Source organism: Tinamus guttatus, unplaced genomic scaffold, assembly GCF_059628265.1.
Source record: "Tinamus guttatus ecotype Peru unplaced genomic scaffold, ASM5962826v1 Tinamus_guttatus_pri_ptg000794l, whole genome shotgun sequence".
Classification (NCBI taxonomy): domain Eukaryota; kingdom Metazoa; phylum Chordata; class Aves; order Tinamiformes; family Tinamidae; genus Tinamus; species Tinamus guttatus.
The window spans coordinates 35,628-296,915 of NW_028289328.1; the positions used below are offsets into that span (position 1 = coordinate 35,628).

The 261,288-nt window shown below is 37.3% G+C and overlaps 1 protein-coding gene across 1 annotated transcript; it reads right to left on the minus strand.

Moving 5' to 3' along the window:
* Window positions 1–4,792: 4,792 nt before the first annotated feature.
* Window positions 4,793–241,646, minus strand: KDM4C (lysine demethylase 4C). Its single transcript, XM_088537506.1, has 22 exons — window positions 241,603–241,646; window positions 234,045–234,206; window positions 226,932–227,107; window positions 225,243–225,357; window positions 216,535–216,728; window positions 202,104–202,153; window positions 191,825–191,928; window positions 187,153–187,290; window positions 120,904–121,097; window positions 115,633–115,871; window positions 113,287–113,648; window positions 110,627–110,738; window positions 87,386–87,567; window positions 85,233–85,449; window positions 84,003–84,079; window positions 72,165–72,220; window positions 68,703–68,811; window positions 31,729–31,914; window positions 24,692–24,862; window positions 11,699–11,818; window positions 8,028–8,120; window positions 4,793–5,711 (listed from the first exon to the last, which is right to left on the minus strand). Exons 2-22 carry the CDS (start codon window positions 234,186–234,188, stop codon window positions 5,535–5,537), a joined length of 3,216 nt encoding a protein of 1,071 aa, XP_088393632.1. The 5' UTR covers window positions 234,189–234,206; window positions 241,603–241,646; the 3' UTR covers window positions 4,793–5,534.
* Between the last annotated feature and the right edge of the window lie 19,642 nt (window positions 241,647–261,288).

Below are 261,288 nucleotides of genomic sequence, written 5' to 3' on the forward strand. Positions count from 1 at the left end.
TGACCTTTGCTTTTGCCCTCTATCTCATTTTGCAATCCAAACTCTAACCTAACAACACAGAAATTTAGATGCACAGAAACTGGTCTTCCTAAAGGCTAGTGTAGAGAGAGGGAAAAAGAAAAAAAAAAAAAAGAGTGCATCTAAGAGCTGATCACATCTCGCTGCCTTTAGGGCCGTACAGCAGGACCAGATCCTTGGTAGAACACAGGAGAGTGACTGCTCCCCAGGTTCATGTAGTAATTGGTATAGGGAATAGCTGTCCTTAAGGGGAACCAGCCTGTAATTTGCTGGTACATTTCACAGCTATTTGCTTATCCCAGAGGGAATTTGAGCCGTTGGCATCCCGGGTTCTGCAGACCACATATCTTACTCAGACTCTGGTGCCTCCGTTGCTTCCCCATCCAGCTCCACGGATCCTCCCTGCCCACTTCACAGCTGCTCTCTGTCCTCCGTGCCAGGCTCCTTGTCCCTGCACAACGCCAGCGAGGAGGCGAGCAGGGCACCGGGAATGTGGAGACACGGTCTCCTTGTGCCTCCTGCAACGGGAGGATCAGAGGTGCCCAGTAAAGGCACCCCGCGTTGCAAGCCGGGAATGCCAATGGTGCTGGCTCAGGGATCGGACATGGAAAGCACGAGTCCAAGGACGAGAGCCCTTCCATGAACCCGCGCGTTCACGGCGGTGCGGAGCGGCTGCACCGCTACAGAAACGCTCCCAAACCTGCGCCTGATGCCCAACAGGCGCCCTGCGCCCCAGCAGGACCTCAGTCCATGGAATACAGGAAACACAGAGGCTCTCGGACAAATGGGAAGGGGAAATCCCTTAAAGACAGGTAAAATTAAGATTTGTCTCCCCCTAATCCTCCTCTTTCAAAAGACCAAACTGCTTAAAGCAGAATTCCCTCACTTTATCCCAGCACATAGCTGACACACACACAAAAAAAAGAGGACGGAAGGAAGGACGGAAGGACGGAAGGACGGAAGGAAGGAAGGAAGGAAAGAAGGAAGGAAGGAAGGAAGGAGCAGCTGTAAGAGATCTAAATTGTGAAAGTTACTAGTGACTGAAAACAGGCTTCTTGCGGAGAGCACGTTGGTGACTCCCAGCTCTGCCCACAGTTCTGGACACAGCAAAAATGTTATGTTCAACAGGAAAGTGTTGAGAACAGCATTTCGGCAGCCTGGCTCCAGGAGAGCTCTGCCTGCTGCTAACACGGTCACAGCACAGCCACAACCAAGGAGACAGTATATGCAGGAGCTCAGATGAACTCCAATAAAACCTCCATGCCCTGCCGTATCAGCACGCGTTTTATTTTTGCTACATATGCCAGAGAAAACTCCTTTCTGAGGGATTTGGAACTCAAGACTATCTCAGTGATGATGCTGAAGTTCGAAGGTGTGTGATAAAGTGTAGCAGGTAGTTTCTGATTGTTTTAAGAAGAAACCATCTTTGTGAGTGTGTGTAGGAAAGATCCTTCTTGTACACCATACTAAAGGTTCCTTCATACTAGTATGTTATTGGATAATATCATGAAATGCCTTAGGTTTTAATACAACAGAAATACACCATTACAAAATGTAGGGACTGGGAAAAAGAAAAAAAAAAACAAAAGATTCCATGACTCCTACCGAACTTCTCATTTTGCCTTCATCTCTTATCAAAGTTAACAGTTGTGACAGTGCCACTAAATAGGGGTGACTAACTCAAGCAGAGCAGGTAGCAAATGCATTTATTCATTATTTATCCCAATGATCATCCAAGCAAGATTTGGCTTATCAATTAACTTTCTTTTCATTTATGCTTTCTACTCTGGAGAACAGCCCAGTACCGAAAGGGTGTTATCCAAAAGGGAATATCTGTACAAATAGGGGCAGCTTTCGTGCTGCTATATTTTGTTTATAAGTATCAAGGTATCATTGATTTTTCTGTTACATAAAATTTGCTGTTTGCTTAGATCACAGCTGGAAAGTATAAACAAGCTTCAAAGCACAAAAAAAAATTGTAGGAATTTATCTATTTCTTCTTTTAATTGAAAAATTTTTAAGCACCATAGCACAACACAATATATTGTACCATTCCTATTAAGCAGCAACAAAATTGCTTTGCTATACAACAGTAAATAGGCTTCAAGAAAAGTAATCTAATTTTTATCTAATTCTAGTAATTTGATTTTATCAAACCTTAGCTATAGCTGTGGAAATCGTAGTCATAGTGCTGAAACGTTTTGCTTTGCAAATCGCCATAAAATCAACTGCTTCACACTCTTTGTTACTTTTGACATAAATGTGAATACAGTGAGAAACAAAAATGCTTTCAAGTACCGTAGCCTACCAAAACACAACTTTGTATGTTTCCACACTAATATACATGCACATACTTGCAGGATTTCTGAATGTGTGAAACAACTACTCTGCACCTCACATAATAAGAGTATAGAAAGAGCCTGGTTCCTCGTGCGCCTGATGTATACAGCTCCCTCTGCTATAGGAACTATGACTTTTTTCTTTTATCCTTGGAAAAAGACATTTGATACGGACATTTGCACGTATTTGGTGCTTGTGTGGGCAACTTCACTCTAATTCTGACAAAAGGAACTTCCCCTCACCAGGGGGCTTGACAAGGGGTAAGAGGAAAGCTCCTACTTGCCAGATGGAAGACATTCTGTTGGTTGTATTTTATTCTGCTTCTAAAAGTGGGACACAGGAGAGAGATTCAGGGTTTTCTTGCCTATTCCAAACTGGCCAAAGGGCCAAGGGACTTCGTCGGGGCCCCGTTCTGAGGCCTCCTGGTCCCTGGGGTGCTCAGCCCTTCGGGGTCCTCAGCTGCTCCCTGGTGTGGAGCCGGAAAGTCCACAGAACTGCAAGAACACATTAAAGCTGTAGGAAATACCCTTGTAGACCAGGTTAAGGCTGATACAGGCTGCAAGCGCCACAAGGTCCTGAAACAGGAGATCCAGTTTTACAGAGGTCTTCAAGGTGCAAAACTCAACGGCTTAAGTAATAAAAGTCCCACTATATTAAGTCTAACATCTCTCCCTACTCAAAACAGTAGTATTATTATTTGAAAAGTATCATGAAAAATCGTTCTTTCCAACAGAAGATACTTGACACAGCCACTTTCCACCCCAATGTCCTAAACACTGCTGTTTTGGGTTTCTAAGACAAATTCTCACTTTCCACTACTAAACAGTTCAGTGCTTCATAAAGAACCACAGCATTACTTCCTATTCAAATTCTGAAGCTATTTATTAGAAATCAAGACAATTATTTTTACAGGATGGGAAAAGGATCAGGCAAATAGTAAATAGGAATGTGAAAAACTTAAAAAAAATGAAGTTTACAGAACTTCAAAAGACTTTTTTTGCTAACAGAGACAGAGAGATGATTTCTGGAATGAGCCAAGTGATTTCTTTAAATCAGTACTTTAAAAGTCTTTTTCCCTCCCATCACGCTAATTAGCAAAGAACTTGAAGAAAAACATGTGGACTCCATTTTATGGAGAGTGGGTAATTTATTCACTTGGTTGTAACAGGTCACATCAGATGCAGGCGAAGAACACACATTTGGCTCCTCACCTCTGTAGTATCCTATGGGCTCATGTTTTTAACTACTAGCGTTCGTATACGTATTTTACTGATGTATAGCACTATATTCATGAATATTCATGAGGGATAATAAAACCATTCCTATTCAACAACAGTGTCATATAACAAACAGATTATTGGCTAGGTATAACTCTGAAAAAGACGGGAAGAATCCTGCATTTTGCAGGATTGAGCCCTCTGTAACATTGGTTTTTATTTTTCCTTTACAAATGGCAGAAAGAGCTCTGATACACTGAAATATGTCAGATAGCCCTCACTACACCCTGCTACCTTGATAAAGTGTTCTCAATTAGAAATGCATTACAATTGTCACAGCTAAGCAATTTCTTTGAGAATAAAGGGATGGATTCTGTGTGATTTCATGGAACAAAAAAGACAGTATCACAGAAAACCTAACACAGAAAAATTAAATTGTCAATTGATATGTCTCATAGTAAATGAAAAGATTTCATTTCTACTCTAAAAAAAAACAGGAATAGTCATGCAAGGGCTACACAGAAACAAAATATGTATGCCTCAACATATAAAGGACTAAGTTTATCATACAAAAAAATCTTTAGATCTATATATCCTTTTTTTTTTTTTTTTGTGAAACAGCAGTGTTCAAATATAAATTGGATTTTGAGAGGGCTTTTTTTTCCTTGCAGCAGACAGTCAGAAATCCTGCTGATGGGCCGATTTACAAAAAACAGATGATGTCATTTTGATAAAGCTCTATTTAGCTTCATATACCCAAGTGTTTCAGACAAATAGGCTGGAAATACATTCAGAATTTCTGCTTTCTGTGAAGCATTTAGAAAGGTCAAGATCAAAAAGACAGAAAGGAAACAGAAAAGAAATCGAACTACAGTAACTATTAAGTTACTGGTTTAACACTAACCATTGTGTGTATTCTGTGTTGTGCACATTGGTATAACATACACTGGAGTTGGTTCTTGACTGATAATTACATCAACAGACACAATATAGGAAGCAAAAGAACATTATTTATTAAGCATTATTACATTGACAGATTCCAATTTTAAAAGGAAGACCATTTTATATTAATTCAAAACTATCCTGTTAAGCATATATATTTAAACTCTAGTTTTACATACACATAATGAAAGAAAACTTTATTTTACAAACAGCTATTTTAATAGGCTTTATGAAAAACGTTTAAAAATAACTGCCAAAATATCCATCTCTAAATATACAAAATCCCCTTGCTGTGCTGAAGATTTCTTTCTCAAAAGCCAAAAAAATATTTAATTCAACAGCTGATTCCACATCGATCCCCACTGAAAGCAGTAGTGATATAAAAATGTAAAAGCACTGTACAAAGTAAATAAGTACAGCTTTTGTAGGTCTTAATAATTCACATACTTGTATTTGTTTTAAAAATGTTTTATAAAAACTGCTTTTATTAAACTTAACATCCTTTCCTATCTGCAGAAAAAAAAAAGTAGCCACTAAAATTATCCCCGGCTACTAAAGCTTCTCCTTTTCTTTGGGAAAAAATAATACAGTGGATTTTACATTTGCTACTGGATTTCCTAGAACTTGAATCTTCTCCTATACCATTGGGAATTTTACCACTGACTTCAGTGGAAGCAGGACTGAAAGTTATCTTCAGCATTTAACTGTGCAACTCCTCTTAACCTCACTTGATCTCCCTGTTTCACATTGTAGAACTGACACAAAACTTGTAATACATTAACTGACGAAACCATAAATAGAGCACTTGAACTTAGTAGGTTGATGTATGGGCTAATCTGCTGTAAAATCAAGTGTCCAAAAAAATGAAAACCAGTTTAATAGGCTTGAAGAGATGCGATCTTCAAATGGTGCATCATGCTGAATGCTCTTTAACCAGCTGTAACCTGTTGGGGTCTTTGCATCACATCTGTCTGTGCATGTGCTCGTATGTGTCTGTGTGCGACTTCACAGCATCCTCTATAGCCCTTTTTGGCATTTTTTCTGGAACGAGCTTTTCAGGAACATGCGGTATCCCGGGTCATCCACATATTCATTCTTAAAACGGGAACTCAATACTCTCTGCCTCTTCTTTTCTCCCTGAATTATATCCGCTCCATAAAACGTATCTTCAAATCTCATGTTAGAGGCTGTAGACTAAAATGGGACATTAATTACACATTCAGTTTCATACAGGTCATCGCACTCTGATGTATTCTAGGAAAGTTACATGGAAATACATCTATATTTCATTACATTGCTATCAAGTTAGCTGTAATTTTGCTTATAAAGCCATACTAGCATTTTCAGCAAAATGCGTCCATGTTAAATACACTCTTCAGTGAATTTTCTTTACTGTTTAGCTTTTACATGTACGTTATTTAATTCTCTAGATATACCCTTTTCCTTAGAACCAGGTGACTAATGCCAGGAATCTTCCATTCCCTCCAGAGACGAGGGATCGCTCCCACCGAGGGTTAAGAAGAGCTACCCGGAGGTGGTGCCATTGCTCACCCGGCCCATTCCCAACTGCACCAGCTCCGTTTTCCTCAGGAAGTTGTAGGCGTAGGGCACCGTGAAAAGGGCTCTGCCCATTGCCTAATCTGCAAATAGGAGTTACAGGCTCAGGGTAGAGCACCTGGGCATCAATGGAAACAAAACAGTAACGGCAAACTGCAAGCCAATTTAGGGAAATTTAAAAAAAAAAAGAGAAAGCAGAAATTTTGGGAGGAGTTCCCGATATTGGAATCAATAGTAAAACTCCCAGATTTAGAAAACGCGTGATTTAAAAAGTGTCACATATTTCAAGAAAGGAAAGGAATATTATAAAATACCTTTAAACTTCACCATCTTCAGCACAGAGGTGAAGGCTAAGCAGAGAATTTAAAAAATCCGAAGGAATCCTAGGAAATCATGCAGAGGTCTGAGCACAGGCTGGGGTTTGTTTTATTTAGTTGACTAAATTTAATGTTTTTAAACTACACTTAACTCGCATAAAAAGTTAATGGTGTCGCACACAAAAATAAAATATCGATCTATAAAAATGCCATTTTAAAAAGAATAGCATAAACCTAGCTATATCTGTATTGTTATTCTTAGTGAAATGCAACAGTAAAATAGATTTACAGAACATCTAGTTAATTATAAATGCCTTCTACAAATAGTCTGTAAAAACAATAAATGGTAATGGAACCTTTTCTGAACATAATGAAAAATCCCATAATGAAAGAGCCAGGTGGCTCATTTAATATTTTTAAAACCATCTATCTCAACCCTAGATGGTTAGGACACTGTAAGATGAGTGCACTTATCCCAAAGAAATTGACAGAGCATCTTACTCAATAATATTTGATCTGGCACCTCTGCTTAGAAAGAGCACTCATAATTTTGCTCAAATTGAGAGAACAGAGCATCCTCCTGGGTGAACATCACCGCAGCGAGCTGACAGCCTCATGTGTCTTCATCTCTGGTGCCCTGCTGTCCTTGCTGCCCCTTCCCCTGACCCACGAGCTTCTGACATACCCCATGTCCACCCAGGGATACCTGGTGGGACCTGACTGCAGGGACACATTGCTGATGACGGCAAGAGAAGGGGCAAGAGGCACCGAAAGTGAAGGTCAGCCTGAAATCTGCTTCAGCCACCTCTGCCCCTCCGTGCAATGCCGTGTTTAGTCCATGGCATTCATCCAAGCAGGCATGCCCCAGGACATACTGTAGTGGATTAGATGTACAACATCAATCACAAGGACAGGTAGCAGCAAATTCCTGTCTCTTCTGCCAGCAGAATATCAGAATTTGGCCCTGTGAATCTCACTTCTTTTCCAAATGTCATATATTTGAACAGCTATCTTGCATGTGTTGTTTGAAACTGCAGGAAACCGAGAAAACATAGGGAAGAGTTGGCTTTAAGCCAAACACTACTGAAAGGATGGTGAGTCCAGACATTGATTTGATGAGTTCTGATCAGGTACTTACCTTCCTAGGACAAGTTAATTGCATTTTTATTAAATTCAGTGCTTCCAAAATCACCAAGTTCTGAGCACACGGGAAGTTTAAAACAGCATTATGCATATTTCATAAGCATACATTAAAAAAATGGTACGTCTGTCAATTCAAAACAGTTTCCTAACTTGATCCTTCATGATATGACAGATGTTCTACCAAGATGCTCCCTTCACGAAACAAGGGAGCATATATCTAGCATATAATAATGATATTGCTATATCATTATTTTATCTGATAATAGCAGTTATTTGTACTGGAAGAACAACTGTTTGTACTATCACCTGTATATATATGTGTTAATTGTTGTGCTAATTTAGCAAGCCATATTACTTTAAAATAATTATCATGAGGATCACTAAAATAATATGGATCTTTGTCTGTTTTAAAGGGAGGATGCAGAAGGGTGGCCAGCCTTACTGCCACTTTAAATACATAAATACCAACAAGGCATCATCTGCAAATACTCACAAAACGTGCTTTTACTCTCTTAGGCAGCTCTTCATCTAGCGTGTAGATCTCTTCTCTCTTCATTGCTATTTGCGAACCATCTTCAAACTCAACCTAATTGAAAAAAAGGGGAACTTAAAAATACAGGAAGTTTCTGAGAATATCTCTGAACAAACACAAACGTGCAAATACTGAAGATTTATATGCAAATATTTTGTTATCTGTTTTAGAAAGGTACAGTTAGGATAAAAGAGAAAAAAAGTAATTTCTGATAAATTACAACCCAGTATAACCACTACTCAGTCTAAAGAGCAAAAATACTTCATGATCAACAGTAACATTCAACATATTGAAAGTTTATTAGATTAAAGAATCCAAACAGTAATAGCAGACAACACTATTTTGTAGGAGTGGCACATTAAAATAGCTATTAAATAGTTTCATGTCTTTTTTAATTTCCCTTTTTTCACTTATTTCTAACAAATAAAAAAATAATTTTAACATCCTATGCTTCAAGGTTGAGGAAGACCATGTCAAAAGAAAGAAAGTATGAGTGACAACTAAGGAAATACCAGTTAACAGAATTTCATTGAATCTGATGGAATTTCTTTAAAATGCTCTGTTCAGAAGATGAAAAGCTTTATCATGCTTAGGTTTAGATTTAATCCAACATGAACCCCGTTAGCAGAAAATGAAAAAGGAAATGTAACTAGGTGTGGGGAATGTTAAAATGCTGAAGCTTTGAAGCATTTATACCTTTTCAGTAGCTGCTGACTTTTTTTAATACTTCATCTAACAATAGTGAATTTCATCTATTATCCATGACTGTAGTTTCAGTTCCTACCGAAACTGTAGTTTAAAAAAAAAGAGTTTAGCAAAAAGTTAAAAAAAGTCCCATCCATAGGCATCTTTAATGAGACCACTTGAATGACAACAGACTTAGACTGGAAGGATAAGAATAAACATTAACTTCTCAAAAGTATTATCATAGACAAACATGAAAAATCATGTATTTGAACTCGTAAATTCACTGAGTTTTGCAGGTTCAAAGTAAAACCTTGCCATGAAGTTTTAAGCTACTACTTTTAAATATACTGAATAATCTTGGATTAATCGTGAACAGCTGAAAAAAAAAATGGCATATCCATTACCAACAGTCAGGGTAGACATCTATAAGCTATTAACGTATTTCAAAGCAGGATTTTTAACAGCAATTTAACAAAGAAGCACAAATCTGGAATGCATTCAAAATCCACCCAGCACAGAAGTGCAAAGGAATCTTTGCTCCTCTCTGCTCCCCAATGGGCCCTAAACCCACAGACCTAGTCTGTCAGTACGATGTTACAGAACTTGAAAGTCACTTCAGCTTAAACTTGCTTAAGCAAATGACAACAATGCAGCTATTTTTCACCAGGGCATAGGATGCCCCTTATGTTACTCGTGTTCCTTGCTACATAAAACATTTGGCAATATATTTTTTGCATCCCTGCCAGAAGAAGTTGGCAGGAAATAATCTCTGATGACTCCATGAGATCAGAAAATCACTTCCTGAACGGGCAATCTTTTTGGTTTCACTCATACTGCAGCAAGAGGCAACTGCTTCAAATCAGAGAATCTGGCATGTGAGATATATTGAACATTTACAATGAAGAGTAAATGGAGTTCCTTAAGCTATATTTTAGAATGCCACACTGGAAATAAATTTGCAGTACTGTTAGAGGCAAACATGAAATTTCCAGACTTTCAGCAGTATCATGATTCATGCAAAATGTTAACCCACCATCTCTAATAGCTCCAATTTAATACAGACTACAGATATTATGCTCAAAACAGTAATTTTATCTAGTGGTTTTTTTTCACTTTTGTTATTGTACTGTAGTTTCTGCAGCATGTTATCTCCACGAGATCTTTTCATCTCAGGACATTATAAACTAAAGGCTCAGCTGAAATTGCTAGAAAGCAATTAATAGGGTGAATGAATGATTCAGTCATCTCCTAGAATTCTGAAGCACTTTGAAAACAATCAAGTCCATGATTCTGAAAATCACCATGTCACTAAAAATGATCACAACACAGAAGAAAGATGCCAGATCCTAACAATTCATCTTAAGGCAAACACATGCTACACTTAGCATGTATAAATTCCGCTTTGGAATTGTGAGGCAAAACAGTTTCGCAGACCTCCAGCTAGATAACAGGAATGCTGGATCACTGTGTTGGTTCCTGCATGTAGAGCTGCCATCATGTTCTCTGCAAGCAGGTCACAAATGTGGTGTTACAGTAGCTTCCTACCCTGTCCTGAAGATTGAAATACTTGTTCCAGTGCCATCTGGACTCCCTCTAATAACTGCATTTCCCCTAGGGCAGGGGTTGCTACAAGGCAGCTTACTCGAGGCTCCCATCATTGTTATGCTGAGGAACTCGGAACCTTTCTGAATCTCCTTATGCTAATCCATTTTCCTTAAATTAATCCGATTTCCTTACACTGTGTTAGAGGTCAAAAATAAGACTAAGAAGTTCCATTTTGCTACACTGGTTTTTTCCCATATGAGAGATAACAACAACATTCATCTAATCTACCTTATTCCTCGGAAGACAAAATGTTTAAAAGATTAAATGCTTTGGAGATTAACATAACTATAGAACAACCATCTTTATATTTTATAAAGAACTTTTCACCTTCACGACATAATACAGCCATTAAACATAAGGGAAGAGGTAAGATTTAGAGACTAGCTCAAGAGATCAGGCACTTAAGGACTCGAGTTCGATTGCAAGTCATTGGCAAAGTGAGAAGGTCACCGCAGCAAGTCATTTAGCCTCTCTGTGCCTTAATTTATCTACAGATACAACAGTAAATTTGCCATTTTTCTAGAGTAATGTGAGGCCCTCAGATGAAAAGAGTTACATAAGTGAAAATGATTATATATATATATGAATGAAATGTACCTAGGCTCTTGTTCTTTCCGAAGTGCTATTATTACTGTGATTGTTTTATTGCAGTTTCAACCATTCAGTCGGGTGCTCAAAGCTGCTGACTGATTTTTCTCAAAGGCAAGCATATAAAAAACAACGATTATGTCTCTGAAATCAAAAATCAGCTTTTTGCCCTTGCTGACGGTGCTCTGTTCCCTAGTTCGTTTGCTAAGGGTAAAGCATGCCTTAGATTTTGTGTTAATTAATATGGAAGTGCCATCAGATGAATAAAAATGGGGTTATTTGCACTCTTCTTTTCACTGTCTTTCATCCTATCCTTTTTATGAAATGCCCAGGGCTGAATAGTCACATGTCACTAATTACATTCATGTAATTAAATAATTACCTGGCATTAAATAAAAGTAAATAACCTAGCGAAAATAACAAATGTCATCTTGCCACCTTTATGTACCACCTGTTCCACCTTGTAAAATGAGGACTATTGACTAATGCTAAGCTCTTACTAAACAAGCCATTTTCTTCCTTTCATAAGAACAAATGAAACCACAAATCCCAAAGAGCGTCCCATGCTTATTAATGTTTCAGACAGCTGTTGGTGTGGGCACATCAGTATTTATCAGTTACAACAGCATCCACCCGCCTGCCTTCTGCAGCTCTCAAGCTGTGGCTCATCACTCCAGCACTGCAGCAGGACAGGAAACCCACGATAAAGACATCTGGGAAAGAGGCACTCGGTAGTAAACACAGACACCCACCTGGTACATGTGAGCTATGTTGGTTCCCAGGTACTTTGCACCGTACAGCTTTCCATCAGGCCACTTCACCTGGACAACCTCTCCCTCGGCTGGTGGACCCAGTTTTAGGCAATCTCTGCTCTATTTACAGACAACAACAGGTAGTAAGTCAGTGAGTGAGATACTTCATCGGGAAACTAACAGCAGCAAACTCCTTTATTTCAGCTGGATAATTGGATAAGAGTTATTACTATGGGTGTTTCAAGTTTTATAGTTTTGCGAATAGACTAGCATCCTGCTAGCCTTTATAAAAAGGAAGATAGTGACCATAGAAACCCTCCCTTAACAGCTTGATGTTGCACTGGTAGGACAACAAATGCCTAAATTAGGCAGCTATCAGCAGCTGTGCTGCATTTCCCCAAATTCATTTCTATCACACTTTGAAAATGAAGATCGCTAAAGTGCAATTGCATATTTGTAACACTCTTTCTACTACATATTTAAGTAATTTATATTTTGTTAACAGCAGTGCATTTTTGCTAACTTTACTGCCTGAAACATAGTCATGACTGATTAAACTACAAATGGTGACAATGGCAATGAATGCTTTCCTCAGTTGATGGAGGAACATGGAGACTAAGTGTTTATGGCAAGGCACTTTTTTTTTCTTTTTTAAGAAGATATCAGGCAGTTTTTTCCTGTGTATTAACTTGGATGCTGGCAGAGAAACAAGCTGTCTTTTTGACTATGTAAGGAAAATACATAAAATTGGATTATACTCTCAGTAATTCATCAGTGTTTAGCTTCAGCTTCAAACAGTTTCCATCCACATGTAAGCATAAGCAATAGGTTTGACACAGTATTGGGTTGTTTCTGTGCATTTGAAGCCTGTGAGGGAAGGAAAAGGCAAAGATACTTACCGTTAGCTTTCAAATGTAGGCCAGGGGCTAGGAGATACTGTGGGAAAGCACACTGGTTTGCAGGCATGGGTGCGTATTTTAGAAAGCACCCTTAAGAAGCACGTTACTTGCAGGAACAAAACGGAGGGCAATTGCAGGAGCTTGCTGCGTGTATAGGAGCAGCACATTTCATGCTCACTGCCTCACATCCCTCTCCTTTGCACCAAGCAGCCCATCTGCAGAGCACACCAACCTCAGACCCGTTGCAACAGCAGTCCCCGTCAGGAGCAGAAAAACTCATGGCCTTAGGCTTTCTGATGAGGCTACTAGTATATGGTATTACCTCAGGCTGCTGCAGCACTACTGCCATTTTTGAAGTCTCGTATTTATGCAGAGCAGTTTCCGAAAAAAGTATATTACTGCTTTCATGTATTTCTGAGTTCAGCAGGCACTTCAAACTGACCTTGCCAATCATTATGACAAAGAACAGAAAAACTGAGAACAAAAACATGCCAGGAGTGACAAAAAAGAGGTAATAATCCTTTTTAATATTACCTTGTTACCATATCAGATTAGTCAATGCAGGCCTTATAAACTGATTTTAATCATCTTAGTTTCTGTAAATTAATTTGATCCAAACCTTGAGAAAAGTAATGAATAGCTGGACTTTCACAGAAACACGTGTTCTTGCGGATCAGATGCCCCCGAGGGCCCCTGTGGCCCCTCCGGACCTTTGGCAAATGGACAGTTCTACACTATGACCTGCTTGTCAAAAATGTATCCTCTCAACCTCATCATCTACTCAGTGAGTCTACCCCCTTCTAGTAGCTGTCATTACTGCACTACCCCTCTCTTCATCACACAGAGAAGGGAAGGAAGGGCTACTGCCTGATTTTCAGCAGTAGAATAATTTAGTGTTTTATGCAAAGATTGTGGTAGGAAAGGACTGTCTTTGGTCTGTGACTACATATATCAGCCAAAGTTAATTTACAGAGGCTCTTGTCTTGACAGTAAGCTAGGTACTGAGGTAAACCAGGAAAGAAATTACTGACATAGCCCAAGTGGGGAAAAAAAAATCATTTTCTTTTTCAGAGTGTTTTTTCCCCATCAGTGAGGAAGGGAAGCAAATAAATGAAAAAGATCAAAAGGCTGTTGTAAGGAAATTAATATCACTTGAAAACAAATAGTTCTTTTTCAGTTAAATGTATGAAAAGTAAGAAGCTCTCAAAAAGAAAAAAAAATCCCTGAATACTGGGAATGGACAAAATGCTGACCACTGAACACGGCAGCAGAATTAAATTTTATTAGCCTTTATTTTCTGCAATTTTTTGCTTTCAATAATCAATTTATAATTCAAAGTTTGATCTTTTGGGGGCTTAAATGGAATATTACCATTCCAAATCTCATTCACTGTCTCGGGCGAATGAGAAATATGATTGTTGAAGGAGGGAGTAAATCAGCAGATGCAAGATTGTGTACACTTATCGTAACAATAACATTGTTCATTATCGTTCAAGAATTTATTTAAAAAGAAGCAGCGAAATCTGCTGCTGAAAGATGAAAGATGAAAGTGTAGCCTGTAAGGCATTTTGGATAAAACTAACTGCAAGAACATATTTAAAATCATTGCTAGTAAATGGTCCCATTCAACATGAAATAATGCAAATATCAGGTCATCGAGCAAATTCATTGAATCACATGGTTCTGGTTAATTGTTTTGATGATAGCATAAAAAGTAATCCCATCCTGATTCAAAAGAAGATACACTGTGATGATGAAGGACCCAGAATCGATCCTCCCAGCGGACGATGCAGACTAATACATCTGGTCCTAAGAGCTGTATTTTGCCTCCTACTCACACTATGGCATGAGCATTGTGTGGAAGCTCTCGTATCAGGGAGAAAATCATTTTCCTCTTGATCAGATCAGAACATTTTTTGCAGAAGATTATTAACCCCCCGTTCTTACAGCTGTTCTTCTACACTGGGCTTAACAGCGAGGAGGAGAATGAACCACTATATAAGAAGATTTGCCACTATCTGAAGCGGTAAGCTACTATCTGAAGACCCTCCTACACAGCTGATGAATATCCCTGGCCATGCGTTTGCCCTGAGAAGAGTCCTAAAACGTCCAGATAGGTAGAGCTATTAAATGAACACCAAGATTTCGTTTTCAGTTAATACAAAAATAAAGGTGGAAAAATGAAAAGATACCGACAAAAAGCTGTACCTGTATTTGCGGTATACAGAATAAAGTGGGAACATTGCCTGTGAACAGTTTGTTGAAGTTTACTCCTCTTTACCACTAGCCTATCTGAAGAGGGATGAATTTTCTCCTTGAGGCTGCACTGTTTCATGAACCTGAGGTGTTTATTCGTGAGTTGGCATATTTTGTAAGACATCTCCTTTAACATGCACAGTAGCCTCTTCCTGTTCTGTGCCACTCCATCTTTCTGGAACTTGTTAAGTCATTTCCAGGTCCACCATATGAAAACATTCATCTACATCATTCGCAAACTCACAAGATGAAGCAAACAGCTTTCATCAAGCATTAACCAAAGGAGTAAACATCATCAGATGGCACCCATTTACATCAGCAAGCGGTCTACCCTGCCAACTTCTATCACGTGAGTAACCTCAGTAACTTTACTTTCAGCAAAGCTAAGAGGATGGCTTATCTGTGTAACTGACAGCAACAGTGCTGATCCCAGTTATTTTTCAGATCTTTGTTTTAAAATATATTCTAAATAAAAGACCTTTATTTGTTTGGACTATCTTCTAATTGCAGCATTTTTCTCAGTATTGCTTACTAAGAACTAATCTTTCCACCGCCTAAACATTCCTAGGTTTTACTTGTTGGTTTGGTTCTGTTTGCAAAACAAAGCACAATATCGCGCACTGTTTATTCAAACTCTTTTCAATATGATATAAAGGATGTGACCAAAACAGGGCTAAAGCAACTGCTCGAAGTTTGGCTCTTTCAACAAGCTTTGTGAGCTAGAATATGCTTTTAACATAATTTGGCAATGAAAATTTTAGTTGCCTATATTTTAGACATTTGAAGTCAACCATTATGAGATATTAAAACCCTCTAGGAATACATCTTCCGAGCATTACACCACAGTCTTGCACGAAGACCATGCAAAACCCCCTGTTGCTGTACTGCTGCTGTTTAAATCCAAGGGTTCTTGAATTCCCTTGTGCTTGTCTTCAGCAGCTCAGCAAGGAGGGACACCAAAAACGCAGAGGTAAGCAGCGACCAGACCCCTAACATGCCATGTGAGGCAGACCCAGCACATACTGTTCCCTCCCTGACTCACAGTGTTACAGATTTTCAGGGGCTATGGTACAATATTTTAATCTTCTTCACGGAAGACTGAAAGCTGATAATCTAGCCCTGGGGTTTTAAAGATCAAAGAGAAATAGATACCAAGAAGATGAATTAGAGCTAAATCATACTTTTTTAATTACAATAAACCTGGCCTTCCTATCCTGCCTATCATCTCCTTTTTTATTTTTACTACCGCTCATCATGTGTCTGTTTGTAATTTATACATAGTTTTAAAAGAAATTATGACATAAAAACTGCCCATTTTCCATCATCTGCCACTTTGCTTAAACCCATAACAATGGCTCAGACTTCAGTATCAGTCAATCTAACCACTATTTGTGTGGAGCGAGACATCATATTGACTCATCTGAACTTTTATAATTAGAAATTCCACAGTTTCCCGACAAATAACTTAAAAAAGCACACGTGGTCTCCAAAACTGATGAACCAATACCATTATCCTCTTCTTCTGGGAACACAAATTCAATAATAAGCAAATAACATCCTGGAATTAATCATGGAATTCATGAAACTTTTATGGAAACAGCTACTTAAGACAGCATTAAAGGAGATGTAAAAACTGCATCTGATTTTCACTGATAGGATTTCAAGTGAAGTGTCCCTAGATCCATAATCTGTATCAAAATGGTCGGCCTGATGGTTGGGTTTAGCACAGATGCAGTCTCCTCACCAACTCCAGTTCAACTGCAGACACCATTTAGAAGTATTCTCCTCAAATGAGGCATTGAACTCAGGACACCTACCATGAGGCAGTGTAGGGATGTGTCTCACCTAGTGCCCACGTGGAGGAAGGAGGCAGAACTTGCCCATGGTGGAGCTGAAGCCTCAGCAAGACCATTGTGCCTGGGCACCAGGTCAGTCTCTCTCTCCTGTGCTCACATTACCCCGCCTAGGACTAACTTTGGACTTTGGTGCTAGTGACTAAGCTTCCATAATCATGCTTACGAGGGACTGGTTTACAGACAGCGTGATCGACACGATTACAGTAACACCTCTGGTTTAGAAAACCCCATCATACAGACAAATAATGTACTGCAGCTGGAAACGGTGACTAAATTTATCAACACCATTAAAATGGAGGCGAAGTAAGGAAACTCCCTAAGCTACTAACTATGTCAGAAGACTCAACTGTGTTTTTCTTTGAGAAACATATAGTACACAGTACTTATGCAAATTGTTTTTTCTTTTTTTTTAATAGGTTTCATGTGTTCCAAGACATTCTGAATGAAAAGTAGAGTGGTAGCTAATGTGCCACAGTTAGGAGTTTTATCTAAACAAGAACAGCTTTTTACAGAGCACATTTGCATTTGAAAGAGCAGGCCTGATTCCCAGTGGTGCAATTCTGGTTTTGAATTGGTATAAATTCACTGAAATCACCAGATTAACAGAATACTGACTGGAATTCAGCAAATTTAGTCTTGGATCACAAGTGAAAACAGAATGCACAGTATAAAAATAATTCAAGCTTGTCCTTAAAATGGCAGTGAATCTGCTCCTATACAGTGAATATATGCTTTCATATATTCACTTTCCCTTCACTCAAGGGAAAGTCAAGTAGAATACGCATTCATGAATGCAGTCCAAGAATTTTCTTAATTTCTGTTTAACTTAAAAAGTTGCTCTTCCTACTGCTAGGGATCTTTCAGCAAAACACAAATAACACAAGTCCAAGCCTAATGCCAGATGCAGAATTGCCCAAAGGATCACAGTTCTAGCCCAAAATGGAGAATGTGGTTTAGGAAGTCCAGGATGGCATCATGCATGAGGAGGAGCATGGAGGACTCTCACGAAGCTCTCACTAGCACAAGGGGCTCTTACGTGGGGATAAAACTTGGTGTGAGCCGCGTTGGGAAGGTTGGGCTGGCAGAGGCACCAGGGTGCACTGTGCCTGACTGAGGTGCAAGGCCTCCTTCCTTCACTTTCCAGGTACAACTTCCTACAGCAGACCTGTAGCAGCCACACAGTCCCACCTTGTATCCTGCCAACAGGTAAAAAGGTCTAAAGTTCCAGGCAAATCTACTGCAGTGAAAGGAGCGCAAGGATCAGTTCACGTCCTTCTTCTGCTGTTGCCCCTGCCTCGGGATTTAATACACATAAAATGCTCCTCTTTTCTTCCTCTTCTCCCCCCACCCCAGCTTAAAACATACGGCAAGTCGGGAAATAATCTACTTCTGAAATGCACAGTAAATGGGGTAAAGCAAAATACCTGAACCTCTCACAATTCTCATTTCCTCAAGAAAAACACAAGTGAGAGAGAAACGATGCTGTTTCTTTGCTCCAGCCATTCTCAGTTCACCGCTAGAGTTCATGTCCAAATCCCACACTTTCACTGTGCTTTTGGTGATTCGGGACATGGACGTACCCTCACCTTGCAAGCGGAAGGAGTGTTTTAATCCATTTCTATCCCTCAGCTGCTGCTGCGCTGCAGCCATGTTATCTGCAGCTGCTAAGTAGTGGATTAGCTCCCATTTTGTTTCTGCGGCGGAGCGGTGCGGGTATTACCTCCAGCTCATCGGAAAACATTATTGATAAGGCCCTGTAAAGCATTCCACTATGAAGTGGGAAGCACATTATACACAGGAAACTGTGTAAAGATAATACTTACATTTGAAGATTTAATTTGCCCTAGTGTATATGCTATATGCTTATCTACTGAACTGCCTGTCTTGTATAGCAGGAAACTAAGAAGAAAACCCAAAACCGAGAGAAAAATTAATTCTCCTCTACATCCTAGAGTAAACAGAAAGAAAGGCTGTTGAATCACTACAGTTACTGTGCTGTACAACAAGTTTCAGATTAGAATCAGATCCTTACACCTTCCGAGGTTTTTGCAACCTCAAGAGTTAAAAGATAGGAGTATCCACCCTCCATGTGCTTAAGACTGTGTTTTTAAAGAAGTTTAACTTAGTATGACTAAAATTTCAAACCCAAGCACTAGTATTCAGAGCCCATAAACAATGATTTTTACATGGAAAGCACAGCATTCACAACTACAAACATGTACTTTTTGGAGTATTTCACAGAAAAAGGTGTGCAAAATACTACACAATTCTTACAAATCCGTTCAACAGAAAGAAAAACCCAGGTTTTCTCTTCACAGACATGTCAGGCAGTTCTCAAACTTGCTTTCCAGAATTTTTCAGAATTCTTTGGTCTATTTCCAGTCATGAGAATTACTGAATGGAAAATTCAATTATCAGCAGGTAATTTTAAAATGCTGCAAAAGAATTCTTCATGCTGAAGATGTGTCTTTGTTGAGACATAATAAAAAGGTTGCCAAACATATTATTATTATTATGCAATTCTTTTTTTTTCCTGCATCAGGCAAGTAGTTCTCACAAGTTTATGACTACATTTATGCCAGCCCCAACCTATCTTCTAAGTTCCCTTCAGCTATGCATTACTTATTTTCCTATTTTACAGTCTCAGAAATGACTGGTAATGGTCAAACTGCAGAGCACCCAAGGCAGGTACAGACTGCCCGAAGGAGTGTGACTTCAGCTGTTCTAACTGGCTTAGCTGTTCTCCACAGATTTACATACTAGTACAATAAAAATGAACAATAAGCTATTATTCACTGTCAGATGTCTAAGGGATCTTTCACGGGTATAAGAAAGTAGCTAACCGCTGCTATTTCAGGTTGTGATTTGAACAGGTAGACAAGCAGAAAACAGTTGTCAGAAGAGGTAAAGGGAGAAAGGTAGGCAGAAAAGAAACTGCAAGAAAAATAAATCTGGAATCATCTTAGTCTTTTAGCTGGCCAACCAGGTTTGAGGACAAAGAAGAGTTACATTATTTGTTTTCTTGGGCAGATTTTCACAGAATGCAGTATTCTTAAGAGAAGATTATGATGAGAATCAAGCCCTCTGTATGTTTTATACTCACTTAGACACTCATGGAATGACCTAAGCACTAGCCCAGTGTTTACAGATGTTTGAGCAAAATGGATATGCAGCAGTACTATTCAGGCATATAGCAGTTGAGATACTGATTAAGCTGTCCACACAAGGTATCACCTTGATCTCTGGGTCTCTACATCTAAACTTAATACACGGATTCCCTTTTAAGGGTCTCTCTTGCCACCAACTTTAGAAATGACATTATTTTCTCTGCTAGTGAAAGCCGGTGGAGTCATCAGGAACTCAGGTCATTACAGAGAATTTCTTGTCAATAAAAATGCACCTTTTTTTGAAGCTACATCACCCCAAGGGTGCTGCCTTAGCCCACAGAACACCATCCTCCACTTGCAAAAACTTCCATCCATGTTATGTCACTTTTTGTTACCAAACTACTGTATCCTTCATCAAGTCACGCTGCTGTACTGTATAATGCTCCTTCCTTTCTAAGGCTGTGGAAGAAGTAATTTCTGGAGGACTGCCAGGCTTCATCCCATTGGTGCTTTATCTCAAAGGCAGATGAGATAAATTTGTTCTGTCTCTCAACAGTCTATCACACAGAGAAAGGAATAATATCCTTGGGACAATCTGAATCCAGCCTGACCCCTATACGTATACTTTGCCCCAATTAGTTCACCTCATCTTGAGTAACTACTGAGATTATAAATGCCAATGCAACTTCAAATACCTGCCAGGTATCGAGGCCAGGAAGGATCATTTAGCATCTCAAATAGCCAAGAATCAGCAAGAAAAATGGGATAATTGGCAAGCCTAGACACACACTGTGTGTATACATTAGAGTGCAGGTCAGCAGTTGTTGAAGCTTTCATTTCATAATTTTTTAGGGATGTCAAGTGAGCATTTGAGGGCAAAGACAGAGGCAGAGGATTGCAAAGAAGGACCCTAGCTGCGAAAAGTCTTTTTTAAATAGCTTCTCAAATTGCCTTGCTATTATACTGGCAGGTTTTTGTTCAAATGCTAGTAACTAAAATGTGCTCCATTCTATTACAAAGAAAGCAGAGGATAATAATTTGGGGCTTTGTGAAATTTAGGTGCATGCTTTAAGCAGTTGTAGCCTTCTTGATAATTTCAGTGATGTATTTTTGCTGTCAAAGTTCTAAATAGCCGCGTTCCTCCCTTCATTGCCACTGGTGAATTTCAAGTATTGATAGACACAGAAAGATAGAGCTTAATCTTCACCATTCTTTTAATACTGAAGGCTCTCTTGGGCCCACTATGGAAAGAAGGTATTTGCATTCATATCAGCATAATTTTGTTAAGGGCTCTGGGTATCACTGCTGGCATTTAGAAAATCCACGTCTTGATGAGGGTTTTCTTCATGCTTAGATTTGTTCAGACAAAGCAGCTTCCATTTCAAAAAAAGGTAGCAGACGAATATATATATATATAAAATATGTATATTCATGTATATATTTGGCGTATCTTGAACAGACTGAATTGATACATGCAAAAATAATATTTTTGTTCCTCTTTTTGACAGCCTCAGCTTTTGTTTGAATTCTGTTTCAAACTGAGCTACATACATGCTTTCAAAGATTTTTTTTTTTTTTAGATATTAGCAGGCTCACAGAAAATTTCAGTAATAAAGTTCTGAAAAGCAAACACATCGGATTTTTGAAAACAGCTACCAAGTGCAAGTGCAAGTCCAAACACTCCTAACTTCCACATCTCTTAAGATGCCCTTACTTCTAAGGGACATTTACAGCACGTTTTATACGCTATACAATTTATAACCTGAATACCATTCCACATTAATTAGTGAAGTCCATTACCCTTTGGGCTGTGGCATGTTAGCTCATATTACAGGCTGCCCAGAGAGGCTGTGGAGTCTCCTTCTCTGGAGATCTTCCAAACCCACCTGGATGCCACCCTGTGCCACGTGCTCTGGGTGTCCCTGCTGGAGCAGGGGGTTGGACTAGATGATCTCTAGAAGTCCTTTCCAACCTCAGTCACTCTGTGATTCTGTGATTCACAGATCAGGATCAGAGCCCTCCCAAAACCAGACCTTCTTGCAGAGTTACTCTTATGCTTAACTCCACAATTTTTTTTACTTCCTTTTAGTTTGTTTTTTTAACTATATTTGTTGTTAAGGTATTTTGACAGATACAATACATACAGAAAGATATATACATAGAAACTCCCCTATCTAAATAATTTTGGTCACTCTATTCACACCAGGTAAACTGCCAAGCTGCTCTAGCAGAGCTATGTCCGTCAGATATTTAAAAAAAAATAAAAACAAGCAAAAAACAAGCAACTTTGGGAACCCCTCCCTAACTGGGCTGCAGCGGGGGCATCCTGCCCGGTGCAGCATCTGTTATCTGATCCCTGGCCCACGGGGTCCTCCAGGTGCTGAGACAGGGATTTTGTGACCTGCTCTGGAGCATTACCGGATAATCCTCCAGCAAGGGGCAAGTGGCACTCGTACCTGCTGTTGGTAGCACTTACTGCGGATCGCAGCAAATGCACTCACTCCTCGCTCGCGTGCCTCTATGGTTAGACCAGCTGCTGGGGCTGTTGCCCTATTTCCTGATGGATTTTATGTGCTATCCTCACCACTGCCCTCTTTCTGTGCTGTATACAGAGTTTTCCGTTTGTTTTCTGTAGTGGAAATCTGCACATGTACATTTTTTTGTATCCTCTCATGCTTATTGAAAGGCTGAATAGTTTGTTCATCACCAAACTAAGTAACGGGCTTTAATACTGCAGTTTAAGAGTGATTTTTGTAAATTCTGACAGGGTAGAAATGAGATACAGCACCCAAACAATAGCTCGAAATAAGAAAGTAGAATATAGCTATACCTATTTGGCAATGCCAAATCTATTTAGCAAATGCTAACATAAATCAAGAAGAATACATATGAGAACAGTGTATATGCCCTGCTTTGGTAGTTATTGAATATTTACCTCCACACAGAGTTTCATGAAGGAGACTAAAATTTCCCTGCTCCCTATTTTCCTCCTTTAAAATAAATCACTGTGTCTGCACACTGAAATACCAGTCTATTGTGAGATGAGCTGAAATTTTGTAGAGGATTCAATGCACACTGGAAAAGCGGAGAGCTCCTGCTATCTTTGTGAGTTAGTTGAAAAGTGAAAACAGATTACAGAAATAAATTCTTCAATAGGCAGCAACACGGCTTTCACACCAGATTTGATGAGTAAGTCCTCCCAGTGGCACTAACACCTGATACGCACATTGCATGGATTAGCAAGTTTTAGTCCAGGCAGAAGAAAAAACTGTTTGTTTGTTTGTTTGTTTGTTTTTACTTGCAATAACTGCTGCAGGTATATTATCTAATGAAAACACAACAAGATTTCTCTAAGGAATGTGAAATTCGTTTGGTGTTTCCATCAAACAATTATATGTTGTTCATCCACTATCTGAGAAGCACTGAGGCATATCCAGGCCTGATTACATTTCTTCTTAGCTCCAGATCAGAATATGCCACTAGGGTGGCAAGCAGTTTCTCATCTCCGCCATACCAGAACCTTGATGCAGGCTATACACAGGAGAGCGGTTTCTAATAACAATACAGCCACATTTGCTTAATATCTTGATGATCCTAAAACAAAATGCCTTTGATCATTAATGGAGCCTTTCAGAACATTTCAAATTAAAGGATAAATTTTCAAAGGCATGGAACAGGGATTTGCTGCCTGTCTGCTGTTAACACCAGCGGGAGGCAAACAGCGAAATTCCCATGCTCTGATTTGAAATGCAGCCCTTCAAATATTGTATTTTCAAAAGGCACAGTAACAAAGAAGCTTCCAAGAACAGCAGTATCACTTCCACTGATGCTATCTGATGGTTAATGCTTCTTCCAAAAAAATGCTAGGCCTGCAGAAAACAGAACAGCTCAAAGATATTTGCAGGGCAGGAACACTGGGCACTGCTGGGGCTGCATCCCTTGACCTGCTGGGCAAAAGCCCTCACGAACGTTCCCCTCTCCCTCCACACCCAGCACGGACACAGCGCAAAGGGAAAAGCCCTCCGGCAACAACCATCACTTCTGCAAAATGGTGTTAACCTCCTGGAGGCTGCAACTGATTATGAGGAGGAGAAAAGCCAAAACAAAAGGATCAGTTCTGCACCAAGACGCCTCACCACCGCAGGAGCATGAAGGCAAGAAAGGACGAGAGTTGCGTTGTGACACAGGTGTTAAACAGTGTCTGAGGAGCACCATGAAGGTTAACATCCAGTCTAACCATTGCAAACACAGAAGGAAACAGGATCTTTCCCAGCTGTCTGCAAATTCTGCTCACGTCTCTCTAAGTAAGTACACAGTGTGTTCCTCAACAATCCTGGAAAACATGGCAGTTTATGCAAGTGCTAAGGGAAATCAAAATCTCAATTGCTTTTTGGAAATGCAATAAACTACACATTCTTTTCCCTGATGGTTTTTATCATTAATAACGTAATCTTACAAACTAAACATCAGAAGGTGTAAACAAGTTGTTAGAACAGATTCTTGAGAGCTATTCTTCCCATTGCAGCAGAATTTTTCAATTCAGCAAGGAATTTTTACAAGTTATCTCTACGAGACAGATAAGGATATATGGAATTCCCACTCTCATCTCCTTTATTAAATACATATTTCTTATTTAATTAAACGACTTTGTAAGATTAGTTTTGATTCATGTGGTCAAATGGCAGAGACTAATTAGAACAACCAAGGTTTGGAAGCCCATTAGAAAATAATCATTCTCAGCAGTGAAAGTAGCAAACATGAACTGCATATTAAGGCATTATCTCCTCTAAAGGTCAAAAGAGATATTTCAAAAGGTTTCATCTGTTTAATTTTCCAAAAGACAGAAATAACAGAAATATCTGAGCAAGTACTTACCACAATGTCTTCTGGAAAAGTATCCCGACTGAAAGAACCATCATCAAACATAACTTCATAGAAAACTTGCGAGGTGATTCCTATGACTCTGCAACTGTAATATCGTGTATTCCTGTGTTTCGTGATGACTGTCTGCCCAATTGTAATGGCCTTCTCACATGCTTTTGTTCTCTTGAAAAAAAGAAGAGTTTAAAAGAACAAGTAATTTAAAAATACCAGGTTGCTCAACAGAAATGTATCACTGTCAAAACAGAACTGATGAGAATTCTTCCCTTAATACAAAAAATTCAAATGCAAAATTATTCATTGTAAAAATAATCATATGAGTTTGTAAGTCACACAGGGCCTTTGAATTTCATAAGAAAAGGAACAGCATCCACAGAATAACAAATTACAACATTCAAAAATATTTTTGTAACTGATGCATTGTAATCTTTGCAGTAGGGCAAGAATACTTAAGAAATTAGCAATATTTTTACATCTTATTTGTTGTGCTGGATGATAAAACAGACAATGCTACGAAAACACTTTAAAAGGTGTATTTTTAAGTACTGTATTTTCATATAATTCTCCATATTACTAAATATTTTGCTAAATTGATAAATATTTTGGTGAGTGGGATGAAATAATTACATGCATATTCAGTTCTTGTCAGAACTGCCCACATCAGTCTATCCAAATAATTTCTTAACCAATACTGAGCAGAGCATTTGTTTTCAAACTTCAGACAGCACTGATCACTTCAGCACTTATTTATGTAACACATTAGTAACAATAATTTTCATTTTTCACTTCGACTACACTAGAGCTAGTCAGTCAAAAGTGTAGCAGAGCTGTCAAACTATGCAAAAATCCTACATCAATATCTGCTTGAGATATAAAACACAACTGAACCTTGTAAGCCAACAAATGCTGAGCTCACATGGTGCAGACAGATGTACACACCAGCTCCCAACCCATGGATCCCCATGAACTTCCTGCTTAAAAATCAGGCTTTTCCACCAGGAAAAAGAAACAAGAAGCTTCTTATCCCAACAAAACAAGGAAGGGACTTCTCTCCTACGAGTTTGACCACCTGTTCAGAACTTCACACAAGTCCACTGGCTTACATGGCAGTTGTCATGACTGTGGTTGTGGCCGGACATTTGAACTTTTCCAATAGCAGAAGACAGTAAGAAAGCAGGCAGTTGAAATGGTATGCCTTTATTAAAATATTTTTGATTAGAAATGTTTGTGTAAAAGGCATGAAAATATTTCATGGCATACACTGAATAGATAATTTTCTACCACTGCTTCGCCAGTCTTTCAAGACAGTGAAGTCTTCTATCAGTGTAATAATCTAAAAAAAAATCTGTGAATATCTGGAAAGTGATACTGAATTCTTACTATTACTATTAAAGAAAAACTAAGGGCAGCCTCAACTCTTTCTGTTAGACACAATGTAAAAATTGATAGTGATTTTAACCATTTTGAGATGAAATGACTAAATGAATACTCCCACTTACTTCAGGTCATCTGAGATAGCAAAACTCTGTTATGTTTCAAAATAATTTCCAAGTTTACCTAGAAGCAATGTTATGATCACACTAATAAGCTATGCAATCATATACCTGTATAATAAAATTATTGTTTATGTAGTTAGGTAATTCTGCTATTTAGTCTGACTACAGAGATGTAGAAGCAGGATGTTGACACGACTGACTATATTCCTATGTCAATTAGCACTTTTTATCCAATCCTGAAATGTACAGTGATATCAAAGAATTAATTTAACAGTCCATTCTCAACTTCAGTCATCAGTTATTTGGGAAAAAATAATTTTAAAAAATATACAAGTAGACTAGAGTGTATTAACTGAATTGTTTGTACGAGATAATAAAGCCTATGATAACAGTACAAGTAGAACTACCTGTATTTTTTAATGTTTTTCAAGTCTAAAGAAGATTCTCTGCATAAGCAAAATACAGTATTTAAAAAAATGATACAGGATCATTCAATGAGAAAATATTCAGAGAAGAAATGCCATAGTTCATCAGAACAAATAATAAAAATCAGAAATGCATCCTAGGTTCAAGGAAAAGGAGCTTATTTTTCAGTATGCTATCTTGGTAGGATTCTTGATTTATTTCACAGAAAAAATATTGACAAGCGCACTCTATAACTGATTGCATGTCTCAGAAAACATTTCCTGTCAGAAAATCCTAGGAATTTATTGATGTTAAGAATGTCATTTTTGATCAGAAAGGACAGTTGTTATGCAAGGGAATCTATCAGATTAAAGAAGCAGCTGTGGTAGTCACCAGATTATTGAGAAAACTGTGGTTTAAAAAGCATGATTTTCTTTAACAGTACCTAAGCCAAGGATGAACTAAGATAGCAGCAGAAATGCAGAAAACAAGTGGACAGAGAGGAAAAAAAAGTAAACCTCTTCTGCGTGCAAACTTCAGAAAGACAAAAGGAAAAACTATTTTCTCCCTCATTTTCTGTATGGCAGAACATACAAAAATGTAGTTAAAATCTATAAACTATGCATATATAAAAAAGAGATAAATATCTTGAAGAAAAATATTTAAATATCTAAGTATATAAGAGAAAAAGCACTTAAGAGTTTCCACATGACAGCATCCCTTCATTCCCTGTATGTCCATGGAGGAAGGAACTGTCCCAAAACTGCTGTTGAACATCCCAGAAATCAAAACCCAGCTGATCGCTTAAAACCTACAGCAATTCCCATCACAACTGCCTCTTCTTAAGAAGGTAAGTTTTGCTAAATGCATATCATGGGAGCTGCCTAAATAACCTTACCTGGTGAAATGAAATCTCACCAAAGAATTTGCTTGCCTCCAGCAACTTACTCTGACGCAGTGCTAGCTTTGCTAATCTTATTACATTGATTCCCCTTAATTTGTATAGTTGCATAAAACTGCTCTTTTTCTCATTTTTTTGCCTATGAGAGAGATTTTTACTAATAAAATGAAACCCTCCTGGAGCACCTCAACTCAGCAACAGTTCCAAATGTTCTAGCAATTTGATAACAGAAAGATCTGAGAATATTTTTCATGCCCAGGGAGTAACCTAGTGGAAGAAAAAAAATGAAAAACCTCTGACCACTATAAGATTTGCAGGAAGCATAGCACCTTCCTTGCCTAATAATGCTATAATTTGCATAAAGAAAATAAATTATCATGTACTAGATGTAAGAAATAAGTAAAGTCATTCCAAAAAAAAAAATTCTGCGAGCAAAATTTTGGATTATTTCTGGATTATTTCTGGAGCTGTATTTGGTAAATACAAGACTTGGATTTGAGCATGGACATCAGAAGTGCCTATTTTGGAAAGTCATTTCAATATTTAAAACTTCTAATTCATAATATTTGTATGTTGACTTCATTTATCAGCACTATGTGGATGCAGGGATTATCATTTCCTTCTGCTTTTCTTCATGATAATTTATCATCGTAAGTCTTACTGATATATACCATGGTTGACACTGAAAATGTACTTTGGAAAGAAATAATGAACAGAACTCAGAAAGCATCAGACCTTCAGTCAAAAAGATGTATGATAGAACATTGATAAATACTTTCAACACAATTTTCTTCAGATCACAGCAACAAATTATTTGGAAACAAATACCAATAAATAATACGTATCTATCACACTCAGTACATAGTTAGGTTTGTGGTTGAACAACCTACTTGGTTTATGTATTATAATACTACTGTGGATATCTGTAACCATCAAGAAGCAATCCTTTGATTGAGGAACTTGAAAAAAGTAGTAATCAAAAATATCCACTGAGAGTAAAGAATATATTAAGAAAACATCAGAGAACTAATGTTTTCTTCCTTGACATGAAGGAAAAATAGTAACACTTTACGTATAACATTATGAACTTCTAAACACCAGAACACATTTGTTCGTGCTGACAAGAGAATGTCTGATTCTTGTAAAAATTTGCAAAATCAGTATAATACTTAAATCCCCAGAATTACATTTTTCTGTTTTCAACCAAGAAATTTAAAACAAAGGACAAACAAAAAAGTTCATTACATTCATTATTCAAGGGAGGTGATCCTGTCCCTCTGCTCAGCCCTGGTGAGGCCGCATCTGGAGTACTGTGTCCAGTTCTGGGCTCCACAGTACAAGAGGGATGTGGAGCTGCTGGAGAGAGTCCAGCGCAGGGCTACAAGGATGATCAGGGGCCTGGAACATCTGCCCTACGAGGAGAGGCTGAGGGAGCTGGGCCTGTTCAGCCTGGAGAAGAGAAGGCTGAGAGGGGATCTAATCAGTGTCTATAAGTACCTCAAGGGAGGCAGTGAGGAGGATGGTGATGGCCTCTTTTCACTGGTGGCCACCGACAGAACTAGAGGAAATGGCCACAAACTAAAGCACCAAAAGTTCCACAGGAACTTAAGGAAAAATTTCTTAACAGTGAGGGTGACAGAGCACTGGAACAGGCTGCCCAGAGAGGTTGTGGAGTCTCCTTCTCTGGAGATCTTCAAAACCCACTTGGATGCAGTCCTGTGCCACGTGCTCAAGGTGACCCTGCGTGTGCAGGAGGTTGGACTAGATGATCTCTAGAGGTCCCTTCCAACCTTAAGCATTCTGTGATTCTATGTGTGAAGAATTGCTCTGCTTAATGGTGAACAGCAATGTAGTTTCTGCATCAAAAGCTCGCTAATAGCCAGGATAAACAAAAAAGCATAACACAGTATAACAAGAAAAGCAATTGTGAGTAAACTTCCAAAAGTATAAACCCAAGTATATAGGAGCATATGACAATCTCCTTTGTCTCAGGATTAAGTTAAAAGAATTTCATAGAAAAAAGTTTCTGTAACAGGATGTCTGATCCTTCCAAATTTTGCTCCACTGAAAAAGGAAAAACACTTCCTCTTCTGTAGCTCTGATTTTGATTTGAGCCACATGAAATAAGTGAATCCAACAACTTTTTGCAAAGGTTAGGGCCAAGTTTCAAGAATGGTTTCAATACTCTTCAATATTCTTATCTGAGCTAAGTTGCTCATACTTCACATTGCCACTTCATAAGCAATAATGCAAAATCCTTTTTCTCCATATTGTTTTTTTTTCTCATTGAAAATAACAAAATTCAGATCAAGAAAATCACTGGGAGAAAAAAAACTTAATGGGAGTTCTGTTCAACTTAGTAGTACTGTATTGATTCAGATGAATATTGATTTTTGTTTCTTAGCATACTAAATAATATGTATTCCCATTGTGGAAACAGTGGGAAAATGCAGTTCCCACTGCTCCAGGGAAAATGCATACTTAGAAAGTTAAATGTTAAGTAGTAAGGTCAGCATTTTTTAAACTTAGAATGGAAGAATAAAATCTGCTATAAAAGTAACTTTTGTAGTATTTTGTATGCATTATTAATAATAGCTAACGTTTACACAGAAGGGCCAGAAAAGACCTTTCTTTAAGACAAGGGTCCTAAAGAAGAGCCAATCCATAACTTCATCACATTAACCACTTAGGATCACAGAAGAAATTACAGTGAAATAAATGTTTGTTTTTGTGACTGCACAAGGGGGACATGACAGGGAAAGAAGTATATTAAAGGTTGATCAAAGGATTAGGGAGCAGTGAGAGAATTCATAAAGTTGCTATAGAAAACATTATACCACAGAAAGTCCTGTTTGATCCAAGAACATCTTCCCAGGCCAATGATAAAAATCTCACTACTTGAGGTATGGAAACTTATCTGTTAGTAATGTCAGAAAATATTTGGTCAGAACAGTCTTGTTCTTACTGGCAAAGAACTTGACCCAGTAATTTAAGCTAGTGGATAATGTTTTCTAAGAAAGTCATAAAAATTATCTGAAAATTTATCTGTACAGATACTGTTTCAAATTCATTTTGAAACAGAACTTGTTCTCATAAAAATGTATGAAGACTGTAACTTCATATAAAAATGTACTGGTTTCATACAATTATTTATTCTGGAAAGCAAAAATCCTTAAAAAGCAAAACTGTTCTGGGGAAGTTTTGAAAAGAACACATAATTTGTCTGCCTTGTGTTTTTCAGAACTATTAACAGATTGAATACTCAGGCCTGACTGATTACTCTAGTTGCAAGGCATTATGTTCTATTATACTCAGAAAAAATCTTAGCCTTTAGTAGTCTTGTCTCTAAGACCAAGAATTCACTAACAACCTCTTGAGAGAAAGACATATATTATGCAGACTTTTATTAGCATGGATACAGGGGTTTACTCTTTCATACTCTAATGTACAAAGGAGATAAAAAAAATCAAATATAGAGTTCTCAACTTGAAAAGGTGAGAAACCATCCTCTAAAGTCATTCTCTTAATAGTAATTCCCTTGTTAAGACTACACTAAGCAGTAGTCATTCTAGTTGTACATTGCTGATAAACAACTAAAATACAATTTTAAAATCCATAGAAAAATGGCAAAAAAAAAATCTTAACTGTGGTAACAATTCAGTGGAATAAAAGACATTAAAACTTTAAAGACAATCATAAATAATTTTGTATGTGTCTCTTGTAAAATTAAATGTTCCTCTGCAGCACAAACTAGAAAAAAAAGAGGACATAGTAATAATGAGAATTTTCATGACATATCAGTGTTAGTTTAGCAGATGATAGAAAAACTATATTAGCATATTTGCAAGATACTGTTCAGAGGCAGGACAAAGGACTTGCATATCATCTATCTCACAGTATCTGATGGTATTTGCAAGACACTCGGAGCTGCTATTTGTAATACACTCCAAGTTAACATAACAGAGAATTCAATGACCAGTTATTGCAGGCAAAACAATACATTCAGCAATGACTCTAATGAAAGAATGTGCTAGACATATCAGGTATCATTTCTCCCAGGTAATGGGATAATCAAAAAACTTTGAGATACAGCAGTTTTGCTAGGTATGGAAATATGATAGATGAAGCTATTATTGCACACGGTGTGAATCCCTTTTTCCACTTTATCTAGAAGCATATTTTCCTTCTACGATTCCATTTTCCAATCAATAAGGAAACAAATTTCTTACCACATTTTGGTTGATCTTGTGCCTGAAACACGTGATGTAGACAACATATGGCCAGTCATCAGGTTCCATAAGCACTCCTGCAGCATGGGCACAGGTAACATGGAAGGAGGCTGGACAGCGTCCATACGAGCACTGAATGCAAGCCCCAGAAATTTTCTTAATTCTCTGTCTGCAGAAAATGCATTTCTGTAGAAGCAAAACAAAACAGAGTATTTAACATATGATTACAACTGTGTTGATTTTTGTATGTATTTCAAGGGCTACGAAGTTCCTTGTATTTCAATACTCTGTACCTTGCAATCTGCATGGGAAAAGAATAAGCATTTATGAAATAAAAGATAATTTTGTAATAATAATTTACAGCTGGCATTTTTGTCTTCTTGTGGAAACATAAAGACTATTTTGTTGGTATAATAAGAAAATGATTATTTTGAACTTTAATTTCAAATTCCATATACTGTATTGAGAATTAACCCATTAAAATGGGTTAATTGAAAAACCTGCACATAGTTCTCCAGAAAAATAAAGAGAATCAAAGAACCAAAGGGCTAGGCAGGACTTCCAGACACCATTTAATCTCTTTCTCTGCTTGAGCCTGGACTACATGTATACCCAGATTGGCTTTGGCTGTTTAAGCTCCCCTTTATAGTCTTCCATGAAAAAGTTTCTACAATATCCTTGGATTCCCTGTTATTTGAAGTTAGAAATGCCTTCTTACTATCCAGTCTTCACATAGTTAGACAACTGAAGGCTGTTTCCTTTTCATTTTTTTCCAATCCTTTCTTCTATGGTAGTTTAAGGGCAAATACTGTTGCTATTCTGTGTTTTCATGATTATGTTTCTTTACTGCCTCCGCTTTCATATGGAGATAACCATAAGGAACACCCAAGCGTTGCTGGCTGAAGCCAGGTTAGGTAGGTCTCTGAAAGAGGCCCCACCACGCTATAAAAATAAAACTGCAAGAAGAGCAGTACGGTGCCGCCAGAGGAAATCAACATGCTAGACTGGACAACGACTTCAGTATTTTGTATTGGTGATTGGATTATAGCACATGTGGGAATTATTTGCTGTTTATCCTCATCACGGCTAACAAAACCATAAATGTTGCCAATGATCATTTTGCTTAAAAGACGTGACAAGAGTGAATTCCCGAATTTGAGATCATACTGTTGCATTAGATGTTCCTTCCATTTGCTCTAAATTTGCTAGTCACTAATTTTGTTTAACCTCCTCTTGTCTGCCTACTCTGTGAACAGAAATAAAAATAACTTCCATATATTTTCACTGTATAATTAGTAATTCAAAGTATCTCTGAGTAACACATATCAAATTCCTTTTTCCGTAATACCAGAGCATTTACGTTATTGTTAAATTCTCAAAAGCTAGTTTCATTCACGTTCTAAAGGAAATCTGCAGGAATTGCCCTACAGCACTTAGTATCAGTGGCTGCTAGTGTTGAGTTTATGACCAAAATAATGCTTTTGCAAGGGCAACTGTCATCAAGCGCATCAGAGTCATAAAGTCTTGGTCAAATTCTGCGTTCATATCCAACCTGTGAAAGCCTACAGACTGAATGACTTTGCACACGAGGACCATCTGGAGCTGAGTTAAGCATCCTGCCATCACTCACTAATGGGACCAGAACCTTGGCCAGACTCCTGTAGCTGCAGTAGGTCTTCCAGGCTAGCAGCAGGCAAAAAAATACTTCGGTATCAAAAAAAAGTCTGAGACTTCACTGATTGAGACTTCCTATTGGGTTTATGCTCATATGCATGAAGCCATTTTCAGACTGGTCAAGCAATTGTTTTCTGAGAAGGCTTACGGATTTTTATATATTCACCCATACACACAGGTTTATAAAGATCCAGAGCCCCCAAAAAATCAGAGTAAACCAGCAATTCTAGGAGAACACAGATGAAATATCCTATATATCATGTTCAGAGACTGAATGCAGATGAATACATCTTTAGGATGCTTATGCAGATTATTGTGATTATACATTAAATTCTCAATTCAGATTGAGAAACTCTTGGGTCTCCTTAAGCAAAGAAGGAAAGAAAGATTAAAACACAGAATATACCTGAGTTAAACAAATCTTATCCTTTTTCTAAAAAACAGCTGGGTATTTTAACTGAAATATTCAAAGTGCAATTCAAATAAAGTGCACAAAATGGAGAATAAGGCAACCACGGCAAAGTGTGGCTAAACTAGCACTAACTTAAGGCAGACTATTAAAGATAATAGTGTTGTCCCTGATTATGGGCTGCAGTTGTTCTAGGAACCAACGACGCAAGCACACATCAGAAGCGATGAAGTAGGTGTACCTCAGCTTTTCGATGAGCCCCAAACCTAGGCTTGAATGTATGCATTTTGCATTTGGAAAAAGGCACATAAGCACACAAACAAAAAAGCATATGTGTAAGCAATCTCCCAGTTTGCATGACCATACGAGGCAGCATGTACCTATTCAGTTTTATGAGAAAAAGCTCAATCTTTGAAAATGTAAGTCAAGGATACCCCATACTTGATTAACAAAAAAGCCTAACAGAAGAAACTATAAAAATCTATTCTGCGTAGACTTGTGAAAACTTAGCTGAGCTGTACAGCAAACTGGTACCTATTAGCTCTTAGTGGTAAACTGCACAGTGCTATTTCTGACATATGATGGTAATCATTTCCCTACCAAGCTCCTTGCTTGTAATGTATTTTTTGTAGTCACAAATGGGCTTTAATACATGCTGAAGTTGTGGGTTCTTCTTTGTTGTTATTTTTTTTACTTTTTTCTACTATGCTAATATTATTTTGCTAGTCTGCATGCATGGTATGTGAAAGCTGTTATTCTATATTTCTAACAAATGGTACAGATAAGGCAGAATTTTAACTATTTTGAAGAATTATATCAGAGAAAAATAATCAAAATGAGGAAAGGAAAAGGATGCAAAGATTGAAGTTTCATTCTCTCTCTGGCCCTGCCCCCCTAAAAATTTTTCAAGTTTGTAAAATTAAAGAGTGATAAAAATGAAAATGGGACTGATCTTGAACCGACTTTACAAAGCACAGAATCTAAACACTCCTCTATCAGGGCTAACTTTATGTTTAGGCATAAACATGCTACTTGAGAAATTAACCAGCTGGACACATACATTACTGAAACACTTACACTCAAATTAATTCAATATCCAACGATAGATCTTCAGCACGCTGAAACTAAAGCTGCTCCTAGTAGGCAAAGCAAATTCAAAATATCTACAAAGAATCTCATTATGATTTAATGCTTGTTAGATATTAGCGTAAAGCAGAGACAATGGGGGAAGTGGCTGAGAATCAATCTTAATCAGACATACAGACACAAAATGAATTGAGGAATAAATAAAATTGTTTATATAACGGGAGATTAAGAATATAGGACAGAACCATGCATTGCAATTTTCTAGATGGTGAAATGACCTCCCTTTGCCCCCAAAATGAAAAATACTCTGCCGCAAATGGATTTCATAATCATGAAATAGCTCTTTCATATTAATAGATTGCAAATATACAAACAAAAAGTGGATTTTAAAGAATGACTCCCAGAAGAGGAAACTGGATGCCAACATTTGCAGAAGTAAGCCCACCAATAGCTTTCATAATGATTTCTATGCAACCTTATATAAACAATTTGATATTGTTTCCCTCAAACAGAGTAATACTTACAAAACAAAATTTTAGTCCCTAACAAGATCATGATGTAAACACAGTAAGAGTGCTTTTTGAGGCAAAGATTTACAGAAATAAACAAAAGTTGACGGTTATGGCAAAAAGTTGGGACTGGACTTTGAGAAACGATTTGCAGTATTGATTACTCTCAAAAGTGTTTTTATAATTTATAATATAATTTAATATAATTTATAATATAATATAATATAATATAATATAATTATAATTTATAATATAATAAGAACATATTTGTGAAGAAGCTCACTATAGTAAAACACTAAGTCAACGGAGATAATATTTTTCTCTCCTTTTCTCTGAAAACTATTAAAATTAATTTTCTGAAAGTCATTAAGTGTAAGTTGTAACATCGCTTCCTCACTGTTACGGATGGTTATTAGCCACCAGTTAATAACTCAACTGCATATCCTTATCCTCTCTCATGTATTTGGCATTTTCTGGCCTTGTACGGTTTGTCAGAAACAACTACTAAGACAAGACAGCTTTTAGGAAATTAATGAAAAATAAAGATTAGCTGTTTCTTTCCCTACCATCTGATCCTATAGCACCTCTGTGCCTGGTAATCATTTGCTTTGTTCCATAACTTATATTAACAGACATGCAATAGGGCTGCCATGCGTGATCGCACGCTAGATACCACACGTTGCTCCTTCTGTAGCCAGGAGTAAAACACCCATGGATTTTTACCAAGCAAAGATTTCACAGAGGATATTACAAGAAGGACTTCACCATCTTATCAGCTGTTAGAACCTGAGACTCACAGTGTTAAGGTGCCTAGTGGTACTAATCCTTTCTCTCTCCAGTCCAAAGGCATAACGTGGATTAGAAATGAGAAAAGATCGGCCTAGCCAGCTGCAAGCGTTGGTAACAAGGTACGCAAAGATTTTTCCAACAATGCACAACACTAATTGGAGTTACATACTATTGAGACATCTGACACATTACCTACAGGCCAGTCAGCACAACCATCTTGAGAACACAAAGACAGCACTTAATACTGTCAGAGAGCACAGTGTGTTTCTGCAGAAGCAAACTCCTTTTTTTTTTTCTTTTTATGATTCCTCTTACCATAATTAATTTGAAACATGCTGCAGCTATGAAACTGATGGAACTTAGAATTAAAAAATTTAAAGAAAATGATTTTTAGATCATCGTATATGCAACAATTCAAAAAAGATGTTACCTAAAGCTTCCAAAGACCATTTTGTGTCCCTCCAGTACTAAAACACAGCGAGCATCTGAGCAGATGACACGAAACAAAACAATGAATAAAGAAAATGACTTCCTACAACTTCTTTTACTATGTAAGGTCTGCCTATAGCAAGTGGAAGACAGCAGGATTTATGCAGTAGGAGGTTAACCATACATTCTAGCAGAGAAGTAAACATAACACTTACGCATCAGTAGCAACCAAAAATAATTATTTTCTTCTAGCTCTGAATTAATGTATTTTGTCACTCTGAGTGAACATAAAAGATAATTATGACTTGCTACTCAGGACTTTGAAACTACATTGTTTAACTTTGAAATATCAAAGGAATTTGACATTGCTCTGAACGTACATAAATTTTCAATATACAGTTTTTAGAGGTAATGAAATGTTTATTAGCAAGACTAACCACTATTTTGTTTAAAAATAGTATGCAACCACTATTTCAATGAAGCTCCTAAGGTATCAATATCATTGTACTTCATAGGAAAGACAAATACACAGTGCAGAGTTAAACAAAACCTAGCTCTTCTGAAGCACAGATGCGTATGAATGTAATGAAAAAAGTCTTTACACTGCAGGTTAAATGAAAATGAAAAACAACAATGAAAACAAAACACTTGGCAAAGAGGTTCCTATTAAAAAAAAGGTACCTGGAAATTTTTAAGTTCTTCTGATGCATTATATGTAACCTGTTCAACTGGAAAAAGGTGAGAACGCTCTGAGGTAAAAAGGAGGAAAAATAATACTGTATCAAAACTCCAACTGTTGCCTGTATAGTGCCACAAACCAACACAGCACCTATGACCTTGCCAACTCTAGGGAAGTCAATTTCTGTGTATTTATGTTCAGTATTCTTGAAGCCTTCAATATTTGTCATAGATGCCCATTTAAACAGTAGAATCACTACAGTTATAATGTATTACTAGTACATAACCTTTGAATAGTAGAATGCTACCCTCTCCCTCCAAATTGATGAAGCGATATCCTGAGAATTTATTCATTCTATCTATTTGTTTTGCCTAATTCCTATCTATTTTCCTTTTTCTGTTTTCCTGGTACTTTTACAAATGCTTTTCAGTAGATAATGCCTGTGGCTTTGAAATGATGCATCTGTTTTGTTTTGTTTTGTTTTGTTTTTCCTAATATTTTTCACACGTTAGTGTACACATTGCATTGTATAAACAACAAAACACAACCTTAAAAAGAAGCAGCATGCACATATTCCGTGCATCTTTCAGGCATCCTGGAATGAAAGGGAAGTAGTGATTTACACTGCAATTGGAGAAGCAAATTTTATCAGGAGGTCTAATAGAGGAGGTTTAAATGTTCAATCTCCTTTTGATTGTCCTTTGGGGGAAATGCATATTTATTACAATTTTCCTTCTGATTTGCACAGACCAGTTGGACTAGATTTGGCATTTCCACAAGTGATAAAAACCTGTGAAAGGACAGTCGGAGAGAGAAACCTGTCAGGTATGAATTCACTGCCCTGCTGCTGCAGACTCCACCAGAAAACAGCTAAGTTCTTTTATAAAAAGAAGCCCTCTTTCCTGCAGGTTTATGTAGATGTTAGTGCTTACCTACCCCAAATACACACTGCAGAGATAAAACAACAATGGAAAAACAATTTTTGCAGAAAAATACAATCCCTAGGTAAGAGAGAATCTCCAGAGGACACTACTCCAACTCTTGCCTAAGCAGACCTAAAGCTGACCATCATCTGACCATCTGATCACATTGCTCAAGGCCAATAACACGTCTAAGGATGGGGATCCTATAAGCTCACTGCACACTTTTTCCAGTGCTCACTGCACACCTTTTCCAGTGCTTAACAATTCTCATTTTAAAAATCCCTCGCCTTACATGTAAATTTCTCATGTTCCCACTTGCATTCTTTGCTTCTTATCCTTTTGCTGTGCAGCTCTGGAAAATGTCTAGCTCCATCTCCTCTGTATTTACACAAATACCAATAATGTTGCCCTGAAGCTGCATCTTTTTCAAGCTGAACAGACTCTGCTTCCTCAGCCTCTCCACACGCATTCTGTGCTCCAGACCCTGACCATCTCAGTGGTTCTTCACTGGACTCACTCCAGTGTGCCAATATTCTTCTCAGAATGGAGAATGTAAGGTGCCAAGGAGGAAGGGTCACTTCCTTGGATTGCCAGCTGCAGGGTACACATAAAGCAGTTGGCTTTTTTTGCTACAAAGGCACACCGCTGGCTCATGTTCCACTTGTTTTCAACCATGATTCCTCAGTCCTTCTTTGCAAAACTGGCTCCTAGTCTTCTTTAACACAGAATCATTGCTGTCAAGATAAATTCTAATGACAGCTTTCTCAAGTAATGACTGGATTACGCAGGTTTCAAAAAAGACAGACATCAACCAAAACAGAGAGTGCATACGCAAAGAGTTAGCAAGGACATCTAGAATTTTCAAACTGATATAAAGTCCTTAGCAGACAATGAACAAGTAACTTCTGCGGATCGCGTGGCCATTTCAGGCCTCACTCCATTAGTTGCCCTTTATTGCAAAGCACTGCTCAGAAAAAGGACACCCTTATTTATACTCAATAGAGAAGAGGTCACTGTTTCCCCATAGTTTATAATGATTGCTTTATAATACTTCATATGAATACATACAAACATGGACACACAATTTAGCATTTTAATAAGAGAGCAGTTAAAATTAGAACACTGATATGCAGCACTGAAAGGATTATATTCTTAGTAATATCCTGAAAGCAATTTACTGAAATGAAAAGAGACAAAGAAAATCTTTATCAAAATGAAGGTACCTATGTCTCTTATCCTATAAACCCTCCATCCTTCTGAGAATGGCTAGTCTGTAACCTATAAGCTATAAAGATATTTTTCCCAAAAATATATTAATTTAAAATTAAACATATACTCAAGAGACACTCATGCAGTATTTAAGACATGAATGTTCAAATATTTAGAAACAGGAATCAAATAGAAACCTCTGATGACAATACAAGAACACATATCAAAATTTTATCTACCTACTAGCATGACAGGAACGTGCTGTTTTGTGTCTTAAAGGATTAGGAAATGGCAATGTACTTCAGTACACGTCCCCTGGGCAAGAAGAGGTCATGGCCAATTATGTAGGTGAACGCACTCTGCCTCTGGGAAGGAAAACATTATGCTTGGGAAGTACACGGAATGGGGACACAGCTGCTTGTCGACTTGTTCTCTTTTGAAGGGATGCTACTGTGGACAGAATACACTGTTAGAAATAGGGATAAGTAAAGCAGTTCAGTGAGGTTATACAATGGTCCAGGTACCACCTGGCATCCCAGCAGGAAACTGAACGAGTGTGCCATTTCTAGGTGCTAACAATAACATTTGAGAAAGAAACCAAACATGGAAAAGAAATGGGGAGGATTTCCTTTTTCCTTCCCTTCTCCTTCTCCTTCCCCTTCCCTTTTCCCTTTCCCTTTCCTTTCTTTTCTTTTCTTCCTTCCTTCTTCTTTCCTTCTGCCAAGATTTTGTTCCATGTTGAAAAGCTTAGGGAAATGTTTAGCTTACAGAGAAAAAAAAGTATTTGTGCAGCTTTCTGCCAAAAAACAAAATCTATTTTTCAGCAAAGCCAATCATAACATTATACCTCACCAGATAATCATGACATTTGTACAGGCAAGGATGATAAAGCAATACAGAAAGGTTATGACATTTTCTAAAGACATACTAAAATGCATTAACACGTTTTTAAAAAACCACAATCTGAAATGAACCAGCTTGCATTGTCTCACATACAGTCATTTCCAAACCTTCCCTCATTGTAAACTGCAACAACTTTTCTAAGTAAATATTTAGAATAATTTGATCCCATTGCAGAAGAGGGTGAGGAGTGTCTTCGAGTCGTTAACCATTACAAAAATCACCCAAACTACTGTCCGAAACATATTTACAATCAATTTAGTATTTGAACTGGTTCTTGGAAAAATGCTGAGGCAAAAAAAAAATCATTAAAGCAAGTTGTTCTCCTACATCTTTTATTTCCTCCTGTTGCTTTCCCTTAAAAGATCAAAAATTAAAAGAACAATACCTCGGCATGGCAGAAAAATGACCTTCTGCTTCAAGAAATCTCATAAAGTATCATCTGTCTTGCATAAACTTGAAAGTATGTGGATGTCAGCACGGTTGTGAAGAGTTCCAAGTTTGCCATGGAAACAACATTCTTATTTCAAAATAATACAACTGCTCGCTGTGGACTATTGGCATGAAAGCTCCCAATCCAAGCTCATTGACAGCTTGTGGAGTGGACAGATGAGGCATGGAAAATATTTTAAATTAGTTCATTTATCTTGCTGAGACATGGGGAGAGAGTGAGAATTTTTCATGTTTATAGAAAAAAAGCAAAGAAAGAGAGAAAGAGCAGCAGAAGCTGGGGGGAAAAGAAAGGAGGAGAAGGAAGTAAAGGGTAAGGGGGAAAAAGAGAAAGGGGGAAGAAGAGGGAAGGGAGGGAAAGGAAAAAGGGAGAAGGGGAAAAGGGAAAAAAGGTGAAAGAGGAAAGGGGAAGAAAGAACGAAGAAGGCAAAATGGTAAAGGGGGAATGAAAAAAAGGGAAGGGGGAAGTGAGAAAGAAGGAAGAAAGGGGAAAAAGGGGGAAAAAAAGGTAAGGTACATGTCATCTTTTATATAAATGGCTTCAGCTAACCTAAATTTTACAAAGAATACATTTTTATTCACTACAAAAAATGTACTCTTTTCTGATGAAAGATGTTGAAAACAAAGGAAAAGGTTAATGCTAAATAAACAAACATATTTTTAACTGTTTTTTTTTTTACCTCTGACTTTTTAGAAAACAAGTAATATTTTAGCACCCCATTAAATGCAGGTGGTTTTAAATTATTTTCTCCAAAGGACTCAGATTAAAGGATATTTTTCAAACGCCAGGTATAATTTCCATCATATGCCTCACACGTTATACCACACAACTCTGAGATGACGAAAACAATAGATCAAGTACCTAGTTAATATAACACGGTGTCTTACCGCCTGCAATGTTATTGGAGCCCAAGCTATAGTAAGGATGGCTCAAAGGACAGAGTAATGCAAGTGAGAAGACCAATTCCGCCTCTGAGTTTCCACGGGGTCCTAAGAATATAAATCTGACAGATAGCACTCCTCTACTTTCAAAATAATCTTCTCTAAAATTAGGGCACCCCATGGTTATATCTAGAAAGACAGTTTAGTAGTGAACGAAACCCACTGAGGACCTAGCCCGCCTTCGCACGTGGGACTTCAAAGGCACGTAACTGGAATGCAAGACAGTATTCCAAAAAGCACAATAAAAAGTGGAACGATGCTGTTCAAAGAAAGCCTGAGCAAGATGAATGTGTCTTAGTTGTTTTCAGCAGAATTACCACCAGATTCATGGAATGCACGGTTACGTTTTGTACAGCTCTTACTTCCTAAACGCAGCTCATATTTTGCTTCATATTGAAACATATTTAATTTTTAAATCTAATTTATTCAGTATGACTTTCTCTTCTCCCAGCTTTTCTGACACAGTGATTAGGCATGAAGGAGGTTAGACTTTTCCTCACGTCTTTGACATTTTTCATTTTCTAATTTCCCACTCTGGGGAACGCTTCACCTCCTTGATGGACATGTAATTGATTTGTTTAGTGTTAGTGTTTAGCAAGGACTGTTACCGAAGGGCAAGATGTATGCTCTACCACTGTAATGTCCAGTCAAATAAAAGCGTATTATGAAAAGAAAGCACAGAAAGTCAGATTCCCTGTCCAGGGTGTGGAATGGCCCTTCTTTTTCAGTCTACTTGGATGTATTTAGTATGAAAACTATTCAGTATTAAAATAACCTTTCCAGCATTGTCATTTCTGCTGCTGGCCTCCCTGCTGTTTAATCCCAGAATGTACCATTAAAGAAATGCTATTTCTTTAGCGTAAGAAGTGGCAAACAGAGTCTGGGTCTTTTTTTTTTTTTCCATAGTATGGTTATGGAAAGTTTCTTTTCTTCTGCCTTTTTTTTCCTTCTTTTTTTTTTTTTTTTTGTACTATGGACATTTTTTCCGGAGTGGGAATCATTCACAGAGAATAAACAGCTAACTACATACTTAATTTTAAATAACTTTTTAATCTCCCTATCAACCAGCTTATCAAAAATGATAAGCAGAAAAATATCGACAGAAGACTGATATTTAAAAAGTCAGAGGAAAAGAAGAATATGTGGCATGCAGTTTGACTTTTGATACCAATTTTCAAGACCACTTTATGACTAGCTAGATTTTTGGAAGATGTTCTTTCTCTCCATGCAGCGCATCCAAGTCTCGTGTTAATGGACCATTAAAAGATGCTTCATTGTGTCTTAATGGCATAATACATTACAGAAGTCAGGTGAAGGAAGGAATTACACCTCTCAATCTAAGACATGTCATATAAAACGACATAGCTGATATTTCCAGAAAGAAGCATAACAACAGTTTGCTAATACTGTTTTGCCAAATAATCAGTGAATTTTTGACAACTTGTCTTTCACACACAGTCTCCTTAAAGTTGTTCAGAATAAAGTTAAGCCATTTATTAAATTACAGCCTGAGTTGAAGCTTTTGACAATGATTTCAACATGCCATTCATAGGTCTAAGCAACTTGCTAAATTACTACAACAGAACAAGAATAATACTTAAAAGCATAAATTTGTTGCTTTAGTTCCCAAATGGCTTTTTTAAATGATCCAGTACATCTATGCATGATCTCTAAAAATTTCTAAAAAAAAACGTGTAGGAATTCAATCAGCACACAGATTAGGTTTCTAATATATTTTTACAGAAGGATTTAGACTAGACGAAACAAAAGCATTTGGAAAAAGGCAAGAGAACAAACTTCACACTGCATTTATGATTCAAAGTTATTTTACTGCTTTTACTTTTGTTAATGACTAGTTTTTAAGGTTTTAAGGATTTTTCTCTTAGAAACAAATAGCAGAGTACACTAAATTCACTAAGTCAGAAAAAAAAGACTAGGATTATAAACAATTCAAAAGGAAAAGGAAAAATGTGTTTCCTCCTAAAGTGAACTTTTAAAAAATTCTGTTCTATTCGTCTTCATTCAGCCTTTAGAACTCCAGCAGTAATCTCATTTTCCGTGCTGCAAATTCTCAGTAAAAGTGAAAACCATTCCCTCTACATCTTTTTGCCCTGGGGGTAACTGGATCTAATATACTGTGTGATGTGGCGCTAAGAATGAATGACAACTAAGTGCTGATGAGTTTAGCTATCAGCAATCGGGCAACATCTGGTTTGAACAAAATTACTTTATGGAAAATTTTTTTTGTTCACTCTGGGATCACGGAAACACCCTGGACGGAATTCTGGAAAATTAAAGCATAGCATTGTCACACGTGCCACCACATTCCCTTTGCCAAAAGCATGACCAGCTGAACCACTCCATGAGACTTTAGGAAAATTAACTGCATCTGATTAGCTGCATTTGTTTTGCACTGAAAATGGGAAAGCAAACAGAGAGTTTTGCATGCTACTTATATACGACACCAGCTACCTAACCACGGCTTGTCCACAACAAGCATGTTCAACTATACAGTGTGGCTGTGAGTAAAGAGACGACACTCATTAGATTCCTTCGTTGGTTTAACACAGAACACACTGAAGGTCACAACGTTTTAAGTGATCATTTCCAATGATGTTTCTTGACAAATTTTTATCTGATATGTGCTGTTTTCATTAACCGAGTTCATCTTATCTTGACTCTTATCTTGCCCTATTCATCTACTAGCACAGACTTAACACTATTTGTAACTCAGAGAGGAACTTTGCTTTCACTGAGGACTCCTCTTTTGGCCATTACTGTTCCATCGGCAAGAACAAGAGGAGGAAAATTAGTAAACTTGTTCTTTCTACTGAATAGTCTTCATGTGTTTTAAGATGCACAAAAAACTCACAAAGAAGAGTTGAAGAATCAGTGAAGACCTAAGTGAAGCATCTCTAACAACTTTTTAATTCAGAGTATGTGATACATTCAATGCCATATGATCATATTTTTTCTAAGCAACACATTCTATCATTTGTCAATACAACATAGTACAAACACATACGTGCAGAAATCCTTTATCAATCCTTTATTAAAAAACTAACTTCCCCTTAGCTGTACTTTTTCTAACTGAATTTCCATTGGTTCTTTCAAATATACTCCTAAATGCCTGAAAGAGATGCTTGGAAGAAGAATAGTAATTATCCTGCTTAAATACATGGGGAAATAGTCTAAGAAAAAAAATACAATTTACTGGAAGCTGTTTACTCAAGGACTGCTAAAGTGGTTGTAAATATATAACTAAGTTTTTGTCATTTAAACCGAATACTGTATGGTAACTGAAAGAAAACAAAAAACATCTTTTTGGGGTAAGAGTCATTGCTTAAAAGCATAGAGGGGGAGGAATGTATGCTTCAGTATTTGTTTATGCAGTGTTTGATATAATTTGTTAAAGACCATTTTCAGGTGGTCTTACTTCTGTTCGTGGTCTAAGTTGATAAGTCTAACAGTCTCCCCATGGTGAGTGGGTTTTACTACTGCGAAGTTTTACTACTGTATATTAGACTATGTACCAGCAGACCAAGGACAGAGATGCAACTGGTATAATAAAGAGATTACTGTGAGTTCTTAATATTGGAAAGAAGACTATGTGTATTTCAAAGCTTTCTCTGAAGTCGCATGAACATACATACTGTAAAAATATAGAATTTAAAATAAATATATTTGCTGAGCATCTTTTTTTCCTTTCTGTATGTTGGAGACAAACGTCGCTGCTTTTGCATGATTAGATACAATTTCTCTGTATTCATTTTTGCTTATTTTTCAAATCAGCAAATACGAGGAAGAATTAATGAGTAGCAAATACATCCAGAAAAGCAGTATATCATTTTTATATCAGAAATGAAGATAGAAGGTTTTCTCACTGGAAAAAAAAAAAAAAGTAATCAAAGCTATGGATTTAAAATAAATCCAGAGGTACTTAACCTCTCATTTATCCATGCTGCACAAGAAAGGAAGTGAATTACACATAAGTTGTTTTTCACTGAGCATAAAGAACCTGATCCTATTTAGGTTAGCATTCACACACATTAACTGAAGTGGAATTGAAGTGGTTAGGAGAACACGGTTTGATCAGGAAAAACCTGCACTTCACCAAAATACTTATAGAAGATGTAATCAATGGAAGGGATATCTCTAAACACAGCTTGGATGCTTGGTTACAAATTAAGTCCAAATGGCTTAACAACTTCAAATCTCAAGCAAAGTTAAGTAGATGGTAGAGGTACCCTGCCAAATGTTAGGACAGGGACTACAGCATAGTGGCAGCTCCCTTCAAAAGGTCTCACAAATGTTAGAAGAAACAGGTGAGCTGTGAGATATAAGGGATGACATCCTGTATTTTCATTTCCTCTGGACTATTCCAGAAAGTTTCTCAAGAAATTGACCCAACCAACCTGCAATGTGACCCTTGACACTTAACTTTGGCAAAACTCAAAATATCTTCCTCACAGTACACTCTCAATTGCAATATATATATTCCTCTTCTAATACCTTTAAAGGTTTCATTTGCTCATACAGACAATGGCTAAGCCCTCACATGAAAGGCAACTTGTCATGACTTTCGTTAACACAGAACTACCACATAACCATCATTTATATTCCAGAATAGTCTTAGTCTTGCACAGTGCTTGCAGGATAAAAACAAACAAACAAACAAACAAACCCCTAAAAAACAGAAAAGCACTACAATGTGAAGTGAGCAGTCTCAATCAAGAGCTTTCAAAATCATTATTTTCAAGATATTTTACACAGAAACAGCAGTAAATGATTAACGTGACAATGAGAGTGGCCAAGAATAACTTTTTCTGTGTTTTAAAAATTAGGGCAAAAGTAAATTGTGTTTCAGCATTCAAGATCAAACATATTTGATTAAAAATGGGTATTTATGTCAGATTACGTACAAGTTCTGTAATTTCAGCAGTAGATAACTCACCTTCTCAGAAAAATCTCTACGGTAAAACTGCAAGAACCTATTCATATCACCAAGACCTTGTTACTTGGGAATCTGATAATGCTAACTCGTCCACTTTTTAACTATCCCTTTTCATTTGCAATATTTCCCTATTCCCTGTAAGTCTAATGCAGGACCCCAGGTGTCCATCCTTAATGCAGTGAGTCAGTATATCTGTTCAAATGCATAATGTTGTTTTCTGCCACAGTAGATTTCTAGCAAAACAGTTTCTTGTGAAAACAGAATGATTTGAACAGAATACTGAAACAATGGGGGCATGTTGCTCTTTCTTTTACAAGACCACGATTATTTGAAAAGTGTTCTAATACATCTTTAATTAATTTGTTCTCTTCCTGATGAATGCAAATATCATACTCATTCCTTTCCCCCTCGTAGTAACATGACAACTAGTAAACATATTTTCAAGCTTTGAACAATGAAATATCCCTGCAAATATCCATTGGAAATCAGTTGAATAAGACAGTACTGACATTTGGTAAATAACATCATTTTGAATCTGGGTAAAAGTTCTGTAAATCTTCTATCCATTGCAGAGAGTAAATGATTGATTTCACTGACTGATAGATAAAACTTACTCAAATACACTAAAGCAGACTTATAGAACCGTGTTTTAAAAGGACAGGATGGTTATTTCTGAAAAAACACATGGCATAACTCACTCTACACCCTGCTTCCTCAGTTTAGTGCATTTACAAATACCTGAGGGGAGAACGTAAAGAGAATGGGGCCAAAATCTTCTTGATGGTGGTCAGTGACTGGACAAGGGGTAATGCGAATAAATTAAAACACAGGCAGTTCCACATCTATGTGAGGAAGAACTTCTTTTCTGTGAGGGTGACAGAGCCCTGGAACAGGCTGCCCAGAGAGGCTGTGGAGTCTCCTTCTCTGGAGATCTTCCAAACCTGCCTGGATGCCACCCTGTGCCATGTGCTCTGGGTGTCCCTGCTGGAGCAGGGGGTTGGACTAGGTGATCTCTAGAGGTCCCTTCCAACCTCAACCACTCTGTGATCCTGTGATTCTGCGATTTTGTTAGAGTCTATTTCCGTGATTCTAAGTAAAATAAATGTTGGGAAAATTGTGCTTGGAAGAGAAATAACCTTTTTCTTGTCAGCACTGCTCTAATGATAGTAACCTTCTGAAGGTCCACGTTACATAGGGAGGAGAAAAGAGGGAGGTTATATAGGAGAGGGGAAAAGCTGGAAAAACTGCGTGACACCTGAGGAACTGAGCACCAATCAGCAACGTCGGAAGCCACAGGAAGAGGAAGAGTAGGAGCAGCATGGAAGCGAGCGTGCCTCCAAGGAGACACTGCGGTAGGTGTGCTTGAGCTGCTGGGAAGCCGGGTGCCTCACGTGCTCGTGTTACAGGAAGGACTAGCTGCCAGTTTCTCAGAACCTGCAGTTTTACCCTATTTCATAGAAATCATGCCCAAGATTCCTGGATGCAACTGTGAAGTAAAAACAGTCAAACCTTATTTCTCTGTCTTTCCCACTAAGTTACAGGAAACTTGGGACAAAGGGGCTTCAGAATAAGGCAAAGGACTCCCACTTACAATCATAAATGGAGAACACCTAACCCCATTTTATTGACTGTTTTAGTTGCCTTATTGGCTTGATCCCAAATGAATTTAATATGCACTAAAGGGGAAACAACTGCAGTTTCTATTTCAGTATTAGAGCTAGGATGTGTTTCTGGTTAACTCTGTGAGATTGTAGCTCTTACATCCATGCTGTAAGGAGCTATTCCAATATTGACCAGTATGTTCTCCTTCTCCTCTCTCTCAAAGTTGAAAGAAAAGACCTACGCACTACAATTACAATTTGCAACAGGTATTAAGATTTAGACAAGTTGTAAGACACTTGTGATATTGACATAACACATCTCAGATATAATACAATTACTCCACTATTTGAACATGTTTCTGATTGAGAAGCAGCACTATCCCAAAACTGCGCTCCCCTGATTTAAAGGCTATGCTCTTGACTTGCAATGGGAATCAGACAAAAGAAGCCTAATTCTTCTATACCTCCTCATACGTTAAGCCTATTTTATGTGTTTGGGCAGCCAGCTATTTCGAAAGCTACTTCTAAAAATTTCTGCAACAGCTACATCAGAGGATTCTTCTGCCTTGTCATTATAATCATAAAATTTATGAATTATAATTAACTTACAGAGACATCTTGTTCACAAAGAAATCCACCAACATTATCCTTACAGTTCTACCTTTGAAAACAGTATTTAAATTCTGTTATAAAATCACACTAATATAGTATCTCATAGGACACCAAATCCACATGGCTTAAGAGGAGATGGAGAAAATTATTAAATGCAGATTTTTTGTTAATGATATTTTATTTCATGCCCAAGTCCCTAATTAATAACTACTGATGTATCTAAAAAGAAAGTTATAATTTAGAAAACATTCTTACGGTGAACAAAAGCAAAACTTATGCACTGATATTTATGTGTTTTTAAAAGACTGCTGTCCTTGGCATCTTGAAAAACTAATCTACCTTTTTACTTTCTTACAGCATCTCTGAAATTTAAGGGCTTCTTATCATAAAGAAAGCAGTTCAGTGTATATAATTTTGAAAGAAAGCTCAAATACAAATGTTATGAACAAAATGACAATGAAAATTCAGTAAGTGTGTGAACTGAATACAAACCATACATAAAGGAGTTCATGATCTTTGAAGTGCTAAGTGCTACTGTTTCAGAGACCAGGGCTCCTTGAAATTTTAGATTAATACATATGTATTATCTGCATTAAGGAATACGGACTGGGCTGGTCAGAAAGGGAAGAGAAGATATGTAAAATAAATGGGATCAGCAGAAGACACCAATGAACAAAAGGAAAACAAAAACACTATGGACAAGACACAGAACAGATCTATATTAGTGTACAGAGAACTATGGCATTGAAATTGAATATTAAAGGCATTTATCTTTAATGAAAATATAAAACATGTCTTAGGCAGGAGCAATATTTAGGTGCTATGGTTGAACCACAGTTTCAGGAGTAAACTTGTATCCCATACATTCTGTGGCATGGCTTGGTGGATCTTGGACATCATATCTCAGCTCCATAGCATGAAGTTCCCATTTATCTGTGTTTGGCCTAAAGTGGTCTGTGCTGTAACCTCAAGAGGGGAAGAAATGTGCAGGTGCTTAAATGAGTAATTGCCTTTATGCTATTTTTTTTTCCAGGACAAGGTAGTTAAACATTTAAGAAAGGACATCTAACATTTCTGGGGCTATATGACATTCCTAATGACATGCTGTGCTGGCACTCATCCTTTTCAGCTCTGAAGACGCAATATGATTCTGATAAAGCTCTCTTGGCAGCTTGCCTATTTCATATCCATCTACTTTCTTGGCATTTTGAGCTTCTATGGTGTGCATTTCTGGTAAACTCACTCTGAAGCAACCTGCAAGCTCAGAATCTGTTCTTTTCTGGTCAAAATGTTAAAAAGTTATTCCTAACTGAAGTGACACCAAATTATGAGCAAGCAAAACCTTCCTTCAAAAATACCTTTTGCAAAATCATTTTAGTTATGTTCACAGGAAAGAGTGTTATGAATGTTCTTTGTGTACTATCATTATTTTCAATAACACTAGTATTGATATCTGTTCTGTTTTATTCATACTATCTTCTTTCTTTGTTATTTGACACTACTGCTTTCTTGCTCGATTTCCTACCATTCAGTTAGTTTATTTTAAAAAGATAAATGAGTACTCATAACAGTAGAGAAGAACTAATAACAGTTATGTAAAAATGCTCTCACAAACTAGGACATAATGAGGACATTCCAAGGGCTGAGTTGTAGTAATTCAGTGGGAAACAATCCAAAGGGCACTATGAAAATGCTATTGCTTGCTGGAAATTTTTTCCACATCAAATTGAAAACTTCTTGTGAAAAAAGAATGATTAACAAATATTATTTTTCTTTATATGTCTAAATAATTACAGAAAGATTGGAATAATTCCATTTCAGGAATCTATCACCTGAGTCACAAGCAACACAGAAGTCAGCAGCCCCAGCTGAATGAAGTCAATTAAGTCTTTTGTCCTGATCTGCTAATTGAAACTGCATGACATAATAATTCTCCTGGGGAATTAAGAACTCTGAGGTACAAAAATTAGCCACAATGATGATCCTTTTTCCTTATAATTCAGCAACATGGGTTGTGCAGACTGCTGAAACTGCAAGATTATTCTGCATTATCTCTGCAGGTTGCATATTCCATTTCATGGCAGAAACAAGAAAGATAATGGATGTTCAGATTCAGGTTTTCACACAAGGAAAGGAAGTAGCATCATTATAGCAAGTGCCCTATATATCTGAGCATGATCACGAAGGCCACCAAAACAAACAAACAAACAAACAAACAAAAAAAAAACCCAAAACACAGAAATGCTTCAAAATTACTTTGTAAGAAGTCTTGTAAAATTGAGACAGCTACACCATATAGCACATCCTATTTTCTGGATAGTTGTAAGGGATAGCTGTAAGAAATCCACAGGTCTGCATCTGTGAGAATTCTTATCATGCTCAGTATTCATTTATACCATTAAAGGTAGATTATATTTCTTCACAAAAGGCACATAATTCCTAAGGACTACTGGTCTGTTTCCCAGGAAAGACAAAGTGTTTATTACTCTATCAAATTATGCATTTTAAGTATAACCAATTTCATGAAGATTCTGTGAACTGCACAGACATACCAGACACATGGACTGCATATTTCTCTGCAGGTGACTTGCATATATATGTATATAATATATATATGCATAACTTTACTATAATTGTCCTTTACATACTAGAAGACGAATTTAGTCTGAGTAATAAGCTGTATCTATCTGACCAGTATTCTGCACCACAATTTACTTCACTGTTGTTTCAGTTTCAAATTATAAACTGAATTCCAGATTTTTTTTTTTTTTTTTGCACTGGGACAGGTTTGAATAGCTTCTATTTACCTGTCACTCCTTTTCCTTCCTTTTTCCCTTCCTTCTCTCCACTCTGAAGTGCACTTCTTGCACACTTCTGTTTCTCTGTTTTCTCTTTGGCATAGAGAGATCCCCCTTTTATTTTTATGGTTGAAATTTTAATGAATGCATCTTACATTTTTTGGAAAGCATTACTGTGTAAAACTGAAATAGTTGCAATCATCAATCTGCATAATAACAATAAGAATTTATGCATGTAGGGATATATAATATAGGAACCAATAAATCATAATAATGCTTCATCTTTAGTTTTGTCCTCAGCGTCAGGATTTAACATAATGGCAATATATGGCATAGCACTTCAAGGATAGTGGAAGGAATATAAGTGAACTAAAAATCAAACATATTACAGGATACATGTAGGAAAGCTAGGAATCTATTTTTTTTTATTTCAAAACCTATAACTTAACTGTCAAATTACATTTGAATTTATATTTTGAAAGTTCTCTTCTTACAAAATACACGGGATAATTACATTACTATCAAATACATAGGAGCTCACTGCATGTATTAAATAATTCATGTTTACTATGGCAGTTATGCTGTTGTTGTCCTGATGATCTAAGGATGAAAGCAAAAAGACCTTTAATATTCCATTTCAGAATCTTTAAAACAAGTCTTGCAATATTTTCTAATATAGAAGCATGTCTACTGAATTTTCAGTAGGAAACACTAAGTTTGTATTAATTCAGAAATAAGCAGGCTATTCTCTAAGAGTTTTCATTTTAACGTTTTCAAAGTTTACAGTTTTAGCAGAACCACAAAAATGAGTGACAGCCTGGCAGACTTCTAATTATATTTTTTAAACACATTATTATCAGCGCTAAAACTGACAGCACAAAAACTGGTATAAACAAAACACAGTACTTACATGTCATCTGTAGCAATTTCTAGATTTTTTAAGCCATAAGTTTAAAGATTTCATTTATAAAATGATCCTAACTAAACTCTTCCCTTAGAAATCTGCTAAATCTTCTGTTTTAACCTCACTCAAGCATACACATTACATCTTTAAATTGCTGGATTGCAGGTACAGATGATACCTCCTTCAAGGATACTTTTGCTGTAAAGAAACAATATGCTGTACCCTTCACCCCCAAATGTACATGCATTAATAGGGTTTCTTAGAGAAAGGCATTTTTGAAGATTCTTCAGAAGAGCTCTGAAAATTGATATTTTAAAATAATTTAATACTCGCATTTACTATGTATCGTGTCTTTTTTTCTCCCTAAAAGGAGAGTACAACTCTCTTCTCCTACCATATCTAACAAGCTACCATGGCAGCTTTTGAGATGGGAGGGAAATGCAATGTGTGGTGTGTTGTTTTAAGAAAAAATAATAATGGAAGTCCTATTATATTTCAAAATACTTAAGAGTTTTTAGCATTAAATATGGGACAAAAATCACTAAACATATCGATGACTGATATTCATTAAGATAAATCACACAAAATGGCACTTGTACGCTAACATGTTGTGACAGTACTACTGCTTTCATAAATAAAGAGTGAATATTAAACTTTCATAGCAAAATATTTCACTAGACTAGATTGCTATGTTTGACACAGTCAATTCATCACTGCAGAAATCAGACAAAGCTTAGTCTGCTGTAGGCAGGAAGCTCATTATTTCGTTAAAATTACACTATATCTAGGACTCCAACATTCTTTTTATTAAAAATAATCACCAAGAAGCTGAAAGGTAATTGTCAACCTCCTTCACCACAATTTTGGTCTCCCATTCAAAGCAAGGCTGAAAAAAATGAAAGTAGTCATTGTTGATAAAACGTGCAGGACTCAGTGGATAGAGAAAGCAGATGGATGAGTTCAAGGAGTTTATGATTTGTTCAGTAAAACAGAGTTGGTTCAAATATTACAGAAAAGTAAACAACATTTTTTAAACGGATTTTCTTCTGTCACAACTAAAACTACGAAAAGGGTGAATTTTTATTGTCTGAATTAAAACTGGGAGAGAAAGCAGCTTCCCAGGTTTCTGAGCCCTCTCCCCCCTCTGAAAGGGCATCGGTGCAACAGGACCACTTTCAGGAACCGTATGAGCTCCAGCATACGACCGGCCGGCTTGTCTGTGCGCTTCCTTCCTATCTAAAGATCTTTCAAAGACCTTCATGCACTATATCGGTTGAAGTCTCCTTATCCTTTAAAGCCTGACTTTAATCAAGCTCCATACTACAGTCTTATTCATTCATATAGTCTTACAATTTCATAAAAGCATTATTCTTTAGCGTCAACAATTAAAGGTTTTACTATAGCTCAACTTTCCTCTTTAATACTTCTAAAATTTGTATTGCAAAGTGGCATTATCTGGTGCAAAATTACCTTAAGAGAAGGAAAGATGAAAAAAACAGACTCAAATTTTAAATAAATTATTTCAAAATCACTGAGATATAAATTTTGATCTCACTGATAGACATGAACCCCTCTTCAAGGTTTCAATGTATTTCTCTTAAGCCATGAACTTTTTTGATATTTTGAAAGTTCTTAAGAATAAAAAAAATTGTTTTCCACAGTCTTCTAATGGCGATTGTCATTAGACGTCAAATCCCACTAAAATAAAGATGACAGCATGGTAAAATACAGGCTTCCATGTGTCACATTTTTTCTTGATCAAGGCACTGCGACTTGTATTTCACTGTAGATCCAAAAATAATGCTTTCCCTTGCTTTGTAGAGGGCTCTCACAGAGACCAAACCAAGAGACTTAGAGAGTCTGAACAATTTATGAGACCTACACTCAGAAAACCATTATCAGGCTTAGAGATTCTTATGGACTTTAAGCCTATTTAAATGTGGCCACAAAGGAGCTGCTGTACCAAATCCTAAAGATGAAACTAAGTCTAAAGCTTGAAGTCAGACTTCAGTAAATTTACAGCAAATGTAAAGTATATATATCATACATATATTACTAATCAGAACACCTGGATTAAAAATCTAACCATGGCAGTGTGAATGTTCCCTTTTTGTGATTTTTTTGCCATGGACCTCTCTGTAAATGACTGAGCTATGCTCTGCATAAACCTCAGAACAGTAGAAATTTTGACCATAAAAAAAAGTTGATAACACTGAGACATCATTTGTAGGACCAGTCACACACTGACTTGACCACTTTGTGTTACAGTACAGTACGAAGTGTATAATACTACTTATATTACTTTTTCTTACTCTTCAGTAGGAAAATGCTGGAATGCGTACATTTAAAATAAAACAAAAGAAAGAAAAAAGATTTTTTTAAAAACCCTACAACACTTTGCACACAATATTTAACCCATGTAGAAAGGATGACAAATTATGAGTATTGTAGATATTGTTCATATTGCCTCATAACTACTTCAAATGTTCTCCAAAGCCATGATGAGATATGTGACAAACAATCTACCAAAATATAATGCAATACAAGTGTTCAGTCTTGCTTAACACTGTATCACCATACTGATCTTTGAAATACCTGGAATGTAAGAGTTACTATGCATATGTTGAATTTAAGTCCAGCCCATTAAAATTTTAAAGCAATGAGTACCTTCTTTATCACACAGGAGGTGCAGTACAGCATTCAGTGACAGCAAGTCACAAAAAAGCAGAGCAAGAAAAGTTGCTTTCATGGATTTTGAAATGACAGCCACCAAACTATAAGCAAGTTTGAGTAACAGAATCTCCTGGAAACAATGCATTTTTTTTATATATTTAGCTTACATTAAACACAGGTAATCACAGTCAGAAGCCATGTCAAAAAATACAATCTTGAGAAAAATAGGAGAAGCGGGTCTTTCAGTGCAATAAGATAAAATGCTAAGTTTCAATTTAAAATAGAGAAAAATAGAAAACTGAAGAAGAGATTAATAAGAAGCTCCCTTTTCTACACCTGTTCTTACATTTGCAATGGAAAATCCAACTTATTGCACTGATACAGTTTTACCTATGAATATGGAAATATTCTTAGATCAATTACAAAAACTAGGGAGTAATTAAAATTGTTAAAGTTATTGAAATTGAACTTAAATTCAAACTTATTTGATAGAGCTACTGTCTACTTCAGTTTTTCTGTAATACTAGGAAAATCTTCCACTGAGATATTTGCTGCTTTCCTTATTATAAATGCAGAAACCAGTTATGTACTCATTCCCTGATTTCCGATCTACAGTTAAAGAACAAAAGCTGAGGAGACAGAACAGTTTGCAGTATAAATCCTGACCTTTGTGTGGATGAAATCTATCCAAACTTTCCATTCTGTTAACAGGTGCTTACTAACTTTTTATTCATGCTCACCTTTTAATAAGAGTATTGAACTTAATCTCTTTAAACAATTGGTTAGCAAGGCACAATACTTAATTTATTTCTCTTATTTCGGTGCTCCTTACATGCTCTTGTGAACTCTGTGCTTTTACTCAGTCCTCTTTAATTTTTTAGGATCGATAAGGAAAAGGTCTAAGTCTGATGTATTTGGCAACACTTGAATGGTTGTTTGTAATTTACTAGGAACTATCTAGGATAGCACAGAGCTGTATGTAACACAATATTCAGCTGTCAGCATTCCTCTGGTATCTGCCTACATGCTAGTCACAATTACTCAGCTACATAAACATGGAATAAGACTCTCCAAAATAGCTGAAAACACCACTCAGAACTATCTGCTGTAGTTGCCGCTGCCTTGAAGATACACATAAGGGACCCTCTTAGACTTAGACATTCTTCACTGCCCAAACTGGTTGGAGATTGGAGCACAATAACAACAACAACAACCTAAAAAAAAATGTGTTAAGGTGGGTAATTCAGCTATGACAAGTAACAGTGCTGTAACTAATGATAAATACAGTAGAATAGAAACTGTCTCTCATTTCCGTTCTGCTGTAATGAACATCGGCAACAATCAATTAAATAAAACAGACTGAATAGTGAATATACATTCAAGAGATGCAAAAATACAGGTTTTAACAAAAACCCAGAATATTGCTAAAGAGTAGAAATCTAAAACAAATATAACTTATTGCTGCAATAAAGTCATGAGAATGTACTGCATATTTATGTTAAAATTTATAAAGGCAACTAAGCTTTTACATAGCTTTTTGGATTGTTTAGTAGTCAATAACAAATCTATGAAAGAGAATGAAATTGACCAAAGCCCTCTTAACTTTTATGAACAAAGAATCTTTTTGCTCTGAGATGAAGAAACAAAGATTTAGAAATCCCAAAAGGTAGATCTTTGAAGTATACTTGAATAAATGAATTTATAATAATAGATTAATTTATAGTGATGAATATAAGACAGAATGGAAGCGCGGGACACCTCAAATCACCAACCTGAACAGAGAGAGGAAGAAAAATATACAATCTTGAAATTAAATGGCAAGAGCAGGGATATTACATGTTTTTTTCCATAAAAATAATCTTGAGCAAAGTCCCTATATTCTCACAGCAGACATAGCAGGAAGTCACAGACATAGGAAAAAAATGATCCTGCATCATTTAGATATTCAATCTCTTTGTACAAAAGAACAGCCTGAGTCAATGAGCTTCATATATTCTATTAAGCCTCTGACAATATACAGAGCCAGAACTAACTGCATGTATAAGAATATACATATGTGTACATGCATGTAAAAATAAATGCAACTGCCTAAAGTTACAAATAAATGTGGGAAAATGAGCAGATCTTTCCTGTGATGTATTCAGTAGATGTCTAGGTCCTACAGTATACAGGTTTCCCATTAAGCTGAAAAGACACATCCAATAAAGAGTGCCAAATTAGTAATTTCTATTTAAAAAATACTCAGTTGCTATAATGAGCTAATTTTCACCATGACTAGTTAAAGAAACAGACAGAAGTATTGCTAACAGAAAATTCCTATGGATAAGAGAGGCCTCCATAACTGTTATCTCAGGGGCAACTTTTCCAGTCACCCTAGTATTTTTCCGTTAGACACAGTGTCTTAAAGGCATGATGCTGCATTGGAAAGTGTAAATTTCAGGAAGTGCTGATGAGGAAAGGTCTATGCTGCAAATAGTGTTTTAGCAGCAAAATGAATTAGCAGGAAATGAGAATTTTGTTATATATATACATATGTAGATGTAGAGCAGATGGCTAGATGTGTATCACAGAATCACACAATGGTTGAGGTTGGCAGGGACCTCTAGAGATCATCTAGTCCAACCCCCCTGCTCCAGCAGGGACACCCAGAGCACGTGGCACAGGGTGACATCCAGGCGGGTTTGGAAGATCTCCAGAGAAGGAGACTCCACAGCCTCTCTGGGCAGCCTGCAACATTAGCTAATGTACTATTCCTTCTGTATTATACAGAATCAGGAATTATGAATAATCTTTCTACTTGCTCCACTCCCTCCAGCCAACGTTCCCATGGATAACTCACAGCATAAGCAATAAAAGATAAGGCAGACGGCCACAACTTTATACTAAGGTGAAGACATTAAGGAGGCATCGCGCAAAGGATTAAGGGTTCATGTGTTTTTGTATGTGCATGCTACTTGCAGCCATATTAAATTACACTCGTACAAAAAGAGATGTCATTTATACTTCTTATGTCCAAAAGCAGAAGAATATGACATTTTTTTCAAATAGAGTTTAGGGCACTTTTCACAGCCTTCATCTATGCAAAGTCACACGAAGAATTTAAATTTTACAAAATACAAAGTTAATATATTCATTACTGAATTTTTGAAGTTACACCTAATTTATGTGAGATTTGCTTATGTCCAGCTGTCCACCAAAAGTTCCTTCTGTCTTACACAGTGTCATTAACCTATAGGCTAAAGAGAAACCAGAAGATGGTACCAGCTGCAGAGCCATCATTACGGTGTTGACATATAGTTTTCTGATCTACATTTGTCAGCCTTGGACAATGTAGTCCCTCGGCCTTCCAAGTGCCTTGCTATGATAAGGTGCAAGGAATAAGCGAGCTGTTTAAATTCAGTGCTGGCAAGACAGTTGCAACGTATGTTGGTAATAAAAACAACATACATTCCTGAAGACCACAACTAAGTGCACTGTATGTGCCCACCAAAAGACTTCACACCACTATAGTGTAAAGGAAACAAAGGTAAAACACAAGGTTAAAGGAATATATGCCATTTCTTCAGAGCATTTTCTCCCATATTTTTTTGCTTAAGACACTAGCTGAGAGTTCAAGTTGTGACTATCTAAACGCCCACTTCTTTCTCTGATACCACTGGGTTGCAAAGCAGAACAGAAATGACCCTTAAAAGAGATATGTTGTGAACAAAGAGGGACAAAATAGTGCCATTTTTCATGTAATAAAAATTATCTCCAGCAGAGATCTTTCATCCTTTTTCTTAGAAATTGCACATAAAGAAAGCTCATGGAAAATATTTCCACTAATGGAAAAAATGTAATTCCTGGCAGCAATCCAACAATGACTCTTTGCTCTTTAAAATCAACATTAACTTAGCTTCTTCCAAATTCATAATAATTTTTGCTCAGTTCATTTTACTTCTTCCTTCAGCAAGTCCTCATAAATATTATTTAAATTAACACCTTTCTAAAGGGAAACTAATATCTGCTCATGTAGATCGCTTCTCAACCTTATAACCTGAACTGTACATTTTTCACCTGAACTGTACGTTTTTCACTTCACATCGTCTCACAATGATGTTCCAAGAATCACTGCAGCACTGCCTTGAAGTGCAGACTTTTAAAAGAGGAAAATGGTAGGAAGAACAGACTCCAAGCACTCAAAACCCAAACTTTAACCTCTGAAATGTAAATATTCTCATTGTGCTTCACTTTCCAACTATTTCCATGAGGAAATACAATTATTTCCAATTATTTCCACATAACTAATTAGCAATTACTGCAGTTCTTTCCTATAAACACACTGGCTCCACAAAACTGTCAGCACAATTTTCTAAGTGGAACAGAAGTATGACCGAGTGATAAATAATTGTGTCACCATCAATGAGAAAACAGAAGGGGAAATAAGGTATAAGATGACCTATCAAATACTATACTTTGTGCAAAGCGCAACTGAATAACCAGAGAAGGAGAATGTCACTTAATAAATCTATCTTCTTCCCATTCAGGTGAGACTTGCTCCCTTACAGCCCCAGATAGAAAATTTAAACTCCACCAAACCACTGAGCTTGTGCGTAACACACAATCACAAACACCTTTGTTCTTTTGGTTAAAAAACGGTTATTGTTCCTAAATACTTAAATCTTTTTTGAAAGTAGGCTCTGTCGTTAAATCATGTAAGCATTTCTGAAAATTTTTCAGGAGACTAGAAGGAACTTAAAGGAAAATGGCAGTAAATAAGTGCAGAAGTTTTTTGTAATTTTTAATTTTAGAATGCTATAAAAATCTTTAAATACTGATGAAAAATGAAAGTTAGATAAGTTATTATCCTGATCTATTTCTGTTGTTATTTTGCTATCATACAGCATATAGCATACTCTAGTTCAGAGAGTATTCCATATTCCACAGGCCCAGCAATACTATTTTTATATTCACTTTCATCTAATTCCGTACAAAAAGTAGAAGTTCAGAAATTCTAAAGTCTTTTAAAAATTCTTTTAATAATAGAAATTTGGAAGATTATTTATAAAATTAAATCATTCTATAGATTTTCAGTCAATTGAAAATAATACTTAATATTGCTCTCAAGTGATATTCACCTCTTCCTATCTGCTGGTTGAACTAATGAGTTTTCCCAAATGTGTGCCACATTAATGTCAGTTTGTGTCTTGGCAGAAACACACATACACAATCTCAATTACTACAAATATACATCATATAAATGGAGAAGGCATCAGAAACGGGCCTGCCTCTATTTGCCATACACAGTTGGTTAGAGATTATTAATGATTCAAACCTTAAGGAAAAGAAAGTAGTTTTGTAGTAATATTTCATTTTCTTTTGCAAGGGGTACTGCCTCTTCACAAGTAAAAGGGAATTCAGATGGCAGGTTAACATTTTAAATGCTCTGCTTTCACTCTTATGGATAGGTCCAAGTCTTCAAAACATTATTGGTAGTCATGTACATCTAACACTTTCCATATTTTTTTGAAAACTTTGTAGTTTGGTACTGCTGTGCAATAGAAATTTGACAGTTTGAACAGTATCTGTTCACTGTAAGCAAATTATTCTGACAGTATTATACAGTAGGCAATGTACTTTTTTATATCAACTACTTAAAAAATTCATAAAGGTTGTGACGAACTATACTAAATTGCATTTTGCACATGGTTACAATGAGTCATTACATTTTTAACAATTATATATTGCAGTTGTTTAATCAATTATTGCATCATCTATGCTCTACCACCTTTTTAATCAGAAAAAAAATGTTTAAAGCTATTACTTAAAAGCTAAATATTTAAAAAATCATAAATATTATCATCAGGTCTATCTCAAATTTCCCGTCTGTTTTCTCCCTTTCTCTTTCTGTGCACAAAGTGACGATGCATCAGTTTATGCTTACTAAAAACGATTCTTCCCAATTGTTCATCTACTCATATTTACGGAAATGCTGAAAAGTAATCGATACCTCTTTGTGTTACCCGAAACACGTAGCAACACTGGTACACTTCACTGCAAGTGCCTTTTTACTGCACACAGTGCCTTTTTACTCTTTCACAAACAGTTTTAACAGTTCTACTATCCTACTGTGGTTTTGCAGTCAAATTTTATTACAAATTAGAACACAGGAGATAAGCAGTGTCCTCAAATACATTTAATTCTTTTTTAGGTTTTATACATCATTAAAATAGAAGAGACGGACAAGGGACTATTTGCTCATTCTTTTAAAAGCTCACACATTTTCCCTTTGAATCCTTTCTTCAGTTGGCATACCACAGTGAAGCCTCCATATTTTCAGAATTGATGTAGCTTTCAAAACCATAATCTTTGGCTTTCAAGTTCACTATTATTGCCTTCAGGTGCAAATTTTGAAGTGTATAGGCTTCTAAAAAGAACTTCATGGCCCCAGCCAGCTACTGAAAGGCTTGTAGATCAGTCATCATCACGGTGTAAATTTCTTTTCAAGATAATGTTCCTCACTCAGAGTACACTTGCGCTTATACTCAGTTCACTTGTCAAATACAAATTTGAGGTCATCAAAAGCTTCAGGGCAACTTGAGCTATTCAAAAACTCATTTTCTACCTCTATTTTGTTGGAGAAATAGGATTTCTAATGTAAAAATAATAGGAAGCACTACAGATAAAGAAATAAAGGCACATTATGTGCATGTTTCAGACAGCATTGCAGAGGATAAAGTCAATACAATACCCTAGCATTTTAAAACACTGACAATATCAAAGGCAGGTAATATATCTTGCTATTGAGCTGATACGTATTCTATTCAAAACATGATTTTAGAGTTGACATTTTAAATATATAGGCTTAGGAACAGATGCTAATGATTCTATTTAAGTGTTTCTTTTATAACAGATGAAACATTTAAACACCCTCATTTACAATGTCTACTGTTCATTTTAAGTCACAAGTCTGACAAGGGTAAATGAAGCCAGGTTCAGTATTCCTGTTGGCTTATACTTGCTGGCTATATATGAGCAAGTGTTTGTATACTGTTCTATTTTTAAGTTTTATGCTTTATTAAAAAGAATGACAGACCGGATAATACCTATGCATTTTTTAAGCCAGGTTTTTGTTTGCTGTTTTCGTATCCAGAGAACTTTTCCTGTAGCTACAGCTGAATAATTAACATTGTTATGAAAACAGAGAATATACTGAGAAAGCAGGAGAAAAGCTCTTCCCTTTCCAAAGCAAAATGGTGTTTTACCACTGAAACAACAACCTCAAGAATCCACGTTTTCTATAACACAGTGCTTTGAAAAAACAAACAGTTAAGGAAAATAAGTTTTTGAAAACAGGACTCTGCACCCAAGTTTCTCTTGGAGACATAGGGACAACGGAACAAGTAAACAAACAAACCAATAAACTTAAATAATGCTCATCCAGAGACCAAATTTTACCTGCTTTGGATCTTAAACTATGACATACCATTAAATACAGTCTAGTTGAAGCTGAAGCCACAAACACCCTCATGCCAAAACTTTTCTCCACATCATAAACCAACTGAAATCCTCCAAATACATTTTTGATGAATTTATGTGGCTTCCACCAATACTATTGCACCTCAAAAACTTGGTCTCCCATTTTGTCCTTTCTAACAGTTTCTCTGTCCCGAAACAGTATTTAAATTGACCATTCCAGCATTTCTTTTCATTTGTATGTCCAATCAACCTATGAGATCACCAGAACAGAAACCACCCCTTCCTACTGGCTGCAAAGCAGACAGCACACTGTATCTGATAAACAAACAGCCGTTTAAAACATGCAATATAGTAAGGTATATCCTCCAGCTATTTCATTTCTTAAGCTATGCATAAGCCTCTGTATTCTAGATGAAACATATTTGTTTCCTTTACTATATCCTATTAAATCATATCCTTTATGGATATAATAATAAAAGTTAAATTTCACACAGCTTGAAAGTTAAAGCGAGTGTCTCATGGTGGTGGGTATGACCACCCAACCATCCAGGGAGGGAAGGAGGAAGGGCAGGGCAGGGCAGGGAAGGGAGGAGGAGAGGACAGGGAAAGGGAAAAGGAAAAAGAGAGAGGAAGAGGAAGAGGAAGAGGAAGAGGAGGAGGAGGAGGAAGAGGAGGAGGAAGAGGAGGAGGAGGCCTAACTCACGAAAGAGCCCAGGGCAGTCTTGTTTTTCCACTCATGTGAGTTCGGTGCTCAATGACCAGATGATTAAAAAAGAGAGAGAGGGAGAGAGAGAGAGAAGGTGTATTCACACAGTCGTAAAAAACTACAGACTACAATTTTGTGGAATGTTCTATACATTGAGGTTAACTGAGGTGCCTTTTGCTTTACATACCACCTACCTCTCTGTCCCTAAAACAGGTATGGTTTGGCATGGTAAACCTTAATTCAACATAGTAGATGGCATAATCCTTTCTTTAAAATTTCCCTATGTAAAACAATCACCAAAATCTTCTATCAGTATTGATAAGGATTGTTTTCATCCACTAGTATTAAAGAAACATTTCTAAGAGAATTAATTTTTAATGAACATTTCAATGTGTCAGGTACATTTTTAGCAACAAAGACAAGCAGTATATAACCCAATGAAATGAGTTGGGGAAAGTATGAAAACATTTATGCTTTATATAAAAGCAAAAACACAAATAAAATTGGTTAAGTGAACTCGTTAATTTGCAAATATGAAATCATTGTACAAAATAACTTTGAAGCTCTGAGCTACTGTAAGTATAATGCAAATATTGATTTTTACTTTGGAAGCAATGAGTACATACTGAATATTTAATAATAGAAAGACAGATACAAAACACTGATTCTAAAATGTCTAGGGAATTAAAACTACTTAACAGCAATTAGTATACATATCAATGAGGCAATAAAAGCAGCCTACCAATATGTTCATCTTTGCACAGATGTTATTTAATTTGTCAAAAGGAAAACATTGACTTTTTATTTCCTTAGATAGTCCTTCATAGATACTACATTAGTGAAATGTCAGCTCAGACTCTAAGGATCTCTGAAAACGGGAAATATTTTGCTTAATTGGGTTTCTTATAATTTCGGAGGGAGAAAGGAGACAGGCAGAGAGGGAGGAACATTTAAAACAACTTGAACTATTTGCTCAAACACTGTTGCTTGCCCAGCACTAAAATGTAACATTTCAGAATTTTGGGGGGAAGTGGATTTTTTTTTTCTCCTATTCTGAACAACAATAAAAAAATCACCAAATACCTCTCTGATTTTAAAAAGAAGAAGTAATTATTTACTATCTTGTGTCTTTATGGAAATAAGATCATTTTAATGGTGTGTATATATATACATATATACATGGAAAGAGAGTATAGGTGTATACTCATATATATACACATACACTCATATATATAAAGAGGATATACACACACACACATATATATATATATATATATGAAGAGTAAAGGTGTATACTCTTAGACCTTTAGTGATTGAAACTGATTCATGATACAGCCTTACCCTGAAATACAGCCTTATCCTAAGAAATAGGAAAGTTGTGAAGTAGAAATTGGCTGCTGAAGACCAGTATTGGCAAGCCCTACAGCTACAAATAAGTGAATTTGATTCAACAGTTATAGTGATAGCCAATGCTAACGTCAAAGGCAGAGTTGCTAACTATGCTTTTATGCAGTAAAACTAAGATGGATGGTCTCAGCTGGCTACCCCCAAGTGCAGAGTATATGATAGCAGAGAGCAATGGAAAAAAAATCAAGTAACTAGAGGGAAGTAAGGTAAAGAAAGAAAGAAATCAGAAAACCTGCAGAGAGAATGAATCTGGTTACATTTCTCAGGGTCCTGCAGAGCCAAAAAAAAAAAAAAAAAAAGCCCTGTCATGATAAGGGCCATTAAGGATACTTTGGTATCTGATACTTCAGCAACTTCAGAACTAGTCAGGAAAGGAAGCCCAACACAATAACGTTTGTGTTGGGAAGGATGTGGCAGAGGTGCAATGTCATTGACAGCCATCTTTTCAGGGAAGCATGATACAAGCTACTGAGGTAATACGAGAAATCATTTATGAAAAATATTTAATACACTGGCCTTTAAAAAATTAAGTACAGAAGCTATTCATAAAATCTCACTACAAGTATTAGCTTTTTTAAAAAATGAAGAAAATACTGTAATATTAATCAAGGGATTTTATTTTAACTAGGTTATTCACTGTGTGAGTTTTGCAAATACAGATTTCATTTCATGGCTGGACAAGAGGCAGTCAAAATATGTGCATAACTGACCCAACCTGGACAGCACTCACAGGTGGAATATAATAAAATTTAGCCTGATATAAGGTAGAAAATAAAAAAACGGAAAAACCACTTTCCTGCCGTCAGAGTGGGCAATACACAGTCTAACAGTTAGGTTATAATCTGTATAGTCTACATAATTTTTAGAAGCATAGAGAGGAGTTCCATAAGTAAAAATCAAAATTCAAAGAAAGAGTCTTTTTTTTTCCCTTTTTTTGGCATATAATACAATTCTTAGGAAAAAAAAATCTGAAGCAAAGTTTTATCATGCTTAAATTTCTCAATCTTCACTTCAGCTTTTTCTCTTAAGCATTCAATTTGTTACTAGAAGAAAAAAAAAGAAAAAAGAGACATATTTTAACTGGTAACAGGTCAGCCTTTCTCTCATCAAACAACATTCTTATTTCATTGTTGCTTTGTTTTATTGCATCACCTTCACTGTCATTTCTAAATGCATAGTACTTCACTTAGCTTTTCTTATACGCCTTAAAGATAGCTTTTCACAGCTTGCCAAAGACAGCGTGTATATGGAAATCTGAGAATTTGAAGTGACACAGAAATTTTTCCTCTTAGGTGTATTTGAATGGTCCAAAACCTAAACAGAAAAAGCTCCATTTCTTTCCGAAAATTTTGAACCTTTTTAGCTCTAAAAAGAAACATCTGAAAATAAATTCTCATCAAATCATGACAATACAAAACTATGGTCCTGTCATCAAAGAAATCTCTATAAAGAAAAGACAAGTGCCATAAAAAGGGGATAAAAACTCAAGAACAGCAATTTATTTATAACAAATACGAAAATTTAAAAGCACACTCAGGCTGATGGTGTTTTTCAGAGAAGTTCACATTTTTCTCTTACTACAGAAGCAGCAACATATTGGTCTATAAATGATTAAACCATTACAGAGACTTTTGAGACGGCCAGACAGCATACTACCTTTAAGTTAGCAAAATCCTAGCTAATAAAGTGAATAGAAGAAACTAAGATTTAGAAGAGCAAGGTTTGAATAGTCAAACCAAGAGTACAGTCTTTTCTTCACAGCAAGGCTGTCCACTACCTATTTTATTCCAAAATACAAACTTCTTTACTTTAAAAAACAATACTGAGTGAAGCAAACACTATGATTCTAAAGATTCAGGGACTCACTGGAGACCAAAAGGACATACACAAAGTAATCGCCTGCAGTACTTGAACACCATGTATTCAACAACTGAAGAAATTACTAGGAACTGTCACCAGTGCCTTCAACATCAGTTGAAGGAAAGAAGAGAAGAAAAAGCTTTTGTTTATGAATAACAGATTAGCATCGTAAATGATCTATAGTTGCTTCATATTAAGTAAAGGCCTATGAACTGTAAATCATGTAACTGTAGTTTTGTGCATTTTGGCTCCATAACCATAATCAATAATTTTACATTAATTCAAACCTTCTCCAGAAGATTCCTTTTACTCTCACATAGTTAAGTCATAGACATCCCAATCAGATCAAGCATTTCAAAACTTAGTAAATTAAACATTCCTGGGGTACCAGGCTCCAAATCAATGATTTCCAAACAAACGAATGTATCTCAAATCTTCAAAAATATGAGTGAACATCTTAAAATGGTTTTACTGTGCTTTTACTGTTCATATTGTGATACCAGAAAGAATCTGGGATTGTCTCAAGAATACTAAGACACTGTGGGTTAAAATAAAATCTTGAGAGAAGATCTCACATAGCAGGAACAAAAAAATGTTACACCTCTACTAACTGACTGCAGTAAGAAAATTCAAGATTATTCTGAGGCATGAAAGTAGAGGAAAACATGGCAGATCATTTACCAGATTCCATTTTTTTCTAGGAAGTGTGCTAATGCTAAGCAAAGCTTGAAATAGCATTCAGAAATACTTTTTAAAACTGTGGAAGTAATCAAGCAGCTTTCAACATTTTTTTGATAATGAATTATACACAAACTGTTCAGAAATACTGTTTGTAAGATTTAAAGAAATGTGAAAATAAAATCTAGTAAGCCTCCTTGAAAAGATTCCTATTTGGAGGGCACTTTACAAATATAATTCAGCCTAAATTGCTTTTTCAGATTAAGAAAAATAGTTACAAAACAAAAAAAAAATAATGAATGGAATGAAAATAGAATTAAAGTTTCAATAGTTTAAAATGATATAGTAAAAAGGGGCTTATATATAAAGTTACATAGATCATTAGCCATTTTTGAAATAGCTTTTGAAATGGATACAGAAATCCGATAAGTGTCATTTCCCAGTATTTCTCTAATCAGCAGCTGATCACCTTCCTTCTCTCTGAAGATGATTTCAGACTGATGTACATGCTGGCAAATTAAGTAGTTCTCATTTAACTCATGAAGAAAAATTTTCTTCTATTTAACAGGCAATTTTTTGTTTTTTGCTAGTATATGGCAACTTTCTTGCATGGTAATGTTATTTGTAATGATAAGGTACAGGATGTAATTGTTTGTAGTTCATGCGTATTATGTGTATTTATGTTTATGTATGTGTTTCTATGTTTCTTACCATCCTTTAAAATGCTTCATCAAGTAGTTTATTCTTTCAGTATATCATATGAACTGCTTTGTGAACATTTTTCAATGCTCCGATGGCAGACATTGCCACATGGCAAGTTAGTCATTCATCATATTTTTACTTCTATAAATTCTTCCTTGAGGTATAAACGTCAAAATAGTAAGTGTGCATATATAAATACATATGTATTTGCACACACACACCTATATAAAAATACAAAAAAATAATACACACACACATGTTTATATTTTAATTCTATATGTGTACGGTGGGATATTCTGGTATATTTAGACTTCGGAACCTTCCTCACTTCAAATATGAACATTTCACAGTTGACATATGTCAATTTTGTTGTTGTTCTTTTGGGGGATGGCAGATTCAAACCGTTTCTATCAAACAGCAAAGGCTTCTCGCAAAGGCTGTATACTATGTTAATAACCTGACATTTATTAAAGTCAAAAGTGGTAGGCCAATTTCAATAAAACCCAATATATTTATTCCTCATCCTGGAATAGCTTAGTGTTCTGTAAGCAGTAACAGTATTTGCAATTCAGGCTTTGAACATCTTTAGATAGCAAAATATATATGAAGCTTTACTACTCACCAGTTTTAATCTTTGCAAAGGTATTCTGCTTGTGTCTATCGGTGTACGTTCTGTGACATTGCCAAATCTGACTTCTGGAATGGCAATGGCACACATTACATGTGCCCACCTGTGAAAAGTGTCAAGAATATTGCCAAAAAGACACAGAAATACAAGTATTAGTATACAGCAACCCTTAGTAATATGCTTTTACTATTTCCTTCCGAAGTTGAAGATCTATTTTTTGTTCTACATTTATTTAAAAGATAACTTCACGCAGCTTTAGCAGTTATTTGAAGTACTATAACCGTATTTCAGAAAAGAGATGATCAAAATATCAAGCAAAAATTAATTTGTTAATAAACTAGTGTCAACGAAACATTGAGCCAAAGCTCTTCCCTTGCTAGTTATCAGTACAAGAACACCAGGTATTTGCTTACGGGGATTTGTTACTGTTCTTTTAAATAATATTTAATAATCCTAACAATAATAAAAATTAGTGGAAATCCCATTGTAGTTTGAGTTTTAATTTTATTTTTCCAGGTGCCTTGTGCATTTGATTTATGAAGTGCAAAAGCATTTGCAGTTATGCTATCCATATGTGTACATAGCCCATGCTATTTCATTTGTGAGCAATTTATCACCTACAGCATTCTGGATTAAAATTATTCAGACTTCTGTAACTATTCTTAGATAGCACTCATGGTTACAGGGTCATGCATTTATCAAAGCATATGCTAGTCGGACCTCCTGTTTCCAGACACAAAGGCATAAGACCTGCACACTGATCAGGCCATCACTGAAATGCCCAACACGAACTGTAATCAGTGAAAGCACTTGACAAGTGCCTAGGATCAGTGCTACACGCCAGACATCGATCCAACTTTAGGGGACCTGTCGGACGAGTCTGGATTATGCTATGTGCCTCCTGCCTTTTACTCTCATTAGGTAGCACTGCTCTATCCTCCAAACACAGACAGCTCAAAAAAAAAAAGATAAAACAAAGCCTAACTAAAAAAGTCAGTGAAAGAATTAATGTTTTAAAGTGCATATGATATTAAGCAAAAGCCAACATAACAGCATTTTTATTAAGAAAAATTAGCTTTGTGAGTCTACATATAAAATCTTGAGAGATGAGAGAGGAGGTAAGTGATAACAAGACAGAAATGAATTCCCCACAGTCTAAAGAAAGGTAGACATCTCCTTCCTTAACTCTAAAATTTACTTTATACACCACCCCTCCTTGTATACCTTGCCTCATTACTCTATTTGCTTGTTTTCCAAGCTCCATATCCTAGCCTCATTCCACCTGCTACAGACCACATTACATAAACGTCTTAGCAGATCAGCAGGAATGGGGGCTGGAGTCAAAAGTGGAAAGAGTCAACATGGCAAAGAGGAAATCTTTTCTCTTTCCTACACTAAAGACTGTTGCTATTTCAAACAGTCATATCTACCAAAAATACCTGGAAGAATATAAGAAATAAAAGGACCAAGCAAATGGCTGCCATGTGATATTGAAGTTACATTAGCCAAACTGTGATATAACCGCTGTATGCAAAGACAACAGTGACTACCAGCAAATTATATTATTCAGCCCAAATGAAAGTAAATAGATCTACAAGTTCTATCATTCCATTATTCTGACCATTTTATGTTCCAACTTATGGAAAAAAAAATCTTGGTTGCAGATTTTTATCTGTTAGTTTCTCTTCTTCACTGCCTTGCAGCATAGAAAATAATAGTGCCTTAATACCGGGTGTCTTACCACCTAAGGTTTATTGGGACTGAAATGTTATATATAAAATAGATCTTTAATCCATCTGCATCTTAAACTTTTATAGATCTGTTATCTCTCAACCTGCCAGGATTCAAAACAAGTATTGTGCCCCTCAGGGAAGAGGCAATCTCAGCTCTCCTGAGTGCCAAAGATGTTACCCCCACAACCACTTATGATGCACCAGCTATTAACTATAACGTCCATCCTGCATCTGTAGTCAGTATTTTCATCAGGAGAGAGGACGGAGGGAAAGAGAGAGAAGGAAGGGAAGACGTAGGTTGGATTTTACACTTCTTGGGGAAAAAGATATAACTGCAACACATTCACACAAGTTTGGAAAAGTAGGTAATGCTTAAAGAGATATGAAGGTCTGGATTAAGTGCAGATCAGGAACTCTGTGTTGTATAGCAACTGTAGTGTTATGGAAACAGGAAGCAAGAGCAGAAATACTTCTACATTTCTTCCATTTCTGAAATCTTTAACAGAAACCTACAGAAGGAGGTAATGCAAAACCAAAGACTTCAGTTATGTTTAGTTTGCTTCAACATCTCTTGAGGGATTTTCTTATGAATAAATCTTATGAAGCCCATTCCTGAAATATTTTATGTAATGCCTGAAAAAGATGTATGTGTTTTCAAATGTACACCATTCGATGCTGTCAGCAAGCATCACAAGAAGTGCTAAATTCTACTCTTTCTTGCTTTTATTTTATTTTGATAAGAAAAGTAGTTAATAATGTATTATGGGAATTTAAAGTAGAATTAAATTGCAATTGAGTATTTTCATGAGCTGGTCAAAACATTCTTCAGTTTGGTAACAATGCTTTTAGAGGATAAGAGCTGGCTCGTAAGTTTCAAGTAAAACCTTCTATTCACTGGACAATTTAAAAAACATGCAACCATTTTCAGATCACGGAAAAATCAACTAATCCAGATAAGTGGAAAAGCATATTACGGATAGATGATCTCAGACACCTGAACTCACTTCTCAATGTATTCCAAAGTGTTAAAATATATACAAAAAGAGAGATGTGCATTATACTGTCACAGTTACAAAGACTATTCAACTAATTATGCAAACATCCATAACATATAAACTGTTCCACGACTAAGCTACATTTTCTGTTTTAACTTTTAGGATTATTTTATATATTGTATTTTCATCAAAACGAACAGAAAAATATTAGTTCTGTTAATAGTAGGATGCCAACAAAAATGCTACTTTTCAGAAGGTGTGTTAAAAATGTTTTTAAAAAACACATCGAATCCAGAATAAATTTTAAATGATTCTAATTAATTAATGTGGAATACTGGTTTCTAACAAAAGTTCAGAGGTATTATACTATTTTATAATTAACAATTTTCAGGACTAAATAAGGAAATATATATATCTTCACTATTTGGTAAGACTTGCTCATGCAAACAATCCCAAACGAATTCTCACTTGCTTTCTTTAAAGAGTAATCAGCAGCATGGAATCTGGAACAAGTAAATGTATGCAAATAATAAAGCAAATGTACATTTTAGCATCTAACTACTTTCACGAAATGTCAGTGGCACATTTTATTCAAAGCAAATTTAACTCTTCAGTAACTTAAGGGGACATGATTGAGTAATGATATTTGCAAATGCTATCTAAATGAGATTGGATTGTGAATAAAGTTTTTAAAAAGCATGTACATTCTTGAAGTATACATTACTTACTTCTTGTCAGTAGTTTGCTTTAACGCTCCACCTCTCAAATTACAGAGACAACATTCCTAAAAATAGAAATAGAGGAAAAACAAGTGAGCTTTAACGACTTGTTGCAAATCTTTTATTCAGCTGATATTAAGGATATGCAAATAGTTATTAATTACTAGCTTACAACCTCACATTTATAGGTATTACAAAGATATAACATCAAGAAGAGTAATACATCAAAAGATCTAAGGAAAAATAAATTTTAAGTATCACTCAGACGAACTAACAGAATTAATGAAAGACATTGCAAATGAAAGGCATTCAATTAGTGCAGCAACTGAAAGGTTGGAAATGTCATGCAGCTCACCAAGTTAAAAGAAATTATATATTATTAACTTAATAAAAATTCCTGGGAAATCTCTTATTTATACTCTACAGATTCAATTTAAATACCTCGAATATTTGTTGCTTCCGCCAGACCAATCTCTAACTTAGAAACTTACAGAATGATTTTCTTTTTCTTTGCAAAAATTCCTTTTGCTGGGGAATAAGTTTGCTGCCTTGATGGAACTTCAGTCAAGCTCCATCTGCTTTCAAGGTACTCAGCAAGGCATATTTCAGTGATTCCAGAGAAAACGCCAAATAACATTTTTTTTTTCTTAAAACTATGCACTTATACAAATGCACAGCCCTATTTATTCACCAATCATCCTCTCTCTCTCTCTCATCTATTCCTTCTTTTCCTTTCCACTTTTCCTTGTGCCTTTATTGGGAGGAATTGGAAAGTCTTTATATTGCTACTTACTTTTCTTCTCCATTTTGTTGATCTCTACAAAGAGCAAAATGCACAAAATGAAGTCAAGCTATTACATCTATTCATAAAGAAAGAGGCCTAAGTTTATCTCATCTTAAAACCTCTAATGATGGAGATCAACGTCTGCCAAAAATCTAACTGAATGCTTTACTGTCTTTCCTGTGAGAAAGACCTCACACACCAACAAATTACCTCCTTGCAACAAATGAACATTCCTTGCAGTTTTAGCGCATAACTTTTTGTCTGAATCCAGGGAGAATTACTAACGCCTTTCTCTTTTAGAGCACCTTTTTGTGTACTACGATCTTATTGAGGAGATGTGGGGAAGAACAGTTCTGTAGAGGACCTGCAAGAGTCCTAGAACCGGACTCAACATGTTCTACAACATGTTCTAATTCATCATATTAAGACAGTTCAGAGTCTTTCAGACATTCAGGTTTCGGCACAAAAAGAGGAAAAAATAGAAAATAAAGAGGATGTTATTGCACCAGTGAGTGCTTCAACTTGCACTGCTTGCAACTTTTCAACAGAGGAAACAGTGTTTTTTTTTTAAAAAAAGAACTTTTTCATTTGGCTGTTGGAAAATAAGTCAGTCTATTCCTACCAGAACAGGCATTTTTACTCAGTTTGTACTTTTGTGAGGTTCTCTCCCCAGATCTGATAAATCCTGCCTTGTTCTAAGCCTAACCCAAGAAGACAACCCAAGAATTTCACAGAGTGGAGGAGAGGAGGAAAGGAGAGGATGAAGGAGGGACGAATCATAATCAGTCTCAAAGCACTTCTTTGACTTGTCTGCACAAGCATAAGCAAGAAGGGATCAAGACAAGCAACTTCCTACAATTCTAGATTCACATGCCAATTATAACTAGTTTAATGTACCACCTCCTATTTTTGTTTCAAATCATAAGTCTATCACATGATGCTGTTGAACGATTGAATTTTCCTTTTTTCCTTTTCCTTTTTTTTTTTTAATCTTTAAAATATTTGCAGAGACTCCTTATATAGCACCCCCTTGCTATACCTGTGGATACACAAGTATACTCACAATATTGTCCTAAAATCTGTGAAAAAACATTACTACCTTATCCTGAATAAGACATTTTGGCTTCACGAACAGCATTCAAGTGGTGAAGTTTCTGGAGTACATAAAGGTGAGGTAAAAACTTTTCTAAATTAGATGCTAAATAATCACATTGCTTAGGCTTTAGACACTTTAATTCACTTCATGATGAGCTGATTCTGATGTGAGAAGAGAAAAAATTCACTATACAGATGAAGGGCAAAGTGCACCGTTTCCAGTGAAGTACTTTAAAATTCAATACCTGAATAATACCAACTTATTTTGCTTTGTCTTTTAAGAAAAACATCAGTGCAATCCCTTGCTGAGTAATTTGCTGATGCAACAAGACAGAGTCCAAAGTGCCAAAAAAACTTCCACAAATAAATTAAACTAAAATAACATACCAAAAAAATCCATATCAGATATTACTAATATATTTCTCCTGCGGATTTTCCATCTCTTAAACATCATAAAAAACAAGAATTGAGAATTATATACTGCAAGAGCCATTAGGAATAATCATCCCCATGCTACACAAATCTTTGATGGCAGAAACTAAGGACTAGGCAGTACAGAAAGTTTTTGTTCTCTGGTGGATATAGACTGTTACAACTTAGACCCTAAGAACTAGAAAATTTCAGCAGTGTTTATAGCAAACCTGAGTGAGAAGCCACATCGACTAAAAGCCTATGAGATCTATTCCTCAACTCAGGTCTGCACTGCAGAATATTCTCCTGCCCCCACCCGAAATGTTTTTATACAGTTAAAGGAAATAAAAATGTACGGGGCTGGATATTGACTATGGTGAATAGTAACATTTAATCAATCTGGAAAGTTGGAGCAAGCTTATACTTGATAAATTTTGAACACTAAAAATAACCAGGAAAAGAATGATTCAGTGAAAGTCATTATGTATGTAGCAAATAGAGGAAATTATTTGTTCATTTCTAGCCACCTTTCCTCACATAGTTCTTCTCCCAGCATCTATTTCCTGCAGGATTGTTTAAACACATGTCACATTTACTGACGTGCTAAGCTCGTGCATGCCACAACCTTCAAACTCTTCTGCAGCAACTGCCCGTACCTTGCTCCAAACCCCTGTATCTGTGCAAGTAACTATTCTATTTTCACTTTCTTGCATTTTTCTCTATTTAAATATAATAGGGAACTTAAACATAATAGGGAAAAGTTCAAGAAAGTGAAGTTTGATTATCCCCCTAGAATATTTCAATAGTTCATTGTGATGTTGTTTGTTTCTGATTAATCTTATTGCACAGGCTTCATTAAAAATGGTTGTTCGGCTTGCGAAAGAGAATAGAGTTTGAGAGGCACCAAGAAAAGCATAAATAGCATGGAAAGGGTGATTGAGTACTTCTACGCTAGGCTGCTGCTAACACAGGGGACCAAAAAGTAGCAGATTCTAAACAAGCAAAATTGTTTTCCTCAAGTTTACCATGTGTGGATGCTAAAGAATGCTTGCCTTAGAGACATATTCTTCCTAGGTAACCATTTCTGTCTATGCTGGACACAAGATAACAAGATAGAATAGACTTTGGTTTAATTAATTAAGACAGATCTTAGGTTTTTATGTAAGCTCACATTTTAAAACTTAAAAAAATACTTTTTAAGATGCCTTATTAAAGATCCATAGATACTAAGCACATCCCCAATTCCTCAGCACTGACAGGATTCAAGAAAATAAGTAACTACACTCTACACACATCATGACGCATAAAAACACAGCAACAGAGTCAACTGAACTTTGAATCATCAGTTTACACCATAACAGCTACGTTGTTATCATTTAATTTTTGCGTGCTTGTAAGACTACTGGTCAACTAAACAAACAAACAAACAAAAGGATTCACCGAAATACAGAAAAGCAGATTTATTTAGCAGTGGTATCAGAATGAATCATTTCAGGTAAGCCTGGATTTTGGCTGGTGGTTTAAATAAATGCAGGTACTGATGATGTTTGTAGCACTTTAAATAGGACACTGTTTACTCAGTTAATGACGTATTTCCATTCCTCCCTGTTAACTATTTTTCCTGTGCCTCTACTGACTCTAACTGGTATCTGAAAGCATTTAAGAATCTAATTATAGTGCCTAGGATAGGTAATTCTTTTTTTTCCAAATTTTCCAGCAAGAGACCAGAATAGTTGCTTTCAAGAGTAAACTGTTGCAAAGCTGTGTCAGAGTAATACTAACTTACTGGTCTCATTAAAAAGTAGCTGGATGGGAGAAAATCCACAACTAATTAAAACAGACATCTAATCTTTAACTCTGCCACAGCCAAGTCACAACAATACAATTTGAATGGCTGAAGCTGAAAAACAATTTGTGTTTTTTTCAAGACACTGTGGCAGGCTTTTAGAGGGCAACCGTTGAACTCAAAACAGATGCCCTTAGTCTTCCACCTTCCTCCTCAATTGGTTTGTAATGCTCAAAATATCATCTCCCAACATCAACCACATGAGCACTTGGGTATGGCATTGCTCCCTTTTCTGCTGTCTCTTTTCTCTAGTTTATTTAAGCCCAAGTCCTATATTTTATATTTGCACAAACAGCAAAAGGCTGTGGTTTCTATTCTTCTTAATATTATTATTTCTATTTTTTTAAAAAAACATCAAAGAAAAATGTTACTCTGCCCACAAGAATAAAACATTATCTTTTTTTTTTTTGCATTTTGTAGATACTTAATACTGATTGAACAGGCTAGCTAATTTCATGAAAGAGAAATCCATCAAGAGTTGCTGTTCATTTAATGCACAGACACTACTTCAGCTAAGGCAGATACAGAAACTTTGAAGGCAGATTCAAAAACCTTGAAGAAGGTTCTTGAAATTTGAAGGTTGCTGCACTTCAGCGGTAAATGAGCATTTTACTCTTTCTGATGTATTAAATCTGTTCAAGTCATTCAGGTGTTTGTTTCAGGGATGGTCAGAAATTTCCTTCACAGTCTACAATTCACATTCTTAGACAGCATCAGGACACACAGTGTTAACTCGTCTCTGCCGTATCAAAGACCATTTTTACAAATATTGCTTGTATCGTTACTAGACTAACAGCAGAACAGGAGAAAAAAATACTCAGTCTCCCTATTCCCATATAGTCCACACATAGTACCATTTAAAAGACATCTATCTGCGTAAAACTTGGGGAAAAAACACATTGAATTTTTTTTTTCTGGTAGGATAAGAGAAAGAGAGATGAAAAAGAAAAAGGGAGAGAAGGGAAAAGGAAAAAGAAAAAACAGAGAGAATGAAAAAGAGAAAGAGAAAAAGTTGAAATCCAAACCTTTCATACTGTAGGCAAATTTTTATGTTGAGCCGAATAATCTCCCCCTAAAAACATTCAAATGCTTTTAAACCTTTGTTAGCAGTATCAGCCTAAAAATTAAGACAGTGTATACTCACATGAAATGAATTACTTTGGCAGTTATTAGGTCAAAAAATAGAAGTTTGTAATAGAAAGAAATAAAAAGAAATGCTGACACAAATTTAACTATTCCATTGAAAAGCGCACCACTAAAATAAGACTGTTCACATTCATTATTTTAGTAGAATGAAATAATGTTCCAGTGGACTCTTCTGAAGATACAGAAATGTCAACGCAAGGTAGTGTCTAATTTCTGGGCATGAATATGGAATGTCATTAAATACCACTTTGTGAATGCTTTGCATAAAGGAAGAAAAAGAAAGGAAAAAAAATAAAAAGGCTTTAAGAAGTCCTTAGCCTATGTATTCAAACTTAAACAGAAATTCCAAATAAACTGAAAGCCTGCATACGAGCGGTAAAAACATAAAGCATGAAGCAGTTCACCTATTCACCTACAGGAAAAGAATACTAAACAGCTGTTTCACACTTGCCATTACTATTCAGCATAGGATCCTTGAAATACATATGGTGTTATAATCAGAGCTACTGGTGAGATGAAATGCAGAGCTATTTATGTAATGCTAAGGACAGTACAATTAGTCTGCAAAAAGTCATGAAGTTTCCATAGCCTTATTTACACCCAGCTTACTATGCAGCAAATAATCCAAGTTCATTTAATTATTCCCCATATTTCTTACTTCTAACTCTTTACTCTCCAACTTTATTCTCCCACTAAATAATGAGGGTATTGTGTTTATGCAGTATAGCTACTAGGTGACTACATCCTTGCACACGGTACAGTACATTGCATTGCCTATAATGCCAGTCATTATTCTTCCTAACTTCACTAACTTTCTCCTGCTGAAGCATTTAAGATTAATGAGGCATTTGTTCTCCATCAAGACACTTTGTATGAATATAGTTACACTTCCAGAAGCCATGCAGATGACTTATTTAATATTATTTGATTTTTTGTTGTTGTTTTGGGAGACTGATTTATCACTATTCTGGGGGCCGTAACAGAGATGGATTCGGTATCATTCTTTCTTTTGCCAATAATCATTATCAAACAGGACCACTTGCATAGTAGAATACAAAGACATCCTTGAAAGATGAAAAGGATGACCATTTCAGATTTCAGATTATTTTAGAAGTTGGACAATAAGATTATAGATATTTTTTAATAATAAAGCCTTCTGATCTTGTGCACATTTCTAATGCAAGAACTGGTATTTTAAAAGGAATGTGGGTACATGAGTCCCACAGTTCATTTAATCTCAGTTTCAAATACGCTACAATAGCCACAGTGTTTTGGAATACTCAACCTGAACGAGGTTATTTAGCTTGATGAATAAGGTGTTCTTTTTCCTTCTTTCTATATAGAAACCAGAAGACTAGGAATAAGAGGAATATACATATAATATATACAATACACTCACTCTCTAGTCCCTTAGGCAAAAAGAGGTTTTGCAAATAAGTAGTTTTCATTAATTAGAGCTCTCCTTCCAGTGACATTTAAAAAGCAAATTAAAATACAATTAAATATCATATGTACAGGAACAGATATTGAAAAATTTATACAAATCAAAAGTAGATTAATAAAAAATACATAAGTATGTAATTCAAAAGTAGCATAAAAGTTTTCAGCAGAAGCTTGCTGAGACAAAGATAAATTGCATATTTTAATAACTCAAAATAGTTTCCTGGGCAGTACTAAATTTAATTAAGCTATCATTTGTTAAAGATGACCAAAAAATTGGTTAAAGGGGAACCATATTTATCCTAAAGTATAAGGCTATATTCGATGAAAGTATCATACTATTTTAAGTGAGAGCTCTTAGGGGTAATTTAAGGTTATTCTTCAAGCTCTGAACAGACAGAAACAGATCCTAACATGATAAATAGGACCCCCAAAAAAGTACCAGCAGTGCTTAATCATGCAGACAGCAGCAGTGGGTTTCCTTAGACACAAAAATGCACTAACAGATTTACATTGTGTATCAAGCAAGTTTTTCTCCAAAGATACTAGACATTACTTTGTAGTGAATAAAAGTATTCAAATAGGGAATGAAAAAAAGAGAACAAGGGAAAAAAAAAAAAAAAACCCTCCATGTCTACTTAATCCTTATACTTCAAGGAGCAAGCAGCTCTTCTTCCGCTACTCCTGACAAAATGTTTAGTACATTTTTTAAAATCTTCAGCGAGGAAATTCTGCAAAATCTCCACATATCCCATTCCAGTACTTCACTACTTTTACAAACAGAAATTTAGAGAATTTCTTGAGATTAACATAAACATCTGTTGATTCAGTTTAAGGCTGCTACAACTCATACTGTTCCTAGTAGGAAGGGATGACAACTGATGATGTTCCTCTTTGAGGTATACATATTATGTTGCATTAGAGAACAGTGTGTATTTCCCTTCTGCCTTCTGGCTCCACTGAATAATTTCAATCCTTTTCAGCCTTCCCTTCCGGAATGATTAAAGTCTAGGAAGAATTATTGAAAGGCTTTTTTTTTTTTTTTTCCTTTTTGAAATGTCAATTTATTCCTCTTCCAGTCCATTCGGTCTAATCCTTTTTTTGAAGAATGTGTGCTCACAGCCAAACACAGCTCTTCAGCTGGGCTCTCATCAAAGCCAAAGAGAGCAGAAAGATTGCTCCTCATGTTTCCTTGGCCTTACTCCCAGTATGGAGTTCAAGCATCCCTATTTGATGCTTGGATGTTCTTAGACCAGTATAATGTGTTCAGTTTTTGACCATTCGGAGGGCAGCAAGAGCTCCTGCCTAGGGAGGCATTCCCATCTTTTATGCAAGCAGATGATAATTCCTCAGCATTTCATTTATCTCTGTTGAATTACATATAATTTATTTTATATTATTTCTTCAATACAGTAATATTATTTCTAGCCTCATCCTGCAAAATGCCTGTGGTCCTTTGTACTCACAGAAAATTCAGCAGTAATGCTTTATTCATCCTTTAATTTCATTGAAATATTGAAGTAACTCAAGAAAGGAATATATTTAATAATACTAGACAGTTGTGGAACAGTTCGACATACTCTGCAAATTTAACACCATGGAATTTGCCCATAAAATATATTTCCCAATCATCAGCTGTGTCATCTTAAAATGACTCTTTGTCGTCTTAAAAAGACTTTAAATGGACCAGCCTAAATTTGCATGGATGTTTCATAAGACATGAAAAGTAATTAAAAGTGGTCCAAGACCACTCAGACTCTGAGGCTTGAAACTGGATCCATATTATAATACATCTGGCAACTACTGCTCTATTTCCCTGTCTTGGATATCAAAATTTAAAGCATTACTAAAAGTCTGCGAAAATCAGGACATACCAAACCTTATGTTTATGCCTTATTCCCTGGAGCTATCACAGCAAAAACATTCAAATGGTTTGATATAACATGTTCTTAAATGCATACCCCTTTGCACTTGCAGCTTTATTATTCTATAGCTGCTTAGAAATTGATAGATCGATAATTTGGTCTTTCTCCTGAAACTCAAATTAGATTGACTACTACTGCTACTCTTGGTCGGCCATTTCCCCTCCTTTAAAAAAATACGTTATTTTTTCTGCTGCTGGCAGCTCTGTCTGCAAATTCTCAGACTTAATCACCAACAGTTCTGAGGCTGCTTCAGCAGTTCCAGAGTACCGACAACCCCCAATATTCAAAAAGAAAAATTAAGCTGGGTATAACTTATATTTGAGTAAATAGCAGAACTTCAAATACAGCCTTATTCACATCCTTTAAATATCCCCAGGATTTTTGTTACTTAGCACTGATGCCTAGGCAATTTTCATGTTTAGTATCTGTCGTTTCTAACATCTTTCAACTGATAAAGAACAGTTCACACTGACACATGAACAACATGTAGCAACAAAGAATACCTTGTATTCTTAGTAAATTTAGTATTAACAGGAGATGCCAGATTTATTGCCCCAATAAAAAGCAAAATGAAATCATGCACAAAAAAAAAAAAGAAAAAAAATAGGTAAATAAACAAGCAATACTAAATTAAAGTTTCTGAAAATGGCACAACTAATTTGCATGTTAGCTGCCTCAGAGACGATCTGATATAAGGATGGAAAATCCATTTTTTCACCACGTATCTATGCAGTCTTCAACATCCCAGCAAAACTTCCCAACTGAAGGTCAAAATACAACATTAAGAATGTGAATTTTATTCCACAGTTATTTCAATAAGGAACTCTCTTGAGGGCATCAGTTCAGGTCACCAGGTCACAGTTAAAAGTTTAAAAGAAATAGGAAACAGTCAGCACTATTTTTAGCTGTACATTTCTCAATACACTTCCAAAAACACAGCAATTCAGCTCAATATCCAATATTAAGCAAATTGTCTTTCTAACTGGGCAACATTTACTATCAAGTCTTTGCACCTAATTTTTGTATGTTCTTGACACTCTAGTTACTCTTCTACTACCTTATCTGAAACAAATAATTCCGCGAAAAAATAAAACTGCCTTTTCTTGAGTTTCAAATAGTTATATATATAACTTCATATTGTGAAATTCAGAATTTTTCATGTAAGATGTTAATAAGAAATACTCTACTCCTCAAAAGTCTCAGTTTCGACAAATGAGTACTTTCTTTAAATGTGAATTTATCCCCTAAAATTTTGCGAAAGAAAAGTCCTAAGAGGTCAAGCTTTATCTTTTTCCTTCACATTTTCGTTTTTCTATCGCACGTCACAATTCTCCCTTATACTCCACACACGCTCCACTATTCTCTCTCCATAGTGTAAATCTAACAGTAAAATCAGTCATTATCTTACTGCTTTTGTTCTTATATTCTTCCTATCACTAGGCTACCTGAATGCCCTCCGCACTTGTAAAATAACCAAAATAATTTGTAAATTAAACCCCAGACTCTAAGCTCTTTTAGAAACCTCTATACAATACAGCATTAACAAAATATGGGGCTGCATTTTGCTTCCTATTTTTCAAGGAATTTTTAGAAATAACCACAGTATAATCAAAAGAAGACACCCCCCAAATTACCCTGCTCTGCCATTGCAGCTGACAGCAGGCTCCAAGGCAATGATCTAGGGTTTTCACGTTTTTCTTAAACAAAAACATATGACTCAATCCCACTCCCACAAGGTATTTCAGCAACAGTCTCCTTGGAATACCCACACCTCCCACTGCTGCCCCCTTCCAGAAAGGAAAAGGACAAAACTTTCTGATGTCTCCTGTTTGCTTAACTGACGAACAGTAGCTTGCATGTTCACGGCACCCTCACACGTGACAGCGGAGGCTGCTGGTTTTCCCTCAACTTTCCAGCAGCTCTGGAAGAAGAGATGCAAAAGTCGGTTCAGGCATCCTGAACCGTCTGACCGTCCGATAAGGAAGGTGTAACAAACCTTCCTGGTTACGAATGAAAGACGAAAATTGGATTTTCCCTAGTCAGAATGCCATGCCTACTATAACGAGACCGTATTACAGAAACAGAAATTGATTCGCTGAATTTTTAATAGCTGTTCTCCGATAAAAGACTGGACTAAACATTATAAACAGACGGTATTTTTGCAACGAGCAGTTGTAAGTCACTCTTTTCCCTTTGTTTCGCCCAGCTTACATTACACATGCATGCAAATGCTAGTTCCTTGGTTATTTCCTTAATACTCAACATTCACAAAGGAACATGAAAATGCTGACCATGTACAAAAGGAAAATGAAAGTTTTCACATTTCTTCTTACTTGTACTTTGCTAATGCAATCACTGTTAGTTATCTTAAAAGCGGAGTTGATAATTGCAAGAAATGAAGTGTGAAAAGTGATATTACAGTTTCCAGGAGTGCGAATCCTCATTTCTTCTTGAGCATATCTAAAAATTTTATCATTCCATTTAAGGATTTAAATTTTTAAGGCATCTGGACTATCTGATTTTAATTCAACAGCTGAATGAAAAAAAAACTGTGTTGCCATCAAAAATCATTATCACATTTCCTCAAGCTATTTTAATAAAAACAAATATTAGCTGCCTTGGCAGGCCAACTGATAGATTGGTGAAATGTAAAATTTTAAATTGATTTTTTTTGGATAAATATAGAATTTGAGGACTTTATCAATTATTACTTACTTATCTATTTATTTCTCTTTGCATAAAACTATTGCACACTATTTTTTATATCAAGCAATAGGCATTTAGGAGCTTCAGGAATTAAATCTTTTTCTGATAATGTACAGCAGTAAATCTTTAAATGCTGTAAAAGAACATTTTCATTCTACATTGCAATTTACTATTCTATTTCCCTTTCACTTCCCCGGTTGCCACACATACATACTTAAAGTATAAAATATTCAGAGGAAATTTCATTTCTTATTCTCTCTCTTACATATATATAAATGATCAGTTGCTTCTTTGAACAAATTTTACACAGAACTATTGTTAAACAAGATTTTTCTTGAGCATGCAAAACTTCTCCAAGTTTCTGTAAACAAAGCTTTAACAAAATTGTCTTCACACAAAAAAGCAGATACACAGGCTACATTCCACACTAAATTTGTGCACCTTTTTTTTTTTTTCTTTTTAGATCCGTAATGTTTTAGATATGTGACACTTACAGCTGCCCAGTCGCCTTTTCTGCATCGAGAACACAGCCATTCACTATGGATTTCATGGGAAGGAACGCCATAGCAACCTAGAATGAGAGAGCTGGGTTGAGTAATATATTTTGCCTTTCTCTCTGTGGCATTCATTACACTTAAGCTCAGTACGCTTAATTTCCTGTGACCATGGGACCCTTCCCATGTTAAGCTTAATGCTATTCTCCAGTCGTCTACGGAATATATAAATTATGTACTTTACAAACCTCAAAAAAATCAATATATTTATTATTTCCTTTCATTTCAATAGAAAGCATGCATTTCTCCCCTGCAGTAACAATGAAAAAATCAAATATGTGCACTGACATTCACTCTGTGCAGTCACATAGTACTTCCACATGGATTTCACACGGACTTCATGAAGTCCTAACATCTGTATAAAATAATACTGAGTAAACTTTGTGCACTTATCAATCACCCCCAAAAGAAAAAAAAACAGGGGGCATGAAATTACTACGTATCTACGGTAAAGGGCAATATTCACAAGTCCTCAAATATAGTAACATTTAATCCCGACTACTTAGTAAGAATACATTGGCACCACACTGTTGCTAAAATATCAGAAACAAAATAGGAATTTAACAGCTAGGGATTGAAGCTAGGATCAGCAGTTGGCAGTCCATAATTATTGAAAAGTTTACAGAAACATTAATAAGGTCACCCAGGTCATCACAAGGTCACTGTATCTGGAGATTACAAAATCGCCTCAGACTAACCAAGCAACCTTGAGTGCAGCTCACGGTTGGAACTGCAGCTTTTGCTGACAGAGAAAGCTCATCTTCCAATGTATGCAATTCCACTTACTGCACGCAAAGATACATGAGATCTTTTGGAACAGTAGCAAAGAAAGGTGAATATGAATGTAGCTTTTACAAAGGTCAGTTTATTGCCTGCCACATAACAGAATCAATGCTGTGGCTTTAAGAGCTTTTTCTTCTTCTTCTTCTTTTCAATGGTATGGATACTTAATTCTGAAGTTGTAATTCTTTACTGGTTTTGCAACAGCCGTGAACTATTAATGGAATATTTAAAAGAGTTCACAAAAAAATTTAGCCGGAGCTTTAAATAGTACATATAGAAATGTTCCTTGGGTATTTTGACATACCTGATGCCTCATTAATTATTGCTTTATCAGTTAAACAAAATTTGATATGACATTTCTACCAACTGAACAATTAGTTTATTTACTTGCATGAACTCGTACACGACACTTTGCACAGGAAATCAGAAGACTTGTTCCATCTTCTTCGATGAAGGCATTGGATGGATGGTTTTCAGTGTTTTCTTCACTATATATGAAACACATCTCTGGGATAAGTGGTTTTGTCTTTTCATTTTCACCCATAAATGTTTCTTCAGAGTTTGTTTCCCCAAAAGTATAATTGTCATCGTTATGGTTGTCTGGCTGGAAAAAAAATATATATATATATATTTAATTAAAAGAAAGGAAAACTTTACTTACTGGTCCTTCTGATAATGGTGAAATAACTTCTCCCCTCATAGTTCTTGCACTAGCTATGTAACAGTTTTATAAGAAAACTGATGCTTCTGGGTTCCTACCTGTAATTCTACAGTTTCTGGACCATTCCAACACTGTGAAATCAAGAAATAGCAGACTAAAAATTCGTGCTATTGCAATGTTGCTCAATGATATTGCATCACTGTTTCCCTAAGAGCTCTTCATCTGAGCCCAGGGCAGCTGAGAGTGAAGCTGCTAGACCTTAAAATCCCAGGAAGAGGACAGGAACTCCTGAGTAATGCTGACATATCTGATATTTTTCTGACAACTAGGAGGAACAATTAAACAAAGCAGCACCTGCCCCTGGCGGCTGATTTAATTGATTGGCAATTTCAACTCAATTATGCCTTCCCTTGTCACAAAAACAAAAACAAAGGGGGAAGCTGGTAGGCCAGCTTTTAACATAAAACATTTCCCCAGCTGGAAACACACAAGCATTTCCTAGATGGCAGCGTGGGCACAGAAAGCAGCAAGGGGGTTTGGGGGTAAGCAGGAGAGAAATCCATACCAATCCACTTTGCAGCTTGCTTCCCTGTCCTGGAAGGGTCAAGAGAGTCTTTTTCCTAATCCTTGCTCAGAGGGGGTTTCCCTTTTAACAGCCTTTCCGATTTGCAATGAAGAGGGAACAGAAGGCAGCAGTCCTTAGCACAGTGTCACTGAACACACTACAGTGGAGTTACCACAGAGTTATCACTTTTCTCCAAAAGGAATTTTGTAGTTTCCACCAGTTTAGGATTTCTGAGCTTTGATAGTTTAGGATTCCTAAATTCTAAACTTACTATTTTCCTGCCCAAAGTATTTTTCACTTTTCCATCACAGGCCACTCTGCTTTGCAGGTCTGTGGAGTGCATGAGACACAGCAGGTGACTATTTTCTGACATCCTGAAGTTCTTCAGAACCAAAAACTGATTCATAAAAATGTTCAGAATAGTCTTAGTTTTAAGGGTTTTTATATCTACTACCATATACACTTAAAATATTATGCAGTTTTGCCTGCAACTCTCCTGGAGGTGAAAATGCTGTAGCAGTAAGTACTTTTCTATACATGTACTAGTGTTAACTGGTAAAAACACCATAGGTTACAAAAAGATTCGGATGAAAGGTTTGCTTGTTCCTTACAGTTCAGTGTATTTCTTTCACAATACAGTGATGATGACATTGTGTTTAGTGTGTTTGTGTGAAAAAAAATTACTACACTGGTGTGTAAGAGCCCTTGAATGTTATTTTAAAGTAATTCGAAGGTCATTTTTTTTCAGGTTAAATATTTTATTAAGCAGAAAGCACTGAGTTTTACAAAAGAAACAACACTTTCTCAGCATTTTTAACTGATGCTTGATATCAGGTTGATATTCTCAACTTAATGTCAAAAAGCACTGTGGGTTAGATTGTTTCTGGGAGAATATTATTCTTAAGAAGGCCAAAATACTGTGAAAATAGTTATTTCTTCAACATTGCTGGAAGGAGGAGTGGTAGCAGCTCAAAGAAAAAGCATTCAAAGAAGGACCTCTAGGGAAGTATCTAGAAACATGAATCTACATGGATTCACCACCTTCAGAACTGTCTATGATCTGTAATGCTACACATACATTCTAATACAAATCCTACATGGACCCTAGAAAGCAAATAACACTGGCAGTTAATGCTAAATGCAACTGAATGGAGTATAAGTTCTAATTTCAGTCATATTGGGTTTATTTACTCTTCATATAAATCAAACACATAAGTTTCTCTGATTTCTCATTTACTATTTTACTGGGAATTAAGTGGCTGGGCAGCTATTTCACATGTTGCTGAAAAATGAAACTGTAAGGATCTCCCTTACCTTGTAGTATGGCATGAGCAGTGTGCAGATAGCACAGTGCGGTTCCTTTTTGGCACAGGCTGCATTATATTCCTTTTCAGCCTTGAAATTAGGTGCTCTCTTCTGCCAAAGGTATATAAGAGGCCTGGCCCACGTCTCTGTCTCCTGTACTTCCTCTTCAATTAAGGTAGTCTCAGGCAGTTCTTAAATAAAACAAATAATTGGTTACAATGACAAACAATACTGATGCTGTCAGGAGCACTAACGATGAATTCCAAACACTGCTAAAAGAAATCTATGTAAATACTACTGGAGAATTAGGCATTAGGACAAACAAGCACAAAGAAAAGAGATTTGACATCTATACCACACATTGACTATTTCGCACACACTAATGTATTTCAGTAGTTCTATGACGTAGAATTTGAGTTCCTATACTCATCAAAATTAATACATTTGTCCATTCCTCACTTCCTCCAGCCTCTATACTCCATCATGTCACAGCCTCTGCTTTAAATTCCTCATTGATGAAATATGCTACATTTTGTCCAAGAGCTGCATGAACGGCACCTTTCAACTTTTTGTGTAACCTCTGACAAGAAAAACAGACAAATGTTACAGACACTGAACAACGGGGAACAATCTGACCTAGGGCACAGCAGAACTTTCAGAAACGGTGTATGCCAGTTCCCATTACAGGATAGATGATTTATGGTCAGTTACAGCATTTCACTTATTACCAGTGTTTCTGTGCAGTACTTCTTCATAAAAATGATATTATGAAATAGAAAGTATCTAGAATGCCTAGAGGATAAAGCAGGAGGGCAGGTCAAAGAGAACGAACTTTCTCAATGCAAGAATTTTAAAAAGAAGCCATTTTCTCTTGAGAAAAAGATGTGAAAAAAATGAGAACCCTGGAAAAAGAGGAGTGGGAACAAAACTCTGCCCACGTGAAGTCAGCTTCTTAACTACTAATGACTCAAGTCAGCAGAAAAATTTTAGCCTAATCCAGCCTTGGCTGGGAACCTCAAGGTAGCTTGAAGGGCAGTTTAACTGCTTTAGCATCTGCAAACTACACCAACTTTGAGGAAAGAAATGTCTTTTCATTCTGGAAACCTGAGAATAAATTGTTAAGTCTTTTTTCCTGAATTGCATTCTTATACCCTTGTTCTGACCAGTGACAAGGGCTGTGGTTTTGTTCATTTAAATGGACTGTGCCTAATAAATATTTTGTGATCAATGAGAAGGTATGTAGGTGTCAATCAAGCCTAGAGAAAATGATGAGAATATGGAAAGGAAACCTATTGGTGTATTGAACAGAACCTGGAATAGAACTTTAAAAAAGTGGCAGGTGGTCTGTTTCTAATGATGTACTTAGAAAAAAATTAAAAAGTTTATTTCAGAAGAGAATTTCAACAACAGAGAAATGTTTAACGAAGTACAAAACACTGAATCATCACATTTCTTCAGCTTATGACTGCCTACAACCACATTACAGAAACAGAAAGGCTTTATGGATCTTCTCCCTATGATAAACTAGCATCCATTGCCACAAAAACATTATAAATTTGATAAATGACAAATAAAATATAAATTATATAAGAAAGCCAAATGTTGCATAAAGAAATTAATTATTATACCCTGCATGTAAGTTTTCTTCCATTTTTATACAGAATTTCTCAAGAGAACTGGTATCACTTCAATAAACATTTGCTCATAATCCAGGTAAAAGAAAAAAACCAAACCTGTGTGCAGAAAAGCCTGTCACCAAATCCATATTCAGCAACAGATCTTTTCTGTTGATTATGTAGATACAAATGTCAAGCAATTAAGAAACAGTTGACACAAGGATGAGATGAAGTATAAAATGTGGACCTCAGTTTTAAAGTTGTCTGACTATTTTCCTTTTAGTTAAATACCTCTGTCAAGAAGCAACACTTTTTTATTATTTATAACTTTTCCTAAATTGGAAAAAACAAATAGCTCTCAAATCTCTGCCTTTAATTCTAATCCTGTATTTTTTAACTTTCCTTACAGAATGATCTCACAAGTTTATAATATGAATGATCTCTTCTAGGAGCACCATTATTTAAAAAAAAATTTAGTTCTAAATTTAAAAAAAATTTAGCTCAGAGAGAATTCTGGGACTGATACTCCTTAGTCAGATTCTGAAATTCAGATCTTAACCTCAATTTTTATTCTCTACTTCTATCACAGTTTTCTGGTTTCCCACTGCTCCTGCACATTGCTAAATTCATGGGTATATTGGCTCTGCTTTTAATGAGACTAATATTTATGTCTTAATTACACATAAGGTCCACTATTTCAGTCCCTGCTTTGGCCATTTTCACAATCCTTTGCAGACAGAGGGACAAAAGAATGTAAATGCCAGGAAGAAACCTAGGAACACTCTTACATGACTTTATTGCTTTCAAGAGCTCTTCATTTACTTTCAAATCAGAATATCAAATGAAGCCAAGGACAAAATCCTGTATGCAGGACAAACTGAGGAAAAAAAATCACTTTCAAACTACTTTAATAAGTTTATTTTCCTCTTTATGTTATGTATAGAGCAATCACCTCGAGTTCAAAGGCTTTTTGACTGGAATCAAACCATCCCCAGTTGCCTCTGTCTCCAGAAAATCATTCCTTCTCCTTGGAGGCATCACTCCCTCTCAGTGCAGTGCACTCCTTCCTGCAGCCCTTTCCTTTCCCCCCTTGCATGAGCTATGGGACCCTCTGCTGTGACCACACTGCACCCTTCAGCCTCACTGTTCTCTCCTGGAATAGGCTCAGGAACCCACTTGGGAAGCAGCGACATCCAGCTGCTAATCCAGCACTTTGCAAAGGACCGCGACACAAGCCAAGAGCACGCGAAACCCAAGCTGGCAAATACCCGTAAGTTTCATCTGATCTCTTCTATCCTCTCTGCACAGATTTTGATTTTCAGTGGTATTTAAGAATTTCCAAGGCAATCTAAGGCATAATTTTTCATGGTTTTCAGAAACACTGTTTCATCTGCTTTCAGTCAGCATCTTCCCACTGCATACTCAAATCCTCAAATATCAACAGAAATTGATATTAAAAAATGAAAGCTACAGAATGCCTGACTCCCATTACAGAATATGGCAATAATGTAGCCTTTGATAATTTTCTCCAGGTGAAAAATACAATCTGTTATGTATTTTGCCTTAATTGGTCTGCCTTGTTCTGTTTTGCTTTACTTCAAATGTCCACCAACACTATTTACAGGAAAAATGTGCAAGTCAGCTTCTCAGCTGTTGCAGGCAAAGCAGGCTTCCTAGTTTCCACCAAGCCAGATAAATTACCTAAGAAGTGGTTACCCAAAGCAGTTATGCAAGAAAATAAAAAACAAAGCTCAAAATTACGTTTTTATTTTTATCAAGTTACCATACTTGATGCACTGTCTTTAGTGGCTCCTTTCAACACTTATTGCATAGCTGAAGGGCCTTCATTTATTTGGCCTAGCATAAAATTAATTTGATTTACATTGGTATGTATGGGTTCAGAATAGGCATTCATATGCCACATCCAAGTTCAGAATTTTCGGTCAGAGCAAAGAGACACTCTGCACCTCCTCATGTTCCTGAGAAAAGTTATAAAAGGCACAAAGCAACTGCAAACTGCAGCTTCCATCCACTCCAAATTCACTTCAACTGACAACTCCACAAGTCAGGATAAAGAAAAACTCCTGCCATCCATGTTGACCAAAAAAAATCAGAAGTTCAGCTGTCATAAGCAAACAGCCTTTCCTCAGTGAAGGGTCCTCACGACTAGCAAAAATCGTGGTGAAAGTATCAGCTCCTGCAGTGGAAGACGCTTGGACTCTCCCTCCCAAAACAGGCGTCTGCTTTCTGAGTCCAGTGAGCATCATTTCATGAGGCACCATGAACATGACGTTCCCCTAATAACCTTACATATTTTCACTTTTCTGAAAGAGAATTAGAAAAATTTAAAAATTCACAAAAATTAAAAATACATTATTCATCTTGTCTCGATTAATTTCTGAATTTTTTTGGCAAAGAAATGTCAAATAAATTTGCCCATAACACAATATACATGTGTAAGTGGCAATAAGAAAATACAGGCAGTGCATCTGCTAGACATGACAAGGAAACTCAGCGAACATTTGCAGCCCTCTTAAGAGAACTTTTTGAAAATTTCCATAATTATATACATAAGGTACATGTACTTATGACAAATACTCAAAGAGTCACCTTTAAAGTTTACATTTAACCTACACTCGTTATTCAATCTCCATTGGAATCACAGTATTCCAATAAAAAAAAAGTCCATAATAACAAATATTTTATCAAAAACTGAGGCCACCACTTCAGATTAAAAAAAAAAAAAAAAAAGGTCTTTAGCAAAACACCTTTTCATACAACACTATCTTTAAGTATAAATATGATGGTTAACCCAAAATACAACTTTTACTTCAGGAATTTTAAAATTACTTTAAAAATTTAATTCAAAAATTAAAGCTGTTTAAGACTTCAATGGAACTACAATTATCTGATTCTCTTTCTTATAATCAAGTCTCTTCTTTCTCAAGACTGTTTGTCTCAGGAGAACTTCTGTATATTAGCCATTATACTTAGAGGAAGATAAAATATAAAGATGTATGTCCTTATCTAGAAATGTTGTGTAGACAGCATCTCAAAAAAGTTGTAGCTAAGAAAGATCAATCACAGGAAAATAAAAACAAAAAACAACAACAAAAAAGTTTTATAATGTAGCATCTTTGTTTAAGCATGCATTGAAGTACACTGTAATTTCAAACCAGCCATTAACTTCACAGTTATAAATCAGCTTCACGTTACCCTTGTGTGACAAGTAGTATGGATCTCGTAAAATCTGGTGATTAACAGCAAATATGAAGTTAACTTTTCAGTTTCAAGATTTCCATGAGAAGGGAAAAAAATGTTATCTTTAAATAACTTATATTTAACATGAATCTCAAGATGAGCAAATATTTTGTAGGAACAAACAAAGAAATCTTGGGCATCCTGTAATGTGAAAGAAAAAAGTCAGCAAGCAGAGATTCAGCTGTATCAAGAAACACTGGCAGACTCTTTAAGGTATTCCAAATGAAGGCACATTTTTAATATAAATCAGAGTACTGTCCCTCCAATTTACACATTAATGTTATGCACAACAAGAAAACAGAACGGAGTGATACAGTACCCACACCTGAAATTCTGTCCACAACTGTAAAGACAACCTCAGTTCTGTCAAAGTGTTTGGCAGTACAAATTAAAGCAGGCAGAAATTTCATGCCTCAGATAAGTTTTCCAAGTTGGAATACACATTTAAATAAGCTAGAAGACCCCTTACTGAATACACTTTGCTAACATTCTTTACTTGGATTCAAATACCTTATGAAAAGATAACAATACTTCCTTAAATTAATACATCACTACTTTTTTTTGTTATGCTTTGATAATAATAATTATGTATTACGCCTTTGCAGCATCAAAATAACACTCTCAGTCATAACAGCCTTCCAAGGACAGCTTAACGTGTGAGGTTGTAAAGTTGCAAAAACTATTTAAAATATTTACATGAATAATGTCTTGTAATTTCTATTTTTCTGGCTGATATTGCATTGCATATTTGTAGAGAATCTTAAAATGCATCAGTGTCTGCCGCCCAAAATGTATTAATGACTTAAGTTATGTCTTTTTTAATGGCATTCTTACTGCCGGGCCCTAACCTGAGATCTTAAGTCTAATGCTTTTTTGTAATATTATACCAGATACAGATGATAACAACATTAGGCATTTGTTTCCTGCAGGTATAGAATATGGAATCTTTGTTTCCAAATCAAGATGCAGGAGCCTTTGACAGGTTAATTAACAACTTCACATATATGAAAAAAAATGTTAAAACTTACTGTATGATACAATAACTCAGTCTTAATGCTAATGATACTAAAGGACGGTTATCAATGTCAAACTCTATCCTATTTGGTGACATAACCTTTATACCTGAAAATAATATTTATTCATTTATTTCTAATTAATTTCAATATTACTATTTAGGATAGACCAGTTCTGACTTACAAAATTATTTATGCAAAATTGTCTAGCCAAAAAGAAAATTATGTCTTGGAATGTGTTCTGGTTCAAAGGGAACTCTTTCTGAAACAGAGTACATAGAATCAGTTACTGTGCTGCTTTCCAACTGGGTTAAGTGAATAATGCTTGAATTAAATAAATGCTTTGTTTTCACAAACGTTATTGGCTTAATAGTTTGTGATAAACTTGTTTCAACACTCCATGCCATTGCTTTGAACAATTTTTGCTTACTAAGTTAAACTGAGAATCTCAGAAGGAAAAACATTTGGGACATTTGCAGAATGGGCTATTGCCAGTATTTGCTGATCTAACCCAGCAGATGTGAAAAGCCATAGATGCTAATACAGTATAATTTTATTTTGCCAATCTCAACAATGATTTTGCTGCTTGAGGTTATGTTCCACTGATGCTTCCTGGCTTTGTATAGCAGCATTCTCTGCTATGAAGAGCATAGCAGCATCTGTTATTTTTCAGGTAGCTGAGCATAATCCCAGCCCTGGGAGGCATTATATATAGTTTCAAATGTCCTGGAGGAAATAATAATAGGAAAAAAAAAGTTGGGGGGGGAGGATAGGGAAGTCAGTCAGGAGAAAAGACTTGTAACTCTGAAACTTCACTGTTCCTAAAGTATATCTGCAAACTTAATTTCTGAAATTGTGCTTCCCTTTTCTGGTCATGAAAGTCATAGTTTTCAGAGCAAAAGATTAAAATGTGAACTTTTAATTTCTTTTAACAGTACTGCACTGCATGTACATATTTGGTTAAAGAGCCTGGTTGCTGAGCTATTAATTAAGTCTTCAGTTTGCATAAAAGATGTATATAAAGACAGACATACAGGATCAAAGCCCTGGAGTGTAAGCCTAAGAACTCCTGGAATAAATTTGGGTTAGCTCACAAGAGAAACTAATGGGCTTTTTTATTTTAAAACGTATAATATTTTTAAAGTGGAGTGCACCAATATTAGCAGACCTCAAAATGCTTTGAAAGGTCAGAAAAATTAAGAGTCTTAAAAAATTTGTAAAAAGAAGAATTTACAGAATTGAAAGATAAAAAGATTAATTTAGACATTAGGATACTCTGACTTTGCTTGCACATACTTTTAGAGCCCAATAAATCAATTTATGTTTGCACCGTATTTGAACTGAATTTTGCAACTGCTACAATCTGCTAAATATAATTTCTACATGTACGGAGATTTTAATTGCACTGCTGTACCATTGTGCTAAATCAAAATCCCATGCAATATCAACAAACTTCAAACAGGTCAATTTTGCATTATGCACTAAAACCTCCATATGTTTAAAGGAATCTGGTAAAGGGTACTGAACACTGACATTAATTGGTATAGCTGTCAGGATATTCTTGAGGGTGGGGGCTGATCATTACAGCAGCAATGATTACTTTGGCAAGGACATGATTCTCAATTTGGTACCACTGGGATTAAAAACGTAATAGAGAAGAACCATATTGTGATCAAGAACAAGTCGTGATAAGACTGGCTGTATATGGGACCACTACTGGAAAAAATCTCACCAAAAATATGAAAAGGAGGGTTGGAAAAATCTAGCTGGGATTTTTTATGAATAGAAAAAGAACACACTGATCCCACAGATACTTGGGAAGAATTCCAAAACAGAAAGGTTCTAATAAGCTGGAGAAAGAAAAAAGGAAAATAAGGGCTCATTGCTGGGTAGCTGCTTGCCAGTAGTAGCAGAGATGCCAGAAGAGGCACAATGCAAGAACAGCATGCTAGAACAAGAAAAAATGCATGTTTAGAAAAGACAACATGATGTTTAAGTGAGGTACACAGAGAATTAGCCTAAGTTCATAAAAACAAACTTGCAAACTCAAATTATATGCAGTGCTCATCTGCACAGGGATCATTTACATCTTTTACAGTGTTAAAGCAATGACTGTTATGAGTATCAAGGATGAAGGAAAAGTCTGATTTGATCCTGATCCTCCTCACAATAATGACGCAGAAGATCCAGGAGAAATATTGCTAAAATGGTTACTACCATGGTAAAAGCTGAATAAACGAAGACAGCAAGGGGCTTTAGCTGCCTGCCATCAACATATTGCTTCCCAGTGACGGGGGACACCTAACTTCATGATGGTAACTAAACTGACATTTTTATTGAACTGTATACTGCAATAGCTACACTCTGCTAAACATCTCTACTGGTATGCTGATCTAAATAAGTGCACTGCTATATCACTTTCCTAAGCTGAAATCCCACGTCACTTCAACTAACTTAAAACATATACATCTTGTGTTATGCATTAAACTTTCCACGTGTAAAATACCTAGAAAAGAACCTGGTCAGAGGGTATGGGACTCCAGCAGTATTCTATGTCAAATGGTAAATAACAAATCCTCTTTGACTTACACTAGTATTTTCTTGGCAGACTCCCTTCCCTTGAAAAAGCTTTGAGGATTCCTAACGTACAGAAGCAGGTTATGTTTCCCTTTACCGTAAGATCAATCTTCCAGGCCTATAACATTTTCATTTTTAAAACTTCCATTTTACCTTGCCTACTTATTCTTACAACAAAATCATGCCCTACTTCAAACTGTGGAACATAAAGACTTAAAAAACAGATCCTCTGAACTCTCGAAGTAGCTAAACAACTGTTTGGTGAATGTGGAATATAGAACAAAGCCCTACTATTCAAATCATCAAAGATATCCACTAATTCTGGCTACCAAGGCTGAAGCAAAAGCAACAAATTCTGAACTGAAACTAAAAGAAATGAACTGCCTAATCATTTCAAAAAAAGCTACAGGTGCTTATGATGTCCGAAACCAAAATCAAAACTTAGTAAATTCGGCAACCCACCAGTTGTGACCAGTGAGGTCACAAAAGTGGAAGTGTTTTTACATCAACAGCCCAGCACATCAAATGACGCATACGAGAAAAAATGCCCATTTTAATAATGCATTATAGCAATCCCAGTAATTTCACCTATCTTTACAGAGTAAAACTTTAAAGAATATTCACTGACTTTGTAACTTAGTTCAAAAAGGCACTAGATCTAAATCGAAGAAGTAACCATAGCAAACTTCTTGGAATTTACCGCTTATATCAAGAGCAAAAAGAATATAACTGTCAATAAAAAAGCATCACAAGAGGAGACGAAAAGCTAAAAACGGGCTGGTATCTTCTCTTTGATAAAAGGTGTATTTCACAGCACTGTAAATCATTTATTACCACTGTAAATCATTTATTACCATTCCATTCCCCCATGTAGATTTTTATATTGTTTAATGGGCAAAGTTTTTTAATTTCCATTCAAAAAACAATTCACTTGCAGTCACTGTACTTACCAGTTACAAGATTTGATAGGTAAAAACAAATGAGACTGGAATTTTTAAGAACTGCCTTTAACATTCAAATAGGCATTGGTGATTAACTTATGAAACGCCAGTTTCCACACAATTTCATGAGCTTACTAAAGCTCATCTAAGCTATCAAATTCTGAATGTATAACATAAGCTGAATTTACTTTTTTTTTATAGAATTAAGAAATACTTAGACCAGATAGTCTGATCATTCCTTTTATGCAAATATTTAGTCAAGGGATATCGATGATGTAAAATAATCCTACTGTGAAGGATTCAACAAAATATATGAGGTTCTTTACGAGACAAAAACTTATTCCACTTTCTTTAAAATTAATTGCTCTTGAATCTCTGGACACTTACAAAATGGCCCAAGCAACAGTAGAGCAGGTTTGTCTGTCCCATTCACTCTCAAAGTTAACCAGTACTACCACACTAGTGTAAAAGTATGCGTAGTTCATTCTCCCCACAATTTTTCTTATTTCTGAGATTTTTCAAGCTAGCATGCAATCTAATTATTACTATTTTCTGAAACTCTCTACAAAGTTCGTCCAACCTGTTCCTCAATGTGCATATCTGTAAAAAAAGGAAAAATACAAAAACTTTTCTCCCACTTTTCAGGAATCTCTCGCCTATCAAAACGGTCAGTGAAATATGACAAAATTATTTGGTATTTCTTCCATATGCTAAAATTTTAATAGATTTTCATTGACCCAAGTACCCAAAAAAGCACCCAAGTATTTACTGAAGGCTTCAGAGCATGTTAGAAACATTACAGACCAAATTCACCAACATCCTGATATTTTTTATGCCACTCTAGAAATGAAAAGCAGCACCAGCTGGGAAGAAAAATAGCTCATCATTACTTTATATCTCTACAGCAGCACAAAACACTCGAGTTTGACCTTTCTCAATATACCATTCCAGGATAAATGCTCCTGAGCAAACCACAGTTCAAGTTTTGAGGAATCAGGTTACTGAAATGCTAAAATTTAAGTGTGTGGTAAAGTTCTTTGCTGAAGCAAGGTCTTGGGTATTTGCATTTCTTCATAAATCAAACACGGAAGACTTGGAACAGAAAGATTCAATCACAGCTCCGAATTCAGATGATAAATCAATGCTTCAATTGGAATTATAAATAAATAGCTTCAAGCTACAGTTCCAGCTCAGATCACTAAAACAAATATCCAGCAAATGCTCCATAAAGCACATACTCTAGACAACAACTGCACTCAATGTCTCTTAAGGATCAGATCATGTATTTTTTTTTGTTCATTAAAAAATACATGATTGCACACACTTCTCTGCCAAGAAAAAGCATTTAGTAAAACAACATTGGCATTAAAATCACATCACTTTCAACAGTGATAGTGTACGAAACAACTTCAGATTTTTACAGACAAAGGTAACGAGAATTCTACAGGTTTGTTTTTCCAATTTGGGAAAAATATCACTACTGTGATATCTTGGAACAAGGATAACTTATTATGCAATGCTCTGTACCAACTTCCCAGGGAATTAATCCTCTTCAAATATGCCATACATTTTCTGTGTTTCTCTTTGGACTGTGATAATCTTACAGAAGATGCATCTGTCTCCTTGGCAAACTTTACATCCAGTTTGCCTACTGACTCTAGCTACCCTTGAGAAGGCTGTTGAAAGGCTGTGCTGACACAGCAGGGATAACATTTTCCTTTTGGCGTGCTTGATAATCAGTAATTATATAGGACTCCATATCTGAGTCTGAGTTCTTCAGAGGCAAAGTATAATTGTTTTGAAGCGACCTGATAAACGTGCGCAATTAGAGTTGCAAGGTTCACTTAGAACATAGTGAGTCTTAATAAACATATCATATACTACAGGCAGCAAATGAGAGAGAAGAGTCAGAGTAGCTGGGTTGTATCCCTCTCTTGAATCACAATAATGACTAGTTTTGGTCCTGACATTTGTAGATGTCCAATCTGAGAGAGATTAGCTCTGCTTGTGAAAGATGCCAAGGGACAAGAGCTGCCAGTGGTTATAATCAGAGTTGACAGTTCTCACCATTTCTGGAGCTGAGCTGCTAGCCCACAAGCTTGACAAACAGCACTGGACATACAGAGAAAGCTTCTATCTATCTGACCTTTTCAAACCTCCCTTTTCTAAGGATCTACTTGGGATTCTGACAGAAACTCGTAAAGCTCTGAGTTTTCATAATACAGCATGCTACCCACACGCTAGAATATTTCCTTAATTACTACAATGTTATTAATTTCATTAATTAGTATATTCTATCCTTAAAAATAAATTCAGACAAAACAGAAATAATGTTAAGTAGCATAGGAATAGAGAACACTATCCTTTTTATGGTACCAATACAGCTGTAAGTAGTGGATCATGCTAGTGTCTTCCAAAGATGCCAAAGTATGAAAAACACAAATTTTTGACTTACCTACTTCCCTTCCCACACAAGAACAACCTATTTTTAAAGAAGTAAAATTTAAAAACGAGATTAATGCAGTATGGAAGTAAAAATGTTAATGCGAACTTTAATACTCATGTGGAAAAATAAACATGCATCTATCAACTAGTTAACACATTGCTCTATAGCTCCTAAATAAATGTCAGAAAAAGAGACTTAATATTTCTTTCCTAAATGAGTAATGATCTTCAAGTCAAATCTGGCATTTTAAGCTTTGAAGCAAAAGAATCATAATTGCATCTACAAGTATAATTTTAACTTTTTTTTCAGTATGCTTAACCTATTTATGACTTCACTGAATATACCTTATATGACTTGAATATCGGTTTCAGCTCAAGAAGACCTCATGGATTGCAGTAACTTACTGTAAAAAGGAAAGGAATCTTTACTTCTTGCTACAACAAAAGGAAAAACGGAATCACAGAATGGTTCATGTTGGAAGGGCCCTCTAGAGATCATCTAGTCCAACCCCCTGCTCCAGCAGGGTCACCTAGAGCACGTGGCACAGGGTGGCATCCAGGTGGGTTTGGGAGATCTCCAGAGAAGGAGACTCCACAGCCTCTCTGGGCAGCCTGTGCCAGGGCTCTGTCACCCTCACAGGAAAGAAGTTCTTCCTCATATGGAAGTGGAACCGCCTGTGTTTCAATTTATACTCTAAAACTAGAAATTTATCTGATCAAACTCTTGTCCAATCCACTTTTCCATTCTCTATAGCGTTGTCCTTTTTCACATTCCTATTTTACAAAGCAACATGACATTGAACTTCTGAAAACAACCTAAAACGTTAAAAAATGCGTACAAAGAACACTTCCCGCTCCTACTTTATACTATTATTAGAGCATTTAGGGAAATGCAAAGCTTTTGTCAATTTGAATCTAAAAGCAGTTGCTAATGTTGCATGCCCAAACACTGCTAGAAATAAATCTCTGGGACCAATCAATGTCTACCCAAAGCCACTATACTTGCTACGTCTGCTGAATTTGCCTTTTTTTATTGCCTAAGTGAGCAGAAATATAACTGCATTAAATACAAAATAATAATATTACCACAAGCTAATATACCAGCACTGAGCATACACAGGGTTCATTATGTAAAAGTATTAATATTTTGACTGTGACATGCAGCTCATGCTGTATTGCTGCACTTATTTTTCTAAACTGGAAGCCAGAGTTGTACTTTCTGTATTCAATTCCCCTGTTCCCTGTATTCTCCATTACTGGTATTTGTTTAGGCATTAAATCTGCCTCACAATTATAATAAGAGAGAGTTAAGAGTCAAATACAAAAAGGGAGAGACTTTAGGAAAAAAAAAAACCTAAAAAGCAAGAACCAAAAAAAAATCACAGAGGTAAAAATCTGACACTAACAGATCCCATATTAATAATTAACCCAATCCTTTCATCCTTTTTCTTGAGAAGGATTTGAAAGGATTGGGTTCATTGCTTGTCTCAAGAAACATTCAGATCATAAAGGAACATAAGCAGTTAAGCAGCATATGCACTGAAAACAAAATATGAAGCTTGAGTGTCCAACCAATCCTGTTAGCAAAAAAAAAAAAAGAAAATAATACTAATTTCTGCAAAAGTAACCACTTCTGCAAAAAATACCATTTCTGCAAAAAATACCACTTTTTACTTTGTCGGATCCAGATAAATCAAATCTAATTTATCCAACGCACACATTTGCCTTTTTAGAGGTCAGGCGAACTCAGAAGTATGAGAGGATATCCAAGTAACGGAGGCTTCCCGATAGAAGACGGATACGATGAGCCGGACTAGGACCAAGGCAAAAAGATTGTGGGAAAGTCATCAGATGGAAGAACACAGAAGTAGGAGAGGAAGAACCTGTAAACAAGCTTATCCGTGCAGGATAGAGGACTGTGCGCAGGCCAATCAAGTAAACGCGTGCCCCGATATCTACAGCCAACCTAGCACGGTAGAAGACGCAGGTGGACAGCAGTATGTAACCAACTGCAACGTAAGTGTACGCGTGGCTAGATGACTTAGCAGAAATGTAGTAGATGAATAGAGTCCTGTAACGCGAATAAAGCCATTTCTGTTAGACTCATATTGAAGCCTTCAGGAGTCATGTCTGGCCTCCCGCAGACGGGTGACCCCAATGTGATGTGATTTCAGCGCATTTCAAGTGGGACACCCCAATGGGAGCACCCGCTGGGGAACGGCTCGGCGGGACCGAGGTCTGGGACGGACAGGGTGGCAATCCGTGAAGACTGGAAGATTCGTTGCAATGGTCACCTGGTGGAGGTGAGCAGCCGGGGCAGGAGATGGGCAGTCAAGAACTAGGGAAGAAAGTGCAATTGTTAAGATCCTCCTGCATATTCTCTCTAAGAGAGGAATTAAATACGATGAGCAGACTCTCTGCAAGCTTTTGATCTGGTGCAGAGAGAATGGGTTCAAAGCCGAGCCCCACCTAGCGTTTGATGTGGAGACGTGGGAGGATGTAGGGCGGCAGCTCTGGGATCATATCGCTGACGGGGATAAGCAGGCCAGGGACCTTGCTACTACGTGGCAGCTGGTCCTGTCTACCTTATCCGATATGAAAGCAGAAAGGGAAGTGGCTGCCGGAGCCATGACAGCCTTTGCGAGCACTTCAGGAACGGGACCGCCACGCCACCGAAAACCGCTGGTGTTGGGGGATCCATCGCCAACGTCCCCAGCCCCGCCCGCACCGGCATCTACACCGCCTGCGCCGCCGCTTCCGGGCCCCGCCGGAGAGCCTGAGGAACGGCCCGGCCTGCTCCGGGACTTGTTGGATCCCCTTGAAAACTTAGAGAAGGGGGCCGGGGAAGGAAAGGCGAATGAGACCAAGGAGACGGTGGTGCAGGGAAAAGCGGATTGCGATCCCCAAATTCACTGGAGATAAGACTGTCACCAGCGGAGCAAGGAGCTTTGTCAGCATTTCCTGTGATAGCAGGCCCCCCAGGGCAGCCAAATCAGTGGACGCTTTTGCCATTTGATTTAGTGAAAGAGGCATATAAATTGGTACAGCAGTACGGCTTACATGGTCCACAGACGGTTTGTGATACTGAGAAAGAGATTTGATCCTTCTTTTAAAGTGGGCGTTGCAGAATTGTAATGCTTTAAGTTAGGGCTATTGTTTCTATTTGCTATGTTCATCTGTATTATGTGTTGTATCCTTTGTATAATGATGCTGACAAGAGGTATGGTTGAAACTGCTATGAAAACATTATCTGTTCGGGTCCTTCGCTACAACAGATTGACCTCTACGGATCACAGGGTGGCATGTATTGGAGGTGGAAATTTGTATGATCTGTAGAGTCATAAAACTTTGAGAAAGAAGATGTTTGCCTGCCCGGGCTGAGCGATAAGGAGCACGGAGGCAGCTGCTCAGCCAGGCTCAGAGCCGACCTCCTCCAAAAGCAGCTGAAAGCGGCTGCTCGACCGGGCTTGTAGCCAACTTAACTGCAAACATCCTCTAGACTAGTTTGAAGGTCAAACACCCAAGAGGGAGGAAGATGAGGAAGACAGGACCCTCAGACTGACGGCTGGGACCACTTACTGGTATGCACACCTGCATGACCAGGAGGGAAGGTTATGTGACTGAAGGTGGAGTTTGTCCGCCCCCCGGTCTGCCTGCTGGCACGTACTGGCCCTACGTGGCAGGATGCACCGGGCATAAACAGACAGTGCGGAGAGAGGCGGGGTGAGACTCCTAACACCGAGGCCTATGTTGTCTCCGCGGGGATGCTTGCCGAGTTAGGAGCCTGCCAGCAACCCTCTTATCTTCCAACTCAGAGAATGCTCAGTCTCAGTATCCTGTTGGCCAGTATTACCTCAAGAGTAATTATTCATACTTTGCTTCTTTAGTGTGCTTTCACCTGAATAGCCGTAGCCACCTTGCTCTGTGTGATTATTGCCAAATCCCAAGCCCATTCGCAACCTAATCGGTGACGAGGATGCGCTTTGGCAATTGAAACAGTGGAACTCGCTCGTGGATTGCACAGCTACGTGAGGTCGTGCCACTGGATAGAAACTGTGTTTGTGCTGTTTGTGGTCTTTAGATCTCTATTGTGTAATATATATCAGCAAAGAGGGCTGAATAAGCACAACAAGAAAGTGCAGAATTTGAAAGCGGGAAAGCCAGGAATAACTCAGACTGCAGTGCCCCCCCGCCACCTCCAACAGGGGAGGACTGGGATCTGTATTCTGACTTGTATCCTTGGAAAGAGACTAGGGAAATACTTCAGCATAGGGAACAAGAATGAAGCGACGGCCAAGCTCCAGTGCGACTGACACGGAAGGACCAGCAACAATCCTTACAAATTGTAAAAGCCTCAGTTGCTACTGAAGCGGAGGCCTCCTTAATATATGGAAATCCCAAGCAATTTCTGGGGAGGAAACCAAACTGAAGCTGTGCAAACATAAATAGAAATGGAAATAAAGAACCTTCCAAAAAGTCTGGGACATCTTAATAATCAATTTAAAAGATTGTTTCTTTACCATACCATTGCATCCTGAGGATCATGAAAAATTCACATTCTCTGTACCCTCCGTTAACAAACAAGCCCTATGCAGCGATATAACTGGGTAGTGTTTCCTTGGGGTCTGAAAAATTCACCCACCCTGTGCCAGCTCTATGTCTCGTGGGCATTAACTCCCATCCATCAGATACACCCTGAACTAATGATCTACCATTATATGGACGATATTGTAGTAGCCGGAAAGCATCTGGAGGCAGAAAGTCTGCTGACAGAGATGGAAAAGATCCTAGGAGCGGGAGGTCTACAGATAGCGCCAGAGAAAGTACAACGGCAGCCAGCTTGGCGCTACCTGGGCTGGGAGATTACCAGAACAGTTGTTAGGCCACAAAAGCTCTTTCTGCGAACAGAAGCCACTACCCTAAATGATGTGCAGAAGCTCCTGGGCGATATTAATTGGGTACGCTCGGTGTGCGGTATTTCCAACGCAGATATAGAACCCCTCGTACAACTCATTCAGGGCAGGTGCGGAGTTGATGCCCTGCATCAGCTTTCCCCCAAAGCAAAACTAGCACTACAAAAGGTATCCGAAAGGGTATCAACCGCATATGCCAGTTGCTGGGACTCTGATAAACCAGTGGGTTTGCTCTTGCTAAATCACAACCACTACCCGCTGCTGCTATTGATGCAATGGTTTGAGGATAGAGATCCCCTTCATAAACTCGAGCGGATTTTTTTGCCTATTCAATCCAAGCGTAGGGTGACAACTCGCTTTTGAACAGTTGATAATGAAAGGACGATCTTGGGCAATGGAAATAGCAGGATATGAACTCAGTTTAATCGTTGTGCCATTGGCTGCAGAATACCTACAGTGGGCTTTACAGAACTCTGTGCCACTTCAAGTTGCCCTCTTGGACTATCCAGGGCAGGTTAGAGTCCACCTGCCACCCCATCGTTTTATGGCCGCGGTCAAACTTGGACAGTTTGAGGAGTGCCTTCCCCAGCGATCCCCAATGCCGGCTAAGGGAGTGACCGTGTTTACGGACGCCGGAGGGAGATCACAGAAGTCAGCATTAACCTGGAAAGAGGGAGACGTCTGGAAGGAGGTGGTGCTATCGGACTTTAGTGGTTCCACTCAACAACTAGAATTACGTGTTGTCACGTAAATTATGTGAATTACGTGGCTTTTCAGCGCTGGCCAGATCAGGTCCTCAATGTGGTATGTGACCCCCTGTATGTAGTAGGTATTGTTCAACACATGGAACGTGCAATTTGAAAGAAGTTGGCAATGTAGCTCTGTTTGCCCTCTTTAAAACACTCTGGCTATCGCTCGACAAACGTGAGGCGCCATGTTTTATTACACATATTCGGAGTCACACGAATTTGCCCGGTGATCTGTCTGAGGGAAACCAATGGGCAGATTGGCTGGTAGCTCCACCATGGACTGGCCCCCTGCCAGAGAAGTTTCAACAGGCTCCGGGTTCCCATCAATTTTTCCATCAGTCTGTCAAGGCACTACAATGACAGTTTAACCTGGCAGTTGCTGCGGCACGAGGGATTATACAAACTTGCCCTGATTGTCAGTGATTCATGGGTGGCCGCCCGACCGCGGTGAATCCCACAGGTACCGGTCCGTTGGAACTGTGGCAAATGGACGTTACCCATATACCGGCGTTTGACAGACTAAAATATGTCCATGAGTCGGTTGACTGTTTTTCTATGGCCATCTGGGCCACGGCACAGATGGGTGAATCCAGCAAATAGGTCCAACGCCTCATGCGGGTGGCTATGGCAGCGTTGGGGGTCCCACAAAGGGTAAAAACTGATAATGGGTCGGGCTATGTCGCACGAGGGACACAAGAGTTTTTCCATCTTTGGGGCATAGAGCATGTTATGGGCATTCCACACTCTCCTACTGGGCAGGCCACAGTGGAACGTATGAGCCAAACACTGAAACGTCAGCTTCAAAATCAAAAAGGGGGAGAATTGGGAATTATGCCTGCAGAGAGATTGGCAAAAGCAGTATATGTTTTAAATTTTTTGAGACTACCCCGGGATAGCCTAGTCCCTCCAAAGGTCAAACATGGGGAGCTAAAGGGAGCCCTGACAGAAGTAAAATCGGGCCCATGTAAGGTGATGCTGAGAGACTGGAACATGGGAAAATGGACTGGGCCTTTGGACTTGATAACCTGGGGAAAAGGGTATGCTTGTGTCATTATAGATACTGGAACCAGGCGGGTACCAGCAAAGTAGGTGAGACCTTGGCTGGAAGCAGACTCGCATATGTCAGATGTAGCAGGCAAGCAGCTGGTACCCTAGCTGTGGAAAGTGTGAGCCTGCAGAAGGAAAACATGGTAGGAAGGAGTGTTACTGTTATTATTAGCTGTATATTGTGGCTTTGAGGAGGTAATGTTGCTTTTAACGCTATTCTAGGAGCTGATGCTGCTTTTAACACTAATGGATATGTTATGCTTCCTAGGCGGATTGTTAATTATATTCAAATCAAGAGTTGTTGGCTTTGTGGGACAGCAGACCAATTTGATGCACTGGTGTTAGGCATTCCTTTGAGCAACTGGCCAGACCTGAATCCATATAGCTTACTCAATACATCCTATCAGTGTACACAAGAGAATGTCACAATGGAAGAAACACCTTTTACACTTCAATTGGTTAGTAACACGGTGCCTTATATATATTATAACTTATGAGGCCCGAATCTAGGCACCTTTCAAAAAAAAAAACAGGCAATTGGACGACCATAAAGCTTAAATTGAACCATAGTGGGGATATAAATCCTGCAAGTAGCTGTTCTGTGGGAGTAGGAGACTATTTATGGGGAAGAGCCACCACGAATACATATCTAATATTGATCAGTCCGGCAAAATACTCACAGACATCCAAGACATTTGGGATCACGCAAAAATTTTGCACAAAGTCACAGAGGACGAGGGTCTGTCATGGTGTATTGGAGATGGAAATTTCTATGATCTGTAGAGTCATAAATAAGCATTGTGTGAAACAAAATCCAGACCTTGGAGGGAAAACACCGAACCTTGATGATACTGAGCAGACCTTCCTCTAACAAAGGAAGGTTGTAATACTCGGATCCCTGAAGAAGAACGAAAAGCAACTTGTTATCTAAACCAACAAAGAAGCAGTTAGTTCAGAAGAAGCAAGAATTGCTGTTCAGGCTGGTTTGCAGCTGCTGTCTAAGGAAGTTTAAGGCCAAAGTCACTGCAAGAACAAGGATAAGGGAAGCGAGACCACCAAATTGAGGGATGAGACCCCCTTCTGGAATTTGTGCAGGCGCAGTCCTAGGAGGATGATATAATACAAAGGTGGAGATTTACCCACCCCTGGGTGGCCTCCTGGCACGTACCGGCCCTACGTGACCGGACGCCCCAGGGGATAAAATACGAAGGACAGATTTGGGGGACGGAGACTCCCAATATCGAGGCCAATGTTGTCTCCTGCGGGGACGCCCGCTATGATTGAGAGCCTGCCAGCCCCTCTAGCCCGCTACCTTGGAGAGATGCGTGGTCTCGTAATTCTGCTGGCGAGTATTATTCACTAAGTAACTTTTTCATATTCACATGTAATAACCAATTCATATTCGTGTGTACTTGTATCTATGTTGTGTTAATTAAAGGCATCATTGTTATTAAGTCTATTTTTTGTCTTTGGATTGCCAAATCCCGAGCCCATCTGGTACACATGGTTGGAGAATTTATTAAGTGATGGGGAATTTCGGGATGGTTTTGCTCATTATTTAGAAGTGTTGGGATGATGATGTTGATTCTACGTTGCATTCTACTAGTTGTGCCTTGTTTATTGAAATGTGTATCCAATTATGATTGAGAATGCTGTAAAGATGGTTTGCCTGGTTCAAGAACAAAAAGGGGGAATTGTGAGAGGATATCCAAGTAACGGAGGCTTCCCGATAGAAGACGGATACAATGAACCGGACTAGGACCAAGGCAAAAAGATTGTGGGAAAGTCATCAGCTGGAAGAACACGGAAGTAGGAGAGGAAGAACCTGTAAACAAGCTTATCCGTGCAGGATAGAGGACTGTGCGCAGGCCAATCAAGTAAACGCGTGCCCCGATATCTACAGCCAACCTAGCACGGTAGAAGACGCGGGTGGACAGCAGTATGTAACCAACTGCAACGTAAGTGTACGCGTGGCTAGATGACTTAGCAGAAATGTAGTAGATGAATAGAGTCCTGTAACGCGAATAAAGCCATTTCTGTTAGACTCATATTGAAGCCTTCAGGAGTCACGTCTGGCCTCCTGCACAGAAGTTATGGTATCAAGACTCTTCTAGTCAAAACTGGAAACACTTTTTTAGAGAACCACAGAGCAAGGACTGTGTAAATATACATACTGAATTATATTCTTTGTTAAGTCCGGAATACTGATGAAACACAGTCATACGGGGAACATGAAACTCAGGAAAGTCTCCTTTGAATGGGAAGCTCTGACAGGACTCTGACTTCCATGTCAGGATGCAGCCTGACAGCCCTTCCAGACATCCAGTTCTTTAACTGCTACCCTGGGTATAAACACCCCCAAAATCTACTGTGGTCCTTTTTGTGTTCTCTCAAAAGCATGTTGATAAGTTACGAATTAAAAAAGCAGATGTATGAAAAAAAACTCAAAGTTCCAGTTTTCCAGATAAAAAATACCAGTAACTGCCATTAATTAACTGCCTCTTAATTACTTCTTTCAATCAGGACCTACATAAGCACTTAAGAGTCAGTTGCCATGATTCTAGAACAACTGCCTTTTCTTCCCTAAGCAAAAAACACCTTTATGTCTGAGAAGGACAACCACCATGCACACAAGGAAGACCACCAGGTATATGCTGGAATATAGTATGTCCCTGGGGTCCTGCTGCTTCTCACTTTCACTTTTCATTTTCTTGTAAAACGATGATCACAGAATCATAGAATAATGATTCATACTCAAACAAATATATTTTAAGTCCTTGAGACACTAGGACTCTGCTGAGATGCCAGGAAGCTGACAAATTCCTGGGCAGGTCTGCAAAAAGAAAACAGAACCCTTGAGGCTGCCAAGCCTTTGTCTTCACATCATCATCATCTGGCCAGATTGTGAGCTCCATCATAGACAGTCCATGCTAAAATAGGAAATTCTCCATATGTTTTAACCACAGCCAATGTTAAAAAATATCAACCACTACAAACAATGTAATCGCTAATTAAAAAAGAGCAATTTCACTCCAGCATATCACATATTTAAATCTGTAACCACTTTACTAGATGAATCTTAATATCACTCATTTTGTGTAAATTACCATAACTCTTTCTGAAATGTACTCTGTCTAGCCCCTCAAGTTATCCAACAGATCCATACGAGATAAGAATCACAGACTTAAGCTGTCCCTAATTTTCAGAAAGATGCTTAACAGCTAATTGATACATTGCATCCAGAAAACCTAAGGCTCAGATGAAAAAAGAATGAGAAAGACGAAGCAAGTTTAGGTTTCAAAAAAGACTGGAGATATCTGGCCAAGGGGCTAGTTATAGCGGGCCTAAATTGGTGCCAGGTAAAAGAGAGGAGAGGGAGAGGGAGAGGGAGAGGGAGAGGGAGAGGGAGAGGGAGAGGGAGAAGGAGAGGGAGAGGGAGAGGGAGAGGGAGAGGTTTATAGACAGTTCTCTCTTGCCAGTTTATAGGCAAGTTCTCTCTCTTTGTCAGGGATGTCTGCTTCAGCAGCCATAAGAAACAACCACTCTTCACTAGAGGTGACAATCGAGAAAGAATAAAATCACAAAGCTCAAAAGGCTCCTGTGCCACTTGGCAGTGTCAAACGAGAGCCCCAGACACGTCCCTGGCAGCGCAGACCCGCGGCCACAGAGCTGGCGCCGGCCGCTTCCTGCACCGCGCTGAGCACCCAACGCTCCGCTCCCGAGAGATTTTGGACAACAGTACCTAATAGATCCACGATTTATAGAACCAATACCAATAACCAACTGTTAACGCAATATGAACAAGGCATGTATTTGTTTCCATTTGATGGATAGCTTGATGCACAGTTCAATAAGCGTCACAAGCTATTTGATAGAAGAAAGTAGCTTTATTCATCAACTTCAGCTGGCTGTATATGTGATTGCTAGTAAAGCTGATTTACTTTTTCTATTTCCTTCAGAACAGCAAATCCCTTTTCCGGGTAAACTGCTTACCTTTTGCAATCTGTCCACAAATGGTGGCTCTCTAGAGTTAAAGCACTCAGTTAATATCCAAAACAAAGACAGTCGGACAAGCTTTGAGTATTATTTCAACTTTGAGTATTATTCAACTTGTGGTATCTAGATACAGAGCAGTGAGTTTTATGATTACGGAATTATTTATTTATTTTCTGTGCTGACTACTCTATATATTGCTGTGGTTTATCATCAATATTATCAAACACCTGTTTCTTCTTTAAAATTCTACTTCCCTTCATTACTTGAGTACCCGAAGTTACCATATCATATATGATAATATTCATACCCGTGATCTACAGTGAAGACATGGTCTGGTTTGTTCAGATATACTGATTAACATTAGGCTTCTAGTTCAGGTAATTAAAAAATTACCAGGTAGTTAAAAAATGGAATTAGGTGGTCACTACTCAGTACTAACCAGACTCAAGTCTCTCAGTCTTAAGCAGGCCTTCTACCTTATTTACAATTTACAGATTTTAGAAGAATCTGAGTAAGATCAGAGAAAGAGTAGCGTGGATTCAGAGACCCCACCGAAAGATTTCAGTGCAGTTTTGCTACCTTGTTTGCATTTCTTACATAGGAAGAACTTATTTCATTCTCACTGTTTTTGCAAATGCCAGATATCATATAGACAAGAACATAATCAAGGAGACATTAAATTCTACACATACCTTCATCACTAGTTGCTTGCTGTTTAACCAAAGTCATTGGAGATCTGGCTGGGGGTTTACTTAGTGGATGACGCCAACTCTTAGATGCTTGCTTTCTTTCAATTTCTGCTGACTAAAGAAGAAAAAAGAAACAGAACAAATTTAGTTTTTTTTCTCTGTAAAATTAATAATAATGAACTAAATAATTCTACAAATGAAAGATGTCAATTTTGTTAGTTAAGGGCTATTATGATACTTTAACCACCTCTTATGCACCAATAAAATTTCCATTTTTTTTTCTTAATAATCTAGCATTTAGCACAATGATTCATTCACCCTCTAAAAATAAATAAATCCACACAGTGGACTAATATTAGTCTGAAAAGAGTAAAGAGTGACTTTTTCTGGGAATAAGGAGGAAGAAAGGAATTTAGGAAGGGAAATTAGGAACTAATGGTTCAGTTGCACTACTTAAATATCTTTCCCTTACAGAAAAATAAAACCAAAAATTAACAGATACTTAAAAAAAGAATTACCACATTGACTGAATAAAGATTTACACTGGCTGAAAATTAATGTATATTTAGATTCTGTGCATAAGACTACCAAAACTATTTTGACACCGTTTCTTGTTGATGAATGCAATGTTCTGTTGAAATGTATGAAGTTTTATTGGTCAACGCAAGCATAATATTCTCAATCTGCAAACAATTACTACTAACATCATAACATAGATTTCTTTAAGAAGAAAAAAACAGATGCAATCAGAGTATTTCTCAAGGAACAGCACCAGAAGTAATTTCTAGACTTGACAAAAAAAGAGAGTACATCTCAAGGTCAGGAAGGTTCCATTCAAAACTTTCAGCAGGTTTAGGAGGATCTGGATGGCTGGCAGGAATCTGAATACAAAGCCAGACAACAAGAAGTATCACAGACTCTCACACACTGCAAAACAAACCTGTGAAGACACCAAAGGTTCTTCTTCAAGTCTGTTCATGCTTGAAAACAACTCGTGAAGTCCATAAAAACTAACCTAAATATATTTCTGTATTATAGATTTTCAAAGTTATTTTTAGTCAAATAAGAGCAATTAGCAGACAGCACAGTGCACAGCAGCTTAGGTGTATTATTGAACAATCTAGTCCCCCAGATTTTACATGATTTTGCTTTTCTGTTCTTCTCTTTCTTCATACTGTAGAGAAATACCTATGGAGAAGGAATCATTTTAGTCTACATGCTTGTGCACAAGGGACTCCTGGGCCCTTCTCGTAAGTCTCCCACTGTACGCAAGCTGCCAATTACAAATACCATTATCAACAGGTCAAAAATTCTCTCAAGTCTGCAACCAACCATTATCTGATTTCTCCATTCATTCGGTCTCTAAGACAGCACTCTATTTTTGTAGGGTCATCACTCCAAAACAGTCTTGAATTAAAAGTAAGATTTTTCAAACACAATTTGTCAGGAGGTCACTCTAGACCTCCTCAAATTTGCCACATGTTTTGTTCCGGTGGCATTTGGAAGGGTGGCCCAAATAATTCAGCACAGCCAGGAGAAGAATTAAACCAAAAAAGTTTTGCTGAGAGGCAACTGTGAATGCCTCTGAAATGCCACTGAAACCATTCACAAAACAGTACAAAAACTTGAGGAACACTATCCCTTTGGAAGTAAAGGCAAACCAGTACTTGACATTTTAAGAAATCCTCATACAGGATTAATATAATAAACTGGGATTCCCAATGTGCTGTTTTGCCAACTCCAAATGTCAGTGGTATGGGGGAAAATCACTAAGTTGACTGGTATCAGATGAGTTTCATAGATCACACCATTCTCCTCAATATCTTGTGCATAACCTATATACACACCTCTTGGCAGCACCGAGTGTTAAAAATCCCCTACTATAAAATATAAAATAAACCAAAAAAAGTACTATCAACAAAAAAAAGTTATGAACTCTGTAAAAAGGGAAAGAAGATCTGCCTTTTCAATTGCATCTGTGCAACATACTTCACTACAGCAAGAAGGAAGGAGCATATACAGTTACACTACAAAGTATCTGAAAACACAAATATAAATGGTTGAGTGGCACAGAAAGAGATAAATATAATCTCTAAAACATGGTGATTACAATATTGAGAAGATATTCGCGGTCCTCTATGCTGTTACAGTGCAAGAGCTGGAGTCAGGATTATTAAATCCATCTGCAAAACACTGGAAAAAAACCACTAGTGTATAGTTCATGTCTGAAGTGCAGTATGATGACTGTGATTTTATTTTGACTTCTGAAATGCATTTCCCATAAGCCTGGCAATCTGGCAGTAGATTGTCTGCTCTCTCTGACAAACTGGTATTGAATCAGCCACTCAGATTCTGTGACCATACTGGCAGGCAAAGAAAATGGGAGTAGCTCAACTCTAGAGACTGACGGCTCAAATTTACAGGTATAATGTCAGATTACTGGACAGCTAAAATCAGAATGAAAATACATCAAAAAGTAAGTGGTAAAAACATTCTGCTTTTTTAGAATGCACTGCCACTTGAACACTTCCAACTAGCATCTGATTAAGGCCACATGTTTTCTTAAGTGCTTTAATTTGGACTGGTCTCATTAGAAATATGTTCATTCACATTTCCTTAAAATAAGAATATATTAATATAATGATGTAATATGCTCCACGTACACTGTATGTTTCCGTGCCATCATCTTCATCCTTTTCTATAACAGGTGTTTCTCTGTTTTCCAAGCTACTCTGAGTGCTCTCTAAGTCACTGACATCATCCTCTGTAGAGATGCTTTCTACTTTCTCTGGGTTTTCTGCTTCAGAAACATGTCCTGGTGACTTAGGGTATGGTATGGCTGACATTGACTGATTCTGAGATTTCAAACACTCTTCCTTTCCGCATGTATGAGGAGTGGGCTGGGTCAACACACAATCTTCAAACTTAGGTGGATGATGACTGGAATCTGTCTTGTCCTCATCTTCGGTAATTTTTTCCTCTGCTAGTGGAACAGGGCTGGAGAATGATTCTGCACAGATACTTCCTATAGAACAAGAATATTTTTAATATTAATAAGTATTAATAAGTTAATAAGTATCACCTTATATTACTTTATATTTATATATTTACATATTAAATATCCCTTATATTATTATATTTAATTTCACAACAATCTGCATTGGTTCTTCATTTAGAAATCATATGTTAGAAGTATTAGTAAAAGGAAGACATACCCAATTGTGTACTTCAGGTTTGATCAAAATATTTTTGAGTTGGAGTGTGATATACAGTTTTAATCTTTTCAATATTTTTTGCTGAATTACAGGAGTATTTTTCTGTCATTCCAAATAATCTATATTAACATAGCTTGCTTATTTCTACAGGAAATAAGCACTTTGACTAATTGGAGAAGAAAGCAATATAAAAGATTACTATATTAACTTTATGCTCTGCATTTATACCTACTATATCCGTTACAAAAACTGTAAATAAACATAGGGTAATGCTTTATAATTAGGAAAATACACTTAAAACAGCTATCAAAAATATTGAAAACAATAGTTTTTGCTTAAAACAGAAAAGCAATTAGTGTATTTTTATACCTCCAAGATAGTGATCAGTGAATTTGTGGATATTTTACATTATCAGAATTCTTTATCTTCTGGTGTTCCCATAGAATAGAGACACCATTGGGTTGGAAGAGTCACTCCAGAAAAAAAATGGTCCTAAGGAACTCTATTTTACATATAAAAGCATTTTAAATATGTCACATTCAAAATTTTAAAAGAAATGGTATCTGAAAAGTCTCTTTCTTATCCACCTTTATAGTGGTTACTTGAATTAGCTTTCCTGAAAATTCCACTTCTGATTATAAAATTGAGTCTCATAAAGCCCATCCTGAACTGAAACAGAACCCTAAGTATAAGCAATACCGTGTTGACTGAGCACTGAGGACGCACTAGCCTTCAGCTCCAATGTGAGCAATGGAATTTCCATGATCACATCCAGCAGTTCCCTCTCCCTACAAAGGTCCAGAGACCATACATTGGTGGAACAAACTTAGGGACACCCCTCCACCCTTGTCTGCCTTCTCTTGTCTTGGCAATTGAGCACAGAATAGCAACTGCACATTAGTTTCCAACTGTTCATGAACTCCCCAAACTTCTGTTAAAGCTCGGAAAAGTAATGGATTAGCTTTTTTTTTTTTTTTTAAAAAAAGAACTATCAGCTACACCTAGAGTGGCTTTGATTCAAATAACACAAACCAGCAATTTCTAAGCACCCGTAGTGGAGTACTTCTCCTTTTGTCGTCTTTAATGCTACTCAGTGACGGTGTTTATCATCTCTGACTGATACAACCATTAATATTTACAACTAAAGAAACATCGCCCTTATGCGCAAGCATATTTCCACTAATAACATGAAACCAACAGGACTTCATACACGCTTAAAGATAAGACTGTATTTTGACTTTCTGCCTAGGATTATGCTTGAACAAACTGAAAATAAAACTTAACACAAGGGATAAACTCCAGAACAGATCAAGTATATTGATATAGACATGGGGAGAAAAGAACCATAGACTTCTCAAGCCCTGTGTAACTTGTATTATCAAACAGTACAAGGAAAATCGAAGCAAGAGAACTCTGGACTTTCAAAAGCAGGCATTTTTGAGCATAAGGAAAATATGTATTGCTTCTAATATGCAGCATATTCAAGCATATGTTTTGCACTGTTGGTTTCAGTTCTTCAAATTCTTCATTACAAACTATTGAAGCCTGTAATAAGGTTGGACTTTTTGTCCTTTTAAAAAACACCTGAATAAAGCACTTTAAGTGATGACCTCATTTCAAAGTAATAATTTGGTCATTCTCTTATCCCTGCAGTATATCAATCTTCTCTATATAACTTTATAAATTATTTTTAGTATGCTACTTAAAATATAATCTTCAACATCTACTGATTTGTGGTATTAGAATATCAACAGTCAAGACTAACATGTGAAACATAATCATTCCTTATCTCACCTGGGACCTCAGCATTATCCAATGATTGTTGATCCAGCTGCATTCCATTACTGTTTTCTTCTTCCCCAGAAGGCTCCCCTGTATTTACCAGTCTCACTTTTTCTCCCAGTTTTCCATTGACCTTGAAGTCATCAGTGGCTGCTTCTGTCGCTGTGATTTCTGCACCAGCTACCATAGCAGATATTCTCTCATCCTCTGTAGTTTTAAGCTTTTTAGATCGAGATCTGGTGTGCTGGAAGCTGTTAAAAAAGATACTGCTGTCAGTGTAGAAAGTCTGTCTTGGATAAGATAAAACGTTTACCAATATATATGTCCCTTTCACCTGCTTAAAGTGGTAAAAAAATGACAATTTTTCATCTTTTTGTGCTGAGATAGTGTTTACAATTTATTAAGTGATAGATTAACAATTGATTGGATTTAACCTTTTAATCTTTTATCACCATTCCAGGCAGACATTATTAAACTATAGAAGTAAAATAACCTTAAAAAACTGTTGTATAAAGAACAACCAAAAGAGACAAACCCTTAAAAGAAGTAACGGAGACAAAACAATCATCTCAGTTGCACTAAAATTTTGAATGATAAAAAGCTAATAAAACACTAGTCTAAATATCCTTGTAAAATCAAGTCTGGTTTGATATTTTTGAGGGTTTTATATGCATTTTAACATTAAGGACAACAATATGAATGGAGGAAAATTCTGTATCCTTAAATATTTTAAATAGCTATTATATTAAGCAATGTATCTAGTGAATCTGTTTAAAAAATAAAGTTGAAATAAAGTCAAAGTTTTGCTACCTTTTCAGAAGTAGGAGAGCAATGCCGAGGCAAGACAGGTGGTAGCCCTTGAACAAAAAGGGTACCACAATTTATGTGCTCAGAATAAAACTAACAGGAGATTGAAGTCTGTTTTCTAATTAATTCAATGATTTGGCATGGTGGGAGGAAATGACTGTACCTGCCTCTTCATCACATGTTGGGTCCCCAGAAAATCACACTAGTGATAAAAGTCCATCAATAGCAGGAACACCAGGACTTGCATCGTAGCATTTAGATATCTCCAGAGAAATGTCTTGTTATCCGTTCCACTTTATTCTTTCTCCACTAATGTGTATCTTTCAACATTCTCACTATAAAATCGTAATTTCTAGAAAACTTGTGTATGTAAGAACCATGCCCACCAATTTGTATCGTAACACAGCTGCCTAAATTGGTTATATGAAATCATTATCCATTATATTACGGCAAAATGTCTCAACTACAAATATCAGACCTAATCTCTGTCTGTCCCCATACTTATGTAGTCTCCCTTGGCTGATATATCTGGTTTTGCTCTGTTGGATTACATCCTATTTCTGTAATCAAAATGATCATATTTTCAAACAACATACTACAGTAGAAAGGAAACTGTATAAACATGTTATTCTCCTTTTGCATTGTTCCAACAACGGAATAAAAGCCAAATTAAGAATTGAACAGAATGTGTCTAATAGTTAAGTGCATTAAATCAGTTCATGTGTTCCTATGATAAAACTTTGAAGATAATTATTATAAAGTCTTTGCTGTTAAGTACAGCTAGCTACCTAAATAATTAAGAGGTATGTTAAATAAAACACTGTTGCTCTAACTGTAAACCCAGGTAATTATGTTGAATAGTGAAACTTACTGCAGGGCAAAATGACATTCAAACAACAACTAAACAATAAAACAATTCTATGTGTCTAGGTTAGTATTATATATATACAGAATTTGCAAGTGAGTAAATCATGAAATGCTTTCTGGGGAGCTTTTTAAACGCAGATGTTTCAACAAAATTTATACGAGGTTCATAGAGGGAGTGCAGGGAATGAGGGAGATCTAACAAGCTGGGAAGCAATATATTTAAGGTATCATTCTAAGACAGCACAATATGGAAAAAACCTCAATCTGAAAGTCTGAGGAACTAATAAATGGCCGTTATAAGTCAAGTTTTGATAATTCAACAGTAGTACTTTTTCCCTTCAATGCATTTATCTTATAGGAAGTGCAACAAAAGAAAGTATAGAATTTCTAACTGAAAAAATCTCACAATTGCTTAAAGCTTCAAGAACATTTAAAGTGAGATCCATCCCCAGTAGCAAGTATCTTTCTTTTCGAAAATTCACTTCCCCTCTTTTCTCTGTCTTGAAACTGACCCTTCACCAAAGAGATTTCGCAACATCTCATAGGATTTGTTCTAAGTAGTAATGACCAGTTGCAGGGCACTAACTCCACTTTGTTACCAGTTACCACTTTGTTACCACCCATTCTAGAGCAGTACTCCCAACGTCACCCTGAGCATCTGCTGTTTCATTCTAGGGAACTATCTGCATGCTAAATTGTCTGCCTTTAAGTTACAAAAAGAGTACAAGCACAGCTAAAAAAAAAAAATCCAGAAAGTGCAAAAAACTTACTTCAAGAGAGCCAACTTTGACCTGTCCAGGGACCTCCTTGGAGGAATCCCCTGGCCAGGGTCCTAGGAGGAAAGGGAGTCCAGGACTAGGTCCAGGGGGTTGGCTAATATTCAAACACCACTTTCTTCAAACTCAGGATTGGTGCATTCTTACAAGAAGTTGAGCAAGGCAGGCAGGAAACCTGCGTGGATGAACAAGGAGAGCTTGAGAATGCTTAAAGAGAAAAAGAGAGCATAGACAATGTGGAAGAAGGGCCAGGCCACATGGGAAAAATACAGAACACTGTCAGAGAACGCAGGGATGCAACGAGGAAGGCCAAGGCCCGCCTGGAACTAGAGTTAGCAAGAGATGTCAGGGCAACAGGAAGGGCTTCTACAAATGCTTCAGGAGCAAGAGGAAGACTAGGGAAAACGTGGGCTCGCTCCTGAATTGGGAAGGTGCCTTGATAGCAGGGGATACAGAGAAGGCAGAGCTACTAAAGGCCTTCTTCGCTTCAATCTTTACTGCTCAGGCTACATCCCATGAACTATAGAGCCTGGAGACAAGAAAGCCGGGACAGAGGAGGACTTTCCTCTGGTCAAGGAGGATTGGGTTAGGGATTATTTAGGCAAACTGCACACCCCTAAATCTGTGGGCCCAGATGGGATGCATCCAAGAGAGCTGAGGGAGCTGGCAGGCGTTATTGCTCAGCCGCTCTCCATCGTCTTCGAGAGGTCATGGAGAGCAGGGGAGGTGCTGGAGGACTGGAAGAAACCAGCGTCAATCCAGTCTGCAAAAAGGGCAGGAGGGAGGAGGCGGGAAAATCCAGGCCGGTCAGCATCACCCTCGTCTCTGGAGAGGTGATGGAGCAGCTCATCTTAGAGACCATCTCTAGGCATGTGAAGGAAAAGACGTTGATCAGGAGTAGTCAGCATGGATTCACCAAGGGGAAGTCTGGTTGGAGGCCTGTGGCCGGTGGTGTCCCACAGGGGTCAGTACTGGGCCTGGTGCTGTTTAACTTGTTCATCGGTGACTTGGACGAGGGCACAGAGGGCACCCTCAGCAAGTTTGCAGATGACACCAAAATGGGAGGAGTGGCCGACACCCTCAAGGGCTGCGCTGCCATCCAGAGGGACCTGGAGAGGATGGAGAGCTGGGCAGAGAGGAACCTCATGAGGTTCAACAAGGACAAGTGCAGGGTCCTGCACCTGGGGAGGAACAACCCCAGGCACCAGGACAGACTAGGGGCTGACCTGCTGGAAAGCAGCTCCACAGAGAGGGGTTTGGGTTGACAACAGGTTAACCATAAGGCAGAAATAGTCCTCGTGGCCAAGAAGGCCAATGGGATCCTGGCCTGCATGAGGAGGAGCGTTGCCAGCAGGTCAAGGGAGGGGAACCTGCCCCTCTATTCAGCTCTGGGGAGGGTGCACCTGGAGTATTGGGTGCAGGTCTGGGCTCCCCAGGACAAGAGGGATGTGGAGCTTCTAGAGAGGGTCCAGCACAGAGCAACAAAGATGGTTAAGGGACTGGAGTATCTATTGTATGAGGAAAGACTAAGTAAGTGAGCTGGGCCTGTTCAGCCTAGAGAAGAGAAGACTGAGAGGAGATCTGATCAACATGTACAAATATATGAGGGGAGAAAGTAAAGAGGATGAGGCCAAACTCTTCTCGGGGATGGCCAGTGACAAGACAAGGGGTAACGGGTGTAAGCTGAAACACAGCTCCACCTCCAAATGAGGAAGAACTTATTTCCTGTGAGGGTGACAGAGCCCTGGAACAGGCTGCTCAGAGAGGCTGTGGAGTCTCCTTCTCTGGAGATCTTCCAAACCCGCCTGGATGCCACCCTGTCCCACGTGCTCTGGGTGTCCCTGCTGCAGCAGGGGGGTTGGACTAGATGATTCCTTCCAACCATTCTGTGATTCTGTGAAACAGGCAGCAGACCAGAATCCACTGCATTTCATATAGCCCTTTGAATGGAGTAGGAAACAATTTCTAACAATACCTATTATAAAACAATACGAAGATAACAGAATTTCTTTAATAAATAAATTGCCCACTGTACCCTACAGTAACTAGATACGAAAAAAAATTACCTTTACCTAGAACCTAGCATTAAGGTAGATCCTTAATAGATAATGAAAAATGCAATCAGTGGAGGTCCCAGTAGGTAAGAGCAAAAGAGAAAAGCACTAATATTCAGCTTTAGAAACAACCCCCGCCTTTTTTCCTAATTTTGTTAGGATGTCAGTCTCAACAACTGTGATTAAGATTTTCTTCACATTAAATTCAAATTTTGATCTGTAACTGACCTGTGGTAGACAAAGAGATTTTGGCAGCTGCAACACGAGTGTCTGCCAAGTAGTCAATAATATCTCCTTGGAGCTAGAAAGTAATGAGGGCAGAGACTATTGCTAGAGACTCCACAGAACTGCCACAACTTCATGCTATGTTTTTCCAATTTTAGAATTAATTTTAGTACAACTTGCAGGGGAATCTTTTTGTCTTTGGCTGAAGATGTCACTAAAAACAAAGACAACTATCCACACCTTGAAAATTTAAATAAAATACACCTTTACAATAGTAAAGATCCGTACTAGCACGCTGGAATGCATTTTCATGCTCTCTATATGCATCCACTTCAGCTATGCACATGTAGCATGTAATGTCAGTAAGTTTTCTGCAGTCTGAAAAAGGACTTGCTTGTCCCTGTGTTTTTATGTTAAGTAAGAAAATAAAAAAAAAAAAACTTCATCTAAAGTAAATGAATTCAAATGGAACATCAGGGAACAGGGCACAAAAGAAATGAATGGGAAATTGACATAATATTTTAGACAACAAAATGATAAAGAAGCATAAATACCATTTGGGCTCATCCTTTATTTTCTTTTTTCGCTGCAGCCAGGCCTTTACTTCAGGTGTTGATTCAGGAGTTGGTTTTGTATGATCAATGGTATATAAATCCTTTCCTTGCTTCCACAGCTGGTATCTGTCTGGTTGAAACTTCCTCACAAAGATGTCCATGGATATTGTCACCATGTCTCTCCTGCAGGTGCACTGCAAGAGAACGTAGACATTTATAAGCGACAAATTATAGAATAGGCTACAGTCTGGAATTAAAAGTAATAACAACAATCCTACATGTGAAAAACTGCTCTGTCTTTAATCCAAATTATCCTCATTTCCCCTCCTCTTTGCTGCTTCTAGCAGTAAGGACAGTTCAAGAGAAGATATTGTCTGAACAAAGATGACATTCCAGAATTTCACATTATCTTAACTTTCATTTTTAAGAACAAAATTTGTAACATAAATTGACATTGAATTATCTCCTCATTTACATGCAAAATCTTCTCAAGTTCAAGCCGTATTGCTATACACTGATGACAAATGGTTACATAAGTAACAATTTTTACGATAACTGTCTTTGCAGTTAGACATCCCAACTTAAAGGTTTGTGCAAAAGAACCATTCTTTAAGCCAAAATGGATATATCAAAGAAAAAAGCTCCATAAAGAAAAATATAGTCTATGATGGAATAATAATAATAAAAAAACATAATAAACTACACCTATATAAGGCACAGAATTTCTTTCTTCCCATAATTTGAAGTTACTTAATAAGAGTGATCAGGTACTAGTAATAGTATTGAAATTTTTGAAAGTTTTAGAACTACTACAAACACATACAGTTCTGAGTGAAACACATACAGTTCTGAGTGAAAGGTAAAGGAGAAATAACACACTCAACACCTTGGCTTGCTCAAAAATACAGAAGACTTAAGTTTCTAGTCACCAAAGGCTGGGAATATTCCAAGGTAAAGGTTGGAAACATATGAAAGTATCTTATTACACAATGAAAGCAGACATATTCTGAAAAACATTTTACTCATTTTCCCTAAAACATGCTAAGAAAAAATATGCTGTTTTGATAAATGATGGGGAGGAGTATTCTTCACGGTGGTGATGTTTTTCCATGTTTTTTTTTCTTCATTTCCCATTTGACTGACTTACAGCCGACAGTTACATGGCTTCCTGCTTCTAAGAGAAAAGTTACTGAAAGCCTCCCTCTTTGAGGCAAAACTGTAATTCTGTTGAAGATGCCTCTGGGGAGATATGCAAAAGTGTACGTGGCTTTCTACTAAAATACTCAGACAATGTTTTTACAGATCACAATAATTTTAGACTCCTCACATTTTTAACAGCAAATGTAAAAACAAAGTTGTCAGATAGTACAATCAAATACTCAGTAAAATCAGAAAACTTAGAAGCCACTTTTTAATAAAATGACAGAATGATAGCCCACGCCAACAAACATACAAACCTAATCTGCCCCAAATCTACCCTTGTTCACACCATGAGAGTAATCCCCATCAGCCAACAGCATTCTCATAGGCAGATTCACTGGAAAATTACAAAATGAATAAGCCTAGAACATCCTGGTGAAAACTGAAATAGATTGAAAAGGGTGAGTGAGTGGCAGATATATCTGCCCACATAACACAAGCCTGCAGATAAACTACTATTTATTGGTAATATATAATCTTACCTATAAAAAAATCTGTTAAAAAAATCTAATGTTGGGACAGACAAACACTGTAACCTATGCAGTGGATGGATTCTTCTTCTGTATATAGTGGATTTAGGCTGAAATATGGTCTTCAATTAAAGATCAGTTTGACAATCAAAATGCTTATAGGAATAAAACTACATCAGAATTCTCTAATGCTATCATCATCACCATCATCATCATCATTATTATTATTTATTATTATTATTTCCTAGTATAAGGATACAGCTTGTGGGGAAGTAATTCAAATGAAATTTATTAGTAGCTGCAAGGCCTGTATGTAATGAGTTGGAAAAAAAAGAAACTTTCAGTTACTTTAATTAATTGGTGCAACTAAATGTGAGATATATTTGTAACAATAGAAAATTGCCTAGAAAATAATTCTTGTCCAAAAGAATTTTTTCAGACGTACTTTATTGGTGAAGAAACAACATTCATTTTGTATTAAATGTGAACTACTTCGCATTTTGTGCTTTGGTTCTCAAAAATAGAAAGGAAAACACCAATTTTACAAAACTATGCATTTCAGATACATACTTATACATCTCCTAAAATAATGAGAGTTTTTTCCTCATTATTTCACTTCACTGCGGTAAAGGTACAGTTAATCTTTTGACCTGAAATATTTTGACATGCTGATATCAATGTTACTATTTAAGAGCTGTTCTTGAATAACGTTTTATAAATTAAGAATCAAGTACAAGTCTTATGGGCCTGAATAATACTCTATCATTAATATTAAACTCTTTCACCAGAAAGAATCACTAGAAGAATCATTTTTAAATGAATATAAAAAGAAAAATCTGTTATGAGTTTCATATCTTATAATGGAAAGCATATAGGCAGTTCATATTATTACTTGACTCTTAGGTAGGCAGAATAATTTCTTAGAGGGATTATCTTTGTTAGGCCACTTTTCTTTGCAGTGTCCCTCCTTTATGTAAGTGTTCAAAAAAAAAAAAAGACAGACAGTTGAATCATGAGGCACACTGCAGGTAAAAATCTCTCTTTAACCACCTATGGGACAGCACATGAAGGAACAACAGTCAAGAAATCTTGCGAAATTCTCTTTTGTGCAAATAGAGAATGAATATCTAGAGAAAATAATAAAACTAGCAGAAGGAGGAAAGCATAGGACTGGTAGTAGTCTTTATATGTTACATAGTACAAAAGGAGAGGAGATTCAAAAAGGATTCTCTAAAAATGATCTAGTCACTGTTAACTGATATACCTACCTGTCTGTAATGATTAAAGCTTTCTCTATGGTAGAGAGGCAATGATGCATTTACTGGAGAGACACATACACAATAATTTATATACTCTTCCAACTCAACAGCAAATGCAGTTCTTAAAGGTTATTTCATTTACTGTTATTCAGTTTTCCTGCAATACTCAAAAAATGATGTTTTAAAAATGTAAAGGTACATTTTGAGAAACTTCTTTTTAAAGGTTCTACAACTGGACCTATTTCTTGCAGATTACCTGTAGAACTAACGGTTGATAGGTACTGTTTATAGAAGAATAGAGTTTAATAAATCATAGCAACTGCAGCTGTTCTTTGCCAAGGAATAAGGCAGTGATATATTTGCACACTGACCTTCTGGCAACTTGTGGGCACTGTTGCAGAAACCTTTGATATCAGTTATCCATCTGTGCAAGCTTCAATAAAGCAAGTGCTCTTTCGATAAAAGTCAGAGTACCCTCAGTTCCCTGACACAAGCAGTCTTACAAAAAAAAAAAAAAAAAAAAAAGATGGGAAATAGCACTCTTTTAAGGTTTTTTTTATATATATTCCACGATATTTAAGTGCATACTGGGGCAAAATATTTCCAATAAATTAGTTATTTGTATTCATATATGCATAAGCAAATATTCTGCAATACTTAAAATGTAGTCTAATATTTAAACAGTGTATTTACAAAAATATATTTTTTCTTGAATCCTATTTCCGATTTATTTCCACTTACACAAAATGGCACCTACACATCCTACTGTAAAAAGATTGCATTTATATTCAAAAAAAAAAATGTAGACTTGATTTCTTCAAGGCCAGGTATCACTTCAAAAATGGCATTTTTTCCACCATTGAAATGCTGATAATAGAAACACTGTGTGATAGGGAACAGCTGAAAGAAATCCGTTTTTTTCTTGAATGCCCTGCCTCTCAACCCTGCTTTCCCTTATCCTGTAAGTACCCCCTTATTTATGTTATTTCCTAGTTGGTATGACCCAAAGATCATTGAATTAAGACTTAAGTGGTGAACATGAAAATACTGATAAAATTCAAAATGCAATCTGACATCAATCTATACATGAATATCATCAAGGAACTTGCTGGAGACAAGATAAAAAGAGAAAAATCATCTAAGGACAGCAAGAGGAGAGAACAGGCTTTATGCACACACGGGGTAATTTTACAGCTCTTGAACTCTAAGTTTAGGTTGTCATCACAGAATAACAGATATCCAGGGCAGGATTCCCACTTTTCAAAAGTTGACACCTATTTGCCAGTAATTTTAAGCAAAAAAGTAGGATTGTTGCCATAGGTATTGCCATGTTTATTACAGTGAGAAGTGAATACCCCTGACAACTCAAATGCAGGAAAATTCATTCTTTAACCAAAATTCTGTCCAAAATTCCTCTCTTCTTTTTGCTCAGGGTCAATTCTTCTTCCATCCCTGATACCTACTCACAGAGGCCATTTGCCTAAAGTCTCTTATCTCTCCACATAGAGTCTAATGAACTCACTTCTGCCCTTCATCTCCTTCGCTACTCATCCCACGTACGCAATCTATACACTTGAACTGCATTTCCTGAGATCCAGAAGATGAAGAGTTTTGTCTTTAACTTAAATTATCTTGTAATGTCTGTCTTTTAAAAAATCAGAAGGATTTTGCCTCTGTGAAGTTAGAATTTAGTGTTAAGAAATTAATATCCATCGTAGAACAGAAGCTGAATAGAATTAACCAATTTTAAAATGTCTTCTGAAGTTAAAAAAAACCCTTGTTTACCAGTGTGTACATATATACACACATTTATATATACCATGTACCAGTATATTAATACACACATATATGTGTATGTATTTATATTCACAGTAATACAAGTGCACAGTAGTATAAGCATAGCTACATGCATTTTTTTCATTACATTTTGTGCTTTACAAGACTCGAAGTCTGGCTGCTATGTTTAAAAATTATACCTGCATTTACCACCAACACAGCTCACAAATGGATTGTGTTGAAAACTAGATATAGTTAGACCCATGTACAGTTTCAACACCACTGATCATTCTAGAACGTTGCTTATGAAGCACAGTTTAGAAAACAGGATACAGAGAGTTGACGAAATAATAAATTACTTCTTTAAAGTGTACAAAATAAGTTTTTTTTCCAAACATTTTCAAGATGTTCTAAAATGTCATGATCAAGACACAGAGTTCTCAGGCTTCATCTTTTGATATCTGGAGCACTGTACTATGGGACTTTAGAAAGAGAAAATTAACGTTGCCAATGGTATATTGTATAGTGACTTGTGTCTGGGGCAAGTAATGAAACTCAAGAGAGAAAAAGTGTGTTTGAGTCTTATGCAAAGCATCTAAAAGAGCACTGTGCTCATTAAGTTTCTCTAGGGTAGGTGATAAATACTTTCCATAGCTTGCCCTGCTTTTAGAAGCCCCAAAATTACTTACTGGTGTAAACTTTCTATCATCTTCAAGCGCTACATCACATAGCAGGCTAAGTGGTAGAGACATTTTTGTTGTTTGTTATTTCAATAACCACATGATTCCAAATTTGACGAGTTACTCTTAATTGAAAGAATTAACACTTGCACAGATTTATTCTAGCCTGTCAATACAGTGAATTATTTTTCACCAGATCCAATTCTTAAATCCAGTTTATGTTTCCCAAAGATACTTCATTTGTACTCTTGCTCAGCGTAGCCAAACAATATTTAGCAAATCTATATGCCTCCCAACAGATAATGAAAACATCTGCACTTCTACACAACTTCATTCCAGGAATTTCAGAATGGTTTGCAAATATTGATTTTTTTTTTTAATGATAACTGAAAGGAATAAACCAGAGCACAGAAATGCTTCTTTTCTCAAGGTCACTAGGCAAGCCACAGTCAGAACTGAGACTAGAAGACATTTGATTTTCAGTTTCATACTCCAAGCGTAACTTATTTCTGAACAGAGGAAAATAGGATGATTTTCCTAGAGTTCTTAAAATAACATTTTTTCATGGTTCTCTCTGACAGGTCCAACTCTATTACAGAGAGCCAAAAAATACAAGGCAGAAGGAAAATCATGATATGGTTCCAACACATAATTTAAAAGGCAGGAACAACAAAAAAGGAAATTTCAACTGATTTGCAGCTATTCATTAATGCAGTGTACCATTTTTAAAAAAGACGGAAAGAAAATAGAGAAGAGGTATAAAGTGTCCTAACCCCATTTAAATCCTAGTGAAGAAATAGGGTATAGTGACAAAGAAGTACCTTCAACCCTCCTAAAAAAAAGGAGAGCATCAACCCTTCAGAAGCAATGTAAACAAAATCCACCCAATGAACACATTTTAGTATGTTCAGTGTGGCCTTGAAGAACTGCATCACCACAAACATCTATCTTAAAAGCATCTTAAAAGTCAGAGGAGCAAATGCTTGACTTAATTATATGTTAACTTATGTCTTCAGTAACAACTAGGTCATTATTATCCAGGTTTTAATTCACCTCTCCCTGACAATTTTGTATTCCCCCGCAAGGCCTAACAGTGATGTAAACTGAACCTGAAATCAGAATTGCAAGCTATGGCTCTCCTATCTTAATACCAGACATTTTCCTACACTGTTAATTAATTATTTGTTCTGTTAACGCAATACAAACTTCTTTTTTCTATTTTTTGGGCACATCAGAGCTACCACGAAATAAAAAATAATACTGATCTATTTTAGTCAGTTAAGGACACAGAAGTGATTTGAACCAAGCAGGAAGAGGATTACTAAGCAACACGGTATTATTTGTGTCTTACTATTTGTATATTACTTGTGGTTGCAACTACATTCTAATGGAGAAAGAAAGAAAATCTATGGCATTGTTCAGCTTTTGAATAAAACAATCAAAGCTTTCCAGTATTAAAAATCTGCTGAATGCAGAATATTCAGTTGATTTTTTTCTATATATTTGGCTTTTCTAAAACTTCAACCTTATAAATAATGAAAACTTTATTTATTTAACAATGATATATAGCAAGCAAGGTTTCCTGTTACATTTGATGTATCTGATTAAATCATTTCTAGCCACTTGAAATTCTTTGAATTTTACCAGAACATGAAGCACCCCATATTTTATTAGAGTTAACCACAAGAAATTGCTTCCAGATGACAATTACATGTTTTATATTTATTTATAAAATACCTTAATACTAAGGTGCTAACTATTCTAAAGTACTAAGTAAAATACTAAAGTGCCTAACAGACTTTCCTGTCTGTTAACAATAAAAGTTTTGTTGCTGAGGAGCAAAAAGGTCATTCCTTAACTTTGTGGGAGTTCTACAGCACCAGCACTTCTGCCCCAAATAACCTCTCCCACTGTGAAGTGATATGGTAAAACAAAAAAAAAAACCCTTGGGATCCTAGATTTGCTTGAAACTTCCCGTCTGTTACCAACACAGACAGGTCTGGGAATCTCATAACAACATCCTAGCATGCTGTTCTGGGTTTTTTTTCCAACCACTTTATGGGTTTATATTAAAATGGCATTTGAGAACCAAACTTTCGTGATTTAGGTTTTCTGGATTTGCAAAAGTTGGGGAGAAGTGAGAAAGAAAATTACAGAAACGCAGAAACTGCCAAACACACTATGAATTTTCCTCTAAAGCTGTATAAAACTTTCCTGTTCATTTATCAAGTCAGACACTGACACAGGCATAATGGTATTACTACAAAACATCTCAAGCTTGAGCCTACGAAACAAGTGCCGCAAGTGTTCCTATCGGAGTACTAAAAATTGAGCCTTAAGATAGTAACAGTATCAAAAGAATGGAATATACCCCCATCTCAACTGTTATGGTTGGCATATTGGAACACTGGACTCAACTGTTAAAATTACCCAAATATATCACTTGTAAAAATATGAGCACCAAAGACTGTAAGCCAAGAATTATGATTTTAACTTGTAGCAAAGAAGAAAGAGTAGTTAAACCAAAAGAAAAGTCAAAGCATGAAGTATGCATTCAAAAAATGCTGAAACTACCCCTAGATATTTTTTGAAGAAATGCAGTATCTTTCTGTTGACTGAGGCTCTCGTACAGAAAAACAGATTCACTGATGCGAAGTAAAGCCCCTTCTAGCAAGTACTGGGTTATCAACAAATACATCATTGTCATTAAAGATCTGAGAGAAACATCTGCCAATAGTCATGGAAAATTGAACCCATTACTGGAAAACAGGAGTTTTCAGCTAACATACATGAAAGACAAAAAAAGAAATGCTTAGTGTAAACTGAGTTTTTGCTCAATTTAGACTCCTAATTAAAAAACAAACAAACAAAGAAACATAACAGGCCATTCAAAGAAGATGAAGGCACAGTCATCTTGACAGCATAGGGCTTTTTGTTTGTCTTAGTTTAAGGTCTCTGAAAGAACGTCAATGACTTGCCAGGAGAGGATGACCAACAGGTAATTTATCATGTCTACATTTCAGAAAATTAACATTACTTAATTATTTAACTGTTTATATTATCACAGTGATTACAGTCCATATGCTGGCTACAATGGGTAAGGCAGGGACATTCCCTGAAACGTCCTAACAATTCCATTTTAATGGTAGCGAAGCTCTTCATGGAACAGTAAAAGCAGAGTATGTTAATTCCACAGCTGTATAAATACAAGCATTGAGTTTGTTCATAGCTTTAAGACTCCATGAGAGGGTATGACACTTTGCAGCAAACTGCATACCACCAAGTCTCACAAAAGGTGAGAATGAATACCCGGTTGGCATATATAGCTCAGTGCTAGGCATTGATGCTCACAACTACATACGAAACGGAAAACGATTTATGTGTACTAATACTGCTTTCCATGTTTTTGCTTCAAAAAATGTCTGGTAGCATCAAAGACCACATCAATAATTCAAATTATACAAATGTAAAAGATTTTGATTTTATTTCAGGATCAAAAGAATCAAAAGCCATGGAGCTATCTGAAACATTATATGGCCATATACATGCACAGTCTTTCTCCCGTACTCCTAATGTACAAGATCTTCCAGTTATCTGGAAGGGCAGGAGAAGATGGAAAGCTGATGTTGCCAAAGACATTCTGCATGGCTGCAAAGCATAAAAGTCTCATTAGTCTTCACTAGATGACTGCACAGTAAACCTGCTAAACACCCTCAAAAAAATACATCACCACAATTAAGTTGCCTTAGGTGCTTTTGAGAAAGAACACTCAAAATGGATTTGTCTTCATTAGAAAGCAGCCAACAATGATTCTTGACACGCCAAGTGTGTTGATATCATGCCTTCCCCTCTTCACTATGCTTTAATATTTTTAAATCTACATACAATTAGACATATTAATCAGCAAAGCTATTAAAACGCCTTCCTAACATGGACACCTCAAAAGGCTATCTAAGTAAAAATGGAAAGCTTCATTCTCTACCTAAGGCTTTGCATGCCTCAGTAGGAGAAACTTCTCAGCAACGTTACTAAGGACTAACCATTTATTTGCAGTTAGGAGTTTCAAAAGGCACTTTTGCTATTATGAAACAGCATACTTATTTCAGCTTTTCCCTTCTATTTTCTTTAATTTAAACAACATGAAATAAATAAAATGTATCAATTTATCCCTATTCATTTGGAGAGGAGTAGTGGTACAAGCTAAAAAAAATTTAAGAGCTATGTGCCTTTCTTCAATAATTACTTTCTAAATTAACTTGGGAATCTGAATTCATATCAATATTGCTCCCTATTTATTGACAAAGGGTCAGGATTCTACTTGCGATAGAGTGACAGTAGGATGCACTTCTTGTCGCATTCTCATATCATATGAGTAGACGATATTTTCCCCAGAACACTCTCAGTGTTCTCAGTGATGAAGTCCTATTCTCTAGCAAACTACTAAAACTTCTGCAGAAAAACAAAATAGAGATGACTTTTTGAGGATTGGGCCCCAAATTTAGGATAAATAGTTCATTAACAGAGGCCTCTTGGTGATTTCATGATAATCAAGTAATCAGCTTTATCTCTTCATAATCAGCTCATCTAGGATATTATATACAAATATTTTTAGCCAGGGATTTGGGGTGAGCAAAAAAAATTAAACACTGCATTTCTGATGCTGACACTTTCTTAACAATTTTTAGCTTGATCAGGTAGACACAAGACTTTGCATATGGAGTTGACATTTTTGTGATTCTTATTTATAAGCCCTAAAGGATACTATTTTACTGATTTTATTACATTTTGAAATAAAGTATTCCATCTTAAACAAATAAAACTGTTATTGGAATTTAAAGGCTTTACCTTCAGAAAAGTATCTTGTTTACATTAAGTGCAAAGGAATATAATGTTACATATTTTTCCTTCAGAAAAGTCTGAGCAGCAGTTCTGTATTAGGTAGAGAGATAACAGAGCCAACAAATTTGTATTGTATACTCTTTGTTTTAAAATCTGTGGAAACCTATTAATGAGATGACAGAATATGCTCAAAGAGTGAAAAGCTTTTCTAATTCAGCTCTGTTTTCATTTTCAAAAATCCCATACACTCTCAAAAGATGTTCTGTCCAGCCTTTCATCTATCCTGAAATGTACCAAAAATGATCTGGTGTCAGTTCCTTAAACTGACAGGGGGAAAAGACCAATCTAAGATGATTCATTTTCATCCTGATTACATTCCTGATGCCAAGAACCACATCTATGTTTATACTAACAAAAAAAAAATATTAATACAGGTGTGTAAAAGGAAATCTGTACAGGCAGTTCTTATATTGATGTCTTGAAAAGAGCCTTCTCATTGTGATCTATAAACTGTCAAGAAGCAAATGCACAGAAATATTTCTACCTTCAGAAAAAAAAAATATGAAGAGCAATAGCTGTCCATTAAGAAATGCAAAAGCCATTTTCCTTGGCTGTTTGACACAGTAAATTGAAGTGGGAAAACTAACTTTAGAAACACAGAACAAAAGACAAAATACACTTCATGTTGCCCTCCAAGAATCATTATTCTCATTTGATCTTGGGGAAAGCTGTAATTATGTGTTTGTTTTGACATGATTACCCCTGAAAGCTAAAGTATAAAATTACATATCTTTCTGACTTGCTTGCCAAAGCAACAGGAGAAGAAAATAAAATATGCAGAGATTAGAAGCTCAATGTAAACAACTTCATTAAAATACGGAAATGACCAAGTAACTTTTATTTTTCTCCTAATATTTTTTCCTTATTCTTTGCTAAACACATTTAAGTGTTTAAACTCCAAATTCTAGAATACAGCACTTAAAAGTTTTGTGTTCAGCATAGGTCTTTGAATACTTAATAGGGTTATTTTTTATTTATATTACATGTGATAAGACCAAATTAGATCATTAAATTTTAACATCCCATGGAGGAATGATAATGCCTTTCTCATGATGTCAGAATAGATACAATAAAACTTTTCCATCCACTTTTCTGGTGTGATCAGCATCTTATTTTATTGTACAGATGTCACTCCACCGAATTATTATCAAATTGTTCCATCCTTAAGTAGATAATTCCATGCCATATGTTTTTGCAGGAATTAGGATTTTTGTATTGAAACATACCATATTGCTCTCTCTCACTAAAATACAGTTAAAGAATTAATGCTTAATAGACACACACAATGAACATTAAACGACCTGCCTCAGGGGAGTGCATGACACAGAAAGGGAAACGCTGCTTGATGCTCTTTTCTACCATAACCATTCCCATGGAGAAAGAACTTGCAGCTTAATCTTAAAACCTGCACAACCAAGAAATCACAACAAGACAACTCTGAAATATATTCTGTGATAAGTTACCTTTGAACTTGATGTAACTTCTGAAAAGATAAAAAGTTTTTTCAGCTTCTGTTGACTTCAACAGAAGTTGCACCATGCCTTGTGGATTCAGATGCTTGGTGAATACATGTGGCTTAAGGGGAAAATAAAATTGTCTTCAAAGAAGCAATGGAAGAAAACCTAAGTGAAAAGAAACTATAAGAAAAGACTAAAACTTAGGCCAGTAGCATTGCTTTTTTTATCTGAATTCACCACAAACATATGTGAAATCTGTGCATTGCAGGAAAACATATCAACAAGAAGAACTTTCAAAAATGCAATGAAAGTCTTCTTAAGATCATTTTTCTGTGAAATGTACATGTAAGAAATACCAACATTTGTACAGCTCTATATTCAATCATTTCCAATTTTCTCACTATTACATGTAAATAAAACAGAAGAAAAATGCAATAGATTTGTTGTAAGCCTTGTCTTTTTTATCACAACATTTTTTAATAAGGATGTCAACTGCAGTAAACTGAAGCGCTCTACCAAGTTTTCCTTGTCTTTTTGCTCTGTCTTCTGAGTATACAGAGATGAATCGCCCAGCAGGCCTACAATTACTGCAGGAAACTCCACAACCAATGTCCACTGCTAGGTAACTACCAAATGAGGGGAGGCTGTAAGGACTATTTGGTTTTAATATTTATTTTTTGCAGCTTGAATGCATGAGGAAAGAAAGAGAAGAAAACAAAAAAAAAAAAAAAAGGATGCAATATATTCTAAGAGCCAAAAGACATGTCTTTAGAAATGCACCAGTTCTCTTCCGGCTCTTTAAGGACAGTTTTTAGGCGGCCTGAGGATCCAAACAAAAAACAGACAGTTCCAGTCCCCAGCACTCTGGAAATCAGGAACGTTTCAGTTCAAAGGACACATAACTTGAGGTGATTCTAATGACAAAAAGAAAAGCAGAACTAAGATGGTGATTCCTGCAGCACAAGAGGCTAAATGGTCTTTTTCTACCCTTCTCGCCTGTGAATATAGCATTTCTGCAACTCTTTGTTTCAGGATCTGTGACCAATAATCAATATGGACATTTTACAACATTTTTAGAACAAAGAGGCTTTTCATCCTAAAGAAATGATGATTAACTCTGGGAGAAAAAGATTTTTTAAACAATGAGATATTCAATATGACTATCTGCTTTTCACCAGTTTACAAACCCCCAACTGCCTCAGATCACGCCTGTAGTGTCACTCTCTCCATCTGCCTGTTTTTCTGTAAGTAATTGTCAAATACTTTCCAGAATACAATACTTTTTAAACTATTTCATTTCTTTAAACTAACCTCCTTAAAACCACAGCAGAAAAATATATAATCATGTTCTAAGCCTGCAAGAAATGCTTCCACAATTAAAAACACATATTCTTTCTTACCTTTACAATCAATCAGGAGATTTAGTTACTTAATCATTAGGATAACCTAACAGTAGCTTCCTTAACAGACTTGCTTTTGAACTACAATGCTCGTGCATACAGTACCTTTCCAGTACACTCACACAGCAGCCTTCTCCTTGCTGCAAGACCATTTTCATATACTGATACACAGCTACATTGCATCTTTTAACAGGCCAAAACACTTACTAATAGTAACCAACCTTAGCAGAAAAGAAAATAAAACTATATGTGTTTCCAAACCATACACTTCAGCCAAAAGATTTTCTTTTCTCCTCATGTAAAATACGGTGAGGCACAGTACATATAGCACTATACCAAGTAATATATTTAACATGTTATAGGTTACTGAAGATATTAATATCTACCAACTTTCCAAATCCAGAGTTTTATAATAAATATATTCTTCAACATGTACATTTACTTTCTATAATTTTAATATTAAATAGTAATTTCCCCACAGATCAATGAATTAATATGCTCTGAAGAACATGTTTAACATGCTCTTTCCCACTGCTTTTGTGTAGGAACTTTCATTTCCCTTCATGACTATGAAATCCAGTAATGATTTTATATATATATATATATATATGATGATGCATACTCAAATACATTAAATTTTTGACTATGTCAATAAAATAACAACTTCAAATAGCAATTAACTATTAATCAATCCCGAAGAAGATAAGGCACTCTAATGTACTAGAACCAATATACCTGCTATAAAACTAACCTACAATAACGCATTACTTTAATCCAAGCTCCTGTTCATAGTGAAAAAAAGAATAAAAATGTGGCAGCCTTCACAAAGAAATATAACATCACTGAGTCAGTCACAGAAACAGCTACAGTATAATAAAATATGACACGATACAGTACAATAAAAATTTGACAATAATCAGTGTTTTTAAAAGCCATATTCAATTTGGCCATTCTTTTTTACGTTTTTTTATAAAATAATTACAAACAAATTCTGGCATCCCACAGCCAAATTCTCACTACAAGGATTTTGATTTTCTTTGCCTTTCATATTCTACTTTTGTAACCACTAAAAAGATCAGAATTACAGGAAGCACTACCACAATCCAATTTAACAGAAAGTATAGGTTTAAAATGAAATTAAATGAAAATCTAAACATGTTGAGGACAGACACAGGCAACAGAGATGAGCTAGTGAATGAAGTTCATTTTTAACAAATGATTAAACTGTATAAAACATAGACCAAACATAGACCATACTTTCTTACACACCTCATGCTGAGACTTATTAAAACCATTTGATATTTTCTGTTTCAGGAAGTCATCAACGCCTCTTGAGTAGCCAACAAGGGGAACAAAACACACGCAAATAACTTCAGTTTGACTGAGGAACGCGTCATCTTATTTATGCAATGGAAGTGAAGAGTGCTGCCCAGGGAACACAGTAATTTTCTATAGCTCCTAACAGTATTTGTAGTGCTGTCATCTGTAATAAGGTAAAATAAGCAGATACTATCGAATATACAATAAAAGTTGACCACCTGTTCAGATCTGGAATACATTTTTTTCCTAATACCAGTTAGTGTACAACAAGGACATAGCTTTTAGATAGACTATAACTGCTAGCCATAAATAGAGGTAGATATTAACTAGCAGTATTTGCCTGATCCATTAAGTATTGCAAATCTTACATTCCACTCATCTAGATCTGTATTGGCATGGAAACACTTTTAATGGGCACTGTTAGAGTTCAGTAGCTAATGCACAAACCTGTGCATTACTATAATAATATATATAGGGAAACTATAAAATGGTACATTGCACACTTTAGTGCCCTACTTGCAAGCCATTTGCCCAAAAACAGCACTGCTCACTTCACTTTGCAAGACTGATGTTTCAGTAGGGTGTCTTGAACTTTTACTTAAATAACACTTACATTACAGAAAACAGGGCTCTTATTACTATCTCGATAAAATCAAACTGTCTGTTTAAGACTATCACTGAACTGCCACTTGATTTGTCATTAGTGAAAAAAATAGTTTTAGCTGGTAGATCTGACTGCACTGATCAATGAAAAATATTAAATAGGAGAAAACTCACAAAGCAGATGACTCTTAAGCCGTAATTTAGCAGTCAGAGGTATCCGGGTGCACTACGTAAGAGGCACCTAGGAATTTTACTGTCAGTAACAGGATATGTTACAATGCTCAGCTTTGAATTTAAGGTCTTTACTAAAAGTACACACCTTTCCTTTTTATTAGATTGTCATGCAAGTGTATTTAATTAATTCATAATAAATTAAAATTCAATCACTGCAATTTTGCTATTAATGTCTCAAAGCTGTGATATTTGAGGTTTTTTCTTTCACAAATTACAGTTGTATATATGTATAGTTGTATGGTTAGCTCAGAGGTTTAAAGTAGGTATATTTGTAGCACATTTACCACTTCATGGCAAATAAAAAAAGAGAACACCATTTCTAGAGCTGAACAGTGAAAGAAGTTAGAAGGAAGGAAGGAAATACGACTGTGGATCTAGTCACCTTACCTCCCACCACTCTCTGAAACAGAGAGCCAGACCTTGTTACAACTTGATAACTGCAAAGCCTGAGAATTCATTCTTTGCTGGATCCTTCCAATGAGAAATTGCAATCAAAATACATGTAAGGAATAATTCAGTACTGAGTTATTTATTCAAGGTGCTACCTGCTAGGTCTTCATCATGCAGTCCACAACAGGAGCAGTATCACATGGCATTTAGTTTGACTGTCTTTCAGAAAAGCTTGTTCTGTGAGAGTAAAGATACCTTTTTTGAGAAAGTTAGTAACTTAGTATCTGAAAACCACAGGAATATTTAAATATTGTAAAAACCAGATTAGAGAGAACTAAACCTATTTGAAGACATAAGGAATTTATGTATGCAGCCCATGCTCATGCCAACTTTGATTTTGTAATGTGGATATGCAGAGGAGGGTTGCGGGGGCCAAACCGAAGGAGAGAGATGTAAAACTGAGACTGTTGCAAGGCACAACGCGAATCAGCTTGTCTGAGGAAAGCACAAAGGTGTAGTCCACAAGATTTCTTACATGTTCTAGATACTTCTGAGAAAACAAGTAGTCATGCTCAACATTTGCTTCTTGATTAAATGACTAAATTCACTATACAACCTCTGAAACTAGTTCATTTGACTAAGCCTTTTTTATTAGTACTATTAAACAAACAGCTTTCCTGCCAGGGTATTTGCTGATAGTGTCGAGTGCATTAATGTGTTTATTAAAACTTGGCATACTTAATGTAGAGGAGTAAGAAACTCTACTGGAAAAACAATAAAAGCTTACGTAAGGAGAATTAAGATCCAATCTTGAATGGCTTTTGGCACAGACTAGGAACAGAAGAGAGAGGGAGGGAAGGCTTCTTCTCTAGTCACCTTTCAGTACTCTGCTATTTCTGTCCTGTGAACAGACGGCTGCAACTCGTAGGTCAGCAACAAAGCTCTTTGAAATATTTACTTGGTTTTACTCCATGTCTTAGAAAAAAAAGCTGAAAGATCAAGCTCTGGTCCTGTTCATTGTGCAGAACTGGGAGAAAAAAATTAGTAACACCTCTGCACAGATATTACAAAGTGCCTTGAACTTTACTGAACACCACTACCACTTTTTTACTCACTGCACTAACAAGACACATTTGCTGATGCTTTGAATTCCCAAAGAATGGAAGAGGAAGGCATTATGTGATTACAAGCTGAGTTTCTCACTATAGCATTTCATGTTTTTTTTTTTTTTTAACCAATAAATCTAATCTAGCAAGTGAATCTTATTCTGTACTATGTATAAATTTCTGAGTGGATTTTCCCAGATGGGTATTCAATCTAACAGTTATATCTAAGGCAATTTCATCAGCTGTTTTGTGTTGATTATGATTTTTTTGTTATATATCGCTGTAACAATAATGGTTATATAATAAACCAAATAAAATTAAGAAGATATTCCTTCCGATACCTACGATCCCCTCCTTTTGTAAAAATCGGCAAAAATCTGAAGAGCCTTTCTCATGCAAGTGCTTTCTGATATGCTTTTGTTTCTTTATTTTGGTTTTACTTTTCATTATATAGCACATGTCTTCTAGGAAACAAGAAAGCAAGAAATTTCTCCTAGGCCACTGCTCAATTTTGAGTATTAAAAAGAATACGAATATCATATAAGCTGAAGCTGAAGATAATAAAACATTTTTGCACAAAATAGATGAGAAAGAAAAATGAATGGTTTCATGGTTTCATTTTTTTTTTTCCATGAAACCCCACACTTCAAGCATTATACCCAAGTGAATGGAGCCTGGGAAAAACAAGCAGAAGGAACAAGAATGGCACATGCTGTCAGAAATGACAACCTCACCAGAATAAGTGAAACACAGCAGGTCAGTGATGCAAGGGACAGATACCAGCTCCTCAGCAAAGAGAGGCAAGGAAGATGAGGAAAGAGACTGCCCACAATATGTAGAAGCAGCCTAGGACTCCTTCACAGGATGAACAACCAGCACAGTGAGAGTTTGTGGGTGACACCATGGTGGGAACGTGATACAGACCACTGATGAAGGGTAAGCAAGTGGACAAAACTTCCTTTAAACAGCTGGAGGAAGTCTACATCCCTGCCACCAGCTTATACAGCAGTGAGTGTATAGCAAGGTGATAGGTGGTAAGGCTGGTACAGGCTGAGCAGAAGAAAAGCATGACTGGATTTGCGATTCAGAAATGATAATCTGGGGACATAGTAATGAAGAATAGACCCTCTCTAAGTGCAAGGACAGTTCATCCCAATGCTCAGGAAAACAACTGCGTGCGTCAGGAGCTGGCTTCACCAAACACTGTCTCAGGGCTGAGTGCTAGCCCCAGTGCTAAAAGGCTGGATACGAACAGCATCTGTGGGCCCTGAGAGCTGGCCAATGTTGTGGTATAGTCTGTCATCTTTGAAGGTTGCAGAGATCAGGCAAAGTAGGTTCCCGAAGGCTGGAAAAAAGTGATTTTTTTGCCCATCTTCAAAAATTACCAAGAATATGATCTGAGAACTTCTGGCCAGTTAGCCGGCTCTTATTCCAGGGAAAATTATGTAGAGTCTTGGAGTACATTTCTAGATGCATGACGGGGAAGAAGGTGATGGGGGAACAGTCAGCATGGTAATCCTGCCCTTGGTAATCCTGCCTCACCAGCCCGAATGCTTCCTGTGATAAAATAACTGGATTTGTGAGTAAAGGAAGATCAGTGGATGTCAAGCTCTCAACTCCTGTTCTGCGTAAAGCCTGAGCAACCTGATTTGACCACACATGGCTGACTCTGAGCCTGGAGAGAGTCCCTTCCAACCTGGTTTGTTCTGTGAAATGCACAAAATTGTTGGCTACTCCATCTACAAATCATATTGTTTACAATATAGCCTGAAAACAATAAACTAAAAGGGATAAATTTCATAAGGCTTTTAAAAAAAATTACCCCAGCAGTGATTATGATTTAAAAATGACTAGCAAATTATCATGCTCTGTTATAATATTTAAACATTTAACGATTTATTAATTATTAAGAACTTCACTGGTTAATAGTAGAAGACAAACAAAAGACCGGTTGTATTCAGAAGTAAAACCAAGAATGTGTGTTTGACATACCTGTAAATTTCATGAGTTCCATATTCTCTGCAGAAGGGAAAGCAGGAAAATACTCTTCTGCACAATGACCATAATAAAGTATAAGAGCAATAGAATGTATTGAAGAGGATAGCAGAGGTATGATGTTTTTAGCTTGGCAGGCCCAGCCAAAATATTTTGCTTGACCTCTAAGCAATAGGATTGAGGATTTCTCCTGGACTAATTTAAAACCTGTCAGTGCTGAGCATAAGGAAACTTTAGCTGCTTAAATATATTGGTTAATATGCATCTGACGGAGGTTACAGTATATTAGAAAGCAATGATGTATGATCTTAGGCACATTTTTTTCTCCTATACAAAATGATTAAGTATGACTATCCTTCTTCACCTACTTTTTACATACAACATTATAGCAAGCATAATGTGCTCACATGCTAAGGACTATACAGTTTGACCCCATATTTGGATTAAGTACTGTGCAGGCTGACTGTTGAGAAGAGCAGCTTACCCTGACAGATTTAAGCCTCTTGTTAGACTTTATGTTATTCAAAGCAATGTTTTGGGGCTGCCTGATATTTGAAAACAAATTGGGGGGAAAAAAAAAAGCGTATTGAGAATAACAGCTATCACTAAAATCATTAATGGCATCCAAATTGTGGCAGAGAACCCCATGAAAAGGTGACTACTTCAATGATTTGGTATGTGCTAGCTTCCGATTGCAGGCCCGGTTCTAGGCCCGGGATGCGCCTCCGGACTCGGTGACAGGTTCTAGGCCCTGGATGTGTCTCCGGACTCGGCGATGGTTTCTAGGCCCTGGATGCGCCTCCAGACTCAGCGACAGTTTCTAGGCCCTGGATGTGTCTCCAGACTCGGCGATGGGCAGACTGTACTCGGCGATGGGCCGCCTGTGAGGCCTCAGCCCGGAGGCCGCCCCTGCTGGCACCGCCTGCGCATCCGCCGTGCAGACAGGATCTGCGCACACCGGGTAGTCCGCAAGTGTGAGGAAACAAGGAAACAACGCAGGCGAAGACAGAGGAACTGATGTTGCAGCAGGGAGCCACAGAGGCGGCTGGGATGGAGCCAAGAGCAGCACTAGGAAATTTTAGCTAGGAGGTACCGTACAAAACTACTGTGCACCTCTCCGTACTCTGCTGGGGCAAAGACATCCCAGGAAAGCTGAGCTAACAAAAGCCGAGCGCCCCACAGATGAGCTCGCGCTTGTCCGTGGGCAACCGCAATCGTGCCTGGCGTCAGGCTACCCTGCGCAAGTTTGCCCAAGGAGAGGTCTTCCCACAGCACAGGACCCAGCGGCAGCAGCGGGACTCCAAGCACAGACAGAGGCGAACACAGGGAACAACGGGAATCTCCTCCACTGTCGGTGCCTGTGACGGCCCGCAGGGATCAACAGGAATCTCCTCCATTCTTGGTGCCTGCAGCGCCCAGCAGGGAACAATGGGAATCTCCTCCATTGTGGGTGCCTGTGGTGCCCCACAGGGAACAATAGGAATCTCCTCCACTGTTGATGCCTGTGGCACCCAGCAGGGAACAACGGGAATCTCCTCCACTGTGGGTACCTGTGGCAGGCGCAGCCCTCTACTGCATCCAGCTGCACCATAAGCAGGGCTCATGTGCACTGGGAAAACATGGGACCAGGAGCAGGGAAAGTATGCGGAAAACAATAAAAATAATGCAAACCTCTCCCCAGTCATAAGCTTTGTACACAGCACTTCCTTCTGGCTTCAGCTTCACAATGTTTGTTGAATGGGTTTCTGGAGAATAAACAATTATCATCAACTGGGCTTCTCACACATAGCAATGCACTGTGTCTCTTTTTGGGGTCTGAATCTGCGTATATATTCCCTTTTATGGTCAGAGAGGTTTCACACGGAACTCCCAGGATCCTTTAAATAATATGTAGCAGCTCAAACAAGAGCAATTTTATGCCCAACATTTTTTTATATATATACAGTTTTTACAGCCTAAGTACTTTTCAAAACACAGTGACTCTGAAAGCCAAACTCAACAGATTCAGAAAACTGAAAATGACCAGAAAAAATACCGTTCCTTCTCTCACTACTGAACTTGAAAATAGCTCACTTGGAAACAATTTACAGGACAAAAAAACCCGTCTAACATTGCAGCTAACAACAAAACATTTACTATATTCATGCAAAATAATTTTTTTATACCTTAGATCAGAAACTTTCATGCAATTAAACACAGGGAGAAAGAAATGCAGCTGATGGTATCATGCCTGTACTAGCTTCCATGAATAAGACAGGTTTAAAAATAAATATACACATAAAGCAATGAAGAGGTAACGTAACATAAGCTTTAACACTACTTATAAACTGGTGAAGAAAACAAGTACTCATTTTTCAGACATGTTAAAATTACGGAAACACACTTTCACTTAAATGCATGCATATGTTAACACATGCTATAACCAAATGTACATGCTACTGTTGAGACATATATTACAAGCAAAATTGTTCAAATATAATGCATACAACAGCTAGAACAAAAACGTACATAAAGATGCATTGTTTTCCCACAGAATCTGTTATGCCTTAGTAATCAACTATGGTATCCAGAGAACTGCAGTAGTCCTAACGCATTTGTCCCTACAGAAAGAAAGGTGTATCTTGAATCTCCACTATAGTAATAACCAATGCCAAAAGCAGCAGAGCTGTAATATAACATATTTTTAATGAAAATGTGACAGAGGCATTTAGTAAAAGACAGATTCCAAAATGAAACATAGTGGGGAGATTAGTAAAGCTGCTGTGATTCAAACATCAGTGAATTCTCCAAGGGTTCAGGCTTATCTGAGTCTCAGCATCCCAGCAGCAACATAATATAGCAAAACTCCAAACAGCAGATACAGGGATTCTGAAGCACTAGAGCAACTGGATATTTACAACTAAATCATCACCATGACAATATAATGTTTAATGTTTGTTAAGGTTGACTTTTAACATTTGTTTTAAGATTAAACACAGACTAAATGCAAAGGATCAACACTGTTTAAACAGTATAAATGGCATGGCCTGAGAAGAGGGAAACAAATTCAATAAGCACAAGGACATTGTGCCAATGAGCTCTTCGCCCTCATATTTTGCATATTACTGTTATCGGTGAAAAAATATTTGTAAATGTCGCAGACATAATGTTAAAAAAATGGTTACTAGCATCCATATTACAAGCCAATTCCAGATTCCTGGGAAGTTGGAAAAGTGATTAATGGCTGGATGTATACTGAAATGATCACAATCTTAATCCCCCGCCACCCCCAAAAAATCAGAAATTCATTAACATGTTCAAATTAATGGCCGGGAAAATTCAATCTTGGCATTACCTGTGCTTTTACATTGGTATTGTTCCATTATTTGGAACATTTTATCCATGTTAATGTTTAGTCTTTTATTTTACTGTTATTTTTTGTTTCAAATTCTTCAAGTTTATAAAATATATGCATCCTAAACAGACTTGTCCCTTTTTCTTTGTTAATGCTTCAGAGTGGGTTTGAACTGTAATTTTCCACAAGTACAATCATCTAGAAGTGCTAAAAAGCTAAAATATCATGGGCCTTTTTTTTTTCTATAAAACCAGTTTCTGATGATCATTCATTTTGTGAAAATTCTAAAATCGCCCTGCTCCTAAAAGGTGGCCTTTATTATGGAAAGCACGGGGCTTTTACAGCTTCTTTCCCTAAAAAAAAGACTAAAAAAGACTAAAAAGACTCATTTTTTAACATGAAATAAGTGTGTTCAACAGAACTAAAGCCCATGGCCCCTGGGGGGAGGCGGTGCCTCGCTCGGCTCTTCAGCTCTCTGCTGATCCCGTTAAGCGCTGCCGACAAGAGCGCTGTTGAAGGCCACGAAAGAGGCCGTATCCAATCCTCCCTGGCAACCATGACACAGGACGCGGAAGGATTATCCCGGCCTTCCAACAGCCATGCAGAAAACTCCTGTGCTATTTTTACACAAACCCTTCCACCGCAGAACTCCCCCTCCACCACCACGACCAGCCCATCTCCACCAGAAGACACAGTGATGCAAGCAGCGGCAAAGGCAAGTTCCCGCCGCGCTAACTCTGCTCCTAACGGATTTGGATAGCAAAGAGGCAAAGCAGCCAAGGGCTTTCAGCACCTTGCTGGAGCTGCGGCTCCTGCCAGCCGCGCAGCTGAACCAGCGATAACACCCGCTGCACATCGTAGAGTAACACACCAGCACTGACAAGGCTCCAAAGGGACGGCGTGAAATGAGCTCTTGGGTGAAAGAGAAAGGGAAAAAAAAACAGGCATTAGTAGGCTGAAGGATCATGGAGAGCAGTGACGGGTTTGTAGTCATCAGGTATCTGTAAAGAAACCACCGTGTGCGTTTAGGTAGGCATCGTGCTCCCACGCAGCAACGTGCCAGGCAGTTTTCACACATGGGTTTTCAAAGCATTATAAATAACGAGCAAGTGCCAAGCCCTTCCTCCCTCAAAAAGCCTGAGATAAAGAGTATCAGAAACGGGCAGCACCGCTACTGCTAGATAGATCAGCAGAGAAACCGATCTATTTGGTCTTGAGAACAGTGATTTTTGTTTACCTAATAAAAGTTTAGTTTACCTAATAAAAGAATGTAACCAGTGGAAAGCCTCTTAACACCTACCAACTGTACCTTTTTCACTTGTTTTAGCCTGGCTGAACAAGTACCATCAGTCCAAACAGATCTACATTTGGCCATGACGAATAGGAACAGATGGGAATCAACTTTCTATCTACTATGTAAAAAGGAACATATGTAGGTTTTTAAAACACGGTAAGAAAGTTTTTATCAATGTTGACATTTTCTAGGCCAGGTGTGAACTAGTCTTTTTCTGAAGAATCAGGGTTAGAAAATGAGCTATATCACAGTATTTTCAAAGAGCAATTTGTTTGATCTTTGAAAGCCAAATGGGATTCTTCACAAATGTTCAGCAACCTTAAAGACAATTCAAGTGTTGAGCATGGATGAGAGAACTGAATACACAGCCAAGCACATTTTTTAAAGAAAACACAGAACTAGGTATCACTAAGCATCAGCACACACGGTGGAGAGTAGCAGCACTCTTTATATCAATGCGTGAGCGAGGTGAAGGACACAGTTTAGTCTGTTAAATACTGTGTATACTGAGGCACATCATCCAAAAGAAAGCTGCAAACTTTCCTATGAATAAGGAGGGCTAATTGTCCTAAGGAAACTTCATATGGAGGTTGCCAAGTTTTACTAATTTTGCCACCAGTTTATCACATAATTTTCCAAATCCACAGCTTCCAACATACACGATACAGAAACTTGCTACTTACACAGATCTTAAACTACACGGAGATTCTCGTCCCAGATAAACAGCAGAAATTAGGGGAAGGGAAGCCAAACAGTGGTGGAATACACTGAAGACAAGGCAACATTGGTAAGGGAACCCTGGAGGACACCTATCCTACTGCAGCAACCCCACATGCACAGATAACTGGTGCTGTGTTATCTGCTGCTGTCACCTCCTGATCACCTGCTGCCAGGGGAAAAAAATGCTGTCATAAAGAAATCCTTAAGTCCACCCTTTTTGGTTAGTACCTTACTCTGCGAAGACCGCAGAGCAGAGATTTCTGCTCTGATCCCAGAGCAGAAATGGAAGGGGAGACCGAGCAATCCGAACACATTACACCATTTGGGGGAAGCGCTGTCCAGCAGCGCCTGCAGAGCGCCAGTGCCTCCTGATTCCACGCACGGGCCCACAGCTCTGCACGCTCAGGCTGCCGCGGCGGGTTCCACCTGCAGTGCGGTAGCGCAAAGACTCACACTGCTGAGAAGTGGAAAAGAACACCTACCATACCCCAATTTAAAATGTTTTCTTCTAATGGAATTACTTTCTGTATTTATGTGCATTTTATTTAAAATGAAGCCTGTTTTCGTTTTACCTAATGTGTCTCATGGCCACAGCAATTGCTTTACATTATGATTTGTTTACAACTTACATAAATTTTTGTGAAAAAGCTGGGGAAAGATCATCTGGCATTCTTTGCAAGAAGCAAAACATATATTTTTTTCCACTTTCCATTATTATAATCTTAATTAAGCTGGAAAAATCATCAATCACAAGAAGATACTCCACAGGCACGGAAAAATAATAATAATACACCAGCCCTAGTTCTACTCTGCACTTGTTACTAAGTTCAGAGAAAATTATCACTATTTCCTATTTACTTCCCCCCTCTCACGACCTGAAGGTCAGCCTCAAAATAACAGAAAATAACGTATTCTTAAAGTAGTTTTTCTTCTAGTTTCGACGCAGAACTTTGTGGAGCTGCTCACTGAGAGGCACCTCTGAAACGCAGAGTCCCTGGTGCCTCTCCGCACTTGTCTCAGTGTCACGCACAAGGTCTCCCGCGCGCTGCAGCGCCTCGGTGTCGTGCAAGGATTATCCCAGGGAAGGGAAATACCCATCTGGCAAAGCCTCACAGGCCTCCTTCTCACACGGAAAGTGGCACAAAGATTCAGCATCTTAACTTTAATAATTTTAAGCTAGTTGCATACATGGATATTTTATTACAGATTTAATCATTTTTGCCATCTAAAAATTGAGAGACTTTGGGAAAAGGTTCCTTGAAACTATACTGAAGACAAAAGAAGTCACAGAAATCTTGGGATAATTGATATGACCATGCAGTTTTATCCACAGAAATGGTTACAGAAACCTAATACTAAACTCCTTTGAGATAACATAATGCTATGTATTTACTGCCACTTTCCTTGTTGCATCATTCCAAGCACTTAAAAGGTTCCATTATCTGCTGCTGATATATGTTATATACTTTAAAGCTAAATCAATCCTTGGGATTGACTTCAGCAGTGCAGTTTCTAGCAACCTAAGCATCCCCACAACACTGTATCATGCACTACTTTATAGCATCACTCAACCCCACTAGATCAGAAAGGTCTAAATGCAGTGAAATTCATTCAACACAGAAAAAAATTCAGGAGCTCTAGGAATCACAATACTAATAAAGTCCATTTGTATTGAGTAATTTATTTTTAAATGTGTATAATTTTTTTTTCCCAAATTAAACGTGCTAACAACTTAATATATTAGTTCAATTGCCTTCTATAACAGACTTCAGCACTAACTAAAGCTAGTGAAGACCACTGAGTGCTGAAGTCAAATTCGGAATATCCTGCAGTGATGTTGAACACGGCTACAGATCTTGTTGGAGCTCAGGGAGAGCCCGAGCTCCATTCTGCTCAGCTCTCACAGGCGCCGCCTGCCTTTGGGCTCCCTTTGAGCTTCCTGGTGCACCGGGAGGTCCGAGCTCCGGCCACGTTCACGCACACACTCACACACACACGCACACACTCACACGCACACACACACTCACACACACACACACTCACACTCACACACACGCACTCACACACCCCCACACACTCACACTCACACACGCACTCACACTCACACACACGCACACACACACTCACACCAGGCCTCTCCAAAGGCTGCCTCCCCGGGACACATTTATTTTTACAAGTTCCACACAAACACTGACGTGAGCACATGTTTGAAAGAACAGAAAGAAGGCAAAGTCCAAATTATTTACTAGATTAGCTCATACATACAAAATACAATAACTTTTTAAAAGCTTTCTTTCTGTGTTGGTCACTAACTTATTGAAATAGCCTTTAGTTTAAAAAAGCCTGTAATTACAAAGCATAGCAAAACTCTCTCCGTAATGCCTGGCATATGAATAGTAATGCTTCATAGCCATTCATTACTGCCACATTGCACTGAACTTCTCTCCGAATAATAAACATAAAATGCCATGTTTGCTTTAATCAGTTTCTTCACCAAGTATTACTTATAAGAAATAAAAGCATATTGCTTAGAGTGCATGGAGACATTACAGCTCCATTTGAGAACGCCAAATATGAGAACAATGGAGGAGTAATTTGTTTGACAGCCACTTTAAAGCCTGCCTGACAGTAGCAAGTTAAATGTAGTCAACTGGGAACAAGCACCTGATAATCTACAGACCACGGAAGGACAACTGCTGGCTCTGCTGCCGTGTCCAAAAAGGGTTGGGAACAGATCTACAGGCTGAACATCACTTAGCAGCATGCAGTGAAAGATCCAAAATACCTTCCTGGATCTCTTCACTGTTAATCAGAAGAGCTAAAAACCACAGACCCAAAAAGGTTTTATTTGCAGTGTGGGCCTCATCACTGCTGCGATGATTTTAGCGCAGGACTGCTGACCATGCAAAAATACTTACTCCTCAAAGAAACACACTGTAGGCTTCAAGATCCCTAAATTAACTCATGTGCTTCTTTGTAGGCAAGGAAGACACTTTGATACATACGAAGTTCCAAATACAGTCAAAGTATTATATCTCAGGTTAATGTGACAGCAAAATCCATAAAACTACAATTTAAAATGTGATGTTTTGAACAGAAAAAAGTCCAGAGAAGACTTCTTCCCCTCGCTTATGAATTATACAGATCCTTGAAATAAAGAATCCACACTAATATTCACCATAAAGAAATTCTGTCACAAGAAACAAACTTTCAAACGCAGTTTATCAAGACGAAGATTCTGTACTACTAAGAAACTCCTCCCCATTCTGGAATAAGAGAAACAGATACTCAAGCCTCAGCAGTATAAACTCTGAAACTGACAGTGACTTTCCACGGAGCCGCGTGGAGGCAGTGGAGGTGCCTGCGCATCCCGAGCGGCTTCCACGGCTCCCCAGCTCAGCGGGAGCTACCGGGAGAGCGGTCGGCGGCACCAGGGCTGTGCTGGGCGGCCCAGGCCGCGGTGCTCCCAACGGGTGTCCAAAACAACACAACAACATCGTCCTCCTCTTCACCCATGCTTTTAAAGCTGAATTATGCACGGATTAACTTAATCCTTGAGCTTTGCGTGTATTGTATTAAGAGGATAATATTTCTTACAGAAAAAAAGGGGAAAGGAAAAGCAGAGCAAGGGGACAGCTTCCAGCAGTCTCGTCTTGGGGGAAGGAGACGGTGCTGTCAGGCACAAAGCAGGGTCCCAGTTAAGAGGTCTCAGGAAGGGAGGACATCGATTTACTCTCAGACCCTTTCCAAGCCCCTTCTAGTGTAAGAACACACATGTATTTAAACAGACTAAACCCCTAATGGGACACAGGGAAAAAGAGTACAACATCTAACATATTGTAAGTAAAAACATGCAGTCCAAAGTTCAAGGCCTACTCTGCCACTCCGAAAGCAAACGTCTGCTCAATTTCTGCTATTTGTGATTTATTCTTTGAAAATACTGAAATATTTGCTCCACGTGTTTCTTTACAAAGTGCAAATGGTAGAAAGCACGAAATGTAGAAAGGTCACCTTGTTTCAAGCATGGATCAGTCGAGCAAACAATGGAGCCAAATTCAAATGCATTTTAATGGAATCTAATACAAATACATTTCAAAACACAAAGCACTTTACGAAGTAAATTAAAAAAATCAAATCCAAATCCAAGAAAAAAAATAGAATTCTCATGTTCTTTGCTTAGCTGCAGGAAATATATCTGTAAACTCTGTAAAACTCACTAGTTAGAAAAAGATATTTAGAAGGCTGCCTGAACTAAGCAGCTGACCTAGAAATGATTTTCAGAAGCAAACCCCAGCTGAGCTACTGTGTTTACAACCACGATTAAAATTGTCTCATTTTCTAAAAGCAAACATAGCCACAGAGTATAAATTCGTCTCAAGTGGGTAGAAGTCCAAACACAAACTGAAGAAAGCCCCTCTTATCCAGACAGTTCTCATATCTTATAATAAGCACTATCGCACAGTGGAGTAATTAAGAGCTGATCTTATATAGGAGATAGGGATTTTCTCATGGCACAGGTATAAGGCATCCATAATGAAATACTGCAGGAGGAATGCTAGGATAGGAAGATTACTGATGGCCTTTATCTCAGACTATAGCAGGCTTTTGTTTGCTAATACCATTGACTTATGAGGTCAGTTTCAAACCTTGGAACCCGTTCACCTTGTATAAAACGATTTCTATTTATGCACAAAAAATATTTTATTATGAACAGGATATATTGCTTGCAGTTCGCTACATTTGTGTTAGACTACACACCATAGTACATTTTGTCCTAATACATATATAAAATACAAAACTCTTGAGATGAAACACAAGGCAGAAAATCTGGCAGGGAGAAAAAGAACTTCTAAAGTGTATCTCTAAAAAATTGCCCAGTTTAAAAACCTTTGTCATTAGAGTTACATGCTAGTTTGTTCTCGGAGTTTAACATGGCAAAATTCTAGTCCTAAAACAGAAACATCACTAGCAAAACACCCAAATGTACAGGACATGGAAAGTTCCCACTTAATCATAAGCAGAAAACCACACAGAGAATTTTTAAGCATTCGGATGAAAAACCTGATACCATTTTTTTACATTAATGTCAGTTTCAGTCAGTATTTCCATGAAACCCAGTACTACAGAAGGATAACAGCATTGCTGCTTTTCATACTCACTGTTGATACATGAAAACCCTCAAAACCTGCTTTGCAATATGACAAAAGAAGAAGCCCTCCTCTTTCTCCAGTTTAAGGAAGTGGATGGGTCACTAACTTCTTTATTAATTACTTTTCTTTTGAAAACTGTTAAGGCATGAGAAGCTTGAATCTACCATTACCATTATTTGCATTGAGCAGTTGGTTTACTAAACAAGCATGGTGCAGGAGCAGTTTTTGTGGGGTCTTTCTTAGAGAATCAGATTTGATACATAACGTTCACCAGAAGTCTATCATTCGTGTCTTTTTTTTAAAAGACTCATGGTTACATGTAATGGGAAGAACACAAAGCTCAACTAAAGCTATGTTTAAAGATATACAGTCATAAGGAAAGCGAAAATGACCGAAGTTCTTTGTAACATAGTCTCCACAGAAGGCTAAGTACTCCTTTCAGAGTACATGCAGTAGCTTACAAGATATGACGATATGAACTTCTGCTCACCACAGCTTTGTGAGGCTCTTACCACATCATGCATTTCTAACTGTTCCTAAGCCGGGGACTGCAGCACTGAATCAACAGTGAAGCCTTCTTCGAAATTTATCACAAAAATGAAATAAAACACCAAATCAATGATTAATCATGTACTGTAAATGTATCGATGTGGCTGTGTCTACAAAATACCTACTTGGATACTTTTTTCTTTTTCTCACTTGTATGTTTGATGGTTTGATGGTGTATTACAGCACAGATTTATGTATCTATATTTTACACAATTTTATTTTATCAGTCTTTGGCTGCTTGATCACTTTCTGTTCATCCTCAAGTCATGGTACTCTGTCTTAATGTAAAGGAGCTGCGCAGTAAATTTCTCTGAAAATATCAGCTACATGAACAGTAATTTCCACAAAACCCAATAGTGTCTTTATTTACATTTTAATTTAAAAGTGACTATTTAAATCATCATTTTATTTTTGATCAACAAATATTTTTGCTGAATTTTAAGGCTATGCCTTTTCAATTTCTTTCTAATGATTACAATGCTGATTCCATCATGTCACTTTAAACTGGCCACTGAATCTGCTTAAGAGAAAAGAGACTTGCTATATACAAACAAATTATACTGCCCACTCATTTTAAATCGATGGCAATTTTTGACTTCCGTTGAAATAAGCATCTTTTTTGTACTTCCACTGTTCAGATCTCTCCTCTAAATTAATAGTAATCATTTTTAAAAATCAGAACTGTCAATGGTCTTTTTATATGCAAAATACAGTAGGCACCATTCAAATTTAAATTCTTACCTCTAACGTAACCCTAGAGATAAGCTATCTAGATATGACAATAACCTTCTCAAACCCCAGCAACTAGAAAATGTGATGTTTCTGATATAGCTATATAAACACCACAGGCATGTCCTTGATTTTTAATACAACACTGTTTTAAGCTGTAGTACAGACAATGTAATGACTCAGACTTCATTAAACCAGAGTTGTGTGACGAGAGAAACCAATAAGTAAACAAAAAAAACAGACATAAATAAAATGTGATTATAAATATATGCAACCAGGTATAAGTGCTCTCCACTAACAGTGGTTTGAATAGTAACAATTAATAAAGTACATTAACAAAAATTATAGATACATTAATGGGTGACTTTACTAAAATATATCATTTATTGAAAAAAAAAATTGAATTTTCCTTTATCTGTCTTTCAGCATATATTTTTGTAATACAAGATCAATGTATGTCTCACTTCCTACATCTTAATACATGTTTATGCAATTGCCATTTGCTTACTGAATCCTGATTTGTCTCCTGTTCTGGATATATCATACAGCTCTGCAAAAGTGATATTTTGTTCTTACGGAAGCAGTGCAAATGACAGCAGGAGTGTGTGAATGCATGAGAGGAAATGGCAGAGGAATTTTTTTTAAAAAGGTATATGTCGTAAGTCAAAATAGATGGAACGAACATAAATCCAATGAAGAATACAAACAGCAGCATCAAATAAACAGGTCCTGGGTTTAGTGGTGACTGCACCAAAGCCAAACACAACAGTGAGGGCCACGGTACAGAAGGAACATCAGTGTGGCAGAAATTAACTTGTAATTATGCATAAAATATAAGGAAAACACATAGAATCAACATCGATCTAGGAGAAAACAAAATATGGGACTAGGAGAACCCCAAATATGCCATGAGGAGCCAACAGTCAGTGCTCCCTTGTCCACCAGAGCACAACAAGTGGCCATAGCCAACCTGTTTGGGCATCGCATCTCAAGGCTTGTGAGACTGACAGAATCAGCGTAACAGAATGACAAAAATCTGTGAGTTACTGCATTCGAGTAAAGCCAGCTTTGTTTAAGCATTTTCTTTAATCACTTTCCCTTTCTACGCAGACTTACACTGAGATTTCTATATAGTTAGAATGCATATGAAATACAACTGTTTAACAGCATCTACTTCGACTACAGCACTACTCTCAGCACTGGAATTGATTATGTGAGAACTGCACATCCCAAAAATAAGACATTTGACATTTGGTACATTCAATTTATTTTTGTGTTTTCATTTTAGCTGGATTCTGGTTTGAATACCATGACAGTAAATCTATTTTGGTTCATCCCTAAGTTCCAGTAAGTGATATTTCCACTCATACTTATAACACAGTATCACAATTAGGGTAAAGTAAAAGGAAACTCTGGACTTCAGGTACCAAAAAAAAAAAAAGGAGACAAAGCAAAAGTCGAAGGACTTCAGTTCCAAATTTAGTCTCAAGCCTCAAAATACCACAGGGGAGAAGTCTCTCAAAAGGTATAATTAGCCACAGCGAGTTGCGCACTGGGGATGCACAAACGCTGTCCGTGGCTGTCTCCTGTGAGATCTACCACACGACTGTAACTAGCTCCAAAGGGAGTAGTATCCTAGTTCCGTTAGAGAAAGTTCTTAGCACTGTCATACTAGAAAGGATTTTAAAGCAAAAGAAGTCACATAGGACTTTAGGACCAATCGGGACTGTGAAAAGTTCCACGAGGTAACAAAATTACTCATCGGAGCCCAACATAACAAGACCTCTTTGAAACTACTGCAAGAAGTTCAGGTGAAACAGTAAAGTTTCATCACACTGTATACACTCAGTAGAAGGATTTGGGTAAGAATTCATAATATTTTTGAATGAAGGAAGAGGAAGCCTCATCCCAAGAAGGTTTGAATTTTCATGACTTTAGCTGCATTTGCCGCATTTGCCGCATTTATATATACATATATAAATATATATTCCTTTATAAAGCCTTCTACTTAGCAGCAAAGCATGCATGGCCTAATTCTTGTCAACAGCACCCCTGTTGTATAGAAACTCTCCTCAAGATTTACTTGGAACTACACAGCTGCATGTTTTCCAGCACAGACGGAAGCAAGAGGAGAAGGATGCGTGGCAGCAGACAGAATGGAGCTGCACATTACAGCGAGTCAGAAGGGGAGGAAGAGCACCACAGGCAGGAGAGTACGCATGAGAGGGGTACGAAAGCCAGGAAGAACAGGAACAAGGTGGAAAAACAGGATTTGGATAAGGGCAGAGGGAAGGTGGAAAAGTCAAGGGGAAAGAGCAGGTAGGAAAACAGGAAGAAAAGTGGCAGAGTGGTTGTTCACCATTGGAGTACTGTCTCCAGACCCCTGAAAAGAATTTTCAGGATCTCAGAAAAGGGAGCAGTTTTGTCTGTCCTTTCAGTCAACTGTCTTGAAAGCACTAAAAAAAATATAACAAAACTTTGTTAAAACAGGTCACAGGCCTCTCAAATTGGAGGCCTTATATTAGCAAACCATTTCAGCAATGTTACCTGTTGAACTTAAATCTCCCAGCAGTAAAATGTAGTTAATAATATCAACTAATTCGCAGGAGTATTGTGATGTTAAATTAATGTTTATGATATTTACAGATGCAATGACTAAAGCACTATCAGAACATCAAGGATAGAATTTTGGTGAAAGGTTTCAGTGTTAGGAGTTAGGTAATGGAGGAAGATCCTGTGGAAAAAAAAATGCATATTTATACATTTCAAGATTACATCACAACATACTAGTACTATAGTGCTGAATTGGAATTTAACTGACACCCTGGTTTTGACAGATTAATTTCTCTGTACTTGATTTTTTTTAAGCTTGTTGTTCTTTTAAACACAGTTTCTTGGACAGTATCAAAAAGACCGAATGATCTACATCGATCTCACTAAGCTGTTCAATTTTAGTCTCCTCGTTATTAAGCCATTTAAGTAATAAAGTACAGAGCATTTCCTTGCTGATATGCAGAAAAGTCAAAATACATGGATTGTTTCAAAATCCAAGGCTGACATCTTAAAAGCACCTGTCTGTGAACCACTGAAGATACATGTCATTTGTTTTTATCAGTATGGTTATGTTCCTCTTGACAAGTCCTGCTTACAGAAACAGCTGGGATAAGAACACAAATTACTGTGCTAATCTCACAGTAAAGCTCAATGAAAATGTAAGACATCACCAGGGTCTTACAACTGCTGAGCTGACTTGCATGAGCTGAAGGAAGGTCTTAACGAAATAATATTAACCTTCTATGTAAGTAACTTTTGTGTTGATTCCCTGTTGATTACAGGCAAAGCTTTACCTCATTGAAAAGGAGCTTCTGGCTTTATAACATGTCGTTCGCAACATGGAAATGTACAGAGCAGTGTTTTACTCTGTTAATTGATTTCTAACTGCAGTTTGCCAGACCGCAAGGTACGAACACGTGCTGAGCAGTGCACGGACAGCGTGCCCAGCGCTCGCAGACACTGAGCTTACCAGGACCACCGGCCAGGTGAGGAGCACATGCACAGCACATCCAACACCGTCAGGGCGTACAAGACTTCCACAGTTCAGCTCTGTCACCTCCTGGAAGCTTTATCTCTACCTAAATAAAATACTTGTCTGGAAATCCATGGCGTAGGAGAGATCATGGCAAAGGAAGGAAATCTACTCTCTGAAAATCGCCTGTGCTGTAGCATCACTAAACTTTGATTGCTGAATCATGTGCAAGAAAGTGTTTAAGCTCACAAACAATCTGCATAGCAAAGAGAGAGGATGAATGACAGAATTAAAAAAAAGACATTTTTCTTAGCTGAATTTCTTTGACAGGTTAAAAAAATATGTGGCAAAACAAATCTGCTTCTGGTCCCTCCCTGGACTACCAAGTACTACTCCGAGTAATCTATGACAAAAAGACAAGTGAATTCTCTTCAGAAATCTCAGAAGTCAGGACATTTCAGGCTCCAAGAGGCTATTCAATCTTAAATCTAGCTAAACTCTCCACTATTATTTATTTTTTCGCAGTAGGACTACTGAAGGACTGAGGACTACTTATAAGCCAGCACACTGAGGTTAAGCCCTGTGCCAAGCCTTCTTTTAGTGAGAATTCATACAAGTTTAGGAAATTTTACTAGATTAAGTTGACAATTTGATATCATATATAACAAATAAATAAACAATGCAAATTATGTATTCCGGTAATCATAGGGGACTCCCTTTCCAACCCCTTTCCCCCCTACCTCCCTCCCAAAAAAAGAGATTTAGATGGATGTAGACCTACTTATGTTTTAAAAGTTAAATTTGCAGGCTTTACAATATCTTATTCAGGTGCCTGGATTAACAATTTCAGCTCTTAAATACTCTAAACTGCTCTCCAGAGGTTCTACTGCCTCTGTAGAGAACTCAGGATATTAATCCAGGCACTCCACTTACATGTATAGAACTAGGAAAGCATAACTAATTAACACATTTTCCGCATTAATACCACTTTTAGGGAGAGATTTAACATCTTTGTTTCCATATAAAATTTTTCATTGTATTTAAATACTTTCAGGAAGTGGAATTTGTTAAAACTGAATAATACAGTGATTTAAATATCTGTATTTGTATCTATACCTCAGATTATAGAAGTACGCATTTTATGCCAGACCAATCTTAAAAAATTACTTACCTAAATGTGTGGACATACATACTGAAATTTTCAGAACTATAAAGAGGCTTAACTCACAAAAGCTCTCCAAGATGACCTCACCATCCTATCAATAATTATCTTTTTCCCACACTACAGGAGAGGGCATTTTTTTTGAGCAGCAAAGCCAATAGTTATTTGGAAGATGTTTCTGGATTACCATATCAGAGCTTCATAGGAAGTAAACACTGGCTTCCCTAAGGCACCTAAGGGAGACACACTGATAATGTAAAAAATATTACCAAGAAATCCCTAACAATCACAGGCAGGATGGTTTCTCCCATCCAACATGCCTTCAGGCATCTTTTCCTTTAGCACTCTTTTTTTCCATCAGTAGCAACAAGAACTCTTTAAATATGCATATTGAAATTACTCCTGATACATTTTTTTACACAAATTATTTTCACAAAAGGATCATGCAAGTACAGTATTCAATATTAATAGCAAATTATTGCAACGGAAAGCAAAGCATTTTTAAACAACTATAAATATCTAAAGGTCCCTGATTTTAAAGTTTATTGCCCAGTCCTTTGAGCAATACAATATATGTAACACTGCTAAAGAGGGTATATTCTGTATGGCAGTCTGCTCTTTCTGACTGTAAACATCCCTAAAGCAAAATGACAAAAAGACTACTATGCAAGTAGTTAGACACTGCTAGACAGACCCTGGTAACTTATTTTACATGACAGTTGTCAAATATCAGGCTGAAAGACTGACAAGACTTTTGGTAACAAATGAAGTAAAAAATAATTGCTTGGATCTTACCTAGGGCCTTGGAAGCCATACATAGAATAGGGATTTGCATTTACCGAGGTTAAAAGTTAACCCTTAACACTGAATGTCTTCTGAAGTATTTGTCAGCTGCTACTTCACATTTTTATCTTTCACTATTCTAATAGCAGCTTAATGAAACTCGAAAATGGATCTAATCTACCCTTCCAAATGACCTTACAAGAGGCTGCATCTAATCCTTTTGGCCAAGTGTGGTTGACACCTTAATTTTTCCTTCCTTGCTAATGCTTTCATTCCCTTTTAATAAGCATTAACCTTCTGCCAAGAAGAACCTGGTCTTTCCAGAAAGAAAAAGCTGCCCTTTACATTTTCTTTATTATTACTGTTGAGTAATGTTGAGTACTGTTGAGTATTGCTCCTTCTGTAAGGACTGTAAAATTGCCTGTAAAATAAAGGCATGTTTCCAAGTGAAGTATTAGAAATGTAAATAAAAAGGTATCTTTCCTCTCCTCCTCAGCACCAGGTTTTAAATTTGTTTACCTTCTAGTACTTTTTCCTACCTCCTTTCTTGGGTTCCTATAACATAATTCTCCCAAGCAACATTTTTATTACCAGCAGCACTACTCAACAACAAAGTACCCTCTACATTAAGAATCTTCCCCAAAAAACACTAATCTCCAAAAACGTGTGTCAACAAAACTCAGCAGACTTCACAACTGTTTTCCACCAGCATACGTTTCTCAATTACTGCCTGAAAATGACAGCTCTTAACACTTGCTCGGTGCAAATTTGGACAAGAGCAAGCTGGCCGTAAGCTTTACTAGCTGTTAAGTCATGATGTGAAAATTTCTTTCCCCTGAGGCTTTATTACACCAATACGCCTGCGCTAATCAAAGCCAACACACACATTTCTCAGTACACGTCAGAATTAAAGCACAAAGTCCTCAAAATGTAAATAAGTCTTGCCCTGCCCTCCTTCTACAAGTCATACATGGTTTCCAATACTCCAGCTTTAACAGAGTAACAGAGTATCAGAGTAATAATACAGTATTTCCAACACCTTTTTCAAGTTATGATAGAGAAATCTTTTAATTATTATAAAGGAACCCCTGCAATCTTAAATGCATCTTTAACTAAGTTTACAGAACTGATTTTTGTCTTTAAGAATTCTAAACAAAACAGTTAATTATTTGGATTGGCATAAACATTAAGTTTTAGCAACAATCAAAATGACTATTTTATAAAATTTCGAAAGCAATTTTCAAAAGTTGTTTGATGAAAAATAATGATTTTTAAGAGATTTCCCTGATAAGCTCAAAACAGACTTTTGAGGGAAAGACAAAATAGAGAATGAGCAAAGAAGGTAAAAAAAAGAACAGTGTGCAAGAATAAAAGTGTTCTCTTAACATTCCCTGAGACATAATAGCTTCCTTACAATCAAAATGCAATCATGGAAAAAACAAAAGAGCAAGACTGATGAATGTGACTATGTAATGAAGCTCAATGAGTTTGCAGCCTATGCAGTGCAAAAAATAAAAATAAAAATAAAAATAAAAATAAAAATAAAAATAAAAATAAAAATAAATAAAAATAAAAATAAAAAGGGGGGGAGGGGATGGAGAGGAGGGGAAGCCACAGACATTGCAGTCAAAGTCAGTATTGCTGCTATTTAAACAGACCACCATCTATTGAAGATTCAAACTTCATGTAAATAAACATGCCAAAAGAAGTAAAACTACACCAGAATCACAACCTCCTGTTTCATGACACAGTTATGCCTTATTAAATAATGGCTTTTTCCAATAGAATTTCCCCCTTTTGTCATTTCCCCCCTTTTCTGTCTTCAGCATACTTCCCAGATTTTTCAGATCCTCTTTCCCTTTACCTTTGGTTCTAGTGTTTTCTAACTCTTGGTCTAAAGTTTTGTTCTTTTCATTTCTTCCTACTGCCTAAGAAAAGTTGCGAGGAAGAGTTCATACCACGTCCTGCAAATGCGGCTGTGGGCACAGCAGTGGACACCAATCTGAACATCACCTTTCCATTCTGAGCTACGTCTCATCCCTAGAACAACCTAAGATGACCACAGACTACGTGACTGTCACTTGCTATTGCGCATGCTCAACTGTTACTGGACTATTGGCCATTGGCTCCTTCCTCCACACTCTCATCTTCACGGAGCATGAACTGTTATAATCCCACACACCAACACGTCGGTTAAACCACAGCAGCTCACAGTCTTTACGCCTAGGCAACCCTAGGGTAACCCACAATAATGCTGTCACTGGCCCCAGTGCTTCACAGAAAGGACAATCTATTTTCAGCATCATGCAACCAACATGACCCACCAGAACTTAAAGCAAAGCTGAGAACTGTACATGACAATCAAGGAGGAAAAGGCAACTTCGCTGACATTGTCAATGAAGGCTGGCAGGTCTGTCCAAGGAACACACACACTACTTTAAGCCTTAAGGTTTAATTAATCAATTCAATGCCTATTCCAAAGTAATATTTGTTTTTAGGAAGTATTTCTACTTAAGGCATTCCGTTGATTCAGAGGTAGCTCAACTTGCCCACTCTTCCTACCTCCTTCTCCTTTTGTATGTGCCCTCACTCTCCAGCTATGCCAAGTGTATTTTCAACTGAAACAATACAGTTTTCATATTTTAAACACTAAATCGACATTGTCTACTTTCTTCGTTATAGTGTGCAAAGGCTAAAAATTCATTCTAATCTACATCCCAGAGCATATGCATTATATTACAGTTTAAAGAGCTCTCTCAGAGCTGAGTAATATTTGGTACCAAACGCTAATTTCACTTATGTATGGAATCACAAAATACATTTCCTCTTTGGAAATCATTCCCAAGCAGAGTAACTAACTGTTGTAGTCTAATTCGTAGGTAAAAATTCTAAAATAAAATACGTAATGGCTCTAAACTCTTAAATCATACATAAAAATGAACGAATTCTGGTATGTTTTTTTATAGCATAAAGACTTCCTTTTCAAGGAGGAAAATAAATCTACAGGTTGCCACCAAGACAAATATATTTCCTTTGTATATATATGCATGCATTATTTTATAATAAAATTTATAAAATATGTATCCATAATATCTGCACATTTTCATTATCCGAAACATCACCAAAAAAAGAAAGAAAAAAAAAACAGGAAAGAGTAAACACCATTAGTCATAAATGAGACCAAGTGTGCTAATAAATACTAGTTGGTTTTATTGTTCCACTGAGGAAGAGATCAGGAACCTGATTCATCTAGATTTCAGAAGAATACTCCCCAATGAAATATTTTCCTATTCTAAAATGCTCATCAACTGATCTCTCCGTTTCACATCAATTTCAACATGATTCTGTTTCTACTAAAAAAATAAAAAATAAATATCTCTATAAAATTCCATTTTAATAGAATTACAATGAAGCATGGTTCATTTTTACTTTCAAATGATGTGTTTCGTAACACTTACTTATTACCTCTTCCTAATTTAGGATTTTTTTCACACCTGTTACTATAACAATTACCAGCTGGGAGAACATAGCAAGTACCAATTTCTAAATCAATTAATATGCTGATTAGAATACCAATTTCCAAACCCATCCCCATTTAGAATTCTATTATACTAATTACATTTTATCAAAGTAAAAATAACAGTCATCTATTATTTTGTTTTATATTACAGCTTTGGAATTATTACATGATAGTTTTAGAATGCAAGACAGGCATGCATTCTACAAGATTTTACTTTTTGATTTTAAATCAACCTTTTACTTTTCTTATTATTAATTTTCAGATAAACTGCTCCATTACAGACAGCAAAAAATTTTTTGATGAAAATCATTACCTAAGTGAATTCAAAAGAAGACAAAGGTCAATCAACATTTTCTGCAGCTTGCGACAATCATTGCAGTAATAGCAAGTTTCCCCAAAACATTTCTGGAAGATTGCCAAGATTTTATTTTGCCATGTGGGGAAAAACTTTACAACTGTTTGGCATTTACTTTCACTTGGAACATGACATATGTTAAAGGTCTCACAGTTTTGTGCGTGTCTCTGTTTATTACCATCTCTTACTTTCAGCAAGACTGCATCTAAATGATACCATTTCCAGCTAGTGAACTCCCATGTCAACAGTTTTTTCCTAGCTTGCTTAGAACAAATAAAAATATAAAAAGAACATAGTAATGACAATAATCTGAGACTGAGAATGACCGATGAATAGCAAAGTCCCTGATTTAAATCAAGACGATCAATCAGTAAGTAAGTTCACTGCAAAAACCCTTAGCTCATTGCTTACCTCCAACTATCATATTCGTTATTCTCTTTCTGTAAGAATAATGTTTCAAAATAAAACTGAATCGAGACGTAACACGAAGCAGCCTGTTTTCAAGGAATCGGGTCCATGCCCCATTCCTCGTTTCAGGCTCAGCTATATCCAGCCGTGCCAGCAACAGGAAAAGACGCAGCGGCCACATCCTGAAACACAGGCAGTTCCATCTCCATGTGAGGAAGAACTTCTTTCCTGTGAGGGTGCCAGAGCCCTGGCACAGGCTGCCCAGAGAGGCTGTGGAGTCTCCTTCTCTGGAGATCTTCCAAACCCGCCTGGATGCCACCCTGTGCCACGTGCTCTGGGTGTCCCTGCTGGAGCAGGGGGGTTGGACTAGGTGATCTCTAGAGGTCCCTTCCAACCTCAACCATTCTGTGAGTCTGTGAAGCTTTGTTTGTATTTTTTTTCTATTAACTATTTGAGTTAGCTACTAACAAATTCACCAGTAGACCTCATTTCTACTAGGATGTAACTGCTATGATAGAATGAAAGGTCCATTTTCTCCTAAATACCTGCTTTACTCTGTAAGAGTAAAGAACATTCAAAATGCCAAGGAATACAGCAGGGTTGAAATTACTTTCATTAAGACCGCAAGCAAGCAAAAAAGCTCAAAAAAGAAAAAAAGAAGGTGAAAAAACACACACTTAAAAGACATCTGACTATAGCCTCAGAGAACACACATCGAATAACATTTCCTTAACATGCTCTAATAGATTCAGGCAGAGAGGAGAATTTGAATTGGAAATTAATTCTTTATCAGCTGTCACAAAACACAGACATCATTAAAACTAGAAAATATAGCAAATATGATACAACCTAATCCTTTTTATATACCTAAATCTGAAATAATACCAAACTAGTAGTCAAACACACACTAAAAAAATTTGTAAAGGTAAAAGTTTAAACAGAATGTATTTGAAATAGCTGTCACAGAATATAAAACATGGGAAAACATAAGTTCAGAAATGGTTTTATCCCAGCAATTTCCATCATTTACAGCACCAAGAACAGACAGGAATAAAAAGTTCAAAATATATTAAACAATGGTGTTTTAACAAGATACAGTATATTAAATATATTATTTTTATACATACAAAAACAATTTTTAAAAAAAGATCAAAAGCCAAGAGAAGAAATAATTCTGATGTGAGCCCCAACTCTTAAAATTGGCAGGCCAGTCATATTTGGACAGAAGGCACAAATCCTGGTAAAGACATTGATATGAAAGTACTGCCTTTTCGTGGCTTAGGGTATCCTACATGCAAAATCCATTTACCTTGACTTTGCACAGAAGCACAGCCCTGCTCTCATGTGAGTTAGCAGATTTCATTTAATTTTAATGGGCATCCTGGATTATTAATATCACAGCACCCTAGTACTACAGACTGACATGAAACTGTTAATGGCTGATGCATTCCTGTCACAAGCCAGCATTAATGCCCATTTCTGGGGATCTGTGCAATGTAGATATATAGCTCTGGATCAGCCTTTCACTCTTATCAAGTAAACGTCAAAAATCCTTATACCACATTAAACCTGAGATCAGCAACAAAGATAACAGAATCCAGCAGATGCCCAACAGCACAGCATGCAGGAAATGCAGCCTTTTGGCACAGGCTCACCCAGGCCAGAGCAACACCAGGGAAAGGATATTTACGGCTCAAACAACCCCTGTCCTCTCTGGAATGGCAGTGAACGATGCTTCCCTGATCCTGGTTTGAACAGACCTCTTTTCCCAGACTTCCCGTGACAGTGTACAGAGAGTTCTCGTCTTCTTCAGCTTCACGGAGGCATGGATCTTAAGCAGAATCCAGACAAAAAAAACCTACTGCAGGCATCAGCAACGGTCATTCAGGCCTGCCATACAGTATGTCTCATGTTACATACACCTCATGTTACATTCACAGTATGGGAATAGCACTGACATGAAAATTATTTCCCATTTCTGCGTGTATGAAAACACCATGCTTGTAATGACATGAGAAAGCAAGACCAGCCAACAGGTGGGAGGGAAATGTCGATTTCCTTTAAGACTGTTTTTTTTTTCCCACCTTCTTTCGAAAGAGGAAGGGAATTAAAACCTAGGAGAAGAACCAGCCCCTAGCCAAGGGGATATTCAATATCTCACCACCTCTAGGAAAGGGCATCTCAAAATGTGCTCTTTATACCAGAACAGGTGAAAGCAGAGAGAAGTGGATTTTCCATGTTTTAGCTCTGCGCAAGGCATAGCTGGCCACGGGCTAGGTTCAAACTAAGGACAGTCGGTAAGCGGCAGGGGTTAGGTTGTTCCTCTGGCCGTCTTTTGCCTTGCATAACCAAGACAATAAAGTGGATTCACCAGCTCTGGGATTAGAGAGATAACTATGGTAAGGCTACATTTAATTGTCCTCATTACACTTTTCAAAAAAAAACTTTTTGAGACAAGCAACAAAGAACTAGGTTATTGGAGGGGCAGCAGGAAGGAAAATGCCTCCAATTTTCTATACTTCAAAAATTAAAACAATCTATGCTATTTGTAAAAGCACGCTGTGTTAGTTTTAAACATATAACAATGCTCTGTTTAATTAATGGATGTATGAGCAATATACCTATGCCTACAAATTCAGAGTGATTCTCTAAATAAAAATTGGAAAACCATAATAACTATTACTTGGCACTTAAGTTCCTCATTTTAAGACTTTAAACTCTCTAGAAAGGTGAATGTGTATAATTTGACCTCATTTGGCAATGAGTAAAACTGACCGATTGAAAAACTAACTGATTTACCTAAATCATATAACTAGGGACAGATCTCAGAGCAGAACACAGAATTCATAAGCACAGCAATCTGCGTAGATATTAGAGCTACATCACATTAAAAACATTCTTCTTCATGACCTATTCTGCCATTCATATTTGCATTCAGTACTAAAAGGAGTTCTATTGCTGTTTGTATGTGTGTATATTTTAAATATTGGCTAATTAATGTTCAAAACAATTCTACAGTAAGAGAAAGACCAGCATTATCAACTAACAAATGCAGAAAAACTGCATTTTCAGATAAAATAAAGAGATGGACGCAACTGCTTAAGGTCGTTCAGCAAGCCAGGGGCAAAGCTGGAGCTAGACCTCAAAATCTTTTAATCCCAGCCTCATGTTTTAACAGTGGTAAATGCTGCCTGTCCCAGGCTGTTAGCAGGAATTGTATGTACACACTGACAGCAAAATAGACTCTTTGAATGTGTGATGCCCAAAGGAGAAGATGAAAAACAAGAAACCATATGTCTGAAGTCTTTCTGAATATGCCTCAAGAGCATCAGAGATAGGAAAGCATATTTAAAAAAAATACTGCAACATGAATATCCATTTTAGGATTCCTGATATGTCCTGAAAAAAGCTAAATGAAAATTTAAACAGCAACACAGAAATCAAAGCATTATTATTAACACGATGTACCCTGAAATAGGATAGCACATAAGGGTAAGGACACACACATACTTTCCAAGGGCCTGTAAAGGCTCATTTTACCACCGCAGCTATAAAAACAAAACTCATTCTGCCATGACATACAGAATGCACTGTAATGGAGGCTTGAATCCACGGTTTCTGATTTACCACAGCACAGCTTCTCATTACATTTAACTTAAACACAGGTACTTACAGTTTGTAACATAATGTAACTCATTCAAAATGGATTCTATGATTTAATTCCACAGTAACACCAAGACAGATGTAGAAAGAGATAAGTCTTTCAAATTTTTCAAACAAGTCTGTCCCAAAAAATCAGATTGCCGCATCAACTAATTGTAATTTACATGTCTGACAAAGCAAAAATAAATAAATAAAATAAAATAAAGCAAAATAGAACAAAAAAGAAACACTACTGTATTTTGCTTGGACACTATCTGCCTGCTCGTGAGCTGGGAGCACAACTCCTGCTGGGTGCAAGTACTAGAAAGTTTATATTGCCTTTTGAAAGTTCATAAGGAATACTAATACCACAGCTCATTGCTTTTTCATCATCATTTCACATATTTTCTTAGTATTTACAAGTAGGTGTTCTTTTAGTTAAAGCTGGAAATGAAAAGATCAACAAATTAATCCTTTTCAAGCAAATGTATGAAGCTATATTGCCCTCTGCTGATGAGCAGCTTAAATGAGACACAAAACAAGCGCCTGTGCTCTGATAGATTTCTTCTGGAAATACTTTTAAAATAATGTGTTATGTGTTACTGAAATTCAAATATTTATTTTACTATAATTCCAACACATCTCAGATGTCACTTCTGATTTTCAATAAATTATCAGCAAATAGTACAACACAGAGGAGATCCAAAGGAAGAACAGAATTTCAGGTTTTTTTGCTCTGTGAGTTGGAAAATGCACTTAGCTAATTTCATTCCAGTCTAAGGTAATTTTGTCTTCATGATCCCACTTGAAATTATTTACTGAATAAAAGAGTTTGTCTAGTCAAGTTATGTACTACTAACACTGCTTTTCCATAAAATTGAAATGATTTTACAGTTAGCAATAAGCACAATAATCTACCAAGTACTGCTGCTAAAAGCAGTTTCTTTAGAGAAACTATATATGAAAGGTTAGGAATCTTCTATTCAGTCTATAGAGACCACATTATGATGTACACATACTTACATAAATTGCAAATTAAACATTATCATATAGCCTCCAGGTTTCATCTTGGTTAAACACTGGATTTACACTTATAAATATTTTAATTGTTACTAAGAAGGAATCTTTACAGCCTTTATAGTTTAGTCTCTTCAAATACCATTTCTTATTGTTCTAGAAACACATTTTTAAAAAGTGTTACTAATACATCCTTGAGCCACAGAGAACCACGTGCACTCCCTAATTCAACATGTCGTACTGGGAAAGCTTAGAGATTGTGCTGTTCATTTTAGTCTTGTCTGCACCTTATTGGAGATAACTATCTCCAACTGAGTTAGTGTGGATGAACAAGAACACGGCAGATACAGTCGAACATACTTTGAGGCACCTCAGAAGATCAGATTATAGCCTGAATTCACCTTCAGCCTTTAATTTCTTTGGCCTTCGTGTGCCGAAGTACAATTACTTTCCCTCCGCTATGGCTTTATGACAGGCTCATTAGATCGGACTAGGTAGTTTCTTCTCATTTCATACTTTTAAACTCTAATCTGTATAGGTCACTGTGATTTCCTTGTACTGTTATTAAAACTCGGTTAGTAGCATACAGAAAATAAAAATATAACCTTGCAATAAGACAGAGTATGTCACCCCAGCATCTAACGAAATAAGACCATTACCTTGCATTTTCTCAAAAGAATTCTTCCATAATACTTTTTTACTTCAGAAGAGTCCGTGTCCAAGACAAATTTGACAATAAGGAAATAGTATCTATAAGGCACACTAAATAATACCGATTTTTTTCTCATTTTCACACAAAGCTTTTGTATTCTGCATTTTTAGGCCTCTTCTACTTCAGCTCAGCAAGTTTAAGACATGAAAAGAGAACATGATGTGATTTTCTGTGATAATTTATCCTGTCAGCATTTGTTATAACATTTTATGTCAACTTATGGCAACATCTGATGTCAAAGTATGCAACATTTTATGTCAGTATGCAAAGAATGTATATTTGCAGTGTTCATACCCATGCAAGTGAGCAACATGAGCTGTATGAAAAGGAAAGAACTAAAAGAAAATACTGGCATGTAATTGATGCTTCTAACTAGCAGACAGGTTATCAACTGGCACAGATTGCTGATAGGATTAAGGTAGACTTTTCATCTATCAAAAGAAACAAACACATGAAACTGTAAAAAGGAGTAAAAAAGGAAATTGGTGTAAAATGGAAAGGGCACTGTCACATGTAAAGGAATAGACTTTGACCACATGGTCTTTCACAGCACTTCCAACTTTTATCCGCTATAATCACTGCTATAGAGAAAGATGGCCATGAATCTCCCCTTCTCACAGTGCCCTATCCCTAGCCAAGCTCTGAGCATTGAAAATAGTTTCTAACTACATCATATAAAGAATGTCTTGCAATGAGGTTTCCACACTTCATATTAAGAAAGAAACCTATTTTTAGAACCACCAAGATTCCTGTTTGCCTCAGCTGAATACCTGTGCACTTATTTTCCATAACCTCTGCTCCTCCTTGTCCTCACCTTCTTTCTTTTCTGTTTATTTCCCAAACTCATTGCTTAGAATGCAACTTTTTAAGCACAGGTATCAGGATTTCTGTAAATTTCTTTGGAAGAACAAAACGTGGGAGATGACAGACAGGTGACAAAAGTTCTTGAGGTTCCTGAACATCATCACAACTACAAAGCACTTAACTATCAGAATGATAAACAATTATCCTGACATATATGTATGGATAGGAGCAATAACAATCACCACCTTATTAGCACTAACAAACACTGACTGTCCAACTCTTTACTAAAGATTTCCTTTAAGGCTTACTCTTATGGTAGCTGGTAGCCTTTTGCACTTTATCCAAAAAATGCAAACATACAAGCTATCAGATATGCGCCTTAAGTCACAGATACCTGTATTTTTGGCAGTGGAGCCTCTAGGTAACATTTAAGTTTTACCACTTATGCTTCATATCTGATTATTTCTGTTTTGGGAAACCTGACCAGCTCAACATCCAAACCAAAGCACAATCTCCAAAATATTTCCAAAATGTTATTATCAATATATACATATGAAGAATATTCTCAGCAAATAACTGGGTACAAGTTGAAACACAGGCAGTTCCATCTCCATATGAGGAAGAACTTCTTTCCTGTGAGGGTGCCAGAGCCCTGGCACAGGCTGCCCAGAGAGGCTGTGGAGTCTCCTTCTCTGGAGATCTTCCAAACCCACCCGGATGCCACCCTGTGCCACGTGCTCTGGGTGTCCCTGCTGGAGCAGGGGGGGTGGACTAGATGGGATCTCTATAGAGGTCCCTTCCAACCTCAACCATTCTGTGTGAATCCTTGGTAACTCCCTAGATCAAGTTCCACCTGGAAGCCTGCAGGCATTTGCACGGCTATACCTCATTAGAAGAAATATGTCATCTTGGGGAGGCTGCTAGCGAACATCCGATGCCAGGGAGACAAACATCTCATATGAATGTTCCAGAGTTCATGCATGCTAAAATATCCCAACTCTGCCTTCCTCACCTGGTTGTTCAAAGACATGAGTGTTCCTGCAAGCAGCACTTTTAACTGTTCTGGGCAAGGACACTGAAACCACACAAGGAAAATATGCCAAGCCACGCTGTTAAAGCAGCACCAGTGCCACCACACAGAAGAGACAGCAAGAATACACTCAGATTGCTTAAATCCAAGCAATAGGAAAGCTTTCCTGAAATTAGATAGCATTTTCCACTTTCCAAAGCAAAATGGTCTCAGTAATCACACATAAATCCCAGTTTTGCTACATTTTAGATGAGCCTTCAGGAGCTCTTTAGATATTCTTACAAAAATAAAACATAGTTACTGGAATTGGCCCACAGGAAGAAAAATGAATGATTATACAGGTGGCTGCTGGTCTGTCTGAAACAATTGCTGCAAATAATGTAATTTTTATGATTCTTTTGAGGCTATACTTTCTGGATCAGAAGTGCTGAGTGTAAGGACCTGAAACTGCCAGGATAGGCTTAGGAAACACCAGCTGAAGGCAAAGGCTGTCACCATGGTTTTAGAAACAAAACAGAAATCCTGAAAAAACACACATTATTGTAAAAGACTGAAAACAATTGTCAGAGAATTTACTTTGTTAAAAAAAAGTCTCCGCTCCAGGAGGAACACTGAAAAAAAATAAAAATAATATTTTTAAAGTACTTTTGACTCGGAACACCCAAAAAAAGCCACTATAAGGTAACAACTCCGTAAGGTTAAATAAAGCAATTGCTCATTAGGCTTCCCATCTGGATTTTCACTTATATTGTTGACCAGGTTCTGCTATTTTCATTTACACGTATAATGATTATCAGTGCATGTGTCTTATTGCAAACCACGCTATTTTAACAAGTGGTTCTTGGATAGTAGCCATAATGAAATATAAGGTGCTATGAAATTTTAAATTAAATCTTTCCTGAAAATTCCTCAAATAGATTTTTTCTTTACTTGTTTTCCCTGCCTCGGATAAAAAAAATAAAAACACAGCAAGCAAAGTCAGAACTAAGAATGATCAGGTAGTCATTAATCCTCTCTTGTAGCTAGGGCCATTCTTAGTGCTAAAAAAACTAAACTTGTCAAAAAAAAAACTTGAAAAGATTGAATGTTCAGAGACGGAGCTGTGCACAGGAGCTTAAGAACCCAAAGATGGAAGAGATAAGGCATCTAACCAATTCTTACCTGGATAAGGGAAAAAACATACACCAGAATAACATAAGGAATATTAATCCTGTTTACACTTTGCCTAATAGAGATCCACTGATTCCAGTATATTATTATCATTTATAAAATGCTGTGTGTACATTTGTTACATTGTAGGGAAGTGCTCTGTGCTGCTGAGTAACAATTTCAGTGATTAATGCTGAAAGTGAATTTCAAAATTGCAATAGAGGGCATATATAAAGCACACTAAAACAGTTTCTTTGCTATCAAGAAAACAAATATCCAGATAAACAGAAAAAATGAAGGCCAAAAGGAAAACATATTTTCTCCAGCAGACATATAACAACATTGAAAGTCATGCTGAAGTATTTCCCCCAGATCAGTCTAAACTAAAGGAAATCTCTTGTAAGAGAGTAATTTAGTAACCATGGCCACAAATTCTAACTGATATTTGTAACCACGGTGCCAAATTTTGCTAAACATCCCCATTAGCAGATAACTGTTATTTATAATGAATGCGTCAAATCTTCCTAAATGGAGCTGTTAGGTGACGTACCTTTACCACACAGCACATTCCCACCCAGCTGCCATTACCTCTGAAATTAAAAAAGCAGGAGAAGGAACAACAACAGAATAATTTGCGCTGAACAGCAAACATCATTCCAACAGCAGGTCTGCTGATGCCCCCGGTGGCTCTTTGGAGCCCGCTGAGTGTTTGTGGCCGTTCTGGGCCTCCGGCTGCTCATGAACGGGCAGCCCAATGCTCCTGCAGTTTCCACTCTTCAGCAGACCCCGAATCGTATGGGGTCTATATGGTATTTTAAAGAGTTGAAACACACTTCTGTATAGATGCATTCCTTCTAAAAGTAAATACGCCGCCACCAAGGCACCTTTTGTAACTTTAAATTATGCACTCAAGTCCAGCAAAAATCCTGTATGTGTTTTGCCTAAAGGAAATCGTCATAACATGCTTGTTTTTAAAAGCCAGCAACATAACCCTGAGCAGTACATTAATGTAACAAGCAGAGGATTTATTTAAAAAAAAAAAAAGTCTATTTGAGAGCTCACCTTTTTCTCCATTTCACTGCATTTAGAATTTCAAGAAAGCTTCTAAACTTGACACACCGGAGGGCCCTCAAGAAATTACAGTTCAGTGTGTCACAGAATCACAGAACCACCATAGAATCGTGATGGTTGGAAAAGACCTGCGAGATCATTGAATCCAACTATTGCCCATGCCCACGCTGCCTGCTAAACCATGTCCCTAAGTGCCTCATCTACAGGTTTCCTGAACGCTGCAGGGACAGGGACTGCACCACTGCCCTGGGCAGCCTGTTCCAGGGCTTCAGTCCACTAACCCGAACCTTCTGCCATCTCCTCTTGTCCTCTCCGTAGTTATTCTGGAGAAGAGACTGAACCCCCCTGACTTTATGTTCTTTTGGCCTCTGCAAATCTATTTATTGGATAAACATTTATTTATTCTATTCATAAAACCAAATTTATCACCTGTCATTATTTTAGGCAGGGCCAAATTAAGATGTAAGAAATGATATAAAATAATTTGTGTTTATCTTCCTGGTCACTGTAAAGTTATTAAAGAACTAGGATAACAAATACAACATGAATCCACTTTGCCAAATTCAGAGCCTTCCCTTCTTAGATTTAAGAGCTTAGATTTAAAGCTGCTTGCTTTTTAGAGCAAGCAGTCAATTTACCAGAGCTTTCCACACACACTTTATTCATTTACATTCTTTCAATATCTGTGCAAAAAGTCAACAATTAATCTTCTTGCTCATGAAATTAAAACGGTGTAAGTTCAAAAAAAAAAAAAAGTATTATGTTATCCAGTTGTCAGCATTCTTATTTACAAGAGTTCTAAGAAAAGAGCAACTACATCAATTCCAGCTTGCTTTCAAAATTTCTGAACTATCAGTTGTATCTTGCCTCAGAAGAATCACAGTACCTCACACATCAGTAGAGTCCAGCTCTGATTTTCTGGTTAGTTCTACAATTTTTCAACCATAAATTATTTTTTCCAGTACTTGTAATTAGAGCCAGATAGAACACAGAAAACAAGGCAAAATAGTTTAAACATTTAAAGTAATCAGCTAGTGCATGTATAAATGCAAAATGTGAAAACAGAACAAACCAAAACAAGCCAAGAAGTTTGCATTATCACTGGCAAACAGCCAGGCAACACTGGCTTACAAAGTTAAAAATACTGAACTAGTGACTTCAGAGAAATATTTTGTTATTTTTACATTTTTAGCATCAAGTTTTGCAGATCGTTAATGCAGAAGATAGAAATTCAATATTGCTCACTAAAAAGGCAGCCTTATTAATACTCACAAATTTTCAAGTGCACCTAGATAAAAACTTAAACACAACTTTTAGTCCCTTGTTTTGTATGACATTTTCTTAGTCAGTAGGACACCCAAAAAGTGAGCATAAGAAAGTAGCACAATTTCTAATTTACATTAGTGACAGGGAGACCAAGGGTGCATTATGTAGCTCTGGTAAGGATGGAAATGAATGAATCTGGCAAACAACAAACTACACTGCTTTTGTAAAAGACTTTCACACACAGGACGTTTACTAGTAATTTTGAGACTGCTTAACCATATATGACTTTGACATATAATCATGGCCACAGGCCTGACAAATACACAAATGTGTGCCTGCACAGAAAGTTAGGGAAAATAATTTGTAGAGGAAAATGCTTTGACTCTACATTACCTTTCTCACCCATGCGTCCCAACAGGAATCGTCACAACTGCAGGTACAGCCGATAATGCTACTTGGCGATTTCCTTGCTGTTATAATGTTATCATGGATTATAATAACACCTATCAATCGGCCAATTCCAAATGAACTTGGAGGACATATAAAAAACAAAAACAACAGAACCCCACAAATAATCTCACTTCAGGACACTACAACTGCTTCAGATCTCCTATCTTGTCAACATATACATAATTTTGCTTCCCAAAATAACAGCATGGTCTGATTAGATCAGCATTTTTATTTTGCTGCTCTGGTATGACACAATAAGCATAGTACCACTGTATTAGCAATATCTGATGGGATAAAAAAAAACTTTTCTAATTTGTGAGTCGACAGCGGTTCAATCTTCAAATGACTGAACTCCAGCAAGTGAAACACCAACACAAGTTCAAAACTTGGTGGCTGAGGCTACCACTCCGGCAGGTTCCTGCTTCGCGCAGGCAATAGCACAATACTCATGGGAAGCCTCTAGTTCCATATCTCCAGGGACAGGCGTTTGCCAGGTCACGAGCACCACCATCCTCTTCAGTATTTCCAGTATAGCCTTTTACATTACTACTTCTTTATATGCAGAGACACAGAAATGATTCACATCCTTATCCCTGTACATTTATAAATAAGTGAATGTATGTCACTTGTCTTGGTTCCCAATCATCTTATAGCCTAACTGCTAATAATACCACTAGAAAGAAAAAACAAAGAAATCAAGCTATAACAATAATCTTTACAAGGTCACTGAACATTCATGTTCCAAGTTGGACATAATGCAGCAGGTCTTTAATTCTTGTGTTCAATATATACAACACTATAAGCTGGCAACTACCTTGCCAGGATAATAATAAGTTTGAGATGGTGCTTGCTCTTCAGTGCACCACAGGCACCAGCAATATAGCAAAGCAACATAGTAAGTCAAAGGATGGAAAAGGTAAAATGGAAATACATGACACTTTAGCCATTACCCCTGCTGCTTCAGAAAGTAGTACTGGCAGTGTACTAGAAAGTATACTTCTTATTCAAGTAATAAGAAGCAAAGAAACACCAACACTTCAGGAAAACATGAACATGGATTTGCTCAAAAAATATGTATTAAAATTACACTCACAAATAAAAATGAAATTATGGTCTGATTTTGATTTAATAAATGCATCTGATTTCAATTTAATTAGCCTGAATTTTCTTCACAATCATTTTGTGACTAGCTGTGGAAGGTAAAAGAAGGTTATTAAATTATAATTATAAATAAAAATCTAAATGACCTGCAGTGGTATAATCAATGAAAATTACATTATTTAAATTAAGCAAAATTTAATTAAAGGCATTCACATTAATTTTACTCTCTTTGGATTCAAAGCTTTCTAATTCAATCTGTTTTATAACAAATTTCATAAGCATCACAACAGTCAATAAAATTTCACATTATTCTAAATTAGCAATTACGTTAGTCACATTATCTTTATGAAAAAAAAATACTGATTCTGTTCCATGTTGGAATCCACAACAAAGACACTAAATGAAAAAACTAATTCATTCTCCTGGCTCATTCCATGCAAATGCTCTGCACTGCTACTGCCCATTATGGTGACCATGTTACACCAAGCAAGTGAATGATTCTGCTACAGTTATGACCTCTCTCCTCTTGCAAGAGAAGAATTTGGTGACTGCTTGGCAGAAAATATCTCTCACAGATACACAAATCCCTAAAAATATACATGTAGCATTGTTCATAAATGCTGCAGAGCCTAAAAGAACCTGAACACCCACTGCAAGTCATTACTTGACTTGCAAGTAATGATGAAGACTGAATTTCTGTCTGAAAATAAATAAATAAATAAAAAGAAATTACTGCTTGATTTTTAGAGGTATTATGCAAGCTGTCCACGTCACAGAGAATTATGGTAGCATTCGACCTAAAAGAGATCAGCACCTTCCAAAAGTAAGAACTAAAAATAAAACTTTGCTTTCTGTGAAAGCTTGTTGGTATAGATTTATGTCAAACTAGCTTAGAAAACACACACACACAGAAAATTTGCATTATAAAGTCAGCATTTAATTTACGCAAGTAAAACTGTCTCAAGGACAAACCTTCTGGAACTTATGCATTCCACTCCACACCAACACAAGAAATTCAGATGTATAACATTTTTTAAATTTTATTTATCTAAAAGAATCCTTTGAATAAGTTCTAATTGTTCCACAGTTAGCATAAAGATATTATAATTTTGAGTATTTCTCCAATATTCCAAGTGTCGTTTTTCTTAGAAGTTCTTCATTTTTTTTTTTCTAGATAGTGTAAGATTCGTGTTGCATAACTTTGTTTACAGCTGAGTTGAATCATTTTGGACAAAAACGCTCAAGGGATTTAGAGCAGGCAAGAACAGAAACTGTCACACAAGAACCACAACACTGAAAAAAGTCAAGGGTTGGCTATTTTTAAGAAATCTGACTGCTTGGGATTGCAATTAGCTAACAAACTAGTGTGTTAGTACTACAGAACGAGACAGAGAATGCCCAACTCAAGTATTGCAGGGACGTTTCAGCCCCAGCCTTAAAAGGACCATGAAAGATTCACAGACATACAACACTGTGCTGAATATGATATGCAAAATGCCAGAAACATTTCTCAAAATAATACTTTTCTCAAAAATTTTAGAATTGATAAGTTGCTGACCTTAAGAAACACACCCTGAGGTGCTCTTATTTTATAAATACCCATATGCACATACAACACTACCAATGGCTAACTGATTAGAAGTTTGCAGACTTGCCCCCTCTCCTCTAATACCTGGCATAGTGCTATATGTCAGAGGCCTAAGAGCTATAGTACAACTTGTATGGACAAAGATTATTTCTTAAATTCCTCCTCTCAGTGATCTAGATATCAGGAAGTCCTAGAGTTTATAAATGGGCTTCCCTCTTTTTATTTTTACAGACCCTGCTTGAGTTTGAATCAAGAGCAAATGTGAGGAAAATGGAAAAAAAATACGTCAAAGATGAATTCATCTGCTTGTTCTGCTGCTAACACTACAGTTGTTATAGCTAAAGACGCTTTGCTGAAAGACTCTAAGCTGTAGATTGCACAATATTGCTCTATCCGGATTTATTAATAACAAATCCCTTTTTATACATACACACATATTATACATAAATATATATATATAATTTACGACTGACCTATTCCTCTCACTTGGATCCTGATCACCAAAGCTCAAAAAAAAAGATAAAAATATACAATACTCTAAATACAACAATTTGCTTATGAGGCACCAGTGTTTTACACTATCTCTTGTACAACATAACAGCTGGCAAAATAGTTAGGTATCTGTCATGCAGGACAGCAAAAAAAATTCCAGTAGAATACTTAAATTTTTCACAGCTTATGAAGTAACCAAATTCTGCAAAACTACTACAAACATTATACTAATCGAGATATTGTTGCCACTTCTGAATAAGCCAAAGGTAATAATTTTTAAAAGAGGAAATATTAAATTAGAATGCTCCTGAAGCAATATATAAACTTTAAAAAAGGACAAGTGAATCACATGCAATTTTTACCTGTTATTGCAAAGTGCTTGTGTTACTGAAAAAGAAAGCCGTGCATGCCCTGAGACCTGTGTTCAGAGAACCTAAATGTTCGCTACCAGTATCAAACCTGCAGGACGATTTCCTCTGCATTTGGAAAACTAACAGGCTTGTCCAGAGCTAGGCATATCTACTCTACCTAAATCAAGAAAACAACTCCCAGAATGAAAGTTGTACTTAACACTATCATATCCTTCCCCCAATGAAATGGTTTCCTAAAACTGGATGTTACTGTAGAGGTTGCATACTCAATTTAGGAACGAAAAGCTTGAGGAGAGCAATAGCTCTAGAGAAATTTAGAGCAACTAAATCTCAAGCTGATTACATTTGATTACAAACTGATAAAAGATAAAGATTAAATGGATCAAATTTGGCAGTAACAATTTTTATATGAGAGCACAAGCTCTCTTGAAAGCAATTAGGGTTTGGTCATACCAAAATTTATAACTTCTGGAGAGCTAACAAACTGCAGATTAGAGAATGTATCAGGGAAGGCTTGATCTATTTATTTCCAATCAGAAATGCTTCCAAATTGTTCAAATTAATCCAGGCACTAAAGCTACACTGCCAGCGGCACTTTCTTTCTGAAAAACAGATGGTATTTCCAAACTTTTTGCTGAATAAAGAGTGGTAGAGGCTGCCACCACGGCCTAATCAGGATGCACAACTGCAGAAACCGTGCAAACTTATTCTTAAGCAGCTTACTTGCCTAGGTAACACTGCTGGTTTTTTTCAAGCATATTCTAAAGTAAGATTTAAAAATACTTCCAACAGTGGGGCTAACTGCAAGGAAATTAATGGTTTAATAAAGATTTGAAGTTGTGATCCTGTGGGACCAACTAATTGATATTCACAAAAAAGTATATGATCTTTGTATAGTATAGGATCTTTGAAAGATCCTGGAGAACAGGGGAGGTGCCGGCAGACTGGAAGAAGGCCAGTGTCACACCAGTCTTCAAAAAAGGCAAGAAGGAGGACCCAGGCAACTACAAGCCAGTGAGTCTCACCTCTGTCCCCAGAAAAGTGATGGAACGGCTCATACTGGCCCTTGTCTGGGCCCAATGGGATGGGGCCATACTGGCCCCAATGGGATCCTGGGGTGCATTAAGAAGAGCGTCTCCAGCAGGTCGAGGGAGGTGATCCTGCCCCTCTACTCAGCCCTAGTGAGGCCGCATCTGGAGTATTGTGTCCAGTTCTGGGCTCCACAGGACAAGAGGGATGTGGAGCTTCTGGAGAGAGTCCAGTGCAGGGCCACAAGGATGGTCAGGGGCCTGGAACATCTGCCCTATGAGGAGAGGCTGAGGGAGCTGGGCCTGTTCAGCCTGGAGAAGAGAAGGTTGAGGGGGGACCTGATCAGTGTCTACAAGTACCTCAAGGGAGGCAGTGAGGAGGATGGTGCTGGCCTCTTTTCAGTGGTGGCCACTGATAGGACTAGAGGAAATGGCCGGAAACTGAGACACCAAAAATTCCATAGGAACTTAATGAAAATTTTGTCAACAGTGAGGGTGACAGAGCACTGGAACAGGCTGCCCGGAGAGGTTGTGGAGTCTCCTTCTCTGGAGATCTTCAAAACCCGCTTGGATGCAGTCCTGTGCCACGTGCTCTAGGTGACCCTGCGTGTGCACGGGGGTTGGATTAGATGACCTCTAGAGGTCCCTTCCAACCCTAAGCATTCTATGATTCTATGATTCTATATAAGGACAGATATACAACTATTGCTTTATTAAGGCAACACTGATTACATTTTCTTAACCATGCATAATACAATTATTTACTAACAACACAGGAGTCTTGATTAAAACCTCTGACAAATTCCCTCCTTCTTACCTAACTGATGCTGTACCACGATAACTCAAACCATAACTTGTGTATGACACCAAAGCAAAAAGGAAAAACTCATCCTCTTACTTCCTGAAAACTCATCGAATTATGTCTTTATCCCTTTCTTATTATCTCTTTGTAACGATACTCCATTTAAGGTATCCCATTTCAAGACATACTTTTCACTCGTCATTACTGCTTACATCATTTTGATTTAGAAACCCTTTTTTTTTTTTTTTTCCAACAGTAACTGCTAAAAGCATGTCCAGTCACTTTCAAAATAATCCCAAGATCTTCTCCAAAGTCTGAAACTCACCATAATGCAGTTTCAGGAAGCACGAATTGAAGTAAAGGTCTTGACAAAAGCATTTTAATAATTCCTCCACCTCAAGTAACTCACTTCGTAGTCTTCCATCTAATAGCAAGTGCTATGCTCTGAAGAGTTCAAGCCAGGTCTATGTTTCTTTCATAGTTTCTTGGGGATTTTATAACAATGGTTAGTTTTCAACTCTCTGAAGTAAATATTAGTCTTTTTTCCAACCAGCACACATCTATATAAATCTAAGAATTCTATGAACTACCCTCTTTAAAGTCTGTTCCATACTGAATCTTATACCCTGATTAAAAATTAGCTACTGAAATACCACCCAAGTATTCCAGCAACTTCATACAAAGGGAGAGAAGGATAGAAACGAGCATTTTGTTACATTTGTTGGTTTATTTCTTTTCCGAAATATTTTCCCTTCCGTTTAAAAGTTTGTAATACAGTTTTTTTCTTGATTCATTCAAAGCATGAATCAAAACAAACAGAAAAAAAAGAAACACAACAAAACTACAGTTTCAGAGGTAAAGTTCTTCTCCACAGATCTCACAGACACATGCCCACACCACTCCAGTTTACAAGAATGCATCAAAACATTCAGACCTCCTTCCCACACATTTCCATTGCTCTTAGCATGGTTTGGAAAGGTGTTTATTGTCCCATTTTAAGGTATACAGAAGAAATAACTAAATTAACTCAATTAAAATAGGCTTAAAATCATTCACATATCAAAATGACTTCTCTGAGTTGGTATCTCTAACTGATTCCATACAGTGAGACCAGTCCAAGCGCAGGAGTGCTTCACCTCCCCACTACTGCCCCAGTGAAGGCCACATAAGTTATCTTAAGGGAAAATAATCTAAATAATTCATGTCAAATAACCTAAAATCAACTAAAAATCTAAATCTAAAGCTTTATATCTATATACAGAGATAAGGAAAAATTCCAGGAACATTCGAGCACTCTTCTGGCTGATAGAGGAAGGCAACATATCATAATGTCAAATGCCATCATAAACCTGAGTCTCAGTAACTGAGTCAAAGCCAGGAAGTCCATTTTGTGAAGCTCAAATAATTAATGACAACATTTTCTTGGTTTACATCTTCCTCCTTTAAAAACATGGAATGAAAATGATCTCCTAACAGGCTGTGACATTAATATATGGATAGAACAGTATCTAGTGACAACATTTTTTCTTGGTAAATCAAAGATAATTACAATCTGCATTCTACTGAAAAGTAAGGAAAGAAAAACTGCATTGATTTTCTCAAGATTTCATATAAATGATATTCCAAAAAGACAAGTTTATTGCAAACTATTGACTTTTTCTAGGAAATAATCACGTAATTCTTTGGCTAGAACTGCTATAAAACAAAAACTTCTAAATATCTGGGGGGCTTCCATTACTTTGATAAATAGAACTTCTATGATATCACTTAGAAAAATCTGAGAAAAAATAGATTCTAGCATTTCTACAACTTTCAGTTGTTAGAATGTACAGGAGTATTTAATATCATATTTCAAGGAAATCATCTCCCTTATATGTTATTCAAATCTACATAAAAATATAGGTGATTGCATTTACCACAGTATGTTTAATAGTTTTCATATTGATGCTTGTTTGATTTTAGTTTTATAAAGTAATAAAAGACTGACTGACATTCCTGTCCTAAAAATATATATGTTTTACCTTAGGACACACTTACTGTGGCATCACACAAGAGAAGTTAAAACTAGGCACACGTAGCTCAAACTTCTTCCTCTTCTTTGCAGTCCCATTGGTTTAAATTTGTATAGTATCTCTCCACTGGCTTCACTCCACTATCCTCTTTTAAGAAGACAGTAATTACATAATTACATTACCAAATCTATCTATTTTATTTGTCCTCTTATAATCTCTTTATTTATACATATTTATATTTATATTATTTATTATCTTTAAATTTATATTACTTATACAGATTAATAATATGTAGTCTGGAGAAGAGATGACTGAGCGGGCATATGATCAATACATGAAAACTCCAGAGGGGAGAATGTAGGGAGGATGAGGCCAAATTCTTTTTAGTGGTGGCCACTGACAGGAAAAGGGGTAATGGGAATAAATTAAAAACCTCCATATGAGGAAGAACTTCTTTCCTGTGAGGGTGACAGAGCCCTGGCACAGGCTGCCCAGAGAGGCTGTGGAGTCTCCTTCTCTGGAGATCTTCCAAACCCGCCTGGATGCCACCCTGTGCCACGTGCTCTGGGTGTCCCTGCTGGAGCAGGGGGTTGGACTAGATGATCTCTAGAGGGCCCTTCCAACCTCAACCATTCCGTGATTCTGTGATAAGATCCCTTCTCAATCTTCTCCACCCTAAACAGGCTCGGCTCGCTTAGTCTTTCCTCATACAATAGATGCTCCAGTCCCTTAATCATCTTTGTTGCTCTGTGCTGGACCCTCTCTAGAAGCTCCACATCCCTCTTGTTCTGGAGAGACCAGACCTGCACCCAATACTGCAGGCGCGGCCTCACCAGAGCTGAGCACAGGGGCAGGATCCCATCCCTCGACCTGCTGGCAACACTCCTCCTCATGCAGGCCAGGATCTCATTGGCCTTCTTGGCCACGAGGGCACACTGCTGCCTCATGGTTAACCTGTTGTCAACCCAAACCCCTCTCTGTGGAGCTGCTTTCCAGCAGGTCAGCCCCTAGTCTGTCCTGGTGCCTGGGGTTGTTCCTCCCCAGGTGCAGGACCCTGCACTTGTCCTTGTTGAACCTCATGAGGTTCCTCTCTGCCCAGCTCTCCATCCTCTCCAGGTCCCTCTGGATGGCAGCGCAGCCCTCGGGGGTGTCGGCCACTCCTCCCAGTTTGGTGTCATCTGCAAACTTGCTGAGGGTGCCCTCTGTGCCCTCGTTCAAGTCACCGATGAACAAGTTAAACAGCACCAGGCCCAGTACTGACCCCTGTGGGACACCACTGGCCACAGGCCTCCAACCAGACTTCCCCTTGGTGAATCCATGCTGACTACTCCTGATCAACGTCTTTTCCTTCACATGCCTAGAGATGGTCTCTAAGATGAGCTGCTCCATCACCTCTCCAGAGACGGGGGTGATGCTGACCGGCCTGGATTTTCCCGCCTCCTCCCTCCTGCCCTTTTTGCAGACTGGATTGACGCTGGTTTCTTCCAGTCCTCCAGCACCTCCCCTGCTCTCCATGATCTCTCGAAGACGATGGAGAGCGGCTGAGCAATAACGCCTGCCAGTTCCCTCAGCTCTCTTGGATGCATCCCATCTGGTCCCATAGACTTAGGGGTGTCCAGTTTGCCTAAACAATCCCTAACCTAATCCTCGTCGACCAGAGGAAAGTCCTCCTCTCTCCTGGTTCTCTCTTTTGTCTCCAGGCTCTGTAGTTCATGAGGACTGGCCTTAGCAGTAAAGATTGAAGCAAAGAAGGCATTTAGTAGCTCTGCCTTCTCTGCATCCTCTGTGACCAAGGCGCCCTTCCTATTCCCATAGGGGCAGGCCTATGTTTTCCCTAGTCCTCCTCTTGCTGCTAAAGTATTTGTAGAAGCCCTCCCTGTTGTCCCTTTTTAATATTAATTTTAATATTTTAATTAACTATTTTAAATATTTTTATATTTTTAAACTATTTTAATAACTTCTTAATATTTAATATTTTAATTTGAACCCTGATTTCAGAAGATGTAAATACTGATATTTAGCTCTTTTCCGATGTTCTGCACTGAACTACCACATAGTTTTATAGCACTATGCATGCACAGTGGCGAGGTACTGCCATTTGCATCAATTTCATACTGGTTTAAAAAGTGACAAACGAATTTCACAAAAACATAGGTACCTATTCAAAAAATTAGGTTAAGAAAGGAAACATGAGTGCAATATTCTGTCTGCCAGAACGTTCCATGACAACTATGAAATATTAGTAAAAGCTAAAGGTAAACATTGATTATGAAGTGAAATGTCGAAGTGCAGAATGAATGGGATTTGCTGTGAAGTGGCATATCAACACTGGGACAAGAAACAGAAAGATGTCTGGTTCCTGAATCCCTCTAAGATTTCATTAGCAATCATAACAATATAAGGAGTCTAGTTATGATCCCAGCAAGTAAAGGCATGAATGTGTTTAAATGATGCCGATATCATTGCAAACTGACACCAGATGTACCAAGACACAGTACTAAAAAACCGCTGACTTTCACAGTCGTACATAATCCAAACTAGTAAAACAAGCTGATGAATTAATCATTCATGAGCTCACACATGTAGCTATTGCTGACATTCAGCACTAAACACTGGTGTTTGAGTAGCAATATAATTTAAGCTTAAACCTTTAAACATCATTTGCTTTCCTTTTAAAGGAAAGGCAATTGAGTATTTTTTTTTAGTAATGGCTCTTACATTTTCTTATATAAAATCAATTGAAATTTAGTCCTCATTAAAGAAATTGTTATCTCTACAGATTGTAAAAGGTCAAAAGTGCCTTTCTGTGGTCACTAAATATAATTTCTCATCCAATAAAACATCCAATATAATTATATCTATATATCACTTCTCACTGCATGATCTTAAATAAATGTATTACCTTCTATAGCATAAACCGGACAGGGCTATCCTCAAAACAATGATTCTTTTTTACCCAAACAAATCAGGATAGTAAATAACTTTTCTTTTCTTTGAAAGAGTCATAAGTGCTTGAGGCTTCTGCAGCACAAGAAAAAAATATCTTCACAAATGTCTCCAAACAGTCAAGCTGAAAATCTAAGCCAAAGTTTCATTTAACAGCCTGTCAGTTTTTTGATGTGAAGCTAATGAATGCAGTGGCAAACAAATCCATCAAACCTAGCATCAAAACAACTGCACTTCATCCCACCAAAGGGAAAAATGAAATACAACCTGCAGGCCAGTACTTTGATCTAACCTATCCACAGAAAACAGGTTGCTAAGCAGCTACAACTGAAGAATATCCGTGTGTAATTGCTGACTTAATTTTATGAAAGGACGCAGTAATACTTGGGTAGCCTGAGTCTTCAGCAGAAAAGGTCAGCAGACTTCTCTTTTCAGGTTCTGCACATCAGCTAAGTAATGAAAAGATTTCCAGCACAGAACCCTTCAACATCTGAAAACCAACCCAGTTTCAAGAAGAGCTGTAATACAAAGGAATCATTATAATTACTAGTAAAATCACCCCATGTGACTCTGCTCCTGATGTAAGGCAATAATTTACATACATTTACACTGGATGAAAGCCATCAAGTGCTGCTGTAAAACAGGCACAGTGAGAGATGGGAACAATGCGTGGAAACGCCAGTGCGTTCTCCAAAGCCTCTGAGAACAAGGGTGTCAGGAAAGGGATGACAGAGGGAAGAGACTGAGATGACAGGATCTGGAAAAACAGACATGGCCAAGTGGGGACTTAAGAGATGGAAGGGAGCAAACTAAAATTACCCCTAGTGAGTGAAAAAGAGAACCCTGACCAAGCCTGGTCACATCATTCTGGCTATTTTCCACATAGAGCCACTTCTGAACTCCATTCCCTGATGAGAGCACTTGTTATCCTGAATCCACCCAGTTCAGGTGGAGCACATGGCTCAGAGAAGGATTTTTCAGAGAGTCCAAAGAACTCCATATATCACATTAAAATGCACATATCAAAAAGGGCTATGCAAAGAATAGCAAACAGAATCAACACCCACTCACAGCAGTGCTTAGGAATGTGCTACATACTATGAGGCCCACACCAAATTCCTCAATCAGTCTTACAGTTGCAATATATATGAGATGATATTCCACCAGGCAAATTAGATTTCTTAAACAAATTTAGATTTCTTACACCATGACAGGTGAAGGATATTAGAATTTGGTAAGTAAACACATCTAAAAGCATGATAAAATGTAGAGGTACAATGTAAAAAATGTAAGTAATGAGGGATATAGGAAAACTACAAATTAACCACAATTAACCATAAATTAAGCATTTTCAATGAGTATTTTTTCATGAAAATTGGAAGGGAATAAATATATTGATAGAAGATATTTAGATAAAAAGATACAGAAGATATTCAATAAATAGTTCTGTGCAATACTCCTAGAAACAGACGCCTAAGAACAGGAAACAACAAACCATTATATTAACTTTTCTTTGCTAAACAGAAAGATCTCTGATTGGGAAGACTACATGAGATGTTGAAATGAATACAAACGCTTTACAAATTACACGTTTTTCCTCTTCCACCCCCACAGCAAACATTAAATCCTAACTAAAGAAACACAAGATTTTCCTCAGACTAGAGATGTGTCTTCTATCCAATTGTTTCTGGATTTTTATTTAATAACTATTAAAGCATTGTGTGTAAACACTCTTTTTCAGCAACTTTAATACCTAAACATCAGCCCTTGTTCAGCACAATTTTCCTGTTCAGCATAAATCAAAACATATCCCAGCAAAACATGCAAGCTAATTGCCACTGACTCAACTGTTTTACTAACAACAAGAAAAATGCACTAGTGTAAGGTAGCTCAAAATGCACTCTATGAAACTGCACATCAGCACCTGAGTGCAGCATCTTCAAGGGCAGAAAACCATTTTCAGAGTCTGCACCTATAGTCAGTGCTTCACCTGCTTGTCCAATACTAAGGGTCTAAGCGGACTTTGATTTAACATTTGCAGACAATTTCACTGAACCTTCAACAGATTTATGATGGAAAGCAGTATCATCACTTAGCCTAAATATTTATTATATCTTTAATAGAAATTCATACAATTACACACTTGCTTTTTTCCCCCCAAAAAATTAAGAAAGAATGAATATTGACTGTACTTCACAATCTTTTTTTTCTTTTCTAAGGCAGAGATCCAGCTGTAAGCAATTATAAAATGTTCTGTAAAAATAAACATGTTTCCATAGGGAGACAAATAATTAGTCATCAGCATGCAAAATTCTTCACAGAATGCAGCAAAGAACTGACCCTAGATATTACTGCTGACACAACAGTAATTTGCTGACACAAACAACCTCTCCACTACAATGCAGAGCAAGCAGGAGATCCAAAAAACATGTTTTTTTTTTTTCAGTTCAAAATTCTTGTACATTCTACACATAGGAAGAAAAGATGCATTAAATATAAGATCAGCACTCTAAAGAATGACAAATGGAAATGTAAAGATATTTCCTCTTCAATTAATATTTTCAGGAAGTTTCCTGAAGTTGTGATAAAAATAATCACCGCCTTTCTTTTGTATTTTTTAGAGAAATACCATAATGAAGAAACGGAATACTCAGTTTGCAGTAATTCTGGAAATTTTTTTTGTGTTTTTGAAGCATCACACAAAATCACAATCAATCCTTTGAACAATGCTTAGTTTGCAAAAGTATTACATAGAATTAGTTCAAGACCTTTCTGTTGGCTGATTTTTTTTTTTTTTTACTCGCTTTGGAAAAGAGACACTATTAACACTTCCTTGCAAGACTCTTTATTTAAAGTGATAAAAAATATATATACTTACATGCCTTTTTTGTAATAAATAATAGAAAAAAAAAAACATTAAGCTCCTAGACTACATGCCAAAAAAATAGAGTTCACATATGACGATATTTCTCCTTAGACAAAAATTCTAATTATTACTGATTCGGCTGCCACTTTGAAACTCGCGAACACTTAAATTAAACTGCAGACATACATAGTATAAGAACTTGTACACAACACTACTCCTATTTGCATGTCCATGCAGCACAGAATCTACTGTCGTGTAATGAAAGTTATATTCACACACAAGAGTTCTAAATAAGTAAAACTGTATTTAAAGCAGGTAAGTCATAACTACCTAGTTAAAAATTTCTTTAACCTTGGCAAATTATCTTCTAATTCTTTTGAATCTGATTCTGACTCTCTGAATTTGCAGCATAATACAGTAACTGAGAGACCATGCTGAAAGCATAGCAAATATGCAGTTGCCCCAGAAAGGTATATTGTGATTTTTAAAGCATAAAAATAGGTTGTACGCTATAACGCAGGAGCCTTTCAGTGATGCAACTGATGCAGCTGAAGGTATCACCAGCTCAGCCTCACTGTATCCAAGGATAAAATTTGCTTTTCTTGAGGTTTGCCTGAATCGATTTTAGAGTTGTAACACATTCATAGCTTCTAAAATTCAGGATAGCTTTAGCTGTAAAATTAACTCAGTAACATGTCCATGCCCACATTTCTTTCAAATGTCTCAACTATACGGTCCACTGAAATTAAATACATGTGTGTTTTTAATTGATTTCATAGTCTGTATTTTATCGGTTGGCTATTGTATAAGCAAGTTTCCCATTAAAAGTGAAGGTGGATCAGGCAACAATGCACATTGATATTTTCACTACTTTCATATACAAAGTGGGAAAGAAATGTGGAAAATAAACCGAGATTATTTACAGATCTTTTATGCTTTGAAACATACTCCTCAATCCCATTAACAATAATTGATAGTGCCCAGAACCATAAATGTCCAGCATTTGAGAACTTGCTTGTTCTTAGTATTCTTAGTATTTCAGATGCTTTGCAGTATTTGAGAACATAGTCTTCCAAACTAAGTGTTTAATGAGAGCTTATCAGTTACATAACGTTAAACCTGCACATCAGTTTTGCACTCTATTCCTTGTCATCTCATTGGCTAATATAATATACTAACCAAGCCACTATGCTTTCCTCAGTAATAATCATTTTAATGCAGAAAATGCCTCTACATTAAATATTTCTGGAATCATATTAACCAAAGTTTACATAAGCCACAACTCTGAGAAAATTCGTAATTCTGAAACAATTGTTTCCTGAACAAGTTGCATACTTACCTGATTCTGTATATGACATTCTGCATATGAAAAGAAGCCAAAAACGTATGTGGCACAACAAAATTTCAGTGTCAGGAAGCTTCAATACAACTTCAGTCATGGCTTCAGTCATAAGCTAACAAGTTTCTGCTTGGGGCTCGCAGTTATTATACCAACATACACTGTAAGCTATCTGGTAACTTGAAAGATTAATTGCTCCTTTAGGTAAGATTTTCTTAGGCGTCAGTTCTGCAAAATAACTTACCAGTTTTGCTGCTTTTCCATAATCAATCCATCGGAATGTGGCAAAGTTTGTTGACTCTGCACAGTTAAAACCATGGTTAAATCCTGCATGGTATCCATATGGGAAAGTGATCATAAATTCCCCTGCCTCTTGTGTAACCTACAGCAAAACAAACAAACAAACAAACAAAAGAACCATATTACATATGAAGTTCTGGTCCTGAAGAAATTAAAACTGTTTTCCTTTGCAATTACATAAAAATAAATACTTTTTTTTACTAGCAAAGTTGTGATTTAATAATGCAGAAATTATGTACTTGAGAAAATGTTATTGACTATAATTTGGAATAATAAAATTTGGCTTCACAGCATAACCATATTTATCATTTTACAGATTCAGAAAGTACTTTCAATAGAGCAAATCTAGCAGCAACCATCCATTGCTAGGAAAACCTGGAAAGGACAGTGAGACTGTGCAAAAGTTACACTGATCTTCTTGACTGCAAGAAAGCAGAGACTGGGTGTACAAACTGCCTGCAGGTACTACTCCTAAATACTCATGTATATTAACTGTTGAAGAAACTACTCTGTTCACCAGACTGAAGATGTTTCTCTAGAATGGGACTAGAACTATTCAGTGTTCACTCTTGGAGATGCTGTGGAGATCTTATTCCTACTCTCCCTCCCATCTTCACATATTTCAAAAAATATTGCAGGGAGACATATAACTGAGGATTAATTTGGCTTTGAAGTTGCTCATTACTGATGATCAAGCATAAAAAAGTAGGAGGAACCCTAAGTAAGTTAATGATCTGTGGCAGTTAGAAAAAACATGATTTTCATGCCAAATAAAACATTTAAGCAACTATTTATAAGTAAAACAGTGAAACATAATACATTTGGATCCCTGAGGCAATATTAATTTAATTATTATATCTTTCTTTTTAAGCACAATTTTAAGGCAGATGGATTCTAGCACTATTTGTGACTAAAGTTCTGGCTATGGAAAACACAGAGAGGTCTGGAGGAAGATCCCCAGGAAAGGAAAAACTTGGCTACAGTTAAGATCTCGACACAACATCACAAATAAGCAAGGGACACTTATAAAGGAACGCTCTGTTGTTTATAAGCATGGTGAAGAACAATTCAAACAAAAGAAGCCATTGGGCACTGTCTCAACAATTGCAGCAAAAAGAAAACATTAAAAAAAAAAACACTGCAACAGTTGGTTATGTTTTGCATAGCTTAAAAGAAATTAAATTCCTAGAACATGTATCAGGGGCTAGGTAAAAGCAAGCTCCTGGAGTAGATGAGAGGAAAGCGTGCAAGCCAGGCACGCCGAAGGTCGCTCGTGGGACTCCCTTTCCAAGGCGCAAGACCCGTCTGCCTCCGTGAGGACACACTGGGACCTCTCCCGCACGTAACGCAGAGGACAAGCAGTTCCTGACACTCACTAACGTCCTCAGCACTCAGGTAGCTTTAGGGTCAAGGACAAAGACGGGCAATGACACAACCACGTCTCTGCGGCTATCCGATGGAGCTAATAAACAACAAGATTCAGAAGCAGAAAGTCAATGAGACTCGCTGTATTCTGTTCAATGTGCCTTTTTACATGGGATTCACATAAGATAGGCCACTAAAAAGAAAACAGATCCATTATAAACTCAACACATAACCTGAACAATGATGGGTGTCTGTTCAGCAAGAATGTGCTTACCGATTAACGGGAAATAAGGAGCATTCACAGAAGCGAGATAGGTTTTTCTTTTATTGTATGAGAGTGCTCTGCATAAGCAATCCGGTAAGAAGGAAATTGGAAGGACAAGGAAGACACTATTTAGGGAAATACATTTATGATTTCAAAGAGTAGAAGTGAAAGTTTAAACAATAACCAAATTAAATCTCACAATTCCACACATTTTTTTCCTATTCAAATATCATGTTATAAACCTCATCTTACTGCCATAGTGCCTTCACACATTTTCATTTCTGAATCCCTCCTTTCCTTTCCCTCAAAATTCTCATCCTAAAGTCATGTGAATTGTGAGCATTTTTCTCTTAATGCAAGTAGAAATCTACAGGGTGACTGCCTCACATGTTTATGTAAATTTCGGATATTATTATGGAAGCAGGGAAAAGAGGAAAACAAGGAAAACACAGCTAGCAGAATAAAGGAAGAATGAAGGATTAAGTAAGAATTACATTTGCACTTTTCACAAGCTTGTTTTTGCGCGCGGGTGGCACGGGGTACGCACACAAACGTGTACAGGCGCGCACGGTGCCCGCTCCCGCGCTCCTCGCACGGCTGCCGCGGGCCCTTCCCGCACGGCGCGCACCGGGCAGGCGCGCGGCGCTCTCATCAGCACGCAGCGCGGCGCCGCTCCTGCCGCTTCCAGCTGGTTCCCTCCACTCACTGAATCCCATTAATTACAATTACACTCGGGCACAGTCTGCCTCCTCCTGCTAACACGAGGTGACAGAACTAAACTCATTTAACTACCCCTAGCACTCGTTTTCAGAGCTAAAACACAGCGAAGTCCAGGACACGGAAATAAAGCCATTGCCTCAGATGGGGGCACTGAAAACAAGTATGTCAGCATTCAGCAGTATGTCAGCATTCTACAGTTTATACTCCAACCTGTGAAACTGTTCAGACTAACATTCAGTAAATCCAAAACTATAAATCCAATTTGGAAAGTTTTATCTGACACTTCATGATGAAGTACAAAGCTATGAAGAGAGTAGTTACTTAGATGTTACAAGAATGAGCTCCTTCACAGCATTTCCATATGGTAATATATCATTCAGAAAACAAACTACTTTTTATGTGAGTAAAAGCTTTCTTTCAAGGCAGGCAGCCTCATTCCAACTGCCTACATTTTACACTTAGGTTGATTTAAGCATGAGAAGTTAAGCAACCTTCCAAGAGACATCCAACAAATCAATGGCTTCTTTCCACGTATGTCTACCTCACTCCTGGCTCCTTTGCTTTTATTGAAATGATGCCTTTCTCACAAGCTTCTTTCAATCAAATAAACTTTATAAACTTGCATCCACTCAGTTTCACTGAAAGCATAAAACACAACTGGCTCTACTAGTTAGCACTGTCTAACTAACAATATTGCTATTGATAATTACTGCTGTCAGACTTTGATCATTGGTGTGCAGGTGCTTGCATGCTTTACAATTTGCTATGAAATACTACTTTTAAGAGTGTCTGAGAACCTGTTACATTGTTGATAAATTTCTATGGCAAATCCCTTTAAAGACACCATCTATCTCCAATTGTATTTATTTCTTCAATAATGTATACACTTCAAGTGAGAGTACTTGGGTTATGAAGTACAACCTACTGTAAGACCATCCCGTAAATTTTAAGATTTTCTGTTTTTTTTTCTGATAGCATTATATATACATGGGAAAATATTCCCTTAAAATATTATTTCTACGGGCTACATTTCATGTTATTACATAAATCTCAACCAAAACAGGTGAACAGCACACCTTATACCATATTCTAGGCAGGGGAAAGGGAGGAGTTGAGCTTGTATACCAAGATCCTCCTGGTACCTATAAATAAAATGGCTTGCATGTGAAAACAGAAACTACAATAATAAACAAGGAGTGTGACAAGGATGGTTTATAGGATTATTTTGGAAGGGGAACAGAGTTAGAACAAGTATGTATTGCCTGGTTCATCCAAACACCTTAAAGCAGGCTAGGCAGTGAGAAAACAGGAATCATTATCGATCAGTGACAAGAAGGCTTTTAAGAAGTCAGTGTAACAAAGAGATGTTCAGGCAGAGGACTTTCTGAATCAAGCTCTGCACTTCAGCGGACAGTTGCAAAGCTGCTGAATTTAGAAACACAGAATATACTAAGCTGTTCAAGATACAGAACACGGATGCTTTAAAAAACGCAATACAGCAAAAGTGATTCACTAGCTAGCATCTACATGAAGTCCAAAGTTATTCACAAGTGAAAACATTCTAAGTGGAGAGGAAAAAAGCAAGAAATCTTTAAGGAGGGAGAACGCTAAAGTATAATTCAGATTTTTGCAAAGCAGATATATACTATATTCACACACAAAGAAGACAGACTTTTTTTTTGCACACAGTTTATATACATAAAGTTCCCATTATCCACCCATTCTCAATCTGCCAGTACAGCACAAAAAAAGAAAGAAAAATCACCCATTTTGTAATATGGTGCATCTTTAAAAACATAATTCTATTTTAAATAATATTTATTTCAGTTTTATTCCACCATGTAAATATTATCAAGGGTTTTTTTAGATAATGCTGTCAATGAAGTCACATTGAACTGTGTCAGAAGTGCAATATGCAAACAGGGAGAAATGAGCATTTCAAAATATCAGATATAGAACATAACTTAATATTAGAAAGTATTTAAATCAACACAGAACCCATACAATCTTGCAGAGAAATAAATAATGTGTATATCTTAAAAGCACAGCATCTTTCAGGGTTCAAATTATGATACCTGCAAGTATTTTCCATGAGAAAATTCCAAACTAAACCACTTAAAAGCCATAATACCATAAGCACTTGTTTTAACCTTGTCAGGGAGACAGTACCTAAATAAAACAGTCTCAGTATTATAAACAGTCTCTATAGTACACATAATCTAATTCAATGCATGAATGCACAGTTTAAAAACAAACGCTAATGTACCTTGTCAAAAGGAATTCCATACTTTTTCAATATTGAGGGAGAAATCAAGGTCATCTTGTGGCGAAGAAAAGCATCACATCCTTGAGAGCTGCTTGGGAAGAAGCCTAAGAAGGCAAATTAAGCAAAATTGAGGTTATTTTTATTAAAAAGAAAAACAAAAAATCTCATAGTATTTTAAAATAAATAATATTTTTGAACATTTTAGTATTTTTCATGTAGTCATTGCTAGTTACTGAGAAATCTGTATAAAAAAAAATAGTTCCTACAGGTTTTAGCATATTTTCAGCTCTTTTTTTTTCTTTACACTTTTGGAAAAAAGTGAAATAATTCAAATAAATTTTTGACAGTTTACATCATCCTTTCTTTCATCATCTAAAATTTATTAGAAATTTTTGTTCTATATTTTCCAAGTTTAATGATCATCCTACTACCCATGGATACCTCCTGCACATATGAATCATGCACTTGCACAGTGCGCATACATACCCATCTACCAAGAAAAAGGACAGAATGTAGAGCAATCTTAATTTGTCTCTATTATTTACCTCTATTTTTATCTCTGTTCTATTCCTTAGAAATATCTGATAGGTTTCCAAGCCAGTATTTTTCACTTCTTTGAATCTTGTTCTAATTTATATGAATGAATATTTCATCCTTAATTTATGCAGCAATTTGCTAGCCCCAGTTATGAAATAATAACCCTGCATTTCATAACGATACAGTGAAGTTGATCGGCACATGGAGATAAATGGGTGCCACTCATGCCAGTTGTTAACGGGGCCACGTGTAGCACCAACGGCTTCCGTCATGGCAGCACAGGAGATCACATCACTCACTCCCAGCACTTACTGTCTTCTTCCATGTGGGAGAAACAAAACTACACAGGACTTGATTCTGCGCAAGGATTCCCTTTCCCAAACAGGGAGTAACATCCACAGGGAAAAAATTCATCTAACATCTGGTGCTTTAACATCTGGTGCTGTAACAGGGATGTACGGAGCACCGCAACCACAGCTCCACCAGCAAACCAGTGCTGCCTTCTCTAAAATGACAGCCTCAGGTTCTTCAGCCTAGTATATAAGTGTATATTTATATATATATATATCTTCAGCCATATCACAGTAAGTATATATTATGCAGCACTACGGAAAACAGGGGAAGACAAGAAAGAGGAAGAGGAGAAAAGCTTCCAGAATATGGTCAGTTTGGCGTTCTCCATACCTTATAGAGCAAGACTATCAAAAGATGAAAGCACAATTTCTACCAGGAAGGATAAAAAAAAAGGGGGGGAAAGAAGGACATGGTACTTAAAGATGGCAGCATGCTCCTGAAAAGCCCATATGATTGAAATACTGACGGAGCATGGTGAGAGCCATCTAAACACCCACGTTTCTCTGAACACATGCTCCCAGTTCCTATCCTGCCCAAGCACTGGTCTCTTCCCCGCTCCCGTATGAGCAGGGAGGAATCCGTGCAATGTTAAAATGCAAGATAACAGAAACACACAGAAAACTTACAGAGTTGTATCACTAATAGACCAACAGAAATAGGTTGATAGCAAAGGGAACCGATTAACTCAATAAACAGCAACAGTGAGAAAGTTCCTCTTTATTATTGTTATAAAGACTAATTATTATCTTTCTTAACAGAGAGAGGCAGAGTAGCATTTATCACTACGAATAATCACCAGGAGAAGTACTACGAATAACTGAAATCCACACATTTCAAAGTCATGGAAAATATGTAATTTTGTTGCATCAAGGATGCAACATCTTAAAATATTTCATTTTTCCCTAGCACAACTTCATTTTACTGCATATTTACTGCACTTTGTATGGAGTATAATTTGCAATGTTACTAACGCCTATTACTCTCAGTAACAGTTCACGGCACAGCATGTCATTTATCCTCTAGATATTTCAGAAGAGTTTGCCAAGGTTGGCAGGTTATTGCCAAAAAAGAGTATAATGAAGTAATAATAATAACGATTTTTAACTAGAGAAATATGAGTTACTATGATTCCTAAAAGGGAAAAAGTGAGGTAAAAGAGCTTGATACATTGCATTTTGACAAGTTTAGAATAAAGTATTTTTGGAAAAGATTCTTAGAGCAAACACAAAATTTTCATTTTAAAATACAACTGTTACAGGCAAACAATGCAAGTAAAATAAAGGAACAAACTGATGTAACAATTATGAGATGCTCTCATTTTCCTTTACAAAAAAAGTCTGTTGTCATCTGTTCTTTCTAATATTCACGGATGGAAAAAAAAAGTAGACAAATCAGTTGGGAAAAGTTACCAATTAACAGTTGGGAAAAGTTACCAATTAATTACAAAAAAGTTACACTCTACACCAAACTATGTAAAGGAAATTCAGAGGCAAACAAGTACCTTAAGTACTGAGTATGGGTTACCTATTCAGGGTTAATATATATCATTTGAAAGAACTGCCAACAAATGCAAAACAATAAAGTTCCTTCTAAACAGTGCATTTCAAATTAATTTAATCTTAAAAAAAAAACAGATTTGTGCTGCATTAAATGAATTAAAGATCATATTATAATCAATGAAGAATGCAGGGTTTGAGTCACTATATAGATTTGTAGTCTGCTCCCAAGACAAATGCAATGACTGGTCACAAAATAATTTAAATTGGAAAATCATTGAAGGAAGATAATATGCATTGTATTAAACACTTCATTTAGTTTGAAATTTATAATAAGTATATAATTCTGTCCACAAAAATTATGCATTCTATCATCTGAACAAAAAAAAAAAAAATGTACAATACACCTTTTGTAAAGGAGAGCATTTTCATGAAAGTTAAGCATGAATTTAAGTATCTTAATAATATTTGGAAACTTAAATATTGCATTTGATTTCCAGAAGTACTAAGCATGCAGCAGAAAATGCAATTCTTCCTTAAGGTAAGGCCACATTGTAGATTCCTAAATAGGATTTTGATTTCCATTTAGGAAGGAAATTTTGAGAAAGCTTTTACTTCCAGGAATACTGCCAAGGGAATACTCAAATTTTTTTCTGTTGTAACCTAACAATTCATAAAGTAAGAAAATTTTAATATAGAGTCATTTAAAAACAATGTCTTTTTTCTAGATACAAGAATGACATATATAATGTTATTCTTTCAAGTAAAAGTACTGCCTGTGGACAAAACTAAAGCAACACAAATGCTGTGTCTTGAAAGACAACAAACAAACAAACACTTTACCAGTTTTCTTGCCTAGTAACTTTCAGTGATGGTGAAGTGGAAGAGATAGTGGAGAATATATGACACCAGTTCTTTGTGGTCAAAACAAATAAACTATATATATATATATATATACACAACGCGCACGCATTTTTATATATATACATATATATGCATATACGTGCGCAAGCATACTTAATCACTGTGCTAACATTGATTCAGGAAAAAAAAATGAGTTACTGATGTAGAAATAGCATTTTTCACCTGAAAAACCTAAAAGACCTTTCAGAAAGATCCAGATTGAAAAGACTTCCTAGAATACATATATTCCTAGATAGAATATATATACAAAGAACAATACCTAACCATTCTTCAAATTGAATTCTAAGCATTTTGCTGAAAAAAAAAATGTGTAATTGTATAAAAGCAGTAGGAGAAAGTCACTTAATAAAAATAAATAAACATGACTAGGAAAATTCTATAAAGATATTGCTTAGCTGACAAAAATTTAGCCACAGGACATTTACCTAAATTAAAGACCTTTTGTCATGTCTGCACACTTGAGTTGTATCCTTCTCTTGCAGATATTATGTTGTCCTCACAGAAACAGTTTCATTACTGCAAGAATATGTGCAGCTCACACCTTCTAAGCCACTACAAAATATTTTTTGACTGTCAAAATCCACACACAATGAAAATTTCAATCTTATCCATAGCATTTCTCAAAACAGCTCTCTTCAGTGAACTTCGGAATAAAGAAGGCATTATCACAGCAAGAGCCTCTGTTTATCAGAAGGACTTCTCTTCTGCTTGGGCTACCTCTAAGGTCACTCTCAATGTTGCACAAGTCTTTTTCGAGCAAAGAAATCTTGCTTAAGATATAGATTATGAAAGCATTAAAAATTATAAAAAGATATAAAAGTATGCCTACTACCATAACAAGAACCTTACAAAGAGATTAACTATAAAGAGAGTAAAGAACAAACTTTAAGAAACCCTAAACATTTAAATGAATAAACTACAATATAATTTTCTTCAATTGCCCTTCACCAGTTTCCTATTACCTTTCAGCCACTCCAGGCCTATTCAAACAGGCCACCAACACAGTTCAAGACCAGAACCTCCTCAAAACTGTTGTTGAAATGATTTGCAGGTTTAGCAGTTCATTAGAAAAATTCCACATTAAAAAGAAAAATATTTGCCATGTATCCAGAATATTCACAGCATTCAAGTTCCGTAGCACACTTTAAAAAACATTTTTATTAATTACGTGGAATTAAACATCCATTAACTGTAAATCATCTCTACAAAAGCAGGAATTTTGTGGTAATTTGCAAGTAAATGCAATTTCACAGATAGTCTCTTGAGATGTGGCAGACCTTCTATGCTTCTTCTAGGCAACTGGATCTTCTACAACGTCTTGGAAATGACTACACACAACCAGATAAGTCAAATCCATAACTACTGGGAAAGAGGGAAAGAGTAAGTCTGAAGGGCCTGAAAAAACAGAATCAGTCAACACACTGACTTATGTTCACGAGAAACAGACTGGTTCAAGACAGTTGCTGGATGGCTGACACTTTCAACACCTGAAGAAGAACTGTCTCTGATGCAAGAATCCACATTTTTGGTGGCCAATTGTTTGTTTATGAGCATGTAAACCACAGGCAGAGTACATTTTACAGGTAGAGTATATTCATCCAGGATACTGCAGGTCCCACTGGGGCTTTGTAACAGGCTTATCTAGCTTTAGCAGAAGCAACAATTGCAGACTGCACTAACAATCAAAAACATGCTCCCAGAAGACTCCAGATACATATTCTGACAGATGACACAGGCCAAAATGAGATAAACTTACACAGGTCAATCAGTGTTGTTTGCACTAACAAAATGGAATTTTTGGATGACAATCTTATCACCACTAGGACAAAGTTGCACATTTTGTCAAGGCTATTTCAGCTGCTTAGACTATGACACTCCAACACAATTACTGGTTTTCTGATTCATATTCCAGATTCAATCCCCAACATTCTTGTTTTCAGGGGAAGCGGCCAGCAATGGGCACCAAGCAGATCCTAGCTCTATCTGAGGAGGACAAGATTCACGTACACACAGTACACTGTAGCAGTGAGAGTCCCCAAGGGTAACTAAAGACAATATGGGATAATTTTAAAATAAGAAAGTTGAGGTCAGCCATTATACAAATCATTAAAGAACAACAAGCACTGCTACCTGGAAGGCTCATTTTTTCAACCTGGAAGTAGCATTCCTGAATGTCACGCACAACTCTGTTTCAGGTGACTGTATGTTCATATCAGAAACATAACTCATGCAAATTTAAGTAGATCGGGTTTCATTACCTGGTTGGTTAGTATTTGAGATAATTGACACACTTATCTAAACTACTAGGAATACATTCATACTGATTTCAATTAAATTGTTCAGCTAGGATTATACATGGACAAATTGGAACATTTTCATTCCCCAAGGAGTACTCCTTAACTTTGCAAGTAAATCCACTGCCTTGACCAGGGCAATTGACAATACATATTGTATGGTATATTGTGTGATCAAGGATATCACATTCTGGCCAATACTAAAGTCATTATTTTACAAACGTGCATTAAAACCATCATCTGAGAGAACTTTGGATTCAGATTCTGAACAGCGAACTACTGAGGCAATGCTTACTATCTGTTCTACACTACCACACTCAGTGAACATTTCACCTGAAATTTTACATTAAAGGTGCTGTATTTCTAAATAGTTTCTCAATATTCATTCAAAATGAAAACACTTAAAATATCTGAAAGACAACATCCCAAACTGTAAATAACCAATGTAATTAAAATTAATTTCAATTAACGTAATTAACCAAATTATGTTACTTGAATTTGATGTAATTTTAACTTGTGTCAATCATCCAACTTTACTTAACGGACTTCAAAACATTCAAAATATTAATCATAATTCACTGATGAATACTCTCACAACACAGATAGATGCACAGAATTTTTAGTCATTTTATTTTTATATTTTACTTTGGTAGCTACGAATAAAAATTTGATATATTTGAATGAATTTGCAATGATTAGAATTAATGTGGTTTGAATTTCCATATTGCAGATAAAAAAAAATTAGAAGAATGAGTTTGCATGGCAACAGTCCTCACAAAGAAACAGTGACAATCTGTACACTATATAAAGCCCAGAATACTGAAGCCACGAAAGATGGCAACTACTGTGAAATATGAGTGTTATTATGCCCAGATGAATATGTTACAGTCCAAAGTTTATTATCTCTTGGATGCAAGTTCCCTAACTTAACTCAAATAACTATCAGCTGGGGAAAAGTTCTGTTCTTCAGATACTGTAGTTTTAAGATTAAAAGAATTTATAAGTTATCCGAAAGCTGCAATTCAACATCTTCTATGCTTATTTTCATACATAACACATAATAATTTCTATCTGAAATTAATACAATAAACCATAAAGTCTTTTTAAAACACTAATTATTTTAAACATCACCTTGGTTTCCACTTTAGCATAAACAAACACTATAGACATATGTTTTCCTTTTTCTAAAATATTTACAGGATCTATTAAAAGAACCTGAAAATTCTTCAACTGTCATATCTAATTTACTTCCCTCCTTCTATTTTTGCTTTATTTTCTAACATATTTTGTGAAACAAAAAATCCTCCAGAATACCATGGTATCACAGATTAACAAAACAGATATAAAAATTGCAGTAATAGCTCACTTGAGATTTTTATTACCTTTATGTCTACATAAAATTGAAAGAACCTACAAAAATGAGGAAACAGCTGAAGGGCAAAATCAAACTGTTGCCTTTATTAGATGCAAGTGTAATGTCTTTCAGATAAAATATTTGTAGGTGCCACAGTCAATCAAGATTTCAATGGAAACTAAAGATGAATGCACTCATGCACAAAAGGCATGTGTGATAATCATGATGAACAGAAAAGATAATGGAAAATATCCCAACCTTTCCTTAGGTTTAATTTCCTAAAATTTATGTATCAACTGCTGCTTTGACCTAGACAACTCACCACCTTTGCTGCATTATTTTATTATTTTAATGATTTATTATTTTAATTATTTAATTCAAGAGGTATCTGGTTAGCATAGCTAACCTTCTTGAATAAACTTCTTCTTCCCCTTCAGGTGTTGCAGTCCTAATTAAAAATAAGTTTAATAAACATGTAATTAAATTTGAAGGTCTGATTTATACACTTTTATTAACCTTTATTATTAACTCAGTTGCAGCCACTAGGTTGCTTTATATTTTCACCATTTTAGAATACTTTACTGCAAAACTCTGAATATATTTCAGCAGGCAGCAACTGCAGCATGCAAGGTCACAGGTGCCTTGTACTCCACGAGCATGAAAATCATCAGAAACGATAACTGCCCCCAAAAATCTGAAAGTATATGTCACAGCAAGCGTAAAGTACATCACCTATGCTTAGGAACTACAGTATCATCTTCCAGAATCTATTCTGAGCTATTAGCTGAACCAAGAATACTTTACTCACAGAAATGTAAGCTAAAATACAATAAAGTCAAACACTAAGCTGAGGAAATGCTGGAGATGCTTGTCTATAATCTTATAAAGGTGTTATGATAAAATCTTACAGCATGCAAACTTTCCTACAGAAATCCAGTTTCACTGGATGTAACAGAATAAGCAACTCTTTGAAACTGTTACCTATCTTCACTGTTTATTACCTGACTATATGTTTTATTTGCCATTCACTGTTCAAAAGACAGTTCTGAGGTAAGAATAATTACATTTTTTATCACAGAAAACAGATTTCTGTCACCAAACTGGTCTCTATAACTTGAACCAACCTATAAACAATAGTTATGGTGGAAGACTCACTTGATTGCAGATGTGCATCGGACAGGAGAAAGTAACACACTTCGGCAGGTTCTTTAAACACAGCGATTAGTAAAGATCAAGGAACTGGGTTCCTGCTCTGGAAGGAAGTACGTCTGTGTCCCTGATCCCTCCATGTCCCCCTTTGCCCAGCCAGTTCCAGTCCTGAGAACTGTTGCTCTGGATGACATGGAAGTCCCCTCTATTCTCTTATCCAACTACATTATTCCAACACTAGGTCATTAATCCCTCAGCACAACCTATCAGCCCCTGAAAAACAGTGGTTTGGGGGATTTTCATTTCTGTCCCATGCCTTATGCCTCATTCTTCCTAATGCATTATTGTCAGCATTCACCAAAAAATGTGATCCAATGGATAATGAGTGTTGCTGAAACGGTTCCTTCTGTTCAATCTCTCTTTCAAAAAAAAAAAAAGTTTGGACATGCACTCGTTATGGAACATTAAAACCGAAATAGTTTTGTAATTCTGCAAACGGTAAGCAACCAATACAAAACTCTGTAAGAAGCATCGGAGTAGCCACGCCACTTCAACGGCAAAGTCTGTTTACCCAAGAACCCCGTTTACAGCAAAGGTCAAAAGCAGATGTAGGGATAACAGTTAAAGTACCATGAAACCTTCACCTCCTCTTCCAGGACTACCTGGTCAAGGCTCAAAAGCTTGCAAAGACAGCTGTGGCTTCAGTGTCCCCTTTAACAAATTTCTGGATGCCAGGGTCATCCAGTCTCTCCTCGATTCCAGGTAAACTTCTGGATTCTGAGTTCAGATTGTGTGAAGAAACATGACCTTATGTTTGTTTTGAAACTGCTGAGAGACTTCACTCCCAGGGAGTCTGCAATCGTGCTGGAAAATCTGATGAACACCCATTCTTTAGACACCTTTTTCATACCAGTTATCCCAGACCTTTACCATACCCCTTCTCTTTGACTCTTTGCTAGATTGAAAAGTTCTAGCTTTCTGAACATTTCTTGTTCAGAAAAGCACTATTATTGGTCTTTCTTGTTGCCCCTCTCTGGACCTTTTCCATTTCTCCATTTCTTTCATTCTCTACTCTTTTTCTGTAACCCCTAAAAATAGCTATTGAACAACCTCAGCATAACTCAGTTCCAACTATGCAGGCTACAACTATCACCAATTTGTTCACTAGTGAATCCTGTATGCTTTAAGGTGTACATATAAAGATTTCTGTAGTTCACACATTGTAAAAGAACCTGGAAAAGACAAAATGAGTGATATTGTTTTAAAATGCAATGATGGATAAATTTAGGAGTATTTTAGGAGTGCAAGCACAGGACTTTGCTTTCATGTCTCAGTGATACGCACCACAGAACAATAGTGTGTGTTTTGTAAAACAGTGCATACACTATCTTGCTTAAAAATATCTCAGAATAATAATCCTGCCCATATAAATGCATACAAAATGGATCTGAAAAGACAATACAGTTATTTTCAGAATTTAGTCCTCACATATGATATCTAGTTACCAACTTTCAAGAGCATTTCTTACATAATATGGTTAATAGCAAGCTGCTAAATGCGTGCTGCCACAGCAAGAAACGCATCTAATTGTTCTTGTATTCATAATCAGCACTCTTAATCTGGAATGAAAAAGGGAGCTTAGCAGGACTTAAAATAAACCAAGTTACTATGTGAGATCAGACATTATTTTCCTACAGATAAATAATCGCTTAAATCTCTTCCCTACAGCAGTATCTTCTGCTCCTTCACGAAGGAACCTCCCTCACATTTGGCTGAAACTGTCTAGAAGATTCAAAAGTTACAGGGCACAAAGAACTATTTAATAAGGGAAGAAAAGGGGTTAGAGGAGACTATACTATCAATAAGAATCTAATAAACAAAAAGAACCAGCTGTTCTTCAAGCTTCCTTTTCATATGCTTAACCAAACTAAACGGGGCCAGTACAAAATTAAATACTTAAAAAAGACAATTGTTTCTTAAAAACTCCCCAGTGCTAAGCAGTGTTCCTGGTTTGAAAACACTAGAGGCAAACACACACACTAGAGGCAAATAAAAATGACACAATGTTAAGAAAGAATAAAACACAACTGGCAAGCCAAGGACTAGGCTTTTCACTCTCCCGCAGGCTTGTCCTCAAAACACCTTAAATACTGAAACACTGAAAATATTACCTTGAGCTAGTCGTTCAAGACGTCTCCCATGCTCCGGAGGAATAGCGTACCTAAAATTCACACAAAGAAAAAGTGTTTAAAGACATAATTACTAAAGAAGCCATAGTTTCATATAAGCTAAACACTGGAAAACACAGAAACCAGTAAGACTGAATAATGAGGAAAGGTGCAGCCTGCAGGAAAACTACTGATTTTGTTATATTCGAGAAAGCTTTTTAGCTTATTTCCAGCTTAAACATTATATAGTTCAAGAATGCTGTACTCACTATGTAAAATCATGCATAGAGACAATATTTTACTGGATTTCACCACTTACTATTATTTCAGTTAAAAGAATATGCAGGTATTTTTATTTTCCAAGTGAAGCAGAAACTCATACAATAGAATGAAATCCAATTCATTCAGGATTAATTTCTATGAATCTGACCATGCTTTGCAAGAGCTCAGCAGAAAAATATGATCACTAAACAAACTTCTTTTTTTCCTTACAGTCAATGCTGGGGAATAAGACAGTTTGTAAATTGCAAATCAATACAATTAGATTTTTTTTTTTTTAACTCCAAGAAACAAAATTTCTTTAAATTCAGTAATTACACAGTCCTTAGAAACACTCTACTCTTACAATAAACTACTCTTGGAAGATTTCATAACCTGTTTACAACAAATCAGTAAGAATGTAACAGAATTAGAATCATCGTTTTTCCTTTAATGTTTACTACAACTAGAAAAATTTATATTATTGAAAAGATGAAGTTTCATTCTGTTTTTCCAAATGCACACAAAATGCAAAAGATTAATTTCAGCTTAGTTATTCACAGATTTAGCGACACGTTCACATTTACTATATGCATTAATTAGTCTGTCCCCATCAACAGCCTGAACATGATATAATTAGCTTCCACTTGAGTTTAATAGTGTAAAAGATTTGGACTGAATCTTCTCTACAACAATATGGTTCAAAAAAGGGGGAAGAATGAGTATTTGGCAGTACCATGTAACTCAAAGCAAGCCAACATCCAGCTTTCTTACTCCTCCACGAGCACGTATTTCATTCGTCTCCTTTGTCAACCCACAAACACGTATGATTTGACTAAACCAAGTGAAGCACCCTAGGCCCTCCATTTTGCACAAGGAAAAAGCATCTCTCCTCTCCCCTGTGTCTCAGAGATACCCCCTGCACACCCTCACCCCACCACTACTCTGCATTACAAGAGGAGCTGCAGCACAGAATCTGCATCCCAGAAGATGCTGCTCGCAGTAACCATGCCCAAGTTCACTGACAACCCAAATCGTGCTAAACAAAAGGAGAATTTCAGCCTGACTCCACTCAGCGTTTCGGTTTTAATCAGAATTTCATTATCTCTCCAAAATGAACTGTTTCTCCCCATTTGTCTTTCCAAACTGTTTATACGTCTGTCCTCTGCTGCATATTGCACACGCACCGGTGTGTACACAGTAATCTAAAACACGTTTGCATCTTTCACAGCCCAGTGCAAACTGCTGTGCATAGCTCTGTGTATTGTACTATGTCGCTAAATTACACAACTCCATAAAGCAAAACCAAAAGAGACAGTGTGTGCATCTGGCAAAACAGCTCTAATTAGACCTTTCTTTGCTTTTCATGTCTCTAATTAGACTGAGATTCTTTCTAAAAAGTTACTCAGTGCAATTTATTACATTTTTATGATTCTATGTGGCCGCATGCTTCCACTTGTACATATGGGCATGTAGGTACCTTAAGAAAACTTAGGACACCTTAAAATGTAAAATTTGACAACTGAAATCTCAATATATCACTTGTAAAGATAAGACATTTGATTTGAAAAAATTGATTGAAACAGGCTGTACCTGTTTATTTAGCCAATCTAAAAGCTGTCAAGCAGTAATTCATTAAACGTACGTTAGTTTTATTCACTGCTCTTTTTTTTTTCTGGTGACACCATCTTCTCCATGATCTTTTGTTTCTTTCCACAGAAACACTGTTATTTTCCACTGTTATTTTCACAGTTAAGTGACCAAGACGAGAAACTCAGTGTAGTGACACACATTAGGAAGCTGGTTTTACTCTCCAGATACTTCTGGCTAATGACTTTCCTCAGTCCCAAATGCAACTTATTAGAAAACTGAGCTTCTCAATACATGAGCATCTACCTCGGACACCAGACAAATTATGACAACATGAATCTTATCATATCCTTAGTCTATAGCACAGGCAAAGCTAAACACCCAAGCCCTAACTCAGGTGTAAGTCAATGAAACTATGGAAAAGCTCAAGGAGTACAAAAACTCCTAAAAGGCATAAAGGCTCTTCTCCTTACTGATCTCCCCTGTGCAGCTGCAGCGTTACAGCTTTTATAAAGCTTGTGTCCAACCTCTTTCAGCTACACTGCCAGAAAGCTGCCAATACTTGATTTCTCAAATTTAAGGCCAACTCGTGCCTTGTAAACATAGGGAGAGCGTGTTAAATGCTAAATCACTAGGAGGAAAAGAGAATGTTTCTTAGAAACAAAACAGAAATATACAAAAAGAGAAGGAAATAATAGTATAAGTGTTGATGCCAAGTAGCTTTTAATTTTATTAGTTCAGGAAGACATATCTGCACAGAGTCTTGAAAGGACAGACGTATGACAGAAACTGAGTTCACCACTGCTCATCGCTAGCGTCGTGCCACACAGGGTAGTTGAGGCAGGTAAGGATGTTAAACTCTCTTCAGGGGCATCTGCTCTGAAATGCACCATAATGCAGCAGAGCAAGGTTATGGCCAACAAGATCACCACAAACAATAATCAATACTATATGCAAGTCAGGATTTTTTGACTCACAAACAGAAATATACCTGATATTTCCACTGTATTTTCAAGCTTGAATATTTTACATGATATCTCAGTTTACTTTAAGTAAGCTGACACATTCTCAGCCTTTTTTGTTTGTTTGTTTGTTTGATAAAACCTCAGTCTTACAGAATAACATCCGCTCTTTAACCATGAACCAGCAGCAATATAAGCTCACTGTTCTATCTATATGCTTCAGCCCCCTGGAGGATGCAATAGCCTAGTCCCTACGTCCACTCAGTCATGTCTTTACCTCAAAAATGTGACAGTTGACCAAAAAAAACAGTAGACTCTATGGGGAACATGGCTGGAATAGCTGCTTAACAATTTTCATTACTACTTTGGCCACTATTAACTTTATAGTCAGAAGTAGAACCTTAATAACCTTTGATTTAATGCTGCCTTCACGTTGTTTTTTCTCTGCTCTATGAGAGTAAATTTATTTTTGTCTCCCTGTGTAACAACTGCTATTCCACTACAGTAAAAACAGAATAAATTTACTTCACACGGCAAATAAAATCTGGTACAGGAAAAAAAAAATACTAACAGTCAATAGAAATGAGTATAGACATCTGAGTTTTATTAAGAAGGTTTGGAGATTACACTGAAAAGAACAAGCACAGCAATATGCCAAGAAAAATACTCCTTTTTCTTTAATTAGGGAATCTTCAATCCCTCACTTAAAGATACTCATAAAAGCATGCAACCCACAAAAGAAACTCAAAAGAGAGTGTGAATTAAAACAGCAGCCTTCATAGGTGGCAATAACTAACAGAATTTTTGGAAGGCACAAGGCAAACCATGTAATGTCATCACATCTCCACAGCAATATCTACTTTTTTTTATTTTCATTCAGGAGACTGTTGCATGAACATCAAGTAACCTATTTCACAAACAAGGCTTATGGAAAACTGGACTAAAAATATCTATCAGAGCTGACAACATATGTTTTGAAACAACAGCAGCGTATGACTATTTTTAACTGTAACACCTATGGACCTTTTTGCATATTTTTCACAACCTTCACACTTTTTCCCCTCTCCTTTTAACAAAGTAAGGCATAACCATTATTCTTTAGATAATGAATGTAGGACATGAAAAAAAACTGTTCAAAACTTACAGATATCTAAAAAGGAAATTAAAAAGGTTAATTTCTACACTGCATTTAAAATGAGACTTAGGAAATGGCAAGGAGGAAATAACAAAATAAGTTTTGTTCAGAATGTTACTATATTAACGTAATTCCACATGAGAAAATAGGACATGGAAAATTACTACCTTAGCTGAGTTTTAAAGAAAATTTTTCAATTTAATAATTTTCATCTCTCTCCCACATCTGCATCCGGCAAGTGCTCAAGAAGTCAAGCTTTTCAATTCTGGAAACCAATTCTCAGTTCCGTTACATGTTAAATCAGTGCGTATAATTTGAGACTGTGTATTTGTGATACTACGACTTTGCCTGTTTGTGATATTAACATAAGTAAACTCAAGCACTGCTTCTTTTCTCAATCTGAAACCTTGTAAAGGCCCACTAATGCCTGTAAAATACACACAAATACACAAAACCGAGAGGGCTTCAGAAGAATCATTTGTTTAGAGGAAGGAAGATACTTTAATGCTTTTTTTTTCCCCTCATGCTAGCAAGTTGCATCGAAAACATGTAAATTCTCTGGAGATCCTGATTCTATTCCCTAGTCTTGAAGTCTAACCACTTACCTAGTGATCAGCTAGCGGAAATCACAGAAAACTTCCACGTAGCAGATGTTACAATCTAAAGACTCCTCTCTTTCTGTGTACAAACAACTTTCCTCTTGCATGACCTTTCTTTACTCCCACAAGTCTTGTACTATGAAACAATTAAGCTCCAACAGGCTATAGGAAGACTGTAGCCCCATAATCTAAAAACTAAGGGACACTGTTAGGAGGTAGGGGGTCAACTCCTGAAATAAAGAAGGAATTGAAATAATATCCCCTCTTTCTTTTTGATTCTAAACAGTAAGGAGTTTTACAGAAGAGGGAAACTCTCATCTACTCTTCTTTGAAGAAGTGAGCAACTCGCTAGCTCCGACAGTACGACCTAAGTGCATGACTTCCAAAAGCATTTCTGAATCTGATGCCAGTTCCCACAGCTCAATGTTAGACGATTAAGCCTTGAGATGTGAAACATTCCCCTCTTCTCAGAGATGCCTCCTGGCCAAGTTCTTCAGCTTTCCATCCAGTACGCTGCCCGCAATGCAGCTCTCTTCAAAGCACCTCGCTTCAGGCATGGACACTGTAGAACTTAAGGGCTTAGTTCAGGGTTACGAACTTCTCTCAAAAAATGATGAAGGTTGGAAGGGACCTCTAGAGATCATCTAGTCCAACCCCCTGCTCCAGCAGGGACACCCAGAGCACGTGGCACAGGGTGGCATCCAGGCGGGTTTGGAAGATCTCCAGAGAAGGAGACTCCACAGTCTCTCTGGGCAGCCTGTTCCACTGATCCGTCATCTTCTTGTGGAACATCACCCTAGAAGTTAAGCACAGCTCATGACCCTAAATCTCTTTGCTGAGCCAGTGCAAAGTTTTCATGAAAAAGCACCAGATGATCTGCATTTGCTTCTCAGTTCATAATAAGCACATTATTTAAGCTATTCCCACTTTTGTTCTGTGGTATATCTTCTTGGGGAGTTCTCATAAAACATGACTCAAAAGAGTACCACATCATATTTGTCAATTGCAATGTTTGTAAGGCCAAAAATAAAAATAAAGGTAATAGAAGAAGCTCCCAAAACTTCTTAAAAGATGCCATCAAAATAAATAAATAAAAATCCAGTCTAGAGCTGCTAAGTCCTTTAAAAACTATATTGCCTTATTTTTAAGACAGTAATATGGTAATATTTATTTTAAAAAATGAAATGGAGTATTACATCAAGTCTAATGCTACCACACTTACTGAAACAAATATTTTACACACAATAATTTAAAAAACCTACGTATTCTACTTTTACAGCTAAAATGAAATACAGGAATGCTACTTTTTGTCTGTGTCAAAAATATGACTTTCCTTTTTCATTAGGTCATAGCACAGACTTGGTGGAAATCTTACATATTTCTCTATTTTGTCTTTCAGTAAGCAGAGAAGCCTGACTGCATGCTGGCTATGGTTACTGTGGATTTGCCATTGAGCAGTGTGTAACAGAAAGAATCAGAAGGCATGAGGTAACATTCCTACTAATGCTGCTTTAACAGCATCAGAATTACAAAAGGTTTCACCCTGCCCTACATAAACTTTTATATAAGCATCCTGTTAATAACTAGAGTCCACCCGACTGCTTATACAAAAAACACTTCTATTTCCAAGTTCATTCCAACATAAAGATTGTAATTTAAAGACATTCAAGAAGGAAATTAAATCCCAGTCCTGACTCAAGGGAACTGAAGCAAAAGGTCAGTGGCTTCACTCGCTGCAAATACCAAAAGCCAAATACCTGGAGCGTGCTTTAGGAAGAGCACAGAGCCCCAGTGTCACTGTTCAACAACCACAGCACCCTTCTACAATGCATCATCATTTTTAACTTAGTGTGCACATTTCCCTGGAAAGTGAATTTTACTTTAATAGCAAGAAAAGCAAAGTTGGAAGTGACACCTTTAATCTCCTCTCCGAAACACAAGGTACTGTCACACTTTAACGAGGAGTCAGCAACAGTACAAGACCTGGGCAAACTTTTTGACACCTTAGGTGCACAGGTAGAAAGATCTCTGCAATGCGTGGTGGTTTTTTTCTTTTTTTTTTCTTTTTTTAAAGACCCTTTGAGTTCACTTTGAAGATGGAGAATGTAGGCCGTAAAAGCTGCTGGGAACCTCAACCAGGAGATGACAAATCCACAGTTTCCATGAACAGGAAATAAGACCCATATTTGTCATTAAAAAATGCATCAAGTTAGCTAGAAAAGTGTATTTCCTCCAAGTATGATATGGATCAGCACAAAATTCTATGCACTCGGTTACTATACTGACTTCCACACTTCTTTGCCTTATGTCTCTCTAGTATTTGGAGCAAAAGGAAAGACAAGAAATAGTGAATGCAATTTGATATGCTCACAATACAGATAAGGTAGAACAGGTCATGAAGTTCAACTAAAACGGGAGATTTTGTACCGCAAAGCATATAAAATTAATAATAAATTAATTTAAATCTTAATAAAATTAAGTTTGAAGTTATGAATAAATAGAAAAATCTAAGAATTCCAGCTTACAAAATAAAATACAAACAGATAAGCAGTTAAAACACAATTTCACCAGAACAGTATGTGGGAGTATAAAAACTCAGTCAGTCTACTCAGTCAGTTTGTTTGTTTTGATCTGTGCCTCACAAAATAATATTACAAACCTTAACCACATGAATACCATTGTTTTAGATATCAGAGCCAAACAAGTTACTTCTTGTAACAGAGATTCCCTCTTATGGTGCTTTTCAAATATATAGTTCTACTGATACTACAAAGGTGAATTGTGACAGAATTTGTTCATTCCATCTGTCTCAGTAGAAACATCAAAAACCACAGACCGAGAGTCAACGTAATTCAACACATTGGTCATTAGCTTTGGAAAACTTGCTTTTCTAAATTATCTTATTATCTTATGCTGTTCAAAAACACAGAAGTGGTCACACATATTTTAAGTTTTTAGCATACAGGAAAGCTGGTAACTTCCTTCCAATATGCAAATGGCTGCATATTTGGCCTTATTGAAAATACTAACTTATACCAAGAATTATCTTTAAGAGAAAACACATCTTCCTGACCTACAAATTCAATGTTATTTACCAGATATGGGACAGTACTTCTACTTTAGCCACCTTTGTAGTTGCAAGTTTTATGAACAGAAGGAGTATCTCCCCTTTTTCTCTTAATTACTTTCAAAAAGTGCTTTCAATGGCTTTATATTTCTAAGAATGCAGATGAAGAAAAATTTGCTAAAAACATGTAAATAGAAACTAGAAAAAATAGCAGCAAAAATGGTTGCAACTAAATTGCAGATTACTTTCTAGTTTATAGGTAAACAGATAGGTAAAGGCTTGATTCAGACTGCATTTTGAAAATTATCCAATATATCCTGCAAAGCCACTTTCAGTATTGGTATTTTGCTTAAAATTGCCTAGCAGAACAATAAAAAACTGTAGGTTCGAAGAGTCCTCTGGATGTGATCTAGTCCGATCTCCTGCTCAAAGTATGCCTAATGTCAAAGTTAGACAAGCAGTCTTCCTAAACGACCTGTCCCAATTTCACTTTGATTTTTTTTTCCTATATGTAATTGGAATTTCCCTAGTTGCAAAGTGTGATTGTTCCTACTTGTCCTTTGTAGTGCCTGTGCATCACTGAAAATCATTTGATTCCATCTTCTCTATATCACAGTTTGCAATCCTAGACCAGTAAGAAGGTATAACCTTTACAGAAATTCCCAAGTCTACTATTACACACATGTAACTATTAATTGATAAAACATGGAATAATTTGCTCCTAAGGAAATAAAAAGTTTTCGCTTACTTCATCTACATATGTTTTGTAGTTTGCATAATAATCATCTTACACTTGCCTATATTGCTACCTCTTTTAAAAATTAAAAAGTCAAGTTCAGCACTAAAGACCAAAAGAAAAGTCAGAGTTCAGAAAAATCTATCAGGTCTCAGGAAATATCCCATTGCTTGAAAAAATGCTTAAGATTTAAGTAAGCAAGAAGCTTCTTCAACGCAAAGTCTCCGTAAATTCTGCACCACTCATTCAACCACATTATAGGCATAAGTGCAAAATATAGAGAGAAAAATGCTGAAGAACCACAGAAAGACATAAAAGTGCTAAAAATAATAGATAAAAAGATAAAAAAAGAAAGAGCCAAAAGAAACTACTCAAGTCTCAACATTTACTGATACATTTGTCTTCCTATGTTTTGGTATTTATTGGTTTATCAATAAAACTTGAAGGAAAAAAACCTCACCTTGCATCAAGAAAAACTCATCAAGAGAGCATCATCAAGAAAATTCTGTGTAGTAAGTAGTCTGTATCATCTTTTCTGTCTTTCTGGTAATTTCACGGGGACTGCTTTTCAATGCTGCATTTTATATTATTGGCCTTGCAAATAACAGAAGTGGTCCGGAAGGTTTTATCACTCATTTGGCTTTTTAGGCTATATGGCAACTGGTTTTTCAGTATAGCAGAATTTCCTAAGGGAAGTCAGTAATTATATTTGAAATTTGAAACTTGCAACAGGGGTGAGCATTTTTGACAGGCTTCTACTTTACTTTCTATAGTGCTGTATTAAAAGCTGCTTTACTTGTAAAACATGCAGTTTCCTCAGCACTTTACCAGTGCTGAGAATCATAGGCTTCGTTCTCAAAATATGCAGCCAAACGCCAAGGTGGCCACTGGACAAGCAAACTGCTTTGTGCTCATCTTGGCGACGTCGGACAGGAACCACGGAGCTCCGCTCCCACCTAGCCAGATACATACAGTGATTAAGGATAATGCCATCAGATGCAAGCCAAATCCCTGTTGCACTAAATACTTTACAAAGCTCTGAAGCTGTCTTATATCTTGACAGGGGGGGTTTTAGTTATAGTTAATTGCTATTTTCAAAATTACACAGCTTCAAACCAATAAAATGTTGTTAGGCTAAACTTGTTATTTGTTCACAGTAAGTGTAATTCATTGGTTTTACAGTTGACAACACACAATTTACACACTGCAAGCTCTCTAATTCCAGACACTGGGCTCACAAGCCCATGCCAGGCCTAACAAGCAATACTTGCTTTACAATGTATTTAGTATATATAAATCCAATAAATAATGGATTTCATAAAAAGTTTATTTCCTCCTTCATTGCAAAAATACCTCTTGTTTCCAAGCTACTTTCTAAAACTGAAAATCAGGTTTCACTTTCAGCCTGCTCAGAAGTACTGTTGCCATTGCCACCTTCAGCATGGCCTTTGACACCACTTCATTGCCTCCCTTCACTAATGGTCACATCTCCTCCGAAGCTCTCCTGCTTTATGGACAGCTCACTTCCCTAACAAGTGCTTGCCTGGTTTCAAGCACAGTGATGAACCTTTGTCTGCACTGCTGATATACCTGTACACCATTTGTTTCTGATTACGCTCCCTTTCTTTCAGGTTATATTCTTATTTGTAACTTCTCTGATAGCTTTCAACCAATCAGTGTAGCTAATACTCTCCTCTTCAAATTTAAGCATATACACCTCCTCACTTCTTATGGAAGTTCTGTATTTTACTGCTACACATTAAAACGCACTTTATCATTTTCTTTACCTATTTTTCACAATTTTCCATAAAGCATAACTAAGAAACATAACATTTTTTTCAATAGTACACATAGTTTGTGCAAAGATAGTAACATACTTCCACTCATGCAGAATTCACTTGCCCAAATTTTGATCAGCCCTTGTTAGCCGCTGATCACACTGAAAATCCTGTTAACAAAACCCTGGAGGATTTGCAAGAATCTTTACATTTCAACTCTCTCTCTCGTACATAAACCATTTGATTTACTGTATTTGTTCTAAAATCACACAGTGTTACACCTTCTCTCCCACATATTTCTGTGCAAAATTTTAACCACTATTAGTATCAGCTTCCCATCGTTTTATCCCACCATAGACATAACCCCATCAATAGCATTCAAAACTCTTTCCTCACTCTTCTCTTAATGAGGGAAGATCCTCAGGTGATGGTACACGTCCCACTCTGGCAAATCCACAACCGTATATTCTAGCACATTAACGGTCGAGCTGCTCCTGGAAGAACCTTAGGCAGCATCAAGATTTGGCCCGAGTTTGTCACGATCCAGTATCCACTTCCTCCAGAACAGAGAATTCCTGAATCTAAGACACCTGCTTTATTACAAGTTGCACCGTGGATTCTCATAACTCTGCTCCTTTGAAATTAATCATTAAACTGCTGCGTGACACCCTTCTTCCTTGGTTCACCTGGTTTTGGCTAAGCTCTCTTTCTCCAAAAATTAGGCCTTTTTTCTTGACATTATCACAAAAATAGAATTATGTTCCTTTCTGCAGCGTGTAATTTTCTTTATTTTACAGCTGAACTCCCTGTGAGATATTCTGTGATACACAAAATGCATTACATGTTTTGGTGTTTTTTAACACAACGTGTTGTATCTTGCTGTTTCCAGCATGCCACAGAAATTAAAAAGTGACCAGAAAAGACCAGACAGAATGTCACAGAAAACATCCTCACAAATTGCTAAAAAATATCTGTTTGTATTATATTGCCAGTTTACACTATGTACTTTTCAATAGTAAGTAACGTATCAGACTTTTTATACAGAAAATAATTCATATCTCCACCGTAAGACATAAATGGTGAACAAAATGAGCACAGTTTAAAAAATATTACAGCCTAAAATAAAATACTCAATTACATTCTCCACACTTCCTTACTCTTTTTCTCTAACAAAATAAGAATAAATGAGTCCAATTACTGTTATATTTCCAACATTCACAATGCCATGAAAATAATTGTTTTGGGCTTGCTCAATAAGCACTTTCACATATTCACTGTTAATATACTTCAAGCAGATTTACATCATCCTAATCCTTCAAGAGCCAGGAAATTCCCATCAACACCACTATTCTTCATACGAGTCAGATAAACAGCACAAAGAACAAGCACTGACTTCAGATAATTAATACACAGAAATATTTTCAAAAATGCAAATAGCTTATTCAGATTTTTGAGTTCATAAATCTATAAACTGAATCACTATCTATATCTTATGCATGGATCCAATACACATACTGTAATGAGCTATCTAGCATTATTTTGCTATTACGCACTGAAATCTGCTCTCTATAGAAAAGTATTCATTCCCAAGATCAGCTCAGTATTTCAACAACATGACACAAAACAAAACTCCTCAAACTATCAAGTGAAACAAATAAATCCTCTTTAGTTTGGGTCTATAATCCTGAAACAACAAGAACATGGAAGAAGAAAATATTTAAGAACAAAACAAATTGTACTGGAATTTTTAATAGTGACAAGTAGCCACATACTTAAGTATCAGCAAGAAACTGAATTAATAAATTAGGTAAATCACCAATCACTTCAATGATGCTCCATGGCAAAAAAGATGGTTTCTAAGAAACTGTATAGTAAAATGAGGCAAAAGTTTCAAGATGTTTTCCTCCCTAAAAAAATTCCGAAAGAAAAATTGCAGTAAAAATTGTCTGGCAGCAAACAACTAGTAATAGATTCTATTCCTTTTTCCTTCAAATTTTTCCTCACTACATCCTTCTCTCTTCTCCCCTCATATTGTTCTGTTAATCAGGACTTTAGTTTTGTTAATTCATTTTTTCTTTCCACTTATTTTCTGTCTTCAGCATTTTTGCAAGCAGAAAGTAATATAAAAAGCAAAAATATGCATTACTCTCTCTCTATATATATATATAAAAACATATATACATAAACATCCATATTTATGAGCTAGCAAATTTAGACAAACTTCTCCCTGTGTTTCATATAAGGCAGCAAATGTATGCAAAGTATATACAGATAAGTTTTTTTGCATAACTGTCGATGGTAAAACTGCACAGAAAATAGGAAGCAATGAAAGTTGATCTGAGGCTAGATACAAGTAAACAACGAAGGCCACGGATAACACTATAGCCGCCAGTTTTAGGGGCTGTGTGCAAGCCTGGGCTTTGGGGAGGAAGTGATTCCCTTCTCCCATCACATACAGAACACACTGCCCACCACGCTTCTCCTCCCTGTTCTCCATAAAACTGACGTGGCTGCCTTGGAGAACTACACAGATCACCAGAAGACTGAGGGAGGAAGGTATTGCTGTCCATGACAGGCTATTTCCATCCTCTACAGAAACACTCACTTAAAATTTTTAGATGGCAGACAAGATCTGTACACTCTTAAGGATCTGTATACCTTTATCTTCCATTCTTTGGAAGAATGTATTACACTAACATGATAACATTTGGTACACTATGCTGATAAATGAACAACACCAGCATTAATTACTACAGCATTCTTCCTTCTAAGAGTATGTATATAAAAAAAAAAGGTAAAATTTAGTTCTCTCTGAACTTTTTATTCAGTGTTACATTTCCCAGACATATCTAGTTAACTTCATAGAGTCACATATACTTATATATACATATAATGTTTTCGCACTGGCTGCAAACACAAGGATTAGTTATTTTCATTAGCAATGTTTTTTAAAAATAGCGATATCCCTACTGGCTTAAGAGAGTATATTTTTCCTTTCTTCCAGTACATCTACATTATTGGCCAACAAACATGATTCAGGAAAGACTTGTAAAGGAATTCGTATCCACCACTATCTCTTCAAAAGATGAAACAGATACTGCTTAATGGCTTTGTTTATCTGAATGTGTAAGCAAATATCTGTAAACTAGAAGAGCATTTATCAACTCAAAGCTTCTTCAAATTAATTCAAAACAAGTTTCTTCAAGAAAACAAAGTATTTTTTGGTGCAATCATTGTTTTAATTAAATTGCACTTATTTCCACAACAAAACATTATTAATCAATGCAAAACTGACTTGCATTACTCCAAGAAGCCATGCTTACTTCCTCTATCTACACAAGACATTCAAAGTACAAGAAAAAAGATAAGCTTAACGCAGTTGCCTAAAAACACACAGCTGGCCAATTTACCTCTCTACAATAACAAAAGGTGAAAAATTATTTCTTTTAATTTGCCATTTAAATATATATGGTGTTTCACAGGTCCTTTTCTTCTGCATGGATATAAAATAAACAAATAAAATAAAATCTAATCTAATCTAACAATGCCTGCAGGAAATATCAGCTACAAAACTATCCATATAGTTTGGGTGACTAGAAACTGCCAGGACACAAGGACTGCCTATCTTTTGTACATCTTACTAATGCTTTTATAGTCTTTTTACAATATCTTAAAAAAGATTTTATGATCATCACAAAAACATGGCTCTCAAATATAGAAGTCCACAAACATATTAGTATACTACATCCTGTGAAATATTGATTTACATTTTTCTCAAGGGAATAACAGGATAATCAACTAAAAAAGTCTAAGATTATGGATAAAAAAAAGAAGCTTCATACTTACATACTACCTCCAACACTAAATCTCCTTTCCTACTTGTACTGCTAAGTAATGACAGAAGATGTGCCTGATTTAGTGCATGTTTAATATAAAGCATGCAGGGACTCTCAAAGGTCTAGTCATATATCTGCATGAATTGAACCTAAGAGACCAGTTTTAAAGATGCCTTAGAAGAGTTCTCTCAAACAGTATGCGGAGTTCCCAACTCATTAAACTTCTCAAACTAATTCACTACTACTTTTTTTTCCTATTGAATTCAGACAAGTCCTATGTATATTTTAGCCTTTTCTTTTAAAATAAAAGTTTCTGTTAATCAGATGGTTTTTTACACTAACAAATACCACCTCTATCACAGCATTCTCAACTAAGACCAAATATGAGTTTGATGGAATACTACCTTAACTCTTTGCTTTAGTCAGAGCAAACAAACAGAAAAAATAAAAATAAAATAAAAATTTAAACTTGCCATGACTTTGGCTCCCCAAAATGAAGATAATTAATACTGTAGAGATCCATGTCTTCAGTGTGCCATGCAAATGTTGTTTTCCACATTCCAAAATAGAGATATGGGGTATTTACACCCTCAATAGAAATTCCACACTCTTCTCCTACAACATCCAGTATTGTGTTAAGACGAGCAATATTCCATTCCTCAACATCCTGAAAAAGACAGGTAATAAATGGATTAATAATAATAAATTAATGCAACCTTATTTAACAGTATCACTCAAAAGGTACATGCCTGATCCAGAGTTTCAGGAAACTACAGACTACAACAAACTTGTAAATACTATGGCAGATTGCTGAAGTTACCTTTAAAAAAAATAAAAGAATTTTTAAAAAGCTTGTGACTTTTAGCAGGATTTAGATCACATTCTAACATTCTGACTCCTAGATGCTAAGAGTAGAGAATCTGTAGAGCTTCATGTATGCTAAAGCTTCATAAGGCCAAGGCATTAATCCTAATAAGGATTATAACTCCATCCACAACACAAAGAAGATCAGCAAAGATCTTTGATGAGTGAATAGCTGGAGGACACTAACTTTCACTGGGTATATCTATGGTTTTAAATTACTTATAACATATTAAAACAGTGTATAAAATCGTTTAATGAATGGTAACTTTACCATATGTTCTGAAGGGCATGAAAAATAAAGCCATTACATCACTTCAGAGATATTTCTAATCATAATGGAACAGTGCACAACAGAGCACTTCTGGAAGAAAAAAAACTGATTTCATGGGATTTCAGCTGTTTTTCTTCTATTATTGCCTATAGAACTTGTGTATTAAAAGCCCTGCATGAAGTTTTTGTTGTATTTCAGGTTCGCCCACAAAGTGCAGTACTAATCTCAGGTCATACAGCATGCAAAAATCAGAAGAACCAAGATCAAAGCCACAAAACTGAAAAGCAAGATATTACGTTTCATTATAAGAGGAGTCATTAGCACCTTCAAGAAAAGCACTACTGGGTGCACAGTCAGTCAGAAATAAATAAATAAACCCAAGGAATAAGAGCCAAACTGTTACAAAAGTCAATGCAGGTAGCTTGCCTTACTGAAAGTACAGCACTTGAACACGTTATTAACCACCACGCCACACTGCACAGTGCTGGCTCCCTGCTCTAGCCCAGGTGAGGGCTGCTGGCAGACTCAGCAGATTAGGGCTAAAAAGCACGATAACACATTGAATGCAGCTGAACATCCGCTGAAGGAAGTGTGTCCAAGGTAAAAGGAGGGGTAGCAGATTGTTAGAACTCTGTTTTCACTTCCTTGCCTTTAGAGATTTCATATCAAGTATGCTCTGTGTGCAGCAACCAGAACTGATACAGAAGACAGTAGCTTCTGTATGAATCTCAACCTTTTAGTTGAAGAACCACCGCTGACTATTTCACTCAAAACCAAAACCTGCACTTAAGTTGTCCAGGAACTGAAACAAAGGAATTTTATTTGTAGAGCGAGTTAATTCCCAATAGCATTTTTCTTTTAGGATTGATGCATTCATGTGACAGAAAGGACACTTGGTCTTAAAAAGAAAAGAAATATATATGATAAGCACTACCAGAGCAAACAAAATAAGCACATTTGAATTAAAGACAAAATGCCAGCAAAATCCTACCTGTCAGCAAAGTAGAATGTCATGAGATAAAAATTTTGTTTGAAAAAATGAATTATTTGTTCTTCAAATTAATTAGCAGATCTGCTTCAAAATAAATACAGATCTTTACAGATTTTGCTATTTTGGATAACTAAAGCCTATCTCTTTAGGTATACATAAAAAGGCCAGCTATTTAATACAGAAAAATGAGGACAATAACCTAATCATGGAGTCACAAAGTCACTCACATAAGTTTATAACACAAAAAGAAATACACTAGATAAAAATCAACCATTAGTCAACTTTCCATCCACTTTCTGACAGTGGCTAATATCAGATATCTACGGAAGAGTCCAAAAACAGGATTAATGTATTAATACTTTTCCAGGACACTTTTCCAGCCTTCAGCAATCTGCAGATTAGAGGTTTCTCCAACCAGAGGTGGTATAGTTGAAATCTTACTGAAATCTTACTTTGTACTTACCAACAATTAAGTGAATTTTAGGAGGAAAAAAAATAATAATTTTTTAAACACCATATCTCATTTCCCTACCCCATGTATAAGCCACTGTTGGTCAGCAAGCAAACACACTGCTAGTGTTTTGTCCCTGACACAAGAAGCAATCATCCAACGAATAGAAAACGAGGTTGCTTCAAGATACAGAACACACAAAATACACAACCTCTGCAGGAAACACGAGCCCTTTCCTAAAGATAGTATCAGACAAGCTGTAGAAGTTTAAACTTTAGTGGAAATGCTCAGTTTGCCTGGAAGACTAAAAATAACACTAGTTTTAACTCTTTCCACTATCCTTGAATTTTTTTTTAAGTTTCATTTTTACATCTAAATTATTATAGGTTGTTATTTTGCCTCGTGGATATTACCTTTTTAGTACTGCAGAGTGCCAAATACAAGCTTATCTTAACTTTTAATGCAATATAAACTTATCAATAGCTATGAAACTATATCAAAACTTTATATTTGCAATGCAACAATAACTATCACTGTAGTTTAATAAGTTAAAAGAATAATAATACTTCTCGAAATTACTTCTCAAAGTATATTTTAGAAGGATATTTCATATTTGATTATCAGCATTACAGCAATAATACACAAATTATGAAACGTCTCAGTTTAGCTAGTAATTTCTTAAAAATATAAAACGCTATCTAGACATTATAATATATTCAATATTAAAGTATTAGAAAAGTAGTAAATATGAATTATGATTCTAACTTGTATCAGAATATTGACTTTAAATAATTTCAAGGGTAAAGAAAATATTTTAACTTATCCTGATTTTTGATGGCAAAATCTTTAAAGAATACCTATCATGTACTATTTGAAACAGTATCAGGAAAAAGCTGAAATACAGAAAAAATATTTTCTGTATATTCTGTATTTCTGATTTTTTTTTCCTGAATTCACTACTACAAAGAAATAGCTTTCCAATACCAAAAGCCTGTTACAGCCTATCATCTATGGTCTTTGCTACACAGCACATTAGACTTGCTTTGCACTTCCTCACAGAAATATTATCAAGGTACCAGTTCATTCAAGAGACAACTAGGCCAATCTTTTTTAATTTGTTGGATGACTCAAACTTGCTGTAAATTGCTGTCCAGAGTTGTTATGGCTCTTTTACCTCATCAGAGCCAGGCTTTAATGCAATGTTGAGGTAAAACTGGAGAGCTTACAAAAAGCTCTCAAAGATCTGAACACCTGGACAGTTTGGAAGGAGCTGATCCATTCATTTTCTGAAAGACAGAGAGAAACTGCATTTCTCAATATCTTGTACAAAAAGTCAAGTTCAAAATTTTAAACAGAATGAAGACCTCTCAGAAAGGCTCCACATGAAATTAATTTCCATCTATTTCCCTTTTTAAAGCAATTACAATACTGTGTATACATATACGTACACACATAGTACAGCTATACACCATGTTTATTTAACTATATAAATCATAAATAATAAAGTTCTATTGCTCACACTTTCCTTTCATAAACCAGCCAGTCTGTCTTTATGAACATGATTTCTGTATGTATATGTTAATTCACAAAATCCTCTTTCAGTGTTCAATTTTTCTTTCAATTATCTCATTGCTTCATTTCGATAATAACTTCACAAAAAAGAAATCTGCTGGACAAATAAGATTAAAAAGCCCCTATAACCAACAACTCGAAAAATAAGACGTTAAAAAAAAGAGTAATTAAGACACAGAATGAGCAGATGTAGGAAAAATATACAGGAAAAAAAAATGTGGTTGGTTACCGACCCATCGTACTTTCTCTTCATACTCACCCACTCACAGCCACAAAAACAACTTTAAAAATGCCAGATTTCTATTATTTCTTCAAACTTTTAAAGTACAGAGATATGCTGTGATCAGAATTTCTACACCATAAAACACCTGTTGTGAAATGTAAGCAAACTTCCTTGCTTAATCCAGGTTTTCTCCTCAGTACCATTTCAGGTAGGACTTTTGCTTTGCAGCACATTTTAGAAGGGTGAAAAATCCACAAGTAATTAATTCCCTTGGAAAGCACTTATGAAAAACACATGTAAGTGAGGGAATGACACCTTGACCTCTGCGATGGAGAGGTCATGAAGACAAAGGATCTCTCAAATAACCACCTGCTAAAATACTAATGCTAATAACAAAGGCCGCTTCAGTGAAGCAACCCACCTTCCCAAATTTGCTCTCTCATTCAAAATTTTCATGGTTCTTTCTTGAACATCCCTTCTAGTCTCACATCTTTTATAAATTTCACATCTTCTATAAGCTGTTCCACATCTTTACTAACACCACCAGTCTTAATTCTTTAATGAGGGAAAATATGGTGAAATTATCTGATAAAGAAAGCATAAAATAAATCACAAGAAGGAAAACAAGAATATTTGATCTCTACACAGTGACCAAAGATCTAAGCCAAAGGAACAGAAACAGTTTTCACTTTCCTTTTTTTTAATTGACAGTTTTTCACTCCAGACATATTTTGATACCCCAAAACCCATTAACCTACAAATGATATATTTCCTTCTAGCCCAACTGGTTTGTCTCTACCAAAGGCTTAGGTTAAGCTATGACACCAATGCTGTTCCTAATTCATCTCATGGTCAAATACAGACTCTATAGCTCAAGTTAGTTGGTACTTCAAAATCAAGTCAGCTGGTCTACCAAAGGAAACAGCTGGAAATTCAAATATATCTGACACACTTTAGAGTTAGTATGACATTAGAGATGTAGGTACAGTACTATTTAGCAAGATTAATCAACCCTTGATTTAATGAATCTGCTAATCCAATCACTTACATAAGATATGGGAGAAACAAGCATAATGACTGTCTCATTAGATGGAATAAGACTAAGGGAATAAGAGAACAAGACAGGAGATGAAGAACAGTGATGAGACAGGCAGGACAACAGCCTGCTAGAGGAATTTGTCTTTGAAGATCGGCCCATGATATATACACACATCTTTCCCACCTTTCTGTGAGGATCATTGCTTGGGAAAAGGCTCCTAGAAACAAATATAATGAATTTGAGCTTCTAATGTCTGACACAAGGAGACAACTTAATCTGCAGCCTCAGTGGCTGGTGGTGTAATTCCAACAACAGCTAGCAGCAGCATGGATTTGGCAGTAGCTCACCAGCACAGGCACAGCCCAGAAGACGTAAATGAACTGCACTCTCCAACTTGCTCAGAATTGTAATTGCCAGACATGCAAATAAATTATCATATGAGAAACAAAATTACTCCCTTTGTTCTTCCTGATGGGAACAGCAACTTTCTACAGCTGTTTCACATTCTTAGTCTAGACTGGTTCAAGTCGGTATAAAATTCAAGCTGACTTGCAAGGAAGACAGCTCTCTTGGAATAACATAATAAAGCAAAAATAATTACTTTTCAACTTAGCTAAATTGAGAAACTGAAGGAAATGATTGAAGTGACTGAAGAAAGTGATTCAATAATTGTTTGGGAACAGATTAGTAACTGAAGCTGCTGAACTGGTGATTTATTATTGACATTATAAGCTCTATACTGTACCAGGAATATTAATTTATAGTCAAATCCATATGACCTCATAGCAACAAAAAAAACAGAACCTCAAACAAAAAGCTCTAAGAAGGCTTTCCAAGTCACCCTTAGAATTACAAATTCAACAAAAATAACGATCTTCGCAAACTAATCTTTATTGCAGTGCTTCTCTGTATTAGTTACCTGTACTGTCTCTTACAAAGCACTGTAATTAAATGTAAAAATAATGAAAAAAGTTGCAGTACAGAATAATACTTCAAGTAAACATTCAGCTATCTTGAATTTATTTTCTACAAAGTTCTATACAGTGTACAGATCACTTGTTCTCTCAGGATATTTCCTAATTCATAAAGATTTTATCTAAATTCAAAACTGACAGCTAAACATAAATACAACATTAGAGATACATAAAAGAGGTTCTAGGGAAAAAAAATGTATCACAGGAGTTAGTTTTGGATTACTGATAGTCATTGTCAAATTAAAAAACGTGCATTAATAGCTTTGTTCTCTTCTTATTTCCTTCGTAAACATTTTACAACTTCGCCTTCCTTCCAATGCCTTCGAAATCTGCCATCTGCTCTTCTAAGAAAACAAAGAACACTGCACGATCTAGCCTCTTTCTAGCACAAAGCTGGCAAGGTGCTGGAATACACAAGTCATACTATTTCTTAAATAATCTAAATAGGAAATAATAATCTAAATAGGAAAAAGCAAGCAAGATTTCATCATCGACTTGCAGCATAGCAGCATTTCTCACCGAATTTCGTGGTGCCAGTACATGAAAACCTGATAGTTTCACCAAAAAAACAAATCTACAAACTGTGCCTGTATCTAGCATTTTAAATGGAATTCTGCAAGACACTTACTTTTTTTATTATTATTAAATTTAAGGTCTACTAGAGCACAATGTTTTCTATGAAATACATTTTGTGAAAAACATACGTCTGTCTCATTAATAGGCTGCTAAGACAAATTAACTGTCATCCCCTTTCTCCTGTGCTTTGCCCAAAAAACTACATAATTATTCACCCTCTTCCACCCAAATAATGACTAAACCAATATAAATATTTATAGAATAATATAATTATTATATAATAAATATATATATATATAAAATAAATAATATAAAAGCCGTACCTCAATTTAAAACCAAATCAGAAAAATAGTCTCTTAGGATTCACTACCTTCGAGCAAGCAGAAATGAAAAACACTGCTTGCCCAAGTGCACCATCTGGTGGACAAAAATAATTTTGGCAAAAATATCCTAACAGGAGAAGAAATATTTCCAGCAGTGGTATCCAAAACTTCCCAAGCGATAATTTGGTAACATAGGTTATTCCTCATTTTCCTCCAGATCTCACTGAGCTGTATAATCTGTTGCCCCATTAACTATTCAGTCTGTTTACACTCTTTCCTCAGTCTCTATTCCCTTCGCTCACATTTCTCCTTTGTTACCCATTTATTTTTATATCACACCGATTTGATCATAATCGTCTGGTCCTTTTGCTCTACTATAAGCCGTGCAACTTCTTGCTTCCCCACTACTTTATTCCCTTCTGCCTACACCTTTCAATATTTTGTTTCCTTATCCTAATCATCTAACATTGCTTATGAGTTCAGATCCAAGTTAAGATCATTTCCCTTCTTTTTCTTTCTTTGACCACTCTACCTTAACCTCCCAATCTAGTGAGAGTGCAGTTCCATGAGAGGGAAATCTCTACCCTTCTCTTTGACCAGTTAGCACATCAAAAAAATCTGCCTTCATTTTAATTTCAGGAAGCCATCTTCAGTAGATTTTAAAGACCAAAGAAAACAATTAAAATAATATATATTATCTGCTAATGTAAAAAAAAAAAAGGGGGGGGGACAAGCAAAAAACTTATTCTACTTACTGAAAGAAACACTGTTATCCTATATCCCATTTTGATTTCCACGAACCAACCACTCTCTATCTTGAAGTGTCTCTTTACCAAAACAACCCACATCAGAATCTTTGATGATTTCCTAACTAATTTTTATACAGCTGTTTGGACACACAAAAGAATTTGAACTTGCTCCTTTAAAAACAACAACAAAAATACTCATGGACATCTACTGCTGCCTCTCAAAGACTTAACCTACTGAAGAAAATCAAACCATGCTGGCCGGCTGTACTTATTTTTGGACAGAATCATTAAGCAATTTGTCTTTTGCCAAGAAATACGAAATATTAGCAGGGCCATCTGCCACAGGGAAATTCAGCTATTTTTAAAACTACCGGAAAAGAGAATAACAGATAATATGAAGTAACTCTGGAGCTCTACACAGGGTTGAGAGATTGCAGGAAGGTTTGCCCTGTATTTTGCATGACCTCAAACTTTTCCTGAAATCTTGCCGTTTCTTCTGTAAGTCTCATTACTTAAACAATCCTTTCAGTATCTAATTCCTGTTGTTAGTTACACTGCAACTCGATACCAAAAGACATTCCATATTTCTTCAAGTAACAAGATCTGTATTAACAGTCTCTGTTACTCCCTGGTGACCTATGTCAGTTACCAGCAAAATTCATTTCCTTAGGAAGTTTCCTTTTTCATCTACGTTAATTCAGAGGCTCACAAAACTGCAAGTGCATTCCCAGGAAACTGCAGACATTCCGAAAATGTACAAAAATGTAGTATAGTTAATAATTTTCCTAAGTGAAAGGGAGAAATAAGGTTCTACCTACCCTGAAGGATGAAGCCAAGTTAGCTACACCATCACTAACAACAGAACAAGTATACGGACAGGATGTATCAGGGCAGGAAGGAAGAGAAGGAGCAAGGGAGGGAGAGAGGAAGAAAAGTTTTATAATTAGGTGTCAATAGCCTAACAAAGATAGAATTGACTCACTCTTGAAGATGCAGAGTTAATTTCAACCTTGCTTGGAGTCTTAAAGGAGTAACACAAAGTTTTCAAAAAGACAGATTCTCAGGCATAAAGCAGAAACATAACCTTTAAGTACAGGACCCTTTAAAAAAGGGCAAGAGAGATAAATGTTATAAAAAGTCATGCATACCTCATCATAAATGCTCCCATTGATATCTGCACCATAAATTGGTGCCACAAATGTCAAGTTCTTCCAGTATTTACGCTCCAGATCTTCATAATCTATGTATCTTGGGGTGCAGTACCTGCAAAAGAAGTCGGCAACTGTTCAGCACGGTCTCAGCACCCACTTTCACAATGCACTGTTTCTGATTCTGCATACTGAATTCTTAACAGATAACTTTTATTTCAAATTCACTGAAATGCAACTATTAGTTGTACCGAATTCCTAGCTCTCTGGTTCACCATAGCACGTAACCTGCTACCTGGCACCCTCTGTGCCTGCAGCCTCTCCACACAACCTCTGCTCTGACCTCCAGCAGCTGCACAGTGTCTGCTGACAGCCCTCAGGATGAGGCCTTCCTCCGTGCTGCTCTTCTGCAAGAAAGAAGCACGTGGGAGAGACACTTCTCTGTTAACTGGCCAGTATCAGTTATTTTCCTCTCCAAATCCCACTCTGCAAAAACACAGAGGTAATTCCAGCACATGTTGCTCTGAAAACAATACAAACACAGCCATTCTGCCAAGCAGCAGCCCTGCTAAGCAAAGAACAAACAAATTCCCTCCCTACCTCCCCCACCTTGCTTTGAAGAAGCAGCATAATATTTCAAACAGCTGGTACCAAATCCCTCTCACTGCACAGGTTCTCCCCTCCTACAACAAAAACGGAACATCAAAGGAAAATTTTCTTTTCCCCTTTGCTTTTAGAGCAACCCAAGACAACTATGCTTCTATATATGTACACACTTTGGGAAGGTTACTCAAACCTCCCAGAAAGTCCTCATGGGAATACAGGAACGAAAACCCAGAAAAAAAGGCAGAAAGGCCATCCATGAATAGCTTTCACTTCAGGATCCATTTCTTTGGTCCAAACTTAGGTCTTTAGAAAGAAACCTTGCTCCTCCACCCTTGCAACTCTGAGCATTGGCAGTGCCAGCATGACTGTGTTTGAGCTACTAGGAAGAAAATCTAAACATAAAAGAACTAAGTAGACCAAATACATTTATACCATGCAGTAACACAGAAGAGAGATGAACATGTTAGCAAAAAATTGTTTTTTGTAGTTTTGCTGACCTAGGTAACAGCCTCTCCCCATTCCTCCTAATTTCTCTTTCTGCTTTGGAAAAACTTTCCTTCAAATTAAGATGAACTTTCTCTAGTTCATTATATTCAATTTTTTTTTTCCAAAATCCTTTAACCATCCAGAAATTATTTCCACTCAGTTTTGAGGAAATGTTAAAGAAGAAATTATTCTTTTTACTTAGTCCAAATGGACTGGGAAAGAATTTCTCCTATCACTTCCTTCTTCTTTAAATGTCCATTGACTTGAAGCTTTTTAGACTACTGCCCAACCCTTTGTAGCAATTTTTTCCCCTTCCTTACACACATGTTGTCTTAACCAGAACATGCAGATTCAGTAGAAGCAGTACTGCACTCTTGGGTTGCTTCAGAAGCCACCCGGTGTCCTAAAAAACGTGATCCATACCATCAAGTATCTCAGAATTATCTGACTATTGGCTATTCCAAATGAAAGCCAAAAGTATGGTGTTTTCCCACTGCTTAGAGAGAGCTAGCACTAGTGAGAAGTAAAAGGAAAAAAACAGCTTGCCAGAAACAAGTAAACACAGGTCTTTCTAAGCCCGAGTCCGTATATACACACTTGTCACTGTTGGCCAGCTGCCTGAACTCCTTCACCGTCATTGCCTTTTTCTGAATGTTGTACTGGGTGAAGAGTCCCGACTGACCGGTGACCATCTGCTGAATTGGGGCAGGAATCACCAGATCTTCAATATCATTATAATGCTTTCTTGGTTTCCACTCCTTCGGCGGGATAACCTAAAAATTCGGGAGAGGAAAAAACACGGCATGAACGCTGGACAAGCACTAGAAAACAGCTGTTAGCTGTTTTCTGTTTACTCTCCATAACTCACATGGTATATCTCTATCTAAATTAGTGTTATCTCCTAGTGGGACTATACTCATTTACTCAATACTAACATAATTTAAAGCTTATAAATAAAGAATAAAGCTATGTACAGGAAAGTATTAATCAGTTATAAACTCACATTTTATTTCAGTATCACAGAACTGCCCAGTTCCACACAAATTCCATAGCAGATGCATAGAGTCATCATTAAAGTCATTAGAAATGTCAAAGCCAGTTGTGCTCACAGCAGCTTTAACAAGCTGCATAATTTTGAGGTTTTTTTTAATGTACTGAACTGGTTGGGAAACAAAAATTCAGAATTTCATATATTTCTGCTCCTAAATTTTCTACTTTGAAATTGTGACAATTTTAAATAACAGCAACAGACACTTTTAATGAATGGAATTTTTCACTACGATTGTCTTGGAAACTTTTAAAGCAGAATACAACAAAAATCCAGGCTTGATTAACTTGCATCTTAGAGCTAGCCTTTACTCTACACTGGCTAAATTTTCTTCTAACAAAGACTTCAGGATTACATAAGACTTTGTATTGCATATTTTGTTTTTTAAGCAGCTCGGAGAAAGCAAAAAAAAATCTTTAAAATCATATCTTTTTAAAATCTATCTTTAAAATAATATTCTGACATTATTTGATATCTCTGTGAAAAAATCACAAATAGACCAAAGTGTAATGCTAATATACTTAATATTCTACACCTTGAAAGAGATCTGGCCAACGCCACTGATAGTCCGAAAGTGTATACAAAATCAAGTGTACATTAAAGCTAAAAAAAAAAAAGGTATCGGGTAGTAACATACTTCCACACCTAATATTTTTAGCTTTAAATGTAAATAGATTATTTTATTCCATTTCTACATAGATGAAATTCCTACTTTTCATTTTTTTTCTCCCCAGCTTCTGTGAGACTTCTGCTGAACAGGGCCCGCAGAGCAGGGTTCAGGATTTTAGAGAAAGAAGAATATCCAATCATCTTGTGATTCCTCTTATTTCTCTCACAGAAATGCTAAATTATGCACACCAGCAAAAAATACAAAATGTTGCTTTGGAAACAGAAAAACCATGCATTCAGAATACAGGCATAGAAATCAAATACATGTATAAAGATTTCCATTTTCATCATTATTAAGCATAAACTTGTAGGCTATGCTCAACTATATATGAATACAGAAAAATAAAACCCGCGTTCTTTTATTTAGCTCAAGGTCAGTGTGTTTTTAAGCAGTAAAGATATTTTCATGAATATTGGCTCCAAATACGCTCTTTCAGCTAACTGAAGCATACTTTTTATTGCTAGAATTAAAGTACTGTTATGGGAAGCCAATTGTAGGTGCTATTATGCTATTATTTTAAAATAAAATATTTTTTTTAAAAAGACTGCATGTTTTCCTCCAAAGACTGCATATTTTCTAACGAACAAAGTTCATGCCAAGGTATGGAAACATAAAAATGTCTTGCCCAAAGCAGAACATGGTTGGTCAGTATTAAGAGTTGAATTAAAAACTAGGTATTTGAGCATTTACCAAGAATCTGTCCCACAGAAGCCTCTTCACATTACTGTTATAAAAAAAAATAATAACACCTTCAAAGTCAGGAAAGTCAGGTACATCCCATTGAAGGAGCTTAAATTCATCAGTCAAGCTGTTCGGTGTTCAAATATAACAAAAGAAGGAAAGACCTAAGGGCAAGGTTTTGTAATTTTTCACATACACATCCTAAGTATATTAGCTTCACTGTGATATATGAATTTAGTTTTAGATGCAGGATGGCACAGTCAGACCATGCCCTCCTCCTTCTGCATTGGTGATCTCCCGTTGTACAGTTTACTCCACATGGAACTGGCTACTACTTGTATGTAGCTGCTGCTGTTCACAATATTCTGGAAGAGTTTTCCTCGTACTCGCCAACACCCATTTTCAGAGTCATGTTGCAAGATTCATTTTCTACTTGTCCATTTGACTGCAAATTCCTGTCACTCTTTTAGTCTGTATAAATGCAGTTTCGGAATCGCCAAAGGATTTCTTATTCAAGAAAAGAACAAAGTAACCAACAAGCGGGTCTTCATTTGTTGTGTTGCTTCCACCCACCTTCCCCTACTAAGCATGAAATTCTTTGTATTAATGAGACTGGAATACACTACGTATGCCTAGGACTCGTCCCGGGCTTTCAAAAGCCTATTGGCAATTTTCAGCCAGTTTGCTCCAAGGATGCTGTAGAGCATCATCTGCTCTGGAAGTGCTTTAATGTTACGCAGCTACTTATGAATCATTTGTTTCAGGCTTAGTATTAGTAATCTCACAAACTTTTAGTTTAACAGAAAGCCACAGCCTTCATGCCTTTCCTTTTAATGTTGTGGATTATTTTAGGGGTATCTTAGTGGTATTATAATAATTTCGAAACATAAGTCAAATTTGACTTAACTCAGTTGCAGTTTTGTTGTCCTCCCCCTGCTAAAACCCCCCACCTGCCCTTACCACAGATGCCCCATACATCCCCACTTTCCTGCCAGGCTAGGCTTTCCTCCCCATGTAGTTTTTGCAGATTTATCCTGTTTCAGCGTATGCATTCAGAGTCACCTTTTCCCCCACTGATAGTTTCCACATACTCACAGACATGTTTCCCTTCACTTTACAGCTCTCCAAGCTTTGACATACTTCCCTGGGCGTGCTTAGTTCATACACAGCACCTGCAAGCACACTGCATTTCTTTCCCCCCATGATTTGTATTCTCTAAATAACTCTCAGCGACATCTGCACAGGTAAGAGGTTTTTATCCCTGGCATTTCCACATCTAACATAAATTGTCTGGTAAACTGTATGCCTGCTCTGCTTATGGCTTGTCTTTAGTGGTTAAATGTTTCTGCATTTGCCTACAGCTCTTGCAGTGTTCCTCTATTCTCTTTTTTATATTTGTGCTTATGCAACTTTTAGTTCTAGACTTAATACGAATTAGTAAGTTCATTGTATACTACTTTTAAAATGATTTCAATCTTATCTTTATAGCCAACTTCCAAAACCCGGAAAATGTCCTCCCCTAAACAATACCATCTGGATAAGCTTGAAGTACAAATTATTGACTTTGTGATAAGGACCGCCTTACACTGTTTGTTTTGAATTAGTTAGTTCTTTGTGTGATTTATTTAAGCAAACCCAGCAAAAAGTTAGAACACAGTCCAATATAACGCAGAGACTTGATATCTTACAATCTGTCCACATGGCAGAGACAGCCAAGAGAGCTTTAACCTCCGTGCTGGTACCAAGCAGGGATAGGGTGGACAGACCCACACGACATCGGTACAGAGGTTGTTCCACATTTACAGCACAACCAGCACAAGTTGTGCTGCACACAACTTGTTCACAGCTCACGTAACTGAAGTGCTTCTGCCAGGCTTCATTATGCTCCCTTGCATCATGGACACTCTTCCAGGTGCTCTGCGAACTCTAAGCATCTGCCCTGCCTGCATTACCACAGGAATGTTTGTCTTCCTGGAACAACCACATTTCATATTTGAAGCAACCTGTACATGGAGAACAGCCTTCTCAAGCTGTTCTAAAATGTTATCCATGAGCTGGGAGGGAAAAACCTAGGTATTTAAATATATCCCTTTCATCCAAAGACCATTTTCCTCTCATAGTGAAGTTGCACCAGGGCTGTATGGCCTGAGAAGGAGGCACGCACACTCTCAATCTTATAGCCGTGGGGACATTCACTTCAAACAAGCCCAATTACACTATGCAAACACCACAAGACCCTGATTACACAGTAAAATCCTGTCCCTATCAAAGGCATTCACAGTTTTAGAGACTTTGGCAAGAACAATATGACACAGCAAGAGCTATAACAGCAGTAGCAATCTGTGTAAATCACATATTGGAGTAATGTGTAAGGTTCTGCTAATTTCTAGTTTCTCTTCATTATATACATACATATATATATTTGTACAATCTGAGACATGCTTGATAATGGACGGCAGATAAATATTCATCACTGAGGATGGGGTGCATCACCTTGTTAGGAGAGGAAATGGTTCTGATATATACTGGAGCACATTTACTTGTGCTCCAGTGTATATACATATAATTACATTATTAAATATCTATAATTTAAAAATTAACACAGATCAAAAAGTATTAGCTATGGATATGTATACTATATGTTATCCAAATCCTTTAAATGGTGATATTTCTGAAGTGCTTATACACGTACACTTCCCCACACTACTACTAAAATTACAGCATAACTGTATTGATATTTCTTTGATCCTTGCATTTCCATAGCAAATTCATGAATTGTATGTGATATACACGCAAAAGTTAAAGCCTACTTCGCATGAGACAGGCAGAGAGAGAGAGCAGCAACAAAGGGTCAGAAGATGAAGATGGCAGCAGGGAATATTACAGAAATGTGAAATGGCACAATAAAGGCAAGACTGATTTCACATCCTTTTCTTTCCAATTCTTTCCCATTCTTTCCCAATGTAACTATGTCAGTCCGCATCAGGGCAACCTCAGTTGTTCAGCAGAGCAGTCTGATGGTCAAAACTTCTGCCATTTTCTCCTAAATACTCACACTTGGAGCTTTAACTGCCAGATGACGGGAAAGAAAGAACTGAAAAACAGGTAAGGTTTTTTATCAGAAAATAACTGAAGTCATATTCATGGCTTGACAAAGTGCGTCTGAAGAATGTGTACCACCTTTCCATTATTCCAATATGATCGAATAACTTTCTTTTTCTTCACTTCCTACCGGCCAAAATTTTGCTATCAAGAACGTCAAGTCACTTCTCCAGGGACCCTATAGTTCATATACACAAATGGCCTAGTGCACTGGAGTCGATTCTAGACATATTTTAGGTCCACGGTTAACCTGGGAGCACTTAGCAGAATGTATCACGAAGTCACTGCACTGATTTCCCAGCTTTTTCAGTCCCGACAGATCAGAACAGAATGTTCATAAAATGACAGAGGAACAACTGAAGCTTTTATTTATTATGAATAGCTCTGTGAAAAAGAAACATAGGTCTGCATAGCTTTTTTAAGGATACAGTATCGTATCAGATAATGCATCTCCTGTGATATATTAAAAAAGTAAAAGAAACAACAGGTGTGCTTTTATCCATTTAAAGGCAAAAATATATATATATATATATAAAACTAATTTTTCAAATTAAGAAACTTCTTTTTTCCAATATGATCTGCCTAATGAAAAGGCTATAAAAGACAGAACCTGTGAAAAAAGGGCATCTCATAGTTATTCTTTTAATTAGTATTTCATTCCTTGTTTTCTCCAAAAGTGCTAAAAACAAATGTTGGTTCATATAAAACCCTCCTCATCTAGCCAGGGGGAAGCAAGGGACCAGCTGATGCACGCTTGTCTTTGTTCCATAGACAACATACCACAGAAAACAAGCCATGATCAATAAATACACAGTATAAGAAACTGAAGGAGCTGAATAAAGAAACTGAAATAGATGAAAACCAGTAACATTATAATGGACACTCATAAACAGTTTCCATTTATTTAACTAGATTGAATGAAATTGCATTGAACACTAGCATCAGTTCAAATAAAACTATTTAAACAGTATTTCTATAAAGTTAAGGATTTTTTTTATGTTACAATGCATGTGTACAATCCACAAAATAATAGTTTGAATCTCCTGCTCACGTAATTATCATTGGGGGAAATTTATTAAGCATCATAAGAATAGATGTCACAATGAACTCCCTGTGTTACTCTTACTGTATAAGACAAGCAGGATTCATTTTTTAGGCCCCCTTAAACAAATAGCTTCAATAATATACCCAAGTATATCAAAAGCTCTGTTTTTCCCATTTCCTGTTTTGTCTGCTATCTCATCTGTAGCCCCCATGTTTATAGAGAGGAGTTTGAAAATATGATCTATACTCATTCTATCCTCAGGAAACAAATAAAGAAACCACAAGGCTTTGAAAATATGAGAGGCTTCACTTTTGCTTTTTTCTATAGTAAGTATGGGGGGAAGGTGGATAAAAAGGAGTTGCAGTATTTGTTTCACCTCTCTCATTTTTTAAATGCCTTGCATATGCAATATTAGCTTGAAATCCTAACAAAGAAGACCTGTTCTCACTGACTACTTAAAATGATTCACCTGGAATCATGAGATGTGCACTGCATTGTTGGCTTTAGAAGTAACAAAATAGATCAAAGGCATAAATACTTATATGATGTTACACTAAATTAGATTGGACTCCTAAATATGACAATCACTTTCCATTAGGGAGTGAATACCTGCTCTAAGATCCTGAGCATATCAATAATTATAGGGTAATGCAATGGTTGCTGATGTGCCTTGATCTAATTAACAAAAAGGTGACACAATTACCAACAGAAAATAAATAATTTCCTTTCAATTTAAGGCAGAGGGGTACTAAATGCATCTCACTGAATGTAGAGGGATTGCATGTTTTATTAAAGTTAAGCACAGCCCTAAAGAGCTCTAAAAAATAAGTCAATCTCTGACAGATCAAGATCTTTTGATTTATACAATGAATTCTATCTTGTACTGCATTGCCAAAAACTATTTTAAGGCAGCATTACATTTTGCTGTTGCAAAGATGGAAGCAACTGAAGGTCAGAGAGAAAAGTATCCTCTACCTTCACTAGTTTACATGAAACATGAAATTCCTTCCTTAAAAGGAAAAACCAACCTCTATTTATTGGAAAATCATTGCAAAAATGCTGAATTCCAAAAATGTCAGTTTTGTGGTCAATATTAAAATATATATATATATATAAGAAAATCACTGTGAGGAACAAATTTGCTTCTGCACAGAAGACGCTTACCTTTGCAACTCCAGCCCTATGAGCACCTTGTGACTCCATGTATGCCAAGTATCTGTTGAACTCCCTGAATTCCTCCATTGAGGGCCTGAAAGTCATAATTTTGCAGCTTGGATTTGGAGGACTGTCTGAGATGACAGCAGCCATTGTGGTTCACTTTCAGCGCTGCTTAAAGAAAGTAAAACACGTATAAGAGAATAATCTTTTGTTAAATTATTTATGAGATTGAACGTGTGTTTTCAAACATGAATAAAGCTTTCGCAAACCTCTGCCCATGCTGGTATAAAAGACACAAAATGTTTACTTTTACTTCCTACTCCCTTAAGATTATTCAACCCTTACCCAGAATGAACAGCATCACAAGCAACAGTTACATAGTCCGGTCTATATCTCTTCATTTTTATGGCACATTTTCTACAGCTAGCCTTCGATATCACACTAGTACCTCCCTGTGGTGATCCATCTGCACAGTGCTGTCATTTCTGTCTAGATAGTTACACTATGCAGGCCTAAACTGGAGAAACAAAGCTGCACTTTTAATAAAATATCACTTTCCATTTTACACATGGGAAAACTAGATTACACCTCAGGGTTTCTCCAGTTGCACTGGAGGAAAAAAGTTGCAAAGGAAAAAAAAAAATCTACACCTGAATTTCTTAACTGTCATGCTAGCACGTTTAACCATAGTACTGTATCATCCTTTATTCTTTAAAACCTCATCAACAGAAACAAAGCACACGACAGAGGAGCAGAAAGATGTGTTCTCCCTTACTTCCATTACGGTGGGGAAAATCATTAAAAAACAGCAAAATGGCATATCCATTTCACACCAAGGTATGGTAGTCACGAGAGACCTGAACTTTAGGCCACTGAGGCACACATTTGAGCTTCAGGAGTTTTTGCAATTTCTAACTACACGTCACCAAGTGTCTACAAGGACTGGCAATGAATTTACAGAGAACTCTTCCTTACCTTACAGAAAAGCCTATCACAAAATACAAGTAACCCAATTTTAACCAGTTTTTCAGTAATTTTGCTCTTCTGAGCAAAATTTCTCCATGTGCAAAACGCCACACCCTGTAACCTTAAATTCTGGTTGCCTGTCATTGTATTAGCCTTTTCACCACAGATTCATGTCTCTTCTAGCTTGGTTTTGTATGAATGTCTGCACAGGAAAGCTGTATGTAGGGCATTCCTTTGTGTCCCTCTCAGCTTCACTCTCCTGCTAGTAATCCAAGAGCTGGACTTTTCATATTTTTATTTATCTATCTTTTCTATCTTTATTATTCCTCATATTTTATTCACCCAACACATCATGAGGAACATTCAAGGCATGAGCATACAAACACATAACAACATTCTCCTTTTTAGGCATGGCCCTCACAAGAGCCATGGAGCAGTCTGGCCTAGAACTCGTTTTTTAAACAGATTATTTTCTCCCAAAGGTTCAGGTGAACCCACATGGCTAACGCAGCCTATGACTTTGCGGGAGACGGCGGTAGCAGATGGCAGAATGGATACAGCACTGGCACACAGCCCTGTCAGGTCTCATTTTTCTAAGACTTTCTAATGTGGTTCCTGTTACCCCCTGTATCAGAAGCGCACGCCCTTCCAGAACACGGCTAGGACATCCCTCCAGGATGACCCCGCACGTCAAGTCCAACTTATCAAGGCACCAACCAGCTCAGGAGGGTCTGCAAGGCCTCAGGGCAGGAATGAGGCCGCCCCTTCGCCCGCGAGCTCTGCCCGTGCCCAGGAGTCCCCACATGAAGAGTCAGCACAAGAGCAACGGCTCCTGTTTGGTCCACGTGCAGACCAGGCCCCTGCCCCACAGCGGAACCAGGAGCAAGGGCTGAATCCTTATCCCAATCATGTGAGCTCACACTGAGGTGTATTAGAAGGTGGTTAATATATATACAAACATAACTTACATGACTTTCTTTTTATAAGCAGTTGCTGAATTAACAGAGAATTTCACATCTTCGTGATTGTATAGGGAGGCATATTTAGAGTGATTTTAAAGGAGATTTTGAAATGATAGCCCAATTGCTATCTGTAACATACTCCATGTTTCTTTTTTTTTTCCCCTCCATACACATCGGAATTATTCACATATATTCCAAAGATGCAGTATTGCTGCACAGGGTGCAGTAAACTTAGAAGTTTCCACTTTCCCAACATGCAACACTGCAAACAACTGTACTGATGGGCCTGTGTTATTTAGAGTACTGCCTAACAGACAACTTAGTCCAGAACGGCTAAACTGAGGATCATGATATAAGAAAGGAAATACAGAGCAGTGCTAATATATGGAGGAAGAGACCTGGCTGCAGTAAAGTATGTCTGATGCTCATGTTCAGTATACAAGGCTTCTCAGATCTTAGTACAACATAAAGGACTAGTTCAGTAGGTAAGCATTTCTTCAAAAGCCCATTTCAAAAAACAAACAAAATTATGTATGGCAAGGTATAAATTGCCCTTACAGGCTGTTATTGCCACCTGCTGCCAAGAGATACTGCCAGATGCAAAGTTCCTGGATCTCACAATTGCTTATGGTCTTTGCAGAGGTAACTTTTCTCCTGCAGCCAGAGACACAGGAGGATGTGCTTGCCCCCTTCAAAGCTGCAGCAGGGGAGACCTCAAGCCACAGTCCTTATCTCAAGCACACGGCTAATCACCTCACTAATCACCCCACGGTCATTTCCCCTTCTCTCTGCATGGATAGAGGAGCCATGCAGTTTTCCCTCTCCTCACACCCCGTTGGTGCAGTGGTTCGGTGGTCAGGGAGGAGCCACACGCGTTTTGGTGCTGTCACAGCTGGACGCGAGCACATTGCACCAGCCACGACGTGGGTCTGTGTGCTGAGCTCCCGCACTTGCACGAGGGTCTGCCGCAACACTCACACCAGGGGAAAAGCCCTCGGACAGCTGAGTCTTAGTGGCAGCTAAGAGATCGCTCCCAAACCCACCGCTGGTCCCCATGCGCACCCGGAAAGGCCACGCTTGGAGAATCCTTGGTAGCAATTTTCGCAGGACATATGAAGGGAGCACGATACCCACCACATAGCAACAGCACGAAGAGGAAGCCACCAGCTGGTATTTGGCATTTCTGCAGCCCAGATGCAGCTTTTTTTTACCTCATTCAACACAGTTCAGACGTAGATATAGGCCTTGACAGTATGGCTGTTCAGTCATAACACTCCAGCTTCCTCCTCTCTCCTGCTCCCAAAGTCATTCAAACTTCCTCCAGACCTTAGCTCCTGCAAAATCTATTGGCTAATTTCAACCAAAGCATAATGAATTCTTGATTAGAGGGAAAAAAAAAAAAACAGCAGAGGAAGGTCTTGCAAATATATGCAACTGTCTTGCCTGAAATTTACTCCTACGACTGCAAGCGTGATGTGGACACAGCACACTGGACAGAAAGCGTCCCTTTCCTACAGGAGGTTTTCCTTGCTTTACAAAAATGAATCTTTCACCTGGCTTTGACTGAATTTGTAACTTTAAATTGTGGGAAATAAGCTGGGTAATTCAGTAAACAAAACACCGGCTGTTAAAAAATTTTGCCTCGGATATGGGGTGTGGGTTTGGTAGTTTTTTTGTTTATTTGATTGCTTTTTTCCCTTTACTTCCCAAAAGCCTATTAAGGTAAACAGACCCTTAGGGTAAGCACTGGGAGGATGACTACTCAGGCTCAGTGTTCAGAACTAGTATCAGAGAAGATCCAAATCAATCTCATGACAGAGGCACCTCTGCAACACCCAATCACCAGTCTCCTGTCATTCCAAATAAAGTTAAATAAATAAATAAATAAATAAAAATAAGTAACTGTGGACTGTGCCTCTAAGAAACTCAGACCAGATCCATACAGAAGAAAGCAAATAAAGATCCTTTGTGTGATCTAAAAGGAACTAAGAATGCAAAAGACTATGGGGCAGCATAGAAAGGATTAAGTCTAAAGACACTGAGTTTCCGAGAGAAGCAATTGTGCTCTACAGTCTAGGCTAGGAAGCTGCTTGCAGCAGGTCTTAGTGATCTAGATCTCGTGATCTAGTGATTCAGATCATAAATGATCACCTTAATGATCTAGTAAAATTACTACATCCATTTCTCCTTGTCAAATAAAGAAGAGCTATCAGATAGCAAGAATCAGAGAGAAAACCGAAAAAGACAAACGACTGCCGGGCTTTTTCCTCAAGTCACTGAAGCAACACTGCATGCCACTTGCATGCCATGAAAAATGGAACAGCTGAACTAATTTCTCCTCTTCTCCATCCCTTCCCTTCTTCTCCCAAGTTCCATGCAGGTTTAATGCAGTTATTCCTAAATTCCTACAGACTCAGTCATCCTTATTTACCCCTCTGTGTTCGCCTCACCCCTCACCCCAGCTGAGAGGATCAGCAACCCGTGAGGAAAAGGCTAAAGATAAGGATTTGGGTGTTTTAACAAAACCAGGACAATTTCATATTGCATCTCATAACAGGGGCATGAATTCCTTATTACCACACATAAGTCGAAAGCACTTAATCATGAATCCTTTGAAGCTGTACTTCCTAACTAGGAAAAAAGCCCATCAGGCAAGGACAGGCCATCACAAACACGCAACAGGCAGCACTAGCAGGGCCAGGGCCGACCCCCTGAGCGAGGGCAGCCCTGGGTGCCCCTTTGCCTCCTGCCACAGCAGAGACTTCACCTCCTACAAAGGACAGCCACGGTTTAAACAACATGATTATTTACTCCTGCTGTATTTACCTGCACTCTATCTTATCATCTCCTTGTCCCTCCTCCTGCACTATCTCTTTTCCAGAATACAATTCTGTCTGCCGCATTAGAAACACTGAAGTTCCTCACCTAAGTTTCGTTTTTCTTCTGAAATCACCACATTGTCTACAGAGCAGGGGAGTAAAACTGACTGGTAATTTTAATGCTGATGTTCACTACTTTGCCCAAAGTAGCTGATATACTCATAGAATGGATATGATTTTCTGCAACTCAGGAGATGACGTAAGAATTTGCAAGTGCTTGCAATCTGCCTTCTGACTTCCCCTGATCATTACGGTTTATCATTAACAAGCAATTAGGCTCCTTCTCCTGCAACAGATTCTGCAGCTCACGGGGTAAAAGGCCTGTTTCCACCGAGCAGGATTTGCGCCACAGCGGCTGCTCTGGGCACCTCCAGCACCAGCTCCCTGCCCATCTCCGCACACCTTAGGAACTCCAGCAGCTACTTCCCACTCAGCCGCTTCCCGGGCTCTTTTTGGCACATGTTAACAATCTGCGCTCCAGGGCCAGATTGCCTCCACCACATCTCTATTTATCCATCCTCAGCTTCCAAGTTTTTACAGAGATTTCATCTCATGAGAAAGCACTACAAAGCCAAAGAAGAATTTTTTTTTTCTCTGCCAGATGACTGACTTTTACAGAACATCTTCAACCTGCTAATGTTAATTGGAATAGAAGAGAGGGGCAACATCTGGTATTTTTCACCGGCCTTCCTTCTCGCTATGTTTTCTTGATCCTCAGCAATATATCCCTACTTCTAAAACGCGCAATTCTCACATTTTCAGGACTCATGAATGATGGTTTGGCTTCAAAATTTCACAAGGACCACTTGTCTACAAATGCTACTCTACTCAGAACACTCAGAAAATATATAAATGCAATCAATTTAATGAAACCACTGCTCAACATGAACTCACAAAACAGATTCTGCAAAACATGTGGCTCTAATCCAGAATATTGTAACAGGGAAGAAGCAATAGTACTCATTTTGCCTGTGTTGAAGTTGCAGCACTAGTACATTGTATTGCTTTCTAATACAAAAAGTCCAACAAAGAATAAATTGTGTTTTTAATATATGTAGAGTGGGAATTGGCAATGATTTATAACTCAATAAAACAGTAAGATGTTTCTACTGGGACAGCTCAGAAATACAAACATAAGTCATACAGTTCCTAAAGTGAAAAGGCTACTAAGAGACAGCCTTTTTCTCTAATATTACCTAATATATTTTCCTAATACTAGATACTTACTTTTTACTGATCTCACTTTCAAATATTTGTCATCGTTCTTTCAAATCAAGTATTACAAATAGTTCAGTCTTTAATCAAACCTAAACATAAAGAGTTTTATTCTTATAAATATATATATTTATCAAAACTCTAGGAATAAACCCCAGATATTTCTATGGGGTCATGATAGATAACAAAAACCATTTAAATTTTTTCAGTGAGAAATCTTCCACTATGTACTGTAACTCTTCTTACGTCATCTTCAATTTTACATATATCAGACTCAATTGTTTCTTAAATTCATTTTTATTTCTATTTCCTTTAAAGTCTCATTTGCAAACTTTTATGCTTTTTCCCCAATTCTAACTTAAGTTTTCAATTAGTTACAATAAAAATATTTTATCCAATTCAAAACAGATTCATTAGAAATTTTAGCAAGTTACAAATGAATACTCAGGTGAGAGTATAAACTTTGAAAGTCAAACAAAACCTAACTCATCACAGCAACCTCTTTATCATGAAAGAACATATTTTTTTACTCTCTTAAAAACACTAAAGGTTCCTTTAAACAGGGTCAAGGAGTTAGAGCTCATTGATGCTCCTAGCTCTTTGCAGCTGTTATCTTCCAGTGGCGTTTTAACCACACTGAGGAATGAAGCAGTTCTATCTGCACACCTATAACTTGATGAATTTTGACTTTGATGACTTTAGGACTTGGCCAAACTCCACAAAGTCCTTTCCAAAGGGCCTGCTCTGTGTCCCGCCAAGCCCAGAAAGGCAACAGGCGCAAACCCAGGATGCCGGGCGCGCTCTGAGCACTCCGTCCTCGCGGGATAACCCCCCATCTCCTGGAGCTTTCCCACCAAGCACGGTGGGATGGGCCTGCCCTGGCCCATGGCACAAGGCACACACGGTTTCATTTTGCATTCACTTCAGGTTCCATTCCCACCAAGCCATGAACTGCCTGCACGGGGCAGCAAGTCCAGCCCGGGGTCCCCTTGCAGGACCCCGCACCCGCCAGCACCAAGGAGGAGGTAACCTCGCATAGGGACCTCCCTATGGCCCTGTGTCAGGGCACTCCCGTCTGCACCAGGGCACTTCCATCCACACTGGAGCACTCACATCCCACACTGGGACATTCCCGTCCCTTACTGGGGCGCTCCCCCGACACTGCAGAACTTCCTCCCACCCTGGGGTGCTCCCTGGCGCACTGCGGTGCTCCCGCCCGTAGCGCTGGGGTCCTGCCCATATTGGGGCACCTTCTCCCAAACTGGGGCACTTCTTCCCAACTTGGGGCACCTTTTCCCGAACTGGGGCACTTTTCCCCAATGTGGGGCACTTTCTCCCAAACGGGGGTGCCTCCCCTCCTGTACTGGCATGCTCCCCCTCATGCTGAGACACCCCCCTCCCACACTGGGGTGCCCCCTCCCAAACTTAGCCACTTTCATCCAAACTGGGGACCCCCTCCCCATAATGAGGCGCCCCCCTCCCCCACCCAGCCCACTTTGCCCCGCCCCCCTCACGCCCCGCCCCCCCGCGCGCCCCGCCTACCCGGGCAGCAGGGGGTTAACGCGGCCGCAGGCAGAGGAGGGCGGGGGGCGCAGGGGGAGGGTCGCGCCGCGCTCCGCTCCGGCCCCGCGCCCCTCCTCCCCCTCGCCTCCCGCTCTCCTCTCTCGCTTCTCGCTCCGCTTCCTCGTTTTGTTCTTTTTGTCTCTTTGGGGTTTGTTTTTTGCCCTCTGCCCCCGCCCCCCTCCGTCTCCCTCTCTGGGACTCCTAGTTCCGTGCGCGGATGACAGCTGCCGGCTGCGCATGCGCGCGGCCCGCACGCGCGCGGGCAGCGCGCCGGGGCCGCCCCGCGGAGCACGTGACCGGGAGCGGGGCGGCAGGGGGAGGGCAGTCACGTGCCCGCTCCCGGCGGCGCCGCTTCCGGGTGCGGGGGGGGCGGGCGCCCCGCCGCTCGCGGGGAAGGAGCGTCGCCCTCCGCAAGGGCGGGGCGTGACGTCACGCGGCGGTCACGTGGCCACGGCGCCGCTCCCGGCCGGGCCCCTGCGCTTGCCCATGTGGGCGGGCGGAGGCGGGGCCGCAGCCGGCCCGGCGGCCAATGAGGGGCGCGAGCGGGGAGCGCGGCCGTTAGGAGCGTTAACGGTCGCCGCGGAGAGCCGCCGTTCCGCGCGGGTGGGTGACGCGACCCGTCCCGGCATCCTGTCCCAGTCTGGCTGGGTGCAGCGGCGGGCGGCCGTAGTGGCGCAGCTCGCTCTGGAGCAGCCTTCTCTTGGTCTCTGCGGTTGCGCGCGCGCTGCCAAGACCCCTTCAGAGCTGCCTGCTCCCGAAGGGCCAGCCGAGCGAGCCTGGAAGCGCCGTGGCGCCCAACGGGAAACCTGTGAACAAAACACACGTCGCAAGGTAGCGAGCAAAGCTGGCTGTCCACCTCCGTAGTGCCTCAAATCAACAGGCAACTCCGAAAGAGTTTTGCCCCCTCCCCCCGCAAAACGGTACCTCCGTTAGTGCAAGTCCAAGGGTTTTCACCAGCTTATCCTCATTTCCTTAATCAACACATTCACCCTAGCAATCTGTGCTGCTTGTTGTGTTTGTTTCTAGATCTTTAATGCCACTTTTATCCTTACATGCCAAGAGTTTGCGGAGCCTTGTCATGCTATGTGTGTACTATGATTTTAGTTTCTGAAGTGCTACACCACAGAGTAATTTTGATCGTTCAGGATACTGCTAAAATAAATCAGTCTTTATTAACTGTTTTATACTGTTATTTAAATTTCTTATCAGTCCATACATTGTAGATGCAAGGCACTGTGTGTGTTACAGAAAGTACTGAAAAATCACCAAAATAGAGACAGTAAGCTCTATTTAGATATGCATCTTACAACATATCTTTTTTAACAAGAGAAGTCTTAGTTTAGATTTATTTTTATTATTACCCATTTACCCAAGACTTTTACAGTACCAATCATTAGTAATGGAATTACTATCAGAACCTAAAAAGTAGAGGGATTAAGAAAAAAAAAACATGTCTAGCATGACTTCATTAGCAAAATTACTTTTTTTTTCCTCATTTGGCTTAAGTACCACACCACCAGTGATAATACAGTGTGCCCAGTATATTTATCTTCAGTCTTTAAGACATTTGTGTGGTCTTTAATTCTATGGCAGCAATATTTCCAGTAATGACTACAATTAATTTCTACTCTCCTCATCTGCCTGAGGAAGAGAATATCATTTCACTGAATATTAGGGGTTGGAGAAATAGAGGAGGTAATTTGCCTCCCTTTGCTTTCATTTTCCTTTGCAGTAAGAAAGAAGAAAATGGTAATTTAATGGGTTTTTTTCCAAGAGAAAACAATGCAGTTGAATACAGTTTTCACTTTTTTTTTTTCCCCCTGTCACCAATTCTGATTAAAAAGCTCAAAAGATTGATCAGTCTGACTGACATAGTGGCTATTTTTAAATAATATCTCTTAAGCCTCAGAGCTGGATATTTGTTGAAAGCACAGCAGTGACATGAGCTGTTTCGTACCCTCTTCAGGGCTTACGTGGCTGCAGGGGGTTACAGTGTTGTCTGAGCGTGCGTGTGCTGCACCGCTAGCTGCACTTTTAAGTGATGGCCTGAGGAAACGGGTGCTTCTCTAGCCCTTTAGCCATCTGATGCATACAAAGACATGAGTTCCTGGGTTGACTCTGAAATATAAGTAAATAGAGTACAAATACTATGCATGCTACCTGGAAAGATATTCCAGGCACTCAGGATAAAAATAAAATAAGCAACTTTTCTGCTGCATGTTATTTTCAGTTCTTCTTTAACCCCCATTGTTTGAGCTGGGCTAGAAGTTACTCCTGATCAAGTAGGAGAGGTCTGTTTAGTAAGTTACAAACTTGTCCTATTAAAAAAAAAAAAAAAAAACCTAGATACTAACCCGGATACTTAATGAAACCAACAGGGGTTGGACTGGATGATCTCTGGAGGTTCCTTCCAACCTTAACCATTCTGTGATTCTGTGAACAGCATGGAACCACGGGATAATTTGGTCAGGAAGGGACCCTTGAAGGACTTCCAGTCCAGCCCCATGTCAGAGTAGCTGTGGCTGGATAGCTTGCTGGAGGCCTTGTCCAGCCTAGCTTTGAGTGTCTCTGAGGACTGACAATCCGCAGCTTTTCTAGGCCCCGCTTCAGAGTTCATATTGGTATCATGATGATTTTTCTTCCTTAGTCTCATTTGAATTTCCTGGAGCACAGTTTACATCTGTTGATCTTGTACTACCACTGGGCATTTCCATGGAGAGCCTCACTCCATCCTCCCTGCACCCCCCTTCACACAGGGACGGACAGCAACAAGATCACTCCAAAGTTTTCTCTTCTGGAGGCTGAACACAAATCCAGCTTCCTCAGTTGCTCCTCATACGTTTGTCCTCCAGTCCTCAATAATCTTGCATCCCACTGGATTCATTCTAGCATCTGTCTTGTACTGGCAGCCTCAGACTGGACTCACTATGATCTTACATCCAAGTTGACTCAAGTTGGGTATTTTTCCTCCTGAATGTAGGGCAGCTCTGTACGGGGTACCGATAATGCCCGTAAGTCTTCCAGACCTGTAGGCAGTTTGCTGAACGTGTCAGCCGCAGCTCGGCTGCTGTGAGCAGGAAGGTCTCCGGGAAAGCTCCCCGCGGTGCTGCCTCAGCGCAGGAGATGGCAGCACACTCCGGGAAGCCGGCACGCAGCACCGAGACCTCGGCCAGTACTGCCGTGCAGGTGGTGCAGCTTGTTAGGGTTTCCAATTTGGGACACTGAGCTGCAAATCAGGACGTGAATACTGGCTGCTCGAATGTAACCCCGACTGAAACTTTCTGTAAACTTTATTTTTGGTGAACAATTTAACTCAGCAGCTTTATATAATAAAGTTAGTAGGCTGTGTAGGATAGAATTGTTTTCTAAATTATGTATTTTTTGTCAATTCTACATTTATGTCATCTCTATCTGATAAACAATGTCAGCAATATGTAAACATATATCTCTTATAAGCGTTCCACAAATTCATTAATTCCATAGCCGTTTAACATAGTTCAGTGACATCAAGATGAATTTAGACTGAAAATGAGACACATATCTTCAGCAGTAGAAATAGGGAGTTAATTTACCACAGAGATCAGTAGCCTCTTTCCCTTAAAAACTTTAGATCCAGATCAAAAGTATTTTGAATGCTCCAACTCGGAAATTTTACTGGCTTGATACTGGTAGCTAGTTTATATTAAATGTAGAGGGTGCTTTATTGTATTTAACAGTGATTGCTCTTGTGGTACAGCTTACTTATGGAGTCGGTGTTCCTTCCAGCAAGTAGCTACATTCTCCAAGCAAAGTGCCTGATTAAACAGAAGCTGTGCATGGGGGTTAAAGGATGTCCGTGACCATGGCGGAAAGAGCACCCTGCAAGTTGTCCTCAGTGCCAAGTCTTGCGAGCCCAAGTTCTGGCTCCACAGTCAGCTCGTGTCTTTTGCCGAGTAGGAGTTGATGGTAGAGAGGAAGAGCTGCCACTGCCATCTCAAGCATCGCAAGTACCTAACAGCAAAAGTTAAATTGCATCGCAGTGTTTGTGATAACTAGCTTTCTCCTTACCTGCTTGTCATGTTGTTAGTGGTATAAAAACCTTGGTGCTGTCTGTCCTTGGCAGACAGATGGTCAAGAATCTTGATTCTACTGTAGCACAATAGGGATGAAGGATTAAAGATACCCAATTAGGTCATCTTGTCTCCCCTTTGTCAGTAAAATTATGTTCCTTCCACTACAGTGAGTGAATTGTCTGACCTAGTTTTAATAGCATTCTAGCCAAAATTTTCACAATATCATATGCTTATTTTCTCAGCTGAACCCATGTGACTTCCATCATCTTCTACAGGCATGAAGACAAAGAACAGGGTAATAACAAGGTTGAAAATGAATATTCAAAACAAGGAAGAAATTTGATTTTTTTTCTTTCCTTACATTTTAAATTAAAAAAAAAGGGGGGGGGAGGGGGAACTCATCCAGAAATGGTCCAAATAGCCGATCATTGAGTACTTCACCCAGTTATGCACTATCACTTTTGTTTATTTGATACCAATATCTGCTGAAATGCATGAAAATAAAGTCTGCTAAACCATAAGTCGGGTGCAAGCTCACGGCCGTCTTCACTATACCTGGCACTTCCTGGTAGCTAATAAATGTCTTAGAGGCATCGAAGTTTTTTCATAGCTATGTTAGGAAAGGGACAGCAACGTGTGGTGTGCTCAACAGGGGAAAACCCACAGGAGAAGGTTCTTAGTGCTTTGATGGGATCAAGAGAGGCAGGGTTGCCCTGCGTCTGCTGATTTTGACCCCCTATTGCATTGCTTGCCCGGAAACTGAAACACCAAAAATTCCATAGGAACTTAAGGAAAAATTTCTTAACAGTGAGGGTGACAGAGCACTGGAACAGGCTGCCCAGAGAGGTTGTGGAGTCTCCTTCTCTGGAGATCTTCAAAACCCGCTTGGACGCAGTCCTGTGCCACGTGCTCTAGGTGACCCTGCGTGTGCAGGGGGTTTGGACTAGATGATCTCTAGAGGTCCCTTTCAACCTTAAGCATTCTATGATTCTATGATTCTATTTCGTTACACGGAGAATACGTGTTTCATTGCAGGGCACAGTAGGTGGCAGCCTTTGTCTTCTGTTTGTTTTCTTCTCTAGCTGTTAATGAGTCTTTTTGCATGCTAGGAACAGTTGATCTGCTCAAGCTGGAAGGGCAGAAAGCCAGGAGAGCTGAGCTGTTCCCATAATCTATTTGCTTGTACCAAAACCATGAATTAAACCTCTGTTAACTGTTCACAAGACACCGAGGCTTTGGCAAACATGAACCTGCAAACAAGTGGCACATAACCCTTACCAACCCTTCTTGCTGTGGTCTGATTTAAGAGCTGAAGTGACAGAAATTAATCCATTTACAAAGCCCCTAGTCTAAAAACACAAACTCATTTTACGCTTTTTAATTGGTCAGGTGAATGGGAGGGGTTGTGGGAGGGAAAGTGGTTTTAGCTTGGACAAGAAAGGCAGAAGAGCTGAGAGAGAGAAAGAGAGAGAGAGAAAGAGAAGGCTGAGAAGAAACACCAGCCAATAATTAGATGAGTACTGAGAACAGAATCGACAGAAATCATGATTTAGTAGTAGTTAGAATTCATATGAAATGGAAAAATGATCTTAAATTTGTAGCCTTAAAAGTCAAATGCTTTGAAAAATAGCAAAATGTTTTGAGAATTAACACAATGCAATAGAGTACTGAAATATATTGAATTAATTTGATTTTCATACTCCATACTTTTATAGCTTTGTTTTTAATTTAATATTCCTTGCAAGCATCTTTACAAGGATCGCATATTTCAATTTACTTTTTTCTAGTATTTCTAATGGAATTCAAAGCACTGATACTGCTACATCTCTCAGTAAGCAATATGAATTCAGAAACCTTGCGCATGTAGGAAGCATACTAACTAAGCAACCCTAGAAAATGGTCTTTGGTGTGTCTTGACACAGTTGTTCATCCCATTAACACTGGTATGATAATAGCATCAGTGATGCGTATAGCATAACAGTACCTGAGCAGGAAGTCCAGAAAATCATACTGATTTCATGCAACACTTAACTGAGTATATTTACCTCATTCTTTCTATCTCTAAAACAGTGAAGAATAGCGTCTGTTATATCAGAAACAAGGATAATGACAACAGAGTTTATATCAATAATGCATACATGGTATTATCCTCATCTTGGTACATTTTTGCTTTATTATAAACACACACAAAAAAACGTGTTTTGTTAAACAGAAAAACTTGAAGTCTGCAAAGGATTAACTATCAGATGCAGGCTGATGTTTATAAATTACAAGTTATATGAGGAAACGCAAGTAGTAAGCAGGTGCGCTGAGAATACTGCTTTTAACACAAGTATTTGTACTCTCCTAAAGATTCATCATTCTCTGTTCTGACATCAGTATAAAAGCTGATTTTTAATGACTTTATTTTTGTGTTTCTACACATCCATTTCATACTTTTTATTGCTTTACTCTTCCTTCCCACACACTAGTTGCTGATAAGTAATTATGAACCATCATGAGCCTACCCAGAAATGACATGGAACAAGTTTCTTCACTGCCAATAGGCTTTGTTTTTAGCCAGTGCAGTGATGGGATATGTATGCTAATTATACTAATTTGCTGAATGCTGATTTGAGAGTCTATATACACATAATAAGTATCAGAAATAGTTTCTAGAGGGTTAAACAAGAAGTATCCACAGAGCTGGGTTCCTGAGCTTAATAATATGTATTTTTCAGGATAACACTTTTTTTTATATTGAATGGAAATACTTGCTAAATATTGCAAAACAGCAAATCCTTGATTCTTTTCTGACTTGTTTTTAAAGACATGCAGGAACTTTTAATACCTCTCCAGGGTAATGATGACATTTTAAGAGACAATAGTCCAAGGTTTTGTTACCTGAATGACATCAGTGACAGCTCCAATACGGAGGTCATCCAAGGAAAGATAAGCAAGGGTCAGAAGTTCCACAAAAATGAAAGTCTTTCGTCACCCTAATTCTCTTGCATTATTCCCTTCTCACTCGTATGTGAAAAATCTGACAGAGTACCGGTTCTATTCCTAACTCCCATAAACTCCTCGTAAAATGTATTGGAATCAGAAGGTAATCCCTCTGTTTCAGGTATAAATAAAAGACCCTGGAACAATATTGGATTATCTGGTTTCACAGTTCTGAAGGGAAGAGAGCTTGAAAAGACTATTTTTTAACAGTCTTGGCTTATGTAATCTCCCTTCTTCTAACAGATCTGGAATTTTAAAACTGGAAAAGCTGGATTTTAGGTTTGGGGCAAACGCATCTTCTTGGGACTTGCACTGCTGGCAGGGCCTCAAAGTGTTGAGACACCACAGAATTACTTAGAGGACCACAAATTAGAACTTACTTTAAAATGAGTAAACCAGCCGCCTAAGAGGTTTTCAAAGGCTTTCACTACTATTATTGTGTTCATGCAGTCATATGAACAATTCAATGTGTTTGAATTCCAAAAGAAGCAAATTCATCATTTCATCTTACAGCCTGTTGCTACTAGTCGTGTTCTTTTCCAGCTGAGTCACTGCTGCATATTTTATTCTTCTGTGTTCCTTTTATCACTTCACTGTGCTCTTCCATGTGTTGCAAAGTACAGATGGTGAAATGCTTTAGGTCATGCAATGTTGTCTATTAATTCTTTTGTGAGCTGTGGTGCCAGCTAATCCTCGTTTTTCACATTCTGATTAACTCTGTACAATCAGTCTCTTTTGGTTTGATCATTAGGCTTGAAGTAAAGCACAGCTCTTAAGAACTAAAAGTCTAAGGCTTTGAGCCAAATTGTTCTTCCACAGACATCCTTGCAACTTACTGACCTAACTGAAACTGTGAAGGATAGCTAAAGGGAAATGTTTATAGTGAAAAAGTCTTTACAAATGTTAGAAATGAAACTACATCAGAGAGCTGCATTAGATGCAGAAAAAAGCACGCTCCAAGTAGGGGATCAAATGTACCAATGAGGTAATTTAATAAAAACAAAAGAAGGGGGAAGGAAAATACTAATTGCCAGAGAAGCAAACTGTTAGACTGACAGATGTAGAAATGGTGTACAGTACTACAGTAAACATGGTAAAGCATTTATTTGACCCAGGACTAGAAGTATGAATAATATAAACCTGAAGAAAGAAGATTAGGAAGGAACTGTGCATGTTATAGCACTGGTGAAGTAAACCAAACATTATTAATACGAATACACAAGTCTGCATATGCTGGGCTGCATCCAAACATTGTCCTTTCAAAAATGTAACTTGATAATTAAATGTGACATTTTGTATGTTTCAAAAAGCACGGCCAACAGAAGCAGGGACTTTCTACAATGTATGGGACTATCATTTAGCATCTGCCCCCTAAACGTGGTGGGCCTAGTGGCATTTGTGTGGAATGCAGCGTGTTTCTCGTAACGTAGGTTAGGCCATCCCTAACGTACAGCTTTGCTGCTTTGCTGCAAGCTTTGCTTCTGCTGAGAAGGAAAGGCCACGTTCCGGGCACGTGCCTGTGAACCCTCCTCCCGCCTGCCTCTCATTGCGCTAGGGCTGGCCAGGTTCCCTCAGCTTATTAATCAAGCAGTAAGACAACGGATAATTTCTGCTAGCGGATTGAATTAGCGCCTAAAAGGGGCCCTTCAGTGCAAAGCGGTTTCACAGAAGCACTAAGCGCATGGGAGACGCTGTCAATAAAGTGAGACCTTTTCAATAGCAATCAGTTCAAGCTGTCACGTGTTATGTCACTGTCCACTGGTTCTCTTCTGCATCCTTTCAATAATAGAAGTTTATCTGTTTGTCTTTCTTTTTCACAGAGTTTATAAACAGATTTTTTTAAAAAAGACTTTTTTTCTGGATCATTTCACTTCAAATTAATGAGCAACCCACTGAGTTAAGCTGTCTGAGCAATGCAGAAGGAACTATTAAGAAACCTGATCAAAGAATAGAGAATCACTGCCCACAACCATGAACTAAGTCCTGCCAGAGTTGAAGGTGCGCTTCTCTGCTTTCCAGCGTAAAAGGATTTGGGGCATTCCTATATTCTTTAGAAAAAGAAGTGTAACAGTATCCAGTTGTCATGTTTCCCTCTCTGCTGTTTGGTGTTTTTTGCAGAGAGAGATGTTGCATGAATACGCTTCAAATTTATAAAGCAATAAGATGACTAGGGTCGTGAAAGGAGCTGCTGTGATCTGTACATGCAGTTCTCTCCAGTCTTTCTTTCCTATTTGCCCTTCTTTGCTAACTTTCTACAACTTCAAGTTGTCCCCCATGTCAAATTGCTGTAAATGCTCCTATGCAGTCACAGTTTCTGTACCCTGCTACATGGCTGTCTATTTGCAGTTGCATCTGTTCTTACTGTAAATGGACAACCTACAGTCTTGATTTAATCTCTGCTTGGCAATTGCTCTGAACTCCTTCCCCTACCAGAGAGCACACAAACAGCTTGGTAAGCAAAAAGAAAAGAAGAGCAACTGTGTGAGTACGTGGGACACTGGCAAGGTCTTGGTAACACCTGAGTAACTTTCCGAGTCCTCCCTGAATAATTCCAGGACCTTGGCCGAGGAGGAAGGAACTCCACCCCCTATTTCCAAGGCAAAATGCAGGTTAGGCCGGATGGCTGTGGCAAGGAGATCTCAGGGTCACTGCCCATTCTGTACCTGACTGTAATCACAGGACCACAGTGGTTGATATGCTCAGAGCAAGGGACCAGCGATAGGATGTAGAGGTTTATGATCTGAGGAGACGTGAACCAGTCTGGTCCAGCATGTTGGCACGCTGCATATGTACTTCCCTTTCAGTAGAGGCTCCAAGAAAAACCTTGAATGGCCCACGCTTGCTTTCATACACTCCTAAGCAAGAGTTTTCGTATCAATTTACAATGAAATTAAAGGTATTGAGAACATGACTGTTACCCAGAGGTGTTTAAAGACTCCTTTACAATAAAGTTCCTTTCTCCTGCTTTAGCACAAACCTTTGGAAGACTTTTGATTTTTCAGATGACTATTATTAATTATGAGACTTTTTAGTAAATGGAAAACCTAATACTAAAACTGCATTTTCAACAGATAATGTGAATGGATCTAACAACTCCTTGCTGCTGCTCCTCCCCTTTCACCTTCAGACACTCCCAGGAGTTAGACTTGTTTGTTAGTTGATCCAGCTCATTAACTAAGCAGAAAAATTACCCAAAGGAATATAGTTTCCTGCAAAACGAAATGGTTTAGAAGAAAAGAAGGAAAGGAAGAGGGCAAAAGTTACTCATTTTGGCAACAATGAATTGTCATAAAACTTAGAGCCTTAGAGGTGGGACTGCTAATGTCTAATGAAGAAAGAACTGGGGGTTATCTTGTCTTCAAAAAAGACTTTGCAATGCTGAATTCCTGTTAATTAACATATTAATGCGCATTATTGCACTTTAGGATACTAAAACTATTTTTCCCAAAATACTAGTGTAATCTAATAATACAGGTAGCGAAATAGAAAAATCATAACTAATCAAAGTTTTTAAACTTTGTGCAAGTTTTTAAAAATCAAAGACTATAATTATTTCTGCAGAGACTTGTATGTTAAAAATCATGATCTTGATTTTGAGGAAATTAGAAGCTAGCTTAATCAGTGCTTTTATTTTCATTCCCACAGATATAATTGAAACGTAGAAGCTGCAAGAAGTTAATCAGATGTAGATGGAAAGAAATATAAAAAAGAGAAGATGAAATATGAATAGAGAAATATAAGTGTGATTAGTGATGTCTCAAATAATTCTCCCTGTCAGCAGAAAGATAGAATGCAAATGTATAACTAAAGGAAACAACACGGAAAAAAAGTTGCTTTGAAAGAAAACTTTGAAGATGACAATAGGTAAATGGGGTGAGCAGGAGTCAGAAGCCAAAATAAGCAGAAGGAAGGATATAAGGGTGGGTAAGGAAAGAAATGTAACTGAAGCAAGGATGATTGTAATAGGGACAAGCTTGAATCATGGAAATGCAATGATACATTCCCCTGAAAGTATGTCCTCGCACACGCCAACTGCCATACTTGCACAACCCCAAGCATTGAGTGCCTGTTTTAAATCATCAGATTTGTAGCATCCCGACTGCTGCTATTTAGTGTAGTTACTACTTCCAAACCTGAAGAAAGTTTGGAAGATGGAGAATCAATATGCTATTTCTACACAAAATGCAGTAAATTCAGGGCAATGTACGCTATTTCTACATAAAATGCAGTGAATACAGGGCATATGTATACAGGCATCACACCAAGGTAAGAGTCCCTTCCCTGTATTGGCAGAGTTTATGCAGTACAGAAGAGAGATTGGAATTTTTTTTTCAAAATCTTTACTATTGTTTGGGGTAGACATGTACAAATATGAAATCTTGTTGCTGCCTTGGTGGTTTCATCAATTATTGAGTTTTTCTAGCTCATTGCAAATTTAAATACTTTTTTTTTTTTTTTTTACTTTGTCATCTGAAGCTCAGCCAACTTCACAAACAAGTCCTTTTCAGGTAGTAGATCTTCCCATAATCATTATGGTTGCTAGTAGAAGAAAATGACATCTGCAGTACCGATCAACATCAGATAAAACATTTACAAGTGTGTTTTTGGACAATTGTGTAATCTCGTAGCACTCTTGCACTTGAGCTGTGAGGAGCCGGGCACAATTCTGTTTCACTGGGCTATAACACAACTTGGATAAGTCACCTTGAGTGTTCAAGACAGGTAGGACGATGTATGTTCAATACAGAAGAACAGGAGGGTGTAAAGGCATGGGAAATGCGTTGCACAAAGGACAGAAGACCATGACGGGAGGGGAGATACTCGGCTTTTTACTTTTCTTTCTGAAAAGAAAAGAAAAAATGTTGGTAACTGTCCACCTATGTACAGTTTTCAGTTTACCAAGATTCTTTTTCTAAATCCGCTCTCAAAGCAAGTTCTGTTCTGCAGGACAGAAAAGCATCCAGTTTAATATGACCGGGTTGTCTATGGTGGTAGGGAGAACAATGGAGATTAGATTTTACATGAACTTTTTGCACACTGGTTAGAGTTCTCTTTCACTTTGTTTTAGCTTCCCAGAAAGCTGGCCTACCTGTAAAGTAGGTCATGCTTCCACTGAAGCAGTTTTTGTAGATTGTTGGTCATCTACAGATTATCACAGACAATATAGTACATTTCAAGTTATAGTTAACATTTCACCTCAGTAATATTATTTTAAAAGGAAACAGCATCTCTAAAGTGGTGATTCTGAAATTGTTTAATTAAATGGACTGTTGACAATGTTCTTTTTTTTTTTGAAGGACTGCCGTCTGCTCTTTCACACAATTAACAGTTGTTTTCACTTACTAACTATATCTTATTCATATATCAGTTGCATTTACTTTGCTGACCTTCTGGAACTTAAGAATTTCAGGTATCTTCATCCGTTGCCTATTCAATTTCTTTTACAACTATTTGCTGTTTTGAAATTACTGAAAAGTTCAGACTAGTTTATCAATGAAGATGGTTACAGAAATATGAAAAATCTTAACTTGTGACTGATCGGCAACGCAACAGAGGTTTCTGTTATCTTCTTCTTAATAATGGATCATTTGTGCTTTATTCTTTGATTATTTCTTAACTTACTAAAGAAGTTATTGCAAAAACATATGACCAGGCACACAGAAAAAAAAAAATTATTGTTACTTTTCATTGTTAGTACTGCATTCTTTTACTTTAGGAGTTTTTCAGTGCTAAGTCCCATTTTACAACACATATTGCTTTCCTTGATTAAAAAATGCTTAGGCAAGGAGATACAGACTCTACTAATGAATGTTCCTTGCCCAGCACTTTCCCTAGAAATGAGCCTAGGCTTTTGCTTTGGAAATGCATGTTTATACCCTTTATGTTTAATCCAGAGTACATCTGTGTTGATTAGTAGGGTGAAGGTGTTCCCTTAAAGCACTGAGTTGGATCATGTTTTTTGTTTCTGGAAGTTCTTTATGATCACATGGCAAACATAAGTATAGGCACGCACATTTCTGGAAATCAGTTGTCACTCGCATGAGGAAGTGCAGTTGTGCACTTTCCCCCTGCAAAATATGCAGAGCCCATGTTTCAGATCTGTGTTAACTTTAATCCAGGAAAAATAAGGGTGAGTTGATCCTATTGTTTATTTCAGCTTTTAAAAAGATTGCCAAAGACAACGTTGCATAATGTCACTTTGCAATTGCTAAATGTAAATACAGAGAAGATACATTCTAAATATTTGCACTTAGGAAGGCTAATGTATTAGGACTGTTAGAAGATGGGGATGTTCTCATCACTATAGTAATAAATTAACAGATTGCTCTTAATTAAGCTGGTGCTCATTAGAAAAGATACACATTTCAGATTAATCTGTGAGTAATGGTGTAGTGTTGTGTATGAGCAGGTGCAATTTTAAACTGTAATTTTTCAGATGCTAATCCTGTGGAAATTACAGCATCCTCTTGCTTCTCTTCATCTATTAGTTGTCTGAGAGAATGGCTGTAGCAACAAAAAGGTATGAGACAGACTCCTTTGTATGTGATCATTACATTAGAGTACAACAAAGGAACTCTTAGTAGCGTCTGAGGCCACCACTGCATGATACCATGCTTCTTTAATTGTACATTATGAGGCATGTGCTATAGCTCACATCCAAAAAAGTGAAGCACTCAAAAAATAGGAAATAAAAGTGCAGTTTCCTTTGCAGGTTTAATCTAGTCCTTGGACATGTGCATTGGGGTTTCCAACTATTTTAATTCACTGTTGTTTCTATAGGACACATGATTGATTTAGCAAATGCATGGTTATTCAACATTTTTTCTTAGCTCTACACTCATTATTTTTCCTACTCCCCTCCCTGCCAGCTTTTTTTTCTTTCTTATGCAGTGTTAAGTCCCATCTCAATCTCTGCTCCCACCAGTTATTTATCCCGTTGTCCTCTTCCCACGTAAGCTGTATCCACTGTGATGAACATCTCCAATCTACATCTCCACAAGTTATCCAAAGCTGTCTTCTTCCGCTCCTTGCTGCAGTGCCCTTTTCGAGGCGCACCCCAAATCTGACACTCGTTCCTCGGTCGGAATTCGGCCTCACTCTACGACACGAAACGCAGGAGTGTTCCAGTGCTGCTTCTCACAGCGCCGCCCGCTGCAGACACCTACACGTATCCCACCCCGCGCGGTTCAGGCCTCGGCCCTTCTCTTCCTCGTGGTTCAGGCCGCACCAGTAACTGACACCTGAGTTAGTCCGGGCTCAGAGGCGCGTTACAGAGCCCTGCTGAGAGGCAGAGTCTATCAAAGCCATCCTGAACCAACATGACTGCATGGCTCTTAGGCCGTGTTTGCAGTCGTAACTGTATGAAACACGTGCAGGCTCCGACAGGTTTAGGGAGTGCTCGTGATGGTAAATCCCGCTCAAATCGTGCCACACCAAGCTAACACATGCTTACAGCAGGCAGAATACTTAGCAAAGTTATGCACAAGCCCTCAGCAGTCTCTAGAGGTGTATGCAAACTGATTCCTTGGTAAGTTTATACGATAGCCACCTCTGGTGGGTTTAAATTTTATGTTTTAACAGAAGCAGCAAAAAGGTACCCAGTACCAGAGCTAATGCCACTGCAAAATTTCAAGCCTTTTCCAAGTTATCTTTTAACTAAGACGTTATGTAACGTTAAAGTATTTATTCAGTTTTGATTCCAGAGCCAGGTTGTGCAGTAGTAATTCAATCTCAGTCTGTGTTTAACAGGCTCACATAGCAGTAATCTTAAGGAATTTTTAAAGTATTACATATACTAACCACTTGCAAATACAGTTTAGTAAGAACTAACCTTAACAGCTGCTGTCAAAGAAAGAATCAGTCCATTTTCTTTTATTCCTCTATCCTGGCTGTGCCGTCCTGCTTTCTCTTCTGTCCTGTGGAGCTCATCTCTGTGATCTTTCAGGGTACCAACTAAACTCATTCTGCCACAAGAAGCATTCTTTTATTTAGGCTAGCTTTGAGACATGAGATCTTTGATCAGTTCAATCATGTCATTAAACTACATCTACCAATGTGCCAATAACGGGCAAATCTCTTCCTCAGTAGAGGAAAAGTCTTGTAAATGATTTGCTATTGCCAATAGATTTTGATCATGCTTGAAGAGTAGTAGAAAAACAAAAACACCGAAATATGAGACCTGATCTTGGAAAGGGTTTTAGTCAAAGTCTTGAAAGTTTTGGGTTTATTAACACCTGTTTAACTGAAAATCCTGATAGACATCTGGCAACTGGGAACCTTTTTCCAAAATATAGCTGAAGAAAACAGTTCTTGCTGAAGTTGTCATCTCAGCAGTTTTTTATTGGCATACTACTTCTAGTACAAATAGAAGTTGTAACTCCATTTCTAACATAAAGTAATATACAATAAAGCTCCACACATATGCAGAAGGGGGTTTCTGAAAAAAAAATAGATTTCCTGAACTTTCAAAATCTATGCACTCTGTTGCATAATACCCTTAACTCCTAGACAAGAATAAGAGAGGACAGATATTTATTTCCTAAAGAGTATCTAAAAGTGCCTTGTTGGCACTATACACCTGTTGGGGTAACTGTATACATCTGAATGTGCCAGAGAGCACTTTTTATTGCCTAATAAAACTAGATTGGGCAAGAAAAATTCTTGCAATGCAATGTGTTTTACATAGAGATTTGTAATAGATAACATCTATTGATACATAGTATTTGAACAGATAACGTTTTAATCATATAGACATATTTAATGTTTAAAAGTCAATGGACACAAGTAACATGATAAGACGTATAATGTATTAAGTAACTGAATTAGTATTTGAGGTCTATCAAGCTTACCTTTGAACCAAGTTTAAAAAAAAAAAAAAAAAAGAAGTGCAAAAGACAGAAAGAAAAACTAGAAAATCATCCACTCAGCAGCAGGTAATTCTGAACTTATAGTATAGATCCTCCTGATTTTCTTCTTCCCCGCTTTGGAAGGTTTACAGAGGATGGAAGATGCATGAGACCTGTTCAAGGATTTCAGTAGGTTTTTGGCAGCTGCAGCACCCTTGAGAAGGGAGTGTGGTAGCCCTGTCGCAGAGGAAGGCGGCAGTTCAGTCAGCCACAGCGCGAGGGAGCAAGACGGCAATCGCAGAACTCACCTCACGGCGCTGGTAGCTCATTCACCATCTTTCCTCTGTAGGAGACGACAGTGACAGGGAGGATCCCCAACCCTAAACACTCAGGAAAGGAATTTAATTCATCTTGACAGTTTAAGACACCATTTTTGACAGAGACTTAGAAACTTTCAAAAGCTTTTAAAAGTCATTTTAATACATGTGGATAAACCAAAGCTATAGAAAGTCCCTACCTGCCCACACTGTTGCTTTTCTCTTACCGGTGGATGTCAGGACTATCAAGGCACTGACAGGTCTCAGCAGGTGCCCACACCCACGCTCTGACCATGGGCCCTGGGGCTCCACGCAAGGTCAGCCTGGGCCATCAGCCCCTGCTTGAGCTGTACCGTAGGAGTGCTGCTCTCTGGCCTTGATGCTTAACTGGACCTGCAGTCTCTCCTGGAACTGCTTGTGTCCCACGTTGCTCCCTTGGATGAACACTGTAACTTGTCCCTAGCCTGATCTGCAGGGCAGCTGCTAGACCCATTCTGTTGTCCTCTCTTTAGTCCTGTGTCTGGCCTTGCTTCCTTTGGCTGCTGACTAGACTCCGTGGATGGACTATGACCACAGTTCGTGCCTTGTCTGGGAACATCTGTGGACCCTGTTACAAGCATTTGACTCTGCCCACAGAGTGCAGACACCTGTGGGAGCACGTCCTGTTGACGGGGTCGTTGCCTGCACTAGGGTAACTCTTGGCTTCCACCTTGCCTTCCTTTAAGGAACGGAGGCACCTCACTCAGGTTCCTCCGAGAGAGGAAACCAACAGATCACATTAATCACACCTACTGCCTTAAAAATAAGAAGGTTCACACATGTTCGCTTCTTGCTACACAGAAAAGAGGATTGGAAGGACCTTCAATCAGATAATATGCAAAGATATACATATACATAAAAGTACATATATATGTACTTTTTTCCTTTAGAGTCTTAGGGATGTTTTAAACAAATTTCCATCCTTTTTTTCCTTACCTGCTTCACAGATGTAGAATTCCTTATCAATCAGACTTCTCTATATCATTCCTCTTAATCTGTAAAAAGTTCACACAAATAATTTATTTGAAAAGAAAAAGGCTGTATTGAATAATTAAACATGAATGTGGAAGGAAGTAAATTATGCATGTACCTATGTCTGTGTACATATATGCAATAAATATATACAGAGCTTAAGTAGTTATGCTTGCTACATTCAGTTTAAAGAGAAGAAATGTGTATGGTTCTATGTCATTGGCTGTACTGTGATTTAATAATTATTATTTTGAAATGAGATACGCATTGAGAAAGACTCTGCAACTGTGAAACATTCAGAGACCGCTAATTGATTTTGCAAGTGCTGTGTATAGCAGTTTTGTTAAGGCTTATATTCAAATAGCACAGGGGAACAAAAGCTGCAGCGTGAAGGAGCTGATCATGTGGATGTGCATGAAAGCAAAAGTTCTCTGGTGCAAAACCAACAAAGTTTGGTATCAAAACTTGGCATTTGCCATACAATCATTGGAAAAAGCACAGCTCAGTTTTCCTGTAGTTCTAGATTAAGAAATAACTGAGCAGTTTATGAAATGACTGGAAATGACCTTAACAAGGTGCAAGGATCCTCTGAGTTCAAAACAAGCAAAAGACTTCATCAGCCAGATGATACATCTGATAAGAAAGGTATGCTTAAAAGGTTAAAGATATATTACTCTAATACATAAAACACAAAGTTGTCAAACAAATGTCTCACTGAGGAAGTTTTTCAGTGATTCTTGAAGAAACTGCATTATCTTAGGTGCTGGCATTATCCTTTCAGTGGACTATGCCAGTCCTGAAACCAAACCACTGAGAGAAATCTACCACACAGAGTGTGTTATCTGCTTTACCAGTGTAGAATTTTATTTTATAATGCACTTGTACTCCATGAAAGAATGAAGGCAAAAGAGCAGATAGCAAAAAAATGACTCCTACCCCTATGGCAGTAATGGATATATTGAGTTTCTGAGGATTATTACAAAGTCAAGAATAGTTAGAAGTTGACTATCTTTCCTTAATAGGAAATTCCTTAATAGGCATTGCCTATCCTACACTGTGTTCTGAGGCTATGGTAACCAAAGAATAATTCATGAAACTATCATATTATGCTTAGGAACATAAAAACTATAATCTCAGTACAGATTATTTGTAGCTCATGGTTCTTTAAGCTTAGAGATTGAAAAAAAAAAAGAAAAAAGAGAAAGAAAGATCAATTCCATCCTCCGTGAATACTATATATGTGTCAGGGGATTACTATATATGTGTCAGGGGATAATTGATGCAGAAGAATTTAAGAATTTAAGAAATAATTTCCCCTCTATTGGTAGTAGCTGGTAATTACTTACGAAAGAAGTATGATGGATTCCCCCTTTGCTAAAAACAGTAAGATTGTGAAGAAGAGGAAGCAATTATTTTCTACATACAGAAGGTGACTATCTGCCCTAGGTAGTGAGAGCCACAGCAGTTTCCAAATCTCATTCTAAGCAAAGATAAGGGCTAAAGCTGGAACATTTCAGGAGGACAACTGTGGTAAAGACCTCTCAAATTAAAGGTAGTAATGTTTCTAGCAAAACCTCTAAAGCAAGAACCATGTCGTATCTTGTATTTTAGCTTTTGTTTTCTAAGTGCTAAATATTTTTGCTAACAAGCATATGCATTCCTAATTAATTAAAAAAAAAAGGGGAGGAGGGAGATTTTTATGACCTCTTTTTCTTTTACATATTTACGGATTGGTGGTGGGGTAAGATACAGAAAAGAGAAGGCCCCAAAAGCTTACTGCAGAAGTGCAGGTGGTCTTCAGTATTACATTGGATGTAGCCTAGCTAAAAGATATCCCCTGCACCTCTTACGCCTCTGCATTTTAAGACAGTTTTGGGTTAAGAAAGGGAAGCATTAATGAGAATGTCCTCTTTCTCAGGAATTAATGCTGCAGATAAGGCTGGCCATTGAGAGGCCTTTCAGTGGACATTCCTCACTTGATAAGCCAGAGCTGTCTGTAAGAAATGGTGACGGCTTAGTATTTTTCTTAGAAAAGGCACGGGAAGTAGGTCTTTGTCCTGCTAATGTTTCTTTCTGTTGAGGAATTTCCACGGGAAAACAAAAAATCTTGTATCAGGACAAAAGTGTGCATATGCTGGACACAAAATAAAGCAAAATAAACCATGCAGATATCAGTGCAAACATCTGCATGTTTGTTTTGCCTTTTTTCTCTCTTACGTTGATCCTTGTATGCCCATGATCAAAATTTATCGTTTTACTCAAAAGGGGAAAAGAATCTGAAATTTTCTGAAGTCTCAACAAAAAAAAATATTTTTTCAAATTTAGCATAAGTACCCTTTCTCAATACAGAAAGTGATTTATTGGAAACTCTGGCTTGCAGAGATTAGAAAAGTGATTTGGATGAACACATTTTTTATGCTGTTGTAAGAAGCTCATCATGCTCTTTTTTTCTTT

Excerpts from the sequence above, each read along its gene's own strand:
- KDM4C (XM_088537506.1), bottom strand. The coding sequence starts at position 234,188 with ATGGCTGCTGTCATCTCAGACAGTCCTCCAAATCCAAGCTGCAAAATT. Across the intron at positions 31,915-68,702 it reads CTTTGCAAAGATTAAAACTG|AAATGCATTTTCTGCAGACA; the intron begins GTGAGTAGTAAA and ends TTGCTTCTACAG. Across the intron at positions 11,819-24,691 it reads CTTTTCCAGAAGACATTGTG|AGCAGAGATTGCCTAAAACT; the intron begins GTAAGTACTTGC and ends GTCTGTAAATAG.